The following is a 236,263-nucleotide window of genomic DNA, read 5'->3' on the forward strand; positions in this document are numbered from 1 at the left end:
TTATAAAATGAAGCAATCTACAACCAACATCTTAATTTTAATCCCCCTAACCCCTGCTTCCCTTTGAAGTTCTGTGCTAGTAATTTAAATGGTATTATCTATGTAGAGTTTTTTATTTAAAATGAGTTGAGACAGCCATATTGATTTTAAACTACCATGATCTCTAAGCCCTCTCTCCTTTCAAAGCATCTCTGATACACAAAATCACTTACAAAGCATAGCCATTTGGGAGCCAAGTATTTGTTCCCTAAGACCTTTATTCTCACTGTTGCATTAATCTTTGAGCTCATAGTAGTTCTGAAGGGGGAAGAAATATTTACACACCATTTTTAGAAAAATAACTTCCGGGGCGCCTGGGTGGCGCAGTCGGTTAAGCGTCCGACTTCAGCCAGGTCACGATCTCGCGACCCGTGAGTTCGAGCCCCGCGTCAGGCTCTGGGCTGATGGCTCGGAGCCTGGAGCCTGTTTCCGATTCTGTGTCTCCCTCTCTCTCTGCCCCTCCCCCGTTCATGCTCTCTCTCTGTCCCAAAAATAAATAAAAAACGTTGAAAAAAAATTTTTAAAAAGAAAAATAACTTCCTAAAATATGGGTGAAAACACATTTAGTCTTTTCCTCAAGAACTTCGGGACATACTAATTTTTTAATTGGAAATAGAGGTTGCAAAAGTTGTGCAAAAACTTAGATGTGAAACTGTTGAAAATCCTTAAGAATGAAAATAATTATTAATGTTAGTAATAGCGTTATTCATGAATTTTTTTAAAGTATATTTATTTTGAGAAAGAGTGCACGTGTATGCACAGGTGAGTGGGGGAAGGGCAGAGAGAGATAGAGCGAATCCCAAGGAGGCTCCTCCCTGTCAGCCTCTTAGAGCCCAGCATGAGGCTTGATCTCACAAATTGATCATGATCTCAGCCAAAATCAAAAGTTGGGCTCTTAACCAACTGAGCTACCCAGGTGTACCTGCTTCATGAAATTTTAAATAGACGACTGTTTAGAAGCTGTCACCTGAAAATTAAAATAGCCATGTGCTGCACAGAGAATGTAACACTTGTGTTTAAGAATAGTTTGTGTTCCAAAAGTTTGTTTACAAATATATTCTTGGAAAAGTAGAGGTGTTTTTAAGTGAACTGCAGGCAAGTTATGAAGGCTTATTTACTTCATAATGTAATGGATAAACAACAATCCCTTCTTAACAAAGTGATTCTTACACAAAATGTTTGTGTAAGTGGATTTACTTCCATTAGAGATATTCCACAACCTTGAGATTTAGGCTCAAGAAAATACTTATAAATCAATCTAGTGGAGAAATTTTAATAAAAATGGAAACTAGGAATTGGACAGAAAGGAGATATTGTAGAGAATATTAACTTAAGGAAGATGTTAGAACCCAAAGCAAAATTGTTGCCTAATGGTTGAGAATTCTTAAGTAGAGACTGCAGCCAGCATAAAGTACTCTGCTCTGCAGTTTAGCTAAATGTATATGATAATCTTGTATATCAGGAAAGGAACTGAAAAAAAAAAAAACCCCACTTAGATTTATCAGTGCATTAATCCTGAGCACTGAGCTTTAAGTGTTGGATATACAATACTCACTAAGAAAGAAAAATAGATAATCCCTCTCAAAAATGTGAATGCAATTGTGAATTGAGATAATTGCCATGAAAGAAAAGGCTAGGGGGCTATGAAAACATAATATTTAATCTGGTGTTTTAGGGGAGGCTACTCTGAAGAACATGATTTAAGCTGAGATCTGAAAGAAACAGGTATTGGGACTGAAAGCATAGCATATTGTTCTCGGCAAGGGCAACAGCAGTCACAAATCCCTGTGATAGAAAACATGAAATTTTGGGTGAATTAAAAGGCTTGTGTGGCTACAAAGCAAAACAGTTGGTGCCAGGTCTTGCACAGCCATGTATGTCAAGGATTTGGGCTTTTAACAATTGTAGGGAAGGGGTGCCTGGGTGGCTCAGTCAGCTCAGGTCATTAACTCAGGGGGTTCGTAAGTTTGAGTCCAGCATCCAGCTCACTGCTGTCAGTGCAGAGCCCTCTGGATCCTCTGCCTCCCTCTCTCCACCCCTGCCCCGCTCATGCGCGTGCACTCTTTTTCTCTCTCTCTCATTCTCTTTTTCTCAAAAATAAGTAAACATTAAAAAAAAAAAAAAAAAAGACCTACGGGAAGTCATTAAGGGTGTAGACCCTTTAAGAAATTACCCTGATACTTTGACTTGCAGCCATAATTGAGATACAGGTGCAGACTTAAGCTCTTCTGTAAGCAACTAGAAAACTGGACAAAATACATGAAACATTTTTTGACAAGACCAGTAAGAGTGATACATCTCTAGCCAGATTAACTAATGGAAAAAAAGGAGGACCCAAATCAGCAAAATCAGAAATGAAATGAGACATAAGGACAGATCCTATAGATAATAACAAAAGAAAAACAAAAGAACATCTAAGAACTTTATGCCAGTAAATTCGCCAATTGAGATGAAATTTAAAAACTTAAATCAAGAAGAAGTAGAAATCTGAATAACTTTGTGCCTATTTGTAACTGAATTAATAACTATTAGTAATTAAAGCCTACAACAAGATGCAATTCCAAAAGCACAACCTGTGAAAGAGAAGAACTGGTAAGTCGGACTTGGCTGAAATTAAAAATTTATGCTCTGTGAAGGTTACTGTTAGGAGAATGGAAAGACAAGTCACAGCCTGGGAGAAAATATTTGCAAAACATAAAAAGAACTGGTGTCAAAAATACATACAAAGAAAAAAAAACCTCTTAAAAATCAGTAATAAGAAAAAACCAATTTAAAAATGAGCAAAATATCCAGACACTTTATCAAAGAAGATAAACAGATGGCATATAAGCATATGCAAAGACTCTCAACATCATGTCATTAGGGAAACGGAAATTAGGACATTAAGATACCACTGCACACCTATGGAGATGGCTAAAATCCAAAACACTGGCACCACCAAATGCTGGCAAGAATGTGGAGCAAGTCTCACTCATTGCTGCTGGGAATGCAAAGTAGTGACACTATGGAAGAAAGGTTGGTGGTTTCTTACAAACTAAACATATTCTTATGTATGAGCCAGCAAGCATGCTCCTTGGTATTTACCCAAATGAGCTAAAACACGTCCACACAAAAACCTGTGTGCAATTCTTATGCAGAACTTATTCATAATTATCAAAACTTAGAAGTAACCTAGAATTCCTTCAATATGTGAATGGATAAACTGTAGTATATCTCCATATATCTATATAAACAATAGTAATATCCATACAATGGAATATTATTCAGCCATAAAAAGAAATGAGCTATTAACATTTCTCCAAAGAAGATATACAAATGGACAACAAGCACATGAAAAGGTGCTAAACATCACTAATTATTAGGTAAATTCAAATCAAAACCACAATGAGATACCACCTCACACTCATTAGGATGGTTTACTATTTTAAAAAAATACCACCTCACATCCATTAGGATGGCGCCTAGGAGGTTCAGTCGGTTGAGCGGCTGACTCTTGATTTCGGCTCAGGTTATTATCTCACAGTCATGGGGTTGAGCCCTGCATCTGGCTCTGTGCTGAGTGTGGGGCCTGCTTAGGATTCTCTCTCTGTCAATCTCTCCTTCTCCCTCTCCCTCTCCCTCTCCCTCTCCCTCTCCCTCTTCCCCTCTCCCCCTCTCCCCCTCCTTCTTCCTCTCCTTCTCCCTTTCCCTCTCCCTTCTCCCCTCTCCTCACATTCTGTCTCTAAAATTAAAACTTAAAAATTAAAAGAAAAAAGTAACAAGTGTTGACAAGGCCATGGAAAAATTGGACCCCTTATACACTGTTGGTAGAAATAAAATGGAGCAGCTGCTATGGAAAGTATATGGAAGTTCCTAAAGAAATTAAAAATATAATTACCAAATGATCCAGCAATTGTGTTTCCAGGCATATACCTGAAAGAATTAAAAGCAAGGCCTCAACATATTTGTACATCCATGTTCTTCATCACAGCATTATTCACAATAGTAAAAAGGGAAACAACTCAGGTGTCCACTGACAGATGAATGGCTAAATACAATGTGGCATTACACATACAATGACATACTATTCAGTCTTAAAAAGGAAGTTTTGACACATGTTAATACACAGATGAACCTTGAGGATATTATGCTAAGTGAAATAAACAAGTCATAAGAAAACACATACTATATGATTCCACTCCAGTGAGTTACCTGCAGTCATCTAATGATAGAAAGTGAAAGGGTGGTTGCCAGGGGCTGTAGGAAGAGGGAAATGGGGAGTTGTTGTTTAACGAGCATGGAGTTTGAGTTTTGCGAGATGAAAAGAGTTCTAGAGATTGGTTGCACAACAACGCGAACATACTTATTACAACTAGAAACAAAAAAGAAGAAGAAATGAGCTATCAAGCCACACACAGACATGGAAGAATATTAAATGCATATTGCTAAGTAAAAAGAAGCCAATCTGAAAAAGCAACATACTGTGATTCCTGGAAAAAGTAAAATTATGGAGACAGTGATAAGACCAGTGGTTGCCAGGGTTTCAGAGGGAGGCAGAGACGAATAGGTGGAGCACGGAGGATTTTTAGGGCAGTGAAACTACTCTGTATGTTACTGTAATGGTGGATGCATGTCATTATACATGTACCAAAACCCACAGAATGTACAAGATAAAGAGTGACCCCTTAATGTGAATTATGGATTTTAGTTAATAATGACATATTAATGTCGGCAGTCGTAATAAATGTACCACCCTAATGTAAGATGTCCGTAATAGAAACTTGGGGTAGGGGAAAATAGGACTGAAAGCAACTGTATCAGGACTCTCTGTACTTTCTGCTTAACTTCTCTCTAACCTAAAACTGCTCTAAAAAGTAAAGTCTATTAATTAAAAACAAAGCAAAACACAAAACAAAACACAAAACAAAACAAGAAAACTGCCAACTGCCAGAACTCCTGGTGGCCAAAGCTGGAACAATGTAAGCAACAAAATAAAATAGTATTGGCTTACAACCCAAAGTATAAAATAAATCGCCACGAGTACACATTGCTATACATAATGATTGAATAAATAAATAAATGAGGGAGAAGAGACCAATGTCCCATACAGAAGAATTCCAAATAAATTGTTCAGATACTCCACCCTAAAGGAGGGGGAGCTTGACTTTCCTTGTCCTAAGTGGAGGCTACACATAGTGACTTTTCTCACAGTTCTGGAGGCTAGAAGCTCAAAATCAAGGTGTTGGCAGGTTTCGGTTTCTCCTGAGACTTCTCTCTTTGGCTTGCAGAAGGCTGTCTTGCTGTGCCCTCACGTGGCCTTCCTTTGTGTATGTGCATCCCTGACATCTCTCTTGTGCCTCTTTTTTTTCCAAGTTTGTGCTTCTAACAAGGACACAGGTCACATTGGATTAGGACCCACTCCAAATGGCCTCATTTTAACTTAATTTCCTCTTAAAAGCTCCTATCTCCAAATACAGTCACATTCTGAGATAGTGGGGCTTATGCCTTCAAGATACAAATTTGGGAGAGGGGGTTTACAGATCAGCCCATAACACCCAGCAATTTCCCTCTTAGGTATTTACCAGGAGAAATGAAAGATTTGTTTCTGAATGTTCATAGCAGTAATATTCAAGATGGCTCCAAAATTGAAACAATTTAAATGTCTATCAACAGGTGAATAAATGCATTGCGGTAAATTCATAGAATCGAGCACTACTCAGGAAATAAAATGAAACATACTGCTGATACTAGTAACAACGTATAAGAAACCAGTCTCAAAAAAATGTTTTTAATGTTTATTTATTTTTGAGGGAGAGAACAGGAGAGAGTATGGGAGGGGCAGAGAGAGAGGGAGACACAGAATCTGAAAGCAGGCTCCAGGCTCTGAGCTGCCAGCACAGAGCCCGATGGGGCGTTCAAACTCACAAACCACAAGATCATGACCTGAGCAGAAGTCGGACGCTTAGCTGACTGAGCCACCCAGGAGCCCTGAAATGAAACCAGTCTTTAAAGAATACACACCATGTGATTCAACTTACATGAAATTTTGGAAAAGACATACCGACCGAATCTATAGGAACAGAAGGCAGATCAGTTGACTGCCCAGGTGTGGGAGGTGTGTGTGTGTGTGTGTGTGTGTGTGTGTGTGTGTGGAGGTGGGTGAGGGCTAAGAACCATACAAATACAGAGGAGAGAAAAGCTCCTTGGTATTCTAATTTCTTTTTTTCATAACAAAAATAATTTGTCATGTTTGAACTGCAGAAAGAGGGAGATAATAAAAACGTGTTAGTAAGCAACAGATGAGAAGTTGAAATACATTCAACAGCTTGTGAGAGTTGAATGAAAAACCTTGAAGTCAGACAGATGGCTCCCACGTAGACTCTGAGATGGACTGGGGAGAAAGAAATATTAAAACAGTTTCTGGGGAGGGTTGGGTGGGTGTGAGGGACCAGTTACTAGAAGTTCAATGGCTTTTTAAAAAAATTACATGATGAACAACCTGATGCTGATTTAGTAATCTGTGATGGGTCTCCTCTGGAATATTCTACCTACTACTTATTGATGATTTTCTACCTGACAGCATGGTGAGCACTAAGCCAAGCATTTACATGTTGTTATCTTACTTAATCTTCACATCAACTCTTTGAGGTTAATGAGGTAAATGTTACATTTATAGATGAAGAAATCCACACTAGATGAGCTTAGATTGCCTGTATTTACATGAGCTAGTAAATGGTCAAAAAACAAGTCTGAGTCCTAAATGTGTGCCTGCATTCCCAGGCTCTAGTACCTTTAGGTTACAGGAATATGCAGGCACAAGAAGAAAGTTTAACCTTTTATTCATTTATTCCACAAATCTTCACTGAACACTTGTGAAAGGCCCATCACTGGGCTAGGCCCTGGTGGTTTGGCAGTGGACGAAACAGACAAAGTCTCTGCCCTCGAGGACCTTACATTCTCGTGGGAGAAGGCTAACAAAATAAAAATTTGAAATTAACTTTCAGAAGCGTAAGTGCTATGAAGAAAGCTAAAGTGAGGAAGGGAAAGGAGAGGGGTGACAGTCACTACTTTAGAAAGGGTGGACAGGGAGGAACATTCATCCAGGTGGCCGTGAGCAGGGATTAGACTGACTGCAGGAGTGAGACTACAAATACCCAGAGGAAGGGCCTTCTAGGCAGGGAACAGGGAAGGCTGCAGAGAAGGTAGACGCTGTAACCCTGCGATGTTTTTACAGCCTCAGCAAGAGGAATCACTACTGTGCCTGTAACATCGTGTGCAAAGGGAGGGCTGGAGGAGATAATCTGAGAAGTGTCAAGATGCCGGGGCCCATGTCAGGCAGGCTCTGCAAGTGCCATGGTAAGAACTGAGTAAGACTGGGAGGTAATGGAATCAAATGTACATTTTCAAAGGATCACCATTCCACCTTGACACTTGGGGATTGTTCATGCAAATCCTAAATACGTGTTCATAATCAAATACCTTCTCACAAAATACTACATCCTGCACACTGTGGCCAATTCCAAATCCTCCAAACCCAAGAAATGTAATAATCCAGGAAGTTAGGAAAGGAGGGGTTGTGTCTCTAAACTGGTACAAGTTGTTTCATAGGGTAAAAATCTTACCTTTTCTTCTTAAGTGTAAAGGTCAGCCTGCATTATTGAAAAGTCTATTAAAATACATATTTATTACTTTTACATGTAATTGGACCTAAGCCATCCAAGTTTTTTAGGGCATGAAGGGAATAGACAAGAATAATTTTATAATTAACCGCTGACAGGTTTCATTAAGTAATTGGAGCATTCCCTTAAGATCTTGTTTATAGATCTTGTTTATAGATCTTGTTAAATCTCTTAATAGATAGAGTAAAAGAAAATATAAAACTGAATCTTGATCGGATTATAGTACTATCAATTGTACCTCACCATAATTTACTGCTAGCAAGCAAACCCTTTAAGAACCCACATGTTTGGTATTTTCTTGTCAAATGAACAAGAACCACGTCAGCAACAGAACCTTCCCCTCCCGTGTATCAAGATTTCATTTAAAGGAACTCACACCCACTGTCTGCTTTCACTTGCACACCGATGTCAGTTCGTAAAGGAAATTATTTATGAAATTGGTATTTCCTGAATGCGTTTGATGATTATTATGAGAATAAGTGTTTCCTTGTAACTTAATTCTGTGTAAACACTATCTTTCCCTTCTTTGAGATGAATTTTCCCCAGGAAATGTATGGTCACTTTAGTTCACTTTAAGAACAATATTGATTATTCAAATGAGAAATTACAATATGCAAATACATACAGCCAGCTCTTAGAAGAAGCAGTGTTGTACTTACACATTTCAGCTGACATACTACAGGTTCTTTGTCAGTGGAGGTAAAAAGCAGGGCCATATATAATTTATGAGTACTCTCTCTCTCTAATTGCTTTCCAGTAGAATTGCAGGAAGGAATTTGCTCTCTCCTGTTTCCCAAGGGGGATTGCCTTTGTTACAACTCCACTATAAGCTTTATAAGAGTTGTAGCTTTCAAAATAGAGCATTAACTGAAAGCAACTATCCAATTATACCAGCTGTGACTATGCTGTATACTGAATATTTACCAAGAAAAGAACACATTTAACAAATGATTTAATATAGCAGCCTGGCATAATGAATCTGCAACTGACACTTCAATCACATAGCTAATGTCTTCCGTGGCTGAAATAGTCAAGAGTGTACACAAGTAGCTCAAGTCAGTGTGAAAAATAAAGACTATCAGGCTTGATTTTCAACACGGCAAACGTGTGATGTGAATTTGAAAAGTAATCAAAGAACTCATGTTCGTGCGTTACGTACAAAGTGTGAGATTTCTCCAACTGCTTGATTTTAGAAGTAGATATACTTTCAACTTCAATCAATCTTTTTTAACTCTTTTGACGCCTTATGTATGTGTCCCAAAGTCTTATTATAGGACCTTCCTGGAAACTGGTGCTTTGGAACCCCTTTAGGTACTTCTCAGATAAACACCAAGAAGAATCTGCCTTGTGTGAAATTCCACTCTGCACCCAATGGTGTGAGAATGAGCTGCAGGATAGTCATTTTCTGCCTGTAATCCATTCAGCTTCTCAAGTGCTGACCAAGTGCTAGGAGGGAAAAGGCTTTGGCTGGGCTGGCGTTGATTAAATGGACTTGCAGTTAATTCATATTATCAAGGAATATTTTTATGGGCAAAAATCCCCTACTAACCCTTGCAAAATTGGCTCTGCAAGAAATGAAGAATGAAGATGATGCTTCATCAAATGCGTTAGCTCTGTATTAAAGAAACAAAACAAAGGAACCACAACACTTTGCTACCAACTCTTGAGTCATCTTATTGGTGCTGTCTTGACAAAGAGATGCCGTTCCTCTATGTGTTATGATGTCACCTTTGTCCAATCATAACCTTCCTTATGAGAGTGGGGGATAACTCTCTGGAGACAAGGTGAGTGACAGCAGCGAGCAACGCAGCAGTCACTAGGCAACAAGATCCAGTCTTCAGTGGAAGAGAATTTTAAAACATTTAACCCTCACGCTGTCAGGGCTTTTTGTTGTTGATGTGGCAGTAATCTCTGGACAAAAGGCCTAATATGAATAATACAGCTTTTTTTTTCTAAAGGCAATGCAGGGACACTTCCTGTTTAGACTATGGACATTATTCAGTTTGAAAGACTGCTAAACTTAGAAATTTTTAATCTTTTTCACAATGGTTACAGTTGAAGCCACATGATGGTCTCCTCAGTGTGTTTAGACCTGTTATTGGATTGCTCGCCATAAGCTGGGCTGTCACACACATGTGTAGTCTGTGTCCTGCACAGTCATACTACGGGGGAGGGTGGGGTGAGAGGGACAGGGGGAGCGCGGAGTGGAGCTCAAATCAGCCTGTGCTCCATTCGCCAAGATGCACTCTTCTTCGGGCCGGATCCGGAAAGGTTTTTGTTTTTGTTTTTGTTTTCCAGATTTGTTGCCTTGATGGGGGCACCGTGTTGTAATTTGTCTGCCTAGATGGGTTGCTTTTGCCAAATTGCACCAAGTTGCTGTATGAGCTCTTGGGGGTTGCCTACAAGTACCATAGTATTGTTCCAACCAGTCAGAAAGTTCTGTAGGATTGTCCCTCTTTCACTTGACCCTGCTAGACAATTTAGCACAGGGATAGACAGACCCACGTGTAGCCTGGTGGTATTGTTTCCAAACTGGATTTCCATTATCATCTCCCTCAGATGATTGTTTTGGTTTGTTTGAGAAAAATTTTAATTTTTTATCATAAAGATAATTTTGTATTGCTTTGAAAGATCTAATAGTTTCATATATTTTCTGTACCCCAACAGTTATGTAGTATAATGATTTCCTCGAGAAGAGAGATCCTTTTTTTTTCTCTTTCTTTTAGCCAGATAATAAATCAATTAGAAAGTGTTTGGTTTGTTTGGTTGGTTGGTTTTTGGCTATAGTTTATTATTGTACCTTTTGTGTTTTGTTTTTGAGTATAGTTGTTGGTTTTTTTTTTTTTTGAGGGTTTTTTTTTCGTATAGTTGGCACACAATGTTACATCTGTTTCAGGTATACAACATAGTAATTCAACAATTCTATACACTATGCTATACTCACCACAAGTGTAGCTACCATCTGTCACCATACAAGGCTATTATGATACCATTCGCTATATTCCTATGCTGTGCCTTTTATTCCTGTGCCAGAGGGGAGGTGGTGGGGACATGGCCCAGATGGGTGAAGGGACTGGGATACACAGGTGTCCCATTATGGAATGGGAAAGTCACAGGAACAAAAGGTACAGCAGACACTTTTTAAGTGAGCTTCTAGAGGACAGCAGGTACCATGTTTTCTCTAACAGTGTCTGGCACATAGTAAATGCACATATACCTTTGCATGAATGAATGAATTGTTTAATTGATTAATTAGTTAATGATATTCACTTGGGGGAAATCCAACAGGAGAGTTATATATGTTAAAAGTAAGGTGTCAGACACCTTACACATTATCTAGTACAACACGTATTTTGCAGTTGAGGAAATTGAGATCCAAATAACTAATCAATTAACATATCTAGCTAAAAGCATAGCCAGGTTTCTCTATAATTAGGTCAATGTGAAGACTAATTAACATATATTAACTAATAGTAATGATTTCAGGAGTAGAATTTAGTGATTCATCACTTACATATAACACCCAGTGCTCATCCTAACAAGCGCCCTCCTTAATGCCCATCATCCATTTAGCTCACCCCCACCCCACCTCCCCTCTGTCAACCCTCAGTTTGTTCTGTATATTTAAGAGCCTCTTATGGTTCACTGGAGACTAATTTAGATTATAAATATGTAGAGAAAAAATATCATTTTCATTGACCTTACTGTATGCTTTATCTAGTATCAGCTTTTTCACTTTGCCAAGTGTTTGGGTTTGTTTGTTTGTTTGTTTGTTTTTTGTCACTGAAGGCTTTTACAATCTAATTAAGGAGACAGGCCTAAAACATGATAAATTAGAGAAATAACACAGCCAAAGATTTACTAAGCCAAGTGTTTTATAAATCTTATCTTGTTTAATCTTCACAAGAGGCAAATCCAGGATATGAACCCACTGTTATCTGACTATCAAAACTTTTCTTATCCTAAAATCATTATTTCCTGAACATTAGTCATTCATATTTTTCATATCTGAGTGTCACCTGTACTACGATTTCTTTGACATTTTTCTTCAAATTGTCCTCAGGGGTTTTTTTTTAAGTTAATTTATTTATATTTTTTAGTAATCTCTACACCCAACGTGGGGCTTGAACTCATGCCCCGAGGTCTGGATCTGCATACTCTTCCAACTGAGCCAGCCCAGTGCCTGACTCCACTTTTTAATCTTAGTATTATTCTAATATATCCATGAGATTAAAGGGTATATTAGATATGTATTTTTCCTAATTTACATTAAAATAAATATGTAACTATTTAAATAGAAAAAGTATTTATCTGTGTGCCACCTAAAATTATATCAAGACTTCAGTGATAGTTGTACCACTCTTTGGAAAATATTACATGTTTTTTTTTTTAACATTACATGTTTTTAGATGGGCAAAGATATTAAATATAGGAAAGCTCTAAACAATGCTATGGATTGTCCAAAAGGAGAAAAGTCACTACTGACTGCAGCTGAGTTCATCTGATTCTAATAACCACGCCCCCCATGAATTATATTAGATATTACAGTCTTGTGTTCAAATTTAGCTACTGATCTGATCTTTGTTACTAAACAGTGTAACTTGCCCGGCGGTGTTTCCTCACCAGTCCTAGAGCACATTGGTTTAGATAAATTCTGAAGGTGAACATTCTATGAGCTAAAATAATCTGCATTATTTATTCATCTCTTCAGTTAGAAGACCCCTATGTGCAGGGAGATCCCTATAATGTAGTATAAACAATGACCACAGTAACTGTGAGCATATTCAATTCCTTATTGAAGACTTTCAAATGATTTTTTGAAAAGAGCAAAATTACATTGATAGTTTTTTTTTTACATAGGTTGTTAACAAGACATCGTTATTTATTTATTTATTTATTTATTTATTTAGTAGGTTTCATGCCTAATGTGGGGCTTGAACTCATGGCCCTAAAATTGAGAATCATATGCTCTACTGACTGAGCCAGCCAGACACCCTAACAAGACATCCTTAAATAAAAATAAAGACACTAAAAATAAAGAGCTGGGCAAACATATCAAACAAACAAACAAGCAAAAAACAAAAAAACAAAAACAAAAAAGAAGTAAGATGATAAGATCAGTATCAGAGAAGACAGAATTTGAGGCAAAAAGGTAGGATAAAGAGGGATATTTTATTTTTACAAATGTATAGTCCACCAAGATGTTATAATAGGTTATAAATATTTGTGGACAAAATATATAAAGCAAAAATTGTTAGAAATACATAAAGAATTTGACAAAACTGCACTTATAATGGACATTTTAATATTCTTCTGTATTTATACAATACAAAGAACAAAATGAGATGAAGTTTGGATTACATATAGTTAGAAAGCTTGAATTAATAGATACACGTAGGACTTTGTATGCAACAAAAACCTCTATTCTTGTCAAGTAGAGATTTGAAAGGTAAAAATTACACTGTCAGTTTCTGACCACAGTGAAATAAAACAAGAAATTAAGAAGAAAAAACTTTCCTCCCATCAAATTAAATTACTTATAAATATTCATACAAATTAAATTTTTTTTAATGTTTATTTTTGAGACAAAAAGAGAGAGAAAGAGACAGAGTGAGAGTGGGGGAGGGGCTGAGAGCGAGGGAGACACAAAATCTGAAGCAGGCTCCAGGCTTGGAGCTGTCAGCACAGAGCCCAACACTGGGCTTGAACTCATGGACTGCGAGATCATGACCTGAGTCAAAGTCGGACGCTCAGTCAACTGAGCCACCCAGGTGCCCCAAAATATTCATGCAAATTTAAATGAAAGAGGAAATCAAAACTGATATTATAATTTAGACATTAATACATGAAAATACACAGTAAAAGATGTATTCACAGGAAATTCATAAAATTAAATGTTTTTATTAATAAACACGAAATGTTGAAATAAAGAAGGTAGAAAGAACAACAAAATAATATGAAGGCAAAAGTAAGAATTGTTTTCTGCCTCTGCCCAAGTAATTCAAAACTTTTTGCATTTAAAATAAATGTCAATTTAGCAGAATATAAGATCTGTCTCCATTTTCGAAATAAAATAAGAAACTCAAAGATCATTATTGTATGGGGACTACTTCACACTATGTCCCCCAAATTCTCCTGGGACATGAGTACTTTCACTTTCCTTTACATCCAGATGTACACAAATGGAAACTTCAGAAACACTGGTCTCTTTCTTTCTTTCTTTCTTTCTTTAAAAAAAATTTTTAACATTGATTTGTTTTTCAGAGAGAGAGACAGAGCGTGGGCAGGGGAGGGGCAGAGAGAGAGGGACACAGAATCTGAAGCAGGCTTCAGGCTCTGAGCTGTCAGCACAGAGTCTGATGTGGAGCTCGAACGTATGCACTGTGAGATCATGACCTGAACCAAAGATGGACACTTATCCTACTGAGCTATCCAGGTGCCTCTCTTTCTTTCATTTTTTAAATATTTATTTATTTTTATTTTGAGAAAGGGAGAGAGAGTGTGCAAGTGGAGGAGTGGTAGAGGGGGGGGGGGGAGGAGAGAGAATCCCAAGCGGGCTCTTGGGATCCTGTGGTAAAACTGGCTCCTGTTAGATGATGCAGGACCTGTCAGAACCAGGGTAGAGTGTTGGGAGGGTGGGTCAGAATGGGGAAGGTGAAGACTGGGAATCTAGACAGACATGCAGGGATAGTTAGTTGAGACATGGACAGACATGTGGCAATGTGTCTGTCAATTCACCCAAATGAAATTAGTAATCAGTTGACTTACAGATAGGATTAACAAGATACAGGAATCATCCAAACTGTCCTCTAAGGACTATCTTTTGTTGAAGGCCATGGCTCTTCCTGTGCTCATCTCCACAAAAAGGCGCAGGTCCAGATAAGGACTGACAGTCTGCCGTAGCAGAATCAGGATCAGTGGTTGTTAGAGGATCAATAGGCAAGCAATTAGCCAAGATCTGAGTGCTAAAAACATCAGGAAGAACCTGCTAGCATGAATCAGGAACTGGATTTTACAAGGGATTATTGCAGAGCTGGGGCTGAAGAGCTGTACGATACAGCATTTATCAGACAAGAACTAGGTCACAAGGAAACATGGAGTACAGAATTAAAGAAAAGAAACCTTCCAGGCCTACTTCACATTGAATCAGTCAGACCCAGGGCTCCTGCTCACCTTGTCTTGGCCTTGGATGGTGGCTCCAGAGTACATAGTGCAGATGAACCTGTAGGCAGGAGTTCCAGAGATTATGAGGTAAGGGTAGCAGTACTGTAAGGTCAGGGTCTTAAATGTGTTCAATTGTGTGAGCTTCTCAAATAGCATCTGTATTTCCTAGATAAGTCTAGTTGCTGAACTGAGCTCTGTCTCTGGGTGACACTTCTTGTGGTATGTGGGAGGATTCTGCATACCCTGGCCTCTTCCAGGAGCTGACTTGTAAGCAACATTCAGATCTTAATAGATGTCATTTCCTCTCTGACCCCCGAACTCTACTAGGTGTCCCTCTTGTGTGCTCCCTTAACACCCTGACATGGCACTATCACACTGTGACATAGTGGCCTGTTTTCTGCTGCATAAGCCCCATTGTTTGCATTTAACTATTGTAAATTAGTGTACCAATGAGTCTGAATGTGATATCCTTTGTATAGCTGTGTAATGTTGAGATTACTTATGAAAATTTCTAAATGAAACTTTTTACCCTTGGATATTATATGGAAAGTAACTGACCAATTGTCTAATTTGTGTGGTGTCAAACCGCACCCAGTGTTTAAACCAATCCCAAGGGGAGCCTGGACAGTCAAAATATCACAGCAGGGTAGGACTGCCAAAGGGGAAATTTATAGCTAAATGCCTATATTAGAAAAGAAGAAAGATCAAATCAATTACTTAACTTCCACCTTAAGAAACTAGAAAAGGAAAAGTGAACTAAACCCAAAGGGAGTGGGAGAAATGGAATAATAAAGATAAGAGTGAAAATAATATAGAAAATCAATAGAAAAATGTAACAAAGTGAAAAATTGTTTCTATGAAAACATCAAGAAAATAGACAAACTTTTACCTTGACCAAGAAAAAAAAGAGAGAAGACAGAAATGACTGAAATCAGGAATGAAATAGGAACATCGCTACCAACCTCACAGAAATTAAAAGAATTATAAGGAAATATTTGAACAATGTATGCCAATAAATTAGGTAACTTAGATGACATGGAAACTTCCCTAGAAAGACAAAAATTACTGAAACTGACTCAAGTAGAAAATAGAAAATATGTGTGTGTACATAAACATTTTTTCTGGAAGAGTATTTTGTTAGAGCAGTTTTAGGTTCACAGCAGAACTGAGAGGAAGTGCCAGAGATTTCCCATATGCTCTCCGCCCCCACACATGCACAGCCTCCCCCATTATCACCAAACCCCCAGCAGCAGACATTTGTGACAACTGTTAACCTACATTAATATGTCACAAACACCCAAAGTCCATAGTTTACATTAGGGCTCCCTCTTGGTTACCTTCTATAGGTTTGGATAAGTTCATGACGACATGTTGCCATCATTATAGTATCATGCAGAGTATCTTCACTGCCTCCCCAAATCCTCTGTGCCCTGCTTATTAATCCCTCTCTCCCACCTAATCCCTGGAAACCTTTGATCTTTTTACTGTGTCCATAGTTTTGCCTTTTCCAGAATGTACTGTTGTTGGAATCATACAGTATATAGCTTTTTCTGTGCTTCTTTCCCTTGCTAATACACATTTAAGCTTCTTCCATATCTTTTCAAGGGTTGACAGACCATTCTTTTTGGTGCTGAATAATATTCCATTGTTTACTCACCCATTCACCTGCTGAAGGACATCTTGGTTGCTTCCAAGTTTTGGCAATCATAAGTAAAGCTGCTATTAACATTCATATGCAGGTTTTTTGTGTGGATACAAGTTTCTATCTCCTATGGGTAAATACCAAGGAGCTCAAGTGTAAGATCATATGGGACAAGTATGTTTAGTTTTGTAAGAAACCCCCTGTCTTCTGAAGTTGCTGTCCCATTTTGTATTCCCACCAGCAATGTATGAGAGTTCCTGTTGTTCCACATCCTCACCAGCATTTGCTGTTGTCAGTGTTCCAGATTTGGTCATTCTAATAGGGGGGTAGTGGTATCTCATTGTTTTTGGGGTTTTTTTGGTTTTATTTTACAGGTAATACTCAAACTTTAATGTAAATATAATGTACTTTAAAAAATCAAGATACTGTACAATTTTTCAGAAATCATTTACTCATATGCTGCTCCTCAGTTAGATTTCAGAACTACCCAAAAACTTTAAGGGTAGACTGAAGGGAAAAAAAGGTAGATTCTTTCTCTCTCAGTAGCCTTTTTACATTTATTTCTGACATTCTTCCTACACATTCAGGCCTATAAGCCTTGCCCCAGTACTGCCTCTTCTGGATCAAGTCATCTGGGCTCAGGCCTTTCTGTCTCCCCTGCATGCTGGCAGTGGCTATGTGCTCAAAGGTCCCGGGGTTTTAGTTGTTCCGTTCTGGTTCCTCTTGATCTTTTTGGATCCTCTCTAGAGTCTCATGGCTCATGGCCTGTGCTGGGAAGGGCAGCTTGTGGCCAACCTGGTTGAGGAAAGCTTGTACCTCTTTGAATCCACAACACCCACCCATTTCTACTGTGAGACGGCCAGCCTTCACAGTCATGTAGTGATCCCCCCATGCACTGTCCCATACCCTTGTGGGTGGTGGGCTTGAAAGGGGCTGGTACTCTCTATAAGGCAAACTGTGTTCTTGGGGTCCAGAGAGTGGTTGATTGTCAGGTGCATCATTTCAAAATGCCCCCAGTGGAGGTAACCACCACCCAGTGCCAAGATTGCAAAAATGCCTTCTGTGAATTCAGTAGCTTCAATAGAAGGTCCCCATATGTCACTCGAGTATTTGGGTTCTCTTCTCATTTTTGGCACAGGGGTGCCCTTTCAACAAATCTAAGCATGAGCTTTTCAGGAATGGAAACATCCTTAAAAGTTGGCGCCAGGAGCAGGGTCTTTAGGCCAGCACAGGCAGGCGGAGCTGCTCAAGAATCTGACAGTGGTGCTCACATGAATGGCGCCCAGGCACAAGCCAGCAGCCACCACATGGCCATGGCCACCACTGCAACCACCTCCACTGGGCACGGAGGGCAGCACCCTAGTGCCACACTGGAATCAGTTCAGGGCTGCCAGTATCTCACTGTTTTAATTTGCATTTCCTGATGTCACATGATGTTGAGCCTCTTTTCATATACTTATTTGCAATCTTCTTGGAGGAGGTGGCTGTTAAGGTCTTTGGCCCTTTTTTTTAATCAAGTTGTTTGCATTCTTACTAAATTTTAAGAGTTTTCTCTGTATTTTTTTGCACATTATTTATATTTTGATTAAAAGTTAATATTTTATCCACTTGTTTAAGACAATATGAGATAATATCTATTGGCCTACTATTGACATATTTTTATTTTTATTTATTTATTTATTTTTAATTTATTTATTGTTTAATTTACATCCAAGTTAGTTGGCATATGGTGCAACAATGATTTCAAGAGTAGATTCCTTAATTCCCCTTACCCATTTAGCCCATCCCCTCCCCCCCACAACACCTCCAGCAACCCTTTGTTTGTTCTCTATATTTAAAAGTCTTTTGGGGCGCCTGGGTGGCACAGTCGGTTAAGCGTCCGACTTCAGCCAGGTCACGATCTCGCGGTCTGTGAGTTCGAGCCCCACGTCGGGCTCTGGGCTGATGGCTCAGAGCCTGGAGCCTGTTTCCGATTCTGTGTCTCCCTCTCTCTCTGCCCCTGCCCCGTTCATGCTCTGTCTCTCTCTGTCCCAAAAATAAAAATAAACATTGAAAAAAAAAAAAATTAAAAGTCTTTTATGTTTTGTCCCCCTCCCTGTTTTTATATTATTTTTGCTTCCCTTCCCTTGTGTTCATCTGTTTTGTATCTTAAATTCCTCACGAGTGAAGTCATATGATACTTGTCTTTCTCCGACTAATTTCACTTAGCCTAATACCCTCTAGTTCCATCCACGTAGTTGCAAATGGCAAGATTTCATTCTTTTTGATTGCCAAGTAATACTTCATTGTATATATATGTACCACATCTTCTTTATCCATTCATCTGTCGATGGACATTTGGGCTCTTTCCATACTTTAACTATTGTTGATAGTGCTACTATAAACATTGGGGTGCATGTGCCCGTTTGAAACAGCACACCTGTACCCCTTGGATAAATACCTAGTAGTGCAATTGCTGGGTCATAGGGTAGTTCTATTTGTAATTTTTTGAGGAACCTCCATACTGTTTTCAAGAGTGACTGCACCAGTTTGCATTCCCACCAGCAGTGTGAAAGAGATCCTCTTTCTCCACATCCTCACCAACATCTGTTCTGTTGTTGCCTGAGTTGTTAATGTTATCATTCTGACAAGTGTGAAGAGGTACCTCAACGTGGTTTTGATTTGTATTTCCCTGATGATGAGTGATATGGAGCATTTTTTCATGTGTCAGTTGGCCATCTGGATGTCTTCTTTGGAGAAGTGTCTATTCATGTCTTTTGTCCATTCCTTCACTGGATTATTTGTTTTTTGGGTGTTGAGTTTGATAAGTTCTTTGTAGACTTTGGATACTAACCCTTTATCTGATATGTCATTTGCAAATATCTTCTCTCATTCTGTCGGTTGCCTTTTAGTTTTGCTGACTGTTCCTTCGCTGTGCAGAAGTTTTTTATTTTGATGAGGTCCCAGTAGTTCATTTTTGCTTTTGTTTCCCTTGCCTCTGGAGACGTGTTGAGTAAGAAGTTGCAGTGGCCAAGTTCAAAGAGGTTTTTTCCTGCTTTCTCCTCTAGGATTTTGATGGCTTCCTGTCTTACATTTAGATCTTTCATCCATTTTGAGTTTATTTTTGTGTATGGTGTAAGAAAGTGGTCTAGGTTCTTTTTTCTGCATGCCACTGTCCAGTTTTCCCAGCACCATTTACTGAAGAGACTGTCTTTTTTCCATTGGATATTCTTTCCTGCTTTGTCAAAGATTAGTTGTCCATACGTTTGTGGGTCCATTTTTGGGTTCTTCATTCTGTTCCATTGATTTGAGTGTCTGTTCTTGTGCTTGTACCATACTGTCTTGATGAGTACAGCTTTGTAATATATCTTGAAGCATGGGATTGTGATGCCTCCAGCAGGATTGCTTTGTTTATTCGGGGTCTTTTCTGACTCCATACAAATTTTAGGATTGTTTGTTCTAGCTCTGTGAATAATGCTGGCATTATTTTGATAGCGATTGCATTGAATATGTAGATCGCTTTGGGTAGTATTGACATTTTAATAATATTTGTTCTTCCTATTCAGGAGCATGGAATATTTTTCCATTTTTTTGTGTCTTCTTCAATTTCTTTCATAAGCTTTCTATAGTTCTCAGTGTATAGATTTTTCACCTCTTTGGTTATGTTTACTCCTAGGTATTTTATGGTTTTTGGTGCAATTGTAAATGGGATCGATTCCTTGATTTCCCTTTCTGTTGTTTCATTATTAGTGTATAGGAATGCAACAAATTTCTGTGTATTGATTTTATATTCTGTGACTTTGCTGAATTCATAAATCAGTTCTAGCAGTTTTTTGGTGGAATCTTTTGGATTTTCCACGTAGAGTATCATGTCATTTGCAAAGAGTGGAAGTATGACTTCCTCCTGGCTGATTTGGATGCCTTTTATTCCTTTGTGTTATCTGATTGCTGAGGCTAAGACTTCCAATACTATGTTGAATAACAGTGGCAAGAGTGGACATCCCTGTCATGTTCCTGACCTTAGGGAGAAAGTTCTGTTTTTCCCCATTTAGGGATGATATTAGCAGTGGGTCTTTCATATATGGCTTTTATGATCTTGAGGTACGATCCTTCTATACTAACTTTCTTGAGGGTTTTTATCAAGAAAGGATGCTGTATTTTGTCAAATGTTTTCTCTGCATCTATTGAGAGGATCATGTGGTTCTTGTCCTTTCTTTTATTGATGTGATGAATCACATTAATTGTTTTGTGTATATTGAACCAGCTTTGCATCCCAGATATAAATCCCACTAGGCCGTGGTGAATAATTTTTGTAATGTACTGTTGAATCCAGTTGGCTTGTATCTTGTTGAGGATTTTTGCATGTATGTTCATCAGGGAAATTGGTCTATAGTTCTCCTTTTTAGTGGGGTCTTTGTCTGGTTTTGGAAGCAAGGTAATGCTGGCTTCATAGAAAGAGTTTGGAAGTTTTCCTTCCATTTCTATTTTATGGAACAGCTTCAAGAGAATAGGTGTTAACTCTGTTTTAAATGTTTGGTAGAATTCCCCTGTAAAGCCATCTGGTCCTGGGCTCTTGTTTTGGGGAGATTTTTGATTACTAATTTAATTTCTTTACTGGTTATGGGTCTGTTCAAATTTTCTATTTCTCATTGTTTCAGTTTTGATAGTTCATATGTTTCTAGGAATTTGTCCATTTCTTCCAGATTGCCCATTTTATTGGTGTATAATTGCTCATAATGTTCCTTTATTATTTTTGCTGAGTTGGTTGTGATCTCTCCTCTTTCATCATTGATTTTATTTATTTGGGTCCTTTCCTTTTTCTTTTGATCAAACTGGCTAGGGGTTTATCAGTTTTGCTAATTCTTTCAAAGAATCAGCTTCTAGTTTCATTGATCTGTTCTACTGTTTGTTTAGTTTTGATAGCATTGATTTTTGCTCTAATCTTTATTATTTCCTGTCTTCTGCTAGTTTTGGGTTTTATTTGCTGTTCTTTTTTCTAGTTCTTTGAGGTCTAAGATTAAGTTGTGTATCTGAGACCTTTCTTCCTTCTTTAGGAAAGCCTGGATTTCTATATACTTCCCTCTTATGACCATCTTTGGTGCATCCCAAAGGTTTTGGGCTGTGGTGTTATCCATGTACTTTTTAATTTCCTCTTTGACTTTTTGGTTAGCCCATTCATTCTTTAGTGGGATGTTCTTTAGTCTCCAAGTATTTGTTATCTTTCCAAATTTTTTCTTGTGGTTGACTTGGAGTTTCATAGCGTTGTGGTCTGAAAATATGCACAGTATGATCTTGATCTTTTTGTAGTTGTTGATGGCTGATTTGTGTCCCAGTATGTGATCTATTCTAGAGAATGTTCCATGTGCACTTGAGAAGAACGTGTATACTGCTGCTTTAGGATGAAATGTTCTGAATATATCTGTTAAGTCCATTCGGTCCAGTGTGTCATTCAAAGCCATTGTTTCCTTGTTGATTTTTTGATTAGATGATCTGTCCATTGTACTAAGTGGTGTGTTGTAGTCCCCTACTATTATGGTATTGTTATCAATGACTTTCTTTATGTTTGTGATTAACTGATTTATATATTTGGGTGTACCACGTTTGGATCATAAGTGTCTTTAATTGTTAGGTCTTCTTCGTGGATAGACATTTTAATTATGATATAATGCCCTTCTTCATCTCTTGTTACAGTCTTTATTTTAAAATCTAGATTGTTTGTTATAAGTGTGGCTACTCTGGCTTTCTTTTGGCAACCATTAGCTTGATAGATGGTTCTCCATCCCCTTATTTTCAATCTGAAGGTGTCTTTAGGTCTAAAATGGGTCTCTTGTAAACAGCATTTTCTTATCCATTCTGTTACCTTATGTCTTTTGATTAGAGTGTTTAGACCATTGACGTTTAGAGTGAGTACTGAAAGATACGAACTTATTGCCATTATGTTGCCTGTAGAGTTGGAGTTTCTGCTGGTGTTATCTGGTCCTTTCTAGTCTTTGTTGCACTTAGTCTTTTTAGGTTTTGGGTTTTTTTTTCCATCTTTTCTCCCCTCAGAGAGTCCCCCTTATAATTTCTTGCAGGGCTTGTCTAGTGCTCATGAAGTCCTTTAATTTTTATTTGTTTGGGAAACTTTTTATCGCTCCTTCTATTTTGAATGACAGCCTTGCTGGATAAAGAATTCTTGGCTGCATAGTTTTCTGATTCAGCACATTGAATATATCCTTCGCTTTTTTCTGACCTGACAAGTTTCTGTAGATAGGTCTGCTGCAAACCTGATCTGTCTTCCCTTATAGGTTAAGGACTTTTTTTCCCTTGCTGCTTTCATGATTCTTTCCTTGCCTGAGTATTTTGTGAATTTGACTATGATATGCCTTGTTGATTGTTGGTTTTTGTTGAATCTAATGGGAGTCCTCTGTGCTTCCTGGAGTATGATGTCTGTGTCTTTCTCCAGGTTAGGAAAGTTTTCTGCTATAATTTCCTCATATAAATTTTCTACCCCTTTTTCTCTCCCTTCATCTTCTGGGACCCCTATGATTCTGATGTTATTCCTTTCTAATGAGTCACTGAGTTCTCTGATATTTATTTCATGCTCTTTTGCCTTAGTCTCCCTCTTTTTTTCTGCTTCATTATTCCACCTAAGTTTGTCCTCTATATCACTGATTCGCTGCTCTGCCTTATGCATCCTTGCTGCTATGGCATCCATTCAAGATTGCAGCTCAGTTATAGCATTTTTTATTTCATCCAGACTAGGTTTTACTTCTTTTATCTCCACAAAAAGGGATTCTAATCTATTTTCAACCCCAGCTGAGATTCTTATTATCATAATTCTAAATTCTGGTTCAGACATCTTGCTTATATCTGTGTTGATTAAGTCCCTGGCTGTCATTTCTTCTTGTTCTCTCTTTTGGGGAAAATTCCTTTGTTTCATCCTTTTAGAGGAAGAAAAGGAATTAATAAAGTCAAAAAAAATTTTTTTTAATTAAAAAATTAAAAACAACACAAGGAAATAAAATAAAATATACTATATCCTAGGTGTGTTTTGGTGTGGTTGTTGAAAGAAGCTTGACAGATTAGAGAAAAAAGGGAAAGATAAGAAAAGAAAAAGAAAAAAAAGGGAAAACATTTGAAAATTTGAAAAAATGAATACAATAAAATAGAATAAAATGAAATGATGAAAGTAAAATAGGATTTTAGAAATTTACAAAAAAGAAAAAATACAGTAGAAAAAAATTAAAGAAAAATCTTTTTAATAAAAATGGAAAATAAAAATAGATTTTTTTCTTTCTGCATTCAAGAATAAGAAAAGAAAAAAAAAAGAAGAAAATTTGGATAAAAAGGCGAGAAAACAGAATGAAGTATGATTGAAATTACGTCTGGTTTCCCATAGAAGTCAAAATATGAAGCATTTTAGTCTGTAAACTAAGCAGGTGGAGAGACTTGTGTTTGTCAAGAGTGTTATTGGCACAGTTGGGCAGAGTCTAGTGTAACACTCTGTTCTCCACTAGGTGGTGCTGCTTAGCTTACTGGGGTGGATTGCTGTGGCACATGTAGGCATGTATGTGCGTGTGTGGGACGAGTGAAAATGGCATCACCCAGCTACCCAGTCTCTAGTATCGGAACTCTGTGCTCTCCATGACTGGCACTCAAGCACCCCTCCTTTGTCTCCAGCTTCCGTCCACTCCCCACTTCTACACTGTCTGTGACCAAGCCATTAGGTGGCACCTTCCTCCTGAGTTTTATCTCAGATGTGGCTGTGTTTCCCAACCCCTCACTTCTGAGGGACTATGTCTTTGACCCATTCAGACCCTCTTGGGGAGGGTCTTGCTGAGCAATGGCCAGGTGCTGGCCCAGCACCAAGAACAGTTCACCAGACTGTGCTGCTGTTGATGCCCAGAGACAGCAGCTGGGTGCCAGCCCGCCCCAGAAAAAGTTCACACAATCTTGTACCAGCAGCATTCCAGGGTTTATGGAAAATCACAACACGCATCCGGCACCAGGCTTCCCTCTTCAGGTCCTTGTTCCAGCACCAGTGAATGTGGTTGTTTTCCAGGGTCTGCTGGGACCTTTGCCTATGGGGTGGCTGCACAGCCTCCACCAAATGTATTCCCAGCAGGGAACTGCCTCTCCCCGTGTGGCCCTTGGATCCCTCAGACCTCAATCTCTGCTCTTGGGGATTCACCTTTCCCACCAGAGAACCACCAGGTATGGAGCTGCAGAGTTTCAGACTCTGTGCTCCCCCTGTTTATAGAGTCTTAATGGAATTTAAACCCTCTCCTTTCTCCTTTCTCCCTTTTTTGTTCAGTTCCTGTGTCTGTTTCCACTTTTCCACTTTCTCTCCAGCTGCTTTTTTTTTTTTTTGGCGGGGAGTGTTTTTCCCGTACTAACCCCCTGTCTCCATCTTCTCTCCACATACAAAAACAGCTCCCTGCCCTCCATGGCTCCTCTCTCCTCCACTTCCCCTCTCTGCGCCATGTACCTGATGAGTTCTGTGGTTCAGGTTGTGCAGATTGTGGTGTTAATCCTCAAATCAGTTTTCTCGGGGTGCAAGATGGTTTAGTGTTCATCTGGCTGCATTTCAGAGACCAGAGAGGCAAAAAAAAAAAAAACCCAAAAAACTTCCATGCTGTTCCGCCATCTTGGCTGGAGTTTTCTGTATATTTTGGATAACAATCCTTTATCAGATGTATCGTTTGCCTATTTTCTCCCTGTCTGTAGCTTGTCTTCTCATTCTTTTTGACACTGTCTTTTGCAGAACAGAAGGTGTTAATTTTAATGAAGTTCAGCTTGTTAATGATTTCTTTCATGGGGTTGTATCTAAAAGTCATCACTGTACCCAAGGCCATCCAGGTTTTCTCCTGTGTTTTCTTCTAGGAGTTTTACAGCTTTGTGTTTTACATTTGGGCCTGTGACCCATTTTGAGTTAATTTTTGTGAAAAGCGTGTTATCTATTTCTAGGGTTTTTTGGTGTGTGTGTGTGTTTTGCATGTGGAAAATATTTTCCTTTTAAGATAGTTTTATATGTTCAATGAAGGTACAGATGAAGTATAGATAAGCAAAAGAAGAAATATCTGAAGATAACTGATACCATTTTGAAGTGAAACCTTCAGACATGTGTGCACATGTATGAATGTAACAGGATGTTAAAATGGGGCTCTTTGTACTTACTTTTGGCTGAAGCCCTAAATGCTGGTAACAATACAATAGACACCCAAGGACCACATATCCCAAATATCCTAACTGAGATGCTGTGACTCCTATTCAACTGATACAGGGTAGACAGAGAGATTATGAAGCAGGTTCTGCCAGATTGAGCAATCACTCTACTAGCTTGTAACAGTGAGGGCTGAACGGCAGTGAGAGAAAATTCCATGGAGAGCCTTGTTGGTGGCCTGTGTCCCATGCCACCCCTCCCAGGGGGAGAGGAGTGCATCCCTTCATCCCAAGCCAAGTGAAAGACCCTTCTGGAGACCCACTCAGAGAACTCAGAGAGCTAGATGTGTGCCTCTTAGAGTTTAGGGACTGGTATCTGCCTTTTACCAAGAGATGCCCATAGGTAAGAGATTATAGCTTGTACTAAGCCTATGTCTGCCCAACAGAAAGGAGAAAGGACTGCCCTTCCTCAGTAGCAGGCAAAGATATGTGAGCATCACCAGGCGCCATGGAATGTGAGGAGGGAGCTGGCCTGGGTTGTTTTAAAAGGGAACAACACCACGGGACTCCTGAGTGGGAGGGAAAAGGGTCCAAAGGAGAAAGTTAGCATGGCTAGTTAGCTGCTGGAGACCACATGGGCTGAGGGAAGAACTGGAAGCTTCCAGCTGCGAGAGAGGTGGCATGCTCCACAAAGAATCTTGGGAACAGCCTGCAAAAGCACCTGCCAGAGAAAGAGGCTGCAAAGGTGCATGTGGCACACCCACAGGAGCCAGTGTCGGTCCAGGACTGTGCCTGCCATTGAGGACTGCCCTTTCCACAGTTCCATCCCAGGGGCTCAGCCTTGGAGGGGTGGAAGGCAAAGGGAAGAGGAGCGGCTGTGAGAAGGAAGGCACGACTAACCCTTCCAGAATTCCAAGCTCACAGCAGCTCTGCCTGGAGAAGTTTCCCTTCAACTAGAGAGAAGTTCAGATTGCACTGGATGCTTTAATTACTGAAGTAAGACTGCCCAACTGACTTAAAGGACCCAGAAAAACTTTGAGACCTCCATGAAATTTCATCCATGGGCCACAAAAGGACAAATCCAGAGAGCAGGTTTGAAGTAAATGTGGGAGAAAGAACACAGTTGCTTTATTATTGCACTTGTGCCCGTGTTGTTCAACAAAATAGTAATGAATATGAAAATTATTTTTTAAGTATATTTATTTATTTATTTATTTATTTATTGTGAGAGATAGAGTGCAAGTGGGTGAGGGGCAGAGGGAGAGAATTCTAAGCAGGCTCTGCACTGTCAGCATGGGGCTCAAACCCACAAACCCATGAGATCGTGACCTGAGCTAAAATCAAGAGTTGGACGCTTAATTGACTGAGCCACCCAGGTACCCCTAAAAATCATTTTTAAATAATCATTGGATCTTTTTGGGTTCTTATATAGATAAAATGACTAATACATGTAGAGCTCCTAGTACGTAATAAATGCATTAATGTATTATCTATTATTATTAATAATAGTGATTTTTAACCTTCCTTTTTTCATTTAATGGTATCCTAAATATATTTTCACATCAATAAATACAATTACCAGACTGTGAGATCTGCATTGTCTGTTTATTCACTAATGTATCCTTCTATTTACAACAGTGCCTGGCACATAGCAAATAATCAATATATAATTGCTAAATGAATTATTTCAAGTGTCTGCAGTATTGTTGCATGGAATGTACTATAGTTACTGATCTTTTATTATTGGTTAGAAAACATTGGAAATGACCACATCTAGGTATTTTCCAGTCTTTCATGGTTATAAACTAGCTTCTCACAAATATCCTTAGTTTTGTATCTTTGTGTAGATCCTTACTTATTTTCTTGGTATAAATTCTTAGAAGAGGAATTACAGGGTCAAAGGGTATAAATGTTTCATTAAAACTTTGAAAATTGTTGCCAAATTGCCCTCTGGAGGGATTTTGAGGCTAAGGAAGACCTAGGAATTTCCAAGTACAGAGATTTTTTTTTTTTAATCTTTGCATATCTCTGGATATTTCCCAGTTCCAAGAGTTTTGGCATGGCTTCAACACAAGAAGAGTTTCTTCAAGGTTGAAAATAAAAACATATTTCAGGAACTTATTCTAGGGCATAGTTGACTGAGTGAAATGGAAGGAAAAACAGAGCATTTGCCAATAGAAGCGTGGTGAGTAACTCCTCAGCCCAGGAAGCCTCAGCTTGGAAGAGAACAGATTCCTCTCCAAGCATCACAGTGAAGAATTACAAGTCAAAATACAACTATTTATTGAGCACCTACTAAGTATGGCACTGCACTGACCACTTTGGAGTGCAGTGGCCTGGCTCTGCCACCCTCCCGTCCCCTCCCACCGTCCCCCGTGCCTGGACTATAAGCTCTCCTCGGAAGAATGTTGACTTCATCTTGCATCCCTGGCACACAGCAGGAGAAAGGCAGTAGATGCAGTACATGTTTGTGAGACTGAACAAAACTCTTCTAGGAAAATTCTAGAGGGATTGGCACAAACTTTGGAAAACAAACTTACACACATACACTTGAATAACTAATATCAAATGTGAGACGCTAAACCACTGTCATCTTGAGCTCTCATACTAGAAGCTCAGGCAGACTTTGAGTTCTGAGCCCTTTCTCAGATTGATCTGCTGTCCCCAGATTTGTTCAGTACTAGGGTCTAGTCAGAACTGATCATCGTAATGAAGCTTCACTCTGCTTCCTTGTGTGGAATAGCAAACAAAAATTGAAGCCATTAAAAGCTTGAGACCTTGAGCCAAACAAATCAAAAGGTTGAATACCTCTCCTAGGACCTGTGTGTTGAATGTGCATTTGGTAGGTTCCCTGGATACTGTCAATGGGTAAAGCAATATGGTAGAAACGGCTGGCTGCCTACCCAATGTTTATTCACTCCTGCTTTCTACTGTAGAACCCAATATTATTGGAGGCAGCAAAGCACCTAGCTAAAAAACTACATTTCCAGGCCTGCTTTGAGGACAAGGGTAGCCAGTGAGATATAAAGGGAGTTGCTGGGTGGGACTTCTAGCAACATTCCTAAAGGAGACTTATCCATCTTCCTGACTTCTTCCCTTCTTTTTTCTTCATACCCAGATCACAGACACAATAACTGGAGCTCCAGCAGCCATTTTGCTTGAGGATGTTAAAGCAGAAAGGGTAGGAGACTTGAACAGACCAGCCCAAGACTGCCTGCTTCCAAATTTATTTTACTTTAGAGAGAAGCAAACCCCGATACTGTCACTTGAGGACTCTTCACTAGAGGCCAAAGGTAATTGTCAGTGGAATGACTTTCTATGGGGTGAAGGGCACAGTAGTACCCCATAGGAGCGTTTTGGAAATTTGGGGATATATTTTTTATTGTCACAATAAATGGCACTACTTGTATTTAGTAGACAAGAGCCTGACATGTCTTGTCCCAGGTATTCATGTAGATTTAAAACAACAACAATAAAATGTTTATAATTACCTGTACCTTAAACATAATTATATTTTACAAATAAATAAAATGTATTTTTTGCATGGTTTCTGACATGCCCAATTTTCCAGGAATGCAACTGCCATGTAAAATAAGAGTTTTGTACTGGTTTTTTGAACTTTACAAAGATTTGTTCACTATTTGCAAAATTAGATCACCAATAGCAACACTCATTGCATGCAATGTAACACATGATATTGATCTAAGTTTATAGTTGTCCCATTCATGGTGAATGTACGAATAATTACAGCACTGGCTCCTTTGTTTTATCTTCTAAAGTAGTTGGGCCCAAGCATTTCCATGCTGAAGTGCATATTATTTATTACAAATAACCTCCTTTTTATTTCCCTTTGAACCTTTCCAGTCAAGGCATTATGCCAATTTTACTTTTGAGAAGGTCATAGTATCTATACATTTCACATCAGGATCATAAGGTGCATTCCAATAAGTGGGGAGGAGGGAACTGGTCTTAACAGTGCTTGTTGTCCTCACTGATGAGACTCCTACACACTCAGCCTCCATCTGCCTTCTTTGCTTTAGCGTGAAGAAGCAGAAAGGACCGGCAGTAGAGAGCTGAGTGTTTGGGGTCTGCACGTCAAGCAAAACAGGCATGTGTTTTACATTTGTCTGTGACAAGTGCAGAAGATGTATCATGCAACATTGCCATTTGAGAGCCAATTATCTCTGAGAGAGTTGAGTGTTAATCCATGATCCACCACCAACAACTCTGTACACATTAGTTTATCAGAAGACACAGAATTAGGACAGAACTCTCTGTTGACAGAAAGGGAGGGAGAGCAAGATACAGTTCTAGAACTCCAGGGACTCAGAGGGGAGAGAGAGGAGAGGTAAAGAAAGCACAATGGCCATCTGGGGGTAGGGGAAGAGTGCCAGGGGAAACAGCACGGCCAGGACCACTGAGGAGACCTGCAGCCAGCATGGGCAGCCCACCGTTGGCCGTGGTCACTGGTCTGGAGTGACTGAATTAACTACATCTCACACTCCTTAATTGGAGCAGATAATTGGCGAGCTGGCTTTGTGCACAGGAAGTGTGTGTGGTTGGATTTGGCAGAGTGGAACAGGAAGAATAGGGACCACCTGATTTCATCTTGTGCCAAGGAGGGCGACACAAAGCGGCAGTGTCTCCTGTGGAGCTTGGCCCAGGCAAAGCTGGGGGACAGAGAGCCCTGTGCAAACCAGAGGGTGAATGGGATCTTCCTGGGAAGATCGCTGGAGCAGATGACAGTCAGGAGCTGTAGGACTGGGCTCAGTGATTAGGCTGCTTTGTGACTCTGGGCAAGGAATTTAACCTCTCTGTGTCTGTTTCCTCATCTGTGAAACAACTGAGGAAATAAAAGTCCCCCTTAAAATCCTGTCACTCAGTCCCATCCGATCCACAGATGCAGCTTGAATGCCTCCTCTCGTGGGTAGAATTGTTCCTGGGGCTGTGCCTGCTTCCTCCACACCCTCCACTCACCCACCCGCAGGAGTAGGAGGGGTGTGACACAAATATGAACAATCCTTGGCGGGGGGGCGGTGAGGTGCGGTTCTTATCTTTACCTTCTCCCCAGTTATCTCAACCTAATTTTACTTCAGGCTGGGAGATATCTTGGTCAAACCTCCTGACCCAGCCCTTGACCAGTCTTTTTTCAGAAGTGCCCAGGATAGGGACTGGTTAGAGAGGGCTGCTGCCAGGACAACAGAAAGCAAACACTGTTGAAGGTGTCATCAGTTCTGAGGATGTGGTAAGTGAGGTATTCACCTGATGACCATCCCGTGACTCTCAGTCCTCTTTTCTAGCTACTTTTTGGAATCTTCATTCTTAGAAAACCCTTTGTTGTGAAACGTGCTTAGGTCCCGAAAGGGAGGGAGGGTCGGTCAGCAACACTGGCCAGTGCGAACTCTAGAACAGCATTTCCTTTCACAAGATTTGTCCTCATTTTGCTCCTGGCTTAGTGCTGGTTTAGGATGACTGTTTCCTGGGGATTTCCAACCTGAATAGCAAGGAGCCAGGCCCCAGTTCACTCCCACATTGAAGACAGAGACAGCTGCATTTCTTGCCTGACTTTTTCTTTCCCATAAGTGGTAGACAAAGGCAGTCAAGACACTGAGCTTGAGTTACCTTGGGTGAGTCTCTTCACTTCCCTGAGTATCATTGTAGCAAATGAGGCATTTAATAATTTGTATTCTTAAAGGAAATTTGCAGACAACTTACCAAAGCACCTCGGATACCCATTTGTAACAGACATTATTATTTTTATTATTTTGCTTTTTGCTCAAAATTTCTTTCTCATGTTTAACAGTTATATAAGTAAGCATTTTCTTTCAGTGAAATCATTTGACCTAGAGCTATTCATGAATATTATTACCATTCATTAAAAATGTTTAAATTCAGAAATGCATTAGTATTTTTCTTATTAAGCTTGGTCATCACACATAATTTAGTCTGAATTATACACACTGTAATCTCATAAAAGTGGTAAAGTGTAAAAAATAATATGGCCTCACTGCAAAAATCATCAAATAGCTACAAAGAGAAAATGAATCAGAAAGTTTCATGTTATTCCCATCACTAAACTGTAACAGATTCGTTCATCAGAGAATCCATAATAACATTTTCCTCACCGGGCTGTTGTGATGGTTCAATAAGAGTATCAAGTTATTGGTGCCCAATAGGCATCTAATAAATGATACTTATTAATATGTTTATACCCTCAAAAACAGAATACAGCTATAAACAGGCACACATGCATGCACGTGCATGCACGCGCACACACACTCACACAGACACTCTTCTGATTCTTTTATAGACAGTCCGACTGGTAGAGATGGATGGATACTCTCTTCAGAGTGTGAGCACAACAGGTAGTCTTCTATTTTTTGCCTTTGAGGTGTGTCCATTATGTGAGATGAGTAAATATCCCTGAGTGCCCCTGAGAGTCCAGCCCTGCCTAGGTCAGCTCCTGAACTCACATTTCCAGGCTAACTTGGGACACAAACTTCGTAAGTGTGAACAACAATCCAAGATTGCATTTGAATGACAACTGGATTTTGCAGGGTAGTTGGAGTTTGGACTTCATGATCCATTTGGAACAGTCTATGGGTCTGTGCTACAAGTGAAGAAAGGATTTGTGAAGAGGTACACATGTGCTCTGGCCTTGGGGGAGAAGAGAAGCCACTCATGAGATCAGAAGCAATTTAAAGGACAAAAAAAAGTCAGCTTCCTCTGGGAGAGAAGGACCAGGTGGCTGATGACAGAGGTATATGGTGTTATAAAACATGGTGTCTTGGGATGGTCCTGCATTGCTTTGGTAAGAGAAAAATTTGTGAGTCTTGTGTTGGCCAGCCACCAACATGGGGTTCCTCCTACTCCCATCACGTACACTTTAAGGTGTTACTTAAGTTAAAAGGTTGGATGTTACAGATAACCCCCAGCCACGTGGATTTTCAACAGCAAACTGGTGGGTAAAGTTTACAGGTTGTTGTTTTCTGTCTATTCGCCTTTCCTTTTTCTTCAGGCCTCTTCCTCTACCTAGAAATGAGGGCTTGGACTAAGGAAGGGCTCTGTGCTCTGTCATTTACATAGTAAAGTGAATCAATATGGCCAGTTGATAGGTATGTACATACATCCAGTGAGGTACACTAGTGCGTGCTGTGCAACTTGAAGAAACTTTGCATGGGTACACCCATGCAAACACCCCCCTAGACTGAGAAGTAAGAACACTTCCAGGACCTTCACATTGGCATGAGGATTTGAACCATATTTTTATATAATAAATGTATTTGTCCTCTGGAAAAGACATTTCACATTGGGAGATAAGTAGGGGGATGGGAAGAGGTCTCTAAGGACAAGACTCCCATCAATTGGATGATTAGTTATTGAAAAAAACATGGACAGGGGCGCCTGGGTGGCTCAGTCGGTTGAGCGTCCGACTTCGCTCAGGTCACGATCTCATGGTCTGTGAGTTCGAGCCCCGCATCAGGCTCTGTGCTGACAGCTCAGAGCCTGGAGCCTGCTTCAGATTCTGTGTCTCCCTCTCTCCGGCCCTCCCCCCATTCATGCTCTGTCTCTGTCTCAAAAATAAATAAATGTTAAAAAATATTAAAAAAACAAAACAAAACATGGACAGTGTGTCTGCTGTGTTCCATGATCCAGGTGCAAGGCTGGCCTTGGAACTGGTGCCATGACCTGCCATGACCCTTAGACTCACCTCTTCCTCTTCTCTCTAGCCTCACCACCACTGTCCCAATGAGACTCTTGATGTCTCTCCTAGACCAGTGATACAGCTTCCTGGCTGGTCTCATTGCCCCCAGCTTCTCCACATTATGAACCTAATCACATACTTCTCTGCTAAAACCCCATTAATGGCTCTCCAATGGCCACAGCCTGGGTCCTGGCCCCTCTCCATGGTACACCTGGCTAGGAGCCTCTTTTCCAGCCCTGTTTGCTGCCTCCACCCACATAACTGGCTCACTGGCCACATGACCTTTTTTCTTTGTCCTAAACACAGTTTGTGCTTACATACATGGTTTTCACATGCTGTTCTCTATGCCTGGAATGCCTTTCCTCATATTCCCTTGCAAATCTTCCACTAAACCTCAGAGCCATTCTGTATTGCTTTCTTTCTCTCACACCCCGCATCCACTCTGCCAAGATTTCAATATATCTATTTCAGAATACTCCCAGAATCTGTCTAGGACTTACTGTCTCCACTACTGCTAATCTCTGAGACTGTCTCTCACCTTGAACATGATACTAACTTCCTAAATTTCCCCCTGGCTTCTGTCCTTGCCCTCCCACCCACCCACAGCCTGCTCTCAACACAGCAAGAGTCACCTTCTTCTTCTTTTTTTTAATGTTTATTTTTGAGAGCAAGAGAGAGAGAGAGCATGGGAGAGGGGCAGAGAGAGGGAGAGAGGGGATCCCAAGCAGGCTCCAAGATGTCAGCACAGAGTCCAATCCCAGGCTCGATCCCATGACCATGAGATCATGACCTGAACCAAAATCAAGAATCTGGATGCTTAACTGACTGAACCACCCAGATGCCCCCCTAGAATGACCTTCTTAAAACAAAAGTCAGATCCTGTCATACCTCTGCTCAAAACTGTCCAAAGCAATGATGGGCCACTGCAGTGGCTTGTTCCCAAATACTTGCTTCACTCTGGTGCCACTTTCCTTGGGTCTTTTTTTTTTTTCTTTTTCTTCCCATTTTATTGAGATATACTTGATATACAGCACTGAATAGGTTTAAGATGTACAGCCTAATGAATTGACTTACATATATTATGAAATGATCACCACAATTAGTTAAAATCCATAATCTCATATAGATACCAAAAAAGATAAAAGAAAAAATGTTTTTTTCTTGTGATGAGAACTCTCAGGATTTTTTCTCTGAACAACTTTCAAACATATATAACAGTGTTATCCATAATCATCATGTCACAATTTATATCCCCAGTATTATCTTATAACTACAAGTTTGTACGTTTTGACCACCTTCTCCAACCACCCTATTACCCCACCTCCTGTTAACCACAACTCTGATCTCTTTTTCATGAGTTTAAGGTTTTGATTTTTGGATTCCGAATATAAGTGAAGTGGCCTAGAACCCACTGGTTTCTCCACAAATGGCTAGACAGAACCAAGGGCCCAGGAGACTCAGCTCCCAGGATTTGTAGAGCACATGGCAGTTTAGAGCAATTTCCAGCCTGGGGTCTTCCCCAGGCAGAGGCTTCTGAAACTTGCATGTCTGGGCTTCAAGAGCTGGGAGCCTAGGAGGGGTGGGGAGGAAGGCTTCTCTGTCTCTGTGAAGCCCCTGGCCATAAAGTCCGGCTCAATTTCTGCTCTGCTGGCCCAGCCTCTCCAGGACAATGAAGGGCCTATACTGTGCGGAGAGGAGTGATTTTCTTCCTTTCCCAGCCATCAAGTGGGGAAGAAGGGTCCACACCCTAACTCTAAGCCTCAAGGAAGTACAGGAAGTCCCAACATGTCCTGTAGAACAACTTAGTAATTTTCCAGTTACTAATTTGCCTTACCTGTTCTGTTCAAACAGGCTAATTGTTTCCTCAAAAAGGCTCAGGTGTAGTGGGATGAGGTCACCAGAGACATGCCTAAACAATTACAAACACTGGTCATGGGTGTGCCAAAAGACTGCTAACCGGCTACTCAGACTGTTGGTCTGATTTTCTCTCTCCTGAAGGAAATTCGGTGAGGGCGCGCCTCCTGGTGGTAACATGCGATTATGCCAGGCAGAAGAATCATTCTGGGTAGCAAGTGACTCCTTCCCCTTCCTTGGGTAGGAGAACAGCTGGGCTTAGGTGCTGCCTTTGGAATGTTCTCAGCAGGGCATATTAATGTTATTTCTCAATAGCTATTTATTGATTGAAATATGAAATAAATGTGATTAGTATAATCTATTCGTAATTGTGATCTTCGAAGGTGTGAATTTTAATCGAAGCAAAAAAATCTGCCAAGGCAAAAAAGAGGGAAATAGTGATCTCTGGCCTGCTAACAAAAGAGAACATAACTTTGAGGGCTTCCATATATTTTCTGCTTTTTTTTTTTAACTCTCTGCTTTTACATTGTGGGAATTCTACTCTCTATTTACTTAGAACAACTCAATTTTGTATTATAAAAAATTTCAGATATCCACAAAAATAGAGAGAAAAGAGCAATAAATCCCCATATGCTCATTACCCAGGTTCTGGAGCTATCAAGGTTTTGTCATACTCACTTTATAGATTCCATTAATTTTTTCTAGTTGCTTTTTGCCCCAGATATCATGTTACTCTAAATATTTCAGTATGCACTTCTAGAAACTGGGCATTTTGTTTCATAACCACATACCATTATCATATCTTAAAACTTCATCATCCCTTGTACACATGCACCACAATTTGCTTATGCACACTCCTGTTGCTGGACATTGGAATTGTTTCCAACCTGAGCTACTATGAAAAAAAGCCGCTATGAATATGTTTGCATCAATCTTTCTGTGGACATAAGTTTCCATTTCTCTTGGGTAACTTCCCTGGAGTAGAATAACTTGTCACAATGAATGTGTATGTTTAACTTTGTAAGAAAACCCAGTCTCTTCCCCTGAGCACTCCCTTTTTCACCACATTCCAGTAGTAGTAGTTCTGCATTCTGCATATGCCCAGCAGCTTCCCTAAGGTGTCACTTAACTTGTCCCTCTCACCCCTGGGTTGCCTATAAACTAGACGTTTGGTCTAAAACATGGATGAGATTCAGTTTAAATACTGAATGCTTCAGATTTGGCACTGTGTGCTCCATCTTACATCTCATTGGAAGGCACAGAAGTGACACAGTTTCCTCACACTTAATTAAGACATTAAGGCTGATCAGTAGAGGGGTGCCTGGGCGGCTAGGTCGGTTGAGCATCTGACTTTGGCTCAGGTCATGATCTCCCTGTTTGTGGGTTCCAGCCCCATGTTGGGTTCTGTGCTGACAGCTTGCAGCACAGAGCCTGGAACTGGCTTCAGATTCTGTGTCTTCCTCTCTCTGCCCCTCCCCACTCATGCTCGCTCTCTCTCTCTTTCTCTCTCAAATATAAACATTAAAAAAAAAAAAAAAAGACTGATCAGTAGATCCAGGAGGGTGGTGGCCTGATCCTCCCCATTAGCCCTTCATCTAATGGTTTCAAATGATCTTTGCCTTGAATTTTTGTTAGGAATTGCAGAATGTTGCTTTTTAAAAAAATTCTATCAACCCTCCACATTTATTGCATGGAATTCTTCTGTAAAAAGAGACTTCCTTTAACAACGTTATCTCACTGTTGTATAGGACAGGCAGGAAAAATACTTAACTATTTGTCTCTAATTTTCTAGTGAAAATTTTTAGTTTGGCTTATTGATTGTTAGAAACTTTTAAAAAGCCCGAGACAAGAAAAATTCTCCCAGTCAAGTACTACTCCAAGCATACAAATAAGAATCCCCTCACCTTGCTTAGAGAAACAGAAACCTGATATACAGGAACACTCACGTGTTAATGGACTTGGAGAGATTGTGGGCTAAAGGGTAATAATGGTAGTGATAACAGTTACTAACATTTAAGGAACATTTCCTATTGATTTAAGTTCATGAACTAATAATGAAATTTAACTCATTTTCATAATAAGTAAATAGTTACACCGAAAATAATTGTGCCAGTCATTGTGCAACCCAAGGGGCCTTATTCTAGTTACGTTTCACTTTTTTGAGAGAGAGAGGGAGAGGGAGAGAGAAAGAGAGGGAGGAAGGGAGAGGGGCAGAGGGAAAGAGAGACAGAATCCTAAGCAGGCTCCATGCCTAGCGCCCAGCCCAATACGGGGCTCCATCCCACGCCCCTGGGATCTGGGATCGTGACCTGAGCCGAAATCCAGAGTAGGGCTCTCAACTGACTGAGCCACCCAGGCCCCTCTAGGTTTCACTCTTTAACCCTGACGAAACCATGGATTGATTTCTGTGTTCAGTTGGCATTTACTAAGCCCCCACTCATTTAGGAAAACAAAAATAAATTGGACCCTGATGCCATGAGGTCTCAAAGGGCCTAGCAGATGAATTTTGCTTCAGTGGTTCCCTGGACTTGTCTTGCATAGACGTTAACAGACTTTGTGATGAGACATACAAGGAAAACGCTGAAGTTGGAGGCGACACCCTAAAATCAGACACCACCTGCCCCTATGCACAGGTGGCAAATGTATAATTGGCTCTGGTGTCAGGGGGAAGCCCGGATTAGTAGTATTTGCCTGTTTCCCATCATAAACGGTAAATACTCCCACAGTGGCCAGTTTCAAGCTACCTGCATGAGGTCGCTGAATGCAGAATTTACAAACCTATGCCTTGTACACCATTATACGGTATCTTCATCATACAGATACAATGAGAGTAAATAATTTCAAAAGCACAGACACTGGTTAAATATAGTGAAATAAAGAAGTGATGAGTTTTAAGTATTTATCTTTGTAATATAACTTATTTAATTATACGTTTATATAATTTAATTTTTAATAATGGCTGTGTTTAATAACTGGCTTGCACAATTTCTGAACATTTAACAGCCGGCTCTGACAAGTTAGTGTGAGCCTGCTCTAGCACACCACTGTTTCACCCTTTGTAATACTGCAGTGTAGACATTGTGATATACAATATGTGCCTGGGGACTTGGAATGATATGGCTTTGATGATGCTCTGAGCCTGGGATGGTCAATGGACTCAGGGCACAGGAGAAGAAAGGAACTAGGTGTAGCATTATGAGTTCTTTCCTTATCTCAGCAGTGGGGGTTATTTCATTTCCTGTTACTGGTATAACAAATTACTCCAAGCTATGTGGTTTAAAAATAATACAAATTTATTATCTCACTGTTCTGGAGGTCAGAAGTCAGAAAGGGGTCTCACTGAACTAAATTCAATGGTTTAGCAGAGCTGTGTTCCTTTTTATTTTTAATTTTTTAATGTTTATTTATTTTTTAGAAAGAGAGAGACAGAGTGCGAGCAGGGGAGGGGCAGAGAGAGGGAGATCCAGAATCTGAAGGCTCCAGGCTCCAAGCTGTCAGCACAGAGACAGACGCAGGGCTCAAACCCATGAGCCTTGAGATCATGACCTAAGCTGAAGTCGGACACTCAACCGACTGAGCCACCCAGGCACCCTGAGCTGTGTTCCTTTTGGAGGCCCCAAGGAGAATCTTTTTTCTCCTTTCTCCAGCTTCTAGAGGCCACCTGCATTCCCTGGTTTGTGACCACCTTCCTCCATCTGCAAAGCCAGCAGTGTTGGGCCAGTGCCTTGTCACACTGCCATCTTTCTGGTTCTGTCTTTGGCTAGCTGATTAGCAGCCTCAATTTTCCTTTGCTATGTAACCCAACGTATACATAAGTGCCAGAAACTAGAATGTGGACATCTGGGAGGCCATTATTCTGTCTAGCGCAGGGATGTTGAGAGATATTGGCAGCTAGCTCTGAACAGATTGCAGCCCTAGAGGCCCGCCGGAGAAGGTGCTTAGAGCCCTAGAAGGTGAGATACAAGGTGGATTTCATGAAAGCTACTAATTTGCTTCCAGTAATTTCAGGTGGCAGTAAGTGTTATAAAGGAAATATAACAATAAAGCAGAGAGAGATGAAGGCAGGTATTTTAGTAGGTGGTCATAGAATGTCTCTCTGAAAAGGTAAAGTATGGGGCTAAGACCTGAATGATGAGAAGGAGGCCACCATGCCCAGATCTGGGAAAGGCTGGCCATGTACAATGAACAGCAGAACCAAGGAAGAGCTGGTGGGGGATCGGGGGTTAGCATACTCAAACCATCCCAAATAAATACAATGTGTTCACTGTTCAGACTCAACTTGAAATAAGTCTCCTATCCAGTTCCCTCTTTCAACCACATCTATCCTCATACATTCTTCCTACAGAGACATGGCATGCCACTGGAGGAAAAAAAAAGTAAAAGTTTCTGAAGATTGGCATGTTTTGAGAAACAGAAAGAGAGCAGTGTAGGAGGGGCAGTAGATTGCTCTAATATTGGCCCCCAGTGGATCAGGCTTCCCTTTGTCCACGTTCCTTTGCAATGAATGTTCCTGTTCCTTCCATCGAGAGGTAGTGTGTCTTTCTCCACCCCATGAATATGCTCTGGTTGTGTAACTTACTTTGATCAATAGCTTATGGCAAAAGTGATGTACAAATTCTAGAGCCTGGAATTAAGGAGACTTGAGGCTTTGCCATCATGCTCTTGGAACCTTTCTGTGCTGTGAAGAAGCTCACTAAGCTTACTAGCTTACTAAGAGGCCACAAGGGGAGAACTGAGGAGCCCAGTCAATAGTAAACATCACTTTCCTGACAGGTAAATGAGGCATTTGGACCCACTGGCCACGGTTGCACCATCAATGTGACTGCAACTGTGGTCTTAGGAGAGACCAGCAGAAAAACCTACAGACTCATGAGAAATAATAAAGCATTACTGTTTTAAGTCACCAAGTTTTGAGGTGTTGTGTTATGCAGCAATGGATAACTGTTACATGAAATGGGGAAGTCACAGGAACAAGATCACATAAAGGCTTATTAGCATGGTAAGGAATTTGAATTTTGTTCTAAGTGCTCTGGGAAATCATGAGGGTTTTAATTAGAGTGGTATGTTTTATTTTTAAAAAAAAAATTTTTAACATTTATTTATTTTTGAGACAGAGAGAGACAGAGCATGAACAGGGGAGGGGCAGAGAGAGAGGGAGACACAGAATCCGAAACAGGCTCCAGGCTCTGAGCTGTCAGCACAGAGCCCGACGCGGGGCTCGAATTCACGGACCGTGAGATCATGACCTGAGCTGAAGTCGGACGCTCAACCAACCAAGCCGCCCAGGCGCCCCAGAAGAGTGGTATGTTTTAAAAGATCACTCCAGGGGCTCCTGGGTGGCTCAGCCAGTTAAGCATCCAACTTCGGCTCAGGTCACAATCTCACGGTTTGTGAGTGCAAGCCCCACATCAGGCTCTGTGCTGACAGCTCAGAGCCTGGAGCTTGCTTCACATTCTGTGTCTCCCCCTCTCTCTGCCCCTCCCATGCTCATGCTCTGTCTCTCTCTGTCTCTCAATAACAACTAAAACAATTGTTAAAAACAATTAAAACAATTAAAAAAGTAAATAAAAGATCATTCTGGAAGCTGTGTGGAGAAAAGATTGTAGTTGGGCAAGAATGGAAGCAGGAAGACCAGCTGGGAAGCTTTTTCAGGCATCTAGACAAGAGATGACAGCAATGGAGATGGGAAATAGTGGAGAGATTTGGGTCCTGCTAACGGATTGGCTTGGAAAGGACATAGCGTATAACAATCTTTTTTCTTGAAATGCAAGGCTATATAAATATACGTACTCTGTATGTGGCAAGTCAGGGTTTTTTTGTTTTTTTGGTTTTTTTTTTTTTTCCTGTGCCATTGGTGGAGAGGGGGAATTCTTGGCAAGGAAAAGAAAAGAGACAGAGACTTGGTAGCCCAACAAGCACTCAAGTTATGTTTTGGGATGCATTCAACATAAGCAATTTTTTCTTAAATAAAGAAAAAATAGATTGCCTTGTATGTACTCTGCTCTGAAGATTCTGACAGGCCAAAAGACTCCACTGAGCTCATGGAATGGAGGATGGACCTCTGTCATGGAACCAAGAGCTGTGCAGAGGAGAAAGTGTGGAAATGTGGAGGAGGAGCGGTGGAGGAAGGAGAGGAGAAGAAGACGGCTCAGAGCAGGAGGACAAAACTGGGAACCCATCCAAGACAAGTCTAACCGGGAGAAATGCAATGGGGAGAGTAAGGAGGCATTTTGTGTTTGTGGGAGCATGATGAGACTGCTTTCCCTCTGATGATGGACTGCCCCCCACACCCCTCCAGGTGCTGCAGGCACATCTGGGAGCAAACCTGGACATGTGTTTATTTCCAGGCATCACTGAATGTAAAATTGTGAGTAAGATACAGTTCTTGTCCTAAAGCTTTGCAGTTTAGTTGAGGGCACATGTCTTAAAACGTGGTATAATAATAATGTAAAGAAAAGAAATGCCAATAATAGTCCAGATTTTTAAAGTGCTAAAGGACTTCAGAGAAAGGATAACTGAGAAGGAGGAGGAGTTACTATGGTGAAGTATTTGTCCAGATGGCGGGGAGCAGGGAAGCCATTTAGAGCAAGAGAAGGGGTGCACACACAGGCGGAAGGGTGTTGAGGAGGCAGATTGAAAATCACAAGCATTGAAGGGAATTTGGTGGCTCAGTCAGTTAAGCATCCCACTTCAGCTCAGGTCATGACTCGTAGTTCAAGCCCCAAGTCGGGCTCTGTGCTGACAGCTCAGAGCCTGGAGCCTGCCTCAGATTCTGTGTCTCCCTCTCTCTCTGCTCCTCCCCTGCTCACACTCTGTCTCTCACTCTCAAAACTAAAATAAACACTAAAGAGAGAAAGAAAAAAGAAAAAGAAAGAAAGAAAGAAAGAAAGAAAGAAAGAAAGAAAGAAAGAAAGAAAAGAAAATCATGAGCAGAGAAGCAGTGTGAGAAAGGTGGGCAGGGCCTAAGGATTAGGTGTTTTCCTATGGGAATAGGAAACCGTTCCTAATCTGTGAAGCTAGCAATCTATGGCAACAAGGAGGGTGGGCTAGAGTCAGAGAGGACAGTTTGGAGGCCATTTTTAGGTAGCCCGTTGCTTCAGCTTAGGCTGCCAATTGGTACTATTTGTAGAGCTGTAGAGAAAGGCAGTTCAAATCTGTCCCCAAAGGGCCACTTACAGAGTCAGAGAGGCTTGTGTCCTTACTCTGCCCCTCTGTGTGACACTGGCAAGGAGCAAGATGGTGAAATTTGCAGTGCAGTATGCAAATAAACAATAGGCAAGGGTAAAGCATCTTTAAAAATTAAGGATGCCAATAAGCACATGAAAGGATATTCAGCATCACAATCATTAGGAAAATGCAAATCAAAACCGCAGTGAGATACTGCTTGATGCCCATTAGGATGGCTATTAATTAAAAAATGTTTATTTATGCATGAATGGATAAATAGGATGTAGTGTATTATTCAGTCTTAAAATGGAATGAAATTTGGACACATGCTCCAACATAGATGAAACATGATCATATGCTAAGTAAAATAAGCCAGGCACAAAAGGACAAGGGTTGTAGAATTCCACTTACACGAGATGTTATAGTAGTCAAATTCATAGGAAAAGAAAATAGCCTGGTGGTTGCCAGTGCCTGGGAGGAGAAGGAAGTGTGGGGTTAGGGTTTAACAATATGGAATTTCAGTTTGGAAAGATGAAAAAGTTCTGGAGCTGGATGGTGTTGCACAAAAATATGAGTATATTTAATGCCACTGAATGTGCACCTAAAAATGGTTAAAATTATAAATTTTATGTGATGTGTGTTCTACTCTACTACCACCACTACCATGACCACCACCACACACACACACACACACACACACACACACATACACACACTGAGCATGCCCATACTACTGAATTCAGGAGTGGACTTTGAAAAATGTAAAAGCTAAATCTTTACTCTCCATCTCTTCTACCTCCCCTCCATCCCTTGCCAAAAGGACAAACTTTTTAGAGCTAATATGTGAGGCACTTGGCTGGCTCAGATGGTAGAGCATGCAACTCTTGATCGCAGGGTCATGAGTTCGAGCCCCAAGTTGGGCATAGAAGTTACTCAAAAAACAAAATGAAAAAGGTCAGTACATCCTGCTTTCCCATATCTGGTTTTATCACCTATTGTCCCTCAACATATATCCTTTGTTTTACAGCCAGTGTATGGGCCAACACTCCAGAGAAAGAGCAAAATCAGAATTTAAAGGCAGAAGAATGGAGAAAGAAGAGGCTCCTTGCTTAAGTAAATGGAACTCCCTAATACCAAAGTCTAATAGATGATTGAGATTAACACCTAGTAGGTTATCATGATGATCAAGATTACCATGTTGCTTGTATTGCCCTTGATGTGATCTATGATATGGCACTAAGAATGGCACTTTACCTCTTTGGTCTTCTTTCCAAAAACCTAGCCAACTCCAGTCTAATTATGAGAAAACATTAGATAAATCCCAATTGAGGCACACTCTACAAAATACCTGAGGAGTACTACTCAAAACTGTCCAGGTCATCAAAAACAAGGAAAGCCCAAGAAACTGTTACAGCCAAGAGGACCAGAAAATGGACGTCAGGAGATGGAAGCTACTCTTCGTGGGAGCACAGCAGGATGCATAGACTTGCTGAGTCAGTATGTCCTACACCTGAAAGTAATGTAACATTGTGTCACCTATACTTCAATGAAAAAAAAAAAAGATTTGTGTTTGAATTTGAAAACTCTCCATCTGTAAGAGTAAATAAAAAGTTATAATATGAACCCCAAACAAACAAAAACAGAACATTAGTAAAGACTAAGAATACTAATAAAGTTGCACTTTCATTAATAATAATGTAAACTAAGGAGTCTTTTAGAGGTACATAATGAAACATTAGGCATAAATAATACGATGAATGGGATTTGTTTCAAGTTAATCAAGTGGGGTGGGAGAACATGGATGGGGTTGTAGGCCAGAGTCGATCATTGTTAAAGCTATGTTATAGATACATGGGAGCTCATTATATTATCCTCTCTTCTTTCGTATGTGTTTGTAAAACTGTGCATAATAAAAAGTCACGAACTTAAAAAAGATGTAGTAGGTTAATTTATAGAAATCTGGGTGTTTGTGACCATTTCCTACCATCAGACTTGGACACAGAGAAAACCAGTCTTAACAGAAGGGAAAGGGGTGCCTAGGTGGCTCAGTAGGTTAAGCATCCGGCTTTGGCTCAGGTCATGATCTCACGGTTTGTGGGTTTCAGCCCCGTGTTGGGCTCTGTGCTGACAGCTCAGAGCCTGGAGCCTGCTTCAGATTCTGTGTCTCCCTCTCTCTCTGCCCCTCCCTTGCTCGCACCGTGTCTCTTTCAAAAATGAATAAATGTAAAAAAAAATTTTTTTTAAAAAGAGAAGGGAAAAAACAATAATGAAGCCAAGATACAGGGGAGCAGGGGTGATATAAGGAATGAGAAGTAAAATGTTTCTGCTACCCTCCCTGCCCCCAGACTTTGTCCTTGGATTATGAAACAAACCCCTGCATTATTATTTTTTTTTTACATAATTAAGAATTTAATTCTAGGAGCAGAGGTTGTCTCTTTCTTCTTCTTTATTATTTTTTAAATTAATTTTTAAAATTTAAATCCAAGTTAGTTAACGTATAGTGTAGTAATGGTTTCAGGAGTCGAATTTAGTGATTCATCACTGACATGAAACACCCAGTGCTCATCCCAACAAGTGCCCTCCTTAATGCCCATCCCCCATTTAGCCCAGCCCCCTTCCCAACACCCCTCCAGCAACCCTCAGTTCTCTGTATTTAAGAGTCTCTTATGGTTTGTCTCCCTCTCTGTTTTCATCTTGTTTTTGCTTCCCTTCAACTATGTTCATCTGTTTTGTTTCTTAAATTCCACAGATGAGTGAAATAATATTTTTGTCTTTCTCTGACTGGCTTATTTTACTTAGCATAATACACTCTAGTTCCATTCACGTTGTTGCAAATGGCAAGATTTCTTTCTTTTTCATCACTGAGTAATATTACATTGTATATATACCACATATCTTCTTTATCCAGTCATCGATTAATGGACATTTGGTCTCTTTGTATACTTTGGCTATTGTTGATAGCAGTGCTATAAACATTGGGGTGCATGTGCCCCTTTGTATTATCATTTTTGTATCCTTTGGATAAATACCTAGTAGTATAATTTCTGGATCATAGGATAGTTCTATTTTTAATTTTTTGAGGACCTTCCACCCTGTTTTCCAGAGTGGCTGCACAAATTTGCATTCCCACCCTCAGTGCAAAAGGGTTCCTCTTTCTATACATCCCTGCCAACATCTGTTGTTACCTGAGATGTTAATTTTAGCCATTCTGACAGATGTGAGGTGGTTCTTATTGTGCACACCCCTGCATTCTTAGACCAACCTCTGCCCCTTCCCTTTAAAGAGCTCCAATGGTATCTATTTCATGAAGGCACAAGTCCAAATAAATACCAAGGAAGGAGTATAATGCACCCTTTGGCATCCTCACGCCTAATTTAGGACTCATTCACCTTCTGATTGTTTAAGATAAATAGTAAAAGATGTCTCACTTAACCTTACAGAAAATACAGCCTGTAATAGAGGCAAAGGACCTGGATTCTAGTCATGATTCTACCAGTGCCTACAATGTAACTTTGGACAAGCTACGTCACAGGGTTCTGTGTTTATTCTGTCTTTCTTCTGTCTTACTGTGACTGAGGGAGGCAAAGCCTTAGGGCACCACCAAAGGAAAGACTTGCAAAACTTCAAGTCCAGAATTCCTATTTTTAATAGAGCTCCTCAAAGTTGCAAATCATCAGATTCTGTTCAGATTTTGCCTCACTGAGTGCTCATTACAAAACCCGAACTTTGGAGCTAGCTGCTCAAGAGAAAATTAAGTGGAAGAAAGTTCTTTTCTTTCTCCCCCACTTCTTTAATTTCACTGTACAGTGATATGCATTTTCCCACTGGATTAAAAACATAGAAAACACAAGGACAACATGCTGTAACAAAAGGCCCAAAGGTCACCTTCTTTAGTCCTTTCCTTACATTCACCCATGCAAAGTCTCTTGGTTGTTCATTATCTTAGTAGTAGGTGTGGTGGGTGAGGAGCCATGGGAATTGTGAAACTAGACCAGAGAAAATCGTTACTTAGTTATCTTAACGTCTGTGTGGGGAAATGTGGGTGGGGTTAGCTGGTTTTTCAATGTTGTGGGAGCTGCTACATACAGCAGGTTATTATGAATAGAATGTAGGATTTCAAAAGATAGAGCTTTGAAGCTTGAAAGAAGTTCTTGATTTTCAAACGTATGCTAAAATGGAAAACATATGGCTTTTTGCACCAAGAAATAATGTGCACCCAGAGATTGACAATATCTTCTAAGTAACCCCACGGCATAATTGGTTACTGTGTGACCACAGGAAGTTCCACACTGTTCTCAATGTATGTACATTACATTTGATTCCCATTACTTCAAAATAGTTACATTCTAAAATTGCCATAAACACTGAATTAGCAATTAACAAGGTTAAAATATACAGGGTTAGGTTTCTGCAAACCTCTGGTCACAACATTTTCATCAATGAATAACTTTGTGTGTGTGTTTTTTTAAGACATCTTATTTAATATATATTGTCTATTCCTCAGCATTAAACTAATGGCCAACAGCTCTGTTCTCCATCATTATCCTTTTGTGATGCATGAAGAAGTCCTCACGTTTTGTTTTATGCCAGATCTTTTATTGTTCAGGATGGACTTTGAATAGCACAAACCAAAACTTTTTCTTACTCATGCTGTGTGACTATAATTGGCTCATAGTATGCTTAGATGTGCAGAGAAATGGAGCCTTTCCTTTCTCTATGGCAGATCTGGTCTCTTACAATCTCTTCTTCGTTGGAAGAGGAAAGCCTAATTCATAATAATTATATGATAATTATTATTATTATAAATTATTAATAATTTCCTAGTCTCTTCAGTCAAAACTGTTTGTTGGTTTGTTGGTTTGTTTGTTTATTTAGTTAGTTTAGTTTACAATAGTCCCTCCTTTCAGGAAAAGCTCATTTATTCTGAATTTTAACCCCTCTCTCTTACCTCCCAAGGTGGCTTCCAGGTGTGTGAAGAGTACACTGTGCCCTTGAAGGTGGGGCAGGCAACCTTGGGTCTGCATCAAGGGGTCCTGGTATTGCTTTCTGGCCCCTACTGGCCCCTGTGGTGGTGTGTCCCTTGCTTACCCTGGTGACATCTGCCATAGAAGTCATTTGGGGAAAGAGTTATCTAGTCTCTCTCAGCTTGGTCAGGACCTAGGGGTTTCCCAGCTGACCTGCCTGTCCTTCTGTGACTGAGAATTCATGCCAGAGCTGATGGCGCCAAGGATGGGCATCTCACCCAAGCTGGACCAGTCAGAGATCTTCCCTAGGATTTTTCAAACTGGAGCTAAGCAGCCTAGTCTCTTTCAGGAGGCTCAGGGCTAGTGGGCCACTTTGTTTTGCTACTTCGAGGAAGTAAAGGAAGACCTGAGGAAAGGAGTACATGATTGAGGGTGTGAGAGTCAGATCCTTGATCTAAGTTATACTTGAGATCCTGGGCTCCTTTTTTTTTTTTTTTTTCCCGTTTTTTCTGTGAGCTATTCACACATCTCTCTAGTAAATTCCCCCTTTGGGTCCAAGCTAGTTTGAGTTCAGTTTCTCATACCTGTAGCTGAAAACAAAAATCCTCAAACAATTATGATTTTTAAATGATTTAGTGATCATCATAGCACTTGCATATTTACAGTAATTCCAAGCAACCTTCATTTACACTATTCTCCATAATTATACAATGTTTACAGGCTGGGCACTATTATTGGCAAGCATATGAGATAATTGAGACTTAAAAAAATTGCTATTATGAAATGTAACACTCATACAAAAAAGTACACAAATCAGAAATGTACCTGATGAAGAGTTATCACAAAGTTCACAGCTGTGTAATTTTCACACAGAAACAACACTAACACCCCCAAAGTCCAATCTCATGCTCCCTTCCACTCAGGTTTCTCACTTTATGGTTTTCACTTCCTTATTTTTTCCCCCTAGTTTTATTACCCAAGCACACATCCCTGAACCTTAAAATTGAATTCTGCCATTTTTTTGAACATTATATAAATGAAGTAATGCAATATAACTTTTTGGGGGGATCTGTATTCTTTTGTTCTGAATTGTATTTTGAGATTCATCCAGTAGTTAGCTGTAGCTATAGTTCAGCTTTTTTACTTTATTATTATTTTTTAATTTTTTTTAACTTTATTTTTGAGAGAGAGAGCATGAGCAAGGGAGGGGCAGAGAGAGAAGGAGACAGAGGATGAACCGTGAGATCATGACCTGAGTCAAAGTGGGACACTCAACCGACTGAGCCACCCAGGCGCCCCTATAGTTGTTTTTCAAAAATTGCTGTTTAGTATTCCATCATATGAATGTACAGTCATTTGTCTATTCTGTTAATAGATAATTTTTTGGCTTTTATTAATAATATTGGCATGAATATTCTTGGTGAATAAATGCATTTTTTTTGACTGTATACCTAAGAGTTAAATTGCTAGATCATGAATATGTACCTTTTCAGGTGAGTAAATAATACCAAAATCTTTTCCTAAATGATTTTTCCAGTTTATATTCCTACCAGCATTTTATGAGAGTTTATCCTGTTCTGTATCCTAACACAGTCTTCTTAACTTTAGCAATTTGTGTGGGTGCAAATGGTATCTCACTGTGGTTTTAATTTCACTTCCTCCTGATAGCTAATGAAAACTGAATGCCATTTTGCATGTTTAATGGACTTTTGTATATCTTCTTTTGTGAAATGCCGGTTGAAGTCTCTTGCCTGTTTTTGTTTTTGATTGCCTTTCTCTTTATTGATTTTTAAGAGTTCTTTATATATTTGAATAAGAGACCAAGAGCCCTCTGTTGGATATATATGTTGCCAGCATCTTCTTCCACTCTGTGGCTTGCCTTTTCACTCACTTAAAGGTGTTTTTTGAGGGAGAGAATTAATTCAGACTTAGCAATTGGTATTTGAAAACACTACATCTGCATGTGACAGAATAACTAGACCAAGCAGTGGAAAGTAAATTTCTCATTTCAATAAAATGAACTCACACATGCTCTCTAGACAAAGTTGCACATTCTTTCATTGGAATGTTGTTTCTGAGATGGCAGTTTATGTTTAAACGATTGAAAATTCCATTACATTACAAGTCAGAAAAATATACTTACAATATTTAATTCTGCCGCTTGGTGGTGTCATGGAAAACTAATAATAATGATTTAAAAGGATTGTTCTGAAAGTTTGCTGGACTTGGCCATTAGCAAATTAAAAAACACATTTTTTTTTTAAAGTTTGTAATCCTCTTATACATTGCAATGGCTAAAAAATTCATATAGACTCAGTCTTTCACTATAAAATCCCAGGTTTACTGATAGCCGAACAAGAAACCAGGATGGCACAAATAGTTTTTTTAATCATGGAAATTTTCAAGTATCCTAAAATGCCAATATAACTAAGATCTCTGTATCTACTACATAGATAATGTTAGCATCCTGTCATATTTACTTAAAAAAAATTAAAGTTTATGCTCCTTTGTTCTCCTGTTTCATTTCCTTTTCTCTTTTTCTCACTAGAGGTGACCGACCACTATCCAGAATTTGATGTGTATCAGCCCAGTTCTTGTTTTCCTATTTTTCCTACATTTCACGTGTTCATGCACAATACAAATGTTTTCTATTTTTAAACGTATCTTTTCATGTTACAGTATAATGCAATTTGCTAACACAGTATTTGGTCATGTTGACATACAGATTTATACAGACATAAACAGATCTAGGTCATTAGTTTTAACTGCTGTGTAGTAATTCATGACACTTATTTATTCCTCTATCAATTAACATTTTAATATTGCAATAAATGCAATGCCTAGAACAATATCGAATATATACTAGATCCTCCATTAGATCAATGGAGGCAAGCTTTTAATTAAAGAAAAGCGGCAAAAATACCTCACGCAGACTATTTTTTGCTTCAGTTCTCCAGTTATTTGTCGTTATCATCCACCCTATCTGCAGGAATGGCTGGGGTCATTCCCTAAAATTTCCTAATGCCTTTTTACCCAATTCACTGAAAAAGACTCTGATGTGGTGTGATCATGGGGACGGGGTGAGCGGATACAGTGGGTAGAGAGTGTTCACAAAGAAACTTCAATGTCAAAATATAAGCCAATGGTTTGTCTGGGCTGGAACAGGAGAGGGTAGCCGCAGCAAGCGTTTTAAGTCTGGGGGAGGTCTGACAGTTTACAATGCAAAGCATGTCTGGTGCTACCATGTCCGGATAAGGAGATAAAGGAACATAAAGGTCTTTCTCTCCAAGTACGTTCTGAAAGCTATAACCATCAAACGCCACACGGTTGCCATGAGAACCAGCAGGGGGAGGAGGGAAAGAAGATCCGCCAGAATTCTTGATGCACTTAGAATGTTTCTTCTTACGGTCCTTTGCTCTTGGCAACCACCGCCTCTCTCCTCGGTCCCCCGCCCATTCTGTGGGCTCCCGTCATTCTCTTCCTTTTTTGATTCTTTCCTTCTCCATTCTAGGTCGCCATCTTGGGCCATGCGACAAGATGGCGCCCCCTGGTCGTAGAGGCAGAGCCCTGGCGCGCCAGCGAGCCTGCGCACGCACGTGCTCAGGCGCTGGAGGGTGGGGCGGGGACGCCCAGACGCTGCCCCGCCCCCCAGCAGTCGCCCCGCCCCTGGTCCCCATCCGCCTTCCTCCCACCCGGCGAACCCGGAAGTGGAGGAGGAGGCGCGGCGGCGGTGGCCGAACGGGCAGGCGCTGGCGGAGCCCAACTGGGGAGCGTGTCTGGGTTGGGGGCGGGGGGCGGGGCTGAGCGGCCTGGGCAGCCAGGCCCGGACGGGGCGGGGGAGGCCATGGCCTCCGCAGAGTTGCAGGGGAAGTACCAGAAGCTGGCTCAGGAGTACTCGAAGGTATCCATCGTGGGCGGGGAGTAGGGGGTCCCCGGCCCTGCGGCCTCGGGTTGCCTTGGCAGCTACTCGTCGGGACGGAGGGGAACGGCGAAGGGGACACGCTCGCTTGCCCCTCCTCTCCTCTGGCTTCTCTGTCCACCATTACCATGCCTCCACCTGCAGCTCCCAGGAGATGGGGCCGGGCCGCGTCTCGGTCCGTGTGCGTTTCTGCGGGAAGGAGCAGGAGTTTGATTCTTGCTTCTCACCAAACTAGCGGGCTTGGGACTGGGGTGTCAGATTCCTGGCTTCTGCCTTTGGAGCTAGTCGGGAGGGGAAGGGAAGGGTAAGGACCAACCCCTCCACTGCTGCTTCCTCAATCTTCCCAGCCCAGTGATGGGAAAGATCAAGCTTTCTTCCTTCTCACAGAGATGAGATGAAGATAAAAGAGATTTATGTGTCCCCACTCAATTCGGGAGGGTGAAAAGAGCCATTCGTGTAAACTGTCTCACTGGGGATGGGTGGTTACGAATGTATTCAGTGCATTGGCAAGATGTTGTCTGGAGATGATTTTGAAAGCTTGAGTGCTAGGGCTGTGTCCTTTTCTCTTTCTTTTCCCTCGGTCACCTGGAGTGGGGCAGAGTACCCGGGTGCTCAATACATGCTGAATTAAGCAAACTAGGGACCTGCCCCTTTGTCGTATTTATGGCACCCGTCTTTAAATGATGGAACCCTTTCCTTGGAAAAGGGTGGTGCTGCTTCTAAGGTGTTGCTGCCCTAAGAATATTCTAATGAAGTTATAAAAGAATCTCACATCTTCAGAAATTGATTTAGCATTCATTAAGCTTAGTTTTCTGTGACCTTTTATCATGGGGGCAATGGGAAGACTTAGCCCCCTGTTTACAATTTGGAGAAACGGACGCATTATATCCTTAGGATTTCATTTAACAAATCCTCAGCAAGGTGAAATGAAATATTGTTTGAAAAATAAAAGCTGTGCCTAAACATACACACCTCTTTTCACCATCAAATGGGAGTCTTTTGAGATATGATACTTATTCATTGATGCTACCTCGGGCAAAACTTCTTGCATTTCCATTTGAATTGGTCTTAAGAGCCTGTAGCACAATGTCAGTGATGGCAAGTTTTCAACCTTTGAGGGAATATTTTCTTGTTTGAAAGGGTCAGAAGTTGTTTGAAACATCCATATGATGAAGAAGGTCAGTGAAGAAGGGTACTCAAACTTGGCTCTACTATTTGTGGGTGAAAATGTTTTATGAATATAAAGGGGACTGATTTTCTTCTCCAGGGAGTAAACAATCTCAGAAGACAATTCCAGATGGCAAAAGAGAGTTCTAAAAATGTCTTAAGCAGTGACTGCATTGCCGAAATAATTACATAGCCTCCCCAAAGTATTACGAACTTGGAAGATTTTATTTGTTTGGATATAGATGCTCTTTCATTTAACAGACATTTATTATGTGCTTTCTGTGAATGGCCCGCCATGGTCTGTTGAGTGAGGCAGAGTTCCAGTTTAAGGAGCACCCTTTAATAGGATGTTCAAACATTGTACATCCTTATGATACAGTATGACAAGTGTTGGTTCAGTGGGAGCACAGAAGAGATGGAGGGTAAGGGTTGAAGAAGTTAACTGGGAAGTAGGGAAGAGGGAGGGTTGGTAGCATCCCAGGCAAAGGGAAAGGGCTATGTTTGCAGACACGAAAGCACATTAAGATACATGGCAAGACTGGTGAAATATAGTTGGAGGGTTAATTTGGACCTGATCATAAAGGGTTGTGGATGTTAAATATGTTTGAACTTTATCTTTTGAGTAATGTCAAAGGTTTTTAATCAGGGTAATGATGTTATTTTAGGAGGGGAACTGGTAACTATGTGGAGGATGAATTGAAAGGGAAATATTGGTGAAAAGAAGACCAGACTGTAGGCTGTTGGAATAGTTTTGAGGAGTGTAATACAGGCTTGAATCAAACTAGTGACTGTTGAGGTGGAGAGGAGGACCTAGATTTAGGAATTATGATTAAAGTACCTTTTCACTTAGCTTTTTTTTAGTGCTTTGTTGGTACATAGCACTAAATTTATGAAGAATGTAGAGTGTAGGAGGCACTCATCGTGGTGTCTCATTGATTCTGTGGGATGTGGTGAGTGAGGGGAGACTGAGAGTTGACCCTGCTGTTCTGAGGTGAGGGGATATGACTGCTACTGATGGATGCCACTGGCAGGAAGTTGAGGCAGTTTGGAGTAAAGGGGTGTATTAAAGGTTAGATGCAATTATAGAATTTTAAGGTCGGCAGGCACATTAAAGTTCTCTTGTTCACATAGGAGCTTGAGGTGTTGGAGTAACTGCTGAAAATTTCTAGTGGAGATGGACTGGCTAAAAGTCAGGACAATGGCCAGAGCTTATGGAATAGTTCCTATGAAGACAATAGTTGAACTGCAAGAGTTAATCAGGGTGGAACACTTTAGGTAGACTCTTTGGGGAACATGAGTGGGAAGCATGTGAAAGGAGGGGATGCTAAGGAGACTCTAAGGACGTCTGCCAGACTTGAGGTTATTTATCTCCCCAATTAGGCTAGACCATTTTTCATCTTTTTAATTGCAATGTGATGGAAATTTCAGAACGTAAGAGAACAGAGGTTGGTCAAAAGATTGCATGTGTTTTTATTCTCTGTCAATTCTAGTGCCAAGCAATTCCTAGGTAAGATCTATGCCACCTTCAGCTCTGAGCCTGTGGAAGGGGCTTTCTGCCTTTTATTACCTTCTCTGGTGCAGACATTGTGGGCTAATGTTGAAATCCAGTTATGTCTTTTTCCTTATTTAGGATACGAAGACAAAAGATTTCCTCATAAACAGTAGAAGGAGGCTACAAAGCAAGAGAGCAAGCATGATCCCTAAACCAAGGACATTTGCAGAATCTCTTTGTTTTGATTTAATGCAGATCTCAGCCTGTTTTCCAGGAAGGGGCCCATTTCTTTCTGGGAACTGCGGTCATATATTTTTCCCTCCCAAGAAGGAAAAAAATGGTCTGAGGAGCTCCCATTAAGGAAACTGAAAGTTTAGTTAGATAAAAGATGGACCATGGGAGGCCAAAGCAGATGAGAATTTCTGAGGCTGATTGCTAAAATATTGAGTGTTAATGGAAAGGGCAGTGAATGTAGAGATTAAGACCCTAGTTGTTTGGGCAATTAGGAGGTTATTGGAGGCTTTTGAAATTTCAGGTTTAATAAAGTTCAGGGGAGGGAAAAGGTGTAGGTAACCGAATTTTAGAGGTTTATGGAGTTAATTGGTAAGAGATACAAGCTACCTCTTTAAGATGTGAGGGAAAGCTAATCAAGGCCTCAGTTACTACATTGTAGATTAAGAATCAAAGATCATTTCTTACATGGTGTCTCTTCCACAGCTTGGTCTGCTGCTGCTTTTTTTTTTTTTTTTTTTTTAATGTTTTATTATTTATTTTTGAGAGAGAGACAGTGTGCTAGCAGGGGAGGGGCAGAGAGAGAGGGAGACACAGAATCCGAAGCAGGCTCCAGGCTCCGAACCGTCAACACAGAGCCCTATGTGGGGCTCAAACTCACGAATCATGAGATCATGACCTGAGCTGAAGTCGGATGCTTAACTGACTGAGTCACCCAGGTGCCCCATTCTTCTTTTTTTTTTTTTTAATGTTTATTTATTTATTTTGAGAGAGAGATTTAGAGTGTAAGCAGGGGATGGGCAGAGAGAGAGCATGGGAGAGAGAGAATCCCAAGCAGGCTCCACACTGTCAGTGCAGAGCCCAACTCGAGACTTGAACTCATGAGCTGTGAGATCATGACCTGAGCTAAAATCAGGAGTTGGACAATTAACTGAGTGAGCCACCTAGGTGCCCTGGCCTGGTCTGCTTCTGATGCTCAGGTATACCTCATAGAGAAGAGAGGCTTCGAGCACTGAGTCCTGGCTCTGTTGGTTTCAGCCTGCTTTCTTTGTAGGAGCTCCTGTATCCCTGCCTGGCATCATGTTATGTGTATAAGCATGTTTCAAGTTCTGGTTTCTCAATGTATGTTTCACTCTGGGTCAGTGTCTTTCCAAGTGTGGCCCCAGCATCATCAGCATCTGGGAATGAGTTAGAATTATAAATTCTCAGGTCCACCTGGGACTTACTGAATCTAAAACTGGTGGTTAAACCCAGCAATCTGTGGGTAAAAACCTGTGCAATGATATTGATGCACACCAAAGTTTGAGAACCATTGCTCAAGGAATGGTATCAGTATTAGCTCTTCCTCAGTTAATCTTTTTGAAGTTCTTTTTGAGGCAGTAAAAACCATTGGGAAAGTCAGACATCCATGATTTCTCTTAACAGTTTACTTTGCAGTTGGTGCTACTTTTAGTTATGAAAGAGATTGCCTTTGGGAGCTTTTTAGATTTACACTCTTAGGAAAGAGCTATTCATATTGGTGAAGGGTCAGTTTTGATTTGGCATGTTTGGTTGGAGCTTGGTGGAACCTGATTAATTGCCCCTTGCTGTAAGAGAAATCAACTCAGGAGCTGGATTAAAAATGAGTATATTTGGATTAAAATCTAGTATCAGTTTTATTTTTTTGTTTTTGTTTTTTGCCCTCGTGTAGGGTTCACTAGTGAAGTTTGACTGGAAAATAGCATTGTTCAGTGCTATCTAATGGAACTTTCTATAAGAATGAAATGTTCTGTATTTATGCTGTCCAGTAGGGTAACTGCTAGCCATATGGGGCTATTAAACATTTTCAACGTGGCTAGTACAACTAAGAAACAGAATGTTAGGTTTTATTTATTTATTATTACTTTTTTAAGTATTTATTTTGAGGGAGAGAGGTAGAATCCCAAGCAGGCTCTGTGCTGTCAGCTCAGAGCCTGATGTGGAGCTTGATCTCACAAACCATTGTGAGACCTGAGCTAATATTAAGAGTTGGATACCTGAGCCACCCAGGTGCCCTGAAAGAGAGAATCATAAGCAGACTCCACACTCAGTGCAGAGCCCAACGTGGTACTCAATCCTGAGACCCTGGGATCGTGACCTAAGCTGAATTCAAGAGTTGGATGCTTAACCAGCTAAGCCACTGAGGTGCCCCTGTTAGATTTTATTTAAATTCAATTAGGCACATGTGGCTTTTGGCCACCCTGTGAGAAAGTGCTAGTTTAACCCCTAGATGAGTGCATCACAAACACAGAATGTCTCTGACTCACCTGAAGACCTTGTTGAACTCCAGATTCTGATTCAGTAGGTCTGGGGCGGGGCCTAAGAATCTGCTCCCAAGTGATGCTATTGTAACTGTCTGCAGACCACATTTTGAATAGTAAGGCCTTAGAAAAGCCAGGGGTGTCTTACTCTTCCTCTTTAGTCCAACTGATTTACTTTTCTAGTCACTGGTGAGGCAGCTAGATCGCAGGATTTAGGGGTGGGATTTGTTCTAATGAGTTTCTTTGCATAGGAGCAGGAGCAGAAGGGTTCCATTTGAGGGCAAGTCTGAGAGAAGAAGGTTTTTTTCCTGCCTCAGTGACAATAACTCCAGCCACCACTACCTGGTATTGTATAGCCTACAGGTATTTTATCCCCTTCCAAGGGGGAAGAACAAGTAAGTAGGTAGACCAAGTGAGATTGCCAGCACTTTGGAATACTTAAAATGTTGGGACTGGAAGGAATTTTAGGGATCATCCAGACCAAAGATTCTGAAGCTGGGGTCTGCAGGTGACTTCAGTATTTTGAAGTTTTGAATCCAGGCTTTGGTGAGGCTTAGGGATGGGCTTAGGGTTGTATGTTGCAACATTACATTGTAATGAAGGGCAGCTATATGTTTATTAGTTTGTTTTATAGGGTTGTAAAACATGTAAAATGTCAAAATGTTCCTGGTATGAAATAATTAAGTGATTCTAACACAGGAGATTGTTGAGGATTAGATGAGAAAATGTGTATGTGTGATTCATCTCTCTTTCCCCACAAACTCTTCCAACAGTTTGTTCTTGGACATAGTAAATCCCTAACCTTGGGCCAGGTATCCTATCCCAGATTGTCAAAGTGGCAGGAGAGAGATCATAGTTGACTTACTACCACTTTCTCTCTCTCTCTCTCTAGAGAAATAGCTTTGTGATAAGCCTGACTGAAGCTGGGCTGTTCAAGAACCAGAGTTACATAGAGTAGTCTGCATAGTGGTGTTTAGGGAGTTAGGCTCAGGGCTTTTGAGGATTCTTGATGTCCAGTAGGACCATATGGTTCAAGTCATTTGGAGAATTGTCAGAGACGTACTGTTAAAATAAGGACAGCTTTATAGATGTATAATGTATTACATTCAAACACCTTTTGTATACAGTATTTAATTTGATTAATTAACTAAAAATTGATGGATTGCCTTCTCTATCCATGGTATTGATCTTTCATTGTAGGCAGGAAATACAGGGAAGTATGCTGTAGTCTACCATGAATGATAGTTTGGTGACACTTGGGAGATGAGTACAGAAGTTAAACATAAATTAGTAAATGTAAAATTTACTACTTTAAAAAGTAGAATTAAAACTGAGCAGTTTAATAAGAGATGTCATTGCCATCTTTTGGCTATGTGGGTTTGAGAGTATTTATTGAGTTCTGTTACCTAGGTAGCACATATCCAAGAGTGTGTTGATACTGCTGCACAAGGAAAATACTACATGATGGAAGTCAATATTAAAGTCATACCTCTTTTTTCTGAACTTCTAGTGCAGGGGTGCCCCAACTTTTTCTGTACAGAGACTAATGGTAACTATATAAGGCTTAGGGCCATACATTTTCTGTTCCAACTAGTCGTCCCTGTCATTGTAGCTCAAAAGTAACCCATAGACAATACACAAATGATTGTGTTTCTGTTCCAGTAAAACTTTAAATTAGGTAGCAGGCCAGTATGGCCCACAGGCCTTAGTTTGCCAATCCTTCTTGTAAGGAAGTGAAGTTCTAGTAAGTCCTGCTAGTTATCTTTCATTGAGCCTTTTAAGTTGTAAGCTCTTTGCAGACCACTTCTTTCCACCATATCATTTAGCACAATGCCTTATACCAGGCAAGCTTTCATAAATGTTATCTGTTATCCTTCTGATTCATTCTAGTAATAAGAGTTCTGTTTTGGGGCTCTTGGGTGGCTCAGTCGGTTAAATATCTGACTTTGGCTCATGTTGTGATCTCATGATTTGTGGGTTCGAGCCCCATGTCGGGCTCTGTGCTGACGACTCAGAGCCTGCAGCCTGCTTCAGATTCTGCGTCTCCGTCTCTCTCTGCCCCTGCCCTGCTTGCAGTCCCTCAAAAATAAGTAAACATTAAAAAAAAAAATTTCTGTTTCCATTTGTGGGGACTTTTAAGATTTAGAAAGTGTTTTCATGTAAGTTTCTTTTTCTGGTTCTCACAACAACGTCAGAAGAAAGAAGTTAGGGTAGCTGTATTCACCCATGTTATAGACCATTTAACTGAGATTCAGAATGGTTAAGTGAATTTTTCAAGTTTGTATTGTCTACTGATTGGCAGAGCAAGATTTGGGCCTTCTTTCTGTCGTGGTAGTGAACTGTATCTTTAACTTTCTAAAAATAGAAAAGCTTATTTTTTTAAATCTGCATTTTGCTCAAGCTGTTGAATATCCTGTAGTATTCCTGCTTTTCTTCTTGAATTCTTAGCTAAATTTTCTAATGAGTTTCACATACTCAGTTTAAGATTTAGTATTCAGATATTCCTTTTTTTTTTTTTTTTTTTGGCGCAGAGAAGGGTCATTTCTGTTCTCAGGAGACAGATCTGAGTTATGTAGAAGTAGATTTTTTTTAAGCGCACAGATAAAATCATCCCATGCGTTCTTTTTCTCAGAGAAAGTCTTCCATTGTCTCCCTACTGTACCGTTAGATTATTAGTCTGTAAACCTTTTGCTTTGGCTACATTGGCCTTGTGTATTTATATCTACATGCTCAGCATTATCCTTGCTGAGAACTTTCTGTTTACTATAGAAGGAGATTTTGTCTTTTAAAACCCTGTAAGTGGTGGTTATATAGAGGTATACATAAGGAAAATTCATTTAGCTGCATAATTCTTGATTGGTTTGCTTTATTTAAAATACAGTTGGGGGCACCCAGGTGGCTCAGTTGGTTAAGCGCCTGACTTCAGCTCAGGTTATGATCTCATGGTCTGTGAGTTCAAGCTCCACATTTGAGTTGTGCTGACAGCTCAGAGCCTGGAGCCTGCCTCAGATTCTGTTTCCCTCTCTCTCTGCCCCTCCCCTGTTTGCACTCTGTCTCTCTCTCTCTCAAAAATAAACAAACATTAAAAAAATTAAAAAAAAATAAAACAGTTATACTTCAATTAAAAAAATAAAGCCCAAGTCCTACCTCTTCAGAGACTCCCCCAACTTCTCCTGCCTACTTTTCTCATTTATATGTAGCTTTAGAAAATGGTAACCAATATTGTCTAATGGCATCATGATTCTGGAGTAAAAACTGCTGGGGTCTGAATCTCAGCATTGCTACTTAACTTCTCTGTACTTCAGTTTGCTCATCTGTAAAATGGGCATAATTATAGTACCTACTTCATAAGGTTGTAAGGATTAATGAAGTGATACATGTAAAGCATTTAGGACAGTGCCTGGTATATAATGAACTTTCAGATGTTAGCTGCTATTACTGACTTCTGGATTGAGTCTGCTTCTTAGTTGCTTTCATATACTACCTTAGCTGATGCCTTATTGCAGGAGTACCTATTGTGGGTGATGATATTTGCATGACTAATATTAGGCACAGTATCCTGCTGGGCATGTTTAATGCCCTACACTTTGATTTTCTGTAGGGTTTCATAAGTAGTCCGAATGTATGTATTTTACAAATGAATGTGTGCCAGAGGTTCAAGGAAAATGGCATACACAGTACCCTATTATTTATTGTATTACTTTCTATTAGTTTTAATATTAGTTTATTGTATTAATACTTAGTTTATTGTGTTTGTTGTTTTTTTTTTTTAAAGAAGTGACTTGGTTTTATAGAAAGAACCATGTACTGGGTGGAAGTCAAGAGAACTGGATTTTAGTCTCGATTTGCCACTGATTGGTATTACATCATTGGGCAGCTCAGCCTCTGTGCCTTATCTGAGGAAATGACAGAATGATGATATCTACTATCCTCTTCCGGGAAAATATTTCTATTTTCATATATATGTGGGAAGATAGTTACTCAGTGTAATGATCCTGTGAAGTGATGGTAAATGATTTCCTTGCTATTACTTTATATTAAAAATTAATTATTGCTTCCTCTGTTTTCAGCTTCGGGCTCAGAATCAGGTCCTGAAAAAAGGTGTTGTGGATGAACAAGCGAATTCTGCTGCTTTAAAGGTAAGAAACCTGTTTCATATTTGTACTGTGAGCGTAAGTCATTGTTGGGCGATACTCAATGCAAGGAATTCAGCTGGTTTTCTGGTAAGGTCTCAACAATGGCACTGATTCACTAGGGATAGGAGAAGGTAATATAGTTTTTTGTATTTAACTTTCCTACTTGCTTAGGTAATGAACGTGATGCACTTTGATTTCCTTGCTAAAAAGTATAAAAAAGTATCATTTGACTTTATCTCATGCTTTCCCTTATACCTCATGGCCACTCTTTAGCTAAATTTATCTGAATTAATGGGGCTTCTTATATGTCTTCATCACTAGATAGCACTCTGAGGGGGTCTGTGTCCTATTCACATTTATATGCCCAGCATTCAGCAGATGGTTGTCCCCTAATAAATGGATTTGAAAGTGTGAACCATTTAGTCCATTGATCTTGCTTTTGGGTTGAGGTGTTTCATAGTAATAACCTCTGTAAATCAGGTTACTCTGAGTGATACATTTTATCATCAGCATCTTTGTTCACTGAGGGGAGAAATATAATAGGAGATGAAGGAATTTGTTTCTGCCTCATTCTAGTAGGCATGTCATAAATATTGCTTAGTGATATATATTTTTTAATTTTTTAATGTTTATTTATTTTTGAGAGAGATAGGGAGACAGAGTGCGAGCAGGGGAGGGGCAGAGAGAGAGGGAGACACAGAATCTGAAGCAGGCTCCAGGCTCTGAGCTGTCAGCACAGAGCCTGATATGGGCTTGAACTCACAGATTGCAGGATCATGACCTGAGCCAAAGTTGGATGCTCAACCAACTGAGCCACCCTGGGGCCCCTGATTAGTGATATTTTTAATTGAATAAATTAATTCTAGAATATAGATTTCTTCATGGCCTGTTTCAGTTAAATATACTGTCTATGTCATTCTTCACTCCCTTGCCTGATTTTTAGACAAAAGGTAATTAGGATTCCCTTTACTCTTATTTCTTCCTGGAGTAGCCTCCAACCAGTGACGTATCCTGGGTGGTTCCACGTGGGTAACCCAGAAATATGTACTTTTACTTATAGTGTTGGACCCTACTCTAGAGAATTCTGCCTTGAGAGTGCCCCGTCCTCAGGTGCTGTTGACTTAGTGCTGAGGCAGCTCAGAACACCGTACCCTTACTTCCGAAGCTGTCTGCGCCCAAGCCAAGATTAGTAAGCATGCGCTTTATAGTTAGGATTTGTTAGTCAAGTTATTATTTTGCCTAAATCATTGAAGAAGTGATCATTACCTCTCTTAAAGGTGTTTATTTATTTATTTATTTTAGGTTTTTAAATTTATTTTGAGAGAGAGAGAGTGCAGCAAAGAGAGAGGGAGAAGGAGAGAGAATTCCAAGCAGGATGTGCCCATCAGTAAGGAGCCTGATGTGGGGCTCAGACTCATGAACCACGAGATCATGACCTGAGCCGGAGTAAGACGCTTAAATGACTGAGCCACCCAGGCTGCCTCTCTCTTAATGATGTTTAAAACTGGGGAAGATATTTCCTGGAGTGTCTTAATAGCCCACTCTGGCATATGACAGCATCCCATTGCTGGTTGTTTGGTTAACTCTACGATGGTGGCAGTGGTGGCGACATTGGTGATGGTGACTATTGAACTCTCACTGTGTAACAGGCATTGTGCCAAGCACATTACATCTGCTCTGTCAGTTAGTCTTCACGCAACTCTGTGAAGGCAGATAACATTATCGTCATCTCCCATTGCAGAAACTACGGTGTACAGAGAGGTTGAAATAGCTGTCTTTTGAAATTGATGATTGGTTAATGGAGTTGAAGCATTAGTCAGAGGTGATTAATTGTAAGGATGTAAAGAAATAACTGTTTTACTATTCATTGTAGTGGTCATTATAGTTATAGTAAGAATGGCAATTTGCTGGTTTGCTCAATGGGAATATTAGGATGTCTTCTGTTACAGCATGCTTTTGATAATATTGGGTTTGCCTCTTCAGTGAGTTGTTAGATACTGTCAGCATTCCTTGATTTGGATTTCTTTAATTTGAAATATATGATAATTTGGATATGGGCAGGTCTATGTTTACCATTAAACTGCAAGCAAAAATTAAGGGCTTACTGAGTAAGGGGCGCTTGGCTGGATCAGTTAGTAGAGCATACATACAGTCAGGAGTTCCATATCGTGATCATAGGGTCATGAGTTTGAGCCCCACATGGAGCATAGTTTACCTAAAAAAATAATTAAGGGCTTACTAACAATCAATAGAAAAGAAAAATTGTTTCTCTACTTAATGGAAACATTATTCTATCGCTCTGGCTGTTCTCAACATGCAAATAATGTCAGTAGGTTGCAGATACCAGACTTTGGTTTCTAGGTTGCTGTTGCAGTATACTTATATTAGTTTATCATTGAGCTTGACCTCATCTTAGCATTGCAGTGGTTTTTCAGTGAAAGTAATAAACCTACACATCTTGAAATATGCAGTAGTATTTGGTCATCTGTGTTCGATAACCAGTGAACACAAAGTTGTCAGAATGTCATAAGTAAAGTTAGTGAGAATAATATTTTTTTAAAAATAGAGTGAAGCTAAGTATTTCCCTAGCTTTCCATTTTCTTACCCCATTATAGTATAAACAGTTCAGAATGGGCAGCGAAATATATGTTGTTTAAAATACAGATTTTGTTTCTATTTTCACTTAAAACTTTAAAGTAATTGATGTAGGGCAAACAGCATCTAAAAATATTCTCATGTTAGGATAATACTGATTTTTGACCTGAGAAATCACAGTGTCTTGGAAAGACTTCATTTTGGCTGACTTAAATTCAGGACGGATTTATGGGGAAAAAAATGAATGCAAATAAATTGCTTCCCATTCTTACTGAAGGGCGTCATCAGTGAGTATGAAGTTCTCTCTCACATTTCAAGTTTATAAAATTGTAGCCTCAGGCTTTGTGCCTCCTCACTGCCAGACACATATGCAACAACATTATGGAACAACATACAGTTGTAGGTATTTTACTTTAAGTTGATGACTGTCTGTTACTTCAATATATACGCTTTATTTTTATTTTTAAATTTACTCGGTTTGGCCAAAAAAAGTGATTTTGTCACCAAATAGCTGAAAACATGGAACCGGCATGATAAACATACAACGTGAATTCCCTACAGCAAGAGGTTTTAATATTTTAGTGAAACAAAAATAATTTCATTATCTCTAAACCTTAAGGTGAAATTATAAGGAATGGTCTGTTTTCACATGGATGTAGGAACAACTGAAAATGAAGGATCAGTCATTGAGAAAACTGCAGCAAGAAATGGACAGTTTGACATTTCGAAATCTGCAGCTTGCCAAGAGGGTAGAACTACTTCAAGATGAATTGGCTGTAAGTGAACCCCGAGGCAAGAAAAACAAGGTAGGTCAAATACAAGCAAGTTAGTGAGACCTTGTCTGCGAGGTACAGACATCTACAGGCCATCTGGGTTTTAACAGAACACCTCATGTCCACTTTCCCTAATTTTCCATTATTATGGCTGGATGTCGGGTCAAGGAAGCAGACATTTGCTGTTTATATATATATTTATGTACATACTGGTCAAATTTACTGCTTTCAGTTACACTAAGTCGCTATTAACTCAAGGTAGGGCAAATCAAATGTGAGACTGTTAAAGTGTAACAGCTCATGTGAAAGTAGCAGTCGAAATACTCATTCCTTATGCTTATAAGTTTGCTGCAGATATTTCTTAGTATTTATTCTTAGGAGGCCAATTTAGGATTCTTGTGTGGTCATGTAAAAGTAAACTTTTTCCATTATGGTTTGTGTAGTGAGACAAGATTCTCATTGCCATGAGATGGGTGGTCTGGTACTTTGGAGCACTCTGTGACTAAGAAGTTGCATTTTTTTTGAAGAGTTGGGGCTAGTGATTGAATCTTTAAGTCTTGTGTGTATGTAGAGCGGCACCTGGCAAATGTATGGTTTGAGGCAGTAAGAGTAGAAGGATGGGAGGGAAGAAGAAGGCACACAGCAACTCTGAAGCAGTGTGGTGTGGAGGGAAGGGCACAGGCTTTGGAGTTAAGCCCATGCTTGAATTCTTCATCTGTCATTTTAGTCTCGCAACCTCAGTTTTCTTATCAGCAAAATGGGGATGGTACTCTCAGGTTTGTTGAGTAGTAAATGGGATTCTGTAAAGGTGGCTAGAACTGTTTTTGCCATATGATAGGCAATCAACAGAATTATACATTAGTACCTTTCCATACACATTTCCTCTACATGAAAGAATTCTCTAGAGTGGCAATTTTCAAATAAATGGAGAACAGAAAGAGTGTAAGCAGCTATCTATTAGAATCACTTGGGAAATTTTGCCAAAATACGCATGCTCTGGAGATTCCTTGGGGAAGGAACAACCATATGTTGGTTGTTCAAACAGCCTCCCCAGGTTGGCGAGATCCCCTCCCAGGGATGTTTTCGCAGAGGTTTGGGTGTAACAATTCTGAATTAATGTTAATTAAAGCTTTCCAACTTGGGAAGCATTGTGACCCAGAATATGTCATTCGGCAGTCTTGCTTTGTGCGGCTCTTGTGTCCCAACATAATGGATATTTAATGTTTTATTTTTAATAAAGCTATTCCATTTTCAAAGGGCTTTCCAGTCATTGGCTCACATTGGATCAGTAAGTAACTTCATTTTAAGTGAGGAGTGAGGGCACAAGAAAGGCAGAGAAGGGTGGTGACTGATGTCTGAACACAGTTTCATTGTTAGGCTATCCCTGGAATAGTCTCAGCTCTTGTATTCCATGAAAACAAATGTTCATTATTGGCTTTCTTAAATAGTGCTATTCTTCTATGTAGAAAAAGTTAATATTAGTAAAAAAGGGAAAGGAAGGTGTTTTTGAGCTTTTTCCCTCCGTTTATTTATAATAGCTTTATTTTATATGGTTTTATATTTTTTTTAAAAATTAGATATTTATGTGAAATTTTGTATGAATTTGTCCTTGTGAATGCTGATTTATTACCATTTCTTAAAGGAGTTTAACAACTCAGACTCATGCAATTATTAAAACTGTCATTTCCCAAACCAAAAGATCAACTCGAAATGATGTTTTGTAGCATGTTTTTATTGCTAGCTTTCTGGGCCTGCTATGTCTCCCAATAGAACCACTCCCGGACTGATCTGCAAAGAATAGTGAACCTTTCTGTTCTTTATTCCCTTTATCTCCTTTTTAAGCTCTTCTGCTTGTTTCAATATTTGCAGTTCCTAGGAAAAGTTAAGTGATGGATTGTATACCTTTTGCAGGATTGTTTGAGAATGGTGCACACATAGAAGAGACAAGCTACTAAGGTGATAGAGAATCTGTGTACCTTAGGATGTTTCTCTAAAGGATGAAAGTTATGTGGACATAATTTATTCTTTCCATCAGAAAAGTGGAGAATCTTCTTCTCAGTTGAGTCAAGAGCAGAAGAGTGTCTTTGATGAAGATCTACAAAAGAAGATAGAAGAGAATGAACGGTTACATATACAAGTGAGAAAATCTTTCTGTTTTTCCAATGACTTAAAGATGGGTCGTATGATGGGGCGCCTGGTTGGCTCAGTCAGTTGAGCGTCTGACTTTGGCTCAGGTCATGATCTCACGGCCTGTGGGTTCGAGCCCCGCGTCTGATTCTGCGCTGACAGCTCGGAGCCTGGGGCCTGCTTCGGATTCTGCGTCTCCCTCTCTCTTTGCCCCTCCCTTACTCACACCCTGTCTGTCTCTCTCTCTCTCTCTCTCTCTCTCTCTCTCTCTCAAAATAAACATAATTAAAGAAAAAGATGGCTCATATGATCTGGAATGTGGAAAAACCAATGCAGGACAGCACAGAGTGTTTTGTGTATGTATTTTAATGTCTCCTGTGGTTGTTACATATATATGTCACTGTCATTCATTCGCTTCTTAAATCTCTTTCATATCTTAATCTGATGTGTGCTTTGAAGTACGCATTTATTTAAAGGACAGCAGAATAACTTTATAACTTGACAGTACAGTACTAAGCACTGTTCATTTTAGCTAGAAAATGATGAGATGGATCATTTAGATGAGGGCTTATCAAAAAGAAGTGTTTGTTTTAAGTTATTACCATTTAGTTGGTTTGTATCTGTTCACCTGTTGGTCTGTAAGGTCTGTTAGGGTACACACCATGTCATTTTTTATGCCTTTCCCCACGACACGGTCTCTCTCTGTCATGGCAGGCACTCATATGTTTATGGAATGTTGAATAATCAGTGTTTGCCTCCCAACATTCAGCGTATTTTAAGAGTCATACTGTAATATATCCAGCTGTGCCTCCTGAATTTTTTGTGAAATGGTGAGCATAGTGAAATGGTGGAAAATAAATATGCGTTTATTGCGGTCTTTTTGCAAATGTTAACAAAATGAGCTTTTGATCTTATTAAGGAAAGGAGTTTTACCTGTTTTAGGAATAGCAGCTATTTGAATTTGGATTTTTTAATTGTGGAAGTTAGCGTAGCAGAAAAGTTATACCCTGGTCAGTTGAATTCTCTCTGTGTGCCAGGAGTTGTTTGAAAGAAATCCATGAGATTGAGAGGGAGGAGGTATAGGCTTTGGCATGGATCTCCTGTGTTCACATCTCGTTTCTACATTTGACAAGTTATGTAGACCCTTGAAGCTTTGGTTTCCGCAAGTGTAAAGGAGAGATAACAGCACTACCCCTGACCTACTGTGAGGATCTTGTGAGATCATGCCTGTGCGGGGTTTTTTGTTTTTTTTTTTAATTTTTTTTTTTCAACGTTTTTTTATTTATTTTTGGGACAGAGAGAGACAGAGCATGAACGGGGGAGGGGCAGAGAGAGAGGGAGACACAGAATCGGAAACAGGCTCCAGGCTCTGAGCCATCAGCCCAGAGCCCGACGCGGGGCTCGAACCCACGGACCGCGAGATCGTGACCTGGCTGAAGTCGGACGCTTAACCGACTGCGCCACCCAGGCGCCCCTGTGCGGGTTTTGCATAGTGAGCATATGCAATGGGTGGAAATTGCTCCATGAATAGTCACTGCTGTTATTTTCCTCTTCATTTGTACATATTAGGATATCGTGAAAATATAAAAATGATCTTTTTTGTTCAGTTTTTTGAAGCTGATGAGCAGCACAAGCATGTGGAAGCAGAGCTGAGGAGTCGACTGGCCACCCTGGAGATGGAGGCGGCCCAGCACCAAGCCGTGGTTGATGGCTTGACGCGGAAGTACATGGAAACGATTGAGAAACTGCAGAATGACAAGGCCAAACTAGAAGTAAGCCCCACTGTTGGTGAGAGCACATTAAGAGATAGTCAAGACTCTTGTAAATCTGTGCACTTGACGGAACGCAGAGTTAGTCATTCAAGGGGAGGCGCTTGCCTGCAGTGTCCCCTAAGTGTGCTCTCATCTATAGCCTGAGCCATCTGCTTTTCTTTTTCTTCTAAAATTCAGGTAAAATCTCAGACTCTAGAAAAGGAGGCCAAGGAATGTCGGCTTCGAACAGAAGAATGGTATGTGGAAACGTGAATTCCAAGGGGCCCTGAAGTAAGAATCAGAAGACCTGAGTTTTGGTTTAGCAACTCTTTTCTCTCAATTTTCTCACATTTGAAGTGAGCTGGGAATAGGCCATCTCCGGGGTCCTCCTCAGTTCTGTTCTCTCCGGGGCCTTATGCACTCTCGGTGGAGTGGCTTGTGCATTAGTCCTCAGCCTGTGCAGATGTTTGCTGCCCTGGCCGATCGCGTTCTGGGGCTCCTATACTGAGGACTGGGTGCTTTCTGTTTCAGACTGCGCTGAAGAGAGAGCCTTCTGATAACCCCAGGGAGGAAAACTGACTCCTTATCACTATGCCAACCTTTTAATGGTACATTTTGAATAAAAGAGAGGTTATATGATCTAATTTGGAGATACCTAAATCTTAAAATTTGATGAAGTGATGGGTGGTAAAAGCATACTCCAGTATTTATTTGATGAATGACATAATATTTTAGGTTTTTACAGAATCAGTCAACGTGTATTTCTTCAATTTAGTTGCATTGGTGGAATTATATGCATGGTTTAGATGTATACCTATACTCATAATTGAATCAAAACCAGAGAAATTATCAGATTTTGAGCCCAAGGGGAAGACGAATCTGATAGAATACTTAAAAAAGAACTTTACTGTAATACTTGAACAAACATTTATGTGCCATAAAGAGAAAATTTGTGATTTTGAAATGGCTCTAAGATTACTTTGCACTTGGGGAAATAAACTGATAAGATTGTATTAGATACTGGGACTATGATAAATTCTGACAGTCTTCAACGTCATTCAACAGAAGTCTCAAGGGCTTCAGAATTGAGGCTTAGTATTTTTCTTATCTTCATCTTTTTTTTTTTTTTTAATTTTTTTTTTCAACGTTTATTTATTTTTTTGGGACAGAGAGAGACAGAGCATGAACGGGGGAGGGGCAGAGAGAGAGGGAGACACAGAATCGGAAACAGGCTCCAGGCTCTGAGCCATCAGCCCAGAGCCCGACGCGGGGCTCGAACTCCCGGACCGCGAGATCGTGACCTGGCTGAAGTCGGACACTTAACCGACTGCGCCACCCAGGCGCCCCATCTTATCTTCATCTTTTAATAACTGTCTACCACCAAGCATTTCCCAGTGTCAGGCACAATTCTCTGAAAACCTGATACCAGCTGTTGTGGTAACAAGGAAGTGAGGATCCACTGTCTAACTGGCAATAATGTGGTTTTGTATTTTTTTTTTCTTTCAGTCAATTACAGTTAAAGAACCTTCATGAAGATTTGTCAGGTAGATTAGAGGAGTCCTTATCAATCATCAGTGAAAAAGTACCTTTTAATGATACAAGTAGGTATTAATGTACAGTTTTTCTTTATGTGCAACTTTGAACCTGTCTATAGTAATGAACTAATTAAAATCATTTTTAATCTATGTGGCAAAAAACTTCATTGGCTCAACACAAGATTGCTTTCTTTTTGTTTTTTTTGATCAGCTTTGGCCCTCATGTTTCATAGGGAGACTGACTCTAAAGTTGGCCTTCTTGGAAAAACCTCAAATCCAAATTTTTTAATTGCACATATTTAGCATATCCCAAGGTAAAAACCATCCTGCACATAAAATACCTGAAAATTTGTATAAGAAAAGTTGCTCGTGGTGGGGGGAGTGGGGGAAGGGCAGTGGGCGATGGATCTTCTCAGCCTCGTATCTCCTGCTCAGTGATACAGAGCTGAGTTGAGTAAGTCCTGCTTCCTCTTCATCCTGAGAATGGTCTGGTAATTTACATAGCCATATCAAGAAAAATAACTTTTTTAAAAAAAGAAAATCAACTTACATGTATAATAGGTACCAATTTTGTAACATTTAGATAATTAAATCAGAACCTTGAAAACGAAGAATCTATTTTATTTAATTGCTTGGGATTTTGAAGCCTATATTCAATTAAGTACAGATTTCCCTTCTTACAATTACATGATTGAAATTTTTTACTTCCCCTAAATTTTTCTTCTGGAAGAACTAAGAAAAGAGGAAACAAAAGACACCAAAAAACCCCAGCAGTTTGATCTAACACTAAAATCAGCGTATGTCATTATTATATCAGAAACCTAAGGTCCTCTGAAAACAACACCTGTTTCTAGTTTCTACATTAATGTGAATAGTGCTAGCATACTTTGATCCCCTAGACTTGAAATCTTGGTATTTCATTTTCCCTTTAATCCTTGTATCAATTTGTCATCAGGTTCTAATAATTTCCTTCTGGATCTCTTTTTTAAAATTTTTCCAATACTAGTTGTCACCCTACCTACTTTAGATCCTTACCATGTCACTGTGGGTTACTTCTTTGAGTTCTGAAATATTTAGAGATCATTTGCTGAGTGCCTAGGTGGGTAGGGAGCACAAGGGATACAAAAATCTCTAAGAAATCTCAGGGTACCCTGAAGGAACTTGTAGTTCAGAAGGGGAGAGATAATGTATAGAAATGTCTAGAAGTGTCTAGAAATGTATAGAAAAGACTCTTGGGGTTTCCGAGGAAGGACAGATTACTGCTAGAGGGTTGTTTGGGGAAGTCTTTTGGAGGAAGTGTGTTTTGAACTGGGCCTGAGTAGGTTTTTTTTGGGCTGAAATGCAGGAGAACCAGCCAGGGGATTGAGTGGAGTGTAGTATGTGGGACAAAAGGTGCCATCACAGTCTGATGAGCAGTAATTAGTTAAGTGTGACTGGGAGGTGGGGGCAGTTACGGGTGAGTTCTGAAAGGCTGAGAGGGGCCGGACCCAAGGAGTTGGGACGTAATTCACGAGACAGTGGAGGTGTTTAAGCTTTTGAATGTCACAGTGAGATCTGTGGTCTCACAGAGTTGGTCTGGCAAGGGTGTAGACTACCCTGGAATGGGCAAGGGGCCAAGACTACTGTGATGCTAGTCTTGGTGTCCTGTTATGGAGGCTGGGGCCTGAGTTGTCAGGGTGATAGATGCAGGCAGGCAGGGGAGTGTGAAGAAGCAGTCTGGGGGAAAGATGTGGCACTGTTGACAGAAATCAAAGAGGCAGGTGAGAGGCAGGTTTATGGAGGAGGGGGGTGGCGAGCTTAACTTTGTTGTTTATTCTGGCAGATCAGCGTATGTCTAGCTGTCTATTGGTGTATGCATTTCTAATAAAAGCCCAGACCTCGGAGAGAGACTGAAGTTGACGCTGGGGGGATGAATGGGCTTTGAGAATGTTGGGAATGAGGGGTATAAAGTGCAGAGAGGCCCGTGTAGTACCCTTGAAGAGCTGTGATCAGGAAGGAGAGAGGCTGGAGTGGAGATGATGGCGAACTGGGGAAATGTGGTGCCATGGGAGGTGGGGAAGGGAGTGTTCAGCCTGGTGGTGCTGGGCAGCAGTTCTAAGTTGTAGCATTGCTGCAGGGAGCTCAGAGAGGGTGATGGACAGTAAAGGTAGGGAGCTCAGAGAGGGTGATGGACAGTAAAGGCAGGGAGCTCAGAGAGGGTGATGGACAGTAAAGGCAGGGAGCTCAGAGAGGGTGATGGACAGTAAAGGCAGCTGCTTTGGTGACTTGGAGAGGAATGTTTTTACACAGGATAGAGGTGGATACCAGACGGCTGGCAGAGGGTTAGAGGTGAATGGGTGCTGAGGAAATAGGCAGACATGAGGAAGACATGCTGTTCTTTCAGCAGGGGGAATGAAGGAGATGGAAAAGGTTGGGAGTAAAAGAGAAGGCGTTGTATGCAGGGGATGGGTAAGGGCAGAGGACTCAGTATGATAGAGGTAAAGGGGAACAAGTTACTATGGGGATAGAGTTTAAAAAGCTGCAACAAATGCTTTTTTTGAAGGTAATTTTGAAGAAGTAGGGAGGAGAGGGGGTGGTTGATGGACTAGGCCGTGAGGAGTCAGAAGGAGCTATTGCTGGGGACCCAGGGGGAGGGTTGGCTGAGGACAGGATATGTGATGCCATGGACTCTGAGGTGGAGGGTAGGGAACATAGGAACCCTTTGGTCTTCGGCCCTGGTCTTCCTGGTGTGTAGGGGGAGGCCATCCCATCCGTGGGGCAGAGGATGAGACAGGGAATGGTGTTTGAGGCTTAAAATGGAAAAGGTTTGGAACAGATGCCTTGGGAAGGGACACAGCAATGAAGTCATGGATTGCAGAGTATCACTGAGGCCCCCTTAAGTTTGGTAAATTAGGTTGTCATGGACCCTGATCTCCTTTCATGTTAGCAAGAGCAGTGTTGGAAATGATGGGCCAGGCTGGGAGGGAAAACAGGCAAGGCCCCCAAGAGAACTGATAGGAAAATAGTCCAGTTGTGGATGGGAGACCAAGCCCTTGGTGGAAATGGGGCTGTAAGAGAGAACTGGATGAGGGGCGCCTGGGTGGCGCAGTCGGTTAAGCGTCCGACTTCGGCCAGGTCACGATCTCGCGGTCCGTGAGTTCGAGCCCCGCGTCAGGCTCTGGGCTGATGGCTCAGAGCCTGGAGCCTGTTTCCGATTCTGTGTCTCCCTCTCTCTCTGCCCCTCCCCTGTTCATGCTCTGTCTCTCTCTGTCCCAAAAATAAATAAACGTTGAAAAAAAAATTAAAAAAAAAAAAAAGAGAACTGGATGAGAGCGGCATAGGGACTTTCTGAGTTGGATTGGGCACCAGATCTTTCTGATTAAGGACCAGGCAGAGGAGGGAGGGTTTGAGTGGCTGTAGAGATTCATAGAGATGGAGGCGGGGATTGAAGTGTGAAGCCAGGTGAAGCTAACAGAGGTTGATAACAGAGTCTGGGATAGAGACGACTGTGAGAAAGATGAGGAGACCAACCCAGAAAAGTTAGCATTGAGTTGTTGGGATCAGCAGTAGCAGACCGTGGTAGACTGTCAAATATCGTACTGTCATGAAAACAGTGATATTTTTGGATGATTGGTGTGGCAGCTGTGTGCAGGGTTATTTTAGAAAGGAGCATGACTGAAGATAGCAAGAACATCATGGGCCTAAGTAATCGTGATAGGCCTCAAGTTTTGGAAATATTTCTTAGAAACAGAAACTCAGGGTTTATCTTACAGTTAAAAAAATTTGGGGGTGCTTGGCTGGATAGAGCATATGTCTTTTGATCTCAGGGTCATGAGTTCACACCCCACGTTAGGCATACTTAAAAAAAATCAAAAGTTTTACTTTATCTGAGAAACAACTGATTCTATATAAACTCCATTATTCTCTTACACTATGATCATTTACAATTCTTATGTAAAGCTGATTTTGCTGCAGAGCATTTATTTTTCAGTTATGCAGCTTCTCTGTAAATGTAAAATGAATTAACATGCATCCATTTTTGTTTTGTAGAATATAGTCAGTATAACGCTCTGAACGTTCCACTCCACAATAGGAGACATCAGGTAATGATGATGTTTTTACTTTCAGCGATGTGTATGTCAGACTTTTCAGAAATAAGAATTTATCGGTTTGGGCCTCTGTTTAGTGCACTAAACCATGTGTTTAACTTTTGCTTCACTTTGTCATACATTTTTTAAAAAATTGCATAATCTGCTGTTCATTGAATTCATAAATAATACAGATTTTTGTTCTCTTTCATCTGATAACTTTAGAATGGAATTATGGGATGCAATGATTTTGTGAGTCCTACTTTTCTTGTAGGTTGGTGGACTTGTGCTTATATGGTCTAGGTTAAGTGGAGCAGGTCTATTTTCTAAAACTGGTGGCATTCTAATTAGGAGGGAATATTAAAATCCTAGTGGGAGCAAATAAATTTAAATTAAGGAATAATTATACTAGAATTTAAGTGTTTTCTCTAAAAGGGGACTTATTAAGTTGTTTGAGAATAGTAATTGGAGAGTTGACTTTATATACTTTCCATTTAAAAGCTGAAGATGCGGGACATTGCTGGGCAGGCCCTGGCTTTTGTTCAAGATCTTGTGACGGCTCTACTGAACTTTCACACCTATACAGAACAGAGGATTCAGATTTTTCCTATTGATTCTGCCATTGACACTATATCTCCGTTGAATCAGAAGGTAAAGTTAATTCAGGATACCTTTCTTTGCCCTGAACAAGTAGGAGGACACGTTATTTCTTTTCAGACCACTACTGTGCATCAGCCAACTACCATGGAGGACATGGAAGAAAACTGTAAGTCACAGTCTTTACCCTCAAGATAAAATATGGCAAACATGGAGATTCTTAAGAAATTAAATAGTAGGGGGAAGTGTGGGTGGTAAGATCAGTAAGTGAAGTGAGGTCATCAAGGAGGGAAGATTGCTGTTGGTGGTAGTGTCTGGGAAAGCTTCTTTGGCGATTTGAATGGGCTTTGAAAAATGAGCGGGAATTGAATAGGAGGAGAGAAATAGAATGGGTGTTTTTTTTCCTCCAGAAGAGGATATAAGACATGAGCAAAGTCATGGAGTTAGAAGGCATAATGAAGTGTGTGTGTGTGGGGGTGGGGCGGGGGGAAGGGAGCAGTGAACAATCTGTTTTGGCAAGAGTGTCAAGTCTTTTAAGTGGAGGAATGGGAGGTCAGGTTGCACAGAAAAAAACATGGCTCCGGACTCTAGAAGGCCCCTGGGCAGGCCAAGGCCCAGACTTTTCACGTCGTATGTAGGATGGAGGACTTCAGTAGTTTTTTGACCAGGATGTGGCATAAGGAAAAGTGCATTTTATTGTTGGAAAAGTTAATTTGCTGGCATTTTTCTCTTTCCTTGTTTATACTCTCTGTGTAACTTTCTTCATTGGATATGTTTAAATTAAAAAAAAAATTTTTTTTTTAATGTTTATTTATTTTTGAGAGAGACTGAGACAGAGTGTGAGTGGGGCAGGGGGAGAGAGAGAGAGAGAGAGAGAGAGAGAGAGAGAGAGAGAGAGAGAGAGAGAGAGAGACACACAGAATCTGAAGAAGGCTCCAGACTCTGAGTTGTCAGCACAGAGCCTGATGCGGGGCTCAAACCCACGAACAGCAAGATATGACCTGAGCCGAAGTCGGACGCTTAACCGACTGAGCCGCCCAGGTGCCCCTGGATATGTTTAAAAGCAAAAAAATATGTGTGGTATAGTTGACCCTTCTTGCTGGGGTATGGAGTGGGGGTGAGACTGCTTCTCTGCTTGATTTTTGGGGTATGTTCAGAGTGTGTGAAGTTTAAACAAGGAATAAGAAGAGGGCTAAGTGTTGTTCCCTTCAGTCCTTTTTTTGGGGGCCTGGCAAATTTTGTTCCTTCCTTTCCTTTTTTCTCCCCAGCTGGTTCTTTTTTTTTTTTTTTTTTTTTTTTTTTTTTTTTTTAATGCTTATTTATTTTGAGAGAGAGAGAGAGAGAGAGAAAATCCTAAGTAGTCTCCATGCTGTCAGCACAGAGCCTGCCGCAGGGCTCAAACTCACAAACCATCAGATCATGGCCTGAGCTAATTTAAGAATTAGATGCATAACCACTTAACGAACTGAGCTACCCAAGCCCTCCCACCCCTTCCCGATTCCCTGCCCATCTAGTTCTAATGAAAGGATTTACGATAGTTTGCAGGACCACCTTTTACTGAAAAGGAAAAATAAACAGTGAGTGTATTAGTTAGGTATTGCTGTGTAATAAATTACACTAAAACTTAGTCATTTAAAACGACAAACGTTTATTATCTCACACGCTTTCTGTGGGTAAGGAATCAGGAGAAAATTAGCCTGATGGGCTTTGGCTTATGATCTTTCATGAGGTCAGTCAAGAGTCAGCTGAGGCTGTATTCATCTAGAAACTTGCTCGGGGTGGGGGGATTTGCTTCCCAGGTGGCTCACTCACGTGGCTGGTGAGTTAGTGCTGGTTGTTGGCAGGAAGCCTTGGTTTCTCAATGAGAACACCTCTCCACAGGGCTGCTTGAGTGTCCTTAGGACACAGCAGTTAACTTCCCCTAGAACGAGGGATCCAAGAGAGAGCAAAGTGGAAGCCACAATGCCTATTGTGACTTAGTGTGGGTACTGAGTATCATCACTTCTACCATATCATTTTGGTCACACAGACCAACCCTGAAACAATGTGCTAGGTAGGGCACTACACAAAGCCAAGAATGGCCAAGGCCCAGATCAGTGGGGCTAGCTTGAAGGCTGGCTCCCACAGGGAGGAAATTGAGGGATTTTGCTGTAGATGTGTGCTCTTAAGTGCCCCCATAATGTGGTATTCTGAAATGAATCTGCCCCTCTTCCTACTTGGCTGATTCTTCTTCCTAGCTTGTTTTTTTGTACCATGCAGTGTTTCCAGGGATTGAATAGTGTTTATGTCCATGGATCCTGTAAGTACCTATTAGTGTAGCAAAAGCCTGGATTCTGAAGCCAGACTACTGGGGTCCCAGCCCAGTTCTGCCACTTTCTGTGTCCTCTTGGGCAATTTATTTAACCTCTCTGTGCTTCATTTTCCTGATCTTTAAAACTGAGGATAGAGTACATACCTCATAGGTATATATGTTTGAGGATTAAGTGGATAATACGTGCAGAGTACTAAGAATAGTGCCTGGGACGTAGTATGCACTCACTAATGGTTAGTTCTTGTTATCGTTATGTCTTACACATAGGAAACCCTCAGGAGATGCTTGATTTTCATCAGTTTTGATCTGACGCCGTATATCTACTGAAGTTCATAAAGAATTAAACTTTGGGTCTTTGAAATATGCTCTTCAGTTTCATTCACTGTGGGAAAAAGCTTTCAGATGACTTGGGTAGGGAAATAGTACTGCAGCATTTTAATGTGGTTATATTTTCTTTTACACTTCTGTAATATAAAAAAATATATTTTACTCATTACTGGTTCTTTGTGCGTTATTGGAATTTTATTTTAGCTTGTTGCCGTATTAAGCCCACACAGGGAGAGTCACATTTGTTAGTCTTAACTTCCTGAAGCACTTCATTAACTTTGAAGAATTCATGTATTTCTCAATATCTTACTTTTGGTGTTTTGGCCTGTGAAAGGTTCTATGTGGTTTCCCTAATAAGTCTGTATTATTGAAGGGGATTCAGAAACCACTTGTTAAAAGATGACCAGAGTGTTTAGACTTGTTCATAGAATCATAAAGTAGACATTTAGATGTGTAAGCCTAATGTTCAACTTCACAGGTCTAAAGATTGAAGTCCAGAAAGACTGAGATGCCCAGAGCCATGTATCTATAGTTTAGGGGGGGCCAGTTGAATCACATTTCTGCATAGTGAGATCTTACATTTCTATACTTAGAAATCAACATTTGAGCCATTATACAATACTCATTATACAGTAATTGAGATATTTTGTAGGTGAAAATTAACCTTTTTGCTTTTAAGTTGTCTAAATGCCTGTAGGATGTTTTTCTGAATTGATTCTTCATACTGAATTGTTCTTAAATACTAAACATCAGTGATGGTAATGAAAGTTTTTATATCCTCATGTTGGTGAGAATTGTATTTCTGGACTTTGTTAACTCTGAACATTGTCCACAGTACAAATAAAACTGTGTCCTTAATAGACTTGTTTTTTAAAAAAGGTACAGGGGCACCTAGGTGGCCCAGTTGGTTAAGCGTCCGACTTTGGCTCAGGTCATGATCTCACTGCTTTGTGAGTTAGAGCCCCACATTGGGCTCTGTGCTGACAGCTCAGAGCCTGGAGCCTGCTTCGAATTCCGTGTCTCCCTCTCTCTCTGCCCCTCCCTTGTACGTGTGCTCTCTCTCTCTCTCTCTCTCTCTCTCTCAAAATAAATAAACATTAAAAATTTTTTTTAAAGAATGAGATACATAACCTAAAAACCTTTCATACAGTTTTGATTTTCTTTTCTTTTTTTTAACAGAGACCCCTGTAGAGAAGCAGGTGTTTGGGGAAGGCCTGTTGGTACTGGTTGTGATGCAGTGTCCCCTCCCCATTTCCACCCATGCCTGGTTGTTAATTATGTCTCCCAGGCCCCCTTTCAAGTTCCTCCTTTTGGGATGAGATGGGGACTTGGGGATTATATTTGGAACTATTAGAGGGGAGCATATCTGTTTTGTAAAAGCCAAATTTCCCAGAAAAATTTCCCAAAAAAGTTTATTGCAACTCAGTTGAGTCCATTTACAAATCTGTTGGTATTTGTTATTTTCCAGTGATGTAACTTCCAATTCTTTCCCTTCTGTATTTAGTTCTCACAGTACCTTCATGAAAATGCGTCCTACGTCCGCCCTCTTGAGGAAGGAATGCTTCATTTATTTGAAAGTATTACTGAGGATACTGTGACTGTCCTGGTAATTTTCTTCTGTGTTTCACTTCTGGAAGTGGAGGCTCTCTTTGTCAAATAACACTATTAACCATGAAATTATTTTTCTTTTCCAGGAGACTACTGTGAAATTGAAAACTTTTTCAGAGCACTTAACCTCTTACATATGTTTTCTTAGGAAGATTCTTCCTTATCAGTTAAAAAGGTACTTAATCCTTGAGGGCAAGGAATTTGGGGAATTGTGGGATGTCACCTGACCTGTGCTGGAATTAATAAAATAGAGACAGGTATCTCTTGTGATCTGCCTGATCTTTCTGCACCATAGCCAATTTGGACTTTTATGAAAAAGGAAAATATGGCTTGAGCAGCATAAACTTATATTTAAGAAAATTTGATTGTTGTGCATCTGTTAGGGTTTTTTTGAGTAGTTCTGTACTGTGGTTACTGCTATAACCACATAACAGTATGAATCCATGTTTTCAGTGATTGTGAATCACACATTTATTGAAATAATTTGTTTTATCTTTTTGCTGTAAACAAAACCCCCATTTAGATGGGGGTTATAATAGTTAGCTTCTACGATTGGATCTGTAATCATTAGGTTTCTTCAAGGTGATATTTTCTTGTTTTTATTATTGGTGATGTTTATAAGTTACAAACTAAAAATTTTGTGTATGTGCTCCACCCCTCGTAGAAGATGTCATTATGTAACCTTAAGTATTCTTTGTTAAGTATTTCTGGAAGGGAAAGCGAAAATAATCTCCGTAACTGGAAATTTGATATTGCCTTGTACATTTTGATATTTTTGGTCTAAAACTAACAAGACCTCCATCTAAATCTTTTCATCCTAAGATTTAGCCTTAAAAAAAAAAAGAATACAACTGGAACACAAGAGAAACAAGAACACAGATGTATTATAATATATTGTAGAATAAACTTTAGAAAATATGTAGATAACTCATATGTAAGTAACTCACTTAGAGATTTTGAAAATATACAAGTAATTATGGTTCATAAATCCTTATAAAACTAAAGTAGTAGGTTTTACCTTTTTAAAAATGTATACTTTCATTATTTGAAACATTTAATATGTATTAAAAGCCATTTTATTTCCTAATTAAATGTTATTTAATTCTTAATTAAAAGTTATTTCAGTAACCAAATTTTATGATTTGTTGGTATGATAGAATTTTAGGAATCAAGGAGTTAGGACTTTAATAATTATGAATTACAGTTTCATTCAGATTCTTACATCTTATGGTTCAGTATAGTTAAAGTTTTTTGAAAATTGATTCTAGAAGTTTAACACTAAATTGAATATACCTTATTGATCTGGCTTATATTTAAGAGGAATCTGAGAACCACTGCAAAAGTGGTATTTAACTACTTGAAACACTTAGGCATTTTTATTTTACCTTCATTAATTTTTTCACTATTGAGTTTTTAGAAACACTGGATAAGACCTTTCTTGATCTTAGATTCCTATTTTTGGAATGTTGTTCCCTACCCCATCATATATTTATGTTTTTAGGCAACTTTTCATCATTGGTTTCAAAACCACTTTAATTGACAAGATGGCATGTTTTTTAGTTGTAAACGGGCTTAGTATTAAATGAAGCTGTCTGCTATAAAGTAGAAAAAGAGACATGGCAAGGTCGAGGAGGGAGATATGATTATTTTTCCTGTGATAATAACTCTTCTAGCTTTATATAAAAAACATTTTGCTTGATTACCTGCACATTTTATTTTTTAAATTTTTTTAACGTTTATTTATTTTTGAGAGACAGAGACAGAGCACGAACAGGGGAGGGATTACCTGCACATTTTTAAAAAGTACTGTTAAGAATCCACCTGTTTTTTTAACCTTACAAATACATATACTATAAAGGTTTCTTAATGATTGACTGTCTGCTGGTTCCTGGTCAGTTCTTTTTAGGAAGTCAGTCTATGAGATATTTTTCTCCTCAAAATATTTTTGTATTCTTTTTCTTCTCTTTTCTTTCTTTTCTTCTCTTTTCTTTTTCCTTCCTTTCCCTTCCTTTTCCTTTTCCTTTTCCTTTTCCTTTTCCTTTTCCTTTTCCTTTTCCTTTTCCTTTCAGCTCTGTCCCCAGTGTGGGGCTTGAACTCATGACCCCAAGATCAAGAATCACATGCTCTATCACCTGAGCCAGCCAGGCACCCCTCCTCAAAATATTTTTTTCCTCAAAATATTTTTAAGAGAAATAATTTTGTGCTGTTCTCAGAATGGAAAGACAATGGACACCTGCCTTTTTTTTTTTTTTTTTATTTCCCATTTAGTCCTCTGTTACTCCTTTGACATTTGCAGCCAACAGGTATGTGTATTACGGTTTAAAAAATGGAACCTTATAAATGAGATAAATTTTTTTTTCTTTTGTGTAAAGTTTTCTCTTTGGATCTAGTTGTTTGAGAATTGAGAGGATTTATTGTAGCTATTTGAAAATCGTTAGGATGCTCACTTTTGAAAAATCTGCTCATTCCTAGTTTAGAAGAAGAATGTGAATCTTCTCTTTGCACATCTGCGTTGAGAGCCAGGAATCTAGAGCTGTCTCAGGACATGAGAAAAATGACAGCTGTGTTTGAGAAGCTGCAGACTTACGTCGGTCTTCTCGCCTTGCCAAGTATGTTTGTTTGTTGCTCATGGTTCAACCTGAAGAACTGAGAGTACAAGAAGCTGGAGAAGGAGATGTTTAGTTTGTTTGAGCAGGAAGAATGCAGAATCTAGAGTCAGAAAAACTTGAACTCAAGTCCCCCAGCCCCTTACACATTTATGGTCTTGGGCAACTTGCTTTATCTCTCTGTACCTGTCTTCCCATTTAAAAATGGAGGTAAAATGATTTTTAAGTTAAATTAAGAATGTACAGAATCAGGCATTGAAGACATGCATTAAATATTAATTTCCTTTCTCACCATCTTCTTTTAAAAAAAAAAAAATTTTTTTTAATGTTTATTTATTTTTGAGAGACTGAGAGAGAGCACGGGCAGGGGAGGGGCAGAGAGAGAGGGAGATACAGAATCCAAAACAGGCTCCAGACTCTGAGCTGTCAGTACAGAGCCTAACGCGGGGCTCAAACCCATGAACCATGAGATCATGACCTGAGCCGAAGTCGGACACCCAACTGCCTGAGCCACCCAGGCACCCCTCACAATCCTCTTTTTTAAATGCAGAGGGGCAAAGCATAAGAATTTGTAGCAACTTCCCAACAAGTAGAATAGGAGGGGGGGGGGGAGGTTTAGAAGTAAAAATATCATTTGTTTCCCTTTCGTCTAATTTGAGGAGAATATTTTCAGGTAATTGAATGGATCTCAGTTTAAGCGATGTTTTAAGAATGACATGATTTTTCTGGAACTGTGATTTGTTTTTTTTGTAACAGCTTTAATGTGATATAATTTACATACCATACAGTTTACCCATTTAAAGTATAACATTCAGTGGTTTTTAGTATATTCACAAATATATGCACCATCATATATCAAAGTTAATTTTAAAATATTTTCATCACTTTAAGCAGAAACCCTGTATACTTTAGCTATCACCTTCTTTTTCCCCTGTTCCACCCCTCCTTGGCTTTAAGCAACTACTAACGTACTTTCTGCTCGTAAGTTTGCCTATTCTGAACACTTTGTATAAACAGAATCATATAACATGGTTTTTTGTGACTGCTTTTTTTTCACTCAGTGTAATTTTCTCAAGATTCACCCAACAGGAAGCATGTATCAATAATCTATTCCTTTTTATTACAGAGTACCCTCCCATTGTAGAGATATACCACATTTTATTTACCTATCAGTTGATGCTCTCTATTGTTTTCCACCTTTTGGCTGTTATGAATAGTGATACTATAGATATTTGTGAACAGTGTTTGAGTGGACTAGCTTTCATTTCTGTTGGGTATATACCTAGGAGTGGAATTGCTGGGTCATATGGTAACGACTATACTTAACTGTTGAAAGAACTGCCATAGTGTTTTGCAAGGTGGCTTCCCACCAGCAGGGTTCTGATTTCTCCACATCCTCACCAATACTTGTTATTATCTGGCTTTTTGATTTTAGCCATCCTAGTGTTATTATTCAACTTTCTGAGGTGGTGTCTCATTGCTCTTTTGATTTGTATTTCCCTGATGTCTAATGAGGTCAAGCATCTTTTCATGTCCTTATTGGCCATTTGTGTGTCTTCTTTGGAAATAGATTTATTCAGATCTTTTCTCCATTTTTCAATTAGGTTGTCTTTTTATTATTGAGTTGTAAGTGTTATTTTATTTTTATTATTTTTATAAACAATTTTTTTTTAATTATTTTTTTTTTGAGAGAGAGAGAGCTAGAGAGAGAGCAAGCATGAGCTGGGGAGAGGCAGAGAAGAAGACACAGAATCTGAAGCAGGCTCCAGGCTCTAAACTGTCAGCACGGGGCTTGAACTCATGAACTGCGAGATCATGACCTGAGCTGAAGTTGGACGCTTAACTGACTGAGCCACCCAGGAGCCCTGTTTTAAAACATTTTTTTTAATGTTCATTAATTTTTGAAAGAAAGAGAGACAGAACATGAATATGGGAGGGGCAGAGAGAGAGGGAGACATAGAATCTGAAGCAGGCTCCAGGCTGAGCTGTCAGCTTAGAGTCCGATGTGGGGCTCAAATCCATAAGCCAAGAGATCATGACCTGAGCCAAAGTCAGATGCGTAATTGATGGAGCCACCCAGGTACCCCTGTAAGTGTTCTTTATATACTCTAGATACAAATTCCTTTTTGTATATATGATTGGCAATGTTTTCTTCCATTTTGTGGGCTTTCTTTTCACTTTTTTTATGCTGTCCATTGAAGCACAAAAGTTTTTTAATTTACATGAAATCAATTTATTTTTATTTTATTGTTTGTGCTTTTGGTGTCTAAGAATCCATGGTCAAATATGAGGTCATAAAGACTTACCCCTATGTTTTCTTCTAAGAATTTTATAGTTTTAGCTTTCATGTTTAGGTCCTTGATCCATTTTGAGTTAATTTTTTTATCTGTTGTGAGGTGTATATCTAGTTGTCTCAGCGCCATTTATTGAAAAGACTTTTTTCCCTATTGAATGACCTTGGCACACTTGTTAAGAATCAGTTGATCATAGGTTTATGGATTTAATTCTAGACTCTCAGGTTTATTCCATTAATCTATATATGTGTCAGTCCTATGCCAATACTATACTGTCTTGATGACTGTTGCTTTTGGGTAAGTTTTGAGATCAGGAAGTGAGAGTCCTAGTTTGTTCTTTGTCAAGATTATTTGAGTATTCTTTCTTTTTTTATGTTTATTGATTTATTTTGAGAGAGGGGGAGGGAGAGAGAAAGAAAGAGAGAATGTGAGTGAGAGTGAAGGAGGAGCAGAGGGAGAGGAAGGGAGAGAATCCCAAGCAGGCTCTGCACTGTCAACGTGGAGCCCAACACAGGTTTTGAACCCACAAACCATGGGATCATGACCTGAGCCGAAACCAAAGAGCTGGAGGAGCGACTGAGCCACCCAGGCACGTCTGTTTGACTATTCTTGTTCCCTTGTAATTTCATGTAAATTTTAGAATCAGCTTGTCAGTTTCTACAAAGAAGTCAGCTGGGATTCTGACAGGGATTGCACTGAATCTGTAGATCAGTCTGGGGAGTTTTGTGGGTTGAATTGTCTCCCCAAAGTACATGAAATTCTACTCTGGTATCTGTGTATACAACTTTATTTGGAAATAGGATCTCTGCAGATGTAATCAAGGTAAGATGAGGTCTTACTAGTTTAGGGAGAGCCCTGTCAGTCCAGTGACTACCATCCTTATAAGGAGAGATTTGGAGACATATAGAGACACAGGAGAGACTCAGGGAGGCCATATGAAGACCAAGGCAGGGATTGGGAGTTAATCCTGCCATAAGCCAAGGAACATGTGGGCCAACAGAAGCAGGGAGAGGCAAGGAACTATTCTCTGGAGCCTTCAGAAGAAGTGTGGCCCTGTTAGCACAGCTTTGACTTCAGACTTCTGGCTTCCAGAACTGTAAGAGCGCTGTTTTCTGTGGTTTTAAGCCACTCCCTTTGTAGCACTTTGTTACGGCAGCCCTGGGAAACTCACACAGGGAGTATTGCCATCTTAATAATGTTAAGTTTTCTGGTTCATGAACATGCTGTATTTTTGCATCTAGACAGACCTTCTTTAATTTTATTTTGTAGTTTTTCAGAGTAATCACCCTGATTACCTGTTGTTTCTCAGGGGGTTTAGCCATGGGCAGGCCCACAGTCGCCCTGGGTAACAGTGGTTTTGTCAGGACCCTTTCCCAGTTTTGTTCCTTCTTTTTTTTTTTTAAATTTTTCTTTAATGTTTAATTTAGAGAGAGAGAGAGAGGAGGAGGAGCAGAGAGAGAGGGAGGTGCAGAATCCTAAGCAGGCTCCAGGCTCTGAGCTGTCCACACAGAGCCCAACGTGGGGCTTGAGCTCACAAACTGCCAGATCATGACCTGAGCCAAAGCCGGATGCCCAACCAACTGAGCCACCCAGGCACCCCTGTTCCTTCTTTTTTTAAAAGTTTATTTTGAGAGAGAGAGAGAGCGCGCGCACGAGCGCTAGTGGGGGAGGAGCAGAGAGAAGGTGAGAAAGAGAATCCTAAGCAGACTGTGCACTATTGGCATGGAGTGCGATGTGGGGCTCCAGCACAGGGACCGTGAGATCATGAACTGAGCCCATATCAGGAGTCTGATGCTTAGCCCACTGAGCCACCCAGGCGCCCCTCCTGTTTTGTTTCTTAATCACGTGAAGGATAAACTCCACTGATTGCTGACTGGCTGCTGTCTTGTTTTCAACAATGCCTTTGGGGCATAAATTGCTTCACAGATGATCCAGTTAAATTTGGGCTTTTTTTTTCTTTTAAGTTTATTTTGTGTGTGTGTGTGTGTGTGTGTGTGTGTGTGTGTGTGTGTGTGAGAGAGAGAGAGAGAGAGAGAGAGCGCGTGCACACGCATGAGAGCATCTGCACCTGTGCGCACGGAAGGGGCAGAGAGAGAGGTAGGGAGAATCCCAAGCAGGCTCTATGCTGTGAACTCAGAGGGCCTGTGGAACTGCTCATGCTGTCATGCCAGAAGTGGAGCTCTGATATTTGAATAGTGTTTTTAGTGATGTTCAACTAATAATCATGTATAGGGAAAGGAGAAATTGAGAAATGTGTCCTGAAGTTACAAGGTGAAAATTCAACTTTTATTTCAAGAAGAATCATAAAATATGTAATCCTACTTAACAATGTAATTTTGGTTCTTAACCATTAAAAATATTTGTGGATGTGGGTAATGCAGATGAGTTGGATGTATATTTATCACTCTTCTATCTGAATGTGTTTGCAAAGACTTCAGGAGCCATTATTTCCAACATATCACAAGCCATCTTTATTTTCTCTCTTCCCCAGAGTAGAGGAAGCAGGTGAGCTTTCAGGTTTTTAGGCGAAGTCTTCTGGGAAAATGCTTAGGCTTGTGATTTTGGTTTCCTAGGTACAGAGCCAGATGGACTCCTTCGGACGAACTATAGTTCTGTCTTAACAAATGTTGGTGCTGCTCTGCATGGATTTCATGATGTCATGAAAGGTGAGGTTTGGAAAGAACATAAATAAGCTGAAAACCTTCATCTCATTTTCTCAGATCTGCCCAAATGAGATTAAACCAATACCACCAAGGCTAATAGACCCCAGAAAAAGGCTTAGTAGCATTTGGCTTATGTTGAAGTGTGCAGCTCACTGCCTTCTGTTTTTTCCATCTGCTTCATTTCAGAAGGTAAACACAGTGCTGAAGAGAAACCCTTGTGCACAGTACTTTGGCCAAAAATACATTGCACTGATTTAAGGCAGGTGTGTGAATTTTATCAAGCCAGACATGCTATTCAGAGGCATTTAGCAAAATACTTTGCACTTGTTAGAGCCCAAGCATGAAGGAGTTGAGGAATCCAGGGTTTAAAGTTCCGAGAAAGAATGTACTCACTTTCCACCATCCTGTGCATTTTTAAGTTTAAAGTGCCCATTTTAATTCCCTCCTCTCTCTCTCCCTCTCTGTCTCTGCCCGTCACTCACTTGCACCCACTCTCTCTCTCTCAAAAAAATAAAATGAAATAAAGTACCCATTTTAAGGCCTGTTTTCTTCAGGGGAGACTTAAGGAGTGGAGGTCTGGTTTTAAGCTTTGATTAGTTTTTAATTGCTATGTACAAGGAATATAGTCGGCTGAAGGACATTTCATATGCTTCTTAGCTAACTGTGATCCTGAGTGGACTTTTCAATCTGTGGGTCTGCATGGCTTCTAGGTTTTTTCTTCTTTTCCCTTTGAAGAGAGTTGGGGTAGGAGAAGGAGGAAAGGGCAGAAGCAATTATTGGAAATAGCCCAGATGAATAATAGCCTAGATTATTCATTGTGGTATTTAGGTAACAATTAGGGACCAATTACTAGTTTCACAGAAAATAATTTTAAAACCTTAAGACTGTTGGAAAGCATGTACAAGATGGGTGTATTCAGGCTCTCTTGTAGGTTGGCATGTAACCTCCAGCACTGGGAATCATTCAGTCTTAGTGTCAGCAGTATTAGCTAGCACTGTCTTACCGTTCAGTATGGAGAATATACCTTTCTGTGGCTCGTCTCCAATTATAAGGAATTTAAAAAATCACTGTACTTCTAGGGCTAGCCATGGCTGTAGGAATCACAGCTTGAATAGACAGTCTTGGTGGCAGATGACAAGAGTCAGCCCAAACCCAGCAGAACTAGTCTGCTGTGTAGAGGACCTAAGGGCATGGTGCCTTTTTCCTGTGCAGCTTTTGGTTTGGTAAGTTAAAACCTAGCTATGGTCCTCTCTTCTAGGACTTTAGTTAACCCAGAGCTAGGCCATTGAAACCATAGGTAGCTGTTGCTACAGTTTTTGGTTTTAGTTTCTAAATTTTGCTATGCTGATATTATTTGTTCTTGCTAGCAGTTTCTCCAGCATTCCTATAAAGAATGGGTGAGAGCAGTGGAGGGTTGCTATCCAATAAGAGGGGTCTTAAAGCTTCCTTTACATTAAAAAAAAAATCTCGATTTTATTTATATTTCTATTTTAATTAATCTATAATATACAGAGTTTTATACAGATGCTTTTTTTTTTTAATTTTTTTTTTTTCAACGTTTATTTATTTTTGGGACAGAGAGAGACAGAGCATGAACGGGGGAGGGGCAGAGAGAGGGAGACACAGAATCAGAAACAGGCTCCAGGCTCTGAGCCATCAGCCCAGAGCCTGATGCGGGGCTCGAACTCACAGACCGCGAGATCGTGACCTGGCTGAAGTCGGACGCTCAACCGACTGCGCCACCCAGGCGCCCCAAGATGCTTTCTTTTTTTAAGATTTTTTTTTTAAGTAATCTCTGGACCCAGCATGGGGCTCCAACCTACAACCCCGAGATCAAGACTCAGATGCTCCATCAACTGAGCCAGCCAGACACCCCTATTCAGATGCTTTTATTCAAACATTACATAAGATTAAGACACCAAGTGGTCCAAATGTAAGAATGTTACTGTTTGTTATTTGGGACATGAGCTAATGGAACTTATGGGAGGATCAGAGGCACCCTCCACCCTGAACCCCCTTAGTTCCTCCACTTGTTTCTGTCCTTGAAAACATAACGTAAAGAGAGAATATTGGGAAACATGAAGGGTGGTTGGCAAGATTATGGGGTCCTGTTACTAGGTTTACAGTTTAAATCTGTCTTTTTACTTAACTTGTAAGACTGGTGGGTATCTCTCATGGAAACTCAGAGTGAATATCAACTGGCATTAACAGAAGAAGCTTTATGTTTCAGAGAACTCTCATTTCAAGCCTCTTCCCTTCCTGCTTTGCCCTGAATAATTGCTTGATCTAAGTTAGAAGGCAGGCAGGTGTCATTATAAAAAGAGAGCTAGAGATATATTAAAATGTCTGTCCTAATGGATTTAAAATAGGAGTGAATTAATCTTTTAACAAGTGAATTCTGAGGGAGAATTGTTATTTTTTTAAAGTTTATTTTATTTTATTTTTTTGAGAGAGAGAGCGTGAGCACAAAAGGGGAGGGGGGTGGAGAGAATCTCAAGCAGGCTCTGCACTATTAGCTCAGAGCCTGATGTGGGGCTTGAACTCATGAACTGTGAGATCATGACCTGAGCTGAAATCAAGAGTTGGATGCTTAACTGATTGAGCTACCTAGGCTCCCTGAGAATTGTTGATTTTTAGTCTTAGGTCTAAAGCAGGTAGACTCATAGGAAACATAAGAGAAAAATAAATCTCTGGGCTTAGGTTGCATGATTTCTTTGTTCTTTTTGGATTTAAAATTTAATGTCAAGGAACACCCTAAATAATTGAAATATTTCGACTTGATAAAGAGTACACAATTTGATTAGGAGAATTACTGTTGTCAAACTGCAGTGGCACAGGTCCAGTAGAAGCCATGTAAGTATTCATAGTATTATATGACTTTCATTAAGTATCCCAGTCACCTGCTGATCACCTAAGATTACTGCCAGCCAAGTTGTATCATAGTTTTGTGTACTTCTAGCAAAATTGCGACCAAACCTTTCTGTGGTGTGTAGAGAGAAAATGTCTGTGTTAGGGGCTAGCAAGTTCAGTATATAAGAGTGTTCAGTGTTCAAATCAAAAAAAAAATTTTAATGTTTATTTTAGAGAGAGAGAGCGAGCGCATGCATGTGAGCAAGTGGGGGGAAGGGCAGAGAGAGAGGGAGACACAGAATCCGAAGCAGGCTCCAGGTTCCAAGCTCTCAGTACAGAGCCCAGTGCGGGGCTTGAACTTATGAACTGTGAGATCATGACCTGAGCTGAAGTTAATGTCCAACTGACTAAGCCACCTAGGTGCCGCCAGTCGAATTTTTATTCACTTGGGTATCTTATGAATATATAGAGGATAATCATTTATTTTTGAAAACGTAAGTATAATAGTAATATACTAATTAGTTGAGTCTTTTGCTGTGGCAACTGTAATGTAAGGTGTTAACAACAGGGAAAACTGGCTAAAAGGTATACAGAAAAGTCTCTGTAACTTTTCTGTGACTCTAAAACTAAAAGTTTACATATATGTGCATATATGTATATTAAATATATAACTAAAACAATTCCCCAGTTTAAAAATTTTAGTAAAAATAATTCTATTCATAAAACAGTGATTTTGTGTTAAAATACCATGATCATATCAGGTTAAATCTCAAAAACCATTTCTTTCTAGTCTTATTTCTTTTCAATTATCCATAATCTAGGATTAACTAGACTTCTTGATTCTGAATAAATGCAGTTCTCTGCATACACACCTATTATAAAAATTAATTTTCATATTTTGTGATTTCTTTTTAGCTTTGTTGGTAGGGATAATTAGTGCTGTTGTACCTGAAGTATTCTAAAAAATTCAGAGGAGAATGAATTGTAAACACTTTATTATTTAAAAATATAATTACCCTTCCTTATAAATCAGTGTTGTCTTAAGATTCTCCCATTATCCCTTATTTCCAGGACAAAATCATTCTTTCTCAGAGACCCAGAAAACCCCAACCTTAAGTCATTTGGCCGGTTTCACCTACTGCAATTTCTCCTCATGCTTTTTATATTTAAGTCTCTCCTGTGCTTTTCTAACCACAGGCCTTTGTTGTAATATTCTGGGACTGGAGGCAGTAGCACGTGAAGCCATACACTGGAGGATTCAGTCCCAGTTTGGCTGTGAAGATCCTTGTCAGTGTTAGGGTGTGTACTGGCAGACTGACTAAGGTCCAGTAAGGATTGCAGGAGATTGTGTTGGTCATTCTCTTCCAGCCTCATGGTTAGCTTATATAAGTACAAGATGAATTCTCATTTGTGCCTGCCAGACTATTAAAACAGCGTTTTTAACTGGTAAATACTGGTCAGGGTCATTTACTCAACACTAGAATAAGAGCAAACACTCGAAAGAGGGAGAATCAGACCCTTAAGCTGGTGACTATAATAGAGACATCAGGATGGTGTTAAGAGATCCTCACTTGGCTTTATTCTTTCCACATGGATTTGTGACCTAGTTGATACTCAGGACAATCCCGATATATTTGGGACCATTTTTTGGTCATATTTACTGTGTAAATCTCTAAAAGCAGATATGAGAGTGAACGGGCTGGTTATCTGTATGCAACTTGTGTATGGATGGTAATAGTTTTCATTTGATTGCTTTTATAGATATTTCTAAACATTACAATCAGAAAGCTACAATAGAGCATGAACTTCCAACAGCAACACAGAAGCTCATTACAACTAATGACTGTATCCTGTCCTCAGTAGTAGCATTAACAAATGGAGCAGGAAAGGTAAGTTTTCTCTGGTTTATATTGACATTAAATTTAATTCTTAAGTAAGCTCCTTTTTTTTCCTTCCTTAAATGACATAGGAAAATTAATCTGTAAAAGAAGTTTGGAATATCAGACTTTTTTGTAAAATAAAGTTGTCTCCCTTTTCCTTCTCACTGCCCAGTATTTAAAGCAATAGGAGAGTGACTGTTTAGCATTCGTGATGAGTAAGTAGATCACTCACAGTTTATTTTTTAGTGAGATATTTGATGATCAGTATACATCTTTGTATATATCAAATGTCTGCTGTATAGAAATTGGGAAATTACATAAAAAGAAAAACGAACCAATAAAACCTTCATTAATATTTTGGTTTTTTTCCTTCCTGGTTTTTTGTTTTTTGATAACACTTGTCCTAATGCTACCTCTGTGGTTTTGTTTCTTAACAAGAACTTTTAAGGTGACTTTGAACCTATGTCTTTTCATTGAACCATTAATATTAGATAATAATTATTTGGGTCATTAAGCACTTAATTATTATGATAAACTGGCCAAAATGCATTTTCTCTAAAAATTCTGTCTTGGATATTCTGGCTTCAGCAGCTGTCACATTGTCAGTATGTGTTCATGTGGCTGTCATCAGCACCTTTACTGATTCATATTTCTCTGGGAACTACCCATATATGTGTAACCAAAAGGACTGTATTCAGAACTATCTTAGCCCATTTGTTTCTGTGGATGCAACCTAATTTCTCAAGGAAATGTTAATTTCTGCCTGTGTTTATATACCATTATTTTTCTGACAGGTTGCCCATAACAGGAACACATTTTTTTCAGGTAATTAAGTTAACCAGAAGTGATCATCGATCATATTACATGTTCAGTGTCCTCTTTCTCATCTTTCCCCGACTCAGACTGGTCTTTGTGACACTTTGCAGTGCTTGGGGCCATAATTAGAGGGTGTTATCTTTGGGTTCTGTCAGCGCACAGATCTGTGCCTCCAGGGTTCCTCAGCCAGAAGACCATCCCAGCTGTACCCTCTTGATCGCTTGCATCTACAGGCATGCTGAAGCTTTCTGAAGATAATTCTGACCTTGATTTAATTAAGAAAAATTCTGGAAGAAGAGAATGTTAGCACTTTAGAGGCGTTTCTGCAGTTTCTAACTTTTATGAAAATTCTGAAATATTAAATACCTTTATATAAGCTAATTTTAGATTTGCTTTACCTGAAACCTTAAAATGTCTCAAGGGAAGGTATCTGATTGTGAAAAATTGTGCAATTTTTATAAGTTTTTTTTAAAGTTTATTTATTATGAGAGAGAGAGACGGAAAGAGAGAGACAGGGGGAGGGAGAGAGAGCGATAGAGGATCCCAAGCAGGCCCCGCACTGTCAGTGTAGAGCCCGACGCAGGGCATGAACTAAAAAACCACGAGATCATGACCTGAGCCAAAATCAAGAGTCAGACGCTTAACCAACTGAGCCACCCAGGCACCCCTAAAAATGGTTTTTAACTGAAGTAAGTATCTGAACTAATGTTAGTTGGTAGCAGCTTAATATCTAGCTAATGTGATTTGATTAAACTAAATTTTATGGTATATAATTTTTAAAAGCCCAGTAGGAAAATGTAACATATGCATATTGAAGAACATTTAGAAAATGTACAAATACTAGAAAGAGGAAAGAATGTAAACCTCACCATATATTGCTATGACCTAAAATGCAAATCCTGGATATATGATTATCCATGTCATTTACAAGGAATGTAAAGCTCAAGACTTTTAGAATCCTTTATTTTCTTGAATACTACCTAGTGTAGAATTTCATTTGACATAGTAAAATACTAATGAAAAATAAAATCTTTCAGACCATTAGTGATTGCTTGCTTACTTTCTGGCCAATTTTTGCCAAGGTGTAGGATACTTTGTTCCATAAGTCACTTCTTATTTATCAAAATAGGATATTCTTTAATGTATCCAGCACTTTAATTTTTTTGGCTAATAACCTTCTCAGACATTTTTATTTATATCACCATTTCATACAACACTATAAATTCAAAGTCATGGCTCAGTCATGGGTCTTCGTGCCTGCTTCCACAGTCTTTATTATATTTGTAGATCATAAATTGAGATTTACAGAATTAAATTTAAGTAGAATTATCATATTCAAGATGCTGTGTCCTGTCTCATGTTCAATTGGAAACATTCAAAGTTAAAATACAAATGGAATATATAAATCCAAACATGCATATTTTGAGACTAGTGGCAGAAATTAATGAGGTAAATGGCCCATGAACATCATCCCCAGAATAAACCCGAATCAGTCTTGGTTTTCAGAAAGAATAGAAATTGTCTAGGTTAAGACATGTCAGAAGTCTGGTCTCAATCTTTATACTGGTATTGTCTTTCTATTACAAATCATTGCCCTAGGAATTCTTCCCAAGTAAATAAATGTGGGCTTTTGGCAGGTGTTGAAATTTCATTTCCATTCCGGCACCTTTAACTTTGCTTCGAAAACTATTAGGTCTATATTTTAGATACATGATTGGAAAACAAAATCTATTTTCTTGTCACACTTGATTTAGATTGCATCTTTCTTCAGCAACAATGTGGACTACTTCATTGCTTCTCTGAGCTACGGGCCTAAGGCAGCGAGTGGCTTCATTAGTCCTCTTTCAGCTGAGTGCATGCTGCAATACAAGAAAAAAGCTGCCGCCTATATGAAGGCTCTGAGAAAGGTTTGTGAGCTCCTGTTAAATTAACCTCAGAGGAAAAATCAGGAATCATTCCAGAGAAGGGCAAGAGTTTTTCCACATTTCGTTTTGTTTAGATTTTACACAGTTGGGGGCACAGGTGGTTGGTGAGTACTGGGGGAGGTCTTTGGGGAGGAGAAGGTGACAGAGACCCAAACCTCAATTAATGTGTGATCTATGCATAGGCCATGTTGAACTCATGTCCCCAAATGTCTAGAATGAGGCAGCCAGGCAGCCAATAAATATCAAACTTCAGAAATCTCAAACTTGTAGAAATAGAAAAAAATTGAAATACATTTATAATTTTTTCCTGAATATAAGAATACAAGGTCATTGCCAGCAGAAATCAGAAGGTGTAACAGTGCATAAAGAAGAAGAAAATTACGCACCAATTCCCACCCCCCAGAGGTAGCTACCCTTAATTTTGTTGGAGTATATCTGTATCCAAAAAACTTTAGTGCATGTGTGTACACACGCACACAAGGAAACACATACATGTATGTGCTATAAAAAGCAAAGTGTATCTGGATACATACCCTTCTATTTCATTTTACTTTTTTATTTCAATTTTTTATTTCAATTCTAGTTAGGATATATGGTAAAATTGGTTTCAGGTGTAGAATTTAGTGATTCATCACTTATATTTAACACCCAGTGCTCATCACAAGTGCCCTCCTTAATGCCCTAACCCTAACCCAATTAGCCCATCCCCTGCCTACCTCCCCTCATCACTTCTCAGTTCTCTGTAGTTGAAGAGTGTCTTATAGTTTGCCTCCCTCTCTCTCTCTCTTTTTTCCCCCTTCTCCTATGTTCATCTGTTTTGTTTCTTAAATTTCACATATGAGTGAAATCATATGGTATTTGTCTTTCTTTCACTGGCTTATTTTGCTTAGCAGAATACGTTCTTGCTCAATCTGCATTGTTGGAATGGCAAGATTTCATTCTTTTGGATGGCTGATAGTCCATTGACACACACTGTTTTAGAATATTGTTTTTGTGGATATAAAAACTGTGATTTTTAATACATCAAATAATACTTTCTATAAGTATAAATTGTTATCATTTTAATACCTCTATAGTATTAAATCTATAGTATTTCATTCTGTGTGTGATAATTTAATTAACTAATCCATTGCTCATGGATATTTAGGTTGTTTCCTATTTTTCACTGTTATATGCGGAGAAACAGTAGATATTCTTGCACATGCAGCTCTAACTTTGTGCATTTTTTACCTTTTTCCTCCTTATTTTTTTTTACTTTTAGGTACAAATAATGCCTAAACATATTCTTATATTACATTAGAACATTACATGTATAGTCCCTAATTCCACTCTCTCTCCAGAGGTCACTATAGCTATCAGTTTGGTGTATAACCTTCCAGAATCTTGAAGCATTTATATGCATCTGTATAAACTTATAGACAATATACAATGTATAGAATTTTTCTGTTTTCAACCGAAATGCCTGTTTCATTGTGCAACTTGATTTTTTCTTTTTTTAAACTTTTTAAGTTTCATTTATTTATTTTAAATGTTTTATTTATTTTGAGAAAGAGTGTGAGTGGGGGAGGGACAGAGAGAGAGAGGGAGAGAGAGAATCCCAAGCAGGCTGTGTACTGTTAGAGCAGAGCCCATTGTGGGGCTCACTCTCACAAACTGAACCGTGAGATCCATGACCTGAGTTGAAAGCAAGAGTTGGACACTTAACCAACTGAGCCACCCAGGTGCCTTGATTTTTTTCATTTAAAGTGTCTTAGATGTGCCTGACTGGCTCAGTTTGAAGCGTGGGAGATTCTTGATCTCAGGGTCATGAGTTTGAGCCCCACATTGTGTATACAGATTATTTTAAAAAATTAATTAATTAAAAAAATGTTTTATTAGGTGTATAGAATTGTCGAATCACCATATTGTACATCTGAAACTAACATTGTTCTTCAACTATGTATTTAAAAAAATGTTTTTTAATGTTTTATTTATTTTTGAGAGAGAGAGAGAGCGTGCATGAGCAAGTGGGGGGAGGCGCAGAGGGAGAGGGAGACCCAGAATCAGAAGCATGCTCCAGGCTCTGAGCTGTCAGCACAGAGCCCGATGCAGGGCTCGAACTCACAAACTGTGAGATCATGACCTGAGCCGAAGTCGGATGCTTAACCAACTGAGCCACCCAGGCGCCTGCATCAACTATACTTAAAAAAAATGAAGAAACAAAGAAAAATTAAAAACAAATAAAATGTTTTAGAGACCTGTCTGTATCATTACATATGGTGGCTACTATATTCTTTTTAAATACAGCATAGAATCTTACAATATGTATGTTTTGTGGCTCATTTAGATATTCCTTATTGGTGGGCATTTAGATTCATTCCAGTTTTTTACTGTTACAATAATACTGTAAGTGATAGCTTTGTAAATGCCTCCTTGGGCACATGTGTGGAATATTGAGTAGTGGAATGTTCTGAATCATGTGGCTTGCACATTTTACATTTTAATATGTGTTGCAAATTGTCCTTAAGAGTAGCTGTACTGTTTTATGTTTCTAGCATTGTATAAGGCTACCAATCTCTCTTTGTGTAATTATTTTAATTATGTCTTTAAGATTAATTTCCCAAAATGGAATTGCTGGTTCAAAGTCTGTGAATCTTTCAAATTTTGACACATTTTTCCAGACTACACTTCAGGAAGATTGTCTATTTATAGTTTATCAGCAGAAGTATAAATTTAACCCATAAATTTAATATTAATTAGACAAGAAGCTTCTTATTATTTTAATTTGCATTTCTTTGCTTATTGAAGTAGTATGTCTTTTCATAAAGTTATTGTTTGTATTTATTCTGTCAATTCTCTGTTCATCGTTGATCTATTTTTAGATAAATGTTCCTAATTAGGGTTGAAAGAGCTCCCTACATAGTAAGAACTTTAATCCTGTGCCTGTGTTAGAAGTATTTTTTCTCCAGTTTGCTGTAGTATTTTTTCAAAATAGAAGTTTTAATTTTTATATCTTTAAACCAATCTTTTTCTTTATGGTGGTGATTCTTGGCCAGGGGTACTTTTCAAGATTACAGAAATGATCACCTACATTTTCTTCCATTACTTTCATGGTCTAAATTTTTAGATTGAATTCTTTAATCCATCTTGGAGTCATTCTGATAGAGGTATGAAAAAGGGATCTAAATAGTAATTTTTCTAGATTATTACCTGGTTATCCTTGTGGCTTTTATCCAGTCTGTCCTTTCTCTATTGACTTAAAAAAAAAAAAAAACCCAGCATTTATCACATAATATGTTTTTGTGTATGCTTTTGTCTGTTTCTAGATATTCTGTTCTCTTCCTTTATCTGTCTATTCATGTGTTTGTTTTGGAAAGTTTTATTGGGGGGTTTAATTGACATAAAAAAAACTGCATATATTTCAAGCATACAATTTGATAGGTTTTGACATATGTTTACACCCTTAAAAGCACAGTCAAGACAATGCCCCTTAGTGATCTTTATTTCTGCCTCTCTGACAATCTGCTTTAAAAAAAAAAAAGTTGAGATGTCATTGACATACAATATTATATTAGTTACAGGTGTACAACATAGTGATTCAACACTTATATACATTACAGAGTGATCACCAAGATAAGTGTAGCTACCATCTGTCACCATACAAAGTTGTTACTTACTATTTATATTCCTATGCTGTGCATCCTGTGCTGTATCTTATTTATTTTATAACTGGAAGTTTGCATCTTTTAATCCCCTTTCTCTATTTTGCCCATGCTCTCACCCCCCACCCCTCCCCAATCTGGCAACCACCTGATTGATCTCTGTATCTGAGTCTGTTTCTGTTTTTTTTTTTTTTTCTTTAATTTGTTTTGTAGATTTCACATAGAAGTGAAATCATATGGTATTTGGTATAGGTCCATATGCTTTTAGTTAGTGTAGATTATAACTGGAATGACAAGTCCCTCTTCGTTATTTTTCTTTAAAAAAGGTCCCTGTGACATCATTAAAAGGAAATAGTGAATGTTGGCATATGTCTGAATTTATTGTTGAACCCCATTTAACATTCTTTCTGTGTACATAGGATTCAGGAATGATATGATCTTTTCCTTTAATTCTTCTGCTGCCTTTTCCATAGCCCCTCTTGGAGTCTGTGCCTTACGAAGAAGCTCTGGCAAACCGCCGGGTCCTTCTCAGCTCTACTGAAAGTCGAGAAGGCCTTGCACAACAGGTATGGTGCCTCATGCTACTTGTTAAAGGAGCATAAATGTTAAATCCCCTGGAGAAGGCTTTTAACACAGAATAATATAAAAGACTTCATAAGTGAACATGTAAAATTAATTGTTTAACATGTGCTAAAATGCACCATAAGCATAATTCATTGAAGAACATTTGTTGATACTCTATTTTTATTTTATTTTTTTTTAATGTTTTTATTTATTTTTGAGACCAAGAGAGAGCAGGAGCAGGGAAGGGGCAGAGAGAGAGGGAGACACAAAATCCGAAGCAGACTTCAGGCTCTGAGCTGTCAGCACTGAGCCACCCAGGCGCCCCTGTTGATACTCTAAATAAGTCATCTTGATTCAGTTGGTGTTATAATTGCCACTCAGGTAATATCAACACACTTTGGTCATGGTGATTCTTTCTTTCTCTAGGCACTAGATTTAAAAGTCTGAACTAATAAGGCAAAAAAGGGGGAGGAGCTTGAGACTCCATGAGTTATTTATTTCTTAAATGATCAGGAACAAAAAATTTCCAATATTCAGTTAGTTGGTCAATTGAATTTGGGGGCTAGGTGGAGGTGGGAGGGAAGTTGGTACACACTGACACTGGTTTAGCTTTTGTCAGAGACGTACTTCAACAGCAGGCTTGCGTAAAGTTTTGGAAATACTTATTTTAAAGAGAGTGCAAATAGATTCACCTGACACATCCTTTTGTCTGCTGTCCTTTTGTCTTTTTGACATTAAATGAGCTAGGATGTTGGAAGTAAACATTTAATACAGAGAGTCATTCCTAAAAAACAAAATTCTTGGGACAAAAATAAAATGTTGAATACTTTAAAAGTTGATTTTCAATTTCAGTTTTCTTTTTACTTTATGTAAGGAAAGTAAGGCTTAAAGAAATTAAGCAGCTTTTACCCAAGGTAGCTAGTAAGTGGGAGAACTGTCTGGTTTCAGAGCTGTTGCAGCACTGCCCCCCCCCTCCCCCATTGACCAGCTGTAGGCTAGTCTGATAAGCACTCTGGGTGTGACTTCCTGTCTCTCTGAAAAGAGTGAGTCTAAGATCTGCCTTCCAGGGCCTTGTAAGGATTAACTGAGCCAATGGGAGGCAGTGTAATATAGTGAAAAGAATCAGACTTGTGAGCCAGACAGCCAGACACATGGGATCCAAATCCTGGCTCTGCCATTTGCTAGCTTAGCAGGTGGTTCAGCTGCTGGGAGCTTTAGTTCTCCTCTTTGGGAAATGAGAATTGAAGGACTGTGAGGCTTTAATGGGATCCTGGCAGGAAAGTACCATGAACAGTGTCTGCTGCATGGTAATTGCTCAACCATGATAGCCGGTAAAGCATTTGGAATTCACTGTAAGATTGTTTTTATTTTCATGTAATTCTCAAGCTTTCATTTGCCCTGAGAATTAATATATTTAGACTTCTTGTTGAATGGAGTATAACATAATTTAAAAAATATATACAAATTATTAATGTATAGTTAATCCTTGAACAGCAAGAGGGCTGGGGCATTGATCCCCTTGCACAGTTGAAAATTCGTGTAAACTTTTGACTTCCCCAAAACTTAATTGCTAATTACCTATTGTTGACTGGAAGCCTTACTGATAACATAAATATCCGATGTACACATATTTTGTGTATTTTATGTATCATATACTGTATTCTTATAATAAAGTAAGCTAGAGAAAAGATGTTATTAAAATCATAAGGAAGAGAAAATACTTTTACAATATTGTATGTATTTATTGAAAAAAATCCACATATAAGTGGATCCATGTAGTTCAAACCCATGTTGTTCAAGGGCCAACTGTGTATCCCAGTGAATTTTCACAAGCAAACATACTGATGTAACTAGCATCTCAGTAAAAATTTTTAAAAAGAACACTTCTGTATGTAAAGTATTCCTTTAAGAAAAAAAATACTAGGAGTTCAGCAGCCTTCCTCATGCCCCTTTCTCGCCTTCCTCCTTGCCCCCAAAGAAAACCATCATCTTGTGTTCTAACACAATAGATTAGTGAAGAGTTCAGTAAACGAAACTTTTCATTCATTGAGATTATATAATATATATTCTTTCAGGTCTGCCTTCTCTCATTCAACATTATATTTGTAATATTCATCCGTGTTATGTGTAAGTGTAATCTGTCCATTTTCATTGTTGTTTAGTATTCTACTGGGTGAATATGCATTATTCTTTTTGATTGCCTATGAATATTTGGGTAGTTGCAGGTGTTTGGCTATCATAGTGCTATTGTGAACATCCTTACCTATGTCTTCTGGTAAATGTGCATCGGGTTACATACATAGAAATAGAATTGTTGGGTCATATAGGATATGATGTCTTCAGCTTTAAAGATCCAGCCAAACAGTTTTTCAAAGTGTTTGTCCCAAATTCCAGTCCTGCTAGCACTATCTGGTAGTTCCAGTTGCTCCAAAAACATGCCCACCTTTGTGTTTTCTTCTTTTTTTAAAAATTTTTTAAATGTTTTATTTATTTTTGAAAGAGAGAGAGACAGAGTATGAGCAGGGGAGGGGCAGAGAGAGAGGGAGACACAGAATCCGAAGCAGGCTCCAGGCTCTGAGCTGTCAGCACAGAGTCTGACAACAGTGCTTGAACTTGTGAACCGTGGGATTGACCTGAGCCGAAGTCGGACACTTAACCGATTGAGCCACCCAGGTGCCCCTGTATTTTCTGTCCTTTAATTTTAGTCATTTGGGTGGTTTCAAATTGCTTTGCTTTGATAATGGTGACATTGAATGCCTTCTTTTTTATGTTTTTAGTCTTGTTCAGTGCCTATTCAAGTCTTCTCCCCCCTATTTTTCTATTGGGTTGTCTTTTTCTTACTGATTTGTAGAAGTTCTTTATATATTCTACATGTTTAGTCTTCTGTTGGATACATGCTTTGCAGATGTCTTCCATTTTGTGACTTTCCTTTTCACTCTCTTAATGATATCTTTCTTTTTTTAAAATTTTTTTATTGTTTATTATTTTTGAGAGAGAGAGAGAGACTGAGAGCAAGCAGGGGAGGGGCAGAGAGAGAGAGGGAGACAGAACTAGAAGCAGACTCCAAGCTCTGAGCGTTCAGGACAGAGCCCGACGCGGGGCTTGAACTCACAGACCACAAGATCATGACCTGATCTGTAGTCGGCCACCCAACCAACTGAGCCACCCAGGTGCCCTGATGATATCTTTCGATGAGTAAAGATTTTTAATTTTACTGTCATCCAATTTTTCAGTTTCTGGTTGTGCTTTGTGAATCTTGTTTAACAATATTTCCTTTTCTCTGTGTAACGTTCAGGCTTTTTAAATTTTATTTCTGGGAGGCAGTTTGGGTTGATGTGCTGTGAAGCCTGTCTTTAGCCACTAAGTTTTGTCTGCATCATCCTCTAAGGTGCAGAACTCTATTGCTTTTCAAGGTTCAGCAAAGTCTGGAAAAGATTTCTAAACTGGAGCAGGAAAAAGAGCATTGGATGTTGGAAGCACAGTTAGCCAAAATCAAGCTGGAGAAAGAAAACCAGCGAATTGCAGATAAGCTGAAGAGTACAAGCATCGGGCAGGGGGTTGGGCCAGCCCAGGAAAATCCCACTGGGGTGAATGCAGGGGGCCAGGAAGAAGCCTCAACCAAGGCTGTGCTGGAGCCTATTCACAGCACCAGTCTGGTAAGTGTCTCCTCCTCCTCCTCCACTCCTCCCCTCCCCCTCCCCCTCCCCCTCTTTCTTCTTCTTTAACGATAATTGGTAAGGCCTTAACCTAGTGTTTGCTGTTAACCATCTAAATTACATGTCAGTGTAAAACAGGTATTATCCATGTGTTCTAGAAAAAGCAAGGGGTAATCAGGATGGCTCCTTGAAAAAGCTATTTCATTAAATTTCCTTTGATTTTCCATGACACTTCCCCATGGTAAAGGCTGTATTCCTGGAAAAGATCAAGTAAGTCAAATTTAAGGTGATTCTGTTTTTCTATAGGTTATGTTTCTGACCAAGGGCTTGAATGTCTAACTTTCCATAGAAATGACCCCAAATACCATTAAAAAATTTTTTTAAATGTTTATTTATTTGAGAGAGAGAGAGAGAGAGAGAGAGAGAGAGAGAGAGAGAGAGAGAGACACACACAGAATGAGAAACAGGCTCCAGGCTCTGAGCTGTCAGTGCAGAGCCCTGTGCGGGGCTCAAACTCACAAACCGTGAAATCGTGACCTGAGCGAAGTCAGACCCTTAACTGACTGAGCCACCCAGGCACCCTACAAATACCATTTTAAACCAATTTATGGTTCTTAGACAGTATAAAGCTTTACAACATATATGTAATACAGAAGCTCATCAGGTTAGTTATATTCCATGAGGCAGTATACTGCCAAGTTATCTTACAACCTTATATTTCTTGCCTTATATTTAACTGCAGTGATTCAGAAGGTGAAGAAACATCTGTCTATATTGGAGCTATTAATTACTTCAGGTAACTTCAAAGTTATGTCAAGAAAAATTTTCTAATTATAATATTCTGCCCACTGTAAGAAAAAGTTAGAAAATCTAGGAAAGGAGAAATCAGAGGGGGATAAAACCCTTATAATTAGAAATATGGCTTATTAGGTACATTTTTACAAGCCTTTCTTGAAGATCTTGAGGTGAGCCATGGTGCTTTCGTGAGACCTGTCCTAAGCACTTGATTTTACCCTTCCTGTAGCTCACTGATGCAATGGATGAGCAAGGCATGGTCCTTCTTAGATTTACCTCACATCTGATTCAGGGCATCCCTGATAGTAAAGCATACAAACCAGCTTTTATTTTCAAGATGTATATAGGCTCCATTTCATTTTAACAGTGTCAGAAACTCAGTTTATTATTATTTTTCCTAGATGTGATACTGGTATTATGATTATTTAGGAGAATATCTTAATTTTTGGAGATAAACACCAAAGTACTTAGGTATGCTAGTATATGCAATTTACTTTCAGATTGTTCAGAAAAAAAATACATATATGTATATATGTATACGTATATATACATGTATATATCTGTATACACACACACACACAGATAAATAAAACAAATGTAGCAAAATGTTAATTATTAAATGTAAATGGTGGATATACAGACATTTCTTAAACTTTTTATCCCCAACTTCCTGTGTGTTTGAAAATTTTCATAGTAAAATATGGGGAGCAAAAAAGGATTAAAATTTTTAGAAAAGCAAAAACACATAAAACCACACTTCTCAGAGTTGTGACTTGCGTGGACACCATGCTCACAGGATGATCCTGTAGAGTGACCCTCTGATCACAGGTCTGAATCCCAGACATGAGTCCTGCACATTGCCTCTGGCTAGGAGAAGCTGACTGCCTAGAGGGTACATTCAACACACATAGCTGAATGTTGACATCTGTTCAGGGACCACCTGGGAAAGCACCTCCCCCTACTCATCTTTGGATTTCCCTTCAGAGTCTGTCTCATTGATCCGGTCACACGGTTCTCCCTCTTGGTCTGATTTCTTGTTTCTCTCCTGTCTCTTTCTCCTTTCCTATACCTGTTCCTTTGCTCGTCTCACACTTGCACTAAGCAGTAGAGTTGGTGGTGGAGGGAGTAACTGTTGGACCAGACTAGACCGGGAAGAGTGCTGATACAACAGTAGTGATTGTAGTGATCATGGGCCGGCCACAGTGCTGAGGACTTTTAGTATGTTACCTCAGTCAGTCCTCATACAGATCCTATGAGATTGTACATACTATCATGTCTCTGTTTTGTAAATGAGACTGGGGGGCAGAGAGGTGAAAAAACTCAGCTGAAGTCATACACTTGGTAAGTGATGGAACTAGGATGGAACCCAAGGTATCTGGGACCATGGCCTTGTGATCTGATTGGTGTCAGAAAATAGATCAGCTGACATCAATTCATCTGTTTACTGCTTGCCTTTCTGAAGTGCTGGGAGTTGGCAACACTGGTGTATTTGAGTCATTAATGTCGGTTGCTGAAAATTGAGGACTGTCTTTTTATTTGATTCTTCCATATGTAAGTGAGAAGGACTTCCCAGGGATGTGGGAAACGTTTAGTACTGAGCACTCTTGGGGCATGAGTGATGATGACTTTATTTGTGCTTGAGATTGGAAGTCAGTGTTATTTTAAGTAGTCTGTCCAGTTAGCATCTCTGTACATGGCCTTGATTTCTTTTGTTCGCAGATTTCTGTCTGCATCTCGCAAGGGTCTCTTTCCTCCCACCCACCTTATAAGGTGTTATCAGAATAATTTTCCTAGAGTATATTACTGATTATGCACTCTCTCGCTTTAGACTTCTGGTAGCTCTGTTATCTATAGAATATAATCCACTCATTTGTTCAAGGTGTGTGGATACCTTTTCCAGACTACCTGTCTAGCCCTGTCTTCTACATTTCCTCATACAAAGCCAAATTGAGCTCTTCCCTGATAATGTTCTCGGCATTTTTGCTTCCCTCTCTTTGTTCAAGCTATTTCTTTTGTTATCTGTGTATCCATTACCCCCATCATCTCAATGCTCACATACTTTTGCCTTTCAACTCCTCTTTCCTTCTCCTTGACTTTCTTGAATTCACAATTCTGCCCATGATTTTAGGTACACTTGAGGTGCCACATTTTCCATGCACCCTAGTTGTGGGTGTTGTCTCTGATGGTCAGGATTAGAGAACCAAGACGTGACTGGCCTCCTTTCATTTTTCACAGTCAGTTTTTGTGGCTTTCACTCTAATGGAATACAATCATGGATAGACATTTGTGGAGCGCTGTGGGATCACAGAGAAAGCTGCTGGAGGGCGCGGGGAGGATGCCGCAGAAGAGGTAATATGGATGGGGTTCAGAAGTGAATAGGAGTCCAAGGCATGAGGAGAGTATTGCAGGCCAGGGACAGGGTCTCAGCACGTAACTCTCCTTCCTCCTGTGCGTGGCGATTCTTGCCAAAACCAGCCTGGAGACAGACCACAGAGATATAAGAGTGATGGTGTTTTGCCTTCCTTGACATTTCTCCTTTTCAGCCTTTCTTTTTATCCCCTTGTCTTTCCCCACCTACCCCTAGTGAACTTCACTGACTAAGCATGCAGCTCTGTGTGTCCTTTCTGTCATGTTCCCTTTGGGTGTAAAGGAGCAAGTCTGTGCCCATTTTAAAGTTAATTGATTGACTAAGGAAGCTCATCTTACAAGTCCTCAGAAGATTACTTTGGTTTAAGCACCTTGGGACTAAAAAAGTTACATCAGAAAGAAACTATTTCTAACTCTGTGGCAGTTTGGTAGTTGAATGCATATTATTTGTCATTAAAATACCTAATAGGGTAATTTGAGCATTCAGCCACCTATCAGTTCATTGTAATCAAAGATGTCAGTAACCTCAAGCAACTACTGTTAACATTTTTCCTGCAAAATTTCATGCCTGGTTGATACTGTGCTACATATCATTTCAAATCTTTTAAGGTAATGTGAACACATAAATATTTATCTTATTATTAGAACTCTGTATAAACTTAGTTGTTGATTGCATAGTATTCTATATAGAATATACCTTAGTTTAACCTATGATTGGACACTGGTTATAATTTGTGCTATTTTAAATAGCATCTCCTTTTGTGGATAAGGTTCTTTCTGCATCTCAGATGATGTCTTCAGGATACAGTCTCAGGGTTAGAACTATTAGGTCAAAAGACATGAATGTTTTCAAGTTTCTTGACCTTTATTGCCAAATTATTTTCTAAAAGGGCCATATCAGTTTACGCTCATCAGCATCATATGAGAACATGTTGAAATTATGTATGTTGATTTTTTTCCTTCCATTTATCTACTACCATTCCTCTGTGGGTCTGTGTGCTATAATACATTCTCAAACCGTAACCAGGGAGTCACTGGATAAGGGTGGGGAGGCAGAATATAGATGCATGCTCGTAGTTTCTCTTGCCAAATGTAGTCATATTTGAATATATAAAATTAAATGATTGGCATGTTACCATAAACAGCTTTTAACTAAAAGAGAAAGACTAATTGCTACTCCTGCTTCAGTGAGTAGAAAATTATGGTTCTATTAAAAAAAAAAGTAGTATAAAAGATTCTTTTACAGCTAGGTGGGCATGACATTCATTAGCATACACTCTGTTGATACTCTGTTCACTGTTCAGAGTAATACTCTGGAGGAAATTATTTAGAATCTGTGAAAACTGTTTATTGGTGTGATCTGTGGGTATCAGAATCCACTGAAACTGAGTTTCCAAGTTTCCTTAAGTTATTGTGCCCAAGCACATGCATTTCCACTTTGAACAATAACCTGAAATCAGTATTCATGACTATCTGCTTTTGAAATCTTAATCCACAAAAGCAACCTGGCAGTACTTTAATGTGTCTGAAATTACATTTTCTTTTTCATTAATTTAAACCTCAAATTAGTATTTATTAATGTCATAACATTGTATCAAAAGTGTATTTCTTCTTTCTCCTTTTGAACTTTCAGCAGAATGTTTGTTATTTGTATTTTCTGTTTGGAATGTTTAGTTATTATGGTCACCATAAAACTGTCTTTACCCCTCCTCGGCTACTGTTTTGGAAATAGGCCCAGAAATGATGAGTCAAAGCTCTTCTCCCTCTCTCTCTTCCCAGGCAATTTGTTGGGTTTCAGTGAAAATGACTACAGCATTTTGATAGAGGAAATAGTGATGATCATTATCCATTACTGCCTCATGATGGAAATAGTGAACACAGTTAGCTCTCTGTAGGTACAGCTTCCTTGTAGTAAAAGACTTCACAGGGTGATGATCTAGGACTGCACTCCCAGAGCACTTAAAAACAGTGTGAACTGAGAAGCGAAAATATTACAACTGTTTCAATCATTGTATTTGAAGTGAAAACAATCTGTTCTAAGGATTTTTTCCCCTTATATTCTAGATTGGGATTTTAACCAGGACATCTGACAATGAGGTAATGTGTGCTTAGCGTCATGTTTGTTAGTAAATATTTGACTGTATGTTTGTTCACAAAGTCCAGCAAAAGTCAGCTTTCTCTAATTGTTTTCTGACCATTCTAGACATTGTGGAGCCAGTGTTTTTCTCCTCCATCCATGGATCCATGTTGCTTTTCTTTCTGGTTCTATTTTAACTGTCACCAACAAATTGCAGCCTGTTTTTGTAATTGTCTCATTGAACGACTTGGCTTGGCAGTTTGACAAGGTGTGGTGCGAGCTTGGCCATCAGTTCGCTGGCATCCTGAAGGAGGCTGGAGGTGTTAGCCCTCCTAGTGGGCAGGCTGGGGAGAGGGCTTTTCAGGGTCTTGACCAACAGTGTAGTGTGCTTGCCAGTTCTTTCCAGCCCTCAAGGGAGTGAACCCAAATTTGGCTTTTGAGTTTTGAAATACTGTAAAGTGTAACTTTATAAATAACCATTCAAGGAACACCGAAGTTATTCAGCTTTCTACTCAGTATGGCAAGCTGGTAAATATAGTTCAAGTAGGTTGGTAAATTCGATTTCCCTATTGGCCTTTTACTTTCGGTAATCTTGAAATTTCTCTGTGTTTTTAAACTTAAAACTCAATAACATACCATTGCTAGAGTAACTAGAGGAAATACTGGTGTGGGACAAGGCCCATAAACTGTTCAGAATAGAAATGGTTTCGGGGCGCCTGGGTAGCGCAGTCGGTTAAGCGTCCGACTTCAGCCAGGTCACGATCTCGCGGTCCGTGAGTTCGAGCCCCGCGTCGGGCTCTGGGCTGATGGCTCAGAGCCTGGGGCCTGTTTCCGATTCTGTGTCTCCCTCTCTCTCTGCCCCTCCCCCGTTCATGCTCTGTCTCTCTCTGTCCCAAAAATGAATAAACGTTGAAAAAAAAAATTAAAAAAAAAAAAAAAAAAAAAGAATAGAAATGGTTTCATTGGTTAGTGTGTTTAAGAACATTAGAGCTGTCTTAAGATAATTTGAGGGGAAAAAAGAATGTTCAGATTTTAGGGGTTCCAACAATGCTCCCTTTCCCCTGCCTTCTTCCGGTTGGAGAGGATGTAGGTGTCAGACAGGTCTGTGGCTTCTCAAGGCTGGATGGAGGGACATGACTCCAGAGGTAGAGGGCCTCCCAGTACTTCACTTATGCTCTGTTCTTTTGAAGCCACGACCTTATTGTGAGATAGGCAGGAATGCAGAATAAGAGGTATTTAGAATACACATTTACCTGGCTTGTCTGAAGTTTCTTTGAGGGGTAGGAAAACTATGATTCCCTATCCGATTTAAAATGAAAGTGTACAAAATGTTGTCCTTTTCTTTTTTCTTTTGGAGTGATGGTAATCTTTTCTGGAACTGCTTCATCTCACTGGCATTTATTTAGTTAGTTATGTGTGCTCTGTTCAGGTTCCAGATGTGGAGTCTCGTGAAGACTTAATTAAAAATCACTACATGGCAAGGATAGTGGAGCTGACATCTCAACTGCAGCTGGCTGACAGCAAGTCAGTGCATTTTTACGCCGAGGTGAGTGGAGACTTAATTAGATTTGGGGGCTTTTTCCTCACCCTGTCAGCAATTAGGTCACTGTCCTGGTCTCCTGCTATTCATTCGAAGAGAGAAGTTCGTGTCTATGCATCCGTGTGAAGTTGGTTGGAGTTCATATTGGTCAGGCTGCATCCAACCCCACATCCTCATTTCAGTAAATAGGGACTGATTTGTCATTTCCAAATTACCGAAAGACAGTTGAGAGACTTATCAGTCACCTTTCCTATGGTCACATAACATATGTTTGGGGCATTATTGCTAGAGATTACTTGTTTTAGAGAATTATAGGCAGGTAGACGTTCACAAGTCAAGGAATTTTATGCAAAGAAATTAAAAAAATATGACTGGTTCTTTTTTTCCTAAGTGACAAGTTGTAGAAACGAGTTCCTCTAAATGATAAAATGAATAAGTGATAAAATCCTATAAATGATAAAATGTGACCTTTTTTAACCTTTGATATATAATCTTTTTGTTACATTTTCTTCTTCCCTAACCAAATAACTCATTTTCTTAGGAGAATTAGAAAAACCCTATGCAAGATACTCAATAACATCCTACACCAGTTCATTAATTAGAAGGTTGAGAATGAAGCAAGAAAGTGCAGCGATAGAATGGATGTGCTCAACCTATAAGAATACCTGTAAGGTCTCTCACTTAAAACTTTACACTAAAGGTCAGTTTTAGATGTCAGACAGAGAATTATAATGCTTTAAGTTGTTAAAGAAACTGAGGGGCGCCCGGGTGGTTCAGTCGGGTAAGCGTCCGACCATTGCTCCCAGCTCAGGTCTGGATCTCAGGGTCTTCAAGCCCCACACTGGGCTCCACTCTGGGTGTGAAGCCTACTTAAAAAAATAAATAAATTGTTAAAGAAATTGGGAAAGAAAAGACAACACCCAGTACTGGGACCTGACTTTGTGATTTTCTACTGTACTACGGAGATAGAGGGGTTGATAGGAAGCCAGTTGCTAGATGTGGAGAGGGACTTTGCTTCTTTTTTTCTTGCTGGAAGAAATGATGTGCCTAGGTCCATGCTGTTTACAAACCACCATTCCACACCTCTTTGATCAGTTAATAAGAGTGACTGCTTGCTGGGCTGTAGAAAATGGGGAGCACAGTGAACTGGCTGACCTACGCTGGTGCTGCTGTGGTGCTGAGCTTCTGAGGCCATGCAACCGTGTCCTTGTTTGGATCCCTAACTGCCTTTGGAGTTAGTGTCCCAGACTGGATTGTCGTCTTTCTGAGGACCCGTGCCTTGCAAATCTCTCCCTCTTTTTCAGGTTTGGTGCCGAGCACATAGTAGATGTTTGGTTAATAAATGGTGGTTGATTTGGTGGAATTCTCTTGTGAGGAATGAAATGAGTAGCTGGGGAGTGTTGGCTGTTTCATTTCCAAGAGATTTGCTTATCTTGGGAAATGTTTTCAGCACAATGTGATAACAACAATTTTTACATTGTCCTAGTTTTTCCTCGTCTGTAAACAGGAAGTGGTGAGCACTCCGTATGACTTTACTGGAATGGTTAGTCTGAGTGATGTCGACACAGATTCAGATGTGTCTCAACAGATCCTCCTTGTCAGTCTCGCGGCCTTATCAGAAAGTTTAGTGATCCTTTGATGGCACACTGTCTTTAAACAATAGTGAGAAACAGAATTTTTCTTTTTTCTTCTTGATGAGCTCTGTCTCTGGATAGCCCAGCTTTGGTAGAACCCCAGAGAAAGCAGCTGGGATCTTCAGATTCCTACACTGATTTCATATTCCCTGTAGATTGAGCCTAATCTGTAGCCTGGGACTGTAAAGCTTTTATTGTTCCTGTAATGTGGTCTCTATAACAGAGGACTTAAAACACGAGAAAATTGCCTTAGGATTCATATTGCAAAGTCAGATGCCATTGATAACTTTTTTTTTTTTAACATATTTATTTATTTATTTATTTTTAATTTTATTTTTAATTTTTTAAAATTTACACCCAAATTAGTTAGCATATAATGCAACAATGATTTCAGGAGTAGATTCCTTAGTGCCCCTTACCCATTTAGCCCATCCCCCCTCCCACAACCCCTTCGGTAACCCTCAGTTTGTTCTCCATATTTATGAGTCTCTTCTGTTTTGTCCCCCTCCCTGTTTTTATATTATTTTTGTTTCCCTTCCCTTATGTTGATCTCTTTTGTCTCATAAAGTCCTCATATGAGTGAAGTCATATGATTTTTATCTTTCTCTGACTGACTAATCATTGATAACTTTTGAAATAACCACTTCTGTTCTCATCCAGTTTGAGTATAAATGAATCCTGGGTAAATGTAAAAAACTTCTTAAGGGGCGCCTGGCTGGCTCAGTTACTAGAGCATGGGACTCTTGATCTTGGGGTTGTGAGTTCAAGCCCCATATTGGGTATAGAGATTACTCAAAAATAAAGTTTTAGGGGTACCTGGGTGACTCAGTTGGTTAAGTGTCTGACTCTTGATTTCAGCTCAGGTCATGATCTCATGGGTGATGAGATCAAGCACCCCTACTCCCCTCCTGTCTGGCTCTGTGCTGACAGCATGGAGCCTGCTTGGGATTTTCTCTCTCCTTCTCTGTGTGCCCCTCCCCTGCTCATATGCACACATGCACCCTCTCTCTCTCTCTTCCCCTAAATAAATAAATAAACATTTAAAAATAAATAAATTCTTAAACAACAAAAAACCCCCAACTTCTTAAGTTTTTGTAACCACTGGTTGTCAGGCTAGAGCTAGGAAAACCTTGGTGAGCTTGGGTTAGTAGATGTTTTTGCTTATTAAAGTGGTGAGAGGGACCACATCTTTCTGTGTCCTTCAGTGTGTGGTACAGGTCTAAAGTGAATTTGGTTTGGGGGAAATGCCCCCTGAGATAATGGGATGTTTTCTAATTTAACAGTGCCGAGCACTCTCTAAGAGACTGGCCTTGGCCGAAAAGTCTAAAGAGGCACTGACGGAAGAGATGAAAGTAGCTGGTCAGAACATCAGCAGACTTCAGGTGAGTTCAGAAGTGTTACCTACACAATGTTAATACGGTTTTCACTTAAAGTTCTTGGGCAGCAAAGTCAGCGTTTCCTTTCAAAAGTAGTAGCATTTGACCTGTAGACATGCATTTTTCTAACTCATTTTAAAGTAACTTATGTCAGGCAGAAAGTTGTGTATTGCTTCTTTCTCTGACTTGATTTTCTTTTGAATAGCTTTATAGTCAGCATTTCCTTAAATGATACTTATGTACCCCCAGTCCTCCCTCCCCATTCCCCGTGCTAATCTCCGTTGTGACGGGCTGTACACTTGCTCTGTTCACATGACTCTGATTCTTCTCTTTACCATTTCATAAAACTGACCTGAACTGAAAGGTGGGGCTGCAGAATATTCCTCCTTCCTCACTGGTCTGTTTTAAAAGCCTTGTTTCCAGAAAGCCTCTGTTAAATATAAACGTGATATAGGTAGAGAAAAAACACATTAGCACAGCAACACCTGCCCCCTCCTAATTTCAGATTAGTTAATCAGATTAGCTAGGAGCACAGGATTAGATATTTTCAGGGGCTGGAGCAAGCAGAGAGATGGGAAGACAAAGGTGCTTCCTCCAAGGAGGGTCCTGCCCTGAGGGCTGAGGGCCTTGAGGCTTGGGGAAAACCTGAGGAGAGTTGGAAAGACAATGTAGCCCTCTTGTTCTTTGTCACAATTTTATACCTGAGGTAGAAGGAAAGTCTTTTTGCAAAGAAATTCAAAACCTATTTTGAAGGCTGAAAAGAAGAAAAACTTTTCCCCCCATTTGTTTTAATTTTGTTAAGGCCTATGGCTTGTCCTTTATGTTAATTGATCAGATAGGTCATCTTGATAGGTTGCTTTTTTCAAATTTCTTTCATAAATGAAAAAAGCTTTGAGGTGGGTGACTAGGGGGGTTTTGATTTGTCTTTTTTCCCTCTGTTCCTTTGCCATTTAGGATGAGCTGACAACTACCAAGAGGAGTTATGAGGATCAGTTAAGTATGATGAGTGACCACCTGTGCAGCATGAACGAGACATTATCTAAACAGAGAGAAGAGATTGACACACTGAAGATGTCCAGTAAGGTAGGGAAGGGGAAGGAGGAGGTCTCTCACATACAGTATTTCATATGTAATATGAAGTATTTCATTGCTATGCATTTCAGGAGCAAAGGTTAAGAGATTTAAAGTATTTTTAAATAGTTATTCTTCACACAATTTGTCCTGTTATCCAAAAGTAAAATTCAGTTTCTTTGACTGAATTATAAGTTGAGAGGAGGTCTGACCTCTAAGGCCTTTAATAATACTGTGTCCTTTGATTTTGGGCATTTTTGGCATTCTTCTACTGTTTTATCATTTAGGGGGACTCTTTAGGCAGGTTATGATATGAATTGTTCTTTTTTTTTTTTTTTTAGTGTTTATTATTTTGAGAGAGAGAGAGAGCACGTGCATGGGGGCGGGACAGAGAGAGAGAAAGAGAGAGAGCGCAGGGCAGAGAGAGAAGGACAGAGGATCTGAAGTGGGCTCTGAGCTGACAGCAGAGAGCCCGATACCAGCTTGAACCTGTGAATTGTGAGATTATGACCTGAGCCAAAGTCAGAAGTTTAACCGACTGAGCCACCCATGAAACTAAAATGGTGCTGTTGAAGAGTGACCTTCTTTAGCAGATTTATTTTCATACACATCCATACAGCTAGGAATGTCTTGTCCTTTTGCAAAATTTTCTTTTGCTTTCATTTCCATAAAGCCACTGCTTGTCCAGTCTTGAGATCAACAGATATTAGTACTATCCTTATATTAAAGTGTATATCTGCATATCATGTCTCTATTGTTGTCACATAATGTATATATTCTTTTACCATGAAAGACAGGCTTTAGGAAGCCTCTCAGATACTTAGCATGTTTTGTAACTCAGACAATACTGTACCACTGCCAGGTGGGATTTACTGTCTCTAACCTGTGCTCTTTGAAATCTGCTGCTGCCTCTTACTGACCTAGCAGCCATTCCTTCTATGTGCTGCTAGCACTGGGGAGGAAATAGAAATGAACAAACTGTAGCTTTATTTAACATCAGCTAGTGGTGGTGAGGGCAGCATTCTGCTCAGTTGGTGTCTCCTTGGGAAATATATCCTGTTAGTGCATTGGCATCTGCATTATATAATACCATTTCTCGATGTAGCCTCATGATACTGTTTGGCCCCTGGCCGCTTTGGAGAAAGCAAGAGAATGTCTGTGATACTTTTCTGGGACATCTTGTGATGATGGTAACCAGACAGTGTGAGTTTGATTGTGGTTCTCCAGTTACTTTTGCTTCAGGAAACGAGCTCAGAGGTGATTGGTGGGGGTTGGTCCTTAAGTAATGCCTCCCTGTAACTCTTTTGGCCTCTTTCTTGGTGTTACAGGAGGGCAACAGCTAGCTCACAGGTTGATGGTAGAAAGCACATACATTAGTATGAGTATTATGAGAAAGCCTGTTTTAGCTCCTAACATTTGGAAAGAAGTGGCAGACTTCAGGGTGCAGAAGACATTTGTTCTGAATTGAAAGGGATGAATGTTGACTACAGCAAAGTTCATTGTCCCGAAGGTAACTGTATTGCAGCTACTTTAGCAGTTAGGGAATTTTCAAGTCCTCTCTGAACTTTTTAATCTAGTCCTTAAAATACGTCCTTAATGAAATGCTGAGCTTGAGATCCTTCCTCACGTTGTAGTTTATTTTGTTAACCTTTTTTTGATCATTCTGTGATCCCTGTATTTTGCCCCTTCACCCCCACCCGCCGTTTATTAGTAATTAAGGTTGCTATAGAATCATCTTACAGCTGAGTTGACAGGGTCTCCATTGGATACCAAGTAAACATCTTGGAACCATTTTGTTTGCTATCATCTTGTTATAAATATTTGTGTTCTGCAGGCATTTCCCACATACATGACAAAAATATATTTGTAAGTAATGGTTAAGTATAGGAATTTAGTTAGAATGTATTCCTAAAAAGTGAGCTTCTCCAGAAAGAAGTTCATAAAACTGGAAAGTCCAAATGGCCGTATGTGAGGAGATGGGGAATAAGGTAAGACATCTGCCCCTGAGTTTTCAGTCAGTATCTGAGCTTCCTTTTTCAGATGATCATTTCCACTGGGGCGTTAGTTGGCACATACTCAAAATTAGCATCTATTAAGACCTTTAAAAGGTATTTATTAAGCAACAAGGAAACATGTTTAGGCTAAGAACATGTTTAGGCTGAAATCATAAACTTCCTTGTCTTTGGATCAAAATGAATTTTTGAGGTTTGGTAAATCCAAGATAGCTCTGTTTTCTTTCTTTATTGCCGATTCTTAGCCCTCAGGCAGATAGGGGTCGTGGAGATAGCTAGTGGGGGAGCTAAAAGTGATCAACTGCTTTTTGATTACTGAATAAAAGTTAGCAATGCAGGGTTACCAGCTGTACTCTGTCTTGGAAGCTAAAGTTTTCCACAGTGAACTACGGCCTTCCAGAGAGCTTGGCCTGTAAACTCTGGGTTACTTTTCCAGAAGTCTGTGTTCTTACTGTTGATATTTTTCTTTGCACAGGGAAATTCTAAAAAGAACAAGAGCCGATAGTTTACACATAGATGGTTGGCGACTTCTTTCCAAAGCTGCTACTTTTGCGTGGAGCTGCAGGACCCAGACCGCTTGTCCAGTGTCCAGTGCCCAGTGCTGGCCACCTTCAGGGAGCTGGGCTGCTTTTGGACCTAGTAAACTAGTCAGTGTTGTAAATGGCCTTGAAACATTTAAAGTATATTTGTAACCAGTAATGCAAATACAGAATTTGATGTTGACAGTACAATGGACAACAATGTATGTATCATGGATATCGTAGGTTTCCTTATGCTGTTTTTACTGTGCACTTTTTAAAATTAGGTTTTAATTTCAGTATGTAAGAACAACAAATATTTTGTATATTTTCAAACTCAATTATATGGTAATCGATTTGGTATCTATGGAATAGATCTATGTTTCTGGATAAAATGCTTAAATTGTCAAACTGTCCTTCCTTCTTGCTATAATTGAAAGCAGTCTCCAGATTCTTTTTGAAGACTTATTCGTATTTTTTCTCTCTCTCTCTCTCTCTCTCAGAGGGAGTGGGTCTTGCAAACTTCAGATCTTGTGGGTTTATTATCATTGTCTTATTATCACAGCTCTTCAGTACCTTCTCTGTGTTGGAATAATAGCTTAAGGAAATTGATGTCAATAAATTCGTACTTATGTCAAACTTTCAGGCTATGAAAATTTGATGAAGGAAACCAAAACCTATGAAAGTATGTCTTACAAAATGTACAGAATCCTGACTTAGATATAACCTTTCTAATTCCCCAAATTGAACAATTGTCTGGTTTATCCCTTATTGATGTTTTGCGTTTTACCTTAACAGTACCTGTAACCATACTTCAGGCTCTCCTTGGTTTATGTCATCAACATTGTATCATTCCGGTATAAACCTCTGGTATGTCTCCAGCACTCTCTAAATATATTCTCCTTTTACCTGAGCTGCTTGCTCAAGCCCACTGCACCCCATGTCCAAGCCCCCAGATTAGTTCAGCTGTTCCTGAAGCCCCTCCTCCCTGCCTCCCTGCCTGCTGCATCTCCTTTGGGCCTCCTCTCTAGCCACCTTCCAAAATGCCTTATTCTGGTTTAGCTGAGAGTTCATCACCAGTTTCCCTCTGTGCTCAGCACAAAGGCCACCTCCTTGACCTCATGGCCTTTGCTGCCTGCTGTAGAGAGAGAGACCCAGGGCTCACAGTAATGACTTGTTTGGATCCTGCCTTGGGGACCTCTGAGTGAATCAGTTCAGTCCCATTCTGCCCTGCCTGTCCAGGCACGGGCCCCTTACCCCTTTCTGTTTTCTGTGACCTCATTTCCAGGTCTCTAACAGCTAAGCCAGCTGTTTTCACTGCAACTGCGCCTAGGCCCCCAAGCACTGTGGGAAAGAGATCAAATAACCATTCTGATTAGCTCCCTCATAAACTTAGGCTTTCCAGCTCCTGCCAGGCCTTCAATGCTCTGTGACAGTCCTTATGGTATTTCTAGTCTATTTCTATTCCTCCTTTGGAGGGTTTGGGATAGAGAAGTCCTTCTAGGTAGGGACTGCCTTTTTCCTCTGCTCACCACTGCAGCCTACCTCTCAAAGGACTTATCTCTTCTGTGTAAACCTCTCAGGGAAGGCCTGAGTGCCATGGGAAGTGCAAAGTAAGAGGTAATTCTAGTTTAGGCACGGAATTGGGAATTAGATGGTTACCTGAAGTCCATGTAGGAGTGAAACTAAAAAGAAAAAAAAGGGGGGGGGGAAGGTCTTTAATCATGCACTGCTTCCTGGGGAAGACCGAGTTCTCAGAAATGAAATGACATATATCCTACTTTCTCCTGATTATGTACTGCACGCTCACTGTTGAAAATTTGGAAGCAAGAAAGAGTATCAACAGTGCGCATCTCTCGGTAGAGATTCAGGTATTAACATTTTTGTTTCTTCCTGCCCTTTTTTCATGCATATGTGAAAATGTATGTTTTTAATCAAAATTGGGATTGTAAGAAATTCCAAGTGAAGAGAAAAAGGCTCTTTAATAAGAAGGGGCTGGTGGTTGGTTAGTCGGCTGCATAACTCAAGGGGGCACTGTTCACACGAGCAGCCCCTGGCTAGAAGACCCGCAGGCACAGCTGGAGAAACTGACAAAGGGCATGTGCCTTGTTGTATCATTTTAAATAGCACCCCTCATTATGTTGTAAGCAACACTGTTCATCTTTCAAGCAGATTAAACTGGATTCTCTACTGCTTTTGGTAAGAAACTCTCAGTGAAACTAACATAATTTTTAATAACATGACCACTTTCCAAACTCATTATCTGTTTAAACAAAACATAAAACAAAAACTCAGCCACACTGTTTCTGAACAAAAATGTGAGTAAAAATAAAAATGAGGAACCAGTTAGCTGGGAGAGCCACCAAAACAGGGAGCAAAAATATTCTTTCCGAATGTCTATGAATTAAAGCCTTCTTTATAATAAAAATCCTTAAACAGAAAAAACATGCGGTTTATAGTTTTGTTTTATGCAGCATTAAACCTGGGAGTCGCTTCTAGCTCTTAAAAGTCTTCAAACTCCTGTGTCACTTTAACATATGAAGAGAGCAACTTGGTTGCTGATGGCTATTAAATAATCTAATCTGGCAGAGCCACACTGACAAGGAAGTATCTGTTCTGTGATAGAGAAGGAAGCTGCTTTTCTCTGCTAAGGGCCATGTCCTCACACACCATGGTGATAAATGGAAAGCTTGTCAGTAGATGGTTGCCTGTGCCTTAAATTTTTAAGCAGTTTAGTAATTAGCTCCAAATTAGGAAATTAACTGGCAATCAAAGCATTAGAGCAGGAAAACCCATTATAGCTCTTCCCAGTCTTTGAAAGAAGAGGCTCTAGAACATCAGAGTAACTTTTCATACAGAGAGGATTAGAAGAATTGACTCCTGGTGGAAACAGGCTGGGGGCTATTGTCTCATTTGTGGGTGGAAACAGGCTGGGGGCTATTGTCTCATTTGTGGGTGGAAACAGGCTGGGGGCTATTGTCTCATTTGTGGGTGTAGGAGGCTCAAAAGGTGCCTCCCCCACCTGGAACCTTTGTGTTTGTTTTACCAGGAGCTTTAATCCGAACTCAACCCCACTCCTCCCTAAACACCAGTGGAATAGCTGAGTGGTGACATACCATAGCTCCAAGAATAGAAACTCCACAGTTCAGTTAACTAACGAAGAACAAAACGTCACTAACATCTTGCTCAGATGCTAAGGAATATTCTCTCTCTCCTCAGCTTTCGTTTATATCTTCAGGACACCTCTTCTGTTGTGTTCAACTATCTACATACCGTGTGCAATCATCATCATGTGTGCAGTCTCCCTGAGCAGCTACAGATGCTGGGAGGCAGGAACCATTCGTGCCTAGCCCAGTGTTTTGTAGCAGGTGGTCAAAATACTAATTGGATACATTTTAGGAAGCCGGCCAAAGAACTGGCCAACTGTAGCCCAAGCCCCACACCTAAGAGTGTCCCATCCCCAGGATAAAGGATAGCCAATCTCAGGCCATTCTGAAATAAGTGATCATCCCCGTAACTATCATTGATTTTTACATGTTCAGTGAGGATGTGTTTATCTCTGGAAATTTCTATCCAAAGAGTATTCAGGTTTCCTCATGGAGAAAGTTGTTTAAAAATAGTGTGTTCTTCAAACATCAGGCTTGAATGCAATCACGTAGGTAAAATAGTGGTTATTTCCCCCTGTTTAATCTTCACTTTTATTGAAGCCATCTTCTGGCTAATATTTTTTTTGAATATAGTTTTCCAAAAGCCCTCCTCCTATCTTCAATGAATGTTGTAAATAGTGACTTGTAAAGTTTTTAGAGAAGAATGTTTTTATCAAGCATTGAGGGCTAAGCTTGTCCTAAATCTGAAGTCCTTACTTTTCCCAACCACGTCCCCTTTGGGCATATCTGCAAACTGGTTTGGGTTTATATTAATTGATCCTGACTGCTTCATCTGATTTGAGTTTCGAGGAATTCCAAGTTAATCTACTAGGTCATATGTACAGACACTTTGGGGAGCCTTTGTTAAACAGCTTGGAAGTTTTAAATGATTTCCGTGGAAAAGCTGCTAGGAAAAGAAAAAATAAAAAGGAGAATGAGCTAGTCTGAAGGTCTACTTATTATAGAGCAAGGGAAAGAAAAGGAAGTGGAGTAAAATGGGGTAACAGTTGGTGATAGAAGGCTGTGGTAGTTTAGCTATTGAGGCCAGACTGAGCTGTTTACCATCAGATTTTGATACAAAGGGGCACTACCAGAAAGGATTTGGAAATATGTGGTGGTGTTTCAAGAAATAAATCTGCATTCATGAAAGTGGCAACCTTTGGGGCAACGCTGAGTCACACAGAAAGGGGAGGGACAGTCCCTTGTAAAATATAAATGGTTTTCAACCAACTATATTTGGTCTTTAGAAAATTATGGGCCTATAGTGTCAATGTTTCCACAGAGATTTCTTTCACTAGGTGGGCAACCTACTATTCAAAGCCACACTACTTATCCAAAGATGTAGAATTTAAAAGGTGCACTCAAAACTCTATTTAAATGCAACAATGATTGCCATTTGTCAAGTGTATTGTTTCCAGTATGAGCCTTTTCTTAAGTTGTTACCTGTGGCATTTTCTGAGATAGGCTGCTCCCACCTCCCCCCCCCCCCCACCCCCAAGGCCTATTGGCTTATTCACCAGACCTAGGAAGTTCAATTTGGAGCTTTAGCCAGAATGCCCAGGGTCAAGGCGTCCTTTGCTTCCCTTCCTCTGCTTCCCTCTTCCTTTGTTCTTCTTGCTCTGCACCTCTCTCAGCTCCTTACCAGAAGGTGGACTTGGGGTCATTACCTGTCTGGTTCCACAGAAGAGTCTCTGAAAAGTTGCCTATCAGGTGACTTCCTGTTCCCTAGGCTCTCTCTTCAACCCTTCAACCCTTGACCATCACTGGGATGGTAGCCAGAGGAAATAGGGAAAAGAGGAGGACCCGGTCCCTTTTTCTATTTGTTGAGGGTATTTTAAGCCTAAAAACCACTAGAAATTTCATCTGAGAATAAAAGTATCCTAAGTAGATCCTGTGGTGTGACTTCAGGCATGCCTGTGTCCTCTCTGAATGTAGTTTCAGGATGGTTTTTGAATACAATACTGAGTATCTTTTTTTATTTCACCCAGAACTCCAAGGTCAAAAACAAGCCTACACTTGAAAGAGCATTTAAAAGAGAATCACGTTGCTATGCCAAGGCAAGGATGTATCAAGGGAATTCCCTCATTTCCTTTCTACCATCCAGGCATAGCACTTCAAGTTGACATGTTCACTAGGGTCCCCTAACTTTTCTCCTTGGGCCCAAGCTCTCCCTTGCTGGATAGTTCATCTTTCAGAATGTTAGGTCAATATTCTTCAGTTGTCATTTTGAGTTCACAAGGGTTTACTAGTACCTACTGTATGCTAGGCTTTGGGGATCCAAGAGTGAATAGGACACCGCCTGGAGCAAAATATTCCTTTGCTTAAAAACATGTTTTTCCTGTTTCATGCTTTATGTTCCACCTTCCCATCCAAACATTTTCCACCTCTAAGCTTTCCAGTCTTGCCAGTATCCAAAGCACTAGACCCAGGGCCTGGAATGTCCTCTTTTCTCCCCTCAGTATCTGTTCAAACACCCCATCCTGGGGATGGGTATCCCTCCAGGATAAAAGGCACACAGGCAGATCTCCTTTCAATTCTTACTGGCTCCCAGTGAGGCAGCCCCACTTGCAAAAGAGGCTGAGCAGCCCAATGACTGACTTGCCTGGAGTCAACTCCTAGCAGGTGATGGATTAGGGACCAGAAGCCCCCTCTAACCTCTCCTGGGGAGACAAACTCCCCTTATCTCTTATGTCCTCTGCAGGCAGCACGTAGGAGGCATCTTTAAATATTTCCATCCTGCCCCATCCACACAGCTTGGCCCTTCACAAGCCATCCAGGGTCCTCCTCATAAGGACTGACTGTACCTTTCATCTTATCCTGACCAGTGCTGGTTCCACCTGAAGAGAAAAGAGGAGGCACTCAACAGAGACTTCAAAAATAATTCTTTAGTTCTCCTAATCACAAGAGAAAACCAAACAAAATAAACCAAAAAAATCTCTCAGTGGAGCAACGTGGAAAGCATGCCCACAAAGACACCCCCTCCTCCATCATCCCACCACCTAGAAATGATGACAAAGGCCCAGAAAGTGCAGGTTGGCCTCAGACCTGCCAAGGGTCCCAGCCATCTGCTTCAAGGGGGCTCACACACTCATATATACTGTAGCTCCCACACTCCCCTCCCCACCAACTTCTGCTGGAGGGAGCGTGTTCTCCCCTTCGTGGGGGCTGGAGACTCAGGGGAAGGAAGATGCGCCAGAGGGAAGAGAATGAGAATAGGACACCTGAAAAGACTTTGGGGGATCCAGGGCTGGAAAGAGAGTGGGGAGAGAAAGGGGGCCGGCAGGGTACGGAGAGGAGGTGGGGCGGGGACTGGAGTCCCCGCGCGGTGGCCGCCCCCTTCCCTCCCCGCTACTCCCGCAGGCTCCACTCCTGCTGGCTCCGGGCCCTCCCCCTCCCCCCTCCCCCCGGATCCCCTCCCCCTCCTCCTCCTCCCGCTCCTCCTCCTCCGTAGTGGATGGCGGCCGCCGGAGTCGGAGCCCCAGCGGCGTTGCGGGTGAGTGACCAGCCCCAGGGGACAGTCGGGCAGGCAAGGGGATCCTTCTCTGCAGGGTGGGGCCACACCTACTTGGCTGGGAAAGTTTGCGGGCGCGGAGCGCGCGCGCCCCCGGGTCGCGGGCATCTCCCGGGCTCTCTGGGCGCCGTGCGCGGGCGCCCCATCTCCCTCCCTCCGCCTCTGCCGCCCCCAGAGGCTTCCCGGGAGGGCCCCGACCGGGCTTCCCCTACGCACGTCGGCCCTGGGGCTGCTGGGACCTGGGTCCGGCTGTAAAGAGAAAACTCAAACAGCAAAGAAAATCCAGACACACTTTCGAGGGCGGGGGCGGGGGGCGCCTAGTAACCCGTGCGCGGTCCCGGCCTCCCCGACCTGAGTCACCCTCCCTCGGGGGCTGTGGATTCCCGCCCCCCCCCCCCCCCCCAGGACTCTCACCTGCCTTCTTCCTGGCTCGCGTTCTTCGTGCTGCAGCCCCTCCTCCGCCCCTTTCCGCGGGATGCTCTGGTCCCCCTGCCTCGGGCCACAGCTGGTGTCTCCGGCCGGCTGTCCCCTCCAGCTCTAGTAGGTGGTGACCCAGGACCAGCGGCCGCTGTCCCCTCCCAGCTCTAGTAGGTGGTGACCCAGGACCAGCGGCCGCTGTCCCCTCCCAGCTCTAGTAGGTGATGACCCAGGACCAGCGGCCGCAGTCGGAAGGGGCCTCCACACTTGCCCCAGCATTTCCTGCAGGAGTGACAGTGACGTTCACTGAGATTTGGTGTTGGGTCCCCTGGACTCACAAACTCTCCCTTGGTGGGTCCAAGGGGAAATTAAAATATATTCCTACTTAGGCTCTATTTAGGTTTTTACTATTTGTGTTGGTTGAACTTTTTTTTTTTTTGGTAGCCTTTCCTCCTATATACTTTCTTCCATTAATAATGTTACTTCATATAATTAACCTTTCTAATTCCGAAAAAAAATTAAATTAAAAAAATTTAAAAATAATAAAGAGATAAAAAGAATGCTTGCTAAAAATACTGAGCAGAACTTGATCTTTGGAAAATAAAGACTTCATTCCACACTTAACTGCTGTGGGAGATGGGAGTTCAGTGTGGCTACCCCACACTGTTAGGCCTCCCCCAGGCCAGAAGTTGTAATTTGCCTGACACAAACCGCAGTGTTTGTTGGCGTTTCCCAGGCTGGCTCCCCATCTCTCTCCCAACTCCCCCGCTCCCGCTTTCTCATAAACAGTTGTGAAGACAAACAGTGGAAGGCGCTAAAATGAGTAAGACCACAAAGAAGAAAAACAGCCTTGCTTATTTTATTCCTGAGGCTGTTGCTGTAGCTTGGCTCCGATTGGGTGGAACAATGTTTAGTTCATTTGTGCGGTTTTATGTCGGTTCTCATTATGGTTGAATCAGTGTTTCCATGACAGGCTTAGTTCTCTGGGTGCTTAGAAGGAGCTCGTTAATTCTCAGATGGGTCTGGACAGATCGAGTCTGGAATTTGGAGGGATTTTGTTTTGTTTTGTTTTGTTTTGTTTTAGGGTTTGATCTGGGTTGAGATGGCAAGCGTCTGCCCACTCACTCAGAACTGGAGGGAGGTGGGAGGGAGCCTGAGCTGAGGTTTGCGTCCACATGACTAAGAAGAAAACACTTCCCTGAGGGGTGAGCTGTGTGAGCAGGATCACAGGGGGTGTTGAACACTTATTGTCTTTAGGGAGAATGCTCTTCTTAAGAACTTCAGCCGTTTCTGTTTCTATAAGAACGCTAAATGTGGTTGTAACAAATGTATTAGGATCAAGCTCTGAACAACTTGTCAAAACAGGTCAAAGTGTTGAACTATTTGGAAATAAAGATTTCTTTTTTTAAGTTTATTTATTTATTTTTGAGAGGATGCGAGCTCGGGGGAGGGGCAGAGAGAGAGAGAGAGAGAGAATCCTCTCTGTCAGTGTGGAGCCAGATGCGGGGCTCCAACTCACAAACCAAACTCATGAACTATGAGATCATCACCAGAGGCGAAATCAAGAGTCAGATGCTTAACCGACTGAGCCACCCAGGCGCCCCTGGAAATAAAGATTTCTTAAAAAAATTTTTTCATTGGAGGGGCGCCTGGGTGGCTCAGTCTGTTTAGCGTAGGATTTTGGCTCAGGTCGTGATCTCATGGTTCATGGGTTTGAGCCCCACGTCGCGTCGCGTCGCGTTGGGCTCTATGCTGACAGCTTGGAGCTAGGAGCCTGGAGCCTGCTTTGGATTCTGTGTCTCCCTCTCTCTCTGCCCCTCCACCACTCGTGCTCTGTCTCTTGCTCTCTCAAAAATAATAAACATTAAAAAAACTTTTTTTCACTGGAAATAAAGTTTAGTTTAAAAAGGATGTAAATTCATATTTCTCCACTGATGCAGTTTGATAGTTCCCCATTAGTATGAATTAGTTAGGTTTTACTGTGGTCTTAAAATGTCATTGATAAGTAAGTGTTGTTACTTTCATTCAAATAGAAAGCCTGTAAGTTTTGAACTTGTTTGGCTCTGTTGCTTAGGAAAACAATGCACGCAGATAAAAATCTTTTGTCTCTTCCTCTTCCTGAGGATTTTTAATACCGTATTTAATGCCCTAGAGGTCAGCCTTATACTGTTGGGAAAGAAATTGCCTTTCTGCCTTGTTTAGCTTCTGTGCCACCTCATGGAACCTTGAGAGGTTTGGCATCAGACACCAATGTTTGCTGTGTAGCCCAACAGGCCCCTCTGCATGATGGGGATGAATGAAGGCCAGTAAAGTGAAGGCTAAGGAGCGGGTCATCTGGATGGTAAGATGAAGCCTGCATCCCCAATTAGCCGATAGAAAGCAGCCAGTTATCATCTGGGAGGGTCAGATGAATTGGAAATACATGAAGTGTGGGGCCTGCAGAGAGGAAGAAGGGCAAGGGTTGTTAAGAAGTAAAATAGCCCAAAGGGCTATGATGTGGCCTTTAAAAATCGTATTGTACAAGAACACTGACTTACATAGAACATGCTTAGGGTACGGTGTTAAGTTTTAAAAGCAAGTTATGAAATAGAAAGTACTATAATCTCACTATTTGAAAATACATCAAAAAAATACTGGAATTACAAACATCAAAGTGGATGGTAGGATTACAGGTGCTTTTGAGGGTTTTTTTTTGTGCTTGCCAGTATTTGTCAAGTTTTTGCAGTAGTAATAGCTAACATTTATTGAGTATAAACCACTTGCATATAGTGTTTCATTTTAAAACTCTGCGAGGTAAATACTGTTATTATTCTCATGAAACTGTTATTCTCATAAAACTAGAATCAGAGGGGTAACTTGCCAGGGCTGCATGGCCTCTGTGTACTAGAATGAGATCTTGAATTCAGGTCAGTGACCAAAGTCTATGCATCTTAATCACTGCTGTCTACAATCTTCCTGCCATGTATTCTACATTAAGAAAGAAAATGTAGAAAAGGAAAGGTGAAGTATTTTGTACTTTAGTAAGAACTAATGTTTTGGTTAATTGTAAAATGTCTCTGCCTCTCATCTTTTCTGTGTCTCATTGTCACTTCTCTTTGGAAGTCCTTGGGAATTGCTCCAGACTTAGCCAGAGGTAGCTCACCTTCCCAGAAGAGTCAGCTGTACCCACAAAAGGTATCTAGAATTCCTCTGAAGCTTCCCAGGCAGCCTGGAGTTCCAGGAACCCCTGGGATTCTGGAGCAGTCCTGGTAGAAGGCAGGATTTTTAAAGTAGATCAGGCATGTTATGTTTTCAAAGCTCTGTCCACATGGGCTTTCATTGTTCTTGGCATTGTCAGGGGAGTGTGATGGCTAGGAAGATCCGGGGAAAGCTCCCAGGCTCGCTTTTGCCTATGTGTTATATGGTGTGTCAGGATAGGTAGGTCATGGATTTACCATTGAACAGGAAAGAAGAGCTTATTATGTCTTGATGCTTATTACTAAAAAGCACAGCAATAAACAATATTTCGGAAGCCTGGCTGTGTGAGTGGTTCCATGCATTGGCAAAATGAACTGGTTTAGTGGAGGTGGAAATATAAAGCGTGAATGATTCTGGGGGTGGTTTGGGAAAAAATACCCACATCCTGTACCACAATGTACCCTCAAAAGGAGCCAGGCCCCCCAAGGTCACCTTATCCATCTTCCTCCTGGAAAATACCTAAAGATCCACAGAAACTTGGGCTTTTCTAAAAACATGGTCATTCAAATAACACACCTTTAAGTAGGAGGCTTTATCTCTTCTATTCTTCAAGGAAGAGATTCTGGAAGGCTGATACTTTTTTTTTCTTTGTTTTTAAAGTTTATTTATTTATTTTGAGAGAGGCAGAGATAGCACGAGTGAGGGAAGGGCAGAGGGGGAGAGGGAGAGGCAGAGAATCCCAAGCAGGCTCTGCACTGTGAGCGCAGAGTCTGATGTGGGGCTTGAACTCACTAACCCATGAGATCCGACCTGAGCCAAAACCAAGAGTTGGTCACTTAACCGACTGAGCCACCCAGGTACCCCAGGAAGGCTGATGCTTCTAAAGCAACTTCTTATTGGAAAAAAAAAATTGTAGGAGTCAAGGACCCCTTTCCCAAATTATCACATTCAGACCAATGTCCCAGATCTTGTATCCCATTAACTATATGGGAAAGGTCTTCCTGGTCTCAGTGTGAGAAACAGTTCTTGTGAGCAACTTGGCTGTTTTGTCTTGTGGATGCTGTGAATCCTTTAACTGATGTTTCTCACTTCTTATTTGGCTAAAAAGAAGCACATAGCCAACTTAGTTGCCTACTTCTCACACGTGTGTAGGACTTTATGGCCTGTATTTTCAATAACTGATAATGTTATTTATTAGACACCTCCTATTTCCTACCTTTACTTTTCCTGTGGTCCCACTTTCCTCACCTACTTTATAGGCACATCTCCGAGATATTGCAGATTTGGTCTGGACCACTGCAGTGGAATGAATATTGCAAAAAAGTGAGTCAGATGAATTTTTTGGCTTCCCAGTGCATAAAAAAGTTATGTTTAGGGGCACCTGGGTGGCTCAGTCAGTTAAGCATCTGACTTCGGCTCAGGTCATGATCTCACGGTTTGTGGGTTCAAGCCCCTTATCGGGCTCTGTGCTGACAGCTCAGAGCCTGGAGCCTGCTTCAGATTCTGTGTCTCCCTGTCTCTCTGCCCCTCCCCTGCTCACATTCTCTCTCTCTCTTTCTCTCTCTCTCTCTCAAAAATAAACATTAAAAAAAAGTTTGTTTACACTATACTGTACTTTATTAAAGTATGCAATAATTATGTCGAGGCAAACAATGTACATACCTTAATTAAGAAAATACTTTATTGTTAAAAAATGCTAACCATCATCTGAGCTTTCAGTGCGTAGTAATCACTGATCACAATCACCATAACAAATATAATAGTAATGAAAATGTTTGAAACTGGGGCGCCTGGGTGGTTTGAAACTGGGGCGCCAGTCAGTTAAGCGTCCGACTTCAGCCAGGTCACGATCTCGCGGTCCGTGAGTTCGAGCTCCGTGTCAGGCTCTGGGCTGATGGCTCAGAGCCTGGAACCTGTTTCCGATTCTGTGTCTCCCTCTCTCTCTGCCCCTCCCCCGTTCATGCTCTGTCTCTCTCTGTCCCAAAAATAAATAAACGTTCAAAAAAAAAAAACAGAAAACAAACAAAAAAAAGAAAATGTTTGAAACATTGTGAGACTTACCCAAATATGACACAAGGACGTGATGTGAGCAAATGCTGTTGCAAAAGTACGAATAGACTTGTTCGATGCAGAGTTGCTGCAAACCCTCAATTTGTAAAAAATGCCATATCTGCAAAGTGCAATAAAATGAGGTATGCCTGTGCATTGTTTTGTTTCATCAATTCAATGCAGTTTGGAGACTGCGCCTTCAGACACCCTACTTCTTCCTTCTGAGTTCATTTTTCTTCATGTGAATGTAAGTTTAGAAGAAGTTCTTTCGTAAAAGAGCTTTGGTAAACTTGAAAGTATTCGTTTTCCTGAAAATGTCTTTATTTTGCACTTACAAAGGAGAGTTTGAGTGTAGAATTTTTGACTCACGATGATTTCCCCTGAGTACTTGGGGAGATATTGCACCATTGTCTTCTTGCGTCTGTTGCTACTCCTAAGAGTACCAAGTAACCTTGGACGAGTTACCTAATTTCTCTCAGTCTCTTTGTCTATAAAATAGATAATAATATCCACTTCAAGGATAATTGTGAAGAGATAATGTATGCAAAATATTGCCTGCCATATAAGGAAACTCAATAATTGCTAGCTTTTAGAATTACTTTTATTTATTTTTTCATAATTTCTTGGCTTTCTTAGATTTTACTAGTTCATATAAACGTTAGTTTGTCTAGTCACACGCAAAGACAAAACAACGTTGGGATTTTTATTGAACTTGCATTCACATTATATTCCAGGGAACCGATACCTTTACAATATTAGGTCTTCCTATCTGCTCCTTTTATTCAGGTGGATGGTGTTTGGTGAGTTCCCCTATCAGTGTCTTACACAACTTTTGCTGTATTAATTTCGTATAGGTTTTGTTGATATTTTACATATCTTTTATTATATTTTCAAATTGGTTATTTGCTGGCCCATAGAAACATTTCTGATTTGGGGATTTTGATCCTGCACCTAGCATCCAAGCTGACTTCTCTTGATAGTTCTAAGAGTCTGTATGTAGATATTATTGAATATTTTATGTAGACAATTACAAAACAATACTAATTTGTCTTTTCCTTTTCATTCCTTGTGACTTAGATCTTTTTCTTGTCTTATTGCATTGGGTAGACCCTTCAGTACAATGTTCAATAATAACATTGGTGGCTGACCAACCAGCATCCTAACTCACATTTTTGTTGAAAGGAAGACTTTGTGAAGCAGATGTGTTCCCTTGGGTCATGATGGTGATGTTCTATCTCTGTTGGGCATGTGTATTTACTTGTGTCTGTTATAACATTGCAGACAGATTTATACTGAATGATCGATTCTTTATATGCAGCTGGCAGCATCTCCAGGAATGTTGTTTGATATCAGCTGAGCCTGTTTATAGGAAATGTTTAAGGAAATCTATGCAAGCATATCTTTCCCGTATCTTCCCAACAAATCTATTCTTTTAAAGAACCAAATCAGCAAATGCTTTTGGCCTTCTCCCCTGGTCCTCACATCAGCCCTACGTGATAATGGAAAAGAAATGGACTTTGGAGTCCGGCAGATCTGGGTTTGATTTTAAGCTTTGCCACTAACTAGATGTGTGGCTCTATTTTAGTGTATTTGGGCTGCTGTAACAAAGTTTAACAGACAGAGTGGCATATAAACAACAAAAGTTGATTTCTCATGGTTCTGGAGACTAGCAGTCCAGAGTAAGGGTGCGGTGAGGACCCTCTTCTGAACTGCAGACAGCCATCTTCTCACTATGTACTCACACCATCGAAGGGGCAAGAGATCTGTCTACATCCTCTTCTTTTAGGGGCACTGATCTCATTCATGAGAACTCCATCCTTGTGACTCAGTTACCTCCCAAAGGCCCCATCTTCTGATACCATCACCTTGGGGGTTAGGATTTCAACATATTAATTTCAGGCGGACACAAACATTCAGACCATAACAGTGGCCTTAGGCAAGTTACTTAACATCTCTGAGGCTAAGTTTCCTTTTCTATAAAACAGTAATAACAAGACCTACCTCAATAAGTTGTTCTGAAGATTAAGTGAGATAACAAGAAATAATATGGACCAAGTGCTTGGCATATGTTAAAGCTCATAGATAGTGGTCTCCTGTTATCTCCCCTCCACTGTTCTGTCTCTTTCAAATCAGGATTGTGCTTCAGAAGGTCTAATCAGAGAGACTTGTAGGGAGAGGCCATGGGAACACCTCATAATAACTTAGGTTTTCTTGGTAATCAATGTAGATTTCTCTTGGATGAATTTCCTTAAAGCCTTGAATCACCATTTTGCTTTTGCTTTTGTACCAACAGCTTTTAGTTGTCCCCACAGCATGTTGATGGACATTTCTATAGAATAACTGTGTTGTTATTTGAGTGTCCTTCTTAACCACAAGTATCTCTTTGCTTTAGTAGTTGGTGTTCCTGTCCTTCTGAAGATAAAAACCCTTTATTTCATTATTGAAAATAGCATTTTAAATGCAAAGACCAGGGGGCTCCTGGGTGGCTCAGTCATTGAGAGTTGGACTTTTGATTTCAGCTCAGGTCAGATCTCATGGTTCTTGGGATCGAGCCCCATGTCAGGCTCCTTGCTTGACAGTGAGGAGACTGCTTGGGATTCTCTGTCTCTCTCTCTCTCTCTCTCTCTCTCTCTCTCTCTGCCACTCCTCTGCTCTCCCTCTCTCAAAATAAATAAATATACTTAAAAAAAAAATTAAATACAAAGACCCCAGAGAGAGTATATAAGGAGTAAATAACAAAATGACTTCTGGGATTAGGTTTTCCCAGGAGGGATTATGAAGTTCCTGAGTAATTAAAGGGTTTCATTGGGGGTGGGGAATCGACAAAGGAGAGGCAGCCATAGTGGGCAGAAGAACTGAAGGTATTCCTTGAGGGTTTCACAAGACCTAAAATCTGCCTGTTTACAACGTCATTTGTCTGGGCCCTGTGGAATCTGTACTTGGCCCAGAGCTTTTTTGCAAGTGTCTTATCAGAAATAATAATGATAGCTATGATGGCTCTTAAGTAGAGGAAAAGAGCATCATGAAAACAAAACATAATTGGAATTATGGGGATGTGCCTCCATATAAATATCTGTGGCCTGAAGCATAAAAATAACTTTTCCATTGCAGAGCTAAGCCAAGAGTTTCACAGAAGCAGCATTGAGAATCTAATTTAAAACAGCTATGGCCCAGAAATTCAGAGAAGGGACTGTCATACTGGCCTCTGTTCATCCCTTTGAAAGTTTTCTCCCCTAGCTCACTGTAATGCATATTCAGGGCAAGTTTGGAGGCACTAGAAGACAGTAATTGATGCTACAAACCTTGCTTTTGTTGGCCTCAGTTTAGCGTTAATACCAACATAGAGAAATGTTTTAATCTCACATCTTTACAACTGAGAACCTCCCCTAGTGCAGCTCTAGGCCTTTTGCTTGTTTGTGGTTCAAAGCAGAACCTTGGCTGCCAGTCTAGCTTCAGTGCAAGGTGCCTCGTTGGGGTCATTGTAAGTAGTAAGGCAGCTACTTACCAGGTGCTTCTGATTTTCATAAAATTATCTTGAGGGAAAACAAGTGATCAGGCTTTCCTGGGAACTGGGTGATAATGTCAGAATCTTCCAGTCCAGAGAAAGCTCAGACTTGCCTAGATGAACATTTCCCCCTCCCCGCCCCGCCCCAAAGGCAGAAACATTTCCCCCTCCCCGCCCCGCCCCAAAGGCAGAAACTTGTTATTTTAGGGTTCCAACCTCATCCTCTTTATCATTTTTCTTTGACTATCAGCTCCCAGTGGGAATGGCTCTGTACCACACGTGATGGGGTTTACCCAGCTTTAAACAGCCCCCTGCTTGTCTGGATCTGCCTGCTTCCCGCCCACACATTCCCCTCTCCTGCCCACATGTGCCCATGCGCAGGTGCACACAGGCCTTAGTGGGCTGTGTTCTGGCATCCCGCTGCAAACTCCACCACTTGAGGCCTGCTTGTTGCCCGTCTGGCCAGAGGAGGCGCCTTCCTGGATTCTCATGAGAGCACTGTATGGGCTTCCCCAGCAGCGGGCTGCCTCCAGAGACAGGAGACCCACAGACTCTCACCGCCTGAGGAGTCAGGTGCTGGCTCCTTTCTGGGTTTCCTAGTTTGTCTGAGCTGTTCGCCTGCTATTCTTGTGAAGAAACTTTTGTGTTTGTTTTTGTTTTTATTTATTTATTTTTAATTTTTTTTTCAACATTTATTTATTTTTGGGACAGAGAGAGACAGAGCATGAATGGGGGAGGGGCAGAGAGAGAGGGAGACACAGAATCGGAAACAGGCTCCAGGCTCCGAGCCATCAGCCCAGAGCCTGACACGGGGCTCGAACTCATGGACCGCGAGATCGTGACCTGGCTGAAGTCGGACGCTTAACCGACTGCGCCACCCAGGCGCCCCTTGTTTTTGTTTTTAAAACACCTTTCCTCTTGGAACTTTTCCTGTTTGTCTTGTTTCTGACTCGTTGCCTTGCTTGGACTTGACTTATCCGTGCTTCTGAGACCCTGATCTTACTTTGTTTAGGACTGCTTCCTCCACCCCCACCCCCACCCCCTTTGGATGTATGTGGCTCATGCATGCAGCCACTACTTACTGAGTGGCTGCTCTGTTTGAGGCTCCTGCACATAGAGACTGGTCATGAAGCTACAGCTGAGATCACTTTTCTGTTGCCAGCAAGTCACTGTGGAGAAAGGTGATGATGATGTGTGTCTGCAGAACTGTGGGGTACTTGCCCCCGTGCCATGAGAGAGGTACATGAAAAAGTCTCTCCTCTCTTCTCCTATTTCAGACTTAAATCAAGTGTGTGTGTAGGCAGGAGCTATCAGGTTCAGCCCTGGTTTTCTCCTGCTTTCCAACTATCGCCTCCTATCGGGTTTCCCTGCCCCTGGCCTCACTGCCTTCCTGTCCATCCTCCACTGTAAGAGCTTTCTTTCTGAAATTTTGATCTGATCCTGTTTCCTTTCTCTAAATTCTTTCACTGAATCCCGGTGCCTTTAGGATAAAATCAACTCCTTACATGACACAGAAGGGCTTCTGTACCTTACTCACCTACCTGCCTCTTTATGGCAGCACCATGTTAGGCCCTGACTCCAGCTGGGCCCCTCTGCCTGCAGGATCAGGCTCTCTTCTGTGCCTCCCCCCAACCCCCTGCCGCCTTTGCACAAACACTCACTGCTCTCCAGTCTGCTCTGCCTGATCAATTCATATCAGCCTTCAGGATTCAGTTCATAAGTCTGCTCTTTCAGAGACCTTTTCAGTCCTGGCAGCATCACTCCCCCACCACACGGACATACGCATACCATCCATTACGGACACATAGCCATCATTCTCACCGATCTTAACTAAGCACCATAGTAGCCTGCATTAACAAAACATTTGAGAACTGTCTGTACTAGACAGAGAATACCCTGGGGTAAGGGACTGTGACTATTTTTACTTGTACCAGTGTGTAGTATAGTGTTAAGTGTGCTCAGCTATCATTGTTGAGTGGATGTGTGCATGCATGAAAGAATTAATTAGTTCATATACACACACACTACGTGTTCACACACAACAAGATGTGGTTCCCTATGGGACGCTTACTTCAAATCTCACTGGGAATATTTCCAAAGCACTTAGTAGGTGCTTAGCGAAGGTCTGTTGAGTCAAAGAATGAATGCACATACACACAAACTATGGACAATTTACCCCAAATGTACTGAGAAGAGAGCCATAAGATAACTCCACTTCCTCTTAACTGCAGTAGAAGGAATGTGGGACTGAAAAATCAAAGATGAGAGTTCATCTTCTTGGCTGTGTTACCTGAGTGAATCCTTTTACCCCTTTGGACCTCTATTTCCTCATCTGTCAAATGAGGTGTTAGAAAATATATTTAATGTCTATTGAACTTTCTAGATTCAGTCTACTTTAGAAGGACTAAAGTCAAATAACCAGCTGCTTTCTACAAAGTGGCATGAATTTGAGACTCTCATTTTTTGGTCTCGTTGTGGAGATGTTCATGATAAGCCGTTAGCACTGGGCACAGCAGCAGAGCCAAGAAAAGAGATGGACCAGAGTTTGGCCAAAGGGGCAGGAGGCCAAGACCTCTTTGGAAAGCAAACACAACTAGGGGCCATGGCCAGGATGCCATGCTCTGAGCAAGGCAGGGGCAGCAGTCAGCATTCCATGGCAGCCTGAGGTCAAAGCTGGCTGGAGATGACCAGGAATGAAGCATTGGAGGGGCCTGGAGATGTGTTTCAGGGGCGTGTGCTCCTCCTGGGCAAGTCTGTGCAAAGACCCGATGCACGTCATCAAGGCCAGCTGTCTTCAGTGTTGTGAAGAATAGGCAGGTGAAAAAGTGTTTAGATTTAGCTTGTGTCCCTGCAGAGCACAAATGAAAGCCAGGAGGAGGTTAATTTGGGGTTAATAGGAGGGAGAAGAGTTTAATCGTGCCCCAGTGATAATGAGATGAACTCATAAAGTGACATGGTCTCCATTAATGGAAGAGTTCATGCAGCAGCTGGTTAATTCCTCTGCAGAGATGTTGTGTTAGAGATTCCTCTCTTGTGAAGGTTGGATCAGACGATGTTTCAAGTATTTTTCTGATTCTAAGAGAGCCTTTGCTTCTCATGTCCTCCACAAATCTTGTTTAGGGACACACTTTCAGATTTTATAGCCCATCCTTCTGTGATGTGGTTTCAGCACACCCCACTATCCTGGTGACCAGCCTTTGGGAACTCTGTAGTCTTTGACTGTCCCCCTTAAAGTGGAGCACTCTGGATTAGACGTCATGTACCAGGATGTGGCCTGGCCAGCTCCTCTCTGGGGACATTACACAATTTTTGTAGGTAGTGGACCTATTAATTCCTCATCTCTCTTCTCACTCTGAGCTGGGCTATAAAAGCAAACAGCAGCGAGCCTGGGCTTCTGGTGTGTCTCAGGCCACTGCAGGTGGTAGATGGACTTCATTTCCTTCCATCCACTTTTCTCTGCTGGAGTTGAACTTCAGATGTCTCTGTGGTGGAGCTTCTAATCCAGACAGACTCTCGGGCTTGGGGGATACTAACTGTACTGGAAACTTCCATAGCATTCCATCTGGGGCTTCTCAAGTGCCTCACATTTCACCCCAGATGTCTTCTTGCTTTATTATTTGTTCCTTTCCCCCCTTTAGTTTTCTTTTCCATCTCTTCTTTCTCAACTCCAAGCCCACTGAATACTACAACATTTCTATTTGTGCAGTGTTTTTCTTTTCAGATTCTTTGCCCTCTTGGCATCCTGGTGAATAGGAATGCGGGTGGCTTGTCAGTTCCATTGTGCATATGAAGAAAAATGCCCAGAGAGGTTAAGTGATGCGCTTAATTTATTGGCAGGGCCAAAGAGGCCCGGAACCTGGTTTCCTGACTTCTGTCCCATCCCCTGTCCTGGAGCTCATACTGCATTTGCTCTTAGCACTGGAAATGCAAAGGGCAGCAAGCTTTTCTCTCTGTGTGTGGTCATTGTACCAAAAGAGTTTCCCCCGGGGGAGCAATCCCAGGCCCTTAGCGACTCTTAATCTGAGACCATATGGAAGTAAACAAGCAAGAGTAACAAAAGCAAAAGAATTTATAGTGCTTCATATTTTTCAGAGAAACTTCTGAGTTCTTCACCTTATATGATGCTCCCCAAAGCCCTTTGAGGTAGAAGAACTTGTGCAAGCCTTGTTTTGCAGGGGAAGGTCATGAGTGGAGTCCAGGTCTGAGGTCGAGGGAGGAGGCCCTGAGCTCCTGGTCCACAAATTTTCCACATGGCTGTGCTTCATGAAAACCAGGAAGAGGGTATAAGTTGTTTCCCTCTGCTATCAAAGGCAGTGGAGACCCATGGTGCAGGCCTAGACTTCTGAGTTTGGAAGTTGGCCTAAGATGTAGCTTCGTGTCATGAACTGGAGTGAGAGCTGGGCCAGGGGGCTGGGGCAGGCTTTGACCCTGGATTTCAGGCTGGTGAATATAAGACCAGATGGGAGGGGAGCGTGCAGGCTGGGAGAGTTGGTTTTTTTTTTTTTTTTTTAATGTTTACTTATTTTTGAGAGAGAGAGAGAGAGTGCAAGCAGGAGAGGGGCAAGGAGAGGGGACAGAGGATCCAAAGTCAGCTCTGTGCTGACAGCAGCCCAGTGTGGGGCTCAAACTCACGAACCATGAGATCATGACCTGAGCAGAAGTCAGATGCCTAATCGACTGAGCCACCCAGGTGCCCTGAGAATTGGTTCTTAAGATATGGGTGAGAAGGGCTCGGCCTCCTGCGGAGAGAGGTGGTCTTCTAAGATCCGGTAGATGCACTAGTGGGGATTTCCTAGTGTGAAGAGGGACTGTTCTCACCAAATGTGTCTTGTTATTGTCTTGGGTTTTTTTTGCCATTTATTCAGCAAGCACCTACTGAACATAAGTAAATCTCTAACATATTTATAGTTTAGTTTTTCTTATGACGACTTCCCATATATAAGTGTGTATCTATATATCATCTCACATATAGTTATTCTCATTAATGCACATAACCAAATCATGGGAGTACAGACTATTTTCCTTCATTTATCATTATGAAACTGAGACCCAAGGAGGGTAATTAGTTTGCTTAAAGCCCCACGATTACTTAGAAGCTGAGCCAAGTTCAAAAATCCATGTTTCTTGAACTCTTTTATTGGTACTTCTAACTGCCTTCCACATGTAAGCAGTTTCTAACCTTCAAGGTGTATGCTTTGAAGAGAAATAGAGAAAAACACCTTTGTAATTATTACTTGGGGTTTTGCTTTATCTTTAAAGGCTGGAAAACCGGAATGCAGAGTTGAAACATAACATGAGCCCTTTTTGTTAAACCCCAAGTGGGCATTGTATGGTTGTTACTCACTCTTTAAGTCAACCAGAAATGAGTCCTCTTATTAGATTTGGAATTAGCTTCTGTGCTCTGGTGCATCCTGACCTGTGTCGGGCACCTTAGTTACGTGACCAAATGGAGCAGTGCAGCAGGAAGAGAATGTTGGCTTTCCTCAGCAAAGTAGTTACCGGTGAGAGGGCAGGGGTCATGGTACAACCAACCTGGCTCCCCCTGTAGTGAAGGAAGGTCATTGTCTCAGAGCTCCCAGGGCTCAGATATGTGACTCAGCTCAGAGTTCAAGTCTCCCTTACAGCCCACCATAGCCTGTGCCAGGCCAAAGGGCCGAGCTCCTCTAACCCCTCCTGCTCCTGTAATGGACACACAGAGCTCTACTGCCCTGAGCCCTGGGAACTGAGGCTGACATGCTGAGCAGGGCTGGTGCCTAAGATACCTCATCCTGTTGGCTCAGGCTGATGCCCAGCACACCCTTCCCAAGGGGCCTCCTCTTCAGATAGAAGTCTCGCTATGCTGCCTGGGTCAGAGTGGTACTTTGGTGGAGATCCTGCACTTCCCAGGGAAGCTGTGGGTTTTTCCCCTGTCAGATTGTCCTGCTGCTGCTACCTCCCCCTTCCATTTCCAGCCAGAAGCAGCTGTTTTCCTGCATTTTCCTTGGCACAGTTCTTGCCCTATAGGGAACCTGTAGGAGACTCTGATATGACCCAGAACCTGGCTTCAATGTCACGTACATTTTTCGGTCATTCACCAAATGTTTATTGGATCTATCAGCCTGTGCCAGGGCAGGCACCCAGGCATGAACAGGGTCCTGCCAGTCCCTGTCTGGGGGTGGTGCCCAGCCTAGAATGGAGACCCCAGGAGGCAACCAGCTTGCTGTGATGAGTGCTATTGGGAATTCCAGCCTGGATTCCTTAGTCATCTACCCTGGGGGTTAGTGCCCTGGTGCTCTGTGTTTCTGCCAGACTTCCCAGCTCTTGACATCTGCCTTAGGGGCCTTGCTCTGCTGTACCAGGCCTGCATTGCCCAGTTCTCCGACTGTTTATTGCTGTAGAACAAACACTCCAAAGTGTAGAGGTTTTCATTGATGGATGAACAGACAGGCAGACTAGTGTACATATGCACTGGAATATTGTTCAGCCTCAAAAAGGAAGAAAATTCTGGCATGTATTTCAACATGGATGAACCTTGAAGACATTATACTAAGTGAGATAAGCCAGTCACAAAAGGGTAAATATCGTACAATTCCTTAGATGAGGTACTTAGAGTAGTCAGCTTCACAGAGGCAGAAAGTAGAGTGGTGGTGGCCAGGGGCTGGGGCAGGGCATCCAGAGTTAGGGTTCAGTGAGTCCAGAGTTTCAATTTGGGAAGATGGAAAGTTCTGAAGATGGATGGTAGTGATGGTTGCACAACTATGTACTTAATACCAGGACTTTACACTTGAAAGTGGCTGAAAGAGTAAATGTTATGTTTATGTGTATTTTACCACACAAAAACATGTAGAGGCTTAAAGATCACAATTTAACATGATCTCTCCTGGTCGTGTGGGTACACTGGGCTCAGCTGGGTGGTTCTGGCTTAGGGTCTCTCATATGTTCTAGTCAGATGGCAGCCAAGGCTGGAATCACTGAAAGGTAAGGTGGCTGGATGTCCAAGATGGCGCCTCAGTGTGGCTCCCCCACGTAGCCTGGGCTTCTTTTGTGGTGGCTCAGCGCTCCCACAGAGCAGGAGGGGCAGCTTCTGGGGCAGTTCAGGCCTATGCCTAGAATTGCCACAGTGTTACTTCTGCCACACTGTATTGGTGGGAACAGTGACAGGCCCACCTTCAAGGGAAGGGGAAATAGAGCTTCTCTGCTCCATGGCCTTTTAGAAGAGCATTAGGTGGGAGATACTGTTGTGACCACCATTAGAAAACTTTCATCCTGAAGCATGGTTGCAGGAGTCCTAAAGAGATTGGATAGGAACGGGTCTTCAGGGAGGCACACACTTCTCTGTATGACCTCTTTTTCAGGAGAATTCATCTTCACAGATTGGTAGAGTTTTAATCTTCATAAATTGTTAGGACTTTTTGAAACCAGTTGCTAGCAATGACTTGTTCTAACTTACAGAGACAGAATGAAGCAGAGCTGGAACAAAACCTCCTAAACACTGGCCTCCTGGCTTCCAGGCTGGGCAAACAGCTGTGGAGACCTCACCCAGAGGCACATTTTTGTGCTGTGAGCAATAGTAGAAGGTCTGGTGGAGAGAGGGGTATGGCGAGAGAGGCCCTGGGCATGTCCATGGAGGTCGGCCTGCATCTTAGAGCTGGGTGAGCCCCTTGCTGTGCTGTCTGGAGCTCATGGACATCACTGAGCAGAAATATGCACAGGCACCTGGGTGTTCTGAGAGGACACTGGGAGTTACTCATTTATGTGGAGATTCAGAGTCCAGAAGAAGGAGGCCATTTAAGCACCCTGGTTGGTATGTAGAGTTAGTTAAGTTGTTATTATTTTTTAATGTTTATTTGTTTTTGAGAGAGAGAGGCATCACAAGTGGTGGGGGGGGGGCAGAGAGAGGGAAACACAGAATCTGAAGCAGGCTCCAGGCTCTGAGCTATCAGCGCAGAACCCAACATAGGGCTCAAACTCATGAACTGTGAGATCATGGCCTGAGTCGAAGTCAGAGGCTCAACTGACTGAGCCACCCAGGCGCCCCATAAGATTTTTTTTTAAGTTTATATATTTATTTAAATAATCTCTACACCCAAAATAGGGCCAAACTCACAACCCTGAGTTCAAGAGTCGTATGCTCTTCTGACTGAGCCAGCCAGGCACCCTGTGATGTGTAAGTTTAAATATAAGCTAATGCCCATCGCTGAGAATGTCAGTGGGCAAATCTGTTCATTTATACCTACTTACATGTTTCTTTTTGTTTTTAAATATATGTTTTTAAATGTTTATTTATTTTTGAGAGAGAGAGAGCATGAGCAGGGGAGGGGCGAAGAAAGAGGGAGACACAGAATCCGAAGCAGGCTCCAGGCTCCGAGCTATCAGCACAGAGCCCAATGTGGGGCTCAAACCCACAAACTGTGAGATCATGATCTGAACCACAGTCGCTTAACTGACTGAGCCACCCAGGTGCCCCCCTACTTACACGTTTCTAATCAGACTTTGCTGTAAGTGCAAAATTCTTTGTTAAAACCTTTAGTGGCCTTCAAAATGCAGTAAAGTTCACAAATACTTTGTGTGCACTCCCTGTAGCCTGAGAGGCACAAATATTATTTTTGTGTGTGATATCTGCATTTGAGACCCAAGGGCCCAAGTGAAAGGTTGATCTTGTGTACTTAGTTTGTAAATAGGACTTTCATGAGTGATTTTTAAAATCTTAGAATTGTTCAAGTTACATATTTATACATGTACATTCATTGAATTGCCGGGAATGGTGAGGATTGAAGCAAATGTGCCTTGGTTCTCTGTAAGTCAGTGGTTCCTGCCTATGTATTCAGTGATTCGGGCATTTCCAGGTGCGCTTGGTGGACTGGCCACAGATAAACCAAAATGCATTTGATGTGAGGCTTGCACACAGCCTGGATTACTTCTGATGTCGTTCGTCTCTGGGGCTTGTGGTCCAGTTTGGGCAGCTACGGAGGGGAGACCTGCCGTAGCAGCAGTCAGTCAGCCTGTGCACAACTGGGTTTCATGGATGAAGCCAGGCAGGAGACAGTCCCCTATGCTCGTATTAACTGGCGTGTAACTCACATGCACAGAAACATGGGCAAGAGGGTATGGTCACTGATGCCTCATCTGCTGTCCCATGTCTCTGCCCAAGCATGTGTCCCCTCCCCAGAGAGCCTGCCTGCCTCTGAGCCAGGGCTGTCCTCTCCCAACCTCCCAGTATGCTTTAGTGCGGGAGAGTGAGCACATTCTTTCATTTTTTGTTACCTCTGGTCTTTCTTACTAGGTTATAAGCAGCTTGGGGGCAGGAATCTAGTGAGAACAGCCTCTATTTATGCACCTGCCATCTTATAGGTGTTACTTTATTTAGTGTCTCAAGAACCCTCTCTGTGTTTGCTCTAGCTACCATGTCAGAAAACCACAGCCTCTGTGGTTTAAACAACAGAAATACATTTCTCACAGTTCTGGAAGCTGGAGACCTAAGATCAAGGTGCTGGCAGGTTTGGTTTCTTCTGAGACCTCTCTCCTTGGCTGTGTCCTTACGTAGCATTTTCTCTGTGTCTTCCTCTTTGGTGTCTGTCTGTATGTCCTCACTTCTTATAGGGACACCAGTCAGATTGGCTCAGGGACTACCCTAACAGTCTCATTTTCACTGAAACAACTCTTTAGAGGCCCTTATCTAACCACAGTCACATTCTGAAGTACTAGGCATTAGGGCTGAATTGCAGGGCACAATTCAGCCCATAACAAACAGTAAAAGTTAACTATGATTATGCTTTTTTTCACACTTGGGGAATTAAAGTAACTTGCGCCTGTCACACAGCTGGTCAGTGATGCGGCCAGGATTCACACACAACTAACTTCTAAACCCTTCTTTCCCCACCACAGGAATCAGGTCATACTGGTTTCTGTTGTCTGCATGGTGTTTCACCCAGGACCCAGCACTTGGAAGACACTATTTGCTGAGTGAATGCGCAGGGGTTGGGGGTACAAGAATTTGTACCAGAACATGCGGCAGAAGAGCCCCAGCATCCAAGGATGAAGGTCCTGGGTCTCTCCCAGCATGTGATGGTCCTTAACTTCGCAGACCATTCCAATCTGAACGCAGCATGATTAGTGTGTGGGAGGGAATCACATTCTAAAGCATTAAATATCCTTTCTGGGCCATTTAGCTGCAGCTTCTTCTGAAAACACTAAAAATAATTACATGGTAATTAAGATAAATTACTTGACCAGGTTTCATAGCAAAGTGGTAGATTTTGTCCCCCACCCCCAATATTTAAGTCCAGAGAGAGATCCTGGATCCAGAGAGTTCTTTAAACTTCCAGGACTTTCTGCTTATCTTCAGGAGGGCCCTTGGGCCTGCAGAGAAGAGGGTAAGGAGGAGATTTGCATGTTTAAGACGTGTGATCTGAGCCAGGCCCCTTCAGCTGACTTTATCCCACATCTTTTTCAAGGTTTCCTTTGAGAATGCAGACTTTATCCCACATCTTTTTCAAGGTTTCCTTTGAGAATGCAGAGTTGAAACCCGGGAGCCACCATCCAGTAACCACAGCGTTGTGCACCCCCGCTCAGGGGGCCTGAGGAGATAATGCCCTTTCTCATTTCCTCCTCTTGAGTGCCTAGCTCTTCCCACTGGAGAGCCCACAGGAACATAAATACCAGAAGGCAGCCTTGAAAGCAGGCCTTGTTTGTTGGCCCTCGCCTGCATGAAGGCTCGAAGGCTCACTTGTCTGCCTCCTTCTCCTGGCCAGGGGTGGGCTGGATTTTTTGGAGAGTGGGAAGCCCTGGGGCCTTTTTGTGCTCCTGAGACTGGAGTGTAGGTAGGGTTTGAAAAGGGGGGCTTTTGCTAGGGCTGCCAGAAACCAGTGCACCCAAGAAACAATGCAGCCCCAGAGCTGCCCAAACCAGGAACTGGGGGCTGGGGGATTGAGGTGGCCAAGACATGGACCGCCAACCGCAGCCTCTGCCTGTGGGCCCCAGCATCTGTATTCCCTTTGCTTCCAGACTGGCAGCCTGGTCTCACCCCCACCCACTGGTGAAATTGCTCCCACCCCATCCCTACAGACCCTGTCACTAAACCCAGATGTCTCTCACCTCTGTTTTCCCTGCCCTCTGCTGCTCTTCAAGGCCTCATGAGGACATTCTTTCCTGCCTTAGGGATCCTTTCACCTCCAGGTTTTACCTTGACCTCTTGGGTGTGTCTCCCTTTCTCCCTTTTTTCCCCTCCTCCTATAAAGTGAGCAGTCCTCAGCTTTGGATGCCATGTGGCCTCCCCTGTTTTCTCCTGCATTCTGCTCTCACCTAGCCTAGAAAGAGACCCAGCTCTAGATGTGTAGCCTCTGGTTTTCTTTCCAAGTACTGTCTTGTGTTTCTAGCTCCTTGCTAGATATTTCCACTTGGATGTACCTCAGACCTGCCCCTCTTGCTGCCTCTCCTCTGGCTCTACTTTTCTAAGTGCCAGATTCCCCCTTTTCCTGTGTTTTTTTTAGATCACTTTGGTGTCCAAATGCTGGCAAGTCTTCTATATAAAAACTTTATCTGCCCTCTCTCCTGTTGTGACTACTGCCCTGGTAATCAGTGTGGTGTAGTGGAAAGGGCGTGAGATTTGGGGCTCAGACAGGGTTTGATTCTGACAGCACCTTTTTCTGGTTGTGTCACCTCAGGCACATTGCCCAACTTAAGCTTCCAATGGATTATCTACAAAGTAGACAGATGCAGAAGGGCAGATACCCTGCTTGGCATACTCAGCTCACTGGCCTTCTCAACAAGGAGCAGGGGTTCTCAACCTTGGTGCTATTGACTTTTTTTTTTTTTTTTTAATTTTTTGAGAGAGAGCAAGCACAAGTGGGGGGAAGAGCAGAGAGAAGGAGAGACAGAATCCTAAGCAGGCTCTGCACCAATAGCACAGAGCCTATGTGGGGCTTGAACTCACAAACTGTGAGATCATGACCTGAGCTGACAAGAGTTGGACACTTACCCAAATGAGCCACCCAGGTGCCCCAGTGCTATTGACATTTTAGGCCAGGTAATTTTTCGTTGTGGAAGCTGTGCTGTGCATGGTAGGATGTTAAGCAGCATCCCTGGCTCCTGCCCACTCGATGTCAGTAGTACCCACTGCCCCTGGTTGTGACAACTAAATGTCCCCAAACACTGCCAAGTGTCCCCTGGGGAGTTGAGTCATGCCAGTGGAAGATCGCTGGGACACAGCCATGCTGAGTCTCCGGTATGGGTGATGAGTGTGGTCCCAGGGTTTCACCTTACAACTGTCAGCCACACGTAGAAAAGCCCTACATCATTTTTGATCAGTCTTTTTCGTGATTACTTTTGCCATCTCTAGGTGCCGTGCTGACTTGCTTAAGTTGTGCTTTTTATTTCACAGCTCAGTACACGCTGGGCTTGCATCTTGGTTTTCTCTTGCCATAGAATGGGAGAACCAGTTTAGGACTAGGCAGGAAGCCCTGGGCCCTCATCAGTGTCACCTGTGGGCCTGGCCCAGCCTGCTGCTCGGCCTGGGGCTGCTAGCAATGGTCAGTGCTGACTCAAGAACTCCTCACTTGTAAGCACTGTGCTACTATTTTTTGAGTGCCTATGATACAGCATTTTACTTGTTAATTTGGCATTAACATATTTAGAACTTGGGAAGTAGGTGTGATTCATTTTCAGTTTATAGATGAGGACCCTGAGAATGTTAAGGAACATGTGTCAGGGATAGTAAGTAGAGGAAGTGAGATGAGAGGCCAGGTGACTTGGGTGTGAGAGTCTGTCCCCTAGACCTCCATGCTCTTCTGCCTTTGTGGGTTGAGCCCTTGCTGCGACTAGAGGGCAGGAGGCTCCTCTTAATTGTGCACAAGGAGCTCCTCTTAATTGTGGCTCAAGAGGTCCCCATTTGCCACCTATAGGTCCTAAGGACAGAGAACAGACCTTTAGGGCAGGCAGATGGCTGGTTGAGACCATGAGTCCCAGCACTGTGTCTACCACCAAGAAGACTCTGATTGAGGTAGTTTCCTTCCTTCACACTTTGGACAAGACTTGGCTGTGGAATGTGCTGGGTGCTCACTCTTCCCTAAGAGAATAGCCCAAGGGTTCAGTGCCACTCACTAAAGGGGCAGATGAGAGGTTGGCCCTGGCCCGTAGCCCCACACGTGTTCCCTCCTGGACCCTCTGTAGTAGGAGACTGAGGAGGGTCCCAGAGGCCCGTGAAGGGAAGATGACCTTGTGCTGGGGCTTCGTGGGGTTGGGGAGAGAAAGGCTGAGGCTCCACAGTTCCAGGGGTGGAGTGTGCCCTGGGCATCATGCAGCATTCCAGAGCCTGATTCCCATAGAGGGTCTGAGACCTGGGTGGGCTCCCTGCCTTGGCCGAAGAGGCCAGGACCTGGGGTGGGAGGCTTTAGTGCTGCCAGTGAAGAGAGCTGCCAGATGCCACCCTCAATGCCAGAGGATGACCTGGGGATCAAAACTCTCATATGCTTGCTGAGGTCAAAGGCAAGAGTTCACTCCAGTCATGGCCTATCTGGAAGCTCTTTGGTCTCCTGTCTGGGTAAGCAAAAGGGATATGTCCTTCCATGAGAACTGCTGGTGTCCCGGGGGAAGAACCTGGGGTTTGCTTGTTCTGAGAGTGATGCTGAGACTCTGCTAAACTAGAGAAGCTGTCTGGGCCTGGAGCCAATCTTCATGGTCAGAGCAGAGACGGTGGTGGCAACAGAATGAAAAGGCCGGGGCATCAGGAATTAAAGGTGGACTGTGTGTTTCCTAGCCCCAGACACTTTATTCTTAGAAGAGCATGTTCCATGAGGCTCCCTGGCTCAGTCGGTTAAGCGTCTGACTTTGGCTCAGGTCATTATCTCACAGTTTGTGGGTTCGAGCCTCATGTAGGGCTCTCTGCTGTCAGCACAGAGCCTGCTTTGGATCCTCTGTCTCTGCCTCTCTCCCTCTCCCCTGCTCTTGCTCTCTCTCTCTCAAAAGTAAATAAACCTTAAAAAAAAAAAAAAGAGCACATTCCAGAATGTTCTGAGGCAAACCATCCATGTGGGTCTTTGAGGATGGCTTCCTGTTATCCCATCCTGGAGCCCATAAGAAGGTTAGCTTCTGAAGGCTCTGGGAAGGAATGCCATGAAGAGACATGTAAACCCTTGCTTAACCAAGGTTTCTCAAACACATTTGACCATGGGTCTTTTCCCCAAGCCTGTTAACTTCTTTCTGTTTTGAGAGATTCTGTCTTCAAGGAGAAACCCTGAGCAGGGATTCAAGCACAAGGGACTAAGGAACAGATCACATCCTGGAGAGCAGGATAGAGGCATAGTCATGTGCCAGACAGAATGGACACCTAGTTCTAGAAAAGGATTTGTAACAAGTTGACCTGATGCTAAAGCAAACTGCAGAGTCTGGGCTTTTTCCTTTCTTCCTGACTTGAGAAAGGAAGGCTAGAATGGGAGACAGGGAAAACAGAAAGGAGAAAGACAAAGAGAAAGGAAAACTGTATGTACCAAGTACCCATAACGTGGCAATTGACATATGAGGCAAATATCACCATTTCACAGATAAAGAAAGTGAGGCTCAGAGGTCTCTGCTTAGTAAATTCCATAGCATTTATGGCAGTGATATGGATGTGGTGTACGTATTCCATAAAAGTGTCATGGTGAGGGGCGCCTGGGTGGCTCGGTTAGTAAAGCACCCAATTCTTGATTTCCACTCAGGTCATGATCTCATGGTTCATGAGTTTGAGCCCCACATCAGGCTCTGTGCTGACAGTGCAGAGCCTGCTTGGGATTCTCTCTCTCTCTCCCCCTCTCTCTCTGCCCCTCCCCCCATCTCAAAGTAACTAAATAAATATAAAAAAGTGTCACGGTGAGAATAACATTCTGAAATCAGAATGGCCCACCCAGCCCAAAATTTTTTCTTTGTTCACATAAAGACCGTCTCCTGGGACTAGTTAGTTTGGGTTACTATCTGTTTATACTACTCTCCAGATTTAGGAAATGAGAAGATTATAAAAACAAGGTTTAAAAAAACGGCCAGGACCCAGATTCATCCTGGAGAAGTGGAGGTTAAATCCACAGTGGCGGGGGGTGGGGGGGGGTGGAGTGGGGGGGGGTGGGGAGTGGCGCTGGGGAGCTGAGCTGGAACCAGCACAGATAATATTCAAAGGCACGGGTAGGTTTTGCTGTGGGTTAGTATTTTACAAATGGTATTTCCTGTCACATAGCTGAACTAAATACCACACATGTTTGTGATTAAATATGATGGGCTGCAGAACATCTGTGGTAATAATACAGGCAGTACATGCAGCGGGCACTTCTGTGACCTAAGGTGAGGGTGTGCTCTGCAAGCGTTTTCACTTCACATAGGGTTTTTGTGTTGCCTTATGATTCATTTCTGTTTGAAAAGTTTGGTTCTCCTTTTAAAGGGAAAAATTCTACAGGAATGATATTTTAAACACTGTCTTAGCAAACCTTCATGGATGCATTTTGCACACTGGGCTGTCCTTGTCTTTGGCTTTGTTTCTGGGATACGCATCCCAGAATAGTAAGGAGGGTAACTAGATTGCAGACCTCCAAGCAAACAACCACAGGGAGGCTTTGCGAACGCTGCCCCAGCCTAGCTCCAGTGTTGCAATTGAGGAATCCAGCACTGGGAGAGTCAGACAATTCCTTCTTTGGGGGGACAGCCAATGAAACCACACAGATACTGACATGAAGACATTCTTTCTCTAGATTAGGCAGCATTGTTGTGGAGCAAAAGAGGCATAGGCATAAAAGGACTAAATCCAGCCTTTTACAAAGGCAGGGGCATTGTTGAGGGTCCAGAGGTGTTGAGGCTTGAGTGAGAGTCAGCCTGACGACAGTCGGGTGGAGCTAATTCCAGGAGGTTACTGCTAGGCGCTTGTGATGCTTTCCTGAGCTGAACACTTCTTCAATGTCCATCCTCCCCCAGGATCTGGCAGCTACAGAAAAGCCAGATCCTAGGGACCATCTGAGAGGGTGTTGTTCTCCACAAGGGAGGATAGTCTTCAGCTGCAGATGAACAGGGATGCTGATTCAAGAGCCGAATGCGTCCAATCTGATTGTGATAATCTGCAGGAAAAGGTAGAACTTCATATTTACACTTTATTTGAATGGTTTCTGAAGAAAAGCAAAGGAAATCTGTGAAGAACAGCAGGAGTAGATCCTCCAGAGAAGGGGGCAGGGTGGGTGGTATGGAAGGACGAGGCAGGGAGTTACATGAAGTTTGGGGAATTCAATGTATACCAAGATGGCCTGGTCCTAGAAGACAGGGTGGCACCCGAGTGTATATGTTGGGCAGCAAGTCTGAAATACTGTTCATCGCTAAGGGTGGGGTGGCTTTTTGCAGTTGAAAAGGGACAGGAAATGGGACAGGCTGAGTTATGAAAGCCAGTCTCAGAATTGACCCAAATTGCTACTGAGCTGTTGTTCTTGAGCGATCATGGGGAAAACATTCTCTGAGCTTGTCTTTCCCACAGCTTGATGTCCAAGCGGCAGATACGCGTGGTGGGCTTTGTGGAGAAATAGGCTCTTTCCAGGTGAGAATAGAATCTTTCCAATTTAGAGAATGCCTCCCTGCAGGAACTCTCCTTAGTGAAGGTGGAGTGGTGGCAAGTGCTCGGAAATGGGAATGTCCCCATTGGGAATGTCCCCAAAGGACACCAACGCCAGCAAGTCATTGGATCTCTTGGGACCTCTGGAGTGGTGGATGGTCTGGAGCATGGACTTTGGGATCTGCCTCTTTCTGGTTGGGTGACTTTAGGCAAGTAGCTTAACCTCTCTGAGCCTTATTTTACTCTTCTACAAAGTGATGTTTATTACTTAATGGGGTTGTGAGGATTAAATGCACACCCAGCCCTTAGCATACCTTGATACATGTTCGTTGAGCAGAATACCTCCAATTTCTGTCTGACTCTGAAATGCAGTGATTCTTTGAACTGAGGAGGGCAGTGTAGAGATTTACTTTATGGGAAACTGGAAAGGCGATTTAAAATTATTCAATCAAAAACGTATTGAACTGCATAGTGATGTCAGATATTTGTAGACAATGTGGAAGATGTCCTAATGAATGAGACATAATCCCTCCCTGCAAAAGCTTCAGTCTGACTCACAAACTTGATAATTATTAGCCTCAATTCTTTTTGGTGAGGTAATTATTCCATACCAGTGCTGGTTTTTCATAAGCTTATTGCAAGTAATTTGCAATATTGCTAATAATATATAAGGTGTTGCTATTTTTGAAAGATTTGGTTTTTAAAACAATTTAGAATAAATTCATTATCTCCACAATACTCTCATAAGAATTCCAGGATGATTTCTTTAGTGGCAGAAAGGGGTGGAGTCTCGGATTGTATGTAAGTGTGGACTTTCTTGTGTTTCCTATGGCCTGTGGCCTACTTTTGCTGATCCAACATTTAGAAAGGTGGGGCTAATTATTTCAGGATGTCCCTCGATATTCTGGGGGTTGTTAAACTCTGGGTACACCCAAGAGAATGTGCTAGGCTTCTGAATGCCATCTGTCATATGTGTTGAGGTAAAAGGTTGAAAACCACTGTCTACCTACATCCTTGTTGTTCCCAGTGTCAGTAGGCATGTGCACTTTTAATTTGTTCTTGAATTCAATGTATTCGGCAGTGCAAAAGAATGTCTGATAGTTCTTTCTTTATTAAAAAAATTTTTTTAAGTGTTTATTTTTGAGAGAGAGAGAGAGAGAGAGAGAGAGAGCGAGCGAGCATGAGCAGGGTAGGGGCAGAGAGAGAGGGAGACAGTGAATCCAAAGCAGGCTCCAGGCTCTGAGCTGTCAGCACAATGTCCAACATGGGATTCGAACCCATGAACCATTAGATCATGACCTGAGTCAAAGTCGGGTGCCCAACCGACTGAGCCATCCAGGTACCCCAAAGGATGTCTAATAGTTATAGGAGAAGCAAACACTCCCCTAGAAACTTTCAAACCTCAGAGATTGGTTTCTAGAAGCTTCCACCATAAGACATTATTCTTTCCTATCTGCACCTCATTCAGAGTCTTGGTGTCTTGTCCTATCTCTTTATTTTGTCTGGCATTGTCTTCCAGGAGTTAGCAAGATAGTCCAGATTGACTGAAAACAGACCTCTGGAAGGATTAGGGCATGTGAGGTGGGATGTAGTGCACACCTGAGGAAAAAAACACAGAAGCCAATGAGAGGAACCTTTATTTTGGAGGAAGGCAGCTGGGGACATAGTGCCAGGGGTCCTGAGTTCCCAGTTCTGCACTAAATGGAACCTGGACTTTAGAGAAGGTGCCGCCAATGCTGTGGTCTATACTCTGGGTTGTCATAAATTAAAAAAAAATTTTTTTTTGTTTTAATATTTGTTTATCAAGAGACAGAGAGAGACAGAGCATGAGCATGGGAGGGGCAGAGAGAGGGGGAGACACAGAATCCGAAGCAGGCTCCAGGCTCTGAGCTGTCAGCACAGAGCCTGATGCGGGGCTCGAACTCACAAACTGCGAGATCATGGCCTGAGCCAAAGTCGGACACTTAACTGACTGAGCCACCCAAGCACCCCTGGGTTGTCATAAATTTAAATGAGATGTTGCCTGTGACAGGTCTCTGTAAATGGTAGGATTTAGGGTGCCCTGGGAGGATAGACACATATTGACATCCTGCCTCATTTGCAATGCAGAAAAAATCCTGAGGTTAAATAGGTGTTGCTGCTTGAGTACTTTTGGTTCCAGTGTCTTGAAGGAGATGGTGAAGTTGCAGATGACTAAGGCAGGACATATTCATGACCTCTCCACTCTGGGCTGCTGCATCCCTCCCTGAGACCCAGGGGGCCTTGGACAGACCAAGGCTCTGGAAAGGATGTGGCTGTTTCCCTGCTGAAGGTGGGGGTGAGTTAGGGGAGGAAGAAGGAAAGCCTTAGATGGAATCGATTCTAGTTGTTGACTTTGGGAAAAATGACGGTGGGGGCTTTGAGACTAGAATAGAAAGATGAGGTCATATACAAGGAAGGGGCAAGAGAGGTCAGAGAGAAATGAAATGAGTGTGAAGAGGATTGATAAGGAAGGGCAGCAAGAGGGATGCGGAAGAGGAGCAAGAAGAGAATAGTGGGAAACACACCTGCACTTGACCATAGGGAGCCAGAGTCTTAGCCCCTCATTCCAGGAGCATCCAAGTCCCACCTTTTAAACAGGGACAAAGGTTTGGGCTCATATTGGGCACAACGCAGAATTCCGTTTGGTTGTATTAAACTCACATTACATTTGCTGAGTGCCTTCTATGGAAGAATCCTGCATATAGGGGAAGAGTATACTTTGCATAGATTTTTGTGTTTAAGGTAGGAGTTTTCTTGCAAGGTGTTCTCTTTAAAGTTCAAGGGTCACTTAAAAGGTCATGGAATTGATTTCTCTGGTTTATGGAAATCACTTTTTTTTGATAATATGCAAAAGCTCTGATAAAACCAGTATCACTACTCGAAATTTTGAAGATAGCAGTGGAAAATAGATGAGGCAAAACTTTTTCTGTAGATCAGAATAAGATTCCATCCAAAGCGTACTTATTTCTTCTCTTGGTCTTCTCTTTTTCTTTCTTTTTAATAAACCCAACTAACATAAATATTTACACAATCTCTCACCCTAAAGAGAATGGAATGGGATGGGTCAAGAAACATTGCTGCTGATTTCCTGCCTCTGTGCCTCCTGGTGGTATCCCATTGAAACAGGCTGTGCCTGCTTGGAAGGGAAAGTGCTTTGTGGAACTCCAGCCCAAGGGCAGTGACAGTGAAATGCCCTCCAGAGAGAGCCAGCTGGCCTGGACTGCTGCTCTACTGTGTGTTTTTGTGCCCTCAGGAATGTGCGGATTTAGCAAATGACAACAGTGAATGTGCCCTGCCCCAGTGGAGCCCCAGGCTTGCTCTCTCTGTGTTGGCTCTTTTCCAGGCTTGAATGATTGCACTGGTTGAGCCCTCATTATCCACAAGGGGAAGCGGGAAGGCTGGCTGGAGGGAGAAAAATACGCCTTTCTCACGGCTGTGTTCCAGCAGGTTTTGAGTTTTCATATCAGTACATCTCATGGAGTTTTTCTCTCTGTCAGTTTGGAAGTTTGGTCAAAACTCCCAGCAGTAGCTTTTTCTGCTTTTGAAAAAATTTTTTCTGCTTTTGAAAAAAATTTCGGTTGGATGTCAACCACCATAGAATTATTTTAGAGTGGGAAAGGACTTACCTTAGAGATGATTCTACTCGAATCACTGAATATCCAGAGTGGCTTTGCCCCATAGCTGGTGGGTGACAGAGCAGCACCCGGCATTCAGGGTACCCAACCCCCCCAGGTCTGTGCTGTGGCCTATACAGCTCATTGCCTCTGATGCCATTAGAATGATCTCAATAGTTTATATTGTATTAGCTCAGGATGAAGTGATCTGTGCTCAAATCCTGGTTCTTTCCAAACTTAGGTATATACCCGAGAAAAATGATCACACCAAAACTTATATATAACTTACACAAAAACTTACTATTCATAATAGCTAAAAAAATAGAAATAAACCAAATGCCCATCAACTGATGAATGGATAAACAAAATGGGGACTATCTTCACAATGAAATGTTATTCAGCCACCAAAAGGAATGAAGAAGTACTGATACATGCTACAACACAGATGAACTTTGAAAATATTATGCCAAGTGAGAGAAATCAGACATAGAAGGCCGTATGTTGTAAATCCTATCTATATAAAATGTTCAGACCAGGCAAATTAAAAAAGTAGATTAGTGGTTCTCAGGACTTGGGGGTAGGGGTCGGGAGAAAGGGGAGTGACTGCTAATAGGTACAGGTATATTTTGGGGGTGATAAGAACATTCTGGAAATAGTGGTGATGGCTATACAACTCTGAATATACTAAACACTACTGAATTGTCATTTTTTTTAAAAAAGGATAAATTTTAGTGTGTGAATTGTATCTTAATAAAGTTGTTATTAAAAAAAAAATCTTAGTTCTGTCTCTTATCAGTGGGACAGCTTTAGGCAATGACTCTAAACCCAAGTAATCTCAGCTATGAAATGGAAATGATATATACCTCCCAGGGTTGTTTTGATAAATTAGGTCATGAATCTCAAAATGTTTCAAACCTATAAACCTCACATATTTGGGGGGCTGTTAATAGGTTATAGGTTCATTATAAATTGGGTTTCTATCTTCTGTATTTTCTGCAACACTAGTAAGGTCTGACTACACAGTCCTCATTCATATACTTCCTGAATTGATGAAAAAGTGTTGTAGGTTTTTTTTAGTGGTGGTAAAAAATAACAAATTTTTAACAATTTGTTTACCCTCTTAACATTTTTAAGTGTATAGTTCAGTATTATTAACTATATGCACACTGTTTTACAACAAATTTCTAGAACTCTTTCATCTTGCACAACTACAACTCTGTACCCATTGAACAGCCACCCCCTTCCCCTCTCCTCGCCCCACCCCACCATTCTCCTTTCTGCTTCTATGCATTTGGTCTCTCTCCTTCTCTCTCTCTCTTTTTTGCATTTGACTACTTTAGATACCTCATGTAAGTGGAATCATAGAGTATTTGCCTTTTTGTGACTGGCTTGTTTCATTTAACATAATGTTCTTAAGGTTCATTTATGTTATGGCATGTGCCAGAATTTCCTTACTTTTTAAGGCTGAATAATATTCATTGTATGTATATATACCACATTTTCTTCACCCATTCATCAGGCGATGGACATTTAGGTTGTTTCCACCTCTTGGCTGTTGGGAATAATGCTGAAATGAACAGAAGAGTGCAGATATCTCTTGGAGATCCTGTTTTCAATTTTCTTGGATAAATTTACATAAGTGGGATTGCTGGCTCATATACATGGTAGTTCTATTTAAAAAATTTTGAGGGGCCTCTATGCTGTTTTCTCAATTCCCACCAACAATCCACAAGGGTTCTAATTTCTCCACATCCTTGTCAACACTTGTTATTTTATGTTTTTTGTTTAGTTTTGTTTGGTTTTATTTTGGGTTCATTTTGCTAATGGCCATCCTAACATGTATAAGGTGATATTGTGGTTTTGATTTGCATTTCCCTGGTGATTAGTGATGTTGAGCATCTTTTAATATACCTGTTGTCCATTTGTGTGTCTTCTTTGGAGAAATGTCTACTCAAGTCTGTTGCCCATTTTTAAATTGTTTGTTGTTGTTGTTGTTGTTGTTATTGAGCAGTAGTTTCTTATACCTTTTGGATTGAAACCCTCATCAGATATATGGTTTGTAAATATTTTCTCCCGTTCCATGGATTTTCACTCTGTTAATTGGTTCCTTTTCTGTACAGAAGCTTTTTAGTTTCATGTAGTCCCACTTGTCTATTTTTGCTTTTGTTGCTTGTACTTTTGGTATCCTGTCCAAGAAATCATTGCCAAGACCAAGCTTTTCCTCTTGTTTTTTTTTAATAGGAGTTTTATAATTTCAGGTTTTATGTTTAAATCTTATGCTTTTGTTTCTTGTACTTTTGGTACCCTATCCAAGAAATCATTGCCAAGACTAATGTCATCAAGCTTTTCCTCTTTTTTTTTTTTTTTTTTTATAGGAGGTTTATAATATCAGGTCTTATGTTTAAGTCTTAACGTTTATAATCCATTTATAATTGTTTTTTGTGTATGATATAAAATAAGGGTCCAATGTCATTTTTTTTATTACATGTGAATATCTGTTTTCCCAACACAGTTTGTTGAAGAGACTATCCTTTCCTCATTGTATAATCTTGGCACCTTTGTTGAGGATCATTTGACCTTATGTGTGGGTTTATTTCTGGAATTAATATTCTGTTCCATTGGTCTCTTTATCTGCCTTTATGCCAGTACTATACTGTTTTGAGTACCATAGCTTTGTAATAGTTTCAAAGTTAGAGTGTGTAAAGCCTCCACCTTTATCTTTCCCAAGATTATTTTGGCTATTCAAAGACCTTTGAGATTCGATATGTATTTTATGATTGTTTTTTCTGTTTCTGCAAAATGTCATTTTGATAGGGATTGCACTGAATCTGTAGATTGCTTTGGGTAGTGTGGACATTTTAACAATATTAAGTCTTCCCATTTATGAATGTGAGATATCTTTTTGTTTATGTCTTCTTTAATTTCATTCAGCAACATTACTTTGTAGTTTTCAGTGTAAAAGTCTTTTGCCCCTTTAAAAAAAAAAACAGGGGTGCCTGCATAGCTCAGTCTGACTCTTGCTTTTGGCTCAGGTCATCGTCTTGTGGTTCATGAGTTCAAGCCCCCACATCACGCATGAAGCCTGCTTGGGATTTTCTCTCTCGACCGCCCCTTCCTCTCCCCTTCCCTGCTTGTATGTGCACATGCATGCTATCTCTCTCAAATACACTTAAAAAGAAGTCTTTTGGGGCACTTGGGTGGCTCAGTTGGTTGAGTGTTCAACTTTGGCTCAGGTCATGATCTCAAGGTTCATGAGTTCGAGCCCAGCATCAGGCTCTGTGCTGACAGTGCAGAGCCTGCAGCCTGCTTCAGATTCTGTGTCTCCTTCTCTCTCTGACCCTTCCCTGCTCATGTTCTGTCTCTGTCTCTCAAAAATAAACATTAAAAAAAAGTCTTTTGCCCTTTTTTGTTTATTTCTAAGTGTTTTATTTTTTTTGATGCTATTGTACATGGGATTGTTTTCTTAATTTCGTTTTTGGATTGTTAATTGTGTGTGTATAGAAATGCAACTTATTTTTGTTTGTTGATTTTGTATCCTGCAACTTTAATTTGTTTATCAGTTCTAACGTGTGTGTGTGTGTGTGTGTGTGTGTGTGTGTGTGTGTGGAATTATTAGGGCTTTCTACATATAAGGTCAGATCATCTATAAACAGACAAAATGTAACTTCTTCCTTTTTAATTTAGTTGCCTTTTATTTCTTTTTCATGCCTAATTGCTCTTGTTAAGACTTCCAGTACTGTGTGAATAGAAGTGGCAAGAGTGAGCATCCTTGCCTTGTTCCTGATTTTAGAGGAAAAGCCTTCGGTTTTTCACCATTGAGTATGCTGTTAGTTACCATGGGCTTTTCATAGATGGCCTTTATTATTATGTTAAAGTAATTTCCTTCTATTCCCAGTTTGTTGAGTGGTTTCTTATCATGAAAAGGCATTAGAGTTTGTCAGGTGCTTTTTTTGTATTTATTGAGGTGATCATGTGATATTTATCCTTTGTTCTGTTGATGTGATGTATTGCTGTGTTGATTTTCATATGTTGGAAGTATCCTTGCATCACAGGGATAAATCCCACTTGGTAATAGTGTATGATCCTTTTAATCTGCAGTTGAAGTTGATTTGCTAATATTTTGTTGAGGATTTTGCATTCATGAGGGATATTGGTCTGTAGTTTTCTTTTCTTGTAGTGTCTTTGGCTTTGGTGTCAGAGCAATGCCGGCCTCATAAAATGAGTGTGAAAGTGTTCCCTCCTCTTCAGTTTCTTGAAAGAGTTTGAGAAGGATTGGTGTTAATTCTTCTCTAAATGTTTGGTAGATTCTCCAGTGAAACCATCTGGGTCTGAGCTTTTATTTTTTGGGAGGTTTTGACTACCACTTCAGTCTCTTTACTAATTACAGATCTGGTCAGATTTCTTGTTACTTTATGATTCAGTCATTGTCGGTGTATGTTTCTAGGAATTTGTCCATTTCTTCTTGGTTATCGACATTGTTGGCATATAGTTGCTCATAATGGTCAATAATAAAATAATAAAATAATCATTTATTTTATTTCTGTGACATGTTTTTTTTAATTCTTTGTAATGTTTATTTATTTTTGAGAGAGAGAGAGAGAGAAAGCGTGAGCTGGGGAGGGTCAGAGAGAGAGAGAGAGAGAGAGAGAGAGAGACAAAGAATCCGAAGCAGGCTCCAGGCTCTGAGCTGTCGGCAGAGTCTGATGCAGGGTCCGAACCCACAAACTGTGAGATCATAACTTGAGCCAAAGTCGGATGCTTACCCCTGAGCCACCCAGGTGCCCCTCTGTGACATAAGTTTAATGTCACATCTTTCATTTCTGGCTTTGAGGATTTTCTCTTTTTTTCTCCATCTAGCTAAAAGTTTGTCAATTTTGTTGATCTTTAAAAAAAAAAACAACAACTCTTAGTTTTCCTTTTTTTTCTATTTTATATTCTCTACTCCATTTACTTCTGCCATAATGTTTATTCTTTCTTTTCTTCCTTTAACTTTGGGCTTAGTTTGTTTTTCTAGTTCCTTGAGCTGTAACATTAGGTTGTTTATCTGAGATCTTTTTTAATAATAAACTCCACTCTTTCTATTGCTTTTGCTACATCCATAAGTTTTGGTTTGTTGTGTTTTCACTTTGCTTACCTCAAAATATTTTCTGATTTCCCTTTTGATTCTTCTTTGGCCTATTAGTTGTTCAAGAGTGTGTTGTTCAATTTCTACATTTATGAATTTTCCAGTTTTCCTCCATCTGTTGATTTCCAGTTTCATTCTGATGTGGTCAGACAGGATATTGTGTATGATTACAGTCTTCTTAAATTTGTTAAGACTTGTTTTGTGACATAACATGTGATCTGTCCTGGAGGATGTTTTGTGTATGCTTACGAAGAACATGTATTCTTTAAAAAAAAATTGTTTTTAACGTTTATTTACTTTTGAAAGACAGAGAGAAACAGGGTATGAGCAGGGGAGGGGCAGAGAGAGAGGGAGATACAGAATCCGAAACAGGCTCCAGGCTCTGAGCTGTCAGTAGTGCAGGGTTAGAACTCATGAACCGTTAGATCATGACCTGAGTCGAAGTTGGAAGCTCAACCAACTGAGCCACCCAGGTGACCCAAGAACATATATTCTGCTGCTGTTGTGTGGAAATGTCCACTTGGTCTGTTGTGTTGTTCAAGTCCTCTGTTTCTTTGTGGATGTTCTATCCATTATTGAAAATGGAGGATTGAAATTCTGATATTATTGTGTTGCTATTACTATCTTCAGTTTTTTAATGTTTGTTTCATATATTTGGGTGCTCTGATGTTGGCTTTATATATACTTGTAATTGTTATATCTTCCTGGTGAATGGGCCCTTTTATCATTATATATGTCCTTCATTGTCTCTTGTGACAGTTTTTGATGTAAAGTCTATTTTGTCCAATGTTAGTATGGCCACTCCTGCCTGCTCTCATTTTGTTTCTGTTTGTATAGAATATCTTTTTACATCCTTTTACTTTCAACTGAAAGTGTGTCCTTAAATCTCAAATGAGTCTCTAGTACACAGCATATGGTTAGATCTTGCATTTTTTTAAAAAATCCATTTAGCCATCAGAAGTATTACAGTTCTTAAGCATTTATTTGAACTCAGTCAATCTGTAAATCTTGTTGCTTTTATTTTTATTCTTTTGTTTTTGAACTTTTATTTGTGACAACATTTTATTTATTTATTTATTTATTTATTTATTTATTTATTTATTTATTTTGTAAGTAAGCTCTATGCCCAGAATCGGGGCTTGAACTCATGATCCTGAGATCAAGAGTGGCATGCTCTACTGACTCAGCCAGCCAGGTGCCCCTGGTTGTTTTTAAATCACCTATTTCTCAGAACTAAAGTAACTGGAATTTTCTCCTCCTCCTCATTTAATATTCTTATTATCTCTTTCTCCTTTAACAGACACCATATCTGATTCATTGACAAGACCACAATCTGATTCCAAAGATGTGTTCCACAAACCCAGGCAACTGGGTCACATTTGATGATGACCCTGCTTTTCAATCTTCTCAAAAGTCAAAGAATTTACCTCTGGAGAATCAAGGCATTTGTAGGCCAAATGGACTTAAGCTGAACCTCTCTGGTGCTAAGGAGTTTCCCAGTGGATCTTCCTCTGCCAGCAATACCCCCCTCTCCTCTCCCATCATAGACTTTTACTTTAGTCCAGGACCTCCAAGTAACTCTCCTCTTTCTACACCTACGAAGGACTTCCCAGGTATTCCTGGCATCCCCAAAGCAGGGACTCATATGCTTTATCCTATCCCAGAATCATCCTCAAACAGTCCACTTACAATATCAGGAGCAGGCTCTTCCTTATTGCCTAGCAAACCAACTTGTTTATCCCATGCTTCCTTACCCAGTGACCACTCATGTACACATCCAGCTCCCAAAGTGGGTCTTCTGGAAGAAGTTAGCCCTCCCCAGGCTGAAAGCCTAGGGTTTCAAAGTGATACTCCCCAGTTTCAGTATTTTCGGGAGGACTGTGCTTTTTCAAGTCCATTTTGGAAAGATGAAGGCAGTGCTTCCCAGTTCATCTTTGACCCTCCAGGAAGCAGAAAGGCTTACCCACCAAGAGACAAAGAGATGCCTATCGATCAAAAAAGCTTAAATCAGTGTTCACTCAACTATATCTGTGAGAAGCTTGAACATCTTCAATCAGCTGAGAACCAAGACTCATATGGAAATTTGTCTATGCAGTCTCTGTATGGTGAAGACACTGCCTCTTCCTTTGTTCCCCCCATGCTCTTCAGGAGTCAGCCAAAACCCGGATGGTCTTTTATGTTGAGAATTCCCGAGAAGAAGAACATGATGTCTTCCCGTCAGTGGGGACCAATTTTTCTAAAAGTCTTACCTGGAGGAATTTTGCAAATGTATTATGAGAAGGGGTTAGAAAAACCATTTAAGGAGTTACAGCTCGATCCACATTGCAGGCTTTCTGAACCAAAAGTTGAGAACTGTAGTGTGGCAGGAAAAATCCATACTGTGAAGATTGAACATGTGTCTTACACAGAAAAAAGGAAATACCATTCTAAGACAGAAGTAGTTCATGAACCAGACATCGAACAGATGCTGAAGTTGGGGTCCACAGAGTACCACGATTTCCTTGACTTCCTGACTACTGTGGAGGAGGAGCTGACAAAGCTGCCAGCTGGTTCAAAACCAAAAAAGAACTATGAGGAACAAGAAATTTCCCTAGAAATTGTGGACAACTTTTGGGGCAAAATCACTAAAGAAGAAGGAAAATTGGTTGAAAGTGCTGTCATAACTCAGATCTATTGCCTCTCTTTTGTAAATGGGAACACAGAATGCTTTTTAACCTTGAATGACCTCGAGCTGCAGAAGCGAAACGATCGCTACTTTGAAAAAGACCCAGAAAAGAAGGGGATTGATATTCTCGACTATCATTTTCATAAGTGTGTGAAAGCACAAGAATTCGGGCAATCAAGAATCATTAAGTTTGTACCGCTGGACGCCTGCCGGTTTGAACTGATGCGTTTTAAGACTTTGTATAACGGGGAGGATCTTCCCTTTTCCCTGAAGTCTGTAGTGGTTGTCCAGGGGGCGTATGTGGAGCTTCAGGCCTTTGTCAACATGGCCCCATTGGCTCAGAGATCTTCCTCTGCCAGTTCCTTGAGGTCCTGTGACAACATAATGATACACTTTCCTGTCCCATCACAGTGGATCAAGGCCCTCTGGACCATGAACCTCCAGAGGCAGAAGTCCCTGAAAGCCAAAATGAACCGCCGGGCATGTCTAGGGAGTTTACATGAACCTGAATCAGAACCTGTTATACAGGTCACTGTGGGGTCAGCAAAATATGAGAGTGCCTACCGGGCCGTGGTATGGAAGATAGACCGGCTTCCTGATAAAAATTCAAGTAAATATTTAATACCCCAAGTTGATTTTCACATGAAATAGCTTAAACGTTTTCACTTGTCTCCTTGGGTTGAAACCAGGCTGAGATAGATAACTTCAGTCCATTGAGGCCTTGCTTACATCGCCTGGTAGGAGGTGGAACATTTAGTCAAACAGCTGATTTATTTTTGTTCTCTGTGCCTATTTCTACCAGATAAGTTTACCTTAAAACAAATTTTTTAATACCATAAAAAAAAATCCTAAGCTAAGATTTTGTTGTGAATGGTGGCACTGAGGGAAAATTTCTAGTTGGTCTTTTTGACATCAACCACCAACCTCAAATATTAAAAATATTGCTCACAGAGCTAAGATTCCCCAATTAACCTTTAAAGATCTCTCATCTGTGAATATACCTGAACTTTTTTTGTATTCTCAGCCAGTACCACATTCTCCTTAGGTTTTTTTTTCCTTCTATTTCAAAATAAGATTGCCTTTCAGTTTTACCCAAATTGATTTCATTAGCTGAATTAATTTGGCCATATTGGCTAGTTGTTTCAGAATTAAGTAGACAACAGCCCAAGCATTAAAAATTCAGTTAATTTTTAAATTTTTTTGCCAAGAAAACAATGAATCTAGAAATTCAGAACTTTAAAAATAGAGTCCTAGCACCGCATTTATTTCAGAATAGTAACTTAGTTGTGGGTGTATATAATAGAGCAAAAAAGCAAACTTTGAAATTAAGGCTGCTCCCTGTTTTAGTCCAGTTATTTCTAGCAGAACATTGGGTTATGGAGCTAATTTGGGGGATCTGAGTTGATATATTCACTCATTCAGTCAAACCTTTATTGAGCACATCAGGTAAACCAAGTGCCACATTGGGTGCCGGGGCTAAAGATAAATAAGATCTGATCCCTGCTTCTAAATAGTTCACAGCTGGTCTAGTCCTTCAGGGAAAATTAATTTCATTTTAGGACCCTTCAGGCTGTGGACTTCAAAAGAAGCATTTTTATTTGGGGCGGACCTATAGCAGTGTTTCTCAAACTTGGCTGTATGTTAGGATAGCCTGAGAGCTTTCAAATAATTTTCATGTTCAGGCTCTACTCCATGCCAATTAAATTGGAATGTCTGAGGGAGGGGCCTAAGCACCTGTATGTTTCTAGGGCTCCCCAGGTGAACCTGATGTGTGCCAGGGTTGAGAGACACTGCTCTGCAGGCCTTGCAGTGTTCTGGGGGAAGGAAGAGCAAGCTCCAGACTATGATGGATTTGAGGGGTAGCATGGACCATGTCTTTGGGGATTGCAGGACCACCTTGTCTGACTTGCAGTTTGCTGGCTTAACACCTGTCTTCTGATTGTAGCTCAGGCAAGGGACAGGGCCCAGTAGGCGAGAGACACAGCCGGGCGGCTGAAGAGCCCCAGACCCTTGTGCAAAAGGGAAGCCCCTGCGCAGTCGTCCTCCCTGACACCGCCCCCACTTCTCGGTTGATGGCAAATTCTGCTCTGCAGTGTTCTCATGACTCATATTAGTTACGGCTCTAGTCCCAAGGAACATCAAGGACAGCTCAGGCTTAAGGCAGGGTGAGGTGGTGATGGGGTGGCATGGTCACAATGGATGGCTTCTAGTGGTGCCTCCTGGTCAACTCCTGTGTGATGGGAATATCTTCCGTGACACAATCCACAGAGGTGATGTTTCCTGCCTTTTATAACTTTGCTGGAGAAGCAAGTTAAAACCATTCTCAGGTTATCTTCATCCTAGGGAAACAAGTTTTGAAGTTTTGAGTGCAAAGTTCCAAATGATCTGTTCTCAAAGTCATCTGTGCTACTTTTAGATGAAAGGGGTTATAGAAATCATAATATTATTGCTTTTTATTTTGCTAAAGGCAAAGGGAAAGAGAGGAAGGCAGGCTGGAATACTTACTGTAATCTCCTCAACCCATACATGTCTCCTGATGTCTGGGTGATAACCTGACTCCTGATTATGCCTCACAGAGGAGCACTAGGGGCTCATCCTGCTGGCCTGTCCAGGTGGGGTCAAGAGGGATGGGGGACAGGCTCACAAAGAACCCATTCCAGCTGTTCTGCCTCAGAGCAGACACTCCTGCTAGACCCAATCAGGGCAACCATGCTTATTTTTCAAAGTGAGAACCCATAGGAATCATTTATTTGGAAGGAGAACAACATGTAAATGTTCTTGTGAAAATGATCCTGTTTATAACCTGTATTTTCCCAGAGCTAATGGTATAGTTAATTGATTCATTCACCAAGAATTTATTGAGAAGAAGACCCATTCATTCCACAAACTTCCTGTAGGTACTGGCTCTGTGCTGGGTGCTTGGGAGACAGATGCAGACATGCTTCCCACTTCCAGAAACGTAGCAGCCTAGTAGGGGAGACTGACCTGGAAGCAAGTATGAAAATACACTATGTGGAAGTGTGCTGTATGCTAGGCATGTACAAGTGTATATAGTAGGGCTTCCAGAGAAAGGAGTGATAAACTGCAGGGGACACTAGAGTTAAACCTGGTGTGGAAGAATCAGTAGGATTCTATCAGGGATAGAAAAAGCAGAATCAGACATGTAGGTGGGGGATCTTAGTTATCTTTTGGGACTGAGGCAGGAAGGACACTGTGAGCCATGCCTTGGGGTATGGAGTTTGTCAGCAGGGCTTCTGGAGTGTTTTCAGGCACTACTGTGACAGAATCATCCTTGTTTCATCCATCCTTTCTGTTTTAGGAAGTCAGGCATACAATGCAGAGGAGAAATTCAGGAGCAGATTATAGACATAGGGAGGCCTGATGAACAATGCCAGTGGCAGTGGGAGCGTCCAGAAGGAGTGAGGGATGGGTGAGAAATTCAGAGGAGGTGCCCCCATGAAAAGGACAGATTACCTGTGGGTATGGGGGACAGAAGGGGTGCAAGGAGGTTGAGGGCTCTGGCTTTGGTGAATAGGTGATCCATAGTGCCATTGGCTGAGATCACTTGGGATCCTCTCTTTACTCCTTTTAAAATCTGTTTCTTAGCCCTGGCAGCATATTAGAGTCCTTAGAATCATTAGAGCTTTAAAAATAGACCCGTATTTAGGCCCCATCCTGACCAATCAGGCTCTGTGGGAGTGAGGCCCACATACTGGTGCTTGTAAAAGGCATGCAGCCAGGGTTGAGAACCCCTGACCCTGGCACAGCTCTGCTGTGACACCTGTTCTGGTCCTCTAGGCACAGGTCCTTCCCCCCTGCTCTGTGTCCCTGGGTCTCCTTGAGTCTTTCTTGCCTACCACCCACATTTGCTAGCAGCTGAGCTCGCTACGAAGTTACAAGAGTGGATGTTCCCAGAGAGGCTGGCCTTCAGGAATTCTAGAAGACGGTCATAGCACCAGGCATTCCAGTCAATTATATGGTGATAATTCACAGAACAAATCCTTTGGGATCAAAAAGATGCTTTGTTCAGATCAGATCTGTGGGCCAAAAGGGGGCCTAGACAAAAGGCAGGGGGGCTGTGTCAGGTGCAGTCTAGAGGGGCAGGGAGAAGCTGGGCTGGAGCAGGACACTGGTGATCCTGTGGTCTGTCTGTCATGTGGCTTCACCATGTGGGTGGGGAGGGTAATGCAAAGACAGAGGGTGCCTGGCAATTTGCCTGTGGAGGAGAAGTGTAGAAAGAGTAAGGTTGGGGCAGAGAGGAAATCTTTATCCTAAGACAGTGCTTCTTAAACTTTTGTGTGCATGTGAATCGCTTTTAATTTGAATTATTAAAAAAAATGTTTATTTATTTTGACAGAGAGAGAGAGAATGAGCCAGGGAGAGGCAGAGGGAGAGGGAGAATCCCAAGCAGGCTCTGAGCTCAGATCCCAATGCTGGGCCCAACCTCATGACCATGAGATCATGATCTGAGCTGAAATCAAGAGTTGGACACTTAACTGACTGAGCCACCCAGGTGCCCTGTGAATCACCTTTTTAAAATGTAGACTGATGGGGCGCCTGGGTGGCTCAGTCGGTTAAGCGTCCGACTTCAGCTCAGGTCATGATCTTGCAGTCAGTGAGTTCGAGCCCCGTGTCAGGCTCTGTGCTGACCGCTCAGAGCCTGGAGCCTGTTTCGGATTCTGTGTCTCGCTCTCTCTCTGACCCTCCCCCGTTCATGCTCTGTCTCTCTCTGTCTCAAAAATAAATAAACATTAAAAAAAAATTTTAAATGTAGACTGAGGTCCCCTGAATCCCACACTGCTCAGGCGATACAAATGCTGCTGGCTCACGGGCCATGCAAAGAGTAGTAGATTATTTGAATGCATCTCTAGTTCTCTATACAATTTTTAAATCAATTGGGTGTTTAAAGAATAGGATCTTTTTTTTTTTAATTTTTTTTCAACATTTATTTATTTTTGGGACAGAGAGAGACAGGGCATGAACGGGGGAGGGGCAGAGAGAGAGAGAGGGAGACACAGAATCGGAAACAGGCTCCAGGCTCTGAGCCATCAGCCCAGAGCCTGACGCGGGGCTCGAACTCACGAACCACGAGATCGTGACCTGGGTGAAGTCGGACGCTTAACCCACTGTGCCACCCAGGCGCCCCTAAAACATTACCCTTTTAAAGCAAGTTTCTGAACAACCAGTACTATTAGAAAAAAATATTTTAAAACTGGAAACTGAAAGAGAATATATGAACTAGTCTACTAGTTTATATAATGCCTTTCCTCCTGTGAGTTTTTGAGATCAGGATTGACCTTTCCTTTTCACTTCCATGTGATTTCAAGGGAGGTGGGAAGGGCTACTGGCCTTTTACCAGCATGCCAGTGCTTAATATTCTTTTAACAAAGTGGGCAGGTCTTTGATTTCACAGCAAAGGATGGCCTGTTAGCCCCATCCTTTGTGGGGGTGGGGGTGGGGTGGGGAGGACAGATGGGAACACTGATTAGTCACAGGAGGTGCAGAGAGCATAGAATTAGAAAGGGGAGTGGGAGTGGTAAGGGGGGTGCCAATTAATATATCTGTCTCTTACCTTCCCATGTTACCAATTTTTAGAGAAAGCTTGCTTGTTTTCATGCTGTCATCTGCACATTGGTTGCCCTCTCCCCACTTGTGTCATCCTCCTGCCATTCATTCCCTCCAACTCTCAACAATTCACTTCCAGATGTGAAATATTTTAGTTCAAGAAGGACCGTATACTTAGTAGACCGAGGTGGTTTGTGATTTACCTTCCCAGTCCGAAGAAATTTGGAGTAACCATTACCAAAGCCCTAGAGTGCCCCCTGCTGGAAACTACTGAGATAGATAACCTGATTTCCCTCTATCTTCTATTCATTTGTTCATGAATTTGACAAATATCCTTTGAGCCTTAAATGTGCCAGACATTGTGCTAAGGACAGATATGATACCTCTTTGCACAGAGATGAAGGTCTAAAGGGGGAGTGTGTGATTAAACACTGTAGAGTATTTAGAGTTTTAAAAAGCCAGGAAAAACATGCCAGAAAACTTGAAGGGAAAAATGCTCTCCTTTACCTTTTACCAATTTTTTAGGAAAGCAGGTAGAAAAAGTTTGTTTCTAACATTTTTGGAATACTACTAGGTCTTCAATGTGAGTGATCTCGAGTGCAAAAGTTCCAAAAGAATTTTTTCCTTTAAAATGCACCTGGGCACTCAGTCGGTTAAGTGTCCAACTCTTGGTTTTGGTTCAGGTCATGATCTCACGTTTGGTAAGATCGAGCCCTGCGTCAGGCTCTTTGCTGATAGTGCAGATCCTGCTTGGGATTTCCTCTCTCCCTCTCTCTCTACCCCTCCCCTGCTCACTCACGTTCTTTCTCTCTTTCAAAAGAAACTTAAAAAAATATGACAGATTAAAAAAATAAAATGTGACTATCAAATTAGACCATCTCCAATATCATTTCCAGTCTGAAAGTATAGAATTCACGGTCCCTTCGTTATCAAAATTGTAGTAGTTAAATAAAAATAGTGGATTTATAATTGAAGAGCATTTTGCAAAGTAATCATATGCAGCCAGCACTTCTGTACAGCTATAGTATACCATAGCTCTCATGCTCCATGTGTGCCCACTGGTTTGTTTAATCCTCCAAACAATCCTGTAAGGTTCATGTTATCATCACCAACATCATAACTCCCATTAAAAAAAATTTTTTTTAACGTTCATTCATTTTTGAGAGACAGAGACAGAGCATGAGCGGGGAAGGGATAGAGAGAGGGAGACACAGAATCCAAAGCAGACTCCAGGCTCCGAGCTGTCAGCACAGAGCCCGACGCGGGGCTTGAACTCACGAACTGCAAGATCATGACCTGAGCCAAAGTCAGATGTCAACCGACTGAGACACCCAGGCGCCCCTCATCACTCCCGTGTTTAGATGAGGAAACAGGCTCAGACAGACCAAGTAACTTGCCTAGGATTACAGTTATTAATTAGCAGAGTTGGGATTGGGCTGTGCACAATCTGGGTCCAGTGTTTGTGTTCTTAGCCACCGTGCCATAAAGGACCTAAGAGTGCCTGAATTAAGTTTAAATAAGTTTACTGCCTCCTTGCTGCAGACTGCAGACTAGAAAGGGTAATGGATTATGGAATCTCCCCTGGGTGTGTATGTGTGTGAATAAAGTTCTCATTTGCCTGCAGTGATCTGGGTAGCTTAGAGCACCTCAGAGGCCGTGGCTGTCCTGCGCTACATGTAAGTGGTGGAGATGGCTAATGAGCAGCTGTTGGTTAATTGATTGATGACTTCTCAAGGCCTTTTACAGCCTTAGAATTCTATTAGTTTCTCTACAAGGAACAGGTTGTAAGGAGTGAAAGGCAATTTATCTTTTAAGAATTAAGTGGAATCCTTTAAACCCTTGTTTTTGTGCCTAGAGCTATATTCTGATGGAAGTGTTCTTTCTTGAGGTATGTCAGTGGTAAAGTAATTTAATCTGGCTTTTCAAATAACTGTCATCTCATACATTTATTTAAGTAAAGATCGCTGCGCTGGATATGTAGGTGCTGTGGATGACACAACAGAATCACACAACTTTGTAGAGTTACTACAGTGATTGCACTGAAAATATATATATTTTTTACTCTGTGGTAACACGTGCACACACACACACATACATACATGTTACACGGCCCCACTTAAAATCGTTGCGTATATCCAATATCCCTGGGTCTGGCGCAGAGCCTGGCCTAGCAGAGGCTAGATGCTCAATACATGGCAAATGGAATTAAGTGGAAACAAATATTAGATTGAAGCACTGAAAGCAAATATGCCTATCTCTACACCATACATCCATTCCAGGCAAAGCTTTTGGAGGGTGAGCGAGAATTACCCTAGTAAAGAATAATCCATTCTACTGAAAAAAGAATTCTTGGCCTAGAGTAGTTTCCAAAATGTAATGCAATTTTTGTAAACTTTAAAAAGTTAGAAATTTTAATGATGTGATCCAATTTGGGCTGAAGTTTACCTTTGCATTGTCTATCAAGAAACAGTGGTGAGAAAATGAGTAAGTTAAGAATTACTGTAAGAGCTTATTCAGTCTACTTAAGGGAAAGAGTTTTTTTTTTTTAAACACATTCCATGTATATTATAGCCAAATAATGATGCTTAATATAAATATTAGTCATATGTAATTAAAGAAACTTAATATGCTTTTAATTAAAAACACTTTAGGAGTTAATATATCATATATATAGTAATGAGTTTGTACTTCTTTTTAAAATTTTTTTTTCAACGTTTATTTATTTTTGGGACAGAGAGATACAGAGCATGAACGGGCGAGGGGCAGAGAGAGAGGGAGACACAGAATCGGAAACAGGCTCCAGGCTCTGAGCCATCAGCCCAGAGCCCGACGCGGGGCTCGAACTCACAGACCGCGAGATCGTGACCTGGCTGAAGTCGGACGCTTAACCGACTGCGCCACCCAGGCACCCCTAGTTTGTACTTCTTTTAAAGCTAGTAGTTATAAAATGCAGATAGATTTCCCCTAGTTGGTGCAAAATTGTGAATTTTGATGGTATGTTGTTTAAATGGAATTTATGCCACTTTCATTATAGTGCTAACAGAATTGTTTATTAAGGAGAGGGATGGATACTTCTTATGCTTAGGAGAAATGTTCAATGGCCATTGAAATCCTTTGATCATTTGCTTTTTTCTTCAAGGTCCTGATCATCCCCATTGCTTGTCATACAAACTAGAACTTGGATCAGACCAAGAAATTCCCTCTGATTGGTATCCATTTGCTACTGTTCAGTTTGGAATGCTTGACACCTGTGCCTCAGGGACAGAGGTCAGGTCTTTGGGTGTGGAGAGTGATTTCCAGCCACAGAAACATGTTCATCAGAGAGCTTGCTACAACATTCAGGTATATCCCAAAGCTCTTTGGTTGAAGTTGAAGCTTCTGGAGCTGTGGCCTAATTTGGCATTAGATATTTGTTTTGCCCTTTTGAGTGACTGTGTATATGTATATGTATGTGTGTTTATGTGACCTAGAAAAGAGCCCCGTCCTGGAAACCTGATGGTCACCAGTAAGCCAAGTTTCTCTCAGTTCTAGAAAATGTCAGGAGCTTGAGTACCAGTGCCACTTAATTCAGCACTCGATGAAAAACAGGGAGTTAAAAACAAATTCACATTCCAGAAGCATCTCTGTAATAAAAATTATGTTAGAATAACATTTCTCAAGATGTGTTCTATGGAAAACACATAGTGATCCAAGAGAAAAGTAAGTTGGGGAATGCTATACACTAAATTAATGCTAAGTGAAGGCTCTGAGAAGTCCTGCAATAAAGAAACTTGTTAGACTTAACTCAGTTTCTCCCAACTCATTGCTTATTGAATCTTGTCTCTATGGGCATGTACATGTGGAACACCCGTCAGTATCTTCTGGAATAGTATTCTGTGGAGCACCCTTTGGGAAATACTGAGTTATTCTACCAATGTTAAGTGTTAACCATCAGCTCTTCTGCATTTTTATGCCAGATGAGTTAAAGAGTGACATACACTTGCATCTGTTTCTTTCTTTCTTTCTTTCTTTCTTTCTTTCTTTCTTTCTTTCTTTCCTTGTACCTATTTCTAAACTTGCTTTTCCTTTTCATCTTCAAAGTTAGTAAATAATAGAGGTAACTTCTGTCACATATTTCCCCCAGTGTCTTGAAATGGTGTGATTATATAAGACATCATCAACACCAATGGGTGGGTTTATGATATACTAATAGAATTCAGGGTTTTTTCTTTATTTTGGACCATCTGTTTATAAGCCTATATGTTTGGGACCAGTGATTTTTTTTTTTCTATTGATAAAATTAATTATGGGTGAGTACCATTGTGTGCAGCCCCTTTGGGATGGAAGGACTTAGTCCCTCAGCAGCTGGGAACTGCCCTGCTGAAGAAAGCTGCCTTGGCCTGGGTCACACCCCCTTCCTGGTGGATGCAGGTGTATTAAGACCCTCTTGCCTCAGCTTGGGTTAACTCTGCAGCCCTCCTAGCTCCAGCTCACCTGGCTAGAGCCTTTATGGTGACTGCATTACAGCCTGACTTCTTTCTGTCTGCTTCCTTCCCTCCCTTTCCTCCCCCAACAGACATTGACCCCGACAGTATTCCCCAGTACACTTTCCACATGCCGGTCTCCATCTCAGAGTCTGCTTCTTGGAGAACCTGACCTGTCACACTAGGTGTATCAGTACTAGGTGTGACTGAAATGTGGGTCAAATACAATGGAGAATTCATTGATCCCTATTTTCCCATGCATGGGTCCTTCCAGTTTCCTATTGTTTTAGAGGACAGCCCAAAATTATATAACAGAGTCCCTGCTGCTTTAATAGTATTTACTAATTGATCCACACTTGGTGACAGGCAGTTTCAAAATGTCACCTTCTATTTAATAAGTATTTGAGCAATTTCAAAGTGCCAGGTACCACTCTAGATGCTGAAGACACAAAAGTGAACAAGACACAGGTCCCTGACCTCGTGAAGCATACCTTCTAGTCGGGGAACAAAACAAAATAAATAAATAAATAAATAATAAACAAATAAATAGTTTCACATAGTGACAGATTCTAAGAAGAGAATAAAATAGGGGACTAAGATAGAGAATGATGGAGGGCTTCCTTATCTCAGGTGGTCCAGGGGGGCCTCTCTGTGAAGCAGTAACACTTGAGATGAAATGAAAAAGATGAGGGGCAGGTGGATGGTTCTGTCCATCTGGTTTACTAGTTTGTAAAGTAGTTCATTTTAATTAGAAGATTTTGGGTGAGTTATAAATTTCAAGGGGGCCAAAGGCTCCATATATGATACTTGGGGGTATAGTTGTTCACGCATCTATCCAGGACTCTAAATGTCTTATCAGTGTATGTATTCTGTGTACTTTTCTAAACCCTATGTCTGACTTAGAAGGGAGGAGAGTTTCAGTCCTCTACAAGATCTGACCCTAGAGGGAAGGATTTGCAAAGCTCAAGAGGAGAACAGGCTGCCTCACTCGGGGCTAGCATGACACTGTGGAGGCACTGTGTGTCCAAAGGATGAGGTGGCTGCGGTCCTTGCCACATGCATGAAGTAGGACTGAACAGTGTTAGCTCTGTGTTTGTTAATGCTGCCATGTTTCGCTTTTGCATACAGGTTGAAATAGAAAAGAAGAGGATTAAAATCGATGGAGAAGACCCAGATAAAGCTGGTGACTGCGTAACTCAGTAGAAGTGGCAAGAGTAAATGATGACCCACTTTTCAAATATGCAATTGACAGAAACCATACAAAGATCTGCTCTGTGCTGTGGAAATGACTTTTTTATAGAGGGGTTCAGACAGGTCCAATGGCCTTGTTTAGAGAAGTGGAGACCTGAAAGCAAACAATCTGTATTTTATGCTTTTGATATGTTTGTGCTGCAGGAGTTTCATCTAAAATGTGTCTATAGTTTGTGTGATGTCTTTGTTTCCCATTAAAACTCAGAGTCACTGTTACTCAATGTGTTACCAGACAACCAGCTTGGCTAAAGGGTTTTGGAGTTTTTCATTACTCCGTGGCTCACTGTTTTGCACTCTGGATCACCTGGGGGCCACATTTATTATCTTCCAGTCCCGTCTCTTCTTGCTCTTCTTAGCACCTCTACTGGAGGGTGAGGCATTCAAAGGAGACATAAAGCGAAATACTCAATTTCCCTCTTGCTCATCTCTGGAATGTGGCTAGGTGTAGAATGAGGCTGAAACCACAGGCTGAAATGGAGATGTGGAAGCATCTGATTTTGAATAATTTATCTTCCTGTCCTCTTCCTGCATTGGTGAGTAATCATCGACTGTATTTGGTACCTGTCTTTCCCCACAGTGTTATCCTTTTCAAAATGTATTTGTGTTCTGGTGTGTGTTGCAAAGAAGCTATTTCTGTTGATATACATATTTTAGTACAAGTCACTAAGACATATTGCCTTTTGCTTGGAGAGATTCCTTTCAGAATGGAATGGTATTGGACACTAGTTAAAATATTTATGTATATTAGAGATGAATTTTTAAAGTTCATGAATATTGTCTCCCAAAAGTACAGGCTCTAAGAATGTATTTTTGATAAAGTATTATTTGTAATTAACATAAGCCTCTCTTGAGTAGAAGTCTAAATGATATTATGATTATTTTATGCTTGTACTGCTATCATGCTATTTATGCTAATTCTGCTTAATTTAGAGTATTTTTCTTTAAAAGATGAAGAAAATGAAAGACACTAGATTATTTTACCTGAATTTTTACGAGGTGACATCTCTATTCTTCCAAGTCAGGTAAATGCTTGGTTTCTAATAAAAAACCAATAGCATCAGCAGTTCAAATTCTGTTTATAATTTTCTTTCGATATTTACAGTGAAAGGTCAGACTTAAAATCTATGAATTCCATATTCTACAGAGTTTTTTAGTCCGAAAAAACAATGCCCTCCATGTGGTATTATACACCTTCAATTTATATTGAATCTTAAATATGATTAGGAGGCATATTTCCCTATTTATCAGATTTCTTTTGAGTGAGAGCTGATGATATAATAATGTTCTTTCAAACGGCATTTATTTGTTGGCCCACAGACTTGATGTCATATGTTTTATTTAATATTGTACTACATTCATTTTAATCTGTTCAAAACAGATTAAAAACAAACACTTCTGATAATCTGTATCAATCAGCGGATTTTATTGCTCATCATTATTTTAGTTTAAAAACAGAGAATGCAAAAGTTGACTGTTAAAATGAATTGGTATACAGTGTGCATAATGTCATATGTTGGAGACTCACTGTTGATTGCATGGGAGGGGAAATTTGTGTGTGTGTCACTAGAAAAAAAATTCCACTATCTTTCCCCATCATCTGGTGTGGCACATTCTGGAGTGACTGCAGTCATGCTCAGAACAAATATGGAGGCAGGCTGGACCTGATGCTGTTCCATGATCCCAGGGAAGTCAGCTGGGTTAATTACTGCCATTCCTTTTAAATCTGTTTTATGGCATCCTGCCCGTAAAGAACTGAGAGTCTGATTCAGATGAACTTAATGAATATTTACACTTCCAAATAATTTCAGCAAAGCATTCAATTAATCACCTCTCATGCTTCACAGGTTGCCCAGTATTTGTGGGTACCTCACTGCTGGGGTCATTTACCCACCAGCCACCCAGCCTTTGGAGCATCTCAAGATCCAGTGTTGAAAACGCAGTAACAAAAAGGCTGACTAAAGCTCAAATTGGTTTCTGCAGCAATGCAAAGGTTGATAGCATTAACAGCAGGGTGCTACAGCATAATTGTTAATTTGCACATCTATTAGGATCTTTAAATATTCATTACTTAGCGTTAAATTAACATTCTGTGAAGGGAGGAGAGGCTTTTTAATACAATTCTTCTGACCTCAGAAATGGCAGAAGGTCAAATGTGACCATGGTGCTCTAAGTGAAAAATCAGGTGGAATTCATTTAGACTTACAAATTAAGAAGTGAAATTTCCTTTGTCAGAAACTAAATGATAATCTTCAAAACAACAACAACCCCCCTGCTTTTAAGGTTGGGGAGGGAGGAAGGATGTGTGTGAAGGAGGAAATCCTTTCTAGCGTTTTAATTTAGGTCATTTAGATCAACCCTTTATGAGTTTGACCATTTGGGGATCAGTTGTTTGATGGATACAATGGCAGAGTTCCAAGGAGTTGACCAGTATGAGACTAGATGTTCTGCTCTGGTTGCCTTACCAGTCAAAGGACCATACTAACCGTGTAAATGAATTCATGGCTTGATGGTTACCTGATCATTTGTACAGGTCTGAATTTAAGTACATGTCCTTTTTCTATGAGAATAAAAATAGTTGATCCATTAAAAATGTATGAAAATAATTACTTTGCAGCACATAAATAAAGGCTAGCATTTTGACCTGATTTATATATTGGGACAGTTTTAGGGTTTTAGTTTCCTCCATTCTGGAACTGTATTTATGATACAGCTCTTTTTCTTATAAATTCAGTTAGAAGGTCTTGCTTAACAATAAGTATTACTATATCTTACTCAAAATATGATTTTATGTCATAGCAATACAAATATAAAACAAGTTGAGCCTTAATAATCATGTAACAAAATATTTTGTAGATTGCATATTGATTTTTTAAAATTAAAGATGTATTTCAAATGGTTCTTGCTGTGCAATGGACTTATATCTGTTTTTGCAAGGTCTGGGACTGTTTTTTTTTTTTGTATGAAATCAATTTCAAGGATCTTAAACAATTGACTGTCAGGCAAATGTATACTGCTTCATTATTAAAGAGTCGCTGAACACGGAATCTTGGCACATTCTGGAAAAATAACACCATCAAACTACAATCTGTGATGTGAAAGGATGATTTTTAAAAGAGGGTATAGTCATTACTCTCATAAAAAATATACATACATATATATATATATGGATGGACATGCCCAAGTTTTAAGTTAGCTCATTAAGTAACGAGGGAACTGGTAAGATGTTACATCTGGTTCCAAGGACAATTCAAAGAGCAGAGACACAGGCAATAAGGATTCTGAAATCAGCTTATAAATAGATGCAAAATGGACCTATCCATAGGGCAATAATCAACAATCAATTTACCTACAATTAATTTGCATTTGTTTTTTTTAAAATTTAATTGTCTTTAATATTTATTTATTTTTGAGAGGGGAGGGGAGGTTAAGAGGGAGAGGGAGAAACAGAATCCGAGGCAGGCTCCAGGCTCTGAGCTGTCAGTACAGAGCCTAGCGTGGGGCTGGAACTCATGGACCACGAGATCATGACCTGTGCTGAAGTAGGACACTTAACCGACTGAGCCACCCAGGTGCCCCTAATTTGCATTTGTATGGACAAGGATCATGGACATTAATACCAGTTTTCTAAAATTTACAGAGTTGGACAATAACTCAAAGAAAATGAAAGATGTTGATAACCTGGATAAATGAGCTAATAGGGCACCCGCTGTTGAAAGAAGGCTTTTCCTAGTGGCTCCTGGGTGGTTAAGTCCATTGGGTGTCTGACTTCAGCTCAGGTTGTGATCTTGGGGTCAGTGAGTTCAAGCCCAGGTCATTATCTGTGCTGACAGCTCGGAGCCTGAAGCCTGTTCAGATTCCGTGTCTTAGTCTCTCTCTGCCCCTCCCCCACTCACACTCTGTCTCTCAAAAATGAGTCTTAAAAAAAAAAATCTCTCCTAATTTTTCCTGACACCAATACAAACTTTGTCCACAGGAGAATTTTAAGGAATTTCAAACTTTGGCAACTACTATTATAGAAATGATACTCATTTAAAGCAATCTATTTTCAGTTTCATAAACGATTTTTATGCAACTGTACAGAATATATTTCAGATAAGGTGTGTTTTGGGTGGGAGGCCATAAAAGATATGAAGATACATCAGTTCTAATAAAAACCAACCTAACGACCTCTCTGCTTGCCCTTTTTATAAGAAAGCTGCCATGTGTTGAAATTCAATTTTTATCTAGCTATAGAAGTTAAATTTCAAAACTGCATCAGGAAATAAACCTCATAGTGGCCAGATCATTAAGCACTGTTTTAGCCACTACTAGAATGAGCAGGGTTTGGCTCGTTCTGCAGGAACAACAAAAGAATCAAATAGCATAAGCTGATTATATTTCTAATAAAATCCCTCAAATTCACATCAATCAGTTCTTTCCTGTTTTATATCAACTCCACCTAGACTACCCAGCCCTCTTTGTGTGTAGACACACCGTGATTCCACTAGATTTTGCTATGTCTCTCTCAGCCCCTCTTAGTGCTCTTATCCAGGGTCCTAAAGCACAGGACTGGGTGTATTTGATTGAACCATATGAAATGGGCAATATTTACCCATTCTTAATGGCAATTTCATAAGGTTCAACCTCATTCCCTGCATATTTTCCCAGTTTATATGGAACAAAAGGTTTATCTGATTATAATTGCATTAGTACGTTCCTGCTTAGAACTAGCATCTAAATATGAATTTGTACATTAATTTTTAAAGCAAGACAGGATTGCAAGTCAGAAAGCAAATCGCTGAGTTACAGAGAATACCTTAGATAAAAGCTGCAGGTAATATTTTGCCTTTAAAATCGGATTCTGTCTGTAAGGAAAAGGAAAACAGATTAGACTAGTTGCTTCATGTTTTAGATTAAAGTTCATTTCTCAGAGATTTCCCGGGGATGAAATGCAAATCACCATTAACTTCTGGGGTTGCAACTTTCCCCTCATCTTCCCCTCCTCTATCTGCTCCAGACAGCCTGACAAACCTCAGGTGGGAGGACAGTATATTTAAATAATATGATTGTGTTTGTCGACATTTCCCTGAAAAGCCCATTTTGTGCTGCCCAGAATTGTGAATTCCACGTAATGAAATTTGCCATATACTTTTGAAACAGAAGAGGGCGCTCTCAGGCAAGCTGCTGCTACCCAGAGTTCGAGCTTTTGAGTTTGGTGGTGCTTGTATTATGATTAATAAAAGATCTTGGGGGCATTTTGTAAAGCATTTCAAACCATTGTGAGTCCAGTGGACTATAATTAAAATTAATGCAGTAGACAAACACTTTAAGTATTCTTAATGCCCTGTCTAAAAATGCTGTTGAATACAATTTTACACATCCCAGAGATTTAAATACCATGCTTATATCTAAATATTTTTGAGTACTACAGAGACAAAAAAAAAAAAAAATAGCGCCTTGCTTCTCAACAGATTTCAAACAATTTTTGTTTAACTTAATAAACTCTAAATCTTCTTCCTTTAAAATATTTTAAAAATATTACAGCGGGTCCATCCTGTTTGACTTCTGAGCTTTCAGTTGCCATGTATCAAGTTGGGTGTGGTCTGTAAAAAGCTCTAGTGCAGGATTGTACTTTTAGCTTCTTAGGTAAGCAAATGTATGCTTTCAGGAGGCTATACCATACTGTCTTGACTCAAGGATAAGCCTTCACCCCGTATAGTCCTCAGAGACTACTAATGAGCATTGTCTCTTTAAGACAGGCACTGTCTTCCAGAAATCTTTCTGGGTGGATGTTGTCATTTTCTTATAAAGCCTGTTAGAACAATATTTTTCCACGAGTAAGTGTATGAATGTGGCTAAACACATCAGGCATTCCCAAAGGTGTCTTCCACACTCTGAAGTACAGAAGGCTTGCTTGACATCGGCTGCTTTAAGTGTTCACTTTGAATCACCTCAAAATGCTATGAGACCATTGTTCTAATTAGTTGTCTTGCTGACTCTAATGTTTATTGTGTGCTTACTGTGTGCTTGCATTTTTCTAGGCACTGGGGATACGCAATCACCAAACAGCAAATTCCTCTTCTTGTGGAAGATATTTAATAGTGGGGAAGTTGGACAGTACACGGATACCGTGTTGTGATTATTGCTGTGCAGGGGGTGGAAAAAAGCAACAGAATGGCAGAAAATTGAAACCCATTTTAGATAGGTTGGCCCCAGAAGTCCTCGCTGATGAGATGACATTCTAGCAGAGACCTGAAAGAAGTGAGGAAGCAAGTGACCAAGATCTCCCAGAGGAGGGTGTGTCCAGCAGAAGGAAATGCTTTTGCAGAGGCACTGAAGTCTGAGTGTGCTTAGCCTATCGGAGAAACACCAAGGAGGGCAGATGGCTGCTGGGTGGTGGGAGCAGATGAACGGGAGGATGGCTGGGGGAGAGATCAGAGAAGTTGTGGGTGGGTGAGGGAAGCAGATCACGTAGGGCATAGTCTTTGGGAAGGACTTGGATTTTATTCTGAGTGAGACGGGAGCCATTAGAAGGTTTGTGCAGATGAGTGACATGAACTGAATTACATGTTATGATGAGTCTGTGGACATAAAAGTGGGTAATGGCAGAAGCAGTGCGTGGTTAGGAGGCTATTGCAATAATCCAGGTGAGAGGCAATGGTACCTGGGAGTGGTAATGGGGGGTGAAATATGGTTGGACTCAGGACATGTCTGAAATACAGAGCCAGTAGTGTGTGCTGATGGATTGGATTGGGCTCCCAGTGTAGTGGAAAGAAGGAAACAAAACTGACTCCCAGACTTTTGGCCTGAGCAACTAAAAACGGGAGCTGTCTTTTATGGAGAAGAGAAAGAGTTATAGGAGAAAGTTTGGGGAGAAAGATCAGAAATGCAGGTTGAATGTGTTGACCTTGAGAGGCCTATCAGACATCCAGGTAGATACACCAGGCAGGAAAGAGGGTTGAGCCAGAGATGGGATGTTTAGAGACCCTGGCACTAAAAGCTATAAGACTGGATGAGATTGCCTACGAGTGAGTGTAAAAAGTAGAAGCGGTCTAGGTACTGAGTCTTTGGACTGTAACATTAGGGGTCAGGAAAACGAGGATGATCCAGTAAAGGAGATGGAGGAAGAGTACCTCACTGGAATAAGTGTAATCAGCTACCTGAAATGCTGCTGACCGTATAAGCCGCGGACTAAGAATTGGTCTTTGAATTTAGCAACGTGGAAATCATCGGTGACGTTGGCAGACAACTCAAGTAGGAGTAGAGACCGTGAGTAGATGGCTTTTTTGAGGAGCTTTGCTGTAAATAAGAACATTGGGACAGTAGCTGGTGAGGATGAGATCTGTTTAACACCCTTTCGCCTTGAGACCAAAGTCCATCCTCTTTGTCCTGTTTTCGTAAATCTGATTGATGTTGACTCTTACTAAAATTTCACTTCTCTTCCTCATTGTCAATACTTCTAGGAAGTGATTCCTTGTCATCTTTCAGTCCATGTCGTCTGAATCTTGCATTGTTTCTATCAGGTGCTTTGGATGTGCCCGCTTGCATTCTTCAGAGTTTCCATTAACTGTACTTGTGGTGTTGGAAGCATCACAGGTTTTGAAATAATTCCAGCCATTGCTTCAATCACCTCTTATTTTGCTTTAAAATTTTTCTTGGTTAGTCTCCACCAGCCAGTGTTATTTCATGTTGGTATGGAGATCTCACTTCAGGTTTTGTTACGAAATTCAGAATGTTTATGAACTAGTTGTTAGTTTCACAGTCTTGTGAACACCCACAAATTCCTCTAGGTTCCTGCAGGATGAAAACAATACAACTATTTGGTAGTTTTTATATTTACCCAACAGTCTGTACTTTGGTTCTGTGTTACAGTCTGGTATAATAACATTCTATGTAAATAGTTGTCCAGTAACTAATACATGAATTTTAATAACACAAAAATAGCTGCAATAGGTACAATCTAGGCAATGCTAATTAAATGTTTTGTTTTCTTAATTCCTTCTTCAGTTTTAAAATAATTAATAATTAAAATAGAAGAATAGACTTCAATTTTAAAGGTATTATTACTCAAATACAATAAATATTTCATGTGTAGAGCAACCAAACAAAACTTCTCAAGCAAAAATTATTACATCTTGCCATTCACACTGTATCTCTCTCTATATTTATTTATTTGTATTTATTTTCTAAGTTTATTTATTTATTTTTAAGTAATCTCTGTACCTAATGTGGGGCTTGAATTCACAACCCTGAGTTTAAGCATTGCATTCTCTTCCTACTGCACCAGTCAGGCATCCTACTGTTTCATTCTTTTAAATTTAAAGATACAAATGGCACACAGGAGAGTCACACAGAATGACAAAAATGAAGTAACTCAAGTTTTACTTTTTCATCTTTCTGGTCATTGTTTATTGTGAATTGATAGTTTCCACCTAGGAATATGTAGTTCCAAAGGGAATGGAGACAGGAACTGAAGCAAATTTGGATGACTCTGGACCATTAGGAATTCCCCAAATGAATATGGATATCTGAGTCCCTGTATGTCCTGGGTTTAACTGTATAACTGGGGATTTTTCAGATTAACTTCTATGTTCATGAAATGGTAAGAAGTTAACATGTGCTGATTTGAAGCTTATGTGTGTGTTATTAAAACTCAACAGTGATTCCAGCTGTTGTTTAGAACACTGTACCAACGAAAAGTTGCCGGGAGCAGGGTGGGGGAATGTTGTGTCTCAGATATTGCTTAGTATTGCCAGCACGTGGCAAAAGAAAAAAGCAACCGGATTAAAAGTCATTTTCAGGGGCGCCTGGGTGGCGCAGTCGGTTAAGCGTCCGACTTCAGCCAGGTCACGATCTCGCGGTCCGTGAGTTCGAGCCCCACGTCGGGCTCTGGGCTGATGGCTCGGAGCCTGGAGCCTGTTTCCGATTCTGTGTCTCCCTCTCTCTCTGCCCCTCCCCCGTTCATGCTCTGTCTCTCTCTGTCCCAAAAATAAACGTTGAAAAAAAAAAATTAAAAAAAAAAAGTCATTTTCATTCTTGTATGTAAATTTTCTATAGACAATGCACACGCTATTACCTGCACCCGGGACTGACCACCCTCTCTTTAACCTTTGGTATACCCCTAGATAGTGGATGTCTGCATGTTGGCAGTGATCCGGTGGCAAAAGAAAAATGGATGATGCCAAAGACAGAAAATTGCTAGGCTCATATCTCTGAGTAGACAGTGGGGATAGACTCTGAGGTGCTAGTGGGGGGCTGATTTAGATAAGGGGATGAAAAATTCACCCATTGCAAATAGGAGGGAAGGCAGAGTTTATGGGTACAGATGCAAGCAGGCATATGTATCCAAGGTATCATTTTTTAGTTTTTTTTTTTTTTCCAGAAATGGAATTGAATTCAGAAACTTTTCACCCTCCCACAGAGAAGGGGTATCTGTGACTCCCCTTTAAGATTGACTTTAGGGACACCTGGGTGGCTCAGTCGGTTAAGTGTCTGACTTCGGCTGTGGTCACGATCTCGCGGTCCGTGAGTTCGAGCCCCGTGTTGGGCTCTGTGCTGACAGCTCGGAGCCTAGAGCCTGTTTCAGATTCTGTGTCTCCCTCTCTCTCTGACCCTCCCCCTGTTCATGCTCTGTCTCTCTCTGTCCCAAAAATAAATAAACGTTAACAAAAAAAAAAATTTTTTTTAAAGACTGACTTTAATTTTATTTTCTTGAATAGTTTGGTCATGTATTTCTCAACTTCTGTTCTTCACTGGTAGCAATGCTTAAATATGAACTATATTGATCCAAATGGGGAAATTCTTGGGATTTTGGAATTGAAGATTATTAATCCCGCTAACAAAGAATGCATGTTCAGATTGGGGAAATCCAGTGGTGGCTGGTGTAGAATTTACTGTTTTTCTGCTTCTCATCTCTGAGAGAGATGCTGTAGATCTGTGAGTGGCTGTGTGGGGGTGGGCGATGGTGCCAGTAGAAGTGCTTGTCCTTTTCTGTAGGGCTTTGTTTTGATATTTTCACACTGTTCAGAGAGAATTCCACCCCAAGGTCCTCAAGTGCCATGAAAAGGACAAGGAAAGAGCATCTTTAAACAGTGGCATTGTTAAATGCCAAGAGCCTGCCTCTCCAGTGGATAATTTTGAGATCTTCTGAAACACTTTTCAAAGGCTTTGCTGAGCACTCATTGTGGAAAAGGACAAATTCTATATTAAACTCACACTGGGACCACAAGTGGCCTGAGGTAAAACTGTGAACTAGATGATGTTTGTCACCCTTTTTTTTATTGCCTTTTCCCTGTTGGTGGATCTCCACCCCACACCCAGGCAACCCAAACTTGCTCAAGTCTCTTGAGGTCTTACCCCTTTCTTCCTCTTTGCCTTATATGACTGAGCACCAGGAAAGGATACACAACAGCAACGTCGGTCTCTTGTTCTTCCTCTGCGCCTGCTGCAGGCTTTTCAAACAGAGCTGCTGATTCTTCCTTACCCCACAGACTTGTAATTGCTCCTCTGCTTCCAGTGTGCCTGTCGTCCAATCCACACTCCCTGCTGCAGTCAGTGGGGAGCCATGATCTGACACTGACCAGCCAGCCTTAACTTTGCCAACTTATGTTGTTCTCTATCCCCTGGCCAAACTGACCTGCTCTCATTTTCTCAAACCCACCATGTCTTCCCTTGTCTGGCCAAGCTTTGGCTTGTACAGCGCCCTCTTCCTGGGACATTCTTCCCTGCCCCCTTCCTTTATCCCTTGCTCATTCCACAGTCTAACTTGAGGGGTCCTACTCCAGGAAGCCGCCTTGACTCTCCCTGTTCAAGTTAGGTGCTCCTCATAAGTAATTTTGACTACTAACCCATTACATTGTAATTGCTTGTGTAGTTTTCTTTCCTCTCTCCCATCTGGGATTTTGATTGGGGTGACTCTGCCTACAGTAATTTCCCATTTTCTGGGAAGAAGCCCACAGACAGGGGTGGTGGTAGGCAATGGTTGTATCAATGTCAATGCTATGGTGCTGATCCCTTAGCAAGCGTTTATGATCTATATGTTGAGTAAAAAATATCGAATGAATGAATGAATGAATGAAGATCAATGCACTACTTCTCCTATTGGTAATTTTATTTTGGTCCCTATTTTTTTCCCCCACAAATAGGCTAGAAATTCCATTTTATGGCAGTTAAAAATTTTTTTTAAGTTTATTTATTTTGAGAGAGAGAGAATGAGCAGAGGAAGGGTAGAGAGAGAGGGAAAGAGAGAGAATCCCAAGCAGGCTCCTCACAGCCAGCATGGAGCCCAATGCAGGGCTCAAACCCATGAACTGTGAGATCATGACCTGAGCCAAAACCAAGAGTTGGAGGCTTAACCGAATGAGCCACCCAAGCGCCCTCATTTTAGAGCAGTTTAACTAAAAATTCAAATCAGTAACATTCAATGAATGATTTCTGTAGTGGAGATACTATGGAGACATATAAAGATAATACACAGCCCCAGTTTTCAAAGAAATTTAAAATCTATCACACATATAAATATACTTTTTCTTACTAAACACATATATCTTCAAGAGGATGTAAAAAATAAAGTGTTTGTTTTAAAATTTGATTCCATCTTATTTTTAAAAGCTGCTGAAAATGAAGAAGGAAGCCTTCTTCATAGGCTTTTAGCACCTCCTATGGGCCAGGAGTCATGGTTTCTCATTGAATACCCAACACCCAATGGAGTGGTGTTTTTGGTTGTGAAATGAAAGTATCTGTCTTTTGTTAAACATATTTTGGAACCATTCTGTAGCTTCAGAAAGTTTTTTTCCTGCATTTGAAACAATACCAGTTGCTTAATTTCCTAGACCTGTCCACACAAGGATAAAACGCAGCTCCAAGTTGAAATGGAGAGTTACTACTGTTCAGTGGGCACGGAGTTTCAGTTTTGCAAAATGAAAAGACTTACAGAGATGGGTGGTGGTGATAGTTGCACAACAATGCAGATGTACTTAATCCCACTGAACTGTGCACTTAAAAATGGTTAAGATGGCAAATTTTGTCATGTTTATTTTACTGTAATTAAAAAAAAATTCGGTCCACCCTCACTCCCCTGAAACCTTGATACCTTTTGACAACTTTCTTGATGACTGTATCTCACAAAGTTCACCTGTTTTAAGTGTACAATTCAAAGATTTTTAGTACATCCACAGAATTGTACAACCATCACATCACTACAATCAATTTTAGAACATTCCCATCTCTGCCCAAAATTCCTGGAGCCCATTTTCAGTTGCTTCTCTTTTTCATCGCAGCCCCAGGCAACCACTAATCTAATTTCTGTCTTTATAGATTTGCCTCTTCTGGACACTTTATATAAATAGAATTAAACAATAGAAGTTTTTTGTCTCTGGCTTCCTTAACTTACTATAATATTAAAAAAATTTTTTTAAATGTTTATTCATTTTTGAGGGACAGACACAGAACATAAGCAGGGGAGGGGCAGAGAGAGAGGGATACACAGAATCCAAAGGAAGCTCCAGGCTCTGAGCTGTCAGCATAGAGCCCCATGTAGGGCTTGAACCCATGAAGTGTGAGTTCATGACCTGAGCCGAAGTTGGATGCTCAACCAACTGAGCCACCTAGGTGCTCCACTGTAATGTTTCTGAAGCTCATTCATATTGTGTATCTGTGTTCATCCAGGTTCATGCATGTATCAGTACTTCATTCCTTTTTATTGTCTAATAGTATTCCATTGTATGGCTATACCACATTTTATTTGACAATTTATCATTTGATGGAAATTTGGGTTTTCCTCACTTTTTTGCTATTATCAACAGTGCTGCTATGAATATTCATGTACCAATCTTTGTGTGGACATGTTTTCATTTCTCTTGGGTATGAGTGGAATTGCTGGGTCATATGGGAAATATATTTTTAATTTTTCAAGAAACTGCCAAACTGTTTTCCAAACTAGCTGCACTGTTTACACTTTCTTCACATTCTTGCCAACACAGGTTTGTGCCTATATTTTTTTGTTTGTTCCCTCTGTTCTTTATTTTTTTTTTCTTTTTCCTGCTTTCCTGTTGGTTACTTGTACATTTTTTTAGAATTCCATTTTGATTTATCTAGAGTATGTTTTAATGTATTTCTCTTTGTAGCTTTTGCTACATTCAAAAAGCCAAGAGAAGGAAAGTCTGTTACATTTACACATTTTGTATTTTTCATTCCCCTTCCTTCCTCCCTCCCTATCTCCCTCTTTCTCCCTTTCTTTCTTCTTTTTCTTTTTCTTTCTTTCTTTCTTTCTTTCTTTCTTTCTCTAGTTTGTTCTTTCTTTCTTTCTTTCTTTCCTCCTTTTATCATTTCCTTTCTATTTCAAGAACTACCTTTAGCCATACTTTTAGGGTAGCTTTGCTGGTGATAGATAATCTTAGTTTTCTTTCATTTGAGAATATTTTGATTTTCCCTTTTTTCTTTGAAGGATATTTTCACTGCATTTGGGATAATGAGTTGACAGTTCTTTTCAGCCCACCTCCTCCTGGTCTTTATGGTTCCTGACAAGAAAGACACTTATATTTCCATTGTCTATTTTTCTGTTCATTGTTCAAATTGGGCTATTTCTATTGTTCTGTTTTCAAGTTCATGGATTCTTTGCTTTGTGCTCTCCATTCTGCTGCTGAGCCTTGTATAGTTTCCTAGGGCTGCTGTAAGAGACTACCATGCAGTGAGTAACTTAAAATAACAGAAACTTATTATCTCGATTTGAAGTTGGGCTAGAAGTTTGAAATTGGGGTATTGACCCAGCCATACTCCCTCTGAAACCTGTAAGGGAGAATTTCTTCCTTGCTTTTTCTAGATTCTGGTGTTTGCTGGTATCTTTGGCATTCCTAGTTTGTAGATGCATCCCTCCAATTTCTGCCTCTTTGTCACATGACTGTCTTCTTTCTGTGTGTCTTTGTCCTTCTCTGAAAAAGACATCAGTCATATTGGGTTAGTGGCCCACCCTACTCCAGTATGACCTCATATTAGCTAATTGTATCTACAATGACTGTATTTCCAAATAAGGTCACAGTCTGAGGTACTGCAGGCTTGGACTTCACTCTACCTTTTTTGGGAGATATAATCCAACACATAGCAAGCCCATCCATAGAATTTTTACTTTGGTTATTCTATTTTTCAGTCATAAAACTTCCATTTGGTTCTTCTCTGTATCTTCTATTTCCTTGTAGAGACTTTTTTTTTCATTTGTTTAAAGTGCTCATTTAATTGCTTGCTTGAATGCTCATCAAAGAAGTTTTAGTAAGACTGCTTTAAAATCCTTGTCAGATAATTCCCACATCTTAGTCAGCTCTGTGTTGGTATCTACTGATTGTCTTTTCTGTTTCAAGTTGAGATTTTCCTGGGTCTTGGACGACAGGTGATTTTCAGTTGCATGCTGGACATTTTGGTTATTATGAGACTGGATCTTATTTAAAACTGTTTTAGCAGGTCTTCTGTGACAGTGGGTCGGTGGGGGAAGGTGAGAGTGTGATCTTGGTATTTCCAGGTGGAGGTGAAGGACTGGTTCTCCTTTTAGCTTCTGTTGACACCCCAGGGGAGGGGGGAGCTTTCATTAGTATTGGGTAGGGGGGAAGTTCATGCTTCACAACAGGCTTCCACTGACATCACCCCAGCTGAGACAGGAAATGGTGCCTTGTTGCTCCTTCTCACATGACCTCTGCTACACTGCAAGGGACAGGTCTCACTCACCAGCAGGAATTAAAATCTTGGCCTTCTCTGACAACCCCAGTGGGTGGTAGGGATGTTTCTCTATAGCTGGGTGAAGTGCAAATCCAGGCATCACGTGTGGTACCCAATGACATCATGGGAATGGCTGCACCTTGTTATATGTGGACAAGAGTGGAAGTCTACTTTGCCTTCGCTGACAGGTTTAGGATGTGGCCATTTTTTTTTTTTTCTAGTAGAGCAGTTGTTTAAGAGTTTTCTGTTTTGGGACACCTGGGTGGCTCAGTCAGTTAAGCATCTGACTCTTGACTTCAGCGTTGGCCTCCGAGCTGACAGCTCGGAGCCAGCTTGGGATCCTCTCTCTCTCCCTCTCTCTCTGCCCTACCCCACTTGTGTGCATGCTCTATCTGTCTCAAAATAAATAAATAAACTTAAAAAAAAAGAGTTTTCTGTCTTGCTGCCTCTTGGTTCTTTGGCTAGAAAGAGAGGCTTTTGTTCTTTTTTGTCTGTGACTGTTGGTATTCTGGGCTGCCAGCTTCATCAGCACCTGGTTCGGGATACATGAGACAAAAAGAAAAACCAGAGAATTCACTGCTGTGTCATTCTTTGGGTTGCAAATTCCCTAACTGGTCTATGCTCTTCTCTCTACCTTTCATGATGTTCTTGTGTTTGTTTTATATCTATTACCTAGAGTTTTTAGCTATATTTAGTGGAAGGAATAGGAAGAAGTGTGTCTACTCCATATTTTCCCTGCCTCCCCTGATATTTGAAGCCTCTAAGATAACAATATAGAATACTCAAGATGCTGCCATTTACTTCATAAAATGAGACAAATAAGATAAGAAGAAAAGTACAGTACTGTTGGAACAAAGCTAGTTTTATTGGTCTTTACCTCCCTCGTTTCTAAGTAGAAATGTAGTTTGGAAAATTAACTGAAGACAATGGACATTATCCTTGGTAATAATTCATGTTCATATATGATTATACACATTGTGATTTAAAGAACGAAAATGGAATCATTCGTTAGCTAGAAAGTCACTGAATTCTGATCAGCCCCTGATGAGAATGTTGAAAAAGTAGCCATGGGGAACATTGTGTTGGAAGTCATCCTCCATACTTTTGGTGAGTTAATTATAATCACTAATTTTCATACGTGCACCACGCATACATCTCTTTAATGTGAAAACATTTTGAGATAGGCAGTACTGTGATCATTAACAGCATTACATTGTGTGATAACGTCACCAGCTGGCCATAGCATTGTGACACAGTCATTTTAACTGAAATCCTTTTGAGGTGGGGAGAGGGAATTCATCATGGTGAAGCAATATCTGATGTTCAAATAATGTAAGTTGATTTTGGATTAGAAAATGGAAAATGTTACAGAAGTACAGAATATACATAAATCAGAACTACCTGTAACAATTTCAAAGTTACAAGGTGGGGCAGAGATTATCTGGATTTTCATTTCCTGGAAGATGTGAAGGATCAAACAGATAGAGAAGCGAAATACTGCTGGGTTTAGTGCAGTGGTTGCAAAATGTTCAGAAACTAATTATGAATAGTTGCTGCCTTAAGCCATGTGCTCAGAGACTAACTTGTATTTTTCATTACTGATTAAATATATAATTTAAAGCCTGTACAGTTACTGAAATGCTCTGCATTTGACTGTAAAATTTAATATGTAAAAGATAATGGGCTGTCTCTAAAATACATTTTTAAAAAACATTCTCATTCAGAGAAAGGACTTCATAGATCTGACCTTTTCTCACAATAAGCAAAGTGAAATCATTTCTTTACTTTTGTAATAGTAGCACTGAAACCTCTGGGCAAAAATAACTAGAGTATATGGAATACAAAGAAATTAATCCAATTATTAGATTTGCTTAAATGTTGCAAAACAGGCATCGATCATAAATGAAATATTATGTATTATAATCTCTAAATAAAGCAGGAGAAAATGAAAACCTGGTGTTCCAAATTGTGATGGGCAGCTAGGGAAGAGCTTCATGCTTTGCCACAGGTATAATTTCAAAGAACCGAATACTCAAAGAAGGACCAAAGCTCAGCATTCCTTTTTTATTCTCATTTTAGGTTATTTACTAACATAAAAAATAGTCACTGAAACTTGCCTCACTGAAGTTTTGGGAATTGAAATTTCAATTTTAGCATCAAAAGTGTTTTGTGTATGCAACACACTTCCCCAGTGGGTTTGAAAAATTGACAAAAGAAATATGATCATTACATGAATATAAGAGTTTGCTTGCTTGATGATAACCTGGGGTCAACACCACCAGATATCAGTCTATAAAGATTCCTTTACATACTTTTCAAATGCTCTTGTGATTGATGAGGGTATTAAAAAAACTTTTAAGTGCTGAGATTACAATGAGGGAGAACTAAGCCTTCACTAGTCACAATCCAATCAGACAATGGGCCCTGCATCTCATGCTGTGTAACAAATTATCCCCAGGGGAGCCTGGATGGCTCAGTTGGTTGAACATCTGACTCTTGATTTCTGCTCAGGTTGTGATCGCAGGGTTGTGGGATCAACCCCTCTCTCCCACCCCACCCCCGATGGGCATGGAGCCTGCCTGAGATTCTCACTCTCCCTCTGCCCCTCTCCCCTGCTGTCTGCTCTTTCTCTAGAGTTAAAAAAAAAAAATTATCCCCACATTTAACTGCTTAAAATGACATGTGTTTATTATCTCATACAATTTCTCAGGACTAGGAATCACAAGATGCCTAGAGGGGGGTTCTGTTTCAAGATCTCTCAAAGGAATGCAATCAAACTGTCACCTTGGACCACCTAAAGGGGGAAGGATCAATTTCCAAGCTTACTCATGTGACTGTCTACAGGCTTCTGATCTTTGTTAGCTATGGGCTGGACTCTCAGTTCTTTGCCACACAAACCTCTCCACAGGCTGAGTGTCCCCACAACATGATAGCTACTGTCTCCCAAAGTGAATGATCTGAAGGAATCTCAAGGAAGGAAACCACAGTCATTTTTAACTTAATCTCAGAAGTGATACAACATTATTTCTGCTTTATCCTATTTGCTACCCAGACAAACCATGGTACAGTGTTGGAGGGACAACACAAAGTTGTGAATGCCAGGAGGTGAGGATCATTAGGGCCATCATGAATGGTGGCTACCACAGATCCAGAACAGATTTTACAACATGGATTCACCTAGAACATGGGTTAAAGTATACCTCCTCTAAAAGCTATTATTTATTATTGGGAACAAATTATATCTGAACCTACTAGTGATCATCCAGAAAGACCACAAGAGGCAAATGGAAAGTTGCTGACATTTCTCTGCCAAAGATACATAATGCCTCTCTGACCTGAGTCTACTAAGTATACTAAGCAATAACAATTCAACTCTTAGTGACACTTCTTATGAGTATTAAGGTTCAAATTTAATTTCAGAAATATGTATGGTCTACAATATAGCCTTGAGAAGGGTAAAATATACAAGGAAGTAATATAAAACAATATGCTGTTAGGTGATTACCAATCATATGCATTTAAGAAGAAGGTTTTAAAACTTGGCTATGAAAGGTTGGAAAACAAGAGATCTTTCAGCTTTCTTATTTCTCAGCTTGAATAATTTAATTGGATTTATCCAATGACTGCTTTTAGCTTTTGTATTTTGGGTGACAAATAAATCATTTTGCATACTTCTGGTAGTAAATTGCCAGGTAGAGATACTATCATTAGAAATTACTCTTTAAAATTCTTGGCTTTTTGTAAAAGAAATTTCAGATAGTTTTTAATTTCAGAAAGCCTTCTAAAGGGCTCCATATAAATCAGCTGCTTGAAGCTCACAAATCATAAGGTACCTGGCCCAGGCAAAGTGAATACAGAGTGTAGAGCATAAATAGCTCTACTGAACTTATACAAATAAATAAACAGCCAATTTAAAACCTGATATGATTTTTAATAATTAAATAACTTAGCCATCTGGTTAAGTCAGGACCTATCTGCAGACTAAAAAGGCTATTTAAAAGGCAGAGTAGTGGCAATAGATGACTTTCTTTCTTAAGACTCCACGTTATCTATGCTTAGATGTATCCTCAGCCCTAGTCAAGGTATGCTCCTAGATGCTCTGCCTTTCAGGGGAGGGAGGGAATTATTGCAGGTCAAGAGATGGTGATTTCTACCTGAGAAGGAAAAGAGCCTGGGTTGTAGTGGGGTGCTGACTTTAACACTCCATCTCTACCTAAGCTGCATAGTGGAAGCAGAGTCTCTGGGGTGAGACTCAGGTGCCAAATGGTTATTAAACTCTCCAGGTGATTTCAATGTGCAGCCAAAGCTGAGAATCTTTGTCTTGGGACAGTGAATCTCATTTCAGCACCCATCAGGATCGTCTGGAGAGCCTGTTAAAGTTACAGAATGCTGGGCCCCATCCTTAGAGTTTCTGATTCACTAGGTCTAGGGTGGGACCCAATAATCTGCATTTTTAACAGGTTCCCAGATGATGCTAATGTTGCTCTTCTACACTTTGACAATCAATTTTAGAATTATTTAGCTCTTTTATACTTTTACTGGAGTTCAGCTGTGAGTGGGGCGTAGAAGGAAGGGTGAAAATTGGTAAAAGGTGAGGGCAGATGCCACTAGTCTTCCCACTTTCCTAGCCCAACCCCCTTCCAAGCTGAAGGTGAACTGGAATCTACCACTGCATCGTGTCTCCCCTATTTTCTTAGCCTTTATTTTACAGATTGAGAAAATAAAGTTTCTTCAGGGGTCAGCTGAATGGCCGAAAGCTGGTTAGATCACACTTAATCGGACCATTTTAGCTGGGTTCTTGGCTGATTCAAGCCTGCCAACCTCTTCCCCTCTATTCGGTGTACCCTGCTCAGCCCACATTCTCTCCTCCCCTGCCCCGCCCCCAGCGTCCCTGCGTAGCAACGTGCAAGCCGCTGGCCACCGTTCAAAGCGTGCGGGGAGTGGGCCTCGGCAGAGTACCGCGTGCTGCGCAGGCGCGAGGGGGGAGGCACCGGAGCCGCTATCATGGCCTGCGTCAACCCCGTGGTAAGGAGGACCGGCCTGGCCCCTTGGCCTGTGCTCTGTGTAGAGGGAGGGCCGGGCCAGGGATCACGGTGGCCCGGCTCTACACACTCTTTTTTGCCTCCTGGCCCTTCACAGATTTTCAGAGACCCTTTCCCTTAGCGGCCCCGGCTGTGAGGGTCAGTGTTGGAGGAGGTCGATGAGGATAAGTAACTCAGCCGGAAGTTGGGACTGGCCCCCGCAAGAGGAACCGGGGCCTCTCCTCCCTCCCTCTTCACCCACACTGAAGCTATCTGGAAGAAGTGGTTAGACCTGGAACTCAGATTAACCCTCTTAGTTTCCTCTGTGTTTAGAAAATTCCCAAGTTCAGTTGTGCTCTAACTGCAGTTCTTAATTTTGGTATGGCCATTGTGGATTCTAAGCTATCTTATTTATCTGAAATAACAAGTAATGTGATCTAACGTGTTACTGCATATTTTTCGAGTTCTTGCCTACACCCCCCCCCCCCGCCTTTTCCCCATCCTTCATCTTAATACTTAAGTATACAATTGGAATTAAACACCAACATTGTTCTCCTACCCTTAAGAGGTACGTAAACCTCTCAATGAGAATTGACAGGCTAAATGGCACTTGTGAAACGCTCTGTCACTTTTAAAAACCTGAATTGTAAAAAAAGGATTCACCTTTATTTTCAGTTCACCTGAACAACTTCACATTTGGTGAAAGGCAGTGAGTGTGCTTGTCCAGCTCTGTTGCTGTTATTTTATGGGTTTCAATGTATACATATGCAGCATAAAAAGGTCCATTTTTAGAGACATGTTATTATTTCAATGTGTGTCTATTTTTTTATGTTAATTATTTTAAGATATGTCAGGCTTGAATATAAGCTTACCATGTATACCATTTTATCTGATGATGAACCCCAAGGAAGGTGTGAGTGTTTTCTTTTAAATTGACAAGAGGTTAAGATGAATTTCCTGGACTATACATAGTTTTAATAAAGATAGCAGGGAAAGAGTATAAAGTCTAACTGTAGTTCCAGAAGAGAAAGTATGTTCAATACCTCTTTTGCTTTTGAAAAATTGTGTTCTAATGGGTTATTTTTGATGCCCTCTTATACTCTGAGGGTGGATCTTAAAAGAAATTTGTAGCCCCCAAGAGTTTTTTTTCTTGCTTTAAATGTGATCACACTAGCTGGAACTAACATTGAAGCATCAATTTAGTATGCCTTTATCAGGGTAAACTGTTTTAAAAGAAGCAACTAATCTAGGGCACTTAATCTTAATGGATATGCCTGTGAATAACGTATTATTTAAATGTTACTGATTGGCCTATTCATAAGCTTATCCTGGATGTTTAAAAGGATTAAAGACCTAGCTACTCTTGGTGTGAGTAGGAGTATTTAGAGTATTCACTGGGTAGTATGAAAGAGCAGTCCTAGAATGTCAGAGTTTTTATCGCCACAGTCTTGTGGAAGGCTATAATTCATTCATGTCCTCCTTAGTTTCTGTTATGACTCCATTTTGGTGCAGTTGCACTTTTCTTTGGCAGTGGTTCAGAATATTTTTTTGGACTACATATATTTTGGAAGTGGGATAGGCTTTGGTTACTCTATTGTAAGTGCTCATTTCAATCTTTTATTTTTGTTATTTTAGTTTTTTTTTTAAGTTTGTTTTTGAGAGAGAGACAGCGAGTGGGGGAGGGCAGAGAGCGAGAGAGAGGGACACAGATTTCGAAGCAGGCTCCAGGCTCTGAGCGGTCAGCACAGAGCCCGATGTGGGGCTCGAACCCACGAACTGTGAGATCATGACCTGAACCGTGAGATCATGACCTGAGCCGAAGTTGAACGCTTAACTGACTGAGCCACCCAGGTGCCCCAAGTGCTCATTTCAATCTTAGGGCTTGCAATTCACATTTGTGGAAGTAATCTAGTGAACTTTAAAAAAAGCTACTTTGGCCTCTGAGAAAAAAGTAAATTGAAGACAGAAGGTTGATTTCCATCTGCTTTATATTAATTTCCCTTTTTAAAAGGCGGAATGGGGGTTAAATTCTGACAGAAAAATCAAGTAACCCAACTGTAACCTAACATCTTGATAAGATTATTATCTCATACTTGATTGTAGTCCTGTAAGTCAGCCTCGTAGATAGAATGAGGCTGTGGGTCAGAAGCTGACAATTTATGGACAGCTGAAGCTATATTGGGAGTAGATTGCACCAGTAAATATCCTTATGGTGGTTTTTCTTTAAACCATAAGAAAATGTACACTGCATGTCTTTTTAAGGCTGAATACATTCAAACTTGGGAGTTTAAAACTTTAATAATTGCTTTTATTTAGCCTAAACTCTATAGATCTGTAATTGAAGATGTAATTGAAGGAGTGCGGGATCTATTTGCTGAAGAAGGTATAGAGGAGCAAGTTTTAAAAGTCTTGAAGCAGGTTTGTAGACAATACAAGTTTCCTTTTTTGTTGTTTTTTTCATCTTAAGAAACTGATAAATTATAGTTTTAACCCCTTAATTGTTTAACCCCTTAATTGCCATCAGCTGATATTTTGTGTTTTTAAATGTTTATTTTTAAGAGAGTACAAGAAAGGGAGAGGCAAAGAGAAGGGGGACAGAGAATCTGAAGTGGGCTCTGTGCTGACAGCAGCCAGCCCGATGTAGGGCTCGAACTCACAGACTGCGAGATCATGACCTGAGCTGAAGTCGGAGCCACCCAGGCGCCCCTGAGCTAACAATTTTTTTTTTTTGAGCTAACAATTTTTTAAAAAATTAAAAAGAAAAAAATATCTTAATGTTTTATTTATTTTTAAAAAGCAAACATTTTTGTCTCTGCAGCTCTGGGAAACAAAGGTTTTGCAGTCTAAAGCAACAGAAGACTTCTTCAGAAATAGTACACATTCACCTGTGTTCACCCTTCAGTTGCCAAACAGCTTGCACCAAACGTTACAGTCATCAACAGGTTGGATACAGCTAGTAAATTAGTACTGTTTGGATTTTTGAGAACAAATTCTCATTTGGTGGTGGTTTTGAATTAGGGTAATTTTCTTAAGGTGAGAGGGCTTGGACCTCAAAATCATTACTATTAAATAAACAATAAATCGTCACTGCATGTAATTATTGGCAACAAAAATTAGGTTATTCAAACTAGTTTGTTTTTTTTTTAATATTAAAGTCTGCAGAGGTGACCATGTGTTACTTTGGAGGAACAAGTTTCATAGTTGATGGGCTATTGTGAGTATCCATTGGTTATTTCAGAGAATTTGATTGGGTTGAGTCATGGAACAACCCAGCCACCATTGCTGAAAAAGCAGAGGGAAAGATGGGTTGTTCCATGGTTGTGAATTCTTTCTCTCTTGCTTGTATAAATTATAAATCTGCTATTGTTTTGGAAGCAAAATGGAGAGTTAAGAAGAATATAGAGGTTATTCAGACTACCTCACTGTTTTGGATATTATATAATGGCTAGAAATGCACCTTGCGCACTTTGTCTTTATTCTTGGACTTCATCTAAACCTCTGCTTTTAAGGGAAATAATTTTCCATATTATATATATCCATTTAAACTGGAAAAAAGTAGCTAAGAAAAGATAAATAATGCTGTGATCTCTTTCTATCCTTTATTCTTTTCTGATTCTTACAATTTTTATGCTATCCCAATGTGTGTATATGTATATGTCTGCATGCAGACACACACAGACATGGGTTTTACTGTGTTTAGCTGAAATTAAATAGATCAGTGTCTGCAAGAAGCCAGGGTAGATTTTGGATTAGATTGTCAGTAATAACTAGGTTGTTCATTGCATCCTTGGGAAAATTCCAAAGAAAATCAAATGGACCAAGGTGAAGGGAAAATAGTAGGGAGGCTAGTACCTTCTTTATGACAAAACAAGAGAATTTAAGTGTGGCAGCAAGTATAACTTAAAAAGTAAGTTAATAATATTGAATTACCAAACATAGATTTTATCTAATGCTATGCTTATAAAGTATAACTTTGCTTTATAAGAATTAACCATGGCAGTTTTAATTACCAAGTTGAAGCACTGAAACATTTTACATCAGTTACTAGGTTTTGGTTATGCTTCTGTTTTTAACTTAACTATTTTATTAGGTCATCCCTTTTATTTCTCTATTGAAATAACATTCTTTATTCTTTACTGAAGAACTTTAAAGGTTTTTTACCCAGGAGCGACTTGGAGAGTGGCCAGCGTGGAGGAGCAAAAGACTTGACTGTCTTTTATCAAAAGCAGTTAACACTTTACAGGTTCTTTGTCATTCAAAATTGCAATACTTGATTTTGCCGCAAGATGGTAATATTACCAGTGATTTAAATCACAAAATAGTCTTGCAACTAATATGTCTGTCTGGCTTTCACTCAGCACTTGATTCTTATTCTGTCTTGAGAGTTAGAATAATAGAAATAATTACATTTAAACAAGACAGTTTTTATTCTCTTCTACATCATTTTGTAATGAAAAGGTTTAGGAGGAAGTACATGGATCCTTTAAAAATGCATTACAGGCCTTGTTTTTATCCCCCTTCATTTCTAGGTTTCCTACAATAAAATTCTTGAAGTAAATAGCCTTGTAAAATTGAAGTACTTCTTAATTATACCTTCTCATTGTGTGCTTTTAAAGGCCCGATTAAAATAACCTAAACTAACTTACTTCTGCAACCTTTTTGTCTCTTGATTACAAGTTCAAATTAAATCTACAATGGAGTAAGTCATTTGCCTTTGTTCCATCTTTAGAGCTTTTTGCCCTGTCATATTTTCTTTGACTGTATTATCCATTTGGTTAATAATTTACTGTATCTTCAATTATCAACCTTTTTTTTGGGTCTCAGGACCCCTTTGTACTTTTAAAATTGAGGGCCTCAAAGAACTTTTTTTTTTTTTTTTTTAACGGAAGTTGTAAATATATGTTTACCATATCAGAAATTAAAGCTGAGAAATTTAGGGGTACCTGAGTGGCTCACTTGGTTGTGTCTGACTCTTGATCTCAGCTCAGGTCTTGATCTCAGGGTCGTAAGTTCAGTATGGAGCCTACTTAAAAAAATAAAGCTGAGAAATTTTTAAAAAATTTGGTTTATAATAAAAAAATTGATCATATGTTAACATAACATATATTTGTTAGCAGTAAGCATTTTCCAGAATAAAAAATGTTTAATGACAGGAGTGGTGTTACTTTACTTTTCTGCAAATGTCTTTAATATCTCATATCTATATCTGAATTAAATCTGTTGTGATATATGGTTTTGGCTAAAGTATATGAAGAAAACCTAGCTTCCCACAGATGTATAATTGGAAAAAGAGGAGTATTTTAATAGCATTTTCAGATAACTTGATAGTACACTAAAACTCCACAAGTGGTAGTTTCTGAGAGCTTAGCTGCAGGGTGGAATCTGAAACTTGACCAAAAGACTTTTTTGTAATGTTAAAGTTCACTGGTGTGTCTTACACTTTGAATGGCTCTTGAACCTGTGTGTAATTTTGTAACATACATTGGTTATTTGGAAAAAATTGGTTCACTGAGTTACGCATTTGAAATATTGTTCCTTATGCAAGGTAAAAAAATCATATTAATATCTCCACATTTCATCAGAAAAGTGTTTAAATATTGGGAAGCTATCAAGCTCACTGTGGTGGCTGTAAGGTTTTCAGAATTGAGATTTGGGGATGAAACTTTGAATTTTATCATTGTCAAACACTGTCCGTTTCGTCAAGGTGATGGACACACTTAGTTCATTTTCAAAAAATGTCTGCCAGATATCCATGTCTGAATAACTGTAGTTTGTGTCAGTTATTCTTTCAAGCAAAACAGTGTTTAACACAAAGAGGCTAGATTACAGCTCCCAGCTTAAATAAAAGCACCAGTGCTTTTCCATGTACTTCCGTGTACTGGTGGATGCTGCAGAAATGCTTTATGTGTTCTTCCCCTTTCATCCCACAGAATATTAAAGGGATGTATACTTAGGTGTTGAAATTTCATAAAAATAATTGCTTATGGTTGCATTAAGGAACTTCTTTATTTGAACAGTTTTATTGTTATTATTTTTGTCTTTTTTACTGTGAGTGAATGGCAGTGGAGAATAAATACAGTGGCCAGGTCAGGTTTGGTGCTGCTGCCTTAATTCATGCTAATGTGCCTTCACTTTTACTCATCAGTGCTTTGCTCTGTAAGTGCAAGTGGCAACAAAAAACAAAATTTAGTGAGAAGTGAATAAAAATGAAATTTTTATTGTTTTGGTATTATACAAATAATTTTGACTTTGTGGACACCGTAAAAGGGTCTCATGGACCCCCAAGGGTTTGCACAGTCTAATTTGTGAACTGCTGTTCTATTTTTAGGGTGATTATATATAGTTTAAAATCCACTTTTTAAAAAAGACATAATTTTTTTCAGAACTTTACATTGGCGACAAATTTAGGAGAAGGGATAGAGATTTCTCCTACACCTTTTAGCCCCATTCATGCATAGTCTCTTCAGTTATCAACATTCCCCCACCAGAGTGGCACATTTGTTACAATTGATGAACCCACACTGACACATCATAAACACCCAGAGTCCATAGTTTATATTATCACTCTTGGTTTTTCATGTCTTATGTGTTTATGCAAATTTATAATGACCTGTATCCATCATTATAGTATCACACAGAGTATTTTCATTTTCCGGGAAATCTGTGCTCCCCCTGTTGATCCTTTCCTGCCACACCGGCTCAGGGCAACCATTGATAGTTTTACTATTTCCATAGTTTTGCCTTTTTCAGAATGTCCTATTGTTGGAATCATGTAGTATGTAGCCTTTCCAGATTGGCTTATTTCACTTAGTAATATGACTTTAGGATTCCCTCACGTCTTTTCAAGCTTGATAGCTCATTTCTTTTCAGCACTGGATAATATTCCATTGTCTGGATATGTCACTGTTTAATTGTTCACCTACTGAAGCACATCTTGGTTGCTTGCTGCCAAGTTTTGGCAGTTAGGAATAAAGCTGCTGTAAGCATCTGTGTGGAGGTTTCTGTGTGGATGTAAGTTTTCAACTCCCCAAGAGAGTGATTGCTAGATTGTATACTTAGTTTTATAAGCAACCACCAAATTGTCTTCCAAAGTGACTGTACCATTTTACATTCCCACCAGCAATAGTGAGAGTTCTTATTGATCTAGATTCCTGCCAACGTCTGGTGTTATCAATGTTCTTGACTTTGTCCATGCTAATAGGGATGTAGTGGTATCTCATTGTTTTAATTTGCATTTCCTTGATGACATATGATATGGAGCACCTTCTTATTTGCCATTTGTATATTCTTTGGTGAAGTGTCTGTTTAGGTCTTTGGCCCATTTTTTAATTTGGTTGTTGTAGTTGAGTTTTAAGAGTTCTTTGTGTATTTTGGATAACAGCCCATTATCAGATAAGTATTTTGCATTTTTTCCAACCTTTGGCTTTTCAGATTATCCTGACGTTGTCTTTTGCAAAGGAGCTTAAAAATTTTTAAGTGTATTTATTTATTTTGAGAGAGAGAGAGAATATGAATCCCAAGCAGACTCCACACTGTCAGCATGGAGCCCAGCGCTGGCCTCCCAACTTACGAACTGTGAGGTCATGACCTGAGCTGAAAGCAATCAAGAGTTGGCCGCTTGACTGACTGAGCCACCCAGGCGTCACAGAGTTTTAAATTTTAATGAAGCCCTGCTTATCAGTTATTTCTTTCATGGATTGTGCCTCCAATGTTGCATCTAAAAAGTCTTTGCCATGTGGTCATCTAAATTTTCTTCCATCTTGTAGGAATTTTGTAGTTTTGCATTTTACATTTATGTCTGATCTATTTTCAGTTAATTTTTGTGAAGGGTATAAAGTCTGTGTCTAGTTTCAATTTTTTGCATTGGATGGCCACTTGTTACAGCACCATTTGTTGAAGAGATGATCTTTTTGCCACTGTATTGCCTTGGCTCCTTTGTTAAAGACCAGTTGACCATATTTAGGTGGATCAGTTTCTTGGCTCTCTGTTCTGTTCCATTGATCTATTTGTTCTTTTTCCAGTGCCAACACTGTCTTGATTGTTGCAGCTCTCTAGTAAGTCATGAAGTGGGGTATTATCAGTCCTCCAACTTTGTTTTCCTCTTTGAATGTCATATTGGCTATTCTGAGTCTTTGCCTGTAATCCATTTTTGAGAGAGAAATGGGATTCCATTAATAATAACCTCAGAATAATAGGTATGTACTAGGACTATCCTGGGTAAACTGGGACATGGAGTCACTTGGTCTATGCCCTATTTCTAGGGCAGTTCAAATCAGTTTGTGCTATTTGGTATTCATGTTACACAGTCTTTTTGCTGAAACTCATTAGTCATTTGGGGGAGCAAGAAAAGGAAAAATAGGAATTTTGAAAAGTTTGTCATGGCTTTCATCTTTGAGCATCAAAACTCCCAAACTTCAGGTACAGACTATATTTCCAGTTGTTCCTGAACTTAAATCTGGTGAAAATTTCAGCAGTGCTATTGGTTCTTGATGTGATTTGCGTTAGAATATTCAGTTTGGTTATCAGGAGACATGCATATGGTAATGAGTAGTGACAAAGAAGAAGATAGACCAGTCTTTTCACTTCCTGAGTCATGTGACTTGGATATTAAGATTAGGAATGGTTCAAAGCAGGACCAAGAATTATGAAATTACTAACTGCCTTGAAGTATCAAAAACTTGTTAGTGTATAGGAAAAAATACACTAGTAATGTTATTATGTAATACTATCTTTTTACAGAATTTCTTAAATTACATTTGTGGGATTGAATTATTTCTATGTTGTAAAGCCTATTGTTTGGGATATCTAACATCTCTAGAATATATACATGAAGACCAAAATTCTGACATTTAGTTTTAATTAAGAACACATATTCACTTAAAACTTAATTGGTTATTGAAAACATCTTGAGTGTTTTAAAAAGCATGTTTCAGGCACATATAATAGTATATATAATTTGTGCAAGTATGTAAATGGTGCATTTAGTATCAAAATTAAGTAGGAGCAGTATGAAACTTCTCTGTAAAACTGTTCAATGCTTTTATTCTGAAAGCTATAAAGAAACTCTTAAAACTCTATTTTGGCTCTGATTTATGTAAGTATAGAAAAGTATCCTTTAGGATTTATTGCAAGGTATTTAAAAGAGGGAGATTGTTGCTATTTTTCCTCAAGAAATTCATTTAATTGCTTCAGAACAGTGTATTAACAGATTTTTGTTTCCTCTCAGGCTGTGGCTTCAGCTGTACCAGCTTAAGCTTCGCTTACTTCAGCTAATTAAGACTAATACCATTGTGTTCCTGCCCCACCACTTCTTTCTAATTTAGCCTTTCTAAAAGAATGCCTGTTAATAAGCAAAGCCATAGATGAACGGAGGATAAAAATAATTTTCTACTTCATTAATCATCAATCTCTGTAGCTTCACTTCTGTTGTCTCAATGTGGGAAGGATGGTTAGTTTAAAAAATATTTGCTCTTCTGAACTCCTTTGTTTATTATGGAGCTGTTCTAGTGTCAGAAGCAGATCTTTGGGACAATTTAATGTGGTGTGTGAAGAAAGAACCTAATAAACATTACATTTAATACATATGTGCTGCATAAACATGCTAAGGTGTTGTTATTTTTATTAAAGAAAAGGCAGAGTGATATTCTAAGAGTCACGTTCAGCTAAAATGACCCTTGAGGCAAAGTTTAAGGTTACTTTGGTCAATCGAGGTCTTTCTGTTGGAGTTACTATTTGTTGTTTACACTTACTTTTTTAATGCTTACATTCACAATCATTAGGCCAGCCTTTTAGCTGGATTATAAATAAAGGGATAGCCAAGAAAATTGGTAGATAATAAAGAAAAGATATATGAGATGGCAACTTTAATGCAGGTTAGGTTGGTGTTCTCCTAAGAATTTGTCCTCTTGTAATTTTCTTAGTAGCCATACTTGTTTCATGCAAAGACTTCTGGAAACATGTTCTTAATCATTTTTCTTAAAACTGTGTAGCTGTGCTGGCTTTATTTGGCCAAAGAATTGTAAATCGCTTTTGATGAAATAAATGAATTGGAAATCCTTTTTTTTTTTTAATGTTTGTTTATTTTTTTTATTATTTATTTTTTTTAATGTTTATTTATTTTGAGACACGGAGAGACAGAGCATGAACAGGGGAGGGTCAGAGAGAGAGGGAGACACAGAATCTGAAGCAGGCTCCAGACTCTGAGCTGTCAGCACAGAGCCCGACGCGGGGCTCGAACTCACAGACCGTGAGATCATGACCTGAGCCGAAGTTGGATGCTTAACCGACTGAGCCACCCAGGCGCCCCTGTTTATTTATTTTGAGAGAAAGAGTGAGCGAGTAAGCATGAGTGCATACATGAGTGGGGGAGGGGCAGAGAGAGAGGGAGAGAGAGAGAATCCTCAGCAGGCTCCACACTGTCAGCATAGAGCCCATCGCAGGGCTCCATCTCATGAACCGTGAGATCATGACCTGAGCTGAAATCGAGAGTCAGCTGCTTAACTGACTGAGCCACTTAGGCACCTCTGGAAATTCTTTTGAATCTGTAAAATTTGTAATGCTTTATGTTGGGGTACACAATTTTGCTCAATAGTGTAGTCTTTGGAAATGTGCTACTTGAATGAATAGTACTTTTCCTTCCCAATGAAAAGTTATAGAGATTTAGAGTTATACTGACTTAATAAAAACAACCTAAGTATTTTCTTATGGGGTTCTATACTATGGTATACTTGATTACAATGAGATATTTTCTTTTGGTACTTAAAATAGGTTAGTTATAAAGTCTTTATCTGAAGCTGTTGGAGAAAAATATAATTAAATTAAATATAATTCTTTTACCTCCCTTGGAATTAGGAAGTTTGGATTCACCATGGTCACATGTTAGTGATGGAAAATATTTTTAAAAATAAGCTAGACTTAGCAATTTTATTAAATTGGTAAATTGTAATGGATGTATAATGTTTATTTTTTTTTTTCTATGCAGCATCATTAGTTATTCCTGCTGGTAGACCTCTTGCCAGTTTTACTACAGCAGAACTGGTATGTAGCTTATTAAGGATATATTTTTAAATGTATGCTTCATTTTTAGCGAATGGTAGCAGAATGCTGGGCATGGATATAATTCATATTCCCTCAGGTGAATGAGAAAGGGTGTAGTAAGGGATGGGGAGACAGGACTTCTGTAACATGGATGTTGCAAAAACTCTGTAGTTCCAGAATTGACATTTTCTTTATCAACTCTTCGTGTCTTCCAGAGTAGTTGTTAGCATCTGCCAAGGTTAGGAAATTTCTGAAGTTAAATTCTATGGAGTTTTAACACACCATTAATGTTCTATACCATGTAGATCCTAAATGGATGATCTTGATGTTTTATTTTCTGATTTTTTTTTTTTTTACCCAAGTTGAGCCACATAATAATTCTTTTCATTTGAGTGGAATATTTTGGTCGTTTTTTACCTTTCTGTTGTAGAGGTTTAGAGTATAGGATCCCCCCCCCCCCAAGATTTGGGGCAGAAAATTAAATTACAACTTGTATCTAGAAAATTGAGTAGTTTTCAGGTGGAGAAAAATAGCACTTTTTCTCTTCCATGGTTCTGATGGTATATAATCTACTGTTTTTCATTTTCTTTCAGCCCACTTTCTGAGGCAAAAGGTTTGGTGGGCCATTAATTTCCATTTCTTCATTAAAAACAAAGCCATAGGCCTTACTAGGATTTTTGGGAAGAATGGTGCTGCTTTTGATAAGAGACCAATGAAAAATATCTCTGCCTTTGAAATTTTTGGAACTACTTTTTCTCCTGATTAAAGAAACAATATACTGTAAACAGTAAAAACAGATTTATAAAGTAAAAAGTAAAAGAGCCCTGCAGTATTGTACCCCAAAGACAACTGTTTTAACTGTTTAATGTATATCCATCTAGCTACTCAATTTTCTACATACAGGTTGTAATTTAATTTTCTGCCCCAAATCTTATACTCTAAACCTCTACAACAGAAAGGTAAAAAATGGCCAAAATATTCCACTCAAATAAAAAGAATTATTATGTGGCTCAACTCGGGTAAAAAAAAAAAATAAAACATCAAGATCATCCATTTAGGATCTACCTGGTATAGAACATCTAACCTTCTTTGATGAAAGTTAAATTAATTTTCAGGGTAAAAGTAGGCTTAATCTCTGTACTGTTTCTGTAATTTTTTAAAAAATGTTTATATTCAAGAAGAGAGAGAGCGAGAGAGCATGAGCAGGGGAGGGGCAGAGAAATAGGGACAGAATCTGAAGCAGACTCCAAGCTGCAAGCTGTCAGTACAGAGCCTGATGCAGGGCTTGAACCCACTAGCAGTGAAATCATGACCTGATCCTAAGTCAGAGGCTCAACCCACTGAGCCACCCAGGTGCCCCTGTAATTTTTTTTTTTTTTTTTTTTTAGTAATATAGATGGATCTTTATTCACTGCCAGTTAAATATTGATTAACCATAGTGGATATATCACAGTTTCATTAAGCTTTTGTTAATGGACATTTAAATTATTTCGTTTTTTTCTAGTATAACATTCCATTGATTATACTTGTACATCTGTTTTTGTGAATTTGCATGACAATCAGGTAATCAGGGTATATTCCTAGAAGTGGAATTTTTGGGTCAAAGATTATGCGTGTTTTAATTTTGTTATGTATTGCAAAATTGCCCTCCAAAAGGATGGCACACACACACTCATGTAAGCAGTGGTCTGAGGAAAGTGCTTTTTATCATGTACTTACCAACATTGAATGTTGTACATCAGTCTTTTTAAATATTTGCATGTCTGGTAGGCAAAAACTTTTTTGTCTTTTGATTTAGTATTAAAAAAATGGAAAACCGAGGTTTAATTATTCTAAAATAAATATTCTACACTATTGTGTTATCTAATTTAAAATATCATTAGTGATCAATTTACTGACCAGAGGAGTCTGTGAACAGCTGTGGTTCTTGCACCTGACATTTTGATAATCACTGACTCAGGGAAAGCTGTGTAGTGGGCAAGTTGTATGAGTCCGTGTTGATGCTGTTTACTAAGACTTACTGACTTCATTGCTAATAGCTATAGAACAGAATTCCTTTTATCCTTGCTGAGATAATCTAAATCAAATATTGAAAAGCTGTTTTATTCAAAGAACTCAGCACTAATGTTAAGTGTGGTCCAACCATTGTCCTTTTATCCTGAATCAGATTATTTTTTACCCTCATGATATCAGGAAAAGGTAGAAGTAAAGCCCTTTTCTAACTTTCTAATTAAATTTCTCATATCTAGGGTGCCTCAAACTCTAGTGCAGGCTTCACTCTTCCTGGTTATCCTATTCATGTACCAGCAGGTGTGACACTACAGACTGCATCTGGTAAGAGTATAGCCCCGAATAATTTATTTTAGCACTGGTACTGACTACTGGATGTTAATTTTCATGATTTTTAATAAACTGTATGCTGGAAGTTATGGAAGTTATAGGATGTTTTAATACAACTTATTTTAAGAGGAATACTAAATGGTGGTTATTGCTGTTCTGGAGGCATTCTCCCATAAAAGACACTGTACTGGCCTGTCCTCTTACTTATTCCCAGTTATCTTCCCTAATGTTGTATAAGATGCTTTATATGTATTTCTCTAATTCAAATCAATTATCTAAATTTTGACATGGGGCCCCTGGGTGGCTCAGTCAGTTAAGTGACTTTGGCTCAGGTCATGATCTCACAGTTCGTGGGTTTGAGCCTTGCATTGCGCTCTGTGCTGACAGTTCAGAACCTGGAGTCTGCTTTGGATCCTGTGTCTCCCCCTCTCTCTGTCCCTTCTCTGCTCACGCTCTCTCTTTCTCAAAAATAAATATTAAAAAAATTTTTGACAAATACAAAATAACATTCTGTGTCTCTGCTAGCTCTAATCAGGAAAAACTAAACATTACCTTGATCAACTTTTGCCTCCTTTCTTACTGGAGATTGTATAATATAATAGAATATACAAGAAGTTCAGAGATGAACCATCCTTTGCTTTTCAGAATACTGTTTTTTTCTTTTTTCTTTAAAGTTTATTTATTTTGAGAGAGCGAGAGCTCACACATGCGGGGGAGGGCAGAGAGAGAGGGAGGGGCAGAGACAGAGGGAGAGAGAGAGAATCCCAAGCCCAACAAGGGACTCTAACTCATGAGCTGTGAGATTACAACCTGAAGTGAAATCAAGAGTTGGCCACTTAACTGAGCCACCCAGGTACCCCAGAGTACCATTTCTTGATTTGAAAGAGAATCATACCTATTATTGAGGTTGTCACAAAGTTTAAAGCACCTGACTGAGTGCTTAAAAAAATTTCTTCCTTCTCCTTTTAAGTGTTATTTTACTTTATTAATTTTTTTTAATGTTCATTTTTTGAGAGAGAGAGACAGACAGAGGCAGAACACAAGGCGGGGAGGAGCAGAAAGAGAGGAGGACACAAAATCTGAAGCAGGCTCCAGGTTCTGAGCTGTCAGTACAGAGCCTGATGCAGGTCTCGAACTCAAAAACCACGAGATTGTGTCCTGAGCTGAAGTCAGATGCTTAACCCAGACACCCCTTTTTTAGTGTTATTTTAAAGAGGAAAAAAGGTGAAAATGTGGGGGGCGGGGGGGGGGTTTGAAATTATTAAACTCCTTTTGGATAGCCTTGTCTTAGAGTCATTACATGGTATATCTTAAATATCTGAAATACATTCTCCATGATTATGTTTGTTAAAATCCCAATTTGGGTTGGTAACATTGTAATTTATCAAACAATGCAATACTTCTGTGGAGTAAATACTGGTGGCCTGTATGTATTGCAAAATGTGCCATATGAGCAATAGTGAGAAAAGACTAGAGTTAAAGTGAGACCTCTTTAATTTTTAACAATAGAGTAATGGATATTTATTGTAGAAAATACAGAAAATCTGAAGAATAAACTAAAAACTCCTAGAGATAACCATTATTAACATATTGATGTATTGCCTGACAGTCTGTTATGCCTGAGGGTTTCTTTTAAGTTTTTAAAATTTTTATTTTTATTTATTTTTTTCATTGTAAAAAAGACAGTTCTGTTAAAGCACAGGGACAGGACTCAAGGGCAGAAAGGGCTGCCAGGGTTCCTATTTTTTTTTTTTTCTTTCTTTCTTTCAACGAAATTAGGTTTCTATCCTACTTATGGTTTTGTTTTCTCCCTTTTAAGGTCACCTTTATAAAGTCAGTGTACCAATTATGGTGACACAGACTTCTGGAAGAGCAAGTATTCTTCATCCAGTTCAGCAAGTATTTCAGCAGCTGGGACAGCCTTCCATGATACAGACCTGTGTTCCACGATTGAACCCATGTTCTCTCCAAGCAACTACTGAAAAATCTCAGAGACTAGAAACTGTGCCCCAGCAACCTCCAATTCTTCATTCTGGGGTAGTGCATAGGAAACATTTTGAAAATGCCACCAGTGATATACTTGTACCTTCTGGAAATGAGCGTGAAATCATGTCTGAAGCTCTGTTGAGTCAGCTGGAAAGCTCTCAGTATATCAGTGTTCCAGGTGTTATGTTTCCTCCACAGGTCTCTCAGACAGGTTCTCCTGTGGAGCCAGTGCTCAGTGTTTCAGCCAGCGTGACTCAAAATCTGAATGGTGGGCCCCTCTCCACGGGCCGACCAGGCACCCAGCACCAGCACATGACTGATACTCAGCTTCATGTTCTTAAAAATAGGATGTTTGGATGTGATTCTTTAAAGCAGCCAAGAAATACAGAGGAGCCCAGCAGCCTGCCTGTCTCAGAAAAGGTAGTTCTGTGTTCAGTGTAATGGTATTAGGGGATAGACAGTAGCTGGTGATTTGACATCCTGAGTATTTTTAAGCTGTAAGGTACTCACAAGTACATGTGTCTTGTTTTTTCCTCTAGAAGGTTGTTTATTATTCTTTTTAATATAGCTATCAGTTCTTGAAAGTATTCATGCCCAGCATTTCACACTTTGAATGTCAGTTAATGAACTGGAATATTCTTTATTTTTTAAATTTTTTTTTTTTTTTAACGTTTACTTATTTTTGAGAGACAGAGACAGAGTGCAAGCGGGGGAGGGGCAGAGTGAGAGGGAGACACAGAATCCGAAGCAGGCTCCAGGCTCTGAGCTTTCAGCACAGTGCCCGATGCAGGGCTCAAACTCAAAAACTATGAGATCATGACCTGAGCCTAAGTCAGATGCTTAACTGACTGAGCCACCCAGGTGCCCCTAGAATATTCTTTAAAGGAAAGTGTATTTGTTTTAAAGTAATCCATTTTACCTCTTCCTTACATTGTGAGACTGTTTGTTTGCATATAAATTTAAAAGACCCAGAAATCCATCCTAGTAATTAAATGAATATTTTGAGGTAATTCATTGTAGTACTTAATACATAAAAGAGAGCCAAAGTATTTTTTTCAATTGCTCTACAAAATTTTCTGCAACTCCCATATGAAAATTTTCCCTTATCTTGCTAATATTTTATTTCTCTCTGCTTGCTGAAATACCAGTTAATATCTTTGGAAATTCAGACTACTAAAAAATAGCTTCTAATTAACTTTGCATGTGAAAAATAGGTTTGAATTATTAATTTCCAAGGAATTCATAGTGAAGGAAGACCAATTCATGGAGAATTTTGGATGGCAAAATTAAAAAAAAATCTTGCGGGGCACCTGGGTGGCTCAGTTGGTTGACCGTCTGACTTTGGCTCAGGTCATGAAGTCACAGATCATGGGTTCGAGCCCCATGTCAGGCTCTGTGCTGACAGCTCAGTGCCTGGAGCCTGCTTTGTATTCTGTATCTCCCTCTCTCTTTGTTCCTCCCCTACTCATGCTCTGTCTCTCTGTCTCTCTCTCTCAAAAATCTTAAAAATTAAAAATCTTGCTTTCTTTTTACAAATGTAAAATAGGTAATAAAGCTGACTCTATTTATACAGTTTAGTGACCTATGACAACTAATTAAATGTTTGTGTCTCTAGCTAATAGTTCAGTGGTCCTCTAGAACTGCTGTACAGATCTGTAGCAATGCATAGTTAAGTGCTACTTTAACATTTTCCTTGGGGCGCCTGGGTGGCTCAGTTGGTTAAGCGGCCGACTTCGGCTCAGGTCATGATTTCGTGGTCCATGAGTTCGAGCCCCGCGTTGGGCTCTGTGCTGACAGCTCAGAGCCTGGAGCCTGTTTCAGATTCTGTGTCTCCCTCTCTCTGACCCTCCCCCGTTCATGCTCTGTCTCTCTCTGTCTCAAAAATAAATAAACGTTAAAAAAAAAAAAAAACATTTTCCTAGGTAGAAGGGAAGGATAAAGGGTGCAGTGAAGGGCAGTGGATGAACACAGGGACTATCAGAAACTGACCTCTTTGAGAATGTTTCAGATGTTTGATGAAGCCTGTTCAAAAGCTGTTAGCAAGTCTCTTTTAGCAAGTTGAGTTTGGGTTTAGAGTATAAATATTAAAATGTTGTTTTCAGTATTTTTTTCATTCTATTTCCATATTATTTATAAAATTTAAGAAGTGTAGGCTAACCTCATAATTATGAAACATTTGTTTTTGAGGGAAAAAAATAACTGTGCATTTAAAATAAGTGTTTGTTTTTATCACTTAAAACTTTTGGAGGCACTTTTTGCCTGAACTTTGTATGAACTTTGCAGATATTTGGTGTGATGATTCAAGGACTTACTCTACTGTTACGTATTAGATGTCACCTTGTACTTCTGATATGGGGAAATAGATTAGTTAAGGGAAATTATCAAGAATTGTTTAGGGGATAGTGGTCGAGAGCTTAAGTTGGAAGCCACAATAGGTTCAAATTCCAGAGTCACCATTTACAAACAAGCTATGTAATGTAAGTCTCTGAAATTGTTACAGTCCGTAAAGTAGGCAGGAAACCAGCCTCATAATTTTTAGAACTATCAGAGATGATTTGTATAGTTTTTAATAGCTCCTGGCACCACAGTAAGCTTTAGATTAGTGCTGTTGTGCTTTATGGGCATGTGATAAATTGGGTAACTTTCCATATTAACTCTTTGGTTAGTTTTAAAATAGAGCTATATTAAAACACAAAAATCCAGATAGTCAAAAGTATTTATTTTATAAGGTGTTTTTTTTATTAATACTTAGTAAGGGACCTTTAAAAATAGTTATTAGTAATCTGGTAAAGTTAATGCTGGTAAAATTTTCAGAATTATACATAGATTTTCTTTTTTTAAGTAGCTTTTCAGAAATTCTTATTGCTTAAAGCAAGTTACACATGTACAATTAAGTACACATATTTACTTGTCCTGTGTAGACTACCAAAGATGTAAAGTTTCCATGTAGGTTTATAGGTTTACATTCTTACTGTTGTATAAAATATATTCCTCACAATTTTCGATGTGCTCCTATTTTAAAGTGTGTATTACTATGTTAGGTTATTCTTCAGTGTGGGAATTTTGTTTTATAATCTCAGAATGCTATAGAGAACTAGAAAATGAGGTGTTTTTGGGAACTTCAAAAAGTAGGAGCAGAAGGAGAGAAATGGTAGGGTAATGTATCTTCTTTAATTCTTTTTTATGTCTTACCTGCCTTAGCATCATGCTCATGGTACCACTTCCAAATATCGTTACTTCTGCTGCCTTATCTTTTATTTATTTACCTGTCTGACTGCATCCTCTTACCTTTCTGGTGAGATCCTCTTTATGTCTTCTCCTGTTTCCTAAGGTTCTGTCCTCAGACCATTTCTCCTCTTACCTACTTCATGTTTTCCTTGGGCAATCTCATGGATTATTATGGTTTTAACTACCACCTATTTGTAGATGACTGTGATTCTAACCCTGTTACTCCCTTGAGCTTCATTCTCCTGTCTCTTTGCCTTCTAGACAGTGCTACCGGAATGTTACTCATTGTCCCTCATCAGAGACACTGCATGGTACCACTGCCTAGCTGGTCTCCCACGCTAAGGATTACAATGACCTTTGTGCTCTTTGTTTCCCCCTATTCTCTTTATATCATGTGCTTTTTAAAAATTTTCTTTTAAATTGCTGCAAAATATATACAACATACAGTTTACCATTTTAACCATTTTTAGGTATACAGTTTAGTGGCATTAAGTACATTCATTGTTGAGCAACCATCACTACTGTCCATCTCTAGAACTTTTTCATTGTCTGACACCAAATCTCTGTACCCATTATACAGTAGCTTCCCATTAACCCCTCCATTTACCCCCTGATAACTTCCATTCTACTATCGGTCTTTATGAATTTGACAACTCATAACTGGAATCATAAAATATTTATCCTTTTGTGATTGGCTTATTTTACTTAGCAGAAGATTTTCAAGGTTTATCCATGTCATTTATCCATGACAAGGTTGATCCATGTGTCAAAATTTCATTCCTTTTTAAGACTGAATCATGTCATTTTGATAACTTATTTATTTATAACTTTAATACTAAATATTTCTGGAATCTTTTCCCTCTTCTCCATCTCTTGCTGTTGTCCTAATTGTCTCTCATTTGAGATAATGTAATAGTCTCCTAACTAAATTTTTAATCTGTAGTCTTTGCTTTTTTTTCACTCTAGTCTTCCCAGTCGATCCATTTTAGAGGTTAAAGGCCTAGGCTTCTGGGGTCCAAATTGTTGATCCCTTCTGTTTCCCTTAATAACTATGTGACTTGGCAAACTATTGTTTCCTCATTTATAATAAAGGTAGTGGTGTCTACCATGGAGTCACTGTGGGAGGATTGCAGAAGATGATCAGGGGGAAGTGTTCAGCAGCACACTACCTAGCACATGGTTGTGTTCAGAGCATGTTAGCTATTATCTTATAGCTTCTTATGGCTGCCAGAGCTTTACCCAGAATGCAGCCTGCTGTACATGTCACTGATGGCTTATCGCCTACAAGGTAAAGTTCAAGCTCCTTAATGTGGTATGCAGGGACTTCCATGTTCTCTCTCTGCCAGAGTTTCTTAGTTACTTTTCCTTAATTTCATGGCTACTACTTTGGTAGGAACACCAAACTGTAATTCTCTGCTAACCTTGTAGCCTACCTCTCTCTTGCTTTTGTTATCCCCTCTGCTGAGTGCCCGAATCCCCCTCTTTCCCCATCCTTCTCTCTGGTTAATGACTGCTTATCCACTTAATACTTCAGAAATTTTACTTCAGTGCCTCTAGACCTACTCCCTCCCCCTTCATTTTTGGATTGGTTATATCTCTTCTGTGTTCTCACTGCACCTTAAGCATGTGTGTGTCATAATGTAGTTAAAAGATACTTTAAAGTGTCCTGTTTGTACTGAGAGGTACACTTTATTAATCTCTGTATACATAACACCTAAGAATATATACACATTCATGTATACTAGAATATAAGCTTTTATTTTTTTTGTCTTATTTATTTTTAAAGATAAAAATGCACATATGTTTATTTTTTGCAACTTTAGCCTTTCACATTTTGATGCCTTGTAGAGTATGTATTCTTCAGTTTGTTTTCTTTCTTTTTTCTTTCTCTTTCTTTCTTTCTTTCTTTCTTTCTTTCTCTTTCTTTCTTTCTTTCTTTCTTTCTTTCTTTCTCTTCCTCTCTTTCTCTCTTTCTCTCTTTCTCTTTCTCTCTTTCTTTCTCTCTTTCTCTCTTTCTCTCTTTCTCTCTTTCTCTCTTTCTCTCTCTCTCTCTCTCTCTCTCTCTCTCTCTCTCTCTTTCTCTCTTTCCTTCCTTCCTTCCTTCCTTCCTTCCTTCCTTCCTTCCTTCCTTCCTTCTAATTTATTGTCAAGTTAGCTAACATACAGTGTATATACAGTGTGCTCTTTGGGAATAGATTCCCGCGATTCATCACTTACGTACAACACCCAGTGCTCATCCCAACAAGTACCCTCCTCAGTGCCCATCACCCATTTTCCCTGCCCCCCTGTCCCTCACCCCTATCAACCCTCAGTTCTCTGTATTTAAGAGTCTTTTATTGTTTGCCTCCCTGTTTGTAACTATTTTTCTCCCTCCCTTCCCTCATGGTCCTCTGTTAAGTTTCTCAAATTCCACATATGAGTGAAACATAAGATATCTGTCTTTCTCTGACTGACTTGTTTCACTTAGCATAATACCCTCCAGTTCCATCCATTTTATTTATTTTTTTAAAATAAGCTCTGTGCCCAATGTGAGGCTTGAACTCACGATTCTGAGATGAAGAGTTGCATGCTCTACTAGCTGAGCCAGCCAGGCACCCCTAGAATTAAGCTTTTGAAGAAAAAGATCTATGATTACTTGATTTGGCTTAGTAGTTTTCAACCCTGGCTAAATATTAGAATCACTAGAGCATTAAAAAAATAATGTTCAGGCCTACCTCAAGGGATTTGGATATAATTTGTCCTGGAATGGAGTCCGCTCATTAGTGTTTAAGAGCTTTCTGAGGTGTTTGTGATAATGTAGTTAAGATTAAGAACCACTGATTTAGCTCACAGTCAACGTATGAATGAAAAATGGATGGAGTGAGGGAGTTAAAAGAATATATAACTTTAAGAGCTTTATTTTTTCTTTCAAATCCATTCTGATACTCCTCTGAAAGGTAAAAAGTTCATCGTTATTTGAATTCAGAATTCAGTTAACTGAGCAAATTTTTTGAGTCACTATGTGTCACTCCTAAATTAATATATCTAAATCAAAGATTTTTCAACAAGATATGTGATATTTTTCCTTATAGAAAAACCAATTTAACAAAATAATTTTGTGTATTTGTCAAAATATGTTAAGGTATATTTCATGCCAAGTAAGAGTGGAGTGGCATGGGCTGTCACTGTACATGGTCAGGTAATACATAATCATTATTGCCACCACATTATGGTAAATACCTGGATTAAATTTCTGTTAAGAATTAAAGAGGATGTGCCCTGCCATTATGATTATAGGCAATTCAATTTCACAGAGTTTAGTTTGAAAATGTGAAAAGAAAGTGTGTTAGATCTTAGGTTTCTCTTGTTCTATATTTATCATCTCAATAGGTATGAAGTTCTATCAGTCTTTACTAGCCATTGGAAAAATACTGTTCTTTAGAAGAAAACTTAAAAGGAAAGTGTTGGAAGCAGGATTGGGCAAACAGAACTTTATCTTGAAGCATCTGATGCATTTGTTTATTGTGTACTACCCAGGCACAGAAGCCATATACAATTGAAGAGACCTTGGTGAAACTGAGAATCTTAGAAATTATTGAGCTGGTTTGTTTTATAGAGAGAAAGAAAATGGAAGCTGTGCCTCTGTCAGATGATGTCATATGAACTAGAATGGTTGACACTTCTTCTCATTCAGCTGGAATTCATAGAAGAATCAGCAGTAATTTGCCTTTAACATTCAACAGGATAAAAATACGAATGCTTCTCAGGGCAGCTAGCATTTGATTTTAATCATCATTTGCACATTGGCACCATCAAAAGAGTTGCTATCTTATGAAACATTATTATTATAATATTTTTCTTAGCACAATTTGGTACTGTCTAAACTGATGGAGCTTCTGAGGTGGTTGGCAACAAATGGTTTTGCTGCTTCAGTAAAGAGAGCACTGCTATCTATTTCAGCACATGGCATACATTAATGCTAAGACACAGCCAATAATTCTAAGAGAAGTCTCATAGGCTGCCATGAAACTCAAATACATTAGAGCGAAAGTATTGAATTATTGCCTTTTCCAAGACATTTGTCAAAAAATGTGGGCAAAATGTTAAATTCTTCACACAGAATTTTTCTGGCTTTTCAAAGGACAATGCTTGAAATTGTTAAGTGATCCCAGGAGAGACATTGATTATTTTTGAGAGAGAATGAAAACCCCCTCGTAACAGTTTGACAGGGAGAAGTCCATTGATGATCTGTGTGGTGGATGTTTGGCTATATGAAAGGCTTACATCTTTCTATTCATGATCCTGCAGTATCAGTTTTGGATGTTGCTACGAAACTGCTGGCTGTTTTGGTCAAATCACCACCTTAGGAGATTAGAATCAGATAAGCACACGAACTTTGCTTGGTGGAAGTGCTTCTGTGAAGAAGTTGAGAATGACAAAACCCTTTTGCAGTTACTGATATTAAATTTGGATTTGTAATCTTACTCCTCTCCCAAAGTAAAGAGAACCTTACTGACTTAAGTAAAGTTTCATGATGCTACATTAATTCAATCAGAAGAGTCCTGGAATCTTTAATATTTCTCAATAAGCCTTAATATTCATGAAAAGTACTCTGGGAGCTCTGATTGCAACAGAAAGATGTTGTGGTTTGAGGTTCCCAGTACTTGTCACTATTAAAACAAAAGAGCCAATTCCACTATGTGGTTTGGGCCTAGGCCTAATCATAATTTACTTAAAAAAATCAGATTTTTTGAGGTGGAATTAACATACAATAAAATTCACACGTTTTAGGTACAGTTTATAGTGTACGCTATGAATTTTGAACAAACCTGGGAAGTTACATAACCAGTACCAAGCTGAGATACAGAACATTTCCATCACCCTAAAGAGGTTCCTCATGCCCGTTCATAGTCCGTATCTTCCCTACCTCCAGTCCCTCTCAGCCACTCACTGATCTGCTTTTTTTTGGTATAGGCTTGTGTTTTCCAGAATGTCAAGCAAATGGAATCCTACAACATATAACTTCAGTATAATACATTTGTGATTCATCCATGTTGTTTGTATATCAGTTGTACCACAGTTTGTTTAGTCCTTCACCATTTGGACATGTGGATTCTTTCCAGTTTTGGGCTTTTGTGAATAAAGCTTGTAAAAACATTCATGTGCGGGTTTTTTTTTTTTTTTTTTTTGGTGTGGATGTAGATTTTCTTTTCTTTTGTGTAAATACCTAGGAATGGGATTTCTAGGTAATATGATACATATATGCTTGTAAGAAACTGCCACACTCGTTTTCAAAGCCATTATATTTTCACTAGCAATGTATGGTAGAATTTTGCATTTCTCCTAGCAATTTATAGGATTTGTAGTTATTTCACATCTTTGCTATTCTATCCTGTTTTCTGGAAAGGAAAAGTTTGTGATTTTGATGAAGTATGCTTATTTTTTCCTTTTAATTTCTGCTTATGTATCTTAACTAACCAAAGATTGCAAGGATCTCACATGTTTAAAAAATTTTATAGGTTTTACATTTAGGACTGTGATCCATGTTGGGTTAATTTTTGTATATAGTACAAGGTTAGGTTCTTCTGTCTTTCGCATATGAATGTTGTTTTAGCATCACTGTCTGAAGCTCACTGAGTGTCTAAAGCATTTCACCTTTAATGAGAAGCAGTAACCATATGTGTTATTTATTTCTGGACTTGGTTTCATGAATTCATGTGTCTTTTTCACTCATACCACACTGTCTTAACTATCATAGCTTTATAGTGTGTCTGGATGTCAGAGAGTACAAGTCTCTTTGTTCTTTTTCAAAGTTGTCTGGTTATTCTAATTCTTTTACATATAAATGTGTGAATGAGCTTGTCAATTAAAAAAACTGCTAGGACTTTGATTTGTGTTGTGATTTGTGTTGGATCAAGGGAGGAATTGACATCACCACAACGAGTCTTCCAGTTCATAGATACGACACATTTTCTATTTATTTAGGTCTTGACTTTTGTCATTAGTGTAATTCTCAACATGCGTGTATCATATGTATTATTTTTTATTTAAGTATTTTATGGTTTTAAGTGCAATTATAAATAGTACTAAAAGACACTATCAAGGACAACTTTATTCATATTTTATGCTTTATTTGCATTGCTTTTAAAAATGTTTTTAAAGGTAGTATTATTGACAAACTGAAAATTCCATGGTTTTTTACGTATATTGCCAGAGGTTGTGCCAGTTTTCCTGCTACCAGCACTCTGTACCACTCTGTTTTGTATTTTATTTTATTTATTTTGAAGTTTATGTAATTGATTTTGAGAGAGAGCATGTGTGCAAGTGCACAGGGGAGGGGGAGAGAGAGAGAGAGAGAGAGAGAGAGAGAGAGATACTCCCAAGTAGGCTCCATGCTGTCAGCAGCGCTCGATGTCACAAACCATGAGATCATGACCTGAGCTGAAATCAAGAGTCAGATGCTTAACTGACTGAGCCACCCAGGTGCCCTGTGTATCTCATTGTTTTATTACCTACTTGACAGTTCATTATCACCATTGATTTTTTTTTCCTCGTAAAAATTTACCATTTTAACCATTTTTACCTGTGTACTTGAGTGGCAGTAAGTGCATTCACATTGCTGTGCAACTATCATCACCATCCATCTTCAGAACATATTTGCTTTCCCAAATTGAAACTCTATGCCTATTGAATAATAACTCCCCATTCTTTTCTCACCCCATCCCTGGCAGCCACCATTCTATTTTCAATCTCTGAATTTGACTACTTTGGATACCTCATAAGAGTAGAATCAGACAGTATTTGTCCTTTTGTTTCCCTTGTCACTTAGTATAATGTCTTCAGTGTTTATCCATGTTGAATCGTGTCAGAATTTCCTTCCTTTTTATGGTTTAATACTCTGTTATCTATCTATCTATATATATTTTTTGTTTATCCATTCATCTATCCATAGACACTTGGGTTGCTTATACCCTTTGGCAGTTTTGACTAATGTTAATGTAAACTTGGGTGTACAAATATTTCGAGTCTCTGCTTTCAATTATTTGGGGCATATAGCCAAGTGTGGAATTGATGGATCCATATGGCAATTCTATTAACAAAAATTTAAGGAACTGCCATACTATTTTCCATAGCAGCTGTATCATTTTACATTCCTACCAGCAGTGCACAATGGGTTCATTTCTCCACATCCTCACCAGCGCTATTTTTTCACCAGCATTTTTTTTTCCTTTGATTATTGCCATCCTAATGGGTGTGAGGTGATATCTTATTGTGGTTTTGATTTGCATTCCTCTAATTATTAGTAATATTGGACATCTTTTAATGTGCTTTTTGGCCATTCGTATATTTTCTTTGGAGAAAGTTCTATCCAAGTCCTATGTGCATTTTTAAGTCAAGTTGTTTGTTGTTGTTGTAGGGTTTATTTATATATTCTGTATATTAACTCTTTATATATGTGGTTTGCCAACATTTTCTTCCATTTTGTGGGTTGCCTTTTTACTCTGTTGATAATGTTCTTTGATGCACAAAGGTAAATATTGTTGAAGTCTATTTTATGTATTTCCCCCTGCCTCACCCCTTTTTTGCCTGTGCTTTTGGTATCATATCTAAGGAATATCATTCCCAGGTCCAATGTCATGAAGATTTTCCTCTATGATTTTTTTGAAGAGTTTGATAGTTTTAGTTCTTATGTTTAAGTCTTTAATCCATTTTGAGTTAATTTTTGTATGTAGTGTAAGGTAAGGGTCCAACTTCCATTTCTTTGCATGTGTTCCCAGCACCATTTGTTGAAAAGATGCCTTTTCCTCTTGAATGGGCTTGTCACTGTTGTCAAAAATTATTTGACCATATATGTGAGAATTTGTTTCTGGGCTCTTTATGCTATTCCATTAGTATGTTGTTTTTCTTTATGCCAACACCACCCTATTTTGACTACTATAGTTTTGGAGTAAGTTTTAAAATCAGGATGTGTTAGACCTCCAACTTACATCTTCTCTTTCAGGGTCTCTTGAGATTCCATAGGAATTTTAATATGGATATTCTATTTCTACAAAAGATGTTATCTGGATTTTGTTAGGGTTTGCAATGAATAGATGGCTTTGGGTGGTATTAGCAATATTAACTCTTTTAAATACATGAACACAGAATATCTTCCCATTTATTTCTGGCTTCTTTAATTTCTTCCGGGAATGTTTGTAGTTTTCAGTGACCAAGTCTTTTGACTCCTTGGTTATGTTTACTCCTAAGTATTTTATTCTATTTGATGGTATTGTAAATGGAATTGTTTTCTGCATTTCTTTTTCAGGTTTTTAATTGTTAGCGTATACAAATGCAGCTGATTTTTGTGTGTTGATTTTTGTCTTTTGTGACTTTGCTGAATGCATTCATTAGTTCTATTATATTTATGTGTGTGGAATCTTTAGGGTTTTGTACATAAATGAAGTAGTACATAAATGAGATTATCTGCAAACAGATAATATTACTTTTTCCTTTCCAGTTTGGATGCCTGTTATTTATTTATTTTTCTTGCCTCATTGCCCTAGCTAGGACTTACAGTACATTGTTGAATGGAAGTGGCAAGCATGGGCATCCTTGCTTTGATCCTGATCTTAAAGGAAAAGCTTTTAGTTTTTCACCATGGAGTATGCTGTTAGCTGAGGATTTCTCATAGATGGCCTTTATTATGTTAAGGCAATTTCCTTCTATTCCTGGTGGTTTTTTTAAATCATAAAGTGGTGTTGAATTTTGTCAAATGCTTTTTCTGCATCAATTGAGGTGATTGTGTGCCCCCCTCCCCCATCCCCATTATGTGAATATATTCTATTACATTGATTGATTTTTCATATGTTGAATCATCACTGCATTACAGGAGTAAATCCCACTTGGTCATGGTGTATGATATTTTTAATGTGCTGTTGAATTCTGTTTGTGTTAGTATTTTGTTTAGGATTTTTGAGGATTGGTGTTAATTCTTCTTTAAATGTTTGGTAGAATTCTCCAGTGGGGCCATCTCATTCTGGGAATTTCTTTGTTGAGAGATTTTTGATTACTAATTCTATCTTCTTACAGATCTATTCAGATTTTCTATTCATGATTCATTCTTGGTAAATTGTGTGTTTGTGGGAATTTGTTTCATCTTGGTTATCCAATTTGTTGGTATACAGTTCATAATAGTCTCCCATGAATATTTTTATAGTATTATCTCATAATTGTTTTTATTTTGGTAAAATCAGTAGTAAAGTTTGTTCATTTCTGATTATAGTTATTTGGGTTTATTTTTTTCTTCATCAGTGTAATAAAAAGCTTATCAATTTTGTTGATTGTTTTTAAAGAACCAACTCTTAGTTTTGTTTATTTTCTCTATTGTTTTTCTGTTCTTTATTTATCTTTGCCTTAATTATTATTTTTTCCTTCCTTAAAGTAGTTTTGGGCTTTGTTCTTCTTTTTCTAGTTCCTTCCAGTGGAGATTTAGGTTGTTAATTTGAGACTTTTCTTCTTTTTTAGTGTGAACAATCATAGCTATAAATTTTGCTCTTAGCACTGCTTTTGCTGCATCCCATAAATTTTGCTATGTTGCATTTTCATTTTTATTTGTCTTAAGATATTTTATATCTTAAAAGACTGATTTTTTGTTTTGTATTTTTCAAGTTTTTATTTAAATTCAAGTTAACATATAGTATAATATTAGTTTTATGTGTAGAACTTAAGTAATTTATCACTTACATACAACACCCAGTGCTCATCACTACAAGTGCACTCCTTAATACCCTTCATCATTTAACCCATCCCCTCACCCACCTCTTCTCCAGCAATGCTCGGTGTGTTCTCTGTAGTTAAGAGTGTTTTCTGGTTTGCCTCTCTTCCCCGCACCCTCACTATGTTCATAAAGTTTTGCTTCTTAAATTCCACATATGAGTGAAGTCATATGGTATTTGTCTTTCTTTGACTGACTTACTTCACTTAGCATAATACTCTGTAGCTCCAACCACATGGTTGCAAACGGCAAGATTTCATTCTTTTTTATGGCTGAGTAATAATCCATTGTATGTATATATATCACATCTTTCTTCATCAGTGGATGGACATGTGGGCTTTTACCATAATTTGGCTGTTGACAATGCTGCTATATATGCGAGGGTGCTTGTATACCTGCAAATTAGCATTTTTGTATCCTTTAGGCAAATACTTAGTAATGCTATTGCTGGATTGTAGGGTAGGTCCATTTTTAATTTTCTGAGGAATCTCTATATTGTTTTCCAGAGTGGCTGCACCAGTTTGCAATCCCACCTACAGTGGGTTCCCCTTTCTCTGTATCTTTGCCAATACCTTTTGTTTCCTGTGTTGTTAATTTTAGCCATTCTGACTGGTGTGGAGTGATACATCATTGTAGTTTTGATTTGTATTTCCCTCATGATGAGTGATGTTGAGCATTTTTTCATGTGTCTGGTAGCCATCTGGATGTCTTCTTTGGAAAAATATCTGTATCTTCTGCCCATTTTTTAACTGGATTATTTTTTAGGTGTTGAGTTTTATAAGTTCTTTATAGATTTTAGCTATTAACCCTTTTTCAGATGTGTCATTTGCAGATATCCTTTCCTGTTCCAAAGGTTGCCTTTTAGTTTTGTTGATTGTTTCCTTCACTGTGCGGAATAATTTTCTTTTGATGAAGTCCCAATAATTTATTTTCGCTTTTGTTTCCCTTGCCTCAGGAGACATACCTAGTAAGAACTTGCTTTGGCCAATGTGTTCTCTTCTAGATTTTTAAAAACATTTTTATTTATTTATTTATTTATTTATTTTTAAATTTACATCCAAATTAGTTAGCATATAGTGCAACAACGATTTCAGCAGTAGATTCCTTAGTGCCCCTTACCCATTTAGCCTATCCCTCGTCCTACAACCCCTCCTGTAACCCTCAGTTTGTTCTTCATATTTATGAGTCTCTTATGTTTCCCCCCTCCCTGTTTTTATATTATTTTTGTTTCCCTTCCCTTATGTTCATCTGTTTTGTCTCTTGAAGTCCTCATGAGTGAAGTCATATGATATTTGTCTTTTCTGACTAATATCACTTAGCATAATACCCTGCAGTTCCATCCATGTAGTTGCAAATGGCATATCTTCTAGGATTTTGATGGTTTCCTGTCTCACACTTAGGTATTTAACCCATTTTGAATTTATTTTTGTGTGTAATGTCAGAAAGTGTTTCAGTTTCATTCTTTTGCATGTTGCTGTCCAGTTTTCCCAACACTATTTGTTTAAGAGACTTTTTTCCATTGTATATTCTTTCCTGCTTTGTTGAAGATTAGTTGACCACCACATTAATAAAAGAAAGAATATGAAACCTGTGGTTCTCTCAATAGGTGCAGAACAAGCATTTGACAAAGTACAACATCCATTCATGATAAAAACTGTCAACTAAGTAGGGATAGAGGGAACATACCTCACCATAACAAAGGCCATATGTGAAATAACCCACAGCTAATATCCTTATTGGGGGAAAAATTGAGAGCTTGGTCAGAAACAAGACTAGGATGTCTACTCTCACCATGGTTATTTAGCATAGTTCTGGAAGTCCTAGCCTTAGCAAGCAGCCAAAAAAAAGAAATAAAAGGAATCAAAATTCACAAGGAAGAAGTAAAACTTTAACTATTTGCAGATAACATGTATAGAAAATGCAAAAGTTTCCACCAAAAAATTGAGAACTGATATACGAATTCAGTAAAGTTGTGGATACAAAGTCAACATACAGAAATCTGTTGCATTTCTATAAACCAATAATGAAGCAGCAGATAGAAATGAAGGAATTGATCTCATTTACAATTGCACCAAAAACCATTGGATACCTAGGAATAAACTTAACCAAAAAGGTAAAAGATCTGTACTCTGAAAACTGTAAAACACTTACGCAAGAAACTGAAGATGACACAAAGAAATGGAAAAATATTCCATGCTCATGGATTGGAAGAACAAATACTGTTAAAATGTCTATACTACCCAAAGCAATCTAGACATTTAAAGCTATCCCTATCAAAATATCACCAGCATTTTTCACAGAGCCAGAACAATCTTAAACTTTGTATGAAACCACAAAAGACCCTGAATAGCCAAGGCAATCTTGAAAAATAAAAGCAAAGATGGAAGCATTACAATTCTAGACTTCAAGCTATATTATAAAACTGTAGTGATTAAGACAGTATGGTACTGTTACAAAAACAGACACACAGATGAATGAAACAATAGAAAACCCAGAAATGAACCCACAACTGTATGGTCAAGATTGGTTATTTGTTTATTTCCTGTTTTTGAACCATTGACTTTTTGAGTCTGTTGTTTAATTTCCACATCTTGTGTATTTTCCGGTTTTCCTTCTTTCCATTGTGATCAGAAAAGATACTTTGCATGATTTCAGTCTTTTTAAATTTTGAGATTTGTTTTGTGGCCTAACATATGGTCTTTCTTAGAGAATGTTCTGTGTGCAGTTGAGAAAAATGTGTATCCTGCTATTGTTGGGTGGCATGTTGTGTATATGTCTGTTAGGTCCAACTATACTTATGTCTATATTATATGTCCATAATATTCAAGTTCTTTATTTCCTTATTGGTATTCTGTCCGGTGGTTCTATTCATTTTTGAAAGTGGGGTATTGAAGTCTCCTACTATTATCTTAGAGCTATCTATTTTTCCCTTGTATTCTGTCAGTGCTTGTTAGATACATTTAGGAGCTATGATATTTGGTGCAGATATGTATATAATTGTTACATCTTGGTGAATTGATTATTTTTTTGATTGTATGCTGTTTTTTCTTTTTTTTTTTTTTTTTTCTAATTGTGTTTCACTTAAAGTCTATTTTGTCTGATAATAGCATAACTATCCCAATTCTCTTTTGGTTAATATTTACATAGAGTATCTTTTTCCATTCTTCTACTTTCAACCTATGTGCATCCTTAGATCTAAAGTGAGTCTCATAGACAACATAGTAAGTATCTATTCTGCCAATTTGTGTCTTTTGATTGGGGTGTTTGGTCCATTTACCTTTAAAGTAATTACTGATAGTGAAGGGCTTTTGCCATTTTGCTACTTGTTTTCTGTGTGTCTTTTAGCTTTTTTGCCCCACATTTTCTTTCTTACTGTCTTCCTTTGTATATAGTTGATTTTGGAGTGACAAATTTTGATTCCCTTTTCATATCTTTTTGTGTGTACTGTATAGGTATTTTCTTTGTGGTTACCATGGGGATTATTTATGGCATCTTAAAGTTATTAGAATCTATTTTGAACTGATACCAACTCAACTTTTATCTCATAAAAAAAAACTCTGTTCCTCTTTAGCTCTGCCCTCTCTCACTTTGTTATTGATATCCCAAATTATATCTTTATGTATTGTGTTCCCCTTAATATAGATTTATAATTTTAAATAGGTTTTTATCTTTTAAATCTTATGTGGGAATAAGAAGTAGAATTATAAATAAAATTATAATACTGGTTTTTATATTTGTCTATGTATTTATCTTTACCAGAAAATTTTATATTTTTGTATGGCTTTGAGTTACTGTCTAGTTCCCTTTCATTTCAATTTAAAGGATTCCCTTTAGCATTTCTTGTAAGGCAGGTCCAATGGTAACAAACTCCTTCAGCCTTTATCTTAGAATGCTTTAATTTTTCACTGATTTTTGCAGGACAGTTTGGCCAGATATAGAATTCCCAGTTGACAGTCTTTTCTTTTAGCCCTTTAAATACGTATCATCCTACTGCCTTCTGGCCTTCAAAGTTTCTGCTGAGAAATCTGTTTGTTACCTTATTGAGGATCTCTTGTATATGATGAGTTTCTTTTTATTGCTGTTTTAATTAGTACTGTTTTAAAATTTCAATTTCTATTCATTTATTGCTACTATATAGATATACAATTAATTTTTGTAAACTGACTTATATTACTCTGAATGTTTGTGTCCCTGAAAGGTGATGGTAATTAGGAGTGGAGCCCTTATGAATGGGACTAGTTGCCATATAAAAGAGACTCCACAGAATTCTGTAGTCTGTCTACCATGTGCAGACACAGTGAGTAGGCACTGCCTGTGAACCAGGAAGTGGGCTCTCACCAGTTACTGAATCTGCTGATGCCTTGATCTTGGGCTTTCTAGCCTCTAGAACTGGAAGAAAAAAAAATCTCCATTGTTTATAAGCTACCTAGTCTGTGGTATTTTGTTATAGAAGCTCAAATGGCTGAAGACAATTTCCTTATCCTTTTAATGTCTTCAGAATATATGGCAACACTCCTTTAATCCCTAGTATTATTTGTTTCTTTTCTCCCTCTCTCCTTTTTATTCTTTGTCAGTCTGGCTAGAGGGTTATCAATTTTATTGATCTTTTTAAAGAATGAACTTTGTCTGACTTAATTTTTTTGTGCTCAATTTCATTTATTTCTCTTTTTATCTTTATTATTTTCTCTTTTGCCAAGAGCTTAATTTAGTCTTCTCTTTTTAGTTTCTTAGGGTAGAATTTTAGGCCATTGATTGAAACTTAATTCTTTTTTAATATGATCATGTAATGCTGTAAATTTCCCTCTAGGCATTGCTTTAGCTACATTTCATAAGTTCTGAAATGTTATGTTTTTGTTTGCATTCAGTTAAAATTATGTGCTGCTTTCTCTCATGCCTTACTCTTTGATCCATGGGTATTTAGAAATGTAATTATTAAATATCAGGGGATTTTTCCAGATCTTTCTGTTACTGATTTCTGGTTTAACTCCTTTATGCTTAGAGAACATACTTTGTGTGTCTTAGTTTTTTCAGGGTTTGTTTTTTAGAACCTAGAATATGGTCCATCTTGGTGAACATTCTGTGTGCTCTTTAAAAGTGTGTATTTTGCTATTTTGGGGTGGAGTATTCTATGTCAATTAGGTTGAATTGTTTGATTGTATTTTTCAGGTCTTTTACATCCTTACTAAATTTAAGTCTACTTTTCTGTTGATCATGGAAAGAGGAATGTTGAATTCTCTATAATTAGATTTGTTCATTTTTCTTTTCAGTTCTATCCATTTTGATTCGTATTTGTCCTTTTGTGCTTAGCTTATTTCAGCTAGTTCAATCCTTTATGCTTTTTAATTTATACAGTGAGCATGATGTTACTTGTCCTTTCTACTCCAAATTATTGTTTAAAATAAAATGAAATCGTTAAAACCTAATAGGTACTGTGTAAAGTTAAGGTGGTATGTATAAAAATTGGCAATTATTACCTGAAACTAGTGAGCTTGGGATTCTCCCTTTCTCTCTGCCCCTCCCCTGCTTGCACTTTCTCTCCCAAAATCAATAAATAAACTTAAAAAAAATTAAAAAAAATTATTCCCATGTTGCATAGACATTCTGGGATTGTTCTAGAATTCAAAATTAGAGAACATATATAGGAAAGGAAGGAAATATAGAACTGAAATCTATTTTAAGATCACTTGTGAAATGTTTAACTAATTTTATATTTCATGTGATTCAGTGTTACATACTTTTTGACTTGAAAAACTTTATTACATTTCATTCTCTTTCTAGGAGTCTAGTTCTCAGATGGATTTAAGCAATCAGGTAACTGATGATGATATTAATGAGATAATTCAAATAGATGGAACCGGTGATACATCTTCCAATGATGAAATAGGAAGTACAAGAGATGTAGATGAGAACGAATTTCTGGGGATTGTTGAGGCAGGAGACCTGAAGGTACTTGAAGAAGAAGCTGACAGTATATCAAATGAAGATTCAACTGCCAATAGTAGTGATAATGAAGACCCTCAAATAGACGTTGTAGAAGAGGTGAGGATCACTTTTGAGGTGAAATTTTTAAAATTATAGCATTTGTATTTTAATATACTTTGCACTTTAATATAAAGTATATTAAAGTATACTTTAATCAAGAGGAATAACAATTAAGGTTAACTCTGTGTTTAGTCTTTTAAAATGAGACTTATTTGCACCCTAATATTTAAACTTGTAAACTATAATTCAAACTAGTATTAAGTATTTGGGAATTGGCCACTCTATTTGTTGGTCTTAACTAGAGATAGTGGGAGTTTAAAAGATGGGAGTAGAGGTACAGAAGGCCGCCAGGTTAGAAGCATGCAGTGTCTGCTTTGATTCTGATAGATGAAGTAAAATTTTTGTGGAATGTGGTAATTAGGAAGCATGTAAGTAGTACTGTCATTTATGGTGGCCTTAAGGATGTGCCAGGTACCATACTTAAGTCTTACCTATCTTACGTTATTTAACATTCCCACCACCCTATCTATGGGCCTTATTACCAACCTCATTTAACATATGACAAAACTGAGATATGAGGAGTTTTAGTAAATTGACAAAGGTCAGTCTTAGAGTTATTACGTGACCAAGCTGGCATTCAGACTCAGGCTATTTTACTTTTTCAGTACGATACTATTCTCTCCCCAAGTTCCTTTATTTCTATGTGTGTCTCTGTCTTTAAAAAATTCAGAGCATCATAAAATTCCTTAATGTAACCGTCTTTCATCTTTAGGACCCTTTAAATTCTGGAGATGATGTTAGTGAGCAGGATGTGCCAGACCTGTTTGACACGGATAATGTAATTGTCTGCCAGTATGACAAGGTACCATATTCACCTTTTAGACTTTGGGTTTATTAATTGCATTTATGGTAGAAAGCTATGTAAAATGATGGAAAATAAGATGATGAGTTACAGTTCACACTTAATCTTGAAAAAGCTAATTAATTATATATATTTTGTGTCTAACACTGCGCTGTGTGGTCTCAGAGATAGCAAAAAAGTGATAGTTCTTGTCTTGAGAATTATCTTATTGAAACAAGATGTTTCTGATTGAAACAGGATATTTCTATATGTAATAAAAGAATGGTGTACAATAAGATGGTCGGTAAATCAGAAGCTAAAATATGTGACAGGCAAATCAAATGCTAAAATATGTGACATATGAATCAGATGCTAAGATGAGTGGCATGTAAATCAAATGCTAAGATATGTGGCACAGACAGTAAGTCCAAAAAGTAGCTAGGAAATGTAAGAAATTGTTCATAGTTGGAGTTCTCCACAAATCCTTCATGGGTGATACGGAACTCTGAAATAGGTCTTAAATGATTTGTAAGATATAGATAAGTGTGGAGAGTAGACATTCTGAGTAGAACAGCTTGATAAAAGAAATGAATGCATGTAGAATGTACAAGGGACAGTGAAGAGGCAGCTCTGCTTTGAATAAAGTGTTCTTTTGGATGTATTAGGAAATGAAGCTGGGTTGGGGACAGAGTTCACAGCAGATGGGAAAACCTAGAATCCTGGTAGGAGAAATTGAAACGATTTGGTGGACATTAGCATTCTGAGAATGTTACTGAAAAAATTATAATTGGGTTTAAAACTGGCCATATTTGCTTATTAAGCAGAGGCAAATGGTAAGAACAGGGATAGTGCAGAAATGAAGTAACAAGAGCCCAGGCTAAGGATGGCAGTGTAGAACGTAGAAGAGTCAGAGATGGTGATGGAAGAATCAAGGGGACTTGATGATTAGTTGGACATTGGAAAATGATCAACAAAGAGAGTTGAAGGTGTGTCAGTTTTCAAACATAGAAATTAATTTAGAAGAAATTCAACTTTAGCAACTAAAATATAATACTGCTTTTTCTTCTTAAATACTCTGATTATGTAGTAGAATGGCCAGCTTTTGTCTTTAATTCATGCATATTTACATCTTTTTTTTTTAGCAGCTTTGAGATATAATTCACATACTGTACAACTCACATATTTAAAGTGTACAATTTAGTGGTTTTGTATATTCATGAATATGTGCAGCTGTTAACATAGTCAGTTTTAGAACATTTAATCACCTCAGAAAGAAGCCCTATTCCCTTTAGTTCTCACCCCTATATTTCCCTGTTTCCTCCGATCCCCACCCCTGGCCTAAGAAATCACTTATCTACTTTCTGTCTCTTTAGATTTCCCTATTTTGGAGTTTCATATGAAAAGAATCCTATAATATGTGGTCTTTTGTGACTGGCTGCTTTTACTCCATACAGTGTTTCAAGATTCATCCATGTCATAGCATGTGACAGTTCTTCATTCTTTTTTATTGCTGAATACTAGTCCATTGAATACATATACCACATTATGTTTATCCATTCATCTGTTGATGGACATTTGGATTGTTGCCATTTTTGGCTATTATGAAGAATGCTGCTTTAAACATTCACATAGAAGTTTTTGTGTGAACATATATTTTTATTTCTCTTGGAAATTTCTGGGTTATGTGGTAATAGTTTGAGGGGCTACCAGACTGTTTTCCAAAGTGGCTCTACCATTTTCCATTCCCACCAGCAGTATATGAGGGTTTAGATTCCTCCACATTCTCACTAATGCTTGTTATCTGACTCTTTGATTCTAGCCATCCTAGTTGGTGTGAAGTGGTATCCCATTGTGGTTTTGATTCACATTTCCCTGATGACTAATGCATATTTACATCTTTGCCTTTTTTTCGGTAACAATTCCAATATACTCAAGAGAAATAGGGGATGGTGTTTTGAATTGTTATAAAAATAAATCCTTTTCTCTAAAGATAAGATTGTTTTCTCCTTTATAACATTTCATATAGATAGAAAATGGCAATTTAGATGCTGGTAAACATAAGCATATGAAGAAATAGGTAATATAAAAGAGAGCATTTCTTAGTTTGAAACTTATTTTTGTTTCTTATAAGCAGTGTATTGCCTTCCATGAAGAAAACACTAAGGCACTAAGTTATGTATGCATTCCATAGAGTCACAGAGAATTTTCTAGACTGTTATGGATATAGTATCCTTTGTTATACTGCATTGTGGAAAATAGCTTGTAATTAATTACATAGTGCTTTGTAATTTTCAAAGTGTTTTCTCCCACATTGACTTTTACCTCTTAACCACTTTTGGGGTACACAGGAGTGATATTAGGTGTATAGTGCTAACAAATCTAGTTGTTTGAGAGTCCTAACTGAGAGTTATTTTAAAAACAGTACTAAATGTTTTAAACCATGGCACTGGGGAGCCCTTGAATTGGTCTTAAAAGGGACTGATGAAGTCAGAAGATAGCTAGCAGAGAAAATGTATCTGTAAGGTCAAAGTGGGATGGCAGGGACCACTGCCAACAGTGGATTTTTATGAAAGAGTATCTTCCCAGTTCTTGTTCAAGTAGTATTTAATATAAGCAAACTCAAGTAAATTGAAAGACTTTTCAGTAGTCTTTTAAGAGCTTTTACTAGTCAGCATGTTTTGAAGGCCAATAGTATCACTTTGTCTGGGAGAGTTCCAAATGCAGGATTTTGAGTCTTATCCCAGGGTACTGGATCAGAATGTGTATTTTAACAAGACCCTGAGGTGATTTGCATGCTTATTAAACTTTGGGAAGTGCTGTTTTTGTTTTTGTTTTTAGTATATATTATCTGGCTTTGACTACCATATGGAATTTACCTTTGAAATTTATAAGTTAACAATTGGGGAAAGCTTTGAAAGTATTAAGATGTGCTATGAAAAAGGGTTAAATGAAGGTCATTGGTCACCATGCTGAGTGAGAATTAAAGGATACAGTAATGTTATTTCAGAGGCTTAGAGAATGACCAAGATTAGTATAAAGGTTAAAGTAATAATGATATATAGGGAAGATTAATGGTGAAACGAAACCTTTTACTATAGATGAGAGTGTTCTATGCCATAAATAGGACACTATAGTGCACTGCAAAACCATTTGAATATGTTGTATCTTCATGTTAACAGTTTAGCAAACTTTAGTTTATAGCTGTCCTTGTCTATTAGATGCTGGTACAATAATTGCTATGTATGTAACACAGTATGTTTCTCTTTAAATATATATGCTTTGTTTTCTGAATAGATACTGTATACACATATGTTAATCAAAACACTATAAAAGGTATACCATGAAGTCTGGTTCTTACTCCTTCACTACTTATGCTGCCTACCAATAGCTTCTTGTCTCTTCTTTGAGCGTAAAAAAAAGTAACCAGATAGACTAGTTTCTTAATATATTTACAGGGTATTTTTATTCAAATACAAACCTGAAAGATAGCCTAGAGAACACTCTACTCTACACCTTGTCTTTTAAGACATCAACAATATATCTTGGAGATCTTCGTGCTAATATTTTTATAGCTATTATATAATATTCTACTGCAGAATTATTAAAATTTATTTTACCAATCCCCAACTGATGAATATTTGAGTTCTTTTTCAGTCATTTGCTATTGAATGATCACATCTATAATACATCTCCTATGTGTGCAGTTATATCTATTAAAAAAATCCCCAGTGGGGTACCTGGCAGGCTCAGTCAGTAAAGCATGCAACTCAGTCTTGGGGTTGTAAATTCAAGTCCCACATTAGGTGTGGAGATTACTTAAAAATAAAATCTTAAAAAAAAAATCCCCAGAAATGGTATTACTGGGTCAAAGGGCAAGTGTATTTGGTCAGATATTGCTAAATTGCTCTCCTAGACTATCTTCCGGTATATATTCCCATTACAATATTTGAGAGTGCTGCTTTTCTTACAGCTTTGCTGATAGAGTGTAATAAAATATTTGGATCTTTGCTGTTATAAAAAGTAAAAATGATGTCTTGGTGAAATTTTTAACTTCTCATGTTTTTAAGGGCCATTCATATTTACTTTTATGTGAACTTCTTGTTCATAACGTTTATCTATTTTTTTAAAACAATTGGATTATTGGTCTTTTTATTGATTTCTAATAGCTCTGTATTGTTTTGGGGAAGATTGGCTCTTGGTATATGCAGAAATGCTTTTCCTCAGATGTTTGCTTTCAGTGCTTTTTCTTTCTTTGATACCGATGTTATATTTGTCAACCTTAATTTTTATGGCTTCTGATTTTGAGTCATAATACAAAGTTCTTTCTTAAAATTTTAAATGGATTCACTTATGTTTTCTTCTAGTATTTCTTTGGTTTCTTTTTCAAAATATAAGTTGTTTGATTTGGTGTTTATCTTGGAGTATAATGTAATGTATGATTCTGACATTTTTTTTTTCCAGGTGGCTATTCAGTTTTCCTAATTACTGAAAAGTCTATTTTGTCCACACGAATAAGAAAATGATTCCTTTATCATCTACTAAATTTCTCTCTGTATTTGGGTCTACTACTTGATTTTCCATTTTGTCTCATTGGTTTGTCCGTTGGCTTATACTACCTTGATTTAATCATTAAGATTTGTAATATCTGGTAAAGTTAGTACTTCTTCATGAAACCAAGTGAGGAGAATATTTCAAAGAGGAGAGAGTGTTGAATGGTGTAGATCAGTATTTTAAAAATTTATTCTTAGCTATTTTATCTCTTTTGTTGTTACGGTAAAAAGGCTCTTTCTTTGTATCTTCTGACCAGTGCTTGTATGCATGAAGGCTATGAGTTAATGTGTATTAATTTTGTATGAATAGTGAATTCTTATTTAGTAATTTTTAATTGGTTATTTTAGGTTTTTCAGACATGCAATCATTGCATCTGCAAGTCTTTTTTATCTTTTCCAATTTTTATATTTCTGCTTCTTTCTTCTTGTCTACTTGCATTGGCTAGTGTCAGTTGTACTTTCTTTCCTCTTACCTAATTGTATTAGGTAGGACCTCTGGAGTAAAAACTCGGATGATCTTTGTCTGTGGGATTTTAGTGGGTTTCCACTAACCATGAAGACAGTTTTATGCTGAGGTGGAGGTGTGTGTGCGTGTGTGTGTGCGCGCGAGCGCGTGTGTGTGTAGGATGCAATATTTGATTCTTATTGAGATAAAAAAACCTAAAATGCATTAATTTATCAAATACTTTGTCAGCATCAGTGGAGTTTATTATATGATTTATCTCCTTAGGTCTAGTAATATAGGTGTTATATTAATAAATTCCAAATATTGAACCATTGTTGCATTTCTAAATAAATGTCAGCGTCATTGGAGTTTATTATATGATTTATCTCCTTAGGTCTAGTAGTACAGGTGTTATGTTAATAAATTCCAAATATTGAACCATTTTTGCATTTCTAGAATAAATAAACTATTTACGCACTATTTCTAGAATTAAGTTACTAGAATGAGCTGTTGCTGCTGCTACTGTTCTCCTGATTCTGGGCAGATACTATTACCTGTGCTGAGTTCAGGATTCTGTGTCACTGTTGTGTTCCCAGGGACTTTTAAAGATATGTTCCAGTGTAAATTTGGGAGTCAAATTCAGAGAAGAGATTTTCCATTAATAGGATTTCTTTCCCCACACAAATAGGAGTTTAGCATTTATATTTTCTTATGTTTCACAAAATAAAGCTGAATACTGGTCACAGACTTTTCTTCTTTGATTTGACTATTTGCAGTAAATAAGTGGGTTTAATTTTTACCTTTGATTTCAGATCCTACATTTATAAGGTTTTTAAATAGTCACTTGTGGTTTACCCAGAGGTAACAATGATTTTATGGTTTCTTACCTCTTGAGGTAGTAGGATTTTCTAGTTTTTATTTTGTCCGTAAATAGACTGATTTATTAGATCCAAGGAACTGCCAGTGGAATCTAATAGATTATAAGCTGTATCTTCTGGTCTTGCTCAGCGCTTTACTGTGAATTTCTCCTTCAAAATGAAAGTCCTCTTTTTTTCATTCCTGATAATATTAACTACATCCTCTCTATTCCTTTGTAGACATACTGAACTTTCTGCTGTTCTTGATCAGTCCAGGTATCTCCCTCCTCAGGGCTTTTGTGCTTCTGTTCCCTTTGCCTGGAATTCTCTCTAGTCAATATCTTCTTGGCTTTAACCTTTACCTTCTTTAAGTCTTTGCTCAAATGTTAGCTCAGAAGTCAGGCCCACCCTAATGTCTTACTTGCAATTGTAACCCACCTCTGTATTTGCGGTCTTCCTTTTCCTGCTCTATTTTTCAGAGCACTTAGTGTCTTTTAATATTCTTCATAATTTAGGTATCTATTAGGTTTCTGTTTCCCCCATACTTACTAAAATGTACACTACTCAAAGGTAGGAATTTTTCCAGTTTTTACAAAGTAATATATAAAAAATAGGAATTTTTATGACTATACATATGTTTTTGTTTTTTAAACTGATATATCTGTGGTGCCTAAAACAATGTCTGACAGACACATAGGAATCCAAATATTTGCTGAATGAATCAATACTATCTTGAGGTGGTTTTATTTATTTTTTTTTATTATATGAAATTTATTGTCAAATTAGTTTCCATACAGCACCCAGTGCTCATCCCAGAAGATGCCCTCTTCAATGCCCATCACCTACCGAGGAGGTTTTATTTTTAAAGAACTCCCATTTAGGGACAGAACAATCCCATGTTATGTGCAAAGTATTGTAAATTATCCTTTAATTTGTAAAATTAATTAATTTAGACTATTTTTCTCCCTCCAGATTCATCGAAGCAAGAACAAATGGAAATTCTATTTGAAAGATGGTGTTATGTGTTTTGGAGGTAGAGACTATGTATTTGCAAAAGCCATTGGTGATGCAGAGTGGTAAAACTTATGAGCTCTATACATCATAAACATCAGTAGGACTATATTATGTATTGTCAAACTTATTTTTATTTTAAATATAGTCCAGTTCAGAGCTGCTCAAATTTTTAGTTCACTGTATGGAATTTAATAAAATTATAATTCAGATGGAGATACAAATATACAATTTTATATTTCTTTCCTTTTTTTAAAGCCTTCATTATCTGTGCCATTATGAATCATAGATGAATCAGACATGATGGAGCATGAAGAAATATCACATTTCTTTAATGTTAAAGTAAAATTTAAATCATATTCCAATTCTCCTTCATGGTAAAGTCAGCATCAGTTATTAGATTGGGGCTAGTGTCCTACCATTTCTCCCTAAACCATGTTACAACAGATCCTGGAGAATCTTGTAAGTAGAGGGATAGTCAAGAAGCTTCTCTAGGTCTTTGGTCTACACTCATCACTAGTGATGTATTGATTGTATAAGCCCAAATGGTCCCTTGGAAGCAGATGTCTCTGTTGAGCCTATATTATACTTGAACATGGAAATCTTTGCTGAGGCCAGGATCCCTGGAGTTAAGGATCTGCCTCTCAAGGCTTATCATGTGGCTAGGCCATTCTTCATATGTTGCTATCTCCCTGAGAGTTGTGAGGAAGTGGTTAGTTCCCATTCTACTTCTTGAAACTTCAGACTTCTGTCTTCTTAGGCATGGTGGGTTTTTCTCTATCCCTGTTTTTTTTTTTTTTTTTCCTCTTTTTCATAACAGTGGAAGACCGCTTTGCATTCTCTTTCCCCCTGAAAGACACTATCTCTCTTCCTTTGCTCTCCCAGGGAATCCCCTCATTCAGTTTAGGTTTTCCAAAGTAAAAGTCAAGAAGAGATGCATTCTTCAGGAACCTTCTGTTTTGGTCAGGCAATCTCATTTGACACAGAAAGACCTGGATAACTATCTTAAAATCAGGGAGAGAAAATGCAATGCACAATAGGTCTCATTTTCCTGCAGCAGTAAAAACAAAGCAAACTGATATCTTAGTAAGCTGTTCGGTAATATTCTTTTCCTTAGTAGATTCAAATTCCTCAAAGGAACATTTCCCCATCATTCTGCTTCTCTTAACAGGTAGAGTATACATGGTCTCTAAGATCCTGGTTTTGGCCCTAATTGGTGTTCTCCAGGATCGTAACTCTCATATAAAAACCGGTAGTGAAATGAGTAGGTAATGGTCTCTGAAACCTCCCCAAGGATTAGATACTTGGGTTTGGGTGGTCACAGGGTGAATTCCTCATTTCTTTTTCAGAGGCAATCCCACTTGAAGAGTTTAATTTATTCCAGTACTTGTCCTGTCCTACCCAAGGGACTCAGCTACTGGTAGATCTTTTCAAAAGCTGCATTCATCTCTTCTGGTTCTTGAACAACATTTGTGGGGTGCTGTCTTTGGCCTAAAGTTGGCAGCTGCAGGAGGATTCAGTTAGTACTAGTGTTGCACTTCTAACCAGATTTGCCAGCTATGCCCTCTTCATCCTCAGAGTGATTATCCCTTTCCCTATGACCACTGCTATCCCAGATCCTTGTCTGGTTCTTGAGAACTTTGGGAACTATGGGTTCTTTATGAATGTTGTCTACCATGAAATGTCTGTCTCTTCTACATGGAAGGCAAAAAGAGGGAACTCATTTGTTGTGTTTATTCCTGAAATGTACCCATCCAGGACTGAAGAGTATACTTTCTAGTGTTCTTCTTGCTTTCTTCCTCCCAGCATCATCCAATCATTCTGTACTTGTCCTAGACAAACTTTATTGTAAATTAAGGGTGGAATTTATTGACAGGGTCCATTCACTTGGGAATTGGGGTTTAATGTATTGGTTTAAGTGTTTGGGAGATGCAATAACAGGTGTTTTTAAAATTTCCTTCCTCTTTTCCACTGTGGATTTTAAAATCTCACTTTGTCTCAGCAATTTTTTAAAAATGTTGTATTACAACTACTATTATTATATTGATCCTCTTTATTTATTTATGTGGTCCTCTTTATTTTTTATCATTAGAGAAAAAAGTCACACTTGCCCCATTTGTGTCTCTGCATGCCCTCAGGCCCCTGATCCTTTAAAATGCAAAAAATCAATTTAAAAGTAAGCTTAACACAAAACAAAACAAAGCTAACAATCTTGGCATACTAATATAAATGATGATAGTTTTAGTGGTGGCTGCTAAGAGATTCTCTATTTTGGACCTGATGCCCTTTTATTAGTCTCAAATAATCCTAGGAAAAAAATCCTACTTCTTGAGAAGTTGTCTAAATCAGTGATTTTCATTTCTTTTTTAGCCAGGATCTACACTAAGAAATTAACCAGTATATGTTTGCATGGATATAGACACACATAATACAAATTAAAGTTTCAGAAAATTATTCTTATCTTTAGCATGTAATGGCCTACATTTTCTGTTTGATTCTGTTCTATTGCATTAAAAATTGATGGTCTTGACCCACTAAATTGATTTCACTACGTACTGATGAGTCATGACTCATAGTTAAAAAAAATATATTACAGGGTGCCCGGGTGGCTCAGTTGGTTAAGCATCCGACTTAGGCTCATGTCATGATTTCGTGGTTTGTGAGTTCAAACCCTGCATCGGACTCTCTACTGTCAGTGCAGAGCCTGCTTCTGATCCTCTGTCTGCCTTTCTCTCTACCCCTCCCTGACCTCGCATATGTTCTCTCTCTCTCTTAAAAAAACAAACAAAAAATGGGGCACCTGTGTGGCTCAGTGGGTTAAGCATCTGACTTCGGTTCAGGTCACAATCTCACGGTTTGAGTTCAAGCCCTGCGTCAGGCTCTGTGTGGACAGCTCAGAGCCTGGAGCCTGCTTCGGATTCTGTGTCTCCTTCTCTCTCTGCCCTTCCCCCACTTGTGCTCTGTCTATCAAAAATAAATGAAACTAAAAAAATAAATAAACAAAAAAACCCCTGTTAAATATTGTCAATTCATATGCTAAATAGAGCAAGACAAATCCTATTTAGTACATTTTAAAGAAAAAATTATTCTATAAATCCTACAGGTGGTATTTATCTGAGGTTTGGCTTTGATGTGGTAATTAGTACTTTTACTCATTATGTCCAAGCTTGAGCATTTCTTGTTGTATATTATAACAAAATTCCATAAGGTAGGTTCTAAGTTCTTATAAATACAGTACCTTGGCAAATGTCATCCTGTACTCTTTTATAAGTGGAGAAAGTATCTCTATTATAGAGGTTACAGTTTTCTGTGTTAAATGAAATTTGTGAAAGTATCATGTGTCCTAATTCCGATTTCAAACTTTTTCTCATGCTCACATCCTACAGTGCTTTCTTACATACTTTCCACCTTTCCCTGCAGGCTAAGAAGATCTTGCTGAATTTGTACAGTTAGTCTCTTAGGGACTGACCAACTGACCTTGCCTGGAATACCTTCTTTACCTATTTTACTCAATGTGTTATAATTTGTGCACATAATCATCTGCACAGCTCACACTCCACAGGGCAAAGAGGTTACAGTTCTGGCCGAAGCACTCAGTTTCAGTAATTTTAGTTGTGTAGGAAAATACATAACTTTAGAATGAATAGCAACATTTAATTGGAGTAGTGAGCTGGGGAATTTAGTGGGGATTTTCTTTTGACTCCTGTTATTAGGTTAATATTATGCTGTTTTCATGTAAATATACTCTAATATGCCATGTGGGAACTTTGTGAATTATAACTAGAAAGCTAAATTATAAATAGGAAGGCTATGGTAATAACTCTTAGGAAGAAACTCAATATTAATAAAATATTGGACATTTTGAAGAAGAGATTATTTCCAGTTAGGAACACATTTATTGAAATCTTTGTGACATAAAGATTCTTAATTTACATGTGGACTTCATACATTTTTAAAAACTATTTTTAAAAATATTTATTTTTGAGAGAGAGAGACAGAGTGTGAGTGGGGGAGGGGCAGAGAGAGAGGGAGACACGGAATCCAAAGCAGGCTCCAGGCTCTGAGCTGTCCACACAGAGCCCAATGCGGGGCTCAAACTCACGAGCCATGAGATCATGTCCTGAGCTGAAGTCAGTTGCCCAACTGACTGAGCCACCTAGGTGCCCCTGGACTTAATACATTTCTGAGGAAACTAAAACCAGGCCCTTTACAGCAAATGTTAGGAATGGAGGACAAAGTAACTTTTAAAAATATGCTGTAAATTTAGACGAGTTATTCTTGATTAAATAATGCTTCTTAGTCACTTGGCAATCTGCCAATGATAATCTCTAGCATGGTATAAAACCCCCCCACAAGATAGAAAAAAATTTCTGGAGCGTTTGATATTTTTATAATTTATGTATGAAGGATTACACAGATTAAGAATACAAATGCTTTCTATAAGACCATCTCATAAGGGAAATGCTTCTTCATAAGGATTTGTTTTACTTTTTAGTTGTAAAAGTGAATCAGCTGAAAAAAATGATTAATCACCTAATATGTGTAAGATTCTAGGATAGATAATAGTGGGAGAAACAAGTGAGTGTATCACTAAAGAAATTTATAAGATAGGTGAAATAAGAGATAGATGTGTAAAGGTAGTAACACCCAGCCGTGTAGAATAAAAAATGAATGAGAGGGACGACAAGTGCAAAAGAAGTCCAAAGAGAGACATCACTTTGGGTCACTTATTTATTGTCTACGCCCTGCTTTATTTCAGGTAAAGGAGGTGTCTTAAATTCCATGGATTAGGGAGAGGGTGAATTAAGAAGAGCTTGGTAGCAAAGATAAACCTGTGGCTGGGTCTTAAAGGGTGCCCAAGGAGGGCAGGTAAGGAAGAGGGTATTCCAGATGGTCCTAGTGGTATGGGTGCCAGAATGCAGAAGCATGGGGCACAGCTAAGGGAAAGGCAAGTAGGACAATGTGTTGCCTGCAGAAGAAGAGCAGCAGATCAA

At 39.7% G+C, this 236,263-nt stretch overlaps 3 protein-coding genes and 1 pseudogene across 6 annotated transcripts; 3 read left to right on the forward strand and 1 right to left on the reverse strand.

Moving 5' to 3' along the window:
* Positions 1 to 14,490: 14,490 nt before the first annotated feature.
* On the reverse strand, positions 14,491 to 17,812 carry LOC122467070 (annotated as a pseudogene).
* A 33,318-nt stretch (positions 17,813 to 51,130) lies between these two features.
* On the forward strand, positions 51,131 to 115,155 carry PPP1R21 (protein phosphatase 1 regulatory subunit 21). Of its 2 annotated transcripts, XM_043603335.1 has the most exons (22): positions 51,131 to 51,217; positions 60,475 to 60,543; positions 63,795 to 63,941; positions 65,944 to 66,045; positions 67,643 to 67,807; positions 67,985 to 68,043; positions 69,293 to 69,387; positions 73,351 to 73,403; positions 73,890 to 74,039; positions 78,128 to 78,229; positions 78,318 to 78,406; positions 80,704 to 80,840; positions 85,705 to 85,797; positions 90,406 to 90,533; positions 93,095 to 93,247; positions 97,380 to 97,472; positions 100,884 to 101,126; positions 106,353 to 106,385; positions 107,795 to 107,911; positions 110,823 to 110,921; positions 111,870 to 111,998; positions 114,474 to 115,155. In XM_043603335.1, exons 1-22 carry the CDS (start codon positions 51,161 to 51,163, stop codon positions 114,501 to 114,503), a joined length of 2,343 nt encoding a protein of 780 aa, XP_043459270.1. In that variant the 5' UTR covers positions 51,131 to 51,160; the 3' UTR covers positions 114,504 to 115,155. The 2 variants fall into 2 exon arrangements, with proteins under 2 accessions (XP_043459270.1, XP_043459271.1); XM_043603336.1 differs by lacking the exon at positions 85,705 to 85,797.
* Positions 115,156 to 121,064: 5,909 nt separating this feature from the next.
* STON1 (stonin 1) lies at positions 121,065 to 170,999 on the forward strand. 3 transcript variants are annotated; one of them, XM_043603337.1, is made up of 4 exons: positions 121,065 to 121,155; positions 156,913 to 158,887; positions 166,982 to 167,184; positions 169,434 to 170,999. In XM_043603337.1, exons 2-4 carry the CDS (start codon positions 156,958 to 156,960, stop codon positions 169,506 to 169,508), a joined length of 2,208 nt encoding a protein of 735 aa, XP_043459272.1. In that variant the 5' UTR covers positions 121,065 to 121,155; positions 156,913 to 156,957; the 3' UTR covers positions 169,509 to 170,999. The 3 variants fall into 3 exon arrangements, with proteins under 3 accessions (XP_043459272.1, XP_043459273.1, XP_043459274.1); XM_043603338.1 differs by lacking the exon at positions 121,065 to 121,155 and adding an exon at positions 145,902 to 146,382; XM_043603339.1 differs by lacking the exon at positions 121,065 to 121,155 and adding an exon at positions 146,728 to 146,837.
* An 18,138-nt stretch (positions 171,000 to 189,137) lies between these two features.
* GTF2A1L (general transcription factor IIA subunit 1 like) lies at positions 189,138 to 231,497 on the forward strand. The gene is made up of 9 exons (XM_043603340.1): positions 189,138 to 189,263; positions 191,576 to 191,677; positions 192,078 to 192,201; positions 200,241 to 200,296; positions 202,546 to 202,630; positions 204,456 to 205,042; positions 223,362 to 223,622; positions 224,338 to 224,427; positions 231,231 to 231,497. The coding sequence occupies exons 1-9, from the start codon at positions 189,243 to 189,245 to the stop codon at positions 231,336 to 231,338; spliced, it is 1,434 nt and encodes a 477-aa protein (XP_043459275.1). The 5' UTR covers positions 189,138 to 189,242; the 3' UTR covers positions 231,339 to 231,497.
* Positions 231,498 to 236,263: the final 4,766 nt, after the last annotated feature.

This window comes from Prionailurus bengalensis, chromosome A3 (assembly GCF_016509475.1).
Source record: "Prionailurus bengalensis isolate Pbe53 chromosome A3, Fcat_Pben_1.1_paternal_pri, whole genome shotgun sequence".
Lineage (NCBI taxonomy): Eukaryota > Metazoa > Chordata > Mammalia > Carnivora > Felidae > Prionailurus > Prionailurus bengalensis.

Excerpts from the sequence above, each read along its gene's own strand:
- PPP1R21 (XM_043603335.1), top strand. The coding sequence starts at position 51,161 with ATGGCCTCCGCAGAGTTGCAGGGGAAGTACCAGAAGCTGGCTCAGGAG. Across the intron at positions 74,040-78,127 it reads TATCTCCGTTGAATCAGAAG|TTCTCACAGTACCTTCATGA; the intron begins GTAAAGTTAATT and ends TTCTGTATTTAG. Across the intron at positions 93,248-97,379 it reads ATATGAAGGCTCTGAGAAAG|CCCCTCTTGGAGTCTGTGCC; the intron begins GTTTGTGAGCTC and ends CCTTTTCCATAG.
- STON1 (XM_043603337.1), top strand. The coding sequence starts at position 156,958 with ATGTGTTCCACAAACCCAGGCAACTGGGTCACATTTGATGATGACCCT. Across the intron at positions 158,888-166,981 it reads GCTTCCTGATAAAAATTCAA|GTCCTGATCATCCCCATTGC; the intron begins GTAAATATTTAA and ends TTTTTCTTCAAG. Across the intron at positions 167,185-169,433 it reads GAGCTTGCTACAACATTCAG|GTTGAAATAGAAAAGAAGAG; the intron begins GTATATCCCAAA and ends TTTTGCATACAG.
- GTF2A1L (XM_043603340.1), top strand. The coding sequence starts at position 189,243 with ATGGCCTGCGTCAACCCCGTG. Across the intron at positions 191,678-192,077 it reads TTTTAAAAGTCTTGAAGCAG|CTCTGGGAAACAAAGGTTTT; the intron begins GTTTGTAGACAA and ends TTGTCTCTGCAG. Across the intron at positions 192,202-200,240 it reads AACGTTACAGTCATCAACAG|CATCATTAGTTATTCCTGCT; the intron begins GTTGGATACAGC and ends TTTTCTATGCAG.